General features: G+C 47.2%; 2 protein-coding genes and 1 pseudogene across 5 annotated transcripts in view; 2 read left to right on the top strand and 1 right to left on the bottom strand.

The window, feature by feature from the left end:
- ZCCHC7 (zinc finger CCHC-type containing 7) overlaps nt 1–35432 on the bottom strand; it is a 255900-nt gene extending 220468 nt beyond the window's left edge. Inside the window, exons 1-3 of one of the 4 annotated variants that reach the window (XM_030294440.2) lie at nt 31979–31995; nt 30742–30833; nt 29869–30499 (exon numbers count right to left, since the gene is read on the bottom strand). In XM_030294440.2, the coding sequence (XP_030150300.1) occupies nt 29869–30478 (610 nt within the window). In that variant the 5' untranslated portion in view covers nt 30479–30499; nt 30742–30833; nt 31979–31995. The other 3 variants (XM_030294442.1, XM_030294439.1, XM_030294441.2) reach the window with 3 other exon arrangements.
- Nucleotides 35433–38869: 3437 nt separating this feature from the next.
- Nucleotides 38870–40544, top strand: LOC115500100 (annotated as a pseudogene).
- A 36882-nt stretch (nt 40545–77426) lies between these two features.
- PAX5 (paired box 5) lies at nt 77427–268770 on the top strand. The gene is given in 11 exon segments (XM_030292748.1): nt 77427–77592; nt 90945–91110; nt 96530–96727; nt 104348–104412; nt 107859–107987; nt 140686–140861; nt 186755–186884; nt 225947–225993; nt 225995–226049; nt 259298–259384; nt 265634–268770. Coding segments are annotated over 11 exon segments (1176 nt in total). The 5' UTR covers nt 77427–77546; the 3' UTR covers nt 265711–268770.
- Nucleotides 268771–288358: the final 19588 nt, after the last annotated feature.

The following is a 288358-nucleotide window of genomic DNA, read 5'->3' as shown; positions in this document are numbered from 1 at the left end:
TTGGATTATCCATCCTATGAAAAAGAATGTCAAAAAATTTTACTCCATTTATAGAATCCATTCAACAAGTATTTATTGAAGGTCTGTAATATATACAAGGTACTCCATTATGTGCTTTGGGCTTAGAGGGAGGAATAAAATGTGGTCTCTTCCTTCAGGAATTAAACACAGGTCAGGAGAGAAAACACTGAGAAACACAGGCCAAGAAAAGCTAAAACAGCCTTTTTGTAGCCAAAATATACTGAACCACAATGACCATCTAAAAATAAATGAGTTATGGGGCGCCTGGGTGGCTCAGGCGGTTGAGAGTCCGACTTCAGCTCAGGTCATGATCTCGCAGTCCGGGAGTTTGAGCCCCGCGTCAGGCTCTGTGCTGACAGCTCAGAGCCTGGAGCCTGTTTCAGATTCTGTGTCTCCCTCTCTCTCTGCCCCTCCCTTGCTTGTGCTCTGTCTCTGTCTCAAAAGTAAATAAACATTAAAATAAATAAATAAATGACTTATCTAATGTTAATGTATGGATTTAGAGAAAATTCAAGAAAATGGCTTAAATCAAAAGAAAATCGAATTCATGTAAATATCAAAGAAATTTACCTTTATTACTGAGGAAGAAAAAATGGAAGGAAACAAGAAGGAAGAAAGGCAAATCATAGCTTAAAGCAAAGAAATCCATCAAGAAATCTTAAGATGAAGCCTACCTGATCCTCGTGTTTACCTTAACCAAGACTTTTAGCATGTCTCCCACCAAAATAAAACAAAACAATTAATTCACAAACTAACGTGTCCAAACTGCCAATAAAGAGAGACTAAACATAACAAAGTTGGGGTAATTTTGCTACAGATGGATGGGAGACCAGATGGTGTTATTTCTGACAGGTCAGAAACTCTAGTGTTATTCACCTCTAGTCTTAACAAAGAAACTAGTCAATAAATATTTGTGAACTGATGGGGCATCTACACTGCATGACAGGCAATGCCAGAACAGAATATTCTTTGTACTCACATTCTTTTTTTAAATTTTTTTTTTCAACGTTTATTTATTTTTGGGACAGAGAGAGACAGAGCATGAACGGGGGAGGGGCAGAGAGAGAGGGAGACACAGAATCGGAAACAGGCTCCAGGCTCTGAGCCATCAGCCCAGAGCCTGACGCGGGGCTCGAACTCCCGGACCGCGAGATCGTGACCTGGCTGAAGTCGGACGCTTAACCGACTGCGCCACCCAGGCGCCCCTGTACTCACATTCTTAACCATTACCAGGTGATGAGGTTATTTGGAAGAACTTAAAGAGAACAAAGACTGTATATTTTAAGCAGTTAGATAAGACTCTGGAATTTGGTGAAATTTATTAGATTGCTCTCTGAGAACAAGGATTTTTTTTTTTTTTAATGTTTATTGATTTTTGAGAGAGAGAGAGAGAGAGAGACAGAGCACGAGCGGAGGAGGGGCAGAGAGATGGAGACAGAATCTGAAGCAGGCTTCAGGCTCTGAGCTATCAGTAGAACCCCATGTGGGGCTTGAACTCACAGCCATGGGATCATGACCTGAGCTGAAGTGGGACACTCAACCGACTGAGCCATTCAGGCGCCCCAGTAAAGCACATTTTAATATCCAACCTCTCAGAACACCAACAGCTAGCTTATAAAAATTGAATGCTATCAATTTGGTAACATGAGATATCAAATCACTGAACTTGAATTTATAGTAAATATTTATGTGAAAAAAATATTTAAAAGAAAAATTAGAATTGAAACTATTTACTGGAACACATTTAATAGTAAAACATTACTATTAAAACTAATAAAACTATAAAAGCATTATTATATACTAATAAAATCAATTTGGTTGGCTTAGTTACTGCTAAGTGAACTAATTAAATGTCATCCTAATGGCCATCTTTTATTTAGCTACCAATATCCACTGTAGTTAGAACACTCACAAACGTGGATCCACAGAATATTAAATACCACCTGTTTACGTCCAAAATTATATGAATTTCATTTTTTTCCAAAACCTAAACACATTACACTGATTTTTTAATTCTATGTTCTCTATACTTTAATAAAATCTGAAGAGGATAAACAGAACCCAAAATCATTAACTCATTACTTTACAAAATGTTATCATCATTGTTCTTTTATTTTTTTTTTTAGGTTTATTTATTTATTTTGAGCGAGTGAGGGTGCACATGTGCACAAGCACACTTGGAGAAGAAGCAGAGAAAGAGGGAGAGAAAGAATCCCAAGTAGCCTCCATGCTGGTGTTGTCAGCAGAGCCCAGCAAGGGATCAATCTCATGAACCATGAGATCATGACCTAAGCTAAAATCAAGAGTCAGACACTTAATCCACTGAGCCACCCAGGTGCCTCTATTCTTAACTTTTTAAAAACATCAAACTGAGATCAACAGTCACTAGTTAACTGTTATATACCATGCAATTAAATATACACAATTCTAGGGGCGCCTGGGTGACTCAGAAATACACAAGAGGAACCTACAAGAGGAATCTTATAGTACCAGAAAGGAAGTGCTTTAAGAAAATGATAGGATTCAGGCTCCTGGGTGGCTCAGTTGGTTGAGCATCTGACTCTTGATTTTGGCTCAGGTAATGATCTCAGGGTCGTGGGATCAGGCCGTGTGGCAGGCTCTGTGCTGTGCATGGAACCTACTTGGGATTCTCTCTCTCTCCCTCTCTCTCTCTCTCTTTCTCTCTCTCTCTCTCTCTCTTTCTCTCTCTCTCTCTCTCCTGCTGCCCTTCTCTCCTGCTCTCATTCGCGTGCTCTCACTCTGTCTCTCTAAAAAAAGAAAAAAAAATTCTAATGTTTATTTATTTTTGAGAGAGAGAGAGAGACAGAGCATGAGCAGGGGAGGGGCAGAGAGAGAGGGGGACACAGAATCCGAAGCAGACTCCAGGCTGAGTTGTCGGCACAGTCCGACATGGGGCTCTAACTCACAAACCATGAGATCATGACCTGAGCTGAAGTTGGAAGCTTAACTGACAGGCTACCCAGGCAACCCTCAAAAATATTTTTTAAAAAAGGTAGGATTATGGGGTGCCTGGCCGGCTCAGTCGTGGAGCATGTGACTCCTGACCTCAGGGTTGTAGGTTCAAGCCCGACACCAGGTATAAAGATTACTTAAAAATATGTGTTTTTTTAAAAAAATGATAGCATTATGTCAGAGACACAGGAGCCAAAGGAAAGAGCTCCCAAAGCCCAAAGCTAGAACAATTCAAACAAAATTAAGTAGTATTAGATTATAACCCAAAATATAAAATATCCATGAGTCCAAACTGACATAAATGAATGAATAAATGAATGAACAAATGAATGAATAAAGAAGGAAGAATAGATAAACCTCCCACACAGAAGAATCCCAAATAATTTATATATATATTTCACCCTCAAGAAGTTGGAACATTAACTCCCTACTCCTTGAATGTAGGCTATGTCCCTAGGGACTTCCTTCCAAGAAGTAAGTATGATAAAGAGGGAACAAAAGAGTAATTCCACGGTAGCAAAACCAGATAAACACTACTTTGGCCAAGTAAAGGTTAATATCATCAGTAAGAGATCATATATAGGTCACTTTGCCTCTATGGTCTTCTTCCCAAAAACCTATAAGCCAACCTAACCATGATAACAGTATCAGACAAATCCCAATTGTGGGACAGTCTACAAAATACCTGATCAAGTACTTCTCAAAGCTGACAAGGTTATCAAAAACAAGGACAAGTCTACGAAACTGTCACAGCCAAGAGGAGCCTAAAGAGACATGACACACAAAAGTAATGTGCTATTGTAGATGGATGGGATCCTAGAACAGAAAAATAACATTAGGTAAAATCCAAAGAAATATGAATAAAGAATGGACTTTAGGGGCACCTGGGTAGCTCAGTCGGTTGAGTGTCCGACTTCAGCTCAGGTCATGATCTCACACTCCGTGAGTTCGAGCCCCACATCGGGCTCTGTGCTGACAGCTCGGAGCCTGGAGCCTGCTTCAGATTCTGTGTCTCCCTCTCTCTGACCCTCCCCTGTTTACGCTCTTTCTCTGTCTCAAAAATAAATAAAAAATTAAAAAAAAAAAAAAAAAAAAGAATGGACTTTAGTTAACACTAAGGAAATCAATGTTGGTTCACTAATTTTAACAAATGCACCATTTAATGTAAGATGTTATTAACAGGGGAAACTGGGTGCAGGGCATATAAGAATTCTCTGGACCGTCTTCATAATTTTTCTGTAAAACTAAAACTGTTCTAAAATAAAAAGTTTAGAGGCACCTGGGTGGCTCAGTCAGTTAAGTGTCTGACTTTGGCTTGAGTCGTGGTCTCACAATTCATGAGTTTGAGCCCCACACTGGGCTCTCTGTCATCAGTGCAGAGTCCGCTTCGGATCCTCTGTCTCCCTTTCTCTCTGCCCCTCCCCCGCTCACACTCTCCCTCTCAAAAATAAACATTAAAAAAATTTTAATGAAAATAAAATAAATAAAAGTTTATTTAAAAGAAATAAGGAAAGGCAAATAGGACAAAAAGGAGAAGAGGGGAAATTCAGGTGCCACTATTCTTTGTACATAATTCAAGACAGGTTATTTAACCTTATGTACATATTTAGAAATCTTTCTTCAGAGCTCTCAAGAGCTATACATATAACCCAAAATATAAAATAAATACCCGGGGCACATGGCTATTTCAGCCAGTAGAGCATGCGACTCATGATCTCAGGGTTGTGAGTTCAAGCACCACGTTGGACGTAGATATTACTTAAAAATAAAATCTTAAAAAATTAATAAATAGATTAATTCAGTGAAATAAATAAATATCCATGAACCTATACTCAGAAATTCTCAAACTCTTCCTAGAGTATACTACCATCACTGTGTCTGTCTCCTCTAATTTGAGCCTACGTTCCGAGGAGAGATTGGAATACTGCTGGTCTCAATTTTTCATTTAAAAATAGGGAGGGAATTCAAGAGAGTTTTTATTTTGTTTGAGGATATACACTGCCAAAACAAAGAACTGTTAATGCAGTACTGATCCAGCAGGAAGCCTATCAAGAAACAACCCACAGGAGCTAAGTTATTAAAAAAAAAAAAAAAAAAAAAAAAAAAAAAGAACTCCACCATCACCCTAGAATCAAAGGAAAAAAAAATTTTTTAAGATTTAACATACAAAGATTTTATAATTTTGCATAAAACCTAAATAGCTAAGTCATAAAGTAAAACGAAAGCTACCTTTTCCAGTATCAGCTTTAATGTCAAAAAATTCCAAGTAAAATGAAGGATAGAAGAACCATTTTAGGTAGAAAAAAGGTTTACTCTTTGAAAACACACTTGGGGTATTCTAGAAATTTCTTTCTGATTTCAGCTGGGAAAAAAATGAAGAAAACAATAAATAATCATGTCCTTATAAATTCCAATGCTACAGCAATTCACAGGGAAGAAAAAACCTACTTTGTTAAGACTTGTTAAACAGGAACAATAACTTATCAAGCCCTATACGCACACTGGAATGTTAAAAAAATCATAAAAAAACCTCACAGATGTTACATTTTTTTGCATTAAATATAAGGTTTACAGTGTTTGCTATTCTTAAGAAACCTAAAGGGGGGAAATTATGGTTGTACATTGTATAGTAACTCCTCTTTCCACTCTACGCTTCACTAAAAAGACAGGTATACATGTGATGAAATGCTTTCTGGATGTTATTCCAATGTCTGATGCAAAAATATGCTCTTCTGTTCCTGTACTGAAACACAGCTGATTCTGGCACACATTTATTATTTGCCCTCTTTTGTGATACAATCTGTTTGACCTACAGAATGTACCAAGGGCTATTACTGTCACCATACAAATAAGTACAGTGGGTTAAAACAATATCCTTAGAGTGGAAGTAGAATTATAATATAATGAAATTTCAAATTTAATATTTCCAAACAGCTTAAGTTAAATGCAAAAAAGAATTATGTGCTTACAAATATAAGCAGGGCTGATTTTGTTTATTGGCCCTGGAAATATTCAGAATTTGGTTTACCTTTCTCCATTAGACCCTACAAATTCAACATTTAAAGAGATCAATGAGAAAGTAAACTGTACTGGTGTACAGGTGTCCCAAAGCTCCAGTCTAGTCCCATTCCCTTCCTCTCCATCCCCCTTCTCCAACCTGATTAAAAACCTAAAAAGAGCCCAACTGAGAATCCCACGGCCACATACTGGGCATCATTGTAGTCCTGGGGATCCTCCTTTCCTCAGGAGCATTCATTTCTAAAACCTTAATGACACTCTGTCACATTCTCCTGAAAAGGAGAGGAAAAACTGCCATTAAAGGCTGTGTTCATTATAATCAGTGACTTCTTAAAAATGTTTGCAGTCAAGCAGTGATGTATCTTTGGGACTTCTTTCAGAGCTTGAGTCTTTTAGCAGCTTCTTAATGTTTCAGGGAATTTCTCTGCACAGGAAATTATGAGAAATGCTTAAAATTGCTTAGAGTTTAAAAAATAAGAAAAGGCAAAAACAAAAGAGAACATGGCAATGCTAAATTTATGTGTTTCCCATTTGCTATTTAAAGTATCTGTCAAAGCGAATTAAATATATTTTTATATAAAGGCAAGCTGACACATGAACTATTAAGAACCTCAAATGGTAATACAATATCCTCAAAGTAGCATATTACAAGCAAAACACTCTAAAGAAAATAAGCTACAGAGAACCAAAATTATTCAATGTATGATGTGAGCAAATAGTCTTTTCTCCAGGTAATAACAGTATTCCCAGGAATTTCCCAATCTAAAAGTCTGGATAAGTTTCAGAAAAATATAAGGAACTGAAAGTCATCATCTAATTCTTACTTTGGTCAATTTTATTTGTTTGTTTGTTTAGGGGTGGGGGGACACAGTTATTTTTATCCCTAAAAAAAAAGAAGAGGGAAATATTCTCTAGTATTTTTTCTCAAGATTTTTGCAGTGTTTGATACAGATATTCTTAAATTTACCATGTTCAATTTACCCAAATGTCTTTAAAGACAACAAACTAACGTACTTATTACTTATGCGTTTCTCCCTAATTAATGAAATAAAATTCTATACTATCCTCTACAAAATAATGTAGGTTTAACTAATTTGAATGAAATTAAACTGTCAACTTATTGCAAAACTATAAGCAGATAATAAAATCGGAGTCCCAAAATAATCAATTACACAAAGGCTTTGGCTACGGTATAAGGTACTCTTTAGAACTAAAAAAGAATAGAAGGCTTACCACAGAAACCATTTTAACAGGTCTAGTTTATGTTCAGACTATATTTAGGAATTTTACCCTCCATTTAATAAATTCACAGTCCATTATTATTTAAAATTACATACGCTGTGCCCATTCATCAGTACTGCCACCAATTTAAATCCTAAATGGTAGTGGCTTACAAAAAGCTCAAAGAATTTTGGGATTTACAGTGAACTCTCTCAGCTACCTTTCTGAATTGCCTTGTCTCCAGAAAAAAACTAAATCCCAAAGTGGATCCCCTTACTACCCACATACTTCTGGGCTACCTACTTCCTGCCATCAATTTGAATGTGGCCCAAAGAGCACAAAATATTGGTCTAAGCCTTTGTTTCTTAAACTTTCTTTCCCTTTTTTTTTTTTTTTTTTTGGTTTCTCAAACTCTCCAAAAAAGTGGTATAAACCACTGTAGAAAAGTTCTCTTCAACTTCGAATCAGTCCACAAATCCCAAATTGAGAAACACTGACTTAAGAAACTGATGTCTCATTCTACAGCAAATGTCTTTCAATTGTGAATTATCACTGCAAAGTGTTATCTTTATAACTGGTACTTTTTTTAAAAAAATCAACATGACCATACAAATTTTAACAGTTCTAAAACTCCAAGACTATCCCTTGAAAATGGATCCCAGGAGTCTGAGGAACCTAGTCTGAGAAACACTGCCTTATTCAAAACACAAAGAAAAGTTTGCCGTTCCCATAATCACACAACATATTCTATCTTCCTCACCTACCCCTTCCCTCATGAAAGCAGTCTTTCGTTTTCTGTACCCCAACAGCTCTCTTATTCTACCCATCTCTTGTCTGTTCTCTTAAACTATCAGATCTTTGAGGTCGGGGTCTATACCTGGTATCATCTCTACGTGGATCAGCACACCTTACACACAAGGCCCTGATTATTTACTTGTTGGCTGAATTAATAGATATGGATTATATTCCTTTGGCTATTATTTGCTGTTTCAGATTATGTAGGTCTTTGTTCCCAATCACCATCATAAATAATCAAAAGTTTACAGACTTTTCAATTCAATTCCTACAACATGCTTAGAAGATTAAAAAAACAGAACAAAGTCTAGCCTTTTTTTTTCTTCCTTCTCCATATGAAGAGACCATCACAGATAGTTTAAGATACCAGGAAAAAGTCAGTAAAGATACAAATATACACATCATTACCATCAGTGCTCTTATACACCAGCTTTACCAAAAAAAGGCAAAAATTCCTTTATAATGAAACTCTGATATGTTACAATGTATCAAAAATTCACTGATAAATGGTAATGATTTTAAAGCCTAAATGTTTTTAAGTGGTCAATGGGCCTGACTGAACCAATAAAATCACAATATATAAATGACTATTTTGTGAATAAGGATCTATATAGTACCTTTGATGCAAAATGAAATAAAACTCATCAAATACAGTAAGTTAAAATAAAATAATGCTTTCTCTTCCTTTCAAAAGCCACAAAGGTTTGGTCTATATTAAAAGGCCATAAAAAAATAATCAATTCTAAGTCTCTATATAGTAACTCAAATACAGATGGTTCCTTAGATGCTAATAAAAAGCACTATATGAGCTATTACTTTTAATCCTACCATGATTGTCATGCCTTTTACAAAAGAAAGTCATTTACATTGTAGGAAATGGAAAAGCCCAAAAGGTTAAAGCTTTGGATATAAAATTTAGCTAGCGGACTCAAATACTAGATCTCTATATCCTATTCACTCTCTACTCTCCACTCAGCTTCATCTTCTTAGGATTTAGATATTTGGGAGTTTTATTTTATTTTTTTTGTAACTTTGTGTTGCAATTTATGGAATAAATACAATAGCATACCCATATCTCTGTTAGACAATATTTAAAAACTTTCAACAAAGTGTTTTTGTGGGGCTTTTTTTTTTTCTGTATTTGTTAGGCCTCACCTGGTTAGACAGAAAAACAAAGCACGAAATAAAAGTAGCTTTTATGAGACAAAATATTTTTTCAATTACATTACAATGTCCCTTATCCCTAGAACTTTATTTACAAAGAAAGAGTATTCTGTAGTAGATTTAAGATTAGATACTATTACCTTAAATTCCCAAACTTCCACTAAACTGTTTTTAAAACAGCCTAATTTAAAGGTGTTGAGGTAGCAATAACAAGGAATGGGGCTAAATGTTATTAACGGTACGATTACTTACGAAACAGATATATTACTACAGCAACTATTACATTAAAAGATGCTAAAGAAACAGAAGTCTTAAAGAACTATCTGTAGGACATTGTGTCCCTTACCTCACCTTTACTTCCTACAGTTATCTGAATATTAAATTCTGAACCTACTCTATTAGCTACCTAAAGTTAATTCCACTTTAAAAGAGAAGTTGCAAATTGCTGATGTTATTCACTGCGTTTTAAATATTTAAAAATTTAAAAAGGTCAATCAGTACAGGTACTCACTAATTTTAAATTATATGACCATCAGAGCACTTGATACCGAGTCAGATTTTCAACTTAACATACATACTTCAACTTCCTCTGAAGTCAAATGCAAAATAATAAAATAAATTTTTATTTTAAAATCTACACCTTTCCATATTATAAGGCCATTATACTAAAGACTTCTCTCCTATTTTTCAAAGATCTTGTGGGAATGTTGAGCAGCAAAAACTGCATTTCTCTCTTAAAAGCAACTAGTTTCATATTTGATGAACAACAAATCACCAGAGGAAGTTACTACTGACCTATTTCCTATTAATTAAGCATCTTCCAATGGACACCATATACCTAAAACGTGGGGTGAGGGAGAGAAAAAAAAAAGAATCTTCCAGTAACTTAATACAGCTACTACACATTTTTATTTTAAAAACAGAAGTGGGGAAAGTAAAGACAGACTGATTGGTAGGCAATAATAAAGCAGGTATAATTTGGTAATATGGCCATACAGTCATGGTAATATGGTCAGAAATAAGGTTTCTCATTTGGAGGATCTACATCCTTTTCCAAATTACAATTAAAGAGAAAAGTAAGAAAAATAGCATACATACAGACTTAAAAGAAATATGTTTCTCAGAAAATTGGATACACAAATACTAAGAAGCACTATAAATTCACTATGTCTGAAACCGATTTGAGAAAAAAATACTCTGTATATCAGAATCTATATGCACCATAATTATTTGGATCATAAAATCTTATATAACCAACTCCCACAATAAAATAATCTAGGTACGAAAAAACTTTATCAGTAACTAAAGGTATTATATCTATATATAGCACATCAAACAAGATGAGATAAATCAAGCTAAAAGAATATGTTAAAATAGTAATTACACTTTTGAAATTAGTACTGACCATAAGGCATATAACATGGCCGTTAAGGGCTGATGTTCAAAAAGATTTCCCCAGAAAGTGATGGGTTTGGGTCACGCACTCTGAACTACATAAGAACATAAGAACACACACGAAGATAAATGTTCAAGGTATTTATTGCAGTATTTTTTATGCTGCCCTCCCCACAAAATAGAGGAGAAAGGTCAAATAAATTATGATGCATATAGTTGTAATGTTATGCAGTCATGAAAACTTGTATTTTCCTAGAATATTTTAATGATAACATACTTATGGTATTAAGTGAAAAGTACAAGATACAGAACTGTACATGAAGTTTAAGATTCTATATGCATATATTTATATGGATATTCCCATGAGAAAAACTTTACCCGAAGATGTTATTAGTGGGTCTATCTGATAGGCTGGATTGTGGCTATCTTTATGCTCTTCATACTTTCCTGTATTTTTTGTATTTTTATTGGTGTCTTATTTTCATAAAAAATAAAAATCACATTTTTACATACAACTTTAAAAAAATAAAAATATGTAATTAATATTTATAATTTTTAACGTATAAAAAAACTTGATGTCAAGCCTTTTTTTATTTAAAAGTGAATGCATATGAAAATGTATACTGTATACTTCAACAACAGGATATAAGACCTACTGTCCCAGATAATTACCTACTAACAAAATAATTATCCTATTTTAATGGTGGGTTATATTCCTTACTTCTAATTGAAATCAGCACCTCCAATCCAATTTATAAGAACAATTTTTATCCAAACTTATACAGAAATATTTCAATATTTTAAATGAGGACTGTTACTCAAGGAAACATTTTAGTAAGAATTTTTTTAAGTCAAGGATCAAAAAAAAAACACCAATTTTAATAAGCAGTTAAGAGTTAGGCATGTTCCTCCTCTCTCTCTCAACTATGTATTTCATTTATTTAGAACAGCATATAGAATCAACTTTCAAGCTGTTTCCCTTTAAATTAAGGCTTGTTTCATCTAACAATTTAGTTTAGTCTAAGAATTCTTTAGTCTAGAATTCTTATGTTCTTTAGTCTAGAATTCTTATGTTCTGTTTTTAATAGCTCAATCTTTGTTTCTAATCTACAAATTGAAAGAGTTTTTAAATTTTGGAGTGTTTTGATGTGTATGCCTCCCAAGCAGTAATTACATATTCACAGCAAACTGAAGATAATTTTTAGAAATATGTTTAAGAACACAGCAGACTTCTAAAACTATGAAAGCATTATTTAATATAATAAAGATAGTCTGTTTTTAAGACTGAAGAAAAATACAACTGGAAAAGGAAAATTTTTAACAATTCACTGAACTCCAATCCACATTCTTCCATGCCAATTTTCAACGTGGTCCATTTTTCAATCAAGGTCTACATATCTGAAAAGTTGACTTATTAAAATTCTCAATGAATTTAAAAGCACTGCTATTAAACTTTTCTTTAGTCCATTCAGCCCCTTAACTAATCAAACAATGAAACAAATATTACAAGATGAAGGCTGACAAAAAATCATAATGAACCTCTCAGATGAGAAACTAATTGGTACTAAGTACACAATGGCTTACATTTAATCCTGTTAATAACCACACAAAAAAAGAAATAAAAGACTCACTTTTCAGTCATCTCTCTGGACCACTGGGCTAAAATAACAGCATGACTAAATCTGACATTGACCCCGTGGCCCTGCTAGGAGTTAAAAGAATTCCTTTGAGTCTTCTGAGGCCTGTTTTCAACTGCTCCAGAAGGGGTGGGCTAGTCATACACACTTGTTAGCCTTCTTTACAGTAACAGGTCAAATTAGAAATGGTCATACACACTGTAACATACCCTAGCTCTTACTTTAGACTTGAAGTCTGTACCTTACAACAATGCAAAAAGAACAATAAAATAGTAATAGCTGGCTGATAAAATGTCACAAATGGACAAAATGTAATTGGAACAAGAATATACCCAAGCAATAACATATTACTGGAAATACATTTCTAAAACATCTAATATTATGTCTAAATTGACAAGACTGAAGTTTAGACAAAGCACCAAGATGAATCACTGGTAAATGAGAAAAATACCATATATAAATTTTTCTAGGTTTATCACAAAATAATTTTCAGCAAGCCTACTGATCTAAAACACCTAATTCCTTTGTGAAGTTTTGCAGGCTTTTGTGACATGAATCCAAGAATAACATACAATGTCAAAATGATATAAATATGACTGAAAGCAGTTTACTTCTTCCCTTTCATGGTTTTTTTTCCAAAACAGTTTGACTTCCAGCAAAGAGTATATTAGCATCTCTTAATCATTCCTTTCTAATTAATCATTTAAAATAATTATGGATATGGATTTACTATACTTAACAAGATTTCTCTAGTATTTCTCTAATATTCCTAGTATTTTTCTAAGATTTCTTCTAAGATTTCTCTAATATTAGTACTTTTAAATTAAGTATATTTCCTTAATTAACATAAAATTCCAGACCTTATTCTTATTTCACAAAGTCCAATCACTGAAAATCTAACAAATCAGCACTGGCATATTTTATATATTTGCCTCAAGTTTTTACAATTTTAAAAAAGTACAACTCCAGTTAATTTATGGCAGTATTTAAAATTAAAAGGTCTACATTTTCTATATATTAAAAGCCAACAGAAGTCCTTCTACCACAAAGAAATAAAATTATTACATACCAAGACTCCTTTGCCTCTACAGCAAAATTATTTTTACGTAATTCAATTTCTGTACTCTTATAATTTCAGCTTATATTAAGCTAAATGAATAAAATCAAACAATACTACAAAGAACTATTAACTAAACATGATGACTTCATTGATCATTAGTAATTAGCCTCAAGGCATTGTTTCATTAATTTTGTAAAGGCTTAAATTAATTTAGGATAAAGCCAGAGTTAAAATTTTAATACTCATCCCAATCAAACTTTGTGAATATGTCAAAGTTTAAGTGAACTCTTAGAAACACAGTGTTCCAGCCCTGTATGTTTTGAAAATCTGTAAGGGCATATAATTCTCCACCTGTCAGGTGGCAGCATTTGGGGAAAGTTTTCTTTCTCCCCAGGGCTGTTCTGTTCTCATTCCCTATCTTCTCTCTTTCAGAGTATAAGATTTTTCAGGAAATACCAACAATCAACTAGAACACTGAAACACAAAAACACCTCAAACTTACCACACAATGAGAACTACAAAATACTTCACAAACAATCCCTATTTAAAGCCCTAATCAGAGTCTACTTTTCTAAACAGAAAACTAAAGCTAAAGTTTCCACACTATACAGTGTAATTTCACCCTCATTGGCTTACCTTCACAACATTTTCTGGCCTAAAAACATATCAAGAATAAAAGTATTTCCATTATACTTGAATAGTTACATGTTTAGCCACTCAGTTTTAAAAGAATCTTCCCACCACTACCAAAAGAAAAAGGGAGAGAAAGAACAAAAAAGAAAACCTATAAAATGAGAGTGTCAAATAAAGACTGGAAAAAGGGCATCAAGTGATGACCTTAAAAAAAAAAAAAAAGTTGTCTGACGACTGTCTGTGAAGTTTTTTAATAGCATGAAAACACTTTACCAGTTTGTTCTTTCCTTAATAAATTTCAAGTTGGGCTCTACAGTGTTCTCCTACTAAAGCTACACACAATAAAACGTGCCATGAGCTTCAAAAACTAGTAACATTTTACACAAATGTTTGTAAAACTAGTAAAATGTGCTAACAGAAGAATTCCTTGTTATTTTTAAAGCTGCATACTTTCAGATAACTTTTCATATCACAGATTATATCCTGATTCGATAGGAATACTAAAAATACCTCTAAATATATATTTTATACATAATACAGGAGAAATAAATTATATAAGAAGTGAATATATTTTAGAGATTATGTTTCTCAGTAATTACATATAAATATCAAGTATAAACTTATAGAATACCTTTCAAAATACTAATCAGAATTAGGAAGGATAATTTTACAAACTTATGAAGCCTCTATAACTATGATGAAAGCGTAGGAATTCAAAAGATTAATTGCCATGGAAAAACATAGCTAATTAGACTATTAGGATACATTTTCTTCATAGTTTGAAACTCTCACAGATTTTAAAAGAAATTGCTGCTTGAGAGTCATATTATAGAAATCAAAATGTGAAGTATTAACTACCTAGAAAATCAGTTACATAAAACAAAAGTTCAATAATGTTACTTGTTTCTTGGTAATAACAAATTGTACAAATCAGTTTCATATTCTAGGAGCACTAAAATCCACAAGCAAACACTACAATTAGCAGACACCAAAAAAAGGCTTGCCCTTACCCCAATTCCCAAAGTACTTAACAGACATCCAGAAAGGGAATTCTAGATACCTCACTGCCATGGTGTATAATCAACTAAACAAACAAAAAAAAAACCCTAAAATTATGCATATCAAAATTCTTTTTTCATTCTATCAACATTAGAAAGTTCTTTTAGCCTATTAATAGTATATCACATCATTTTTCATGGTATATTAGGAAATTATTACAATTTTTAAATGCTAAAACAAACCTTTTAATTACCTTATAGGAGTTTGTTGATATAAAATTCAGCTAAATAATGCTACTGTATGATGCACCCTCAAAAAACTGATGTAAAATAGAAGTAACTTTGACCACGCTAATTTGCTATTTTTAAAGTCTTCAGGTATTAATGAAAAAATATTTTGAGGAGATGTTAGGACTAGAGATCTCTCTTTTCCCTTACAGCAGTAACAAATCACTCAATATTTAATTGCCACAGCACTTCTCCAAGGACTTAACATTCAGCAGCATAAAGTTGTTTCATTAAACAAAATACTTCACATTTGAAAAACAAGCATGTTTTGAAGGAACAGGCACTTTTAAGATCTAGTCAAGTTAAAAATGTGTGTTCCCAAGCAAATGTATATTCATACATCTATTTGAATGTATACATTACCATGGACAAGAAAAATTGAATGTAAGATAAATCACATATCAGATGTAACTGATTTCCTATGAATATCTGTTGAATATACAGTAATTATTTAAATTAAAATTTTTAACAGCTACTTCCAGCTAATTAGTATTTCTAGTTATTTACTTAGTTCAACTATAACATTTTTATTCCAACAGTGGAGCGATTGTAAATAGAAAATTTGGGGATTAATAATTTTCTATCAATTTCATACATAAAGCTAACGTATCTTTTGAGCTTCTCAATGGCTCAAAAATTAAATTGCTACTGTTATTAAGAAAACAAAACCAAGAACAAAATTAGTTTTTCCCTGCTAGTCCCCATGGATCTAAGTCCACACAATAATTCTTCCCAATCTGCAAAACAAAACAAAACAAAACACAAATAGATGGGCTAAGGAAGAAAGATCAAAACAAAGAAACAAGTCAAAAACAAAACAAAACAAAACCTCTTTCCCTTTAGCAATCAACAAAATAACAAAAAAGAAAAAGTGGAAAAGTCCCCCAGAATATATGACCATGTAAGCATGGGCACTCTTGCAGAAAACCAAGTCTGCAACCCAAAGCCATGGGAAATTTAAATTAGAGCAAACGGCCACAATAGGCAAGGAAATCTGCAGAGATAAAAAGGGACTGCTGAGGTGGCAGGTACCCGACTAAAGATCTTTTGAGATTTCCAAACAAACTTTATTAGTTTTACTAATTTTAAAAAATAATAACTACATCCAGAGTATATCATAAAGATTAAGTTTTTCCCCACTTAAATCAAAACACACGTTTGTGACAGATCTAAAGGAAAAGATTCTTATTGCTAAAATTGAGAATCAGCAAATCAAATATGCTTCACAACTCTATCCCTTCTAAATTTAAATAATGTTAAAGCAACTTAACGATTTAACAAAAGGAAGAAAAGTCAGTTAAGACCCTTCGCTGTTGATGGTACCTAAGTGGTGGCACAATCACACAAGCTCAACGCAACTCCTCTTTGACGGCCCTGCAAAGAACTATATGCCAAAGTTAGTTTAACCAAACGAGCTTGAAAATCAGATGATCTGTGATACAACCATCGCAGTTCATCAATTAAATACAATCGTAAAAAAAATTTCCCGAACTACAACATCTCAAACAGAAGAATTAAGGGACTTCTACAACAACCAAAACAGTCATAGTATTAAGAACCAATACAAGTATTCCACAACTTAGGACCTGATGAATTTTTACCAGTAACTCACCTCTCCAGAAACATCTAGATTGAATACTATGCACCTTTTGAGGTAAGTACTTCATACACATAAAAACCAATCATACTAGATTAAAATAACACATTTACAGCAATACTTAAGCCACATTTATTCTCCCACAAAATTTATACCATTTTTAAAGCAAACCAAAAGAGCTGGAGTATATAGAGGGTATGGAATGAAGGCAAAATACTAATTATATAGGAGTGAGGTAATTTTTCAAGTACTTATTAGAATGCTGAAATTTTACTGGCAGTTAAAATCTTCCTTAAAAGTGGAAAGTAATGGTATTTCTAAATAAAACCATTCACAAAAGCTCACTTTTGTTTACATCAGACCATTTAACACTAATAAATGACTAGTACAATATAAAAAGTAACTTACAGGATCACTGGGGTTGCATTTTTTTTCTTTAAAACCTCCTTCATTCGGTTAAATTTATATGTCATTTCCCTCTGTGTCCTGAATTCTTCTCACCTGACTTTTCTAAGTATAATTTTTCCATTACTTTAACAAACTTATTAGCCATGACCAGTCTATTTCCTACATCTTTAGAATTTCTCATTAACTACAAATATGGACACAGTACTGAAAAGTATTCTAGAAATCTGGGCTTTTCCTCTTCTGTACAGGCACTATTGAGTGACAAAGCAAAACCAAATGTGACCTCGGTACTTCGAGGGAATTGCCAATAAAAACACTTTCAATACATAGCTCTAAATAGCCATTCTTTCAACTTGAGGTAATTATAAGTTAACTATATATATAGACAAAAGGTAGGAGTACAAATTATTTTCTCATTAAAGAATTATGCTGTCTTCCCTTAAAATGTATTTGCAAAAGATGAAAGTAACAGCAGATGCTCTCAAGTCCATGGTTAGCCAATTTTCAAAACTATGTCAAAAGCTGAAATTCTAAGGTAAAAATATCATAGAAATAAAAACTACACATTTAACAGACAAGATTCACTATTAAATAATCTATTACTACATTACATTTATATTTGAATCCAAATCTATATTACAACAATTATTTTTTTATCCCCATAATTACATCTATCCAGAGCTAATGCTATCAGAGCAAGATTCAAACGCTAAAAAACAAGTCAAAGCTATTCCTTTACATATTCTTAAGCATATTTGTATAATTTAAAAAGAAAAATGTGTCCTTCTACATGGTGGATGCTCAATTAAAGTATTTATTTCTTTATTACCAGTAGAATCAACAACAATCTGGCAAGTAACTCAAAATGCCAAAAACTTAACCATGACAATAATTTCTAACAAAACAAAGATAAACAATGATTGAAAGGGTAAAATATTTTGGCTGAAAAACTTCCATTAGGTTAATGCTTTACTTCATTAAGTGTTAACAACCAAGACTGTGCTGGCAAGAGATTAGTAAATTACTTTGAAATTAAATATAAATTTAGCAAAGTCTTAAAAACAAGATCTCCTACTTAGAGACATGAACTATCTGAATGGTCTTTATTCTTACAAGGGAAAAAAGAGTAAATGCTCTCCATTCTATACTTCTTTTGAACGATGTTTTACAGTCTGATCACATGTAGTTAACGTCAAGTTTACTTTCTGACCATAAAAAAATTTACTGTCTATAAATTACACTTACTTCTTAGACAAGTGATCACTATATGCAACACATTACTTTTATAGCAAACAGCTACATGAAAATTACATTTCAATACTCTTTACCCAGACATCAGGATTCAAGTTCCTATGACCTGCAGATAAGAAGGAAAATGTTGCCTGCCCATCTAATTTTATGCTTCTCCATCCCCCCCCAAAAATGTAAAACAGTGGATAATGAATAATATTTGAATGGCCACTAAACTTAGTCATTAGTTCAATAAATATATATGTTATTCTCCTATTAAGCAGTTTCCAATAAATTTAGTATATCTTATATGAAAATCAAATCAGTATCTAAAAGAAATGTCAAAAAAAGGGTAAAACTTTAATTCTCTTCCTAGGTACTTATCGCTGTTGAAAAGAAAAGCTACTGTAATCAATTTAGACTCAAAGTCATAAACTGACTTTGGAAGAATGCATACCTAAATTGCTGATCAAAAGGGAAATCACAGAAATTAGCAACATACAATATCAACATTCCAAAATGTTATTAAAATCCAACCCAAAGCTGCCTTAGCATTTCTGGAATTTCTAATGAGATTTTCAGTCCGCTGAACAATAGCCATAAAAGGCTTTCAAACTTCACTCCATTCACAAGTAAAGTTGAAATTGAACATTTTTATTTCTTCTCTCCCTATGACAACTTCACCATGGAACAGTGAATAACACAGCTCAAGTCATTATGCTAATTAGAAATTAAATAAAAAGATGCCCTTACAATAGTTAAGTGTAAGGTGACATGCTACAACTAGAAACACAGTTCAAAAGCAGCTTTACGAATTGTGTAGTTCAGGCTTACAAAAGCTGAAAACATCAGGGAGGGAGCTCCTTGACGCCCTCAGTCACTGAACTCTAGCATGTGGCCATTTTTCAATTATAAGGCAGAAATTAAACTATACATCGACGAGAAATATGTCAAATGGCAACCCACCCTTATGCTCTAAAAGGTCTCTCGAGAAACTATTTATTGAAATTAAGCTGACTTGTTATCTGATAAACGCAAGAGGGGGGAGGGACACTACCTTAAAGATTTGAAGAGTACTGAAAGTAAAGTTTAATTTATGAATGTTCCTAAACGAACAGAATGTGTCCCTTCCCTATGTTAGAAGATAGTAAAGAACACAAGCTATGAGGAGCCAGTTTTATTTTAAGAAATGCTCTACCTTGAACAGCCCTGTATAAAATATATACTTTAAATAGCTGGTCATGTCCTTTGACTAACCTTACAGCACCTGGCCCATTTGAGAGAATTTTTCTACCTGCCATAAAGTTGCATAAAACATCCAATTTTTTTTGAAGGGAAAGGAGAAGATACACAAGTAATAAACAAGCAGAAAAGGTGGAACAAAATAATGACCAAAAAAAAAAATCTTCCAAAAGCATTCTGACACATACGAAGAACATATATGAAACACAAATACCCTTTCTCACTTAGGCTGAGACAGCTACTAAAAAGGCATGCTATTAAAATATTTAATCATACCAACCCAAATATTAAATCATTAATTTAGCATCTGGGGTACCATACAGTCTTAAGTTTCTATGAGGGTTTTCTGCGTCTATTCTTCCCCCTTGCATTTAACCTATCCTATCCATTCTTCAAGACCCAGCTCAAAAGGCTACTTTGCAATTCAGTCTTATACTTTGCCTATAAATGTAATTGTTTTTTATCTGTTACATGAATCTGGAAATGATCTTCTACTATGCTGGAGCATCTCTTGTATCTGTAGAAATGTATTTAACTCTGGTGTTCCAGTGAATTTTCCATATCATCAGGCATTTTACGGCTTCTCAAGGCAGAGACTACATAGCAATTCTTGAATCTCAACACCCAAATGGTACAGTAACTTGTACATTGTAAGTATCCACTAGGTAACTACTGGACAAATTTTAAGATTCCAGATTTAGTTTAACTAAAATGTCACCAAATCAAATAAAATTTATTTAAGGAAAGTGCCATACTAGAGACATGTTCAAAAGCAACTTGGGTCCACAAAAAGTGGAGAACTTTGAATTCAAAATACCAAGTGGAAGCCATATGCCCATGCTTGCCACAGTGATCTTGTAGTTAGAAGAATTTTTTCAAAATATTTTCCTATTACATTAATTTAGTCTATTCATTGTCTCACTTTAGCTTTATAACTTTAATGAAACAAAATCATTATTTTACCAACATTGAAATTAAGTTACCCAAAGTCACAGCCAGTCAACTGAGGAGCTATAACAGATCTAATAACTACCACTAATTGAGGGCCTATAGGTCACCTCATTCAGAATTAAATTTTAAACTGGCACCCAAGGGATGAGTAGGTATCAGCCAGGCAAGGTAGAAAATGATCCAGATAGAAAAAAACAGCATTTGTACAGACCCAGATAAAATAAAATATGACTTATCCAGAAAACTGAAATTCAAATAGGTAACCCACTCTACTCAAATTTTAATTAGTTATCAAGTCTTGGTTGAGTGCTTAATAAATGCCAGGGATTCAGCAATTACCTCTAGATGAGTTCTTCATCCTGTGAAATGGTACCAAAACTTTTATGTGCATATTTTGGGGGAGTAAAGGGACCTGACACAAAAACGACTACAAGATTGGGGCACCTGGCTGGCTTAGTCAACAGAGCATGAGACTCTTGATCTCAGGGTCGTGAGTTTGAGCCCCACGCTGAGGGTAGAGTTTACTTAAAAATAAATATATATATAAAAGACTTACTGTACTAAGTCACTGAAAGCCATGATTTTACTTTAATCAAGCTGTAATTTCACTTCAACTTCATGTAGTACTACTATGTAAACAGCACTACTCTATATGCAAAGGTAGAACTTCAGTTAAATTCAACTAAGATTTGGGGCGCCTGGGTGGCTCAGTTGGTTAAGCAGTTGACTTCAGCTCAGGTCATGATCTCACGGTTCATGAGTTCGAGCCCCACATCGGGCTCTGTGCTGATAGCTTAGAGCCTGCAGCCTGCTTTGGATTCTGTGTCTCCCTCTCTCTCTGTCCCTCCCCTACTCATGCTCTGTCTCTCTTTCTCAAAAGTGAATAAACGTTAAAAAGTTTAAAAAAATAAATAAATAAATTCAACTAAGATTTGCTAGATACCCACTATGTGGCAAATGTTGATAAACTAAAGAAACGATGTGTCAAGTTGTACATATTGAATGAGCTCTATATTAACATAAAATTCTCTAACAATTACATACTAGGAACTAATACAGCTTCTTCAACTCTTAAAAATACTATATTCTTCATTCTTCAAAAGTTATTTCTTTTTAAAATCCGAATCTAATTTTTTGCTTAATCTTTAAAAATTACTAAATGAAAAACAAACATTAAGACCAGGAATAAATATAAAGCAAGCTTGTGAAAGTGCAACTAGATTGTTACACATGTGTTTAAAATACATTTTAAGACTACAAAAGTATTTCATTCATCAAATACTTTAAATTACCATTCATTCACTTCTAAAAAGTATGTTACATGCCTAATGTATCCAGCTCACAGTAGTGCAGAGTAGTGGACAACCCAAAATAGTCCAGAGTCCTAGAAATGAGGACTATCTTTACATATACTCTACAATGGACTGATCTCCAGGCTATATTGCCAACGGGAGGGGGGAGGGTAAAGCAAATTGTGAATAGTATGCTAATGTTTAAGAAGGGGGAGAAAGATTTCAAAGACATACACATATTTGCTTACATTTTTTTTTATATAAGGACATACCATCAATTTTCTCTGAATAATTACCCATAAGGGGAATGGCAAGAACAGGGTGAGGACTTGGATAGAAAGTAGAAGGTAGACATCTCTGAATATATTTTACCTTGTCTTATTGACTTAAATCTGGATATTATAAGCATCTTTGTAATTATAAAACAAATTAAATTTATAAACGGCAAAACTAAAAATTAAACATATCCAAAGCAAAATAAAACAAATGAACCTATCCATGTATCTAGTTGATAACATAACCACAGGGAGAGAAACCTGAATTTAATCAAGAAACACAGGGACACAGGGGAGTATGTTAAACAATACCATAAAATTCAGACTACAGAAAATTCTAGAGGACAACCAATACAACAAATAAGTTACAAGGGGAAAAAAAAGAGAATAAAGAAATAAAAGCGGAATCTAGAAAGGACACTTAAGTTATCAACCAATTATAATAAATGGATCTGATTCAAATAAATTGTAAGAAAAAAAATTAAGAGCCAGGAAAGGAAATCTGAATGCTGACTGGGTATTTAATAATAAAAGAATTACTGGTAATTTGTTTAGGTGTGATAATAAGATTATGTTTCTTAAGAAACTTTTCCTTTCAGAAATACATATTGAAAAATATTACATGAGCGCCTGGGTGGCTCAGTCGGTTGAGTGTCCAACTTCAGCTCAGGTCATGATCTCATGGTTCGTGGGTTCAAGCCCTGCATGGGGCTCTGTGCTGACAGCTCAGAGCCTGGAGCCTGCTTCAGATTCTGTGTCTCTTTCTCTCTGCCCCTCCCCTGCTCATGCTCTGTCTCTCTCTCTCTCAAAAAATAAATGCTTAAAAAAAAAGAAATATAGATATACATATATATGAATGAACAAAATGATAGGTCGATGATGTGCTTCAAAATAATACAGGAGTATGCAGTTATAACTGAGAAAAGACTAGTCATAAGTTAGGCTATGAGACACTGAGTTCATTGTAACATTCTATTTTTATATACTTCAAATTTTCTATAATAAAAAACTAACAAAAAGTTACTAATTACTCCCAGCGCTATTAATAACCCTTCTCTATGCAGGAAAATAAGTGGCTGATTATGCCTCTATAATTCCTATAGCACTTATTGTCTCTCCCCATCATCTGGCTATCTTACATAATAATCCTTCCCAAACTTGAGATCCTCTTCACAAATTAAGAAACATGCTAATTTCCCTTGGCGCATCTTTTCTTCAACCAGGAGCTCTACCTTTCTAATATATGAGAATCGCAAGTCACAGTACTGGAGATAATAAGAGAAAGAAAGTAAAGGGTGAGAATTTCAAAAAGGAAAACAAATGATAGAACAGGCAGTTATATAAATCCTTAGGAAAGAGTAAAGAGTGAAGGAAATGAAGCCTATACCTTAGAAATAAACTCCTACATCCCTCAGTAAAAAGAGCAGGAAGCCAGATACAACAAGCACTGAAAGCCGATGATCTCGCATGAATTTATTATAAGCAAAGCCCTCATCATAAAACTGCATGTACTGAGGAAGGCTAGGCTGAGCACGTTACATAAGTGTTACATCCCTAAGGCCTCAATGGGACCTCAGGAAGCTAATCAAGAACTTCAAACCAGGGGCCCTGGCTGGCTCAGTAGAGACACCATATGACTCTTGATCTCAGAGTTGTGAGTTCAAGCCTCACGTTGGGTGCAGAGATTACTTAAAAATAAAATCTTAAATGGAAATGCAAGCTGGTGCAGCCACTCTGGAAAACAGTATGGGGGTTCCTCAAAAAACTAAAAATAGAACTACCCTACAACCCAGCAATTGCACTGCTAGGTATTTATCCAAGGGATACAGGTGTGCTGTTTCAAAGGGACACATGCACCCCCATGTTTATAGCAGCACTATCAACAATAGCCAAAGTATGGAAAAAGCCCAAATGTCCATCGCTAGATAAAGAAGATGTGGTATGTATATACAATGGAGTACTACTCGGCAATCCAAAAGAATGAAATCTTGCCATTTGCGACTATGTGGATGGAACTGGAGGGTATTATGCTAAGTGAAATTTAGTCAGAGAAAGACAAAGATCATATGACTTCACTCATATGAGGACTTTAAAAAGACAAAACAGATGAACATAAGGGAAGAGAAACAAAAATAATATAAAAACAGGGAGGGGGACAAAACAGAAGAGACTCATAAATATGGAGAACAAACTGAGGGTTGCTGGAGGCACTGTGGGAGGGGGGATGGGCTAAACGAGTAAGGGGCTTAAGGAATCTACTCCTGAAATTATTGTTGCACTATATGCTAACTAATTTGGATGCAAATTTTAAAAAATTAAATTTAAAAAATTAAACAATTTTTAAAAAGTGAAAAAAAGAGAAGGAAAAATAAAAAGAAAAGAAAATCTTAAAAAAAAAGTTAAAAAAAAAAGAACTTCAAATCAGAAAATCAGAAACACATCCAACATTCAGAGGAAGAACAGTAGGGGGAAAAAAGGCCTCCTAGTTGTGTATTACCTGCCTGATTGTGTATTTTTAAATTTTTTATTAATGTTTATTTTTGAGAGAGACAAAGAGAGCACAAGTGGGTAAGGAGCAGAGAGAGAGGGAGACACATAATCAAAAGCAGGCTCCAGGCTCTGAGCTGTCAGCACAGAGCCCGAAATGGGGCTGCAAGATCATGACCTGAGCCGAAGTCACACACTTAACTGACTGAGCCACCCAGGTGCCCCTGCCTGATTGTGGATTAAAGCAAAACAAATGTGTAAGCATTTCACTAAAACTGAAGTAGTGGGGGACAGTCTGAAGTTTCCATAGAGCAAGAATGGCACTGCACTCATTACTACAAATTTAACAATAGTAAATGGGAAATATGTATGTACTTATATATTCCTTCATTCATTCACTACCTCAAATTCACTAATTCTATTTTTATTAAGGTAGTTAAGTTTTCAACTAATCTACCATCAGGATTGTAAGAGACTTAACTCCCTCTATTAAGGAGACACTTCCATAAATTACTTAGCTTCTTAGTGTCAGCTTCTTTTTATAATACATGTATTACATAAATTTTGTCTCTTCAATGAAACACTAAGCCACTTAAAGCTAAAACTATGTCTTTTATCATCTTAAATCCCCTCTATGTATTCTACAGAGTAGATGCTCAATAAATATTTGATCATTTAGCTATACAGAACTAATATATACAGAACTAATATATATCCAAGAAGTACTCCATAAATATTGTAAGGAGGCTTCTGAGTATGGAAAAGACCTGCCCTCAAGAGCCTGCAATCCCTTCTTTCATAGTGATATTTTAAATATGCCATAGTTTAGGGTACCTGAGTGGCTCAGTCGGCTAAGCATCCAACTTTGGCTCAGGTCATGATCTCACAGTTCATGGGTTCAAGCCCCAGGTCAGGCTCTGTGCTGACAGCTCAGAGCCTGGAGCCTGCTTCAGATTCTGTGTCTCCCTCTCTCTCTCTGCCCCTCCCCCCGCTCACGCTCTCTCTCAAAAATAAATAAACATTATAAGTAAAATTAAACATGCCATAGTTTGGGGGTTTGGAGAGAAGGGGGAGCAGCACACCAAATAGCTACTGCTACTGTTTAATAATCATCATTTCAAAAGTATGCCAGAATTTCTACAAATTTCCACCAACATGAAAAAAATCTTCTCTCTAAAGACTATTATATAAACTGAATTCAGATCTATTCACAAACAGGATAATAATGATTAGAGAGTAACAACGCACTCAGATAAACATCAGTGCAGAATATATTGTTTATTAACTGAAAAGAAATAGGATTATGGCATTAGCAGATCAAGGAAATAAAACAGGAGATATACATTTGAATATTTGTCAGAATTTATAAAAGTCAAGCAAGTTAATTTGCAGAATTGCAGAATTTGTTTCAATTTGGTTGGAACAAAAAAGACATCCTAGGAGCAAAGGGATAAATTTCAACATGGATAAGAGGAATATATGCTTAATGAATGTCAAAGGGAATCAAGAAGTACAGTATTTGGAATTACTTGGGTCTTGTACCAAACATTAGTAATGCTACTAATGTTGCAGAAAAAGTGCTATAAATTTATACACATAAACACACTAAACTTTAAGAGAATACACACTTATAAGAATCAGTTTCTTTAAAAATTGTAAGTAGAAGAAAAGATACAAGAAAAACGTGATACCAAAAAAGCCATTCTAGAAAAACATAAGACAACATAAGTAAAAAGTATAAAAAACAAAATACTAGAAGAAAAAACTAAGAAATAACAGAGTAAACCAGCACATCACAACAGAAATACACAACATCACAAATCATTGTTAAAAGCAATGCAGTTAAGTGGAACCCTCACACAATGCAGGTGGGAGCGTATAATGGTGCAGCCACTGTGGAAAACAGTCTGGTGGTTCCTCAAAAGTGAAACAGGAATCTCTGCTACTCTATTCTGAGGTACATGCCTAGAATAATACCCAAAATAGGTATTCAAATGATACTTACACATGAATGTTCACAGTAGCACTATTCATAATAGCTAAAAGGTGGAAACAACCCAAATGTCTATCTACCGATGAACGGATAAACAAAATGTGGTGTAACACTACAGTGGAATATTATTCAGCCTTGAAAAGGAATGAAGTATGATACATGCTACAATACGTATAAACCTCTAAAACATTATGCTAAGTAAAAGAAGCCAGACACAAAAGTCACATATTAATTAGATGATTCTATTTACATGAAATACCCAGAATAGGTAAATCCATAGACAGAAAGCAGATTAGTGGTTGCCAGGATCAGGGAGAGGAGGGAAGAAAGAGATCCATAATGTTCTAAAAATGTTTTGGAACTAGATAGACATGATGGTTCCATAACATTGTAAATATACTAAATGCCACTAAATTGAACACTTTAAAATAGTTAATTTTGTTATGTTAATTCCACAATTAATAATAAACACAAATGTCCCCTCCTCCAAAAATGCAGTAACAGCCATGCTTCTTATCATCTGCTAATAACAGAAAACACTAAAATTGTTTGGCAGAGATCTCTTTATATTCCTTCGTTTCTTCTCTCCTGTAAAACATACCTGACTAAATCTATCATTCCCTTTCTTCTAGAATCTTCACTTCCATATGGCTCACACTCCATATGGCTACCCTATACCCCCATTCTCACTACCCCTCATTAACCTCTTTCATTTTGTCCTGAAAAACCTTAGTTCTCAGGGCAAAATGAGAACTGCTAATCACTTCCCAGTTAACCTGCTCCTCTTTCTGTGGAAAAATAACCCTTTCAATTTATCAAACTTTTCAGTACGTTAAGTCTGAAATGACGATAAGATAGCCAAATGGAAAAATCAGCAAGGTGGACAACCTGAGTTCAAGAAAAGTGGCTGATCATTATCAACACATTAGTGTTTGATGAAACCAGGTGCAATGTCAGGGTTGAAGAAAGAACAGGCTAAATGCTTTTGACCCATCGTACACCTAACCCTGGATCATTTGGTTTCCATAATCTTGCTCCAGGCTGCCAAGTATTACTGGAAAAAGTTATGAAATCCTTCAAAGTGAGTTCACTGCAAGTTCATATTGTTTCAATTTTAATTGAATACTACTCCTAAGTAATCCTTTTATTCGCTTATTGATTTATCAGCACAATGATTTCCCAACTATAAGCTTCAGACTCCCGGGGAGCTGCACAATTAGCTATCACAATGGATACCCAGAGGCATGCATTATATAAAGAAATATACACCTATATGTATTAACATTTTTCCAATGTGCAGATACTGGGGTTAATAAAATACAACGTCATGTGAGAAAGTACTAAAACAGCAGCTTTTTGCTAATACGCATTTTCTCAACTAACAAGCACTATAAACATAACTACAGTGATGTGGGGGGAGGGTTTCACAAACCGTTGTGAAGTTAAAAAGGCTGTCATCTTCAAAATACTGGGAACCACCGCCTAAGAGAATCTCCCACAGCACTTAAACATGCTTTCCGCACTCAAAGCTCCTAGGTACTCCCTGCCCACTTCCACTCCCAATTCTCCTTTCATTTTCTCAAGAAAATCAAACACATGCTCATATATCCCCTCATCTGCCATCCATCTGAATGTATTTTTTTTCACTACTTCTATATTTGATACTTTAGAAGTTACTGGTGTGCCTCTTCCCTTCTAAGGCTAATTCAGACATACACACCTGATCCCATCTCTTCCTTGGTCCCCACTACCTCAATCCATCAAACAGGTTTAATCTCTCCTTCAAAAGTTTTTTCCCTTCTACCTAAAAACATTTTCAGATCTTATTCTGATAAAACTTTACTTGATTCTACTCCATGTTCTAGCTGCTACTCTATTTCTTCCTTTTGCTGTCAACTTCTAAGGGCTGGCCTGTTATAGACTAAGCCAACTACCTATTTTTACAAATAAGATTTTGTTGGAATAGCCATCCTGTTTTTTTAGGTATTGTGGCTGCTTTCCCACAAGGGCAAATTTAAGTAGTTAGGAAATCCTATGGCCTGGAAACCTACAGTTTGTCTCCTTAAAAAAAAAAAAAAAAAAAAAAAACAAAACCTGGGTGGCTCAGTCAGTTGAGTGTCTGACTCTTGATTTCGGCTCAGGTCATGATCCCAGGGCTGTGGGACTGAGCCCCACATCAGGCTCCACACTGAGCAAGAACCCTGTTTAAGATATTCTCTCTCTCTCTCTCTCTCTCTCTCTCTCCCTCTGCCCCTTCTCGCCCACTTGTGCTCTCTCTTAAAAAATTTAAAAATAAAAATATAAATAAATAAATAAATAAAAAGAGGTCAAGTACTGGGGCTCCAAAGCATGACCTACATTCAATGCCGTCATTTCCTCTGAGAACAAGTGGGTACTATTAAAGGTTTTGGAGCAAAGTAAAGTACCATGAGCAAAAGGGCCTTTCAAGACTCCTAGTTTAACAACAGTGTGCAGGGAAGATATAAAAGATCATTTAGGAAATCACTCACTGCAAGAGTCTAGCATTAGGCATACAGGGAGAGAAACAAAGGGGACTTTTTAAAGGAATAAGCATCAAGATTAGATGCAATATATGACAGAGAAGACAAAGCTCACACCAAAATTTCAATCTTTGGTGATGTGGTTTCTCCTATAATCTACTGTAGACTTACGGCTTTTCAGAGTCTATCTTAGTGACTATAGAGTTCCTAAAATCTCAATACTAATTCCATATCCTCTGTGTATCAAGCATTCCCCATGCTTGCTACCTGGCTAATGCCTAGGTAAGCAAATCACTTAGGAAGAGGCAGTCCCAACAGAGTTGGCCAAATGAGAACACAGGACCAATGTCAGAGATGGATGGAGTACTCACCTGTGATACCAAGTAGAGAGAGAGGGGGACTAAGATTTCAGGTCCAGAACTGGCTCTAGCCAAACAGGAAGAAGCAGCTATGAATTTGCTTACAGTAGAAGCAGAGTGTCTTTGATATTCTGACATACTCTTTCTGATGTTCAGACAGACCACTATTAGAGCAGCCACTGGTAAGAGTCTCATGAGAAACAAGCCAAAAAACAAGACTGAAAGGTGAGGAATTAAATGGAGCAGACCCTATTGGTCTTTTGTCTAGGAAAAGCAGTCTTCCTTATTAAAGATGGTACTACTTTTCAAAATGGCCAACATGATACTAACCTTCATTTACAGAGTTTTCACATCCCACAAGATTGAGAAGGATATCATCATCTTTATCATCAACTTCACATCCCAGCAGCATCCAGTTCTCCACGTTATCACTTTCTGAAATGGTGCTCTCTTCCTCTTCACTTGAACTGACCTCTATAATCATGACCTCTCGGACTGTACCCGATAGCTCTTCAGATTTAGGCTTCTCAATATTCCTCTTGCATTTCTTATCAGTCAACTTATTAGAATGAAAAGATGCAGGAGGACCTTGTGTTTTTTCTTTTGCTTGGACTCTAAAATTCTTTCTTTTGCATCTGTAAATACTATCTTCATCAGACAAAGTGATGACCTCTGACCCATCTGATAGCTGGATGACCTCACTATCCGAAAGGATAATTAAGTTCTTCTGATTTGGTTTACTAATGGATGATTCAGAATTCCCAGAGTTCTCCTCTTCATGTTCTTCCTCTTTAATGACACTATCAAGATCTTGGGCATAATGAACTTGGCTGTAGAGCTGAAATTCCACCTCACTATCAACACTCAGTTCACTAGAGGACTCTTCACGATAAAGGTCATCTTCGTATGCTTCTATAGTCTCATAACCACCAAACATCATGGAAAGTCAGTAATCTTGATGCTGTAAAAGAGAAAACCATACAAAGAATGTATTTTAAAAGCTCAGATCATGCCTGTTTAGTGCATAACAATATCACCTTAGAGCTAACTTCTGTGAAAGCCATCACTGTTCTCAGTGACATATTAAAATACCTTTTCCTCTTAGAGTACCTTTTTTTCAAGGATTTCCAAATCCTGTTATGACCTACTCTTAACAATGCCCACCCCTCCCAAATGAAAATTACTACCAACAAATTGACTTACAGCTATTAGTGGAAACACAATATTTTGCAGGTGTGACAGAAAGAAAAACTAGGTTGACATCCACTGCTTCAGACACCAAACATTTTTTTCCCCTAAAATGTTAAAAATCACAAGAATGTTTTAAGTCATTCTCACTAGTCCATCCATTTTTCATCTCTTCCCTGGTTCTGGCTCTTCCTCTCATCTTTTCAGATATGCATTCTCACATAGAAATATCACTTCAACTTTAATGAAAATCCACTACAGGAAACAATCATATTTACTGTTTTAGTGCAGATTTTTATTTTCAATCAAAAAATTAATCTCATGACCTTAACTTGACTAAAAGAATACATAAAAATACGTGATAAGCCATGGTTTACTTTTGTACTAGCAATAAAGATGTGTGTGAAACACACACACCTAAAACTGAGGCAAACTCCTAGCTACAGGAGCACTTTATTTTCCTACTGTGGCATATTAAATCTTATTCACCTTCCACTCAGCTTAAACATCACTTTTCTGAGAAGCTTCCCTTGACCCACCAGACTAAATTAAGTGTCCCTTTTATAGGCTTCCATAGCACTTTACATTTCAAAACACTCACCACAGTTCTAATTACTAATTCAATGTAAATCTCCCACAAAAACAGACGACATAGCCCAGGAGAGCAGAAACTATATGCACTTTGTTAAACGCTGGATCCCCCAAGCCAAGCAGAGTAACTGGGATTTGGCAGGACCTGCATAAATGTCTGTTGAATTAACGGATAAATAAATAAAAGAATAATATTATCTGGCATTTGCTCTTCAGTACTAATAAATCTAGTATGGGCCTAAAATATGGAAATTATGGTGGGACAAAGTTCACAGTTGTCTCCAACTATTCCAACTATTCTCATATCAACCCAAAATCTACACAGATGTTTCAATGAGGTACTGATGGAATACTGATCCAAATGAGAGCTCTGGAAAAATAACTCAGGTTTTTTCCAAAAATCAGGGATAGCCTAAAGAACAATACAATGAAAATTTACTCTTTCCACGTCCTTTTTAGCTATACAAATGCAATTCAGAAAGACCAGCTGTTTTTAGTTTACCAATTTTCAGCCCCAAATGTCAGTGTTCTGATGGTAGTTTTGGTAATATAACCAGCTGACTCCAAGAAGCAAATGAACAAAAGCCAAAAATGCACTCCTTACACTGGAGTTTCTCTGTTCACAGAAATAAAGAAACCGTGTCATACACCTTAAACTTACACAATGTTATATGTTCAGTTATACCTCAACAAAGCTGGGAGTAAAAATGGTAACTTCTGAGCTAACAATACAGTATTGTATTCTTGAAATCTGCTAAGAGTAGATCTTAAAATGTTCTCACTGGTGGAAAAAAATGGAAGACAGTATGTGAGGTGATGGCTGTGTTAATTAATCTCAATGTGGTAGTTATTTCATACAACAGATCATGATATCGTACACCTTAAACTTACACGATGCTATTTGTTAATTATACCTCAATAAAGGTGGGGGTGGGGGGAAGAAACCAACTTTTAAATGCCTTTTTCTTCTAAAAGTTACGATACACCTGTTCCATTCTTACACTGTCCTTCAGGTTGCTATGCTGTTGTTGTCATACAAGTTAAATGTGGCTGTCTGAATAATAATGCTCATAGCATTTATCAGTTTATATTGAAATGTTAGCCTCAGAGCAATTCAAATAAAAGATGAATTCTTTCCTTTTTATTTAATAGGTAAATTAATTCTGAAAGAAGTCAAAGGAATTATGCTTCCTTCAAAATCCTCACTGGATCCATACTGATAAAACATAAATAACATAATTCCAGTGCAGCACAGAAAAAATTAAAAGAGCTAAATTACAGAGTTACAAATTTGTACTACTCTTGGAACCATCCCAAAGGAAAGGGATTAAGAAAAGAGCCACGGGCACACCTGTGAATGTATGCCAAAAATAAACTACAGAAATATAATAAAAACTGACTTCCTTGGGTCTAGGGGTTTATCTCTTTCCTTGAAATGTAGAAAAATGAATTTAACAATTTAGCCCCTATGGCCTTTAAGAGGATTTTGTATCTTCTGTACTTGAAAATTGTGCTCAGCATAACTTGCTCTGCTCTTTATGTAGCTTATGTATGCCAGGGTTAAGGTTTGCCCGAGGCTATTTTGGTTTATGTTTATGTACTACTTTAATCACATTCAAATGCATTTAATTTTTTTTAAGTATACACTCGCAGGACAAATATGAAATAAATAAACAAATACACACACACACATCTTGAACTAGAAGACTTTCTCAGCTTTTAATCATTATATACGATCTCAAGCATACTTAACTAGATAACATAAGGTCCCTATGAGAGCCACAAAATTTTAAGCCTCAAAGAGACCTTCCTGATTATCTCACACAACCTCCTCAACTTACACATAAGGAAATTAAAGCCCAAAGAGATAAGGAAGCCTATCCAAGGTTATGCAGCTGATTAAGAACATAGGTGGGACAGATTCACATTTCCCTCTTAGCCAAGTGTTCACTAAGACTTTTTTTTTTCACTTTTCCAAAATAATTTCAAATAAAAATTTTTTTTAAAAAGCTTCCTTCAAAGCTATATTTGGATTGGTTCTAACACCTAAGTTTATCTCAAAAATATCCATTTCACTTCCCAGTGGAGTATAAAAACTATGAAAGAGGCATTTTAATTGGAAGGAAAAGCATACATGTGAATTTATTATCACTTTACCATCCAAGAACCTTGCAAGTTGGTACTCAAGAGTACAGCAATCCCATGACCAAAGAAGATGGTTCTTAAAACCTAAAACACCCAGTTTGAGAATAAAATTTATTCATAAAATTAAAATGGTTTAACAAATAAAAAACAGGCATAGAGAATCACTGCAAAGACTCTCACCATTCAAAAGTGGGAGTAGTTTTCATTCACTAAAAATTTTTAAACTACACAACTTAAGTCTTATTTTAAGCTTTTATATTTTACTATACTATTTTTGAGGCCAATACTTTTCTGCTCTAACAGTCTACCAGCTGGTCATTCCAGACCTTTTGCTCTTATTTCCTTTCAAAGAACTTTTAGCCTAAATGTTTCTTCTTGATGACACAGGTATCCATTTCAACATTCAAATCACAGATTACTCCTTAAGTCCAATGTTCACTGGAAAGTGATTAATAGACATAGTTGATTTTCAACTTAAAATTTCTGACATACTCTATTTATATACTCTGCTAGCTATCCTGACAGTGACAGATTTGAAACACTATTAAGTTCAGTCTAGAATGAAAATCTCTGCCTATTCTTCAAATATAATTTTCACTCTGAAGCAAATCTGACTAGGGTAGAGAATTCAAATATGTGAAACGACACTCACAAAAAAAAAAAAAGGAGACAATACAAGATATTGGTGGGAGAAAGTTATGCTAAATTTATTCAGACAAGTCTAGCTGTTCTTGGTATACATAGTCTTTTTATGATAACTAATCCTATCTCAAAACACTTCCTTCACCTTTCTCTCAAACCTTCTTCCTTTTACTACACAGCACCTTACTCTTGTAGCCACTTTATAATCCTCACTTCCAGGTCTTCCTCAGTTCATCCCCTACCCTCAGATTCTGGAAAACAACAATACTGAACTGTCCCCCAAAGGGGGAAATATACACACAGCCCATTTCAGAGTCTTTGTATGTTACAGCGAAAGTATTCGAAACACAAAGTCAAGAGCTTTGGAATGGACAGTCACTAACTTGCACGCTCTCATTTTATGTATACAGAAACGGGCTCTCTGAGAAGCTTATTTATTCATTGAGCCTAAAGATCTCCTCACTGGACCCTGTAATGTGAAACGGAGGTAAATTCAGCCTAAACATGAGATTCCTAGAGTCACCAGCGATTCAGTGGTGGAGCCACGACTAGAACCGAGGCCTGCTGATTCCCAGCCACTTCTCCCACTGCACCTGCAGCTTTTAAAGTTGGAAGTTAACTGCGGGCTCACAGGATGTGAGGGATATAGCAAATCTTGGTGCACACAGTCCAAATCTCCCTGTTTTACATAGGGCAAGTAGCACAACCCCCTAAAATTTTCTGACCCCACAGTTGTAGCTGTTGCTTCTGACAGCAGAGACTGGAGTTGGGCTATTCGGTCCCCCACAGGCCAGGCTCCCTCAGTGAGGCAGGACCTCCGCGTTTAACTGACTGACCGGCTTCCCTAAAAAAAACAAAAAACAAAAAACAAAAAACAAAAAAAAAAAACCGGGAACTGGGGGAGGATAAAAGGCATGGGGTAGAAACGCCACCCACACCAAGGCCATGGGTGCCCAGCGTTTTTTGAACCACGACCTCGCCCCTGGCCGAGTAGGGAGAAGCGAACACCCCAGCCGGTCAGCCGAGCCGCAAGAGGCAGAACACGACTGAGGGGCCACGAGCTGAACCCTGCCACGAGTAGGGACAGACTGGGGGCGCGGAGGCCGGGGAGGGGACACGAGCTAATTCCACAGCCCTGCGAGAGAGGCGGAGGGCGGGCAGGGGTCCCCCGGCCGCGGGCGGCTGGGGGTCCGTCACACACATACTCACTGCCGCGGCTGCGACCAGGAAGCACCAACCAGGAACCAAAGCGCGTAGAGGGATGGGGAGGGGCGAGGCCAAATGAGGTAAGGAAACCGCGTCCGCGCGGACCCGGGAGGAGGGAAGGCACTTCCGGGGAAAACACAGCTCCCGGGAGTTGTCTTCCGTCCCCGCCTACCCGGCGAGCCCTCTGTGCGCATGCGTAATAACTGTTAACCCCTTCATTTCCCTGCTGATAATCTGTTGAGTTGCCTTCTTTGCTTTGCCCCTTCCCCTTCGTGACTTCTTTCAAAGATACCTAGGCTACATCTATAATGGGGTAACACTTGGCTTTAAAGACTTGCACGCAGGGGATGCTACTTAGTAGGCAAAATCAGGGAAGACCTCGCACCCTTTCTGTGCCGGCGAGGAAAACTACATCTCCCATGATGCCCCTGGGCGGGTTTCCGGACGGGCTCCGCCTCCTGCTGTCTTGACCTCCGGGGAACCCTCTTTGTGCCACGTGGCGTAGGAGGTGAGCTGAGACCCAAGTGGGTTAGGGTAGGGAGGACGGGTTCTGGAGGCCGGTTCCCCAGCGTACAGCGGGACCTCGACGAAAGAGAACCTTCTTTGAAAGAGCTTGGCCTTAGCGCTAGGTGATCTTAGGCAGGTCCCTTCCACCTCTAGTTTGAAGTTGAATTTAGTTAGTATTGGGATGATTCTGGCTTTCTCCTAGAATTCGGGGCAACAGATTTAACTCTTTGTGAGTCTTGAAGACATGCCTTTTTTTTTTTTTTTTTTAGCTCTACGCTCAACGTTGGTCTTCAACTCAAGAGTCAACATCTCTACGGACTGAGCCGGCCAGGCGCTCACGAAGAGCTGCATTCTTGATAAAGATTGAAGTTCATACTCGTCCTTTGGAAGCCTTCAGAGGCTACAAGATTGTGTTGGAAGCCTCTGTCTTCTGTTCCTCTTCTCACACCTTACTTTAATACTTAGCAATAAAAAACCCATCTGTACAACTTTACACAATGGCAAAGCACTGTATAGGTTGGTCTCGGGCAACAGTCCTGAAAGATAAGCTTGACATTGGTACTTCTTCCCAACATTTTTTGAGCATCTGTTAAGAAGCAGTGTTAGCAACTGTGGATGTAGTGGTTAAAAAAAAAAAAAAAAATTAAGTCTCTGGTCTCCTAGAGCTGAGTCTAGCTGGGAAAACAATACAATTTGGGTGTAGTCTAAGAGTGTGATCAGGAAAATAATTAGAAATTAAATTAACATGGTAAATGCTAGGAAGGAGGACAGGTTACAATGAAAAGGTAAACTTGGAGGAACCATTTTGCAAAGCAGAAAAAAGGCTTAGAAGTGGATCACAGAGATTACTAAATTGTTTAGGTAATGTGTATGGTGTAGAACAGAAGTTATCTCTAAAAAAATAAAGTGTTAAGCTTTTGTCAAGTGCCAGGCTTAATCTATAAGTGTATTATGTATAAACCCTTTTAAAAGAATGTTTAATGTTTATTTTTGAGAGACAGAGCTCGAGCAGGGGAGGGGCAGAGAGAGAGGGAGGCAGAATCTGAAGCAGGCTTGGGCTCAGCTGTCAGCACAGAGCCCAAGGTGGGGCTAGAACCCACAAACCGGGAGATCATGACCTAAGCTGAAGTCGGAGGCTTAACTGACAGCCACCCAGGCGCCCCTAAACCCTTTTAAATTATAAAAGCTTTTTTGAAGTTTTGATTTTTTTATTTTGAGAGAGAGCATGAGTGAGCATGCGAGTGGGGGAAGAGCAGAGAGAATCCATAGCAAAGAATCCGCAGTACACCGTTTTAAATTCTAACAACATTTTGGGATGCTTGGGTGGCTCAGTCAGTTAAGCATCCCACTTTTGATTTCAGCTCAGGTCATGATCTCACAGTTCCTGAGATCAAGCCCTGTATAGGGCTCTGCACTGACATCAAGGAGCCTGCTTAGGATTCTCTGCCTCTCTCCTACTTGCATGCACTCTCTCTCTCTCTCTCTCAAAATAAATAACCATCTAATTAAAAAATTATAAATAAGTTTTAACAACCTTTTGAGGTTGATTTTTATTTTTATTTTAAGTAATCGGTACACCCAATGTGGGGCTCAAACTCACAACCCAAAGATCAAGCTTTGCACAGTCTACCAAGTGAGCAAGCCAGGCTTCCCTTGAGGTTGATTCTTCATTCCCATTTCACAAAACAGGAAACATTCAGAGAGGTTGAGCAACTTGCCCAGGGCCACAAGGTTAGGAAATGCACTGAGTGACCATGCCCCATCCTACTATTACTCAAGCATTCAACAAAGATTTACTACTTACCATTAGTCAAAATGCTTTAGATACCCCCTTTTAGGTTATTTCATAAGACCTGTAGTCCTCTGGATGGCACTTCATGAGCTGACATCTGCCTCCCTGTTGACCACCATGCTAAATCCTGAGCAATCACCAGAAGACACTATGCTCTCCTATACCTGTGCCTTTGCAAAAGGCATTCCCAGTGCCTATAAAGTCCTTCTCTTTGTCTTTTAAATACACCCCTACCATACCCTACTGCACTCAAGCCCTGGGTCTTCAGGAAGAAGGCCTGAGTCAGCCAGACAGAATAGGCATTCCTTCCCTTAGGCTTCCCTACAATTTGGACAAATCTCCATCAAGTCAATTATACTGTGTTTGCCTTACAGTTGTCTCCCAGCTGGATTGTGGACTCTCTCAAGGCAGAAGCTTTGACATTTTATCTTTATATCTTCACAAGCTAACATGGTACTTAGCAGACCGCGAGCACTCATTAAAGGTGTTAAAGAAATGAAGGCAGGGGCGCCTGGTTGGCTCAGTCAGTTAAGCGGCCAACTTCAGCTCAGGTCATGATCTCGTGGTTCACGAGTTCGAGCCCCGCGTCAGGCTCTGTGCTGACAGCTCAGAGCCTGGAGCCTACTTCGGATTCTGTGTCTCCCTCTCTGTCCCTCCCTCGCTGAAGCTCTGTCTCTCTCTGTCTCAAAAGTAAATAAACATTAAAAAAAAATAAAAAAAAAAAAAGAAATGAAGGCAAACTAAGAACTAGATGTGGATTCACCAGCTGTCAGATCAGTGGGGAAACCTTGTCATGTCCCCAGATAAGTGGGATGCAGTGTAATGCTCTATGACATTAAGACGGGCATAAAGAGCTGCAGGGGTCCCAAGGATACAGAGATTTGTAGATGAGGAGAGTAGTGTATATATACACACTTGCCTTGACATGGTGAGTTCTCATTTAGATGGCTTTTAGAAACTGAGAGATCTGGTCTCCTATTACAGTAATGGGAAAACTGAAGCCAAGAAAGGAAGAGACATGCCAAGAGTCACCTAGCAACCTAGCAGAGGCAGAGCTGTGTCTATAATCTGGGTCTCTGAGTCTTTCCCCAAATCACACACACAGTAGTTCTGTTTCCACCTCCTGCAGTCTCTAGTCCACACTTCTTGAAATCATGGGTAGCAATATGCAAAATACCCTGAAGTCTCTCTTACAGAGAATGTTCTAGACAGCCCACTTATTTGAGGAAGGAAGCACCTGTTTTCCCCCCAAGACGGTGGCAGTACTACATCAACAGTGAGCAGCTGAATTGGGACGAGGGTCCAGGACAAAGCAGAAATCTGCTGCAGAGCAGACAAGATGGGGGATGTACTGTAGCAGGGTCCGGGTGAGTGTCGCATGTTACTGTCTTTACTCTTCCATTGCAGAGGGAGGAGCTGCCTTTTTTCTTTGGTTCCAGTTTATCAGTAATATCTAGTACCCCTGAGAACTAACTAATCATTTTGGCCACTCACTTAACAGTTGCTTTTGTATTTATTATTATTCATTCACTGAGAGCCTACTATGTAAGAGGACCTTGCTTGTCACTCCAAATATATTATCCTCTCTCCCATTCTCGAAATGACTCTGTGAGGGAGGTGTTAGCCCATTTCACTGGTATGGAAATTGCAACTTGGTAAGGTCAGGTGACTTACTGTAAATCATACAGCTGGGATTCAAACCTAAGTCTTGTCTGAATCCAAAACCATGTTCTTTTCTATGCCCAAAGCTGCCTTTCAGAACTAAACTCTTTGAGGCGGAGACTATGATGACCTACCTCTATCTCTACACCCAGCACCTAGCCCAAGGCCAAGCACTCGGTAGGCTCACAAAGAACACTTGTGGAATAAGTGGGTTTAGTATGGAGTATCCGCTAAATGAAGGCCTGCGTGCAGTATGAACGATGTTGTGGGACAGCAGCAGAGGGAGCAGCTGGGCGTTTAGAAGTGGAGAAAGCCTCCCTCTGCAGAGGGGGACGCCAAATAAGTGGTCAGTAAGAAAAAAAAAAAAAAAAACATCAATCCAGCATTCTAACGGCAAAGAATCCTAACAGGCAATTCACAAAAGAAATCCAAACAGCCATGAACAATGATAAGAGGTGTTCAGCATCACTAATAATCAGAAAAATGCAAACAATCTCATACACAGTGGATGAGAATACAAATTGGAAAAGCCTTTGAGGGAAGCTATCTGAAGTATCAAAATTATAAATTAGCTATGTCCTTAGGTGTATGTACAAAGATTGTGATAAGAAAAATGGAAACGGCATAAATATTCATTAATGAGGAATAAAATACTTTGTGGCTTTTGGCTCAGAGGAGGCCATCCCGATTCTGGCTTATCAGACACCAGCCACCTCTATCATGCCACCTAAGTTCAACCCCCACAAGATCAAAGTCATTTATATACCTGAGGTGCACCAGTGGGGAAGTTGATACCACATCTGCATTGGCTCCAAAAATCGGCCCCTGGGTCTATCTCCAAAAAAGACTGGTGATGACATCACCAAGGCAACCAGTGACTGCAAGGGTCTGAGGATTACAGTGAAACTGACCATTCAGAATGAACAGACCCAGATTGAAGTGGTATCTTCTGCCTCTGCCCTGATCATCAGAGCCCTCAAGAAACTGCCAAGAAACAGAAAGAAGCAGAAACACATTAAGCACAGTGAAAATATCACTTTTGATGAGATTGTAAACATTGCCCAGTAGATGTGGCACAGATCTTTAGCCAGAGAATTCTCTGGAACTATTGAAGAGATCCTGGGGACTGACCAATCCGTAGGCTGCAATGTTGGTGGCCGCCACTCTCATGACGTCACAGATGACATCACTAGTAGTGCAGTGGAATGCCCAGCTAGTTAAGAACTACAACGGAAAACATATCTTTTTTAATTTTCTTAAACATTTATCTACTTTTGAGACATAGAGAGACAGAGCATGAACAGGGGAGGGTCAGAAAGAGAGGGAGACACAGAATCCGAAACAGGCTCCAGGCTCCGAGCTGTCAGCACAGAGCCTGATGCGGGGCTCGAACTCACGGACCGAGAGAGCATGTCCTGAGCCAAAGTCGGATGCCCGACCGACTGAGCCACCCAGGCGCCTCACAAAGGAAAATATTTCAAAGGATCATTTGACGACCAAAAAGAAATAGAAAAATGAGGAATAAAATAAACAAGGACACATTGAGGGGTGCCTGAGTGGCTCAGTCGGTTAAGCGTCTGACTTCAGCTCAGGTCATGATCTCACGGTTCATGAGTTCGAACTCCGTGACAGGCTCTGTGCTGACAACTCAGAGCCTGGAGCCTGCTTCAGATTCTGTGTCTCCCTCTCTCTCTGCCCCTCCCCTACTCATGCTCTGTCTCTCATTTCTCAAAAATAAATAAAACATTAAAAAAAATTTTTTTTAAGAATGGGTCAGAATTTGCTAGATAGAGAAGGCAGGGGAATCTTCTGGCAAAGGAACAAGATAAGGGGAGGAAACTGACAGATGTGAGTCTCCTGCACTGAGAAACAACCAGTGGCTCTGAGTGTCCAGGACACATCATGAGGCAGGGAGAAAGGGAGACAGAGGAGAGTAAGCAGGACCCACAAATGGACACATTTCCATGCCACCTAATAAGCTTTCTTTCTACCCAGCCTCATGCCCTGCAAAAAATAACTTGAGTACTTTGGCTGCTCATTTCATTGGTGATTTCTCTTCCTACCCTAAAAAAAGAAACCCTAGAATAATGACTGAAGGGGACATCTAGTACAATGCCCTCATTTTGCAGAAGGGAAAACTAACGCTTGGAAAATAAAGAAACTTGCAGGTTCCCAGCAAAAGTTTGTGTTAACAGTGGCTTCCAGTTCACAATCCAGCATTCTTTCTGTTGCACCGAAGTCTGAAAGGTTGAAGCAGAAATAGAGGCTGGCAAGTGAAATGAGTGAATGTTGCCCTTTAAAGTTTGGATGTTTTGGGGCGCCTGGGTGGCTCAGTAGGTTAAGCATCCGACTTCAGTTCAGGTCACGATCTCACGGTCCGTGAGTTCGAGCCCCGCGTCGGGCTCTGGGCTGATGGCTCAGAGCCTGGAGCCTGCTTCAGATTCTGTGTCTCCCTCTCTCTCTGCCCCTCCCCCGTTCATGCTCTGTCTCTCTCTGTCTCAAAAATAAATAAACGTTAAAAGAAAAATAAAGTTTGGATGTTTTGTATTTGCCACAAATACAAACTTAATGTCTGTATAATTTTAAAATGTAATTATAGAAACTGTTATCACTTAAAGCCCATGCCTTGCAACTGGGAAGTGATATTCAATACAGGCTTTGAGTCTGAAGCAGCAATCAAGGTGATTCTCGGGAATTCTCAATGACATTGGTACCCATCTGGATTTGTTGAAAAGTTTAACATCCTTTTTTATTATTCATGATTTTGCAGTTCTTCAAATTGCAAGGTGATGGAGGGAGCACGCAATTTTCATCCAGGCTATGAAATCATTCTTGAAAATTTGGACCTTCGTATAGATGGCTTTTAATTTTTCTTAGAGACCTCTTTTCCTTATAAAATCATGAAATTTTAAAATATATATGCTATAAATTAAGCTATAAATTAACCAATGATAATGGTCACATTACAATAAAATCCTAGGATACGGAGCTAGTATTTCAAGAATTCTATACTCATTTGTTATTATCCCTAGTTAGAATTGTATTCCTCAAGGCTCAGATCTAAGTGAGTATATAAGGACCATTGACTAGCAAGCCCATTGAGATTCTAATTTATTTAAGAATCATTAGATTCCATACAAGAAATCTCAAGCATATCATCAGTAATGCGTTGAGAAGCAGCACACTCCCAAAGGTATGCCTTTATTTTAAACGTCCAGGAGCCCTAAACCCACAGATTCTAATGCATGAAGGGACACACATACCCAGAAAGGGACTAGCTTATTCATGTCTCATTCTATGAGGGATCTGCTTTCTTTACCTGCCTGCCCCAGACTCCAGAATCATGCCTGTAATTTTCAGTCCAGACATGTCTTTGTAACTACATTAGCATGAATTATTTTACTCAGGACTTTAGATTGACAACAGAAAAAAATTAATTGAGAATAATTAATTGAGAATAAGATTGCCCTATCAAATGAGTTATATACAGTTGACAACAATCAACTTAAACACAATTATATAAAATAAATTATAGATGTCATGCTTTGTGTCTCAACCATTAATATCCATTGTTTCTTACTAAATTGGTGAAACCACTAGCAAGGTGGGGCTTAAAATGACTGTCTCTATTCTGATAGAGTCCATATCTTCTACCTCTACCTTCATTCTGGATCTGATATTCTTTCAAGACTGATTCCTGTGTGCATTTGTGCCGTATTTCTCTTGCATCAGACCTATTAATTGCAGAAGATGCTAATCTCCCTATCTGCAATACCTCACACTTCACACTTTCTGTACAATCTTCAACAACTATATTTGCATGACCCTGGCAATCCCTATTCTTGCTTTGCTACTAGACATTAAAATCCTAGAACTACTACACGTTTTCGTCAGAATGTTCAATGCGTCTCTCTCTCGAAAAGACTTCTTTCCCCTGCTGTGCTGTTGCTCTCAGAACTTACTCTCTAACCTTGTCTCTTCTGTGCCTGTGCTCAGCTGTTGGGGCACAGGCAGAGTTTTTATCATCTGCTTCAGTTTCTTGGCACAGGGAAGAATCTATATACCTGACCGAACAGTACCCTAAAAAAGCTTTAGGCTGCTTAGCAGACCCAAACTCCGATTCTGCTCAGGTAGTGTTATCAAGGCTCCAGTTTCCCGTCTTCAAGGGCCACCTGGGCAAACATTGACCAGATTAGACCAGGATAGAATTGTGTGAAATGGGACCAGGAAAGCAGTGGGCAGGGATTGCTGGGAGCTACTAGGCAGTAGAGGGTAAAAGTTACATATCTCTGGGGGGGAAAAAAAAAAAGCTATAGGCTGCAAAGAGTACTGCAATCAAGTGAGGACCAACAGGTAAACACAGACTATCAGGACTAAAATGGATCTCATGTGGTATTGAAGAGGAATAAACATCAAAAGTCAGTGTGTATTTTGGTGTGTGATAAAGATCACACTTCATGGGGCGCCTGGGTGGCGCAGTCGGTTAAGCGTCCGACTTCAGCCAGGTCACGATCTCGCGGTCCGGGAGTTCGAGCCCCGCGTCAGGCTCTGGGCTGATGGCTCAGAGCCTGGAGCCTGTTTCCGATTCTGTGTCTCCCTCTCTCTCTGCCCCTCCCCCATTCATGCTCTGTCTCTCTCTGTCCCAAAAAATAAATAAACGTTGAAAAAAAAAATTAAAAAAAAAGATCACACTTCAAATCGGTGAAAATATGGAATATTTGATAAATGATGCTGAAAAAAACTGCAAACATGAAATTAGAGCCTACCTCCATTCAAAAAATAAATTCCTGACAAATTACATATGAATTAGAAAAAGCATTTTAAAATGTAGTACTTTAAGGAGAAAGAAAATAGGGGCGCCTGGGTGGCGCAGTCGGTTAAGCGTCCGACTTCAGCCAGGTCACGATCTCGCGGTCCGTGAGTTCGAGCCCCGCGTCAGGCTCTGGGCTGATGGCTCGGAGCCTGGAGCCTGTTTCCGATTCTGTGTCTCCCTCTCTCTCTGCCCCTCCCCCGTTCATGCTCTGTCTCTCTCTGTCCCAAAAATAAATAAACGTTGAAAAAAAAAAAATTAAAAAAAAAAAAAAAGAAGGAGAAAGAAAACATTAAAAAATTAAAAGGCAAACCACAGAATAGGAGAAAATATTTCTCTCACATATACTAAACGATATTAACCATAACATATAATGAATTCTCACAAGTCAATTAGGAAATTAAATGTCACCATAGGAAAAGAGCCAAGGATTCAAACAGGTACTTGTAGACAGAGAAATAAAAACAGTTGGTTAACATGAGATAATTCCTTTATTTTTATTGTTTTTATGTTCATTTATTTTTGAGAGGGAGAGAACATGTGCTAGTGGAGCGGAGGAGGGGCAGAGAGGTAGGGAGAGAAAGGGAGGTCCCAAGCAAGGGGGTCTGTAAGCACAGAGCTGGACGCAGGGCTCAAACTCTCAAACCATGAGACGATGATATGAGCCAAAACCAAGAGTCGGATGCCTTAACTAACTGAGCCACCATGGGATAATAATTGATCTTCCTAATAGCCAGATAAATGGTAACTAAAACATAATGCAATTTTTGTAAATCAGATTTACGAATTTTAAGATTGATAATAACTTCATTGTTTCATTCATTCAAATAAATGTTTATTAAGAGTCTACTATGTGTTGTTCATGGAAAAATGATGAGAAAAAGAGACCCAATCCCTGTATTTATGTGTTTGGTTCAAAAATGAGTCTATGCTACTCTTATAAGTGGTATATAGTGGGTCATATATATTTTTTTAGCCATTCTGCCAATCTCTGTCTTTTAATTGGTGCATTTAATCCATTTACATTTACTTTTTTAAAGTGTTTATTTATTTATTTATTTATTTATTTATTTACAGAGTGCTCAAGGGAGGGGCAGAGAGAGAGAGGGAGAGAGAGAGAGAATCCCAAGCAGGCTCCATATCATCAGTGCAGAGCCTGATGCAGGGTTTGAACTCACATACCATGAGATCATAACCTGAGCTGAAATCAAGAGTTGGACAGTCAATGGACTGAGCCACCCAGGTGCTCCATTAATCCATTTACATTTAAAGTGATTGTTGACAATGCAGGTCTTACTTTTGCCATTTTGCTATTTGCTCTCTACATTTCTGATATCTTTTTGTTCCTAAATTCCTCCAACACTGCCTTCTTTTGTTTTTTATTTATCCTAGTATAACATTTTGATTCTCTGTTCATTTTCTTTTCTGTAAATTTTTTAGTTATTGTCTCAATGATTACCGTGAGGTTTACAGGTAACACCTAAATTTATATCAATCTAGTTTCAATTGATACCAACTTAGCTTCAGTAGCAAACCTAATCTTGCTCCTATCCAGCTCTCTCTGATAGCTCTAGGAGAGAATCCTTCCTTGCCCCTTTCTAGCTTCTGAGGTCCTCAGCAATGCCTGACACTCCTTGACCTGTAGATTCATCACTTCAATCTCAGCCTCTGTCGTCACATGGCCATATTCTCCCCACGTGCCTCTCTCCTCCTCTTACAAAGCCACCAGCATATTAGATTGGAACAGGGGCCTACCCTACTCCACTGTGACCATATCTATACAACTAATTGTACCTGCAACGACTCTATTTCCCAAACAGGTCACATTCTGAGATACCACGGGTTAGGACTTCAACATATCTTTTTGGGAGACACAATTCAACCTATAACAACATATCTCCATCATTTTGAAGGACTCACCTCTACCTCACTGATTCATTGCAGTCCTGGAAGAGAAAGTCCTACATTTAGAAAGAAAAAACAAACAAATAAAAGAAAACAAACAAAAAAAATTAGAACGTTGTGTTAAAAGAAAGCAAAAGGTGAGCAGGAAATAAAGAACCCTACACTGGAAGCAAAGGAGAGGGGTGTAGGGCCGGGTATGACATGGTTTTACTGTGTGAACATTTATCTCTGTGCACTTTAATTTCCTCACCTACAAAATAAGGAGCCAGACTTAATTATTGCAAAGGCAGGTCCCTTTGGGTTCCCAGATTCTAAGATTCTTCCGCATATGCATTCAGTGTTAAAAGATCGTTTGCAAGTGATACAATGGGCTCCAATCTGTTTAAACTGATTCCTCAGACCGCTTATGCTCAAGGTCTCTCTGGGTTCATTTCCAATTACTTTCCTGTTGTCCGTGAGATAGTTTAGTTTATTTCAAAAACATCTGGAGGATTCACTAGTCTTAATTCCAAGTGTCAAATATAAAGGCCCCATTTAAAGCTCCATAATTAGAGCCAGATGTTTCTTCTAATGCAATTAAACGCTCTCATCTAATCTCGGTACCAGGAAGAGTGCGGGGTTTCCTCTCAGAAAGATGCACATTATTGGGGTCGAGGGGGAAGGAGGGGAGCGGGAAAATTGAGGGTCGTGCTGTATGGTCTCCCTCATCATCCCACCTGTGAATGTGGCTCCCATACATCCCTTCCCCCCCCCCCCCACTTACCTGTAGCAAGTGCTCCTCCAGGGCAAGCACTCTGTCTTATTCACCTCTGAGTCCCCACACACAGGCATTAGCCCCCAAACCAGGACCTGGCCCAGGACCAGTGTTCTGGGGAGTGAGGGAGGGAGCAAAGGAGGGAAATCAGTCATAAGATGAGTTTCATTACTGCTCTACTCCCACTCTACTCAGTCCTCTAGCCCCCTAAACTCAGATCTAGGAAACTTCTTTTGAAAAAACATGTGGTAGGGGTGCCTGGGTGGCTCCGTTGGTTGAGTGTCAGACTCTTGATTTTGGCTCAGGTCATGATCCCGCATCTGGCTCTACACTGGGTGTGGAGTCTGCTTGAGATTCTCTCTCTCTCTCTCTCTCTCTCTCTCTCTTTCTCTCTGTCTCCCTTTGCCCCTCTCCAGCTGGTGCAAGTGTGCTTTTTCTCTCTCAAATAAAATAAGATTAAATTAAATTAAATTAAATTAAATTAAATTAAAAAACATGTGGTAAATGTATATAACATAAAAAGTACCATTGAACCATTTTTTTAAATTATTTTTTTAATGTTTATTTTTGAGACAGAGAGAGACAGAGCATGAATGGGGGAGGGGCAGAGAGAGAGGGAGACACAGAATCGGAAGCAGGAAGCAGACTCCAGGCTCTGAGCTGTCAGCACAGAGCCCGATGCGGGGCTCGAACTCACGGACCGTGAGATCATGACCTGAGCCGAAGTCAGACGCTTAACCAACTGAGCCACCCAGGCGCCCCAACCATTGAACCATTTTTAAGCAGATAGTTCAGCGGCATTAAATATATTAACGTTGTCGTGCTACCATCAGCACCATCTATTTCCAGAACACTTTCATCTTCCCAAACTAAAACTCTGTGTCCATTAAACACTGACTCCCTGTTTCCCCCTCCCCTAGCCCCCGGCAGCCACCACTCTACTTTCTGTCTCTGTGAATGAATTTGACTCCTCGACATACCTCATATAAGTGGAATCGTATAGTATTTGTCTTTCTGTAACTGGCTTAGCATCCTGTCTCTGACCATAATGTCGTCGAGGTTAATCCATGTTGTAGCATGTGTCAGAATTAGGAACTGCCTCTTCCCCAGAGCCTCAGAACCCGTAGATTCCCTTCCAACTCTGAGATCTCCTATCTCTGTAGGAAGACATAGTTTTTCTGGTTAAATAAGAGCAAGGACTAGCCTAATCCAGCCTCCTGACCTTCCTCGTGCTTTCTTTCCAACTAGGCTTTCGGGCCTCTTTGGCCCTCATTCATTTATTCATTTACTAGACACCTACTTGAGCTCCTGCTCTGTCCCAGTCCTGCTCTTAGCTTCTAAGACAGACGTATTATGAAGTTCATGAGACGCAAGAATGAAGGATTCATATATAACTGAAATAATGAGAAACATCTCCAGAAGCAACTCCATGAATCTCGTAAGAGGAGTAAGTGGCGAAAGCACTTGTGGAAAAACCAGGACAGGAGAGGAGCATGCTAGAAAGGAGGCAGGGCCAGAGCAGACCCCTAGAGGCAAGACTCAGCCTCATGTGTGGGTGAAATTGCACGTGAACTGCCTAACTGGAGCACAGCGTGTTGGGGGATGTAGGGAAAGGGGGAATGTACCATGAAAGAATAGTCTGGGAAGCTCTAAAGGAAGGCAGAAGCCAGGTCTCAGAGACCTATGTATGCAACATAGGGAATTTGGCTTTCTTCTCGGGATAAGCAAAACCCACGAAGGTTTTAGGAAAGGTAACATGGTCAAATGCATGTTTTATCTAATCTGTCTGCTAGTAACGTGAGACTAGAGGTAAGACACCAGTTAGGAGAATGTTGCCTTAGACCAAGTGGAGTGACCCAGTCATGGTGAGATGGGGCAATAATGTGCTTGACCTAGCTCATACCAGCTCGTGAGAGCCAGTTGTCAAATTTTTAAGAATTTTGCAAGTTGGTTGTTAAACATAGTCACTGTTAAAAATTAAATTATGTAAACTTACAATTAAGTGAATTATAATTTAAAATGGTAATAAATACTCAACATTCACTACTTCCTAATTATTATATTACCTTTGCTGTTCCAGAAGTTTATGTCTATCCAATCTATGCAGTAGAATATGCTACTGCTCTGCTCTTCCCAATGACATCACACTAGTAATTTGAAACTGGCCATTGGGGGAATATTTTTACCAGAGGAATTAGTAGCTGCTTGAAATCAGGACTTTTTCCCCCCTGAGAGCCAGTTATTAAACATTTGGTGCCTGGCTGTCTTGGTTGGTGGAGGGTACGACTCTTGATCTCAAGATTGTGAGTTTGAGCCCCACTTTGGGTATAGAGATTATTTAAAAATAAAATCTTAAAAAAATTAAAAAATAAAAATAAACAAAAGACATTTACCAACACACCACTGGATGTGGTTACCACAGTGTAGAGAGATGCACTCAGAGAAAGGGGAAATAGTAGAATCTTCTGGTCGCTACCTGGGCAGACAGAGCCAATGTGCTAGTTAAAAAAAAAAAAAATCGCCTAGTTTCAGTAGGAAAACTACTAAGGCTAGTTTCAGTAGCCTTCCTCCAAGGGGGCACTGTGCTGATCTAAAATCCATCAGGGACCTTGCAGCACAGAGCAGGTATTCTTTTAATTCTCAAGGATTTTGCTGATTCTGTTCAGGCCGTTAGTGCAGAGCCAAGGATGTTATTTTGTTGGCCAGTAATTTACAACCAAGGGAAAGTAGAATGACAAAAATCCTGTTTTCCTCCCACCTTCCTGAGGTTTTGATTGAATAGGTCTGGACATCCTCAGAAAGTTTTAGCAGCCATAGCATGGGTATAATAAGATTATATTTTCATATTACAAATAATACCATCACTTTAGATTGGAAATGGATGAGAGAAGGAGGGTGGAAGCAGAGGCAGGGCAACCAGTCAAACAATTGTTACAGTCACGCTGGGGAGAGGTGACAAGAACTGAATTGGGGAAATGGCAATGGGGGACTCAAAAGATGTGGGAGAGGTAGAATTAACAATGCACAGATGCCTGGCTGGCTAGTTGGTAGAGCACACAACTCTTGATCTCATGGCCATCAGTTCAAGCCCCATGTTGGGTATAGAGATTACTTAAAGATAAACTTTTTTTTTTTAATGTTTATTTATTTTTGAGAGAGAGAGAGCATGAACAGAGAAGAGGCAGAGAGAGGTGGAGACAGAATCTGAAGCAGGCTTCAGGCTCTGAGCTGTCAGCACAGAGCCTGATGCGGGGCTCGAACCTATGAACCATGAGATCATGACCTGAGCTGAAGTCAGACACTTAACCAACTAAGCCACCCAGGCACCCCAAGATAAAATCTTAAAAAAAAAATACACACCAGTTGGTTGAATGTAGAGAAGGGGAAGAGTCATTGGGTAGTGGGTAGAACCATTTATTGAGACAGAAACCAGAGGAAGAGCAGATTTTTTTGAAGGGAACCACTTTTAGACTCATTGATACTGAGGTGCCTTTGGACATCCAAGTGGTAAAGTCCAGAAGGTGGTTGGACATAGAGGAAAGGTGCTCAAAAGAGAGTATGGCATGTATATGAGTTGTATACTTGGGAATCTTCAGTTGGACATGACATTTGAAATATTGGAAGGAGGGGTGGCTGGGTGACTTAGTTGGTTAAGTGTCCAACCCTTGATTTCAGCTCAGGCCGTCATCTCACGGTTCATGGGATCGAGCCCCATATTGGGCTCCATGCTATTAGCAAGGAGCCTGCTTAGGATTCTCTCTCTCCATTGTCTCTGCCCTCACCCACTCACATGTGTGCACACGCACTCTCTCCCTGTCTCTCTCCTTCTCTTTCTCTTAAAATAAATAAATAAACTAAAAAAAAAAAATGTTGGATGGAAATGAGCTTATTTAGGGATGATATATAGAGTGAGAAGAGATAAGGACACAATTCTGGAGGTTGGACCCCAAAGTTTAAGAGGCAGACCAAGGAGCCAGCAGCAAAGGATCAAGGGGGAAAGATCAGATACCAGGATAACATGGTAAGAGAAGTAGGAGAAAACTGGAAGGCAGTGGTGACTTTTAGAAGAGTTTGGGAGACAAGATTGACTATGGTGTCAGATAACACCAAGTAAAAACTAAAGAGTTCACCAGACACAGCAGTAAGAGGTGCCCAGAGTCCATCTTCAGAGCTGTCCGAGTGAAGAGGTGGGAACAGAAGCCCGAGTGCTTGAATTTGAGGTTACAGAGAAACATGCGGTAAGTCTTTGAGGGGCATACTAGAGATAGGGAGTAGCATGAATATTTGGGGGGGAGTGAATGCCTGACTGGCTCTGTCAGAAGAGCATGTGACTCTTGATCTCAAGGGCTTGAGTTCAAGGCCCATGTTAGGTAAACTTACTTTAAAAAAAAAAAGATTTGGGGAGCTCTTGTGATGTTTTTAAGTAGGAGATACCTGACAGCATGGCTGTTGGAAAGTGAAGAAGAGATTGGAAAGGCAAGAAAGACTGGAAATGACCAATAAAGTGACCTTTCAAGGTAGACGGAAGGGATTGGAACTGTCAGTTTCTTGAGTAATGAACACACGAATCACCCGGGGATCTTGTTAACATTCAGATTCTGATTCAGTAGGTCTGGGGTGGGACTTGAGATTTTCCATTTCTAACATGCTCCCCGCTGAAGCTGATGCTGCCCGTCTGTGAACCACACTTTGGGTAGCAAGGGGCTAGAGTTCTGAATTGTAATTGTGCATTCTTTTGTCTGTCTCCTTCCCTAGACTCTGAAGCAGAATCCTTCCAGATAATCCCTATTGTCTAGCACAGTACCCGTCACATAAACGTTTGTTGAATATATTGAATATACGAAGATTAAAAAGTAGGGAGGAATCCTAAAAGTCCAATAACACCAGAACGGACAAGTAAACTATAGTACGAGTATGCTTTGGAATGTTCTTAAGTAATTAAAGCGATCATTGTAAAATCCATCTCATAATATAGGGAAATTGCTACAATAAAATTTTAGAAAGCAGGTGAGTTTTTACTTATATTTTGATGGCCACTCTATGGAAGTATGCATTTGGACAAGAACTAGAACGGAACAGAAAGAACATGTTTGATACGTTGGAGCAAAAGGATCATGAATGAATTTTTACATTTAGATTTCTGTCAATGTTGTCAGAATTCAGGCAAAAAAAAAAAAAACCCTCTGTTCACATGTGAAAGAAAATCAGACATGGATATTCTGTGGAAAATCAAAACAGAGAGGAATAATCTATACACATGGTAGCTTCGATTTTGGATTGTATGTATTTTTTTTTAATATATATATTAACTTCTCGTTGCACATTCTTTTATTCTGACTTGACAGGTTCTCCCTTCCTTTGTCCCATCTTTCCTTCCTTTCTTTCCTTTCTTCATTGCTTCCCCTCTCCCCTCCCTCTTTTTAAGACATTGCTCCCTTAAGGAATTCCCATTCCCAGTGATCTCTCGTCAAAGGAGCACATGAATAGCTGACATTATGTAATGCTTTGACACTTGGCATTCCCAAGGCGTTACCCCACCCCTGATGCAGAATAAGTTGTCAGAGCATGAAATTGGTATTTTTACATATTCTTAATGTACAGATGTCAGTCTGAAAACCATTCACTAGTATTATGATTACATTCTTTGTCTCATTTTCTTTCTATGCCAAGATCTGTTCCTGTGATTTCATTTCTTTTGGGAGTTTCAAAGAGGGAAGACAAAACTTTAATAATCCAGCTTACTGACTCTGCCAAAAGGTAAAAGTAAACTTTTAAGTGTCTCACCATCTCTGGCAACGATACTTCTGGCACAGGAGCAAATATGTAACGAGAAGGACCAGATGTAAGCTGGATATACAATCAGTGGCCCACTTGATGGTGCCAGATTCCTCAGTGTGTTCCAGATCAAATCTGCTTACAGTGTACAAGTTTGTTTTTCTGTGTTCATCACACAAATGAGTGGCCTGGGCTTATGGGAGAAATAGCATGTCTAAAAATAATAACCTTGCAGGGGCGCCTGGGTGGCTCAGTCAGCTGAGCGTCCGACTTCCACTCAGGTCATGATCTCACAGTTTGTGAGTTCAAGCCCCTCATCGGGCTCTCTACTGTCAGCACAGAGCCTGCTTCGGATCCTCTGTCCCCCTCTCTCTGCCCCTCCCTCACTCGTGCTCCCTCTCCCTCAAAAATAAATAAACCTTAAAAGTATAAGAATAATAACCTTGTAGAAAATACACAAGATAAGAACCAGATGGGTTTTAGAGACAGTCTCATCCATCTTCCCATATATACCCCTAGAAGATCCCTGACAGGTGAGAAACCAGTCTCTGTTTGAACACCTTCGGTACCTCACAAAGCAACCCATTTCACATGTGGCAAATACTGTTCAGCATCCTTTCTTCTTTCTACGAACAGCCCCAGCTTCCTTTGGGGAAACTGCTACTTCTTCATTCCATGTGGTTCTGACAGGACAGAGGTGATGTGCTGCTCCCTGGCCTGTATTCCCTCGCATCCATTCCTCGCTTTTTTCTCGTCCCTCTCTGTACTGCAGGGGGGGCCCACAGGCCCTCAGTCCCAGGCTCTCGGCTGGGGTTTGGGTGAGTCTGACCAATGGGAGGCACTGGTAGGAAACTGGAGAGGGAGGAAAGGGAGAAGCCAAAGTATTTCTCCCCCCTCCACAGAGTGGGAGATGGTCAGGTTCCTGCACTGCAGTAACATTTCTTTCACGGCTCAGATCCAGCTCTGGTTCACAGACCCACCATGGTCCCAACTTCCGCTGGGTGACCCCAGCAATACCATCTTTTCTCTTTATCCCTCCAATTTAGGATTAACAACAGCTCCTAGCTATTGGTGATATTGGAGCTGTTTCATCATTCTCAGGAAGGCTTCTGAAGCTCTCCCATCGCTTGCGTATAACCAATAAACTCCCTTTGTTCAGAGCAGGTTCTGTTTCCTGTTTGGATCCTAACTGATATGGTTCCATGTGTGATCAGACCTGACAGTCATAGTTCCTATTTTCAGCAGATTGGCTGAGGGAAGACATAGCACGCAAGCTAGATCTGTTAGAGTCCTTTCCTAGGGCTGTATGTGCGCTTTTCAATGGGGGTCGCTAAGCTTGGACTGGGTAAGATTGGAATCTGCAGCTATGTCTATGATGCCCATCTGCACAGCGGGAGAATGAAGTTAGCTAGAGAAAGAACTGGCATAGGGAGGGGAGACACCCAATGGCACCATCTTCAAGTTCCTAAAATCCCTGAAGCTCTACCCTGAACTATCCATTCACATGAACCAAAGTGGTCTCTTTTTCTCATAAATTTCCTTGACTTGGGCTTCTGTCACTTGCAACCCCAAAATAAGCCTGACTAACAGAGATTTAGTTGGTAGAAAAATATTCCCTTGAGAACCCCAAATCTGCTTCTCCATATCCTCCCCATTATCAGCCTGGTTCTCAGGATGGAGAAGACAGCATTCTTGGCTCCTACCCACCCTATGTAGCTTTTTCCAACTATAGTATGGATCAAGGACACCCCACTATCTCCCCTCCCTGTCCCTGAAGTTCTCCTTCTCCCCTTCCCCATTGCCTGATGTCTCTACTGGCTTCCAGTGCTTCCCTCAGGCAGTCTTCAGACATGCTACTGACTCATCCTTGACTCCTCTCTCCAAGATATGATATGGGCAGCCCCTAGTGCCAGGGGCTGGTCAGAAGCTCTCCTGACCCTCCCTATCAAATAAGGGCATTTGATGACTCTCTTTTCATGGTACTTTGGGGACTGAAGGCAGCCTTTGTGTTCCCCTCACCTTCCTTTTCCTCTCAGGACCTTAGAACCCTATGGCCTTCAAGCATACCTTGCATTTTGAGGTCTCTGCTCTCGAGTAGCCTGGCAATAATCTCCACTGAATGTGTTCAGAATGGTCACCAGGGTGCTGTGTCTTCAAGTGATGGGTTTTACACCACCACTGGAGACCCAGAGCAAAAGATCTACAGATAACCTAGGGATGATCCAATGTTCACTGTTCCTTGAAGGCAGCAGCCCAAGTGACCACAAATCCACTAAAACATGGGCATCTTCCCAGTTAGGGAGAACAGCCACCTGGCATGACCATTTACTGGGCACTCTGCCAGACCTGTATTTACTTTTTACTTTTTAATCATTATAACACACTGTGCAAAGGGGGCGTGGCTGCCCCTATGTTTCAGAGGAGGAAACTGAGACCTAGAGAAGTTAAGCAACTTGCTCCAGCTCACACAGGTAAAGGGTGAGGCTTAAACAGGACTTGAGGAGCCATCCCCCACCCCTCTCCCTTTTCCACCACTGCATATGGCTTTAGAAACCAAAGAAGAGAGAGAGAGACTACCTTTCCCTGCTGCAAAGCCCTGATGTGCCCCGCTGGCTGTAGACATGCCAGAAACTCGGTGTAGGGTGACTAAGGTATTCAAGTGGGAATGGATATCTGTGAAAAGAAGGTCTAGAAAGATGGATGAGTGAAGAGATTCCAATTTTAAAAGTGTGAAGCAAGTGGCCAAAACATGATTTGGGCTTTGATTTTCAGAGCACACCTACCTCAGGGCATGTTGAGAAATCTTCTCAAGCAGTGAGGAACACCTAGAGAGCGAAAGGGCTTACTCAAAACCACACAACAAATTAGATGCTGAGCCTAGAGTGGATCCAGGGCTTTTGACTGGATCTCCTTTTTGAAAGGAGAAGAGCTGAATCCTGGGCAGCACCAGTCACTTCGGCCAACATCAGCTTCAGATGCTGATGGGACACTTCTAGTTCCCTCCCCATCCCACTCCACCCTTACACACATGGCGGCCAGCCAGACTCCCTCAAGAATCTTGTTGCCCAAGGGCACCTGGCTGGCTCCATCGGTAGAGCATAGGATTCTTGATCTCAGGATGGTGAGTTCAAGTCCCACACTGGGTGTAAAGTGTACTTAATAAAAAAATTAAAAAAAAAAAAAAAAAAGAATCTTGTTGCCCAGCATGCAGATCCTAGACTCTAAGAACCCTAGAAGCTTCTAGCTCAGATCCTTCAATCTACTGCAGGAGTGAGGCCAGAGAGAGGATGAGCATTTCACAGTCACTTAGTGAATAGTCCAGGCATTCAATCACCAAACATTTATCAAGAACTTATATTCTGCTGGGCTCTGTGCTGAGAGCTCGGAATGCTGTGCAAAACCAGCCTGCCCCTCTGGAGTTCTCAGTCTAGAGGAGGGGGAGAGGGAACAAACAATTAAGTAAGTTAATTAGTCAATTATAAATTATGTTGTATGCTATGAATGAAACCATGAGCTACAATTGAAAATAACTGGGGCGGGTGGGAGATCTTTTCTAAATAAGGTCGCTAAGGGAGGTCTCTCCAGGACATGACCGGTAAGCAAAGACTTGAAAGATGAGAAGGGGCTGGGTGTGCAAAAAGTCAGAGAACATTCCAGGCAGAAGGGGTAGTATGAAGCAAGATTCTGAGGTAATAATAATATATAAACATTTACGTAACACTTACTAAATTCCCGGTACTAGTCTAAGCACACTACATATATTACTTCATTTATGCTTCGTGACAACTCTATGAGGTAGGCAATATCATCACCTCCATTTTACAGATGAGGAGCTGAAGCACACAGATGCTAAGCAATTCACTCGAGACTGAGCAGCTAGAGAGGGGTAGAGCTGGGATTCAAACTCAGTAATAAGGCTTCAGAGCCTACATGTTCAACCATTTCACTGACAAATTTGGGGCTGAAGCCCAAGTCCCCTGACTTCTATTTCAAATCTTATTCTATGGGTATATCCATATACGTAGGTGTTTATACACACGCACACACACACACACACACACACTCCCTGAATTTCCCTTTCAGGAATCTGAATATAAATAAGGGACATCCAAAGGCCCCTTCTTCAACTAAGAGTTGTTAGAATTGTAATTCTCTATGGCACTCCTGTGTTAGGCAGTGGGAATGCAAAAACAAGTAGTTCCCACTGTAGAGGAGCTCACAGTCTCATGGGGTTGGAGAGGGCATGGTTCAGAGCAGTCTTCCCGAAGGAGGTGACACCGAGCAGTTTTTCTGGAAGCAATGGAGAGGGAAGGGCAAGTTGGACGAAGGGAACGGAAAGGGCAAAGCCACACTGATGTAATGGAGCTTGGCTCAGCTGAGTAAATGCAAAGCCTCTGGTATGGTGTGTCACAGACAGGTCCAGAGGGAGATGTACAAGTGAGAGCTGAGCAGGGCCCAGACCACAAAGGGCCTTGAATATCATGCTGAGGAGTTTACACTTTCCCTTAAAGAATCAGAGAGCTATAGAAGGGTTTCAAGCAGCATTTTGCTTTTCATCATTTTAAGCCCACTGCACCAGCTGTTATTTTCACACCACCAAAGGAATACATATTTTTAAAAATTTATTTATTTAAGTAATCTCTATACCCAATGTGCGGCTCAAACTCATGACCCTGAGATCTAGAGACCCGCACTCGCTGACTGAGCCAGCCAGGCGCCCCAAGGGAATAAGTATTCTGACTTCTCTGTTTTCCCATCCTCTGCTTCCTGTCTGGTGCCTCTCACTGGCTGAACCCAAAAGGAAGTCGAAGGGCAAGAAGTCTTAGTTGATGAAGTCTACAGAGGTCAGCTTGCCAGGGTACCAAAAAGGGGGGGGAGGGGAGAAGGGTAAAGAGTGGGTTTGGAAGAGCATCTGTTTCTCTTGAAAACATTCAGCACCTTTCTGAAAGGTTAAGAATGACAGAGAAGATAGAGAAATTCTAGACCTGAAGGCTTCATGGGTGGGGAGCATCTGAACTGGGCCTTGAATATCTTTGACTTGTACAGATAGGAAAGGGGTCTTCCAGGAAAAGGAAAGTGCACGAGTAAAAGCTCCGGGAATATTCAAGGAGCCATAAACTGGACAAGGCAGAGCAGAAGGCCACAAAGAAGAGGAGGGAAGCGGTATTTGTGTACTGGAGGGTGGCATCCAGCAGAAAGGTGGACCATGAACAAAGGCAGATTGAACTGGATTAGGAAAGCCCAGACTCTGCAGCCTGACTGCCTGCTTTGAAACTGACTAAACTATCTACAATCTGTGTGATGGTGAGATGGTTACTTAACTCTCTGCTTCAGCTTCCTCCTTTGTAAAATGAGGATGATGCTAGTGTGCACATAGCAGTACCTGCCTTGTAGGATTGTTGTGAAGATTAAATGAATTAAAATATAGGAAGTGCTTAAAACAGAGCCTGGCACCTAATGAGTGTTGCATAAGAGTTAGCTGCTGCTGGTGGTGGTAGTGGTGTTATTGTGAGGACTATTTGCCTTTAGCCCTTGGGTTTGGGTATAGCTCCTGGAATGGGACCCAGGATCTCACGATGTTCCTAATGCAACCTGAGCACACAGATTCCTCATCCCCAGCATGACCTGGCTTGTTTGTACACCTATGAAACCTGAATACGAAGAATGTATAGAGAGGGAAGGACAAGCTGAATGAAGAATGTATGAATGAGTGCAGAGCAAAGCCATCAAGAGAAACGCATTACTTTGTCTTTGTTTCAAGGCTACGGTAAAGTGATCAAAGAAAAAATGGAAAGGACGCAGGGCTGGGGAGCAGGAGACCCCGGTTCCTACCTGAGCTCTGCCACTAATTCAGTAGGTGACCTTGGGCACGTCCCTTCCACTGTCTGGACTTTATTTTGACCCTCTGTAAAATGACGGGGGAGGATTATGATGATGTCTTAGGGGCTCTCTTCCAGCTCTATCATTCTGTAATTCTAAATCCCTTTATAACAAACTCTAGGAGAGGAGCTTTGCTCTTGCAAATGGAGTGTAAAGTTAATCCTGCCTGTGCTGAGGCTAACTAATGTGCATGTGTGGTTTATCCTACTTCATTAAACCCTGACTCCCCACAGAGCAATGCATAACGCAGCCCAGGCAGGTAATACCAAAGTGGTGCTGAACTGGGTCTCCTAATGGAAAATGATTTCCCCCCACTCTCTCAGGTTTATCGACACAAAGCCTATAACCCCCATTTTCCACACTGTTACTTTGCCACACGTGTAGATTCAGACCCTGTCATAGGTATAGCAAGTCGGGTCCTGATACTGATTTATGTGCACCACAGCCCACACCACCAGCAGATGTGAGCAATGCCATGATTTTACATGGGAGGAAATGGAAGCTCAGACAGATCAGTGGACTTGCTGGGGGAGGCACATGGGGTGGTGCATGATGGAGGAATTGAGGGTAGACCTGCCGTTGACCAAGTTTTGGAATGTTTGCTAAGGGGTGGGAAAAAAAAGGAAAGGTAACTGGAAGCTCTGAGGCTAAACTTTTGTGAAAATTTGTAAAAATCATTGTAGGGGCGCCTAGGTGGCTCAGTCGGTTGAGCGTCTGACCTCGGCTCAGGTCACGATCTTGCAGTTTGTGAGTTTGAGTCCCACGTTGGGCTCTGTGTTGACAGCTCAGAGCCTGGAGCCTGCTTCAGATTCTGTGTCTCCCTCTCTCTCTGCCCCTTCCCCACTCGTGCTCTGTCTCTCTCTGTCTCTCAAAAACGAATAAACATTTTAAAAATTTTTAAAAAAATCATTGTAAATTCCCAAGTCACTTTTCCCCAAGACGAAAAGACCCTTTTTCTACAACAATCTAGATTGTCTCTTGAGGATAAAATTGAATAGTAACTGTCTTGGGCTCCTTCAATTTTTCTTCTTGTATTGTGAAATACAGTCCAGATCCTGAAAAAAATGTATAAAGTACAGAAGACCATTTAATGAATAATTAAAAGTGAGCTCTGGCAACTCCCACCCCAGTCAGAAAACAAAGTACGATGGTGAGCGAAAGAGGCAAGACACAGAGAATATATCCAGTATGATCCCATTCATATGAAGTTAGAATACTGACAAACTCAATGTGTAGGCAGAAGTAATCACTCCCACACAGACCTGGGATGCCTTCTTCCTCTTCCACCTCACTGAGCACAGAACTCACTAAAGACTAAGAGGCACAGAGACACTGAATGTTAGAGCTGGGAGCCACCTCGTGTGACTTCAAATCACTCATTCATTCATTCATTCATTCCTCAGATGCTTTGGGGCCTCTGGGCTGGGAATGGTGGAGTATATAGCATAGAGGTATCTTGCACAACTATGGGCCCAAAGGATCAACGAAAGCTGGAATGAATTGAGTCTGAAATGGGGGGAAGTAATAAGGGTCTTGGAAGTGCCTGGCTGTCAGCCAGGACATAGCCTTGCCCTCCTCTGAAAAAGAGCCAGCTGGGGCAAAACCCATCACGAGGGAGGGACCGAGAGAGACTACCCTGGCCTCAAAAAGAATGAGTAGGCTACTGTGGATGACTGCAGTCAAGCCTTCATACCAATCTCTGTTCTCAAAAGTCAAGTGGATGGCGTTTTATGCACAAATGGATGAATGCCGAAGCAGTCAGAAATCAGGCTCCAGAATGTCAGAGAAGAAGGATCCGATGCCCTTGTTCTGTGAATGAAGCGAATGAGGTGCAGAGTAAAGTGACTTTTCCACAGGTCATGTGGGGAGCTTGAGGGGAACCAGGACTAAAATTCAGGTTTCTGACTCCCTGAGCAGTTCTCTTCCTCAGCCCAGACCAGAAGAATAGTATTTTTCAAGATGAATTTTTAGTATCATAGGTTTTTATGGTCATGAAATCATGGAGAACATAAGAGCTGGGAAAGATCTTAATGATAATCTCTCTAGTCCAGTGCGTCCAAACCAAGTTGGTCATCAAATCAGCTGGGAAACTTATTTTTTTTTATTTTTATCAAAAAAAATTTTTTTAATGAGCTGGGGAACTTATTTTTATTTTTATTTTTTAATTTTTTTTTAATTTTTTTAATGTTTGTTTATTTTTGAGACAGAGAGAGACACAGCATGAACAGGGGAGGGGCAGAGAGAGAGGGAGACACAGAATCCGAAACAGGCTCCAGGCTCTGAGCGGTCAGCACAGAGCCCGACGTGGGGCTCGAACTCACGGATTGTGAGATCATGACCTGAGCTGAAGTCGGACGTTTAACCCACCGAGGAACCCAGGCGCCCCGCGAACTTATTTTTAAAAATACAAATTCTGGGGGGCTTCTGGGTGGTTCAGTTAGTTAAATGTCTGACTTCAGCTCAGGTTTGTGAGTTTGAGCCTTACATCAGGCTCTCTGCTGTCAGCACAAAACCCACTTCAGATCCTCTGTCCCCCCGTCTTTGCCCCTCCTTCCCCCTAACATACATAAATATTTTAAAAATATTTTTTATAGTTTATTTATTTTGAGAGGGAGAGCAAGCATGAGTGGGGGAGGGATAGGAAGAGAGGGAGAGAGAGAGAGAGAGAGAGAGAGAGAGAGAGAATCCCAAGCAGGCTCCATGCTGTCAGCACGGAGCCCAATGTGGGGCTCGAACCCATGAACCTTGAGATCGTGGCCTGAGCCAAAGTCAGACACTTAACTGACTGAGCCACCCAGGCGCCCCAACATAAATAAATATTTTAAAAAATATAGATTCTGGGACCCCAGGCCCCAGGGATTGGAATTTAGTGAGGCTGGGATTTTAGGAGGACAGCGTGGCCATCTGTAATTTTTTAAAGCCCCTTGTTGATTCTGATGATTAGCAAGTGGGACATTCACAAGGTTCAACAACTGTCTCCCATGATGGAGGGAGGTGAGGCCCAGATTAGAGAAGGCAGAGTATCTGTACGAGGTGACATCTCATTTCACCACACACTCCTCAGTTATCCAGGAGACGACTGAGTCAGACTGCATCTCTAGGAGCCTTGATTTGTTAATAGTGTTACCCCCAACACTGTTTTTGTGGTTAACACATTGTGTTTTTTTGAAGCAGCTTAAAAGATTCCTCGCCACGCGGCAAGGCACTCAGCTTTGTGCAATGTTTACAATGACTTTGTTGTTCATTAAACAAATTTACTCAGACTAACCCAACGATGAAAAAAAAAATCGTCTTGTTTACAGTGAGATCCTGACAAAAATACGTGTAGCAAAGACAGACAAACACACATAAACCTGGATTGCCGAGTGGGACATGATTTGCTGCTGCATCCAATTTTTCTCATTAGAACTTGTTTTATTTGAACATGACTCAGTACCCCGTGTAAATGCAAGGCTGTTAATCTTATTACTATATGGAAAACAAATTAATTAGTATGCATACTATTGGAGATGAGTTGTAAGGTCGGTGTTGGAAAGATTAGGAAAATACACTCATTACTCCAAATGATATCTGATATACACGTCTGACTTCCACTTTAAGATCGGTTCCATTATATGGGCAACAAATATAGCTAATAAAAATCAAGCCTTTGTGCTCAGCATCTAAATGTTGGGGTTGGCCAGAACATGCATACTGGCCTTCTTTGTTTTAAAACAAAGGTCAGTGTGATGAATAACTGCTTGTCACTCTCCCTCTCCCTCTGCCAAGACTCACCTGCAGCCGGTACCCTTCTCAGGTCCAGGCTCCTGCTCCAAACGAAGCCCTACTAAGTGACCTCCTCCTTCTTCTACATGGCCACCCAACTGCATACACTCTTCCGTGAGCAGTTCCTACCTTTTTGCAGTGATCATAATGAGCCTCATTTTCCCAGGGGACTGTGTGCCCCTCAAGGGTGAAGACTATATTCCAACGGGACATTCAAATGCATACTGATCAAAATATCATACTACAAAGGGAAAAATGCAAAGAATGAGGAACCTCTCTATGTACCAATGGGGAATAATCACCAAGGTATATTAAGCGTACCCATATGGACTACACATATGAACATACACTGGCAGGTTCAAAGAGAGGGAACGGGGGTGGGTGGGGGTGAGGGGGAGGGGGATAGCTGAGGGACAGAGATAGGAAGAGACTTTTCCTCAGGTTCTTTTTGTACCTTTTGAATTTGAGCCACATGTATATATTAGTGAGTCAAAACAAACAAACAAACAAATAAGTCAATAAAATATTAAATTTAAAAATAAAATCTAGTAAAAAAGGAAATATTTGCTCAAAAGAAACCCCAAAACACCAGAACAAAAATAAAACAAATAAATATAAACAAATGTCATTTGGGGTATTAAAGATTTTGGGAAGTCCTTTAATAAGTAAACCTGTTTAATTTTAACTCTGTGTTACCAGACTCATGTCACCAGAGAGCTCCAAAAGAAACATAAGGTATCCAGTATTTCCCAAGTGATTTTGACCCTACAATCCTTTTCAAAATATCCAATTTTACTGTCTCACAAAACACAAGTGACCCCACTAATGTGCTCTAGGAAAACTTTTTTTTTTTTTTTTCGGAGAGAGAGAGAGACAGAGAGAGAGAGAGGGAGGAAGGGAGGGAGGGAGGGAGGGAGAGGCAGAGGGAGAGAGAGAATCTGAAGCAGTTTCCAGGCCCAGGCCCAACCCAGAGCCCCACACATGGTTTGATCTCACGACCATGAGATCATGACCTGAACGCAAATCAAGAGTCAGATGCTTAATGGACCGAGCAACCCAGGCACCCCTAGGCCACATTTTAAATCAGAGGGTAGCAGAGAGAGTGGATACTGAGTCTGCTGCCAACTCCCTGAATGGACCTGGACAAGTCCTTTCTCTTCTCTGGGCCTCAGTTTCCCCATCTCTAAAATGAATCAGCTGTATGAGATTCTTTCTAACATCCCTCCCAGCTCAGGAGTTCAAAGATTCTCTGGCAAGAATACATCAAAGAGAGCCCATCAAAGAGAGCCCCAGTAGCAACTGGAGGCAAGGAGGTTTATGAAGTTACAAACTTACCTGATATGAATGTACTGTCCTAGCTTCTCCCCAAACCCCAGGGATAACAAAAGCAAAACAAAGCAAAGCAAAATGAAACGAAACAAAACAAAACAAACCTGAGAATCTTCCAGGAGGTTATAAGAAACCAATGAAATCATCTTTGGTTCACTACAGCTACTCATAGTGCCAAAGGCAAGACCATTTTTCTCTGTGCATCCTTGGGCAAAACCATGAGTTGAGACTCTGTCTCCTCAGCTATAAAGTGGGTATAATAATTGCTTTGCTGCTTTCCCCAAAGTTTCGGTAAAGGCATTTAATTTATGACAGCAACAAAGAAGAGAATAGACAGCCAATGACAGTTCTGTCAAACCATTTATTTTAATGAGTGACAATGTTGCTTATCAAGTTATCTTTTATTTTTCAGAAGATTTCCCTTGGGTAGTACGAAAGTATCATACTCATACTCATCCATTACTGGAGGCAAAATAAATTTATAAAAGCCTTTTGCAAAGTGATTTGTCCATATATATCAAGAACCGGGCAAGTTCTTGAACCAGCAAATCTAGATCTGGGGATTTTAGGAAATAATAAAAAAAAAAAAAAAAAAAGGAGACAGAAGTATGAAGACGTGAAGTTTGGGATTATCTGTGATAGTGAAAAATTGAGTCTTTTTGAAAGTATGCTAGGAATGATATATCTACTTAAAAAGGGTATTAAGCAGCCATTAAAATCATTATTAAAACATTAAAAAAACCAGAAGCCCATTTATTTTTATTTTTTTATTAAAAAATTAAAAAAAAATTTTTTTTTAACGTTTATTTATTTTTGAGACAGAGAGAGACAGAGCATGAACGGGGGGAGGGTCAGAGAGAGAGGGAGACACAGAATCCGAAACAGGCTCCAGGCTCTGAGCTGTCAGCACAGAGCCCGACGCGGGGCTCGAACTCACGGACCATGAGATCATGACCTGAGCTGAAGTCGGATGCTTAACTGACTGAGCCACCCAGGTGCCCCTAAAACAATTTTTTTTAATGTTTATTTATTTATTTATTTATTTATTTTAATGTTTTTTTTCAACGTTTATTTATTTTTGGGACAGAGCGAGACAGAGCATGAACAGAGGAGGGGCAGAGAGAGAGGGAGACACAGAATCGGAAACAGGCTCCAGGCTCTGAGCCATCAGCCCATAGCCTGACGCGGGGCTCGAACTCCCGGACCGCGAGATCGTGACCTGGCTGAAGTCGGACGCTTAACCGACTGCGCCACCCAGGCGCCCCTAATGTTAATTTATTTTTGAGAGAGACAGAGACAGAGTGTGAGCAGAGGAGGGGCAGAGAGAGAGGGAGACACAGAATCCGAAGCAGGCTCCAGGCTCTGAGTAGTCAGCACAGAGCCCGATGCGGAGCTTGAATCCACAAGCTGTGATATCATGACCTGTGCCATAGTTAGACCCTTAACTGAGTGAGCCATCAAGGCACCCCCATTTCTTTTTAAATAATTATGAAGACCAGGGGCGCCTGGTGGCTCATCAGTTAAGCATCTGACTCTTAGGTTTCAGCACAGGTCATGACCTCAGGGTTCATGAGTTCAAGTCCCACATCGGGCTCTGTGCTGACCTCACGGAGCCTGCTTTGGATCCTACCTCTCCGTCTGTCTCTGCCCCTCCCCTGCATGTTCATTTCTCTCTCTCTCTCTCTCTCTCTCTCAATAAATAAATAAACTTAAAAAAAATTTTGAAGACCATGTGGCATTATAATCATAAATTGTTAAGTGAGAAAGCTGAATACAAGCTGTAACCACACTAACAAAATCCTTATGTAAATTTTGCCAGCATGTAAATAAGGGCATAAAAGGAAAGCTGAACAGTTCATTTGTTAGGATGGTAGGATTATGGATAATTTTCTCCCCTTTTAATTTCCTTTATTGTTATAACAGTGTAAACCACAAAAAAAAATCTGGAAAAAAATACAATGAAAGCAACAGATAGGTACATTTTGTCATATCCTTTGTAAATCCTTTCAGTGAAGAAAGGGATTAAATGTGGTTTACCATAGAAAATGATAAAATAAGAAGCACATATTGCATTTCTTCCAGACCCTCCTACCCTTCTGGGAATAAATTAAAATATAAACACCAGAGTTGATTTTTTAAAATCCAGGATTATCTCATCATTCTATTTAAAACATATAAAGAAAGAAAATGCACTCCTTTTTCTTTTGGATGAAAAATTTCCTCAGCCAGTTTCCATATGTCTGTTCTCTGTTGGTGGAGCTTGGGTCCTGACTCCTACCTTGTGCATTTCCCAACTTGTAGGACCTCCCTCTGGATGTATAGACAGTGGTGGAGAAGGTCCAGTGAGACTGAAGGAAACCCAACTGCTCCTGCTTTGAGAAATGAGCACGCTAATTCCTGCCCAGGCTGCAACCTGAGTCTGTGGTCAGGCTCCCCTGAGATAATGTGTGTAGGGTGACCCAGAATCACTTTGGAAATCCTCCGGAACTGCATACAGTTGGATCTTTTTCCTTTGGGAGTCAGTGCAGCATCATGAAGGACACACAGGGGTAGAATCTGGGTGAGGGTAAAGGTAGGTGCTGGAGGAGTCGTGGGTTTTAGGGAAGTAGTATAATTTGACTGTGAAGTTAGAACTGACTTTCAAATTCCATCTCTGCCATTTCCTAACCGGATGGTCCTGGGCAAGTCTCTGTGGCTTTACTTAACTCATGGTGATAATGTTGTAAAGCATGGTGAGCAGTAAGTAGTAAGCACTCAGGAAATGTCAGGAACTCTCATCAGTCCTGCCCCTCCCAGTAACTCACTGTGGAAACTTTGGCAAGTCTGTTTCCTTCTCGGGGCCTTAGTGTGCCCATCTGTCAAATGGGGCAAGAGGTTGGATTCAATGGCTTCTCAGGGCTGTCTTTCTTAGCATAGACAGGCCAAGTCTGTGGTGTCACAGTGGTGGTTGTACCAATGTCCTTTTAAAGATAAAGTTACACAGGAATCTGTAGCCCGTGGGGATGCAGCCATGGAATTGAGTTTACAGAAATGTTCTGTAGACTGGCCTCTCAGCCCCATAATCCTGCTCCTGCTTTACTCCTTTTTGCTTTTTTTTTTTTTTTTTAAGAATCTTTTTTTGGGGGGGCTCCTGGGTGGCTCAGTCGGTTAAGCGTCCGACTTCAGCTCAGGTCATGATCTTGCGGTGCGTGAGTTCAAGCACCGCGTCGGGCTCTGTGCTGCCAGCTCAGAGCCTGGAGCCTGTTTCAGATTCTGTGTCTCCCTCTCTCTCTCTCTGCCCCTCCCCCGTTCATGTTCTGTCTCTCTCGGTCTCAAAAATAAATAAACGTTAAAAAAATTTAAAAAAAAAAAGAATTTTTTTTTTTGGTTTGTTTTTAGAGATAGAGTGAGAGTGCATGTGTGCATTCGTGAGCATGCTCGTGGGAGGGGAGGGGCAGAGGGAGACAGAGACACAGAGAGACAGAGACAGAGACAGAGAGAATCTTAAGTAGGCTCCACACTCAGCTTGGAGCCAGACTCAGGGCTCCATCCCATGTCTCTGGGATCATGACCTGAGTCAAAATCAAGAGTCAGATCCTCAACTGAATGAACAACCCATGTGCCCCTAGAGTTATTTTTAAGTCATCTCTGCACCCAACGTGGGGCTTGAACTCATAACCACAAGATCAAAAGTTGCATGCTCCACAGACTGAGCCAGCCAGGCGCCCCCTGCTTTACTCCTGAATGTGTTTTCCCTAGTTGACATTATAAGACCACCCTTTTAGGTGGGATTATTCATCCAATGACATAGGGAGGATGTTGAAACCCCCCTTGCACTGTCTAAGCTGATATTTTCACAGGAACCTTCACTGTGTTACCTTGTTTGTTCTTTCATGAGGGCAGTGACCCCCAGAGGGCAGAACTAGGACCAATGGACAGAAATTACATGAAAGCTGACGGGTGCTCAATGAAGGAAAGGAATTCTTGGCAGCCATTCCACAATGAAAAGAGCTAGTGAGCTCACTGTCCCTAGAGGTATTCAAGCGCAGGCTGAGTGTTTATTGGGATGCTATAGACAGGCCAGGCTAGATACAATTCATATAATTAAATGAGGTCCTCTACTCCAAGTGCCCATGCTATTAATGAACTATTTACTGATTTAATTAGTAATACATTAATTGATGAACTACTAGCTGTACCATCTAAGAGAATCTGGCCTATTCTAGCTGCTCTCTGAAGAGAATGCTCACTGGAAGACTCCTGGGATTGGGGGTTTGTGGAGAATCTGACAGAACACATGACTTATGACTCATCTTTCTGCGCCTTCTTTCCCACAGAGTGAAATTCTATAATGTACAGGGTGTGTGTGTGTGTGTGTGTGTGTGTGTGTGTGTATACAGTAGACTTCACCTCATTAATGCACTATTGACTGCAATTATGCCTTTTCATTTTCCCTGTAGGATCTGAGGTTTTCTTCCCCGTTCAGCTCTGCCCAGCTGTGTGTTTTTCCCCAGCAATTCTAGATCCGACATTGTCTTTTCAGAAATTTAGCAGTGGTATCATGACAGCTGTTAACCAATGGCTCTCAGATGTGCTTGAGTTGAATTTTTTGCCTGCTGGCAAAGGATACTTTGAAAAGACTGGCACATTTTTTTTAAACATGTGAATACTGTCTGCCTCCTCCTATACAAACCCTCACTCACAGCTCCTGTCAAATGCTGGGCCATTGGCTCCTCTACCAAAGGAGAAATATACTTAGTCAACCAAAAAAAAAAAAAAAGATTTTCTTTAAACGGCACTGGGGGATGTAAACCCATCTTAACAGCACCTCATGAGATAAGAGCCTAGAAATTCTGTCATTTGATATTCACAAAAGCCCAGAGAGGTGGGTTGAGTGGGTGCCAGTTAATCTCCCCAACACACAGGTTAGCAAACTGAGGGGCAGAGAGGCGAGGTCACACTGCTAGGATGTGGTAAAGCAGGAGTTAGAGTTGTGGACTACAGAGGCTCAGTCTATAGAGGATCATCCCTTCACCACATTTATTCATTCATCAGACTCTCGATTTATGTGCAAGTCCTGTGTTGTTCTGGGGTTGCAGAGACAGATAAGATACTGTCCCTGCTCTCATGAGAGAAAGGCACAAGGACAAATTGCTATGATAGTGTGACGAAGGCATTCGCAGAGGTGTGGGACCCAGAGGGACTCTAATACACTCACTCAGGGAGTGAGTCTAGGCATAATACAGACACAAAACCCCACAGAAGCAGGTAGTAGTAACCTCTGCTCAACCAGAGAGGCTCAGCAAGAAAGAGGTTCTTGCAATGTTCGGAGGGAAGGTGATATGTTCCCATGGGAATGGTAGGTGATTGGGCCAAATCTCAAGGTTGCTCTAATGCAGTTCTTAACTGTTTCTCCTTGGGGAGTCCATTTTCTCAGCTCCCTAGTTTGGTCACCAGGGAACACTGTGTACTCCTGCCCTTCCACTTCCTAAACAGGCCAAGCATTGTCTACCTCTAAGCTATTGGTCATACTGAACCCTTGGCCTGTAGCAAACACCTTTCTCCCGATCTTCTCCAACTCAGTCTTCCAAGCTTAGATCAAATACCACCTCCTTGAAGAAACTTTCATAGATTCCCCCTAGTGGGAAAGGACTCTTCCTTCATTTTCCTAACTGTATTCAATTAAAAGCTCCATCAGGTTCTACCTTATATTATAGGCTTATTTCTCTCACCTGACTGTGAGCAACTGGAGGGCAAGAGAGTCTTGTCTCTCTCTAAGCCTAAGCACTGGACTCTTTTTGTTGAATGGAACAGAATGAAAAAATGGGAGGAGGAGACAGTTCTCTGGTTCTTTTGGGACACATTGGGGATGGTTTGCAAAGAGACTTGCTGGTACTTTGGGCATCTAAGTACTGTGATCCTTACCAGCTCCAAATTCTCAATGTTTGGATAGGTGGAGGCCTGGTGAAGTGGGGGGTGGGCAGGAATCAGTAAATCATAGGGATTCAGTCCTTGCCCTGGAAAAGCTTTTAAGTCAGTGTTTTTCAAAGGATGGTTCAGGTACCTCTTGCATCTGATTTCCCCGAGGAAGTTATTAAACATTTGGGTTCCAAGCTCTGTCCCATATCACTAAAGCAAGCTCTCCAGAGTTGGGGCCCAGGGATCTGCATGCAATCCTTCTCACACTGAAGTTGAGAAGTTACTGTTATTAACAACCAGAATGGCATACTGCCAGAAGAGCCGAGGTCCCAGAGGCGGAGCCCTGCCCACGGGAGCTCATAGCCTAGGAAGATGGGGGAGGACTGGGCACACATACTCATTTGCCATTGCACAGGGAAACAGGAAAGGGAGAACTCAGGGCTATGTGGCCTGAGCAGTGAGTGGTGGCCACCAGTGGTAGCTCTGGGAGGGTGTCCCACAGCTGGAAGATTTACTAAAATGGATGAGGAACATTGCAGGCTGAAATTCTTTTGTTTGTCCCCAGGCTGGCGTTTTTTCTGAACTTTGCAAATTTTCCAGGTCAGACCATGAAAAGTCGATACAAGTTAAGCGTTCTTGTGTATGTCTCCTTTGGTCCTGTAGCTTTTCTTTGAACTGCCTTTGACCCTTGGGGTCCATTCACTCCTCCAGTAAGGGGAGAATACCTGCTGCCATTACTCTGGCCATCTTAAGGGATGTATGGCAGGAGTTTGCCCACCTTATCCATCCTCCTCCTTACTTTGCTCCATTCCCCAAACCACTCTGAACTCCTTCCCTCAGGAGCCTTTACCATTCCTGTCCCCCCACGCAAGCCCTTGGTCAATGTTGTTGCCCTCTTCCCTGACACCCGTGACAGCGGAGGGCACGGGGCTGGCCCATTAGGCCAAGGGGACAGGGCACCCCAGCACTGCAGGCATCAGATACTCCCACTGGGTCCGGAGAAAGAAGGGAGGGCTATCTACTCGGAGCATGTGGCCCTTCTGGCCCCAGAAGCACGCTGCTCCCCCTCCCCCATGCCTGCTGGGCAGCAGCTTTCCCCTGGGTGGCCAAAAGGGCTTTAGGGACAGAGCTTTCGGTGTCTCCGAAGCTGCCACCGATGGCACAACCCGGGCATCCAGCCTGCAACGAGGGCCTCAGAGGAAATGGAGGAACCAAGTGCTCGCTAAACGGGGGCAGGCTTTGGTGAAAGGAGCCCACACAAAACCTAGCTCTGAGCCTAATTAAAAAGAGTGCTTAATCCCTCCCCCAACAAATGCTGATCTCCCACAAAGGAGAACAGGAATGCCAGTGGCCAGGAAGACCCGAAGCCTTAAAAACAAGCGCTTCGGGCTGTGCTGGGCAGCTCCTCTAGGATCTGATACAATCACTATTGTCAGGGAGGGCTGTTTTTCCGTGTTTTTGTATCCTTTTCTTCGCATCTTCTTTTGCCACCTAATTTCATGCATCAGAGGTCAAAAGACAAAAGGTCAGTCCTGGTTTAGAGGCAGCAAACTCCCCACCACCAGGAACGTGTATCCAAAGGAGCGCTTTGAGGCACCGCCTGCAGACACCGGCAGGTTTTCATCCCCGCCTAATTCTCTTTTGTCACTTCATGGGGTACACGAGTCTACGTGCAAATTGCATGAGAAATGAGACACCAACTGCTGTACCAAACTCGGAAAAAAAATCGGTCCCCCTTTCAATTCACCATACTATTTCCAACTAGCACCTTGTGGGTAAGAATTTGTGCCTAACAAGAATCCCGTCTGGGGCTCTTAGCCTGCCTATCCACAAACCTTTATATATACATATCAACTTACACTGCAAATAAAGACTCGGAATAGATAGTCCTTACTTGTTTTTCTGGGAGAATTTATAAAGATCTCTCTCTCCAAAACATTACCAACGCTTGTCCTAAAAAATTGCTTTCATTGAAAATTTAGCAGCATTTTTAGTATGAGTGATTTGGTATGGTTCTTTTAGTATGAATTTAGTAAGAATATTTTGTTCTAGACCTCCAATTTTTGTCGATGCCCCATTTTGGATTCTCAAGTAGTAGTGTATTGCTAGTTTCCCTATGTGATAGGTGGGCACTTAGGTGATTATAAGGAAAATACAGTGTCATGATTTCCCATTAGAAATATTTTCATGATTTAGGGGGAAAACAACTTTCTTGTTCTGTGTTTCATAACCTCCTCATACCATCTTGATATGCCAAATGGCTTTCATCTGATTGAAAGTAAATGAGGGGACAGTTTTAATTTTTCTTTTTGTAGCCAATTTTTTAGCCAGTTGCCATTCAATGTCTGAAGGTCTGGCCCCCACCTCCAGGATTAAGTAAAGGAGAAGTTAAACACTTTGGGAAGTGTCTCTGGTCACTAGAGACTGGGGCTGGCTGCAGGGCTCACCTCAAAGGCCCTCTGGACCCAAATCCAGCCAGCTCCCCTTGCATCTCACTCTGGGCTAAGTCCTGGAGAAAGCTACCAGCAAAGAATAGCTGGTCAAGTTGCTAATAAGAGGTCAGCAGCAGCAAATCTGAAGGGTTTTTAGAGCTCAGTTTTATTACAGGCATGTTCTCAAATCCAGACTTTATATCCTGCAGTCCCCTCTCTACCCCTTTGACTGCCCCTCAAAAGGAAGAAAGGAAAAAAAAAAGCAGTCCACAACCTGCCATGAATCTGAGGTATTCGCTTGGCGATTTGCAAGGTCACTCTACAGGCTCCAGGGAAAGCGCTCCAATCCTGCTGTGATCCTCTGCCATAGCTCGGAAGTTATCACAGAAAAATGGAGAATGAAGTAAGTGAGAACATTAAAGGGCCTACTTACAGGCGCGCTTCACTTCCGTTTAATAGCCTGATCTATGTCCAAAAACTAAAAAGATCGTTTAACCTGTGCACTCACTCAAAATCGCTTGTGAAGTAGGCTCCTTTATGTTCCAATACTTCACGGGATGAAATTATATCACATTTAAATGTTATTGGTTTAAAACATTAAATAGGATGTAAGTCTAGGCTGGCGCATGAATATTTAAAGCTCACATTACACGGAGAAATAGCAGAAGAAAAAGGGGAGGGAGAGCTAACAGTTCATCGTATATTGATAGAAATAAAACATCCTATGTATTAACTTTCTTAAGCAAAATAAGATTTTATTATTTACAAATTATGGCATTGTTAAATTTAAGGGGAAATATAATAAGAAATGAACTGACTTAACGCTTGTTCTCAATGTTAAACAGAGTGCCAGTAAATCTTTTCAATGCCTCGTTTGGAATTCTTAGGTAATAGTGGAATGCTGGAAAATGTTGGCAAATGTTAAATACAACTGACTGCCGGTTTTCCATATTCACGTATTGCAAGTGTAACTCCAAGAGAGTAAATTTTATCTCAAAATTCTCCTAGAGTTTCCTTCAAACCTCGTCTCTGTGCATATGTATACGCCATATACATGACGTCTGCCATGTGTACCTGTGCACTAGAAACCAATAGTGGAACTGAATTGGATTACTGGATTGAGTTGAAATGAACCCAGCCAAACGACCCAGGTCTGCCCTCCCCGAGGCTTCTCTCAATAACACCTTTAATTAAAACAAGAAAAGCAGTAAAGTAAAACAACAATAGCGATAACCCACCACGAGCGCCAGGTTCCCCGAACACAGCCCCATCGCGTTTTCCAGCGCTACCCGAATATTCCCGGGTGGCGAGCCGCTAGTACATGGTGCCCTAGAGAACCAGGAGCCAGACCTCAAAGCCCTTTGGGCGCAGAGGACCCCGCTGGCAGCAGAAATGGGTGCTTTGACCCAAACCCGTCCTCAGCCCCTTTCTGCTGCGGACACCGCTAGAAAACTTGCGGCGGCGACTGGCCTGCGTTGCGCGCTTTTTGCGCTCTGCACCCAGGGAGTTGCCAGTGGAGAGGCGCCCCAACCACCCGAGCGCCGCCCCCAGGCAACCCCCAAGCTTATATCGCGAGGGACCTACTCGCCGCGACTCGGTGTCCACCCTCAATCCCAACACCATCCAGGGTCGGCAAACGAAGCAGGGCGGGGCTGGGCATTAGGGGCACCGCCCGCGGAAGGTGCGGTGCCACGTGCGCGCTGCAAGGACCCTGAATCCTGCAAGTCCAGCTGCGGCCTCTGCCGCTCCCAGATCCCGGCCCCCAGCTTTGGGGCGGGGCCTCCTCCTTCCCTCTGGCCTGGACGTCGGCTCCCACCCACCCTCAGCTCAGGCCCCAGCCCAGAGCCCTAGGGTCAGAGTCGTTCTCCGCAGCGTCTCCCTAGGCTCGCACAGAGCGAGGCCCAGCGGCGGACCGCGCTGGTCCAACCTTCCCTTGCTGGATTCCGGGTTGGGGATCTCTGGGGGCGCTGGGCCGGAACCGGGCCCCAGTTCCGGCCCACAAGCCCTGGGGTCATCGGGCGTTTCCTGGCGGAGTGGAAGAGCCCGAGCTAGGCTCCTCTCCTCCCGTCGTTGGCCTCCCCCTCCCTAGACTTCAGTGTCTTAGCTGGAGGGAAGCTCGCAGCGTGCCTAGGCCAACCCCTTCTGCGACTCTTTTCTTTTCCTGTCACTCTCTGTTCTCGGTTTCTGCTTTCTCGCTCTCACAGAATACAGAGCGCTGGGGCCCCGAGGAGCCTCCACACCAGCCCCTTTCCTGGGCCTCCAATCTGCCCTTCCCCACGGTCTTGTCTCTCCCTCAACATAATTCTGTCTCTATAGATTCTTCCCGCATTTCCCTGCGGGTTTAGCCAGCATGTCTCTCTGCCTCTCCAAATTTCCCTCTCCCTTTCTCCCGGGTATAGCATTAAACAAATCCAGGTGTATGGAGGTTGGAGAAATTCCGGCGACGTGGACAGAAAGAATGCCTTATTCTGTCCTTGTAACATTTCCGGCCACTACAGTTTGGCTTCTCCTTGAAGTGATGCCAGCGCCGGTACCGCCATGCAGGCCGCTGCTACCAAGGCGCTGGCTCGCTCTCTCGCTCTCTAGCTGTGTATGCGTATGCTCGAGTGTGGATTTATGTGTCTGTGGTTGCAAACCAGGAGAGCCTTTCCAAACCGAAAGCTGAGCGGAGTTGGGTTCCTAGGATACTAGGGCTGCGGGCAAGTAATATGGGGGACTTTTCCGGGATTCCGACGCGAATCTGCCTCTAGAGTCCGCGCGTCCCTAGCCATCTGCCAAGTATCTCGAGGGCCGAAGCATCAATTCCGTGTGGTCCGAAGAGTTTCTCCACTTGCTCTTCTGTGGGGATCCGCCCCTCGGTCCAATGCTGCTGGAGTCAGGGAGGTCCGGAGCAAGCTGGCCAGGCGCGAGGGGAGATCGACCCACAGCGGACAGGGTGCGCAAGGGAACGGCGGCTGGGGATGGGTACCCCGCGAGGGGGGGCTCTGTGAATTCTGAGCCTGGCACTGGCCCCGCAAAACCCGCAGGGTTATGACTAGAGGCGGGCGCCCCCTCGGGAACGCACATTTGTTTCGCGTTGGTCTGGAGCGCGCAGAATACGACGCGGCGGCGCCGAGGTCAGGTTTTGCGGAGCACCGTGAACCCATCATTTCTGATGCTTGGCCTATTCTTCCGCCCTTCCTGGTTGCAGACTGGAACAGAGTAGTGGCCGGTGTCTCCTCCCTAATCCAAAAGCCCACAAAGCCAAAACACACTTGCAAAACTCACCAAAGCATCTCACAAATACAAAAACTAAAGCCCACAGACGAAAACAAAGCCCCAACCCCCCATCCAAACGCTCGGCTCCTAAAAAATAAAATCAAAATCGAAGAAAACAAAACACATACAAACACAAAATTCACCTAACACAAAACACACAGACGAACACCCAGTAATACAAAATCAAAACACATCAAAACACCGCGCAGAAGCAACAGTCTTCCAAACGACACACAAAAGGACAACCTCCTAGGACAAAGTACAAAACACATAAAATTAAAACCCACCAGACAGAAAACAAAGGCCACCAGAAAGGCCAGGACTCACAGAGCAAAACCCTCTTAAAATGAAATCCACGAAAAAACTACACGCAAAACACCCGAAACAAAAGACTCTCTCAGAGATAATGAAAAGAAAATTCACGGGAAACAAATAAAAACAAAACAAACCCTCTAAATCGAAAACAACCCCAACAACTCCCGCCCCCAGCCTGGGGTGAAATGTCAATTCCGGGAGGGCTTTTGATCTCTAGGCGCGGACAGGCCGCTCCTCCTCGGCTCTGCCACCCCGCGCGGGCTAGGCGAGAGGGCGGGAAGCAGGAGCTGGGGCTGGACAGCGGAAGGAAGAGTCGAGCTCTCCGAGAGGGCCAAAAATCGAATCGCCGGGGCAGGGACCCGGACTCGAAGCGTGCAAGAAGGAGGCGGCGCAGGGGGACTGCGCAGATTACTTGGTGGGGGGGCCGCCGGGGAATCCACAGCCACGTTTCCGATTGTGGCGAAATCGGCTCAGTGGATAAGAGATGTCCGGTTCCCGCCAGCCTCCCCCCCCCCCTTTTCTCGAGCTCTGGGCTCTTCCCCCTAGGTTGCGGCCCAGCCTCGTGACCACCCCCTCCAAAAAACAAACAACACTCTTGCTGAGGGCGATTCACTTTCCGAAACTGCCATTGTCCGGAGGGCCAAGAGTCCTCCTGCAGAGCGCTCCCCCGCCCTGAAGAACCTTGCCCCTGCGACCACCCCACAGCGGGGCCCCACAGACTTCCAGTGGCCAAGCCTTGCAGCTGGACTCGGGACTGGGGAGGGGGAAGGGGAGTGAAGTTTTAAGCCTGGGCCGAAGAGAACGGGCTGGACGTGCCACACCACTGCCCGGTCTCTCTCGGGCTGATTTCCCCTCTTGGAATCAAGTCCCGGGTCTCGGGGCCGGGCCCGCCGCAACGGCTACGGGCTAGAGGGCAAAGGGATTCTATTTATGGGCCGGGGTAAGGCGTCCAGGACTCCCGCCAATCTCCAGGACTTCTGAGATGGTTCTGCTCAGCTCGGGCGCTCCAAAGCCGAGGCCCGGATTTTATCTCCATCTTATAACCTCTATAAGCTCCGGGCCAGAATGGGACATGGTTTGGGAGGGAGCTCTGGGGCCAGGAGGCTGAGTGGGGACCTGGGGGCTTTAGGGTTCTGGCACTACCCTAAAGTCAGGGACCCGGCAATGTTATTAGAGCTGCAAATTGGGGTGGGGGTAGGATTTCTGGGGGCTGGCGCCGCCCTAGGGGTGAATCTGAGGAAACTGGAACGCCCCCCTCTACGCCTGGCGACGCTGCTTGCCTTTGCACCCCCTTCAAAAACACCTGCTTGGCGAGGTGGTTATTTTTTAAAAAACAAAAACCCGGCCTGCACCCGCCTACGCGGCGGGGCTCACACCTAGAGGAGTCACCCGCACAGGGCCGCGACATCGAGACATCGAGACGCAGGGGTTTGTAGAACGTGCGGCCACGAGGCCAGGGCTTCCCGGCTTGCCTTCGGTCCGCACCTTCTCGTGGGCGCGCGGGCTAGCGCCCGGCTCCGTTTGAACCCTTCCTTCCCTCCCCCCAACCCCCTATAAAAGTCCAGGGCGGCGCGGCAGCGGCACTGCTGCTCTCCCGGCCTCCCGCACTGCTCCGGCCCGGCTCGGCCCGGCCCGCCCCGTCTGGCCAGCTGAGCAGGCCCGGTGGCACAGCGCGGACACCCTTTGCCTGTTCGGGGCCGGCAGTGCGGGGCGGCACGCTGGGGGCGCGGCGTGTCTGGGGACATCTTGTGATGTTGGCGAGAACAGGACATGATCTCACATGGCGAGAAGCTCTTTAGTTCCTTAATCATTTCACGGTGCCTTCGGACGCTTTTTTTCCACCTAAAACGTTTAGTTTCAGCTCAGTGATCAGCTACCCCAGCTCGGCGGGGGAGCGGAAGGCTTGAATTATTCCGACCTGTGAGCGGCCCCTGGCACCAGAAAAAAAAAAAAAAAAGAAAGAAAGAAAGAAAAAGAAAAAGAAAAAAAAAAAAAAAAAAAAAAAAAAAAAAAAGGAAAAAGAGAAAGAAAAAAGAAAAAAAAAGGGGAAAAAAGGAAAAGAAAAGAAAGAAAAAAGAAAAAAGAAAAAGAAGCACACACAAAAAGTGGAAACTTTTTCTCCCTGTCCACTTCATCAAGTTCTGGAAAATCAAAATGGATTTAGAGAAAAATTACCCGACTCCTCGGACCGGCAGGACAGGTAGGACTGCGATCCGGGCTTCAGGCATGCTAACTCCAGGACCCAGCCGGCTCTGGTCCTCACGCACGTCGGCCCTGGGGGAGGGAGTGAGCCGCATTTTCTCAGGGATTGACTGCGTGTCTGTCTGCGGCGCGTTTTTTATGTCTTTTCACCAATTTGTTCACACACTTCTGCATCCGTCCAAGTATCTGTGAGTTTGTGTTTTCCTCTGTTTCTGTATGTCTATCTGGGGGTCTGAAAGTTCGTTTGGGTCCGTGTGTTTACATAGGGGCTCAGAGTGTGCGTGAGTGACAGTGAGTTTGTGTGTCCCTGTATGTGTATTTTCAAAATGTCTGTGTGCCTAAGAATTTATGTGCCTGTGTGTATGCGTGTCCTTATATTAATGGGTGTTAGTCATGTTTATGAGTTCATATTTCTGGGTACTGTACTCTGCATATCCAAAATGTGTGTCTGTGAGCCGAGTGTATGTAATTTGGAGAAGTGTCTCAGTGTTCATCTACTCCTTTAAGGGCTTGTGTTTACCTGTCGTATCCCAAGTGCCTTTGGCAGTGAGAATGAGGTGGTTACGCTGACTCCTCCATTTTTGGATGCCAACAGCTGTTCACCGTGTACATGCCAATGTACACAAGAATGCCTGCCTGGAGGCACAGAGATGGATCTAGGGCAGTGGGGTTCTGTTGTGCTAAGCCTGCGGATGGTCAGGCTGTGGTCACATAATGTTGGGAGAACCCGGAATGGAGGCGTGATTTCAGGGAGTGCCGTCCCTGGGTGTGTGGGGTGCACTGCTTCACTCTGTGGGCTCTGTTGAGTCTACCATTTGTATGAAAGTGTCTCCTGTGGCAGGCATAACCTTGGCGGGCGACAGCAGGCAACCTACAGGCTAGTTGTGACATTTCTAGGGACCTCCAGCCTGCCTTCACTTTTTCCTAGACAAGCCTTTGACCATGGTGTGTGTGTGTGTGTGTGCTCTTGCGCGCACGCTGTGTGCACGGGTTTTATCTTGTGGGTGCTGCTCCAGTGGAGGAGAGCACAGTGGGTGGACATGTATGCCTCGCCTGGGCATCCAACTCTGGTGCCTGTATAAACACGGGCCTTCCTGGCACAGAGCTTGGTGTGCCACCCACAGGCCCAGGCAGTGGTAGCAGAGTGTGTTTATATCTAAGAGGAAGTGGCAGGCAGCAGGAGGCCTCAGTTTGCCCTGAGGTTAAATCTGGGTATAGGAGCCTCTTTTATGCATTAGGCTAAGTGTACTAACCCCCCCACCCAAACACACTCCTGGCCCTGCGGGCAAGAATTCCACTTCCATTATCCTCGTGGATCTTTGAGGCCGTACCTCCACCTCAGCCTTAAATACTGGTCAAAAAGCAGAGAGAGAGAGAGAGAGAGAGAGAGGTGGACTTCAACTCTAAACCCAGAAAACTCCCTGGGCATACATAGGTTTCCAAAATTGTAACAGGAGAAATGAAGACAGAAATCTAAGAGGTGGGGAATTAAAGCGGACTCCCCAAGGTTAAGGTGCATCAGGAAGGGAAAGGAATCGGAAACCCCCTCTGCTCCATCCCCTTCCTCCTTCCCCACTGGGGTCCCTCAGAGGGTAGGACTCAGAGAGTCGCCTGCGTCGGAATGAGGACTAGGTGTTGTGTGTATGTCGGGAACGGGTCAGAGGCATGTGAGGCTCCGAGGGAGGGTCTGGGTGGCTGGCAAGGCAGCCTCTCCCTACGAGCTGTCTACCCAGAATGTAATTCAGGGCGGTCGATGGGCTCTTTGATTAGTTCAATCGCCTGAATAATCGTTTAATCAATAAAGCATTTCATTCCTCAGTGAGGCGGACCTGGGTGGGGCTGGGGGGCCCTAGTCTGGCCCGAGTTTTAAAATCTGGAGAGCCACGCCCCATCTTCTCCTTTGGGCTGGGGTAAGGGCCGCCTCCTCTGGCAAGGGTGGACATCTCAGGTGACACTGCACTTCCGCCTGTCTGCACCAGCCTGCGCCCCAACTGGGGGGAGAGGAGACAGCTGAGAAGCTGGCCAGGCTCGGGGCATCTAGGTCTGGTTCTAAGGGATTTGTGTGGGCTTCTCCCATTTCTCAACTTCGAAGCCTTTTATGGGCCACTTGACCTCCTTTTCCTTCCTTCCAACTGTATTCCATTCCCTCTCTTGACTTCAGTTTCCCCATCTGTACAATGGGGAAGGAGTATATGCCCTTTTTGCTCTAATTCCAAGATCAGGTGAGGTCAGCCTTGAGCAGGGAGCCACTTAAGGACCTTCCTGTCTAGCCTCTGATCATTGTGGTACCAAAAAGGAAAAACTGACAGCCAGAGAGGGGCAGGGACTTGTCTGACATCATACAGCAAGAAGTACAGGAGTAGGTAGTACAAGAAGTACTACAAGGAGTAGGACTGACAGGTGACTTCCCTGCCATTAGACCTCTCATTCTTGCTGGGAGAGGAGATAGAGCCCCACCCTCCAAAGGCCCCCTTGGAGAAAAGCTATTCTTGGCCAAGCTAGCTTAAGGAGTCCAAGGCCAGGAAGGCCAGGAGAGGCTGAGCACTGTCTGGGCATTGGCATCTAGCACCCTAGCTCTGGGATGAACGTGGTGGAATGATAATAATACTCCCTAGCCATGGATCTTCATCTTTCACAACTTTGGGAGGCCTCATCTCAGGGGTCTTCTCTCCATTAGACACATAGGGAAGCTGAGCCCTAAGAGAAGGGGCCTGTAGCCTGAAGACTTTGGGAGAGAGGAAGGTAGTTCCAGAACCCCTGGCCTTCAGGGTGCACTGGTAGTGATAACAAACCCTGACAAAGGCAGTTTACGTGGTTCTTGAAAAATTTTGTTAAATTCTATTTTTCACATACTTAAGTGATTCCTACAGAAAGACCCTGATCCAGGTGCAGGAATCACACAGGAATTCACTCTGCCACCACTAGCTGTGTAACCCAGGTCAGTTGCTTTCTCTCTTTGATACTTTAAAAATGAGGATTAGACCCAGGGTAGGTGGGGGTGGGGATGGGGGTGGGAGGGAGCTGGCTGCCTCTGTTGGAAGAGCATGTGTCTCTTGATCTCTGGAGTCTTGATCTCAGGGTCAATGAGTTGGAGCCCCATGCTGGGTATAGAGATTACTAAAAAATAAAAAATAAAATAAAATAAAATAAGGGTTCGAGAGAGAGGACCTACTGAGTTAAGACAGCGATAGCAGCGGCATCTTTGACTCCCTCAAACTGAGCAACTAATCTGAGCCCTGTAGGCCTCCCTTCATCTCAAACAAGAGAAGAGAGATGGGCTGGAAGAGTAGATTTCAAGCCCCTAGAGCCCTTTAGCAGTCCCAAGCCCAGACTCCTGCGTCCCAACTCCTGCGTGGTGGGTGGGGCTGACTGGGCAGAGAGAAAGAGGAGGAAGGGAGAGTATGTTCTGAGTGAGGGCAGGTTGCTGGCTGAATATCGAGGTGGACGCTCCTCTGGAGGTATTTTGGCCTCTCATACATTCTCAATGGGCTTTTTTTTTCAACAGCAGAACTTTCAAAGGCGATTCCACTTCCATAAATTGAGTTTCTTCCCGGATGGTTTCCTTTCCCAGTTTCCTGCCTCCAGTGCTTAGCACAGGGCCTGCCGGCCCTGCTCAAAGTTGTACCGTTGGGGATCGTAACCTCGTGACTGTTGGACACAGCAAGTCCCGACCTCATTCAGTGCCATCGTTGAGACCAACTCCCTGCTAGTCCTTTCCATCTCTCATTGCTTGTCTCTCTACTAGCCTCACTCAGACTCGTGGGCTCATGAGCCCTCGGAGGCACGACTGTGGCGCCGAAGCCCCGCTCCTTCATGGAATTGCTGTGTAATCTTGGACTAGTTCTATAACTTGTCGGGGCCATCGTTTGGTGGCCTGTAAGGCTGGGCTAGGTGGCCAGGATGTTAGGTCTGGTGGTGCCTCTTGGCGTTAGAAGTTCCCAGAAGACGGCTGCCTTGGAGATGGTGAATAACCCCCACCCAGAGGGAAACTTCCTCTGTCATGGGCACCTGTCACCCAACAAATTAGGCAGCCCAGCTAAAGCCTGTCCTGAAGCAGCACGCCTCTGTGTGAAGTGGGAGTCCAAGCTATTCCTGCTCAGTTAATATCTGTGGTTCCATCCCTCTCCAGCAGTACTTCCAAGATTCTGTCCAAGCTGCACAGGTATTGGGAAGAAAACTGGTTTGTGCCGGCATATCCTAACTGGGTTCTTTGATTTGGCAGCATCCACACCCTCACCTCTCCCCCAAACTCCCTGCCATCCCAAGAGTGGCTCTCTTCTGAGAGAGGTTCCCAGCCCACAGCCTTTCCTCTATCTTAGACTTTCTACGTGACCTTGGACAAGTCCCTCCTCGGCCTCAGGTTATGCATCTGAAAAATGGGGAAAGCAACGCCTCAGGGCCCTTTTGGCTCTAAGACTTTAGAAGTTGTGGTTCTAGGCCCAGACTCAACGAGTGTGGCTGGAGGTGTCCCTCAGGGTGTCCCCACACTCCCGACTCTCCGGTGGGAACGCTGAGCCACCACTTCAAATTTTAGTCAGTTTTTATGCACCTCGCGCCACCGGGTGGAAAGAACATGGGAACCAGGATGAGTAGCTCCTCTCTGCTTTTGCAGAGATGGGGGTTTCTGCTCCAAGATGGGGTCAGGTTTGAGCGGGTGGGAGAGGGATGGTGGGGAGGTGGCGAGGATCGGGACCTGCACGGTCCCAGACAAAGGAGAGACAACGCAGCCACTCCACCCCAATGCACACCGCAGCCTTCTGGGCCCCAAGAGGCCGCTTGGGGCCATTTTGCGCAGCTGTGCCCTGGAGGGGGTGGGGATGGTGTCAGCACCGGAAACTTATCTACCGGTTAGGGGCAGCTGTGTCTGGGACAGTAACAGAAGGTGAGACCGAAGGCTAACTCAGTGTAGGGAAGTGGTGCAGAGGTAGAGAGAAGGGAGACTGAGGCAGAGAATGAACCAGGATTCCTCTCAGGGGCAATCAGTCTGTGCTCTGTCTTCCTTACAAGCCTAGGTCTGGAGAAGTTATCTCAGAGCCCCCTTTTATGTTTAATATCAGAGGATCATTACTTGTGAATTACAAATGGTGGGTTTGGGGACCACTTCCATGAGCTGCTGGGGCTAGAATCTTCAGTGTATTTGCCAGTGCCTCCTGGGTGTAGAATGGCTGTCACATGCTTCCTTTTCAAAGTCCATTCCTTTGCTTGTTGTCTTCTGGACCAGGAGAGTCTGCTAGAAATGCACGCATTTTGTCTTAAAAGCAACAAGAAATTCCCCGGAAAAGGGAAGGAGGAGTTTTCTCTACAGCAGCCTGGTGTAGCACGCCTGTCTTGGCGCAGCCCTTGCAGATAGAACTCGCCTGCCCACCTGCCTGCTTCAGGGACCCTCATTAGCACTGGACTAACACGACTGGCTTCATTCAGTTCCCAAGAAGTCTTGCGTCAGATGCAGTATTACTCCTGGAAACAGAATCCTTCAGCTGCGCATTACTAGCCCCCAAAGCGTCTGGCAGTTCCTGGTCTGAAGCTGGAAACAGAGGCTCAGGGCTCAGTGCTTGGACAACCTGGTCCAAAGCCTCAATTAGTCTCCTCTCCCAGGAGCACCCTGATTACTAACTTTAAAGGGGTGTGAGATTTCTTTCCTCTCAACGTCTCTGCATTTCTGTTAGCTCAGAATTGGGGTGTCCTGGGGGTAAAATGAGGGAGGGAGGTGGACGAGGCGGCGGCGGCAGCGGCTTAGTAGGCTCTTGAAATGTTTAAAATTGTGAAATGTTTCCTCTGGAAGGAGTTCCATTAAAAACTAGGTAAGCCAACTCTACCCATTTTACAGATGAAACTGAGCTCAGAACCGGGTAGATGTGCTCACACTACGAGTCTATTGCGAATCTGGTGGTGCTTAGATTGAAAACCGGATCTCTTACAGCGTTCCGATTTTTCCTCTAATATCCGTGTGTAGATTTTCAGGAGACTATTCCTCCACCCTCACCGTTCACCTCCCCATCCCCACTTTGGCCGCCCCAATCTCTTAGGGCATTCCAAGTTCCCAGCACTGCGGCGGGGAGGTCAGGCTCCCGCGGGATCTTCGGCGGGACTCTCCAGGCCCTGTGTAGATCCCCTTACCCCTCCCCCCATCCGCGCTCCGCTAGGCCTTCGCCCCGCGCGTTTGTCAATGAACGTGGCGCCGCCGCCTGGGCCCCGCCCCCCATTCTCTCCTATTGCCCAGGTGTCCGCTAATCAGGCGGAGCCCGCCGGTTGCTTAGCCAATGGGACGCTGTCTCGGGCCAGGGCCGGCTGCCACAGCTCTGATTGGCTTGATGAAGCGTGATTGGCAGGTCAGCCCCCGCCTCGCCCCCGCCCGGAGGGAGGCTGAGCCCCGGGCGGCGCTGTCCACACGCAGCGGGTCCTGAAAGCGGCTCCGGGGCGGCGCGGTGGCGCACTGTGCGCGCCGAGCAGGCGGAGGGCTAGCGCCGGCGGCGGCGGCGGCGGCGACAGCGCGGGGAGTCAAAGCCGACAGCGGCTCCATCTCAGCACCGGCAGTCCCAGCGGCCTTGGTGGAGAGGACCTTCCGCTCTCTCGGTCCCTCGCTTCACGCCAGGGGCAGGCGCGGCGGCCGTCCCGGAAGAGGCAACTGGAAAACAGTGGAACCAGACCCCTGAGAGAGGGCAGCGGGGCTCGAAGAGTTGGTGGGCGTGAGGCAGATACTCAGGCGAGGAGGCGACTGTCGCTGTTGTCCCCATTCCTGGTCCCAGCGATGGGGGAGCATCGGGGGCCGGGGGAACTTTGAAGCCAGAAGCTCCGGGGGTGTGAGAGCTGCAAGCTCCTGGGGACTGAGGAGTCACGGCCCCAACGTCAGTGACGGAAGCGTCTCCGAACCCGCCGGGGCCCCAGCGCCGCCAGAGAGGAAGTTCTTTGCAACTTCGTCCGAGACGTCGGATAGCCGAGTAGAGAGAGGCTGGGGCTGCAACTCAAAGCCCCAGAGATTCAGAGAAGCAGAGAAAGGATCCGGTGGAGACCGAAGGGTCGAGGAGAGACTCCAGAGGCGGCGAGGCCGCGGAACCAGCCTGTCAGTCCGCGGGCCTCGCTGCCCCCTGAGTGAAGCCAAGGGCCGTGTGTCCCGAAGGCCTCCTCAAAAGCCGCTCCTACCGGAGGCCGGGGGCTCTTTGCCGTCCCGGAGACGGGCCCCTACGCTATGCCCCCGAAGCTGCCGGCTGCTTGGCCGCAGCTACTTCGGCCCGGGTCCGCAGCCACTGCCTGAGCCAGCCCGACAGGGAAGCCACCAGGACTTGGGCGCCCCGCTCCCAGCCGGACGGCACTAGCACCGTTTCCCGCCTCTAGGCGCAGCTCTCGGCGATCTCCAGCGGAGAGGCTCTGAGAGAGGCCCGGCAGCTCCAGCAGCGTTTTCCGAACCCAGATCGCACAGAACCCGGCCTGGCGGCTCGGCTCCCTAGCCGCGCTGGGCAGCCCCTTGGCGCCGGGAGGCGGCGGCGTGGGCCGGCCTGCAGTCTGGAGCGCCCCGATGGAAATACACTGTAAGCACGACCCGTTTGCATCCATGCATAGTAAGTAGGCGGCGAGCTCGCTTCTCTCACTCTCCGGCCGGGACGGGGTTGGGTGTGCCGGACCGCGGGGCAGGTACCAGGGCCAGGAGGACTCAGGACTTCCGTAGCAGCGCAGTCAAGTTGGCAAAGTGCAGTGCTCCCAGGCAGGGCATGTGGAACGACGCGCCTGGTTGTCCGACCCAGAGCTCGGCCAGAGCACCTGGTACCGGGAATCCCGCCTCCAGCAACGCGTAGTGTAGGCAGCGAGTTGCAGCCTCTCCAGGGGTTCCCGGGCAGCAACATCCCAGCGTGTTGGGAGAATCCTGGCTCGGACCTGAAGAGGGCTCCAGGCCTGGCTAGTTGGAGGGCACGAAGTTGTAGGAGAGGTCAGTCTAAGTCTCAGACAGTGCCCCACACCCCAACCTGGGGTGGTGCCTTTTACAGCCGTGGGACATCGAAAGGGACTGAGGCTTGGAGGGAAATTGGGGCCCTGACCAGCACCTGTGTACTTGTATGTGTGGAAGAAAAGGCTGAGAAGTAAGCAAGGACACCAAGTCCAGAGCTCTAAAGGCGCCCTGGAGTTGAGGAGTGGGATCTGAAAAATCAACAAAGTGGCGTTCCCTCAGCCGAGCTTAGAAGCTGCCGATTCATACAGAGACCCTTAAAGACACTATCAAGTCCTTCTCTTCAGGACACTTGCCTCATGATGGCTTCACCCCTTAAAAAAAAACAAAAAACCAGAGGTCAGTTAGTCATAACAGGCACCCCCCCCCGCAACCGTGGCTTCTGTAGGAGACGGGAAGGGTCATTCTGGGCACAGGCGAGGTCGACCCAGCTGCCTGACCCTTCGGGATCTGCCAGTTCACCCTTTAGCACAGCTTCCTGTGAGATGAGCGCTTCTCTCAGGTTGAGTTAACGCCGGATTAGATTCGGAGATTTCAAGGAAATTCCAAGTGGAACGAATCGCGTTTCCCTTCTGCTCACTGCAGAGCTGGGCCGGAGCAAGGCGCCAGGCTTTGGCGGCATCTAGCAGGGTAGCCTGCTTGAGTCCCCACGGGTAGCAGGTCAGGGAGTTGCTCCCGGACTGGGAGCTTACCCAAGCCAGGTTTCCTTCAGACAGCCCAGGATCCTGCTTACTCAGCCGTGAGTCCCCTATTTAACAAAGGCAGCACAGACCCGGCTGGAGAGAAGGCAAGCTTCGGAGGCGGATTTGTTGGTTTCTGCCCTGGAGGGCCGAGTGGCCTGGTAAGCAGGGAAATGCTGATATAAGCGGCAGGGGCTGGTTGCGGGCAGGTCAGTTTCTCTTTGTGTCAATTTCCCGAGTGCAAGGTAATCCACCAAAGCAGCCAGGAGATTTGCGTACAGAAGCGGCTTGCGCTGGTCCTACCCCAAACGATTCCTCACCATTTGGGGCCTGTGCCAAAACGGTTTCCAGTCCATGGTGACCCCAGCGTCCCTGGCAGCCCTCTCTGGGGCAGACTTGAGCCATGCTCTGGGGAGGATCTGTTCTCGCAGAGCGAGCGAGAGAACAAATGAGTTGGGGTCAATACTCTGAGAGGTGGACAAGCCTTTAGCTCAGCTAAGGGGCGATTGGGGGACAAAATGGAGAGGGTTGACCCCTGCACTTCTCTCCTCGCCAGCCACAATTCACAGAGTCTCGCTGCCTCCTGCGGAGAGCCGGGAGCCCCAGAAGTCGTGCCGGCCCTTGGGGAGATAGCATCAGAACCAGTGGTCTCCTGGTTTATGCATGAGGGTGGAGAAGGCAGCTCCTTCCAGGTGCTGGTTAGCCAACGGAAAATGCCAGTGTCTCTGTCCCTCCTTGTCCCTGCCTTCATCTGCCCCCTCCTCGAGAAGTGCTCCCTCCTCCCATTTTCAATCATCCCGGCAGCATGGTGGGGGGCTGGGCCCCAGCCAGCCTAGCTTTCAGAGCTGGCTTCTCTGGAAGTGCCTTGGTTCTGACGCCTAAAGCTATTTGCTTGTACACTGTAGGCCCACCCTGGCCCCCAATTTGTTGGCTATTGAGGGGGGTCAGCTTCTCCCCCTGCTTCCCCCATCTCCCCCATTCCCAGTGGAGCAGGACATCATCTGTGGGGAGGTGGTATTGGGGGAGGGCAAGGCACTGCTGGGAAATTGGCTTCTGTGTTCTCTTGCCCCTACTCCCTATTCTAGACTCATCCTTTTCATCAGCACAATGGCCTCCCACCATCCCCGCATAGATGTCTCCTTCCCCCAGGTAGGGTTTCCAGTTATAAAGCACTTTCATGGGCAATCTCCTACCTAAGTGTCATCTAAACCCTCTGCTACACCCATTTTACAGAGTATGATAATTGAAGCCAGATAGACAAAAGGACTGACAGGAAGTTTACATGGGCAGAGGTGGAGCTGGTTCTTGGGTATCCTGGATTCATGGAAGGGGAGAGGGAGGGACTCAAGATTCCAGAGAGAGGGCAGTGGCCTGAGTGAGTACACATGTGTGCAAGACACTCTCTCTGTCTGGTTTCACTATACCTGTACTCATGATCGGACTGTCCATCTGTGTCAGCGCCTGTCTGTTGGTTAGTACCCATTAAGGAAATTTCATCCCTCGTCTTTCCCTGTGTCCCTGTTTGCATGTCTGTGTGCCCCTTCATTTATCCTCTCTGGTGCCACTAGGAGGGATTTCAATAACCCTGTGGGGTTCTGGAGTTCAGTCTTCCCTCTGAGTCAGCAGAGATCCTCTCCCCAGGACTCTTTACCCAGTCGTGGTCTTCACGATTTGGATAGGGTCCCTGGTGGGTAGTATGTCCTTATCAGGGCCTAAGGAGCATCTGTGGAGGCCAGCCCTTCCAGACCAGAGCCACAGAGGCCTCGGGATATCTTCAACCCTTCTCCCCTCACCTTCTTCCAAACCCTGAATAGTCTTCCCTGTGGGGTCAGTATCTGTGTGTCTGTTTCCTGGTCTTTGCCTTGATTTGTTTGTATCTGTCTCTGTGCCAGGCTCTCTGAAAATTCTACTTGGCCTTGAGAAGTGTAGCTGAGAACATGCACCGCTCAGGAAGTGAACCCTCAGCCAGCTGAGGTCCATAGGAAGTAGAGGCTGGGACTTGGGTCCTCTGAGGAGATGCAGGGCCGGAGCCGGGGTCCCAGAAAACAAAGATTCTTCTCCAAAGAAGTCCCCTGTCTTCCAGATACCCCTTTACTGGGCTTCCTCCATTTTCTCTTCTGGTCTTCTTGCCTCCCATGTACACCACACTCACCTTTCTTTTCCTTGCCTGTACTAGCTGATCCATTCCTTTTTCTCTTCCTCTGCCTTTCTGACCTGAGGCTTCCCTTCTGGGCTCTCTGTCCTTGCTGTCTGTGTCATTTAGTTCCTATGCATTGCAACCTTCCCCTCCCTTTTCCTCTCTTCTTTCCCCATCCTGCCTCCCTCTTTCAGGCCTCTGGTTTTACTTCTTTCTAATCTCAGGGTAAATGGGAGACACTGTCTTCTCTGAGCAGGTAAATTACCTCCCCACCACCCTTGAAATGTTCTCTGTTGGATAGGACTGTGACTTAGGCAGAAAGGGCTCACCTAAGTGAGTTTGGGAATCTTCCCAGAAAGTTGAGGGAGATTGGGGGCTCCAAGGTCATCCTGAGTCTGAGGTCAGCTGTGGTTATTGGATCAGACTCTGGAAGAACATTGGTAGCCTTGTCTTTGTGGTCAAAAGTAGAGAGTTTGGGGCCTTGCTGCCACCTAGAGTGCCTGACCCTGGGGGTTTTTCCCTGATGCAAACGGCCCCCGAAGCTCACAAATGTCCTGCAGGACTGCTCTTGGAAGTTAAGTCCTCTTGAAGGTTGCCACTCTGTTTTTGGCAGAAATTTTACATTGCCAGTGGTATAGGGAACAAGCGATTGCAAATGGGTCACAATGCCTGGGCTATAGGTTATCTCAAAAGTGCTGGATGCTTTTGGCTTCCTTCTTGTCCTCTTAGATGGGCTTGTACCAATTTTGAATTTACTTTCTTCTTCAGGCCAGCCTGTTCTTTAAAGATCTGTACAATCCTTTTTTATTAGATGCTCCCAACCCCAGAACAAAGCCTTCTTAAGGCCCTCAACCAGGGGTGGCCGCAGTCTTTCTGTTTTGGGTGAACTACGCAGTTTTCTTTCTAACTGCAAAATCCTGTTGGGGATGGTTTTCCTTTTTCTGATGTTTGGGGTGTTTTAGAACAATCAAAACCAATGAAAGCTCGTTTCAAAAATGAGAGAGAAATTCAGCTAAGAATTAGAATTAGGTACTGTCATTACCTATAAAATTATGTTTTTCCTTGAAATCAGTCTGAGCTTGGAAATTTGGGAAATATTCAATTAGGACCCTCATGGGAAACTTCAGTGAATAGCTTTGGCAGTTTTTAGGAAATAGGTTATGTTATGAGTGTCCCCCCCCCCTTTTATTTCAGATGTTGTTCATGAACTTAGATAGTAATTGAGTGCTTGGTGGGGGATTGCTGAAATGAGGTGGCTATTTTATGTTTTAGAGCTGGAGACAGAGAGACAGAGAGAGAGAGAGAGAGAGAGAGAGAGAGAGAGAGAGTGTGTGTGTGCATGTGTGACATCTGAGATGTCCTAGCTTCCCTGGTACAGTCTAGTCTCAGGCAAGTCCCAGTTTAGATAGAGATTTCCCCATCATTGGCCTCTGAGCTGCCAGCAGCATTGATAAATGCTTGGACTTGGCTTTTGGCTTTTGGCTGTCCTTAGTGATGTCAGTTAGTGGCTGATTAACAGCCACAAGGTCAATGATGTTACATACTGGATGTTATATACAGTGGTGCTATACTGGATCACTCTGTGTTTACTGGTTTTGCTATTCATTTACTTGGATTCCTGTTTCCCTCCAGATGGACTTTGGTGTAAGAGAAGGGAGCTTATTGGGTGGAGGAGACACTTTCCTGGACTCCTTTTACTTAAAATCCATCTCAGAGCCCTTGTAAAACCTGGGACTCGGAAGCCTTCTCCAGCTTCTTTATTTCCCCTAAACCAACTTAAAGCTGCTTGTCATTTGCAAAACACTTCAGCAATTCCAAGGAAACTCTTTTATAACAAATCCTGATGTGGTAGAGTGGAATGTGATCCTCTGACCCATTTCTTTTGTGTGCTCTGAGAGGGTACAGTCTGCATGTCAACCTCACCTTTTTTTGTTTGTTTATTTTATGCCTTTACTGAGGGATGCACCCCATCTTGTTAAAGAAAAGATTTTTATCAAGGCAGTGGTTGGGTTTTGTTTCAGTACTCTCCAGACACTATTTAAATTAAAAAAAAAAAAATCTTTAGCCTTTGAATCAGATTGCTGATTAAAAAAACCCAAAACCCATTTTTCCCCCTGAGATCTAGGTTTATTGGAGTAGTCCTTTTCACTTTTACAAATATTTGATAAAAGGAAAATAGTTATATTTTTAAAAATCTCTTTAAATTTGATGTATTCTAAAACATTTTCTCCCCAGGATCTTTCTTAGACCTCAGCATCATGCATGTAATAAGTTAGGTCTCTAGTATAGATTGGGGTCTTTCACATAGTCCATTGTTAACAAAAAATTACAAGGCAAATTACAACAAAAATTGAAGGATGGGGATGCTTGTTATCAATAGCCCGACTGGCTGAAGATGGACAAAGGCAAAGGTTAATTTTAAAAAGCAATCTGAGGGGCTCATGAAGCCTGCACGATCAGACTCCAGGCTCAAAATCTCCAGCCTGCGGCCATTTCTGATCAGAGGGGCTGTGGGCGCTTACAACACACTTCTTCTCTTATGTGACTGGTTCTAACCACCCTTTCTCTCTGCTTTTGTTTTTGATCTGTTTCAGGACATGGAGGAGTGAATCAGCTTGGGGGGGTTTTTGTGAATGGACGGCCACTCCCGGATGTAGTCCGCCAAAGGATAGTGGAACTTGCTCATCAAGGTGTCAGGCCCTGCGACATCTCAAGGCAGCTTCGAGTCAGCCATGGTTGTGTCAGCAAAATTCTTGGCAGGTAAAGGCAGAAGCTGCAGGCTTCCCTTGATTTTTCAAATAACGACCTAAAACATGACCCAGTAGCTGTCCAACGTGCGGGTGTCATTGAAAATCATGGTGGCACTTCACCCACATGCATAATACTTAAGAGTTTGCAAAGCTCAAGCCATTCAATTCAAAGTAGTCCTGGGAAACCCCTGTTTCAAGTGACATGTGGAATGAGGTGACTCAATCAGGAATGACATGTTTTTTGAAAGCCTGGTGAATTATTCCAAAGAACCCAAGAATAAGAGGTTCTTGGGAATTTCCCCTACTCATGTTAGGTGAGTCTGGGGCCTGAGCAGGGCTGGGTGGAAAACCCACAAGTTATAAAATCACGTTATTAGAGTTCCGTGTTTCATTTTAATGTCTTCAAAAAGCACATTCCATTTTTAAAAGTCAGCTGTCATTTTCAGTTTTTGGTTATCACCAGCCTTATTATGTTGGGCTGTAGTATTTTCCTTCTACACATTTTGTTTCCTTTGTAGTGACAGGCATCCTAAGCGTATATTAGAGAGGGAAAAAAACTCAAACGCTAACTCTCAAATCTGACATTTGAAAGTTGCCACTTGACCCGTCGATTTGCAGCAAGCAAAATACGAATAATGCCAATTCTCCCAGAGGGCTGTAGAGCCCAGCCTTCGAGCACTCCTGTGTGTTTTCTCAGGAGAGCTTCAGTATGGTCCAGGGAAGCTTGTTTTGAGAAGGAAACAAATCTACAGAGGCCAAGTGCCTGAGCCAGGTCTATCCAGCTAGTCAGTGCTCGGACTGGGAAAAGGCCTCAAGGATTCTTAGACCACTGGCACCTTACCATACTGCAAAGCCAAAGCCACAGGCTTGTTTCGGGGCACGTGAAGTTGTTCGAAGTGTGCTCTGGCAGCCACGAGTGTTCTCAGGTTTAGTTGTTTAGAGCTCTCTCAGGATTTTTCTCCCTGGGTCAGGAAATAACCTTGGTCCTGTAGCTTGCATTATGATTTGAGAACAGATGCCTGAAGAGAAAATAAATATTTTGCAGTATGTCAGTGATATTGTGACTTTTTGCTTGCTCTCTCCCTTTCATCTGCTGGAATTTAAGAAATTCTTTTAGATGGAAGGAATAACAGTTTCTAACCTTGGGGAGCCTTGCTGGAGGCCAAAGGAAGAGGTGTCAAGGCCAGGGGTCTGGCGTCCCCTTTGGGGACCTTGATCCTTGTGTTAATTCCTTATCCCTTACCTACCTCGGGTCGCCTCAGCCAGGGAGGCTCTGGGCTCCACTCCTGTTTAACGCTCAGCAGCGAATGAGCCCCAGCCAGAGTTCAAGGAGGAAGGCTGGACATTAGCACGGTGCTCTTGTTAGACGGTGGTTTGAGGCAGGAGGACGAAAGTGAGGATAAAAGAAGAAAAATACAGGAGAGGGAGATGAAGAGAAAAGAGAATCGTTCATTTAAAAGAGAGAGAGAGAAATAGAGAAATGAAGACAAGAAAGAAGGAAAGAGAAAAAGAGAGAGGAAGGAAATATTTGAGATTATCCCAGTGTCAGGCTTCAAGAGCCAAGCGGATCTTCGCTATCTTCTTGGGAAGCCTCTTCATTGCATTGAGGGAGAGAAAAAAGAAGGCCCTTCCTTTGTGTTTGCTGAGACATCTTTGCTGAGCCGACATTTTGCTAGCTATCTGAAATCTTCTTAGGACGAGATGCCGAGCCCTTCTTAGAGGGGACGTCCAGATGCCAGGTCCTCATGTTCTGGTGCCCCGAAGCCCTCCAAATCTCCCCTGGAGACCAAAGGGGACAAGGACCTTCCCAGGCACAGCCGGCAGCCTCCGGAGGCCCAGAATAGATTTGTCACTAGGTAGAGTGGCACTCGGAAGTTATGCGCCGCTCTGGTGCCTGGCCGTTTAAGTTGTCAACAATAAATTGGAATTTCATAGCTCATTATTTTCATAACTAAGAACCACAGTGGACAAAATGTCACTCTAATTAGAACTGCCTCTTAAGAAACAAGTTCAGCCCTAAAACAGTGTGACTGGGAATTTCTGAACTGGGCTGTTCCATCCACTTATTTTATTTTATTTTTTCGGTTACCGAAGAATTTGGTGGGTGCGCTCGGAGCGACAGATTATAGAGAGTGTGTTGTGTGTGGTGGCCGTGGTTTTCAGAGGGTGCATGACAAGGCAGGCAGAGACCCTCGTCATCTTGGGAAGGTGGCGATTTGCCAGGAGTGTGGGCATTCAGTCCACAGAGCTCGAGGCTCAGGAGGGGCTGGAGAGGCACAGCCTAGTGGCATGTGAGGCCCATTTAAATCCACCCAGAAAGCCTGGCTCTTGTCTTCTTTCACTGGAGCCTGGCTGGGAGGTTCAGCCCGTTTGGAATTGGGTGGTATGTTACACAGTAAGAAACACTCAGAGGATTTTAATCCGCAACACGTGCTTTTTATGTTTTGCAAAGCTTTTTCTTAACCATTCTGCATTTCTGCCCGTGTCCTGGGAGGCAGGCAGGGTAAACATCCTCCCCTTATTATACAAATGGGGTCACTTGGAGGCCCAGAGACGCTAAGTGATTTGGCCAAGGTCACACAGAGCCACTGACTAACACGCCCACCTCCTCACTCCCAAACGAATGTTCTTTGCACGGAACTACACTGTGTTGGTGGCTGCCGTTTGTCTGTCGTGTGTAAGCCAAAAGGCGGCATGGCTGTTTTGCTGAGATGAAAGAGCAGTTTTTCTGTCTGATTCCTCACTTTATACAGTTGCCAATTGGGGTTTCCCCTGGGGTGCCAGGACTGCCTTCTAAGGGCCAGGCTGATGTGTCAGTCAAAAGGCAGACAGAGACCTCTTCGTGTGAACACCACAGCCTGCTATGGTTGGCACTGCTCAGGTGGGCTGGGTGGAGGGCCCCAGATCCTGCCACCCCCGCTGCTCTCTCAGCTGCGGCAGGAACAGTGCAGTCCCATTCGAGTGATTACAATTGGAGTACTTAGCCCAGGGTTGTCCTTGCGTCTGTAACTGCTACCCCAAGCCAGTGCCTGTCCTAACAGGTGCCCAGAGAGGAGTGAGTGAGTGAGTGAGTGAAAAGAGGTCTGTGAAATGCCTAGTAAACAGTAGAGCTTCCTACAATTGTCATCATCCCCATTATCATTTTAATTTTCACAATCAAAGCAGAAATTTGCTCTAGTGGGAAGAGGCCAGAGTCAGACTTGAAAGCTGGGACCGCCTCTGGCTTCCAAAAGGGAGTTGGGCAAGGCACCTGCTCTAATCATCAGTTTCCCCTCTGTAAAACCCCGCTGGCCCCTTAGGATTGACGTGGAGATCCAGATAATTTGAGGCAGAACTCTGTAAATTTTAGAGCCCTGTGCTGAATAATGAGTTATTGTGTTGATAGTAACAAATGACTTTTTATTGTAAAATTGGAAGGATAATTGGAAGCTGCAGAGATTGCTGTGCGCCTTGATTTAGCTGCCTTTCTAAACTTCTGACAAAATAGTGTTTTCTTGGATGTTTCTTAAAGACTGTGACTAATAATTTTTCAGTAATTACAGAAGGGGGAATAGGTTGAATTTTGCCTTATTGTCCAAATTTAAACATGACTCACTTTTCTCAATGAAAAACAGAATTTCCATGTCCATATCACTGCTCTCAAATTATTTCATCTGTTTCTAGAATGTCCATTAAGTTGGCCCTAACTAGATTTCCCCAGGCTGAGACTTTCAGCATCTCTTTATTTATTTATTTATTTTAAGTGTTTATTTATTTTTGAGAGACAGAGAGAGAGAGAGAGAGAGAGCACATGAGTAGGGGAGGGGCAGAGAGAGAGAGAGGAAGACACAGAATCTGAAGCAGGCTCCAGGCTCTGAACTGTCAGCACAGAGCCAGACGTGGGGCTTGAACTCTTGAACCAAGAGATCAAGACCCAAGTTGAAGTCAAATGCTTAACTGACTAAGCCACCCAGGCACCCCTCAGCATCTCTTTAAATGTGACTAGTCATTGGGTCTTGGGTAACACTTCCCACCCATCCCATGGGAGAATCATCTCTTTGCCTTACCTATTATAAACAATTTAGGTTGAAAATTTACCAGTCATTGGGGTGCATGGCTGGCTCAGTTGGCAGAGCACGTGACTCTAGATCTTGGGGTCGTGAGTTCCAGCCCACACTGGGCATAGAGTTTACCTAAAAAAAAAAAATTACCAGTCAGTTCTAAAATGTCTCCTTAGCTAAAAAAAAAATCTCAACTACAAGATAATCTCTTTTGCAAGCAGAAGTCAAGAATTCCTCTGTAAATATTGAGAGACATCCAGTGAAGGCTCAGATTCAGAAAAGGAATCAAGTAATTTTTTTCCCTTGAAATGATCTTTCACGGCACTCTTCTCCCCGGTCTCGGTTTTACTGTAAAACCCTGACATCCTATTTGTGTTAACGAGGAAGAGCTGATAGCATGGAAATGTCCTTAGAAACAGCGATTTACCTCAGGGGAGGTCTCTGGAAGAGCTGCAGTGACTTGTGGTTGGTTTTTATTTATTTATTTTTTTGATTGCTTGGGTTTTGACTTGTATATAACACATATTTCCAGTTAACTCTGGAATCCAACATTTCCTTTCATTTTAGGCTAGGGCTATCGTTGTAATCTTATGGCAAAAAAAAGTTGCACTTAAGGGATAGTGTCACAGAATGCAGATGGAATCTGCTAGGGGATGTGAGTACTGGTAAATTAAAGGTACAAGCCAACTTTCTGGGGGAAATTTTAGCTCGGGGGCCAGGCCACTGTCCTGATTTGGCCAATGGGCCTTGTGTGACCCTGGGCAAGCCTTTTAACCTTCATGGATCTCTGTTTTATACCTGTAGATGGGGACCTGTTCATTCACTTATTCATTCATTTATTCATTCAAAATATGTATGTGCTTTAGAACTGTGGTGGGGATCAAATGGGAAAGCTGACTTCAAAGTTTTCTGTAAACTGTAAAATGATAGATAAATGTGATAGTTAATTAACTAATTAATGCATAGCGTCTGGACCAGCACTGTCCAATAGAAATATAACACGAGCCACGTTTGAAATTTAAAATTTTCTGGTAGCATATTAAAGAAGGAAAAATAAACAGGTATAATTGATTTTATATATTTTATTTAACCCAGTATATGAAAAATGTGATCACGTTAGCATATAACCAGTATAAAAATTATTAATGAGATATTTTACCTTCTTGTTTCTATACTAAATTTTGACAATCTTGTGTGTGTTTTATGCTTACGGTACACCTCAATTCAAATGAGCATGTTTCAGATGTTCCAAAGCCCCATATGGCTAGGCTAGGGCTGCTGAATTGGACAGCACAGATTTGGATGTTTTCTGGACAGAGTAGCTATTTTGTTGCAAACATCCATTTTGCTGGTTCCTCATGGCTAAGCTCCTTTCTGCTTGGGTCCTAGGTATTATGAGACGGGGAGCATCAAGCCTGGTGTAATTGGAGGATCCAAACCAAAGGTCGCCACGCCCAAAGTGGTGGAAAAAATTGCTGAGTATAAACGCCAAAATCCCACCATGTTTGCCTGGGAGATCAGGGACCGGCTGCTGGCGGAACGGGTGTGTGACAATGACACGGTGCCCAGCGTCAGTTCCATCAACAGGTGAGGGGCTGGTGCCTGTGGGGGGCCAGGGATCGGGGGGAGTGGGACATCCTGGAGGCTCTGTGAGTGCCTTTCCTAAAAGTCTGGTCTCTCCATTCATCCAGGCCCCTTAGGGGTTATTGGACAGGAGGGGTGCTAATGGGGCTAGATTGATCTCTCTGTTGCCCTTCTTATCTTTCCAAAGTAGGCAGGGGTCCTAGGCTCAGGGAGGGAAGGCCATGTCAGTACCCAGGCTGCTTGAGAGTCTTCTGAGCCCAGAGTGATTTCTGTCACTCTCCCTTTACCGCCGCCTCTGTGTGTGGGACACTTAGCAGCAAACTGTTCTGATCAGGCCTTGACAAATGTCACTTCTTTGTAAGCCCATGCTCAGGGTCTCCGCACTGGCTGATATAAATCAGAGCTTCCAAGGAAGAAAATCCCTGCCTCCAGTTTGGGGAGAGGTTGAGCCGTTGAATGTGGAAAACAGAGCCTGGACTTGAAGTTGAGAGATTTGGTTCCTTGTCCCAGTTCTGCCACAAACTCCAAGTGTCACCCTGACAAAGCTCTTCCTCTCTTTAAGAGCTCAGAACCTTGGTGGTCCTGATGTAGGTCAATGATCTCCAAGAGTGACGTCCAGGACACCAAGATGCTGTGGAGTTAGGGAGCTACCCTCTCCCCAGTTTCCCTCAATGTCACCCATGGAGAGAAAGAACCAGAGAAATACCATGAGTACCAGGCATGGGATCTTCCTGGGAGCCACAGCGGCACCTTCTCTGAAGTGTGATTCAGGATATATCTAATGGAGCTTTCAGAGCTTCAAAAAATTTCTGAAAGAAAGTATTCTATTATAGGGGCAGCTGGGTGGCTCAGCTGGGCAGGCCCCCGACTTTGGCTCAGGTCATGATCTCATGTTCTGTGAGTTGGAGCCCCGTGTCGGGCTCTGTGCTGACAGCTTGGAGCCTGAAGCCCGCTTTGGATTCTGTGTCTCCCTCTCTCTGCCCTTCCCTGGCTCATGCTCTGTCTGTCTCTCTCTCTCAAAAATAAATAAACATTAAAAAAATTTTTTTTTAAAAGAAAGTTTTCTATTGTAAACGGCAAAGTCTCAAATCTGTTAAACCTATAGAAGTCAAGGATGAAGTTGTGAGGTGAACAGAAATGATTGTTCTCTAAACTCCACAAAGAAAAGAGAACCAGCTGACTGAAAACTTGAATGGTTCCCATTTCTCTAAGGTCACACACTACCCTTGTCCGTGCAGAGCCTGTCCAGGCATAGCAGACCCCTCACCCCCCGGCAGAAAGAGGTGGTCAGACTAGAATGTCCCTGAGATCCCTTCTGGGCTTGATGGTTGTTCCTTCTGTGATGACTCGAATGCACAGAATCACTGTGTGAGTGCATCTCTTGATGTTTTGAGACCTGCCTTTTCATAAGCCATGAGCCTGTTTCCTTTCTCTCAGCAAGTCTTTATCTTGGTCCTGACATCATGTGAGGTACAGAGCACAGAGAGGGGCACCAGGTACACTGTCTCGTAGTCTCCGTTCTAGAGGGCCTCCTTGCGTAGGATGGCATTCAGGCATGCATGAGAATTCTGGTCAACCTGAATTCGCTGAGGAGATAGCAACGGTTGTGGTGGGTTTGGGGTGGGGGGGGGGATAACTTCTGTTCTTCTGGGTTATGGGGGCTCCAGTGTGCTTTGGGAGTCCCCTACTTCTGGCATGTTGCAGGATTACCATCACACAGAGCAACATGACTTTTTCCCACGTCTCCAAGAGCCCTCGTGTGGAGTAAGGCATACAACGCCTATAGCGATGGGGAAACGGAAGCCTTCTCTTCAGAGGAACCTCCACCAAACCCATGGTCAGGCTTTGGGGGCCCGCAGATATCCCAATGTAGGGTGTACGTGTAATTGGTGGTTTGAAAGATAACCCTGGGTTGCCCGTGGGGGTCCCAAGCTCCTAATGCCTGCTGTTGGCAGGCAGTAATGTAACAAGTGAAGAAGGCTAGGTATGAGGTGATAGGGAAAGGTGGGGTCTGTGGGAAACTGGACAGCACAAGAGTTACTGAAGGGGTAGGTGCTTCTCAGCTCCAGCCGAATGCCTCCAGGATTTTTTTTTAAGTTTATTTATTTATTTGGAGGGAGAGTGTGTATGCGTCCGCGAGCGTGCGAGCCCACCAGCAGGGGAGGGGCAGAGAGTGAGGGAGAGGGAGAGAATCCCAAGCAGAGTCTGCGCTGTCAGCTCGGAGCCTGACATGGGGCTCAGTCTCATAACCAGGAGATCGTGACCTGACCTGAAATCAAGAGTCGGACGCTCTACCGACTGAGCCACCCAGATGCCCTCCAAATCTCCATATTATTAAATGGTGGCAATGAATTTCAGTGAAAAAAAAAAAGTGCCTTACAGGACGAGCATAACTCATTTGCAGGGCTCCAGCTTATATCTTCTGTAATACAAGGATGAAAACGGTCATCTATTTATGATGAATTTGCTTTAATGTATTTTAGAAAAATATAAGTGGAACACCAAGCCAGTGAGCGTGAACTTTATGAACTATCCCTCCCATTTACGGTAAAGAACTCGTATTGCCTCATAAAGTAAGTCTAAGTCAAAACGTAAGTTACTTGAAAGGAAGATACGAAGTGAAAAGAGCACAGTGGCCCGATGGAGCGGTGGAGGCCGTGAGGCGGGACTTACACGAGTGTCTAGGGAAGCCATGGACCAGCTGGTGCTTTGTGCTTGGAGTTGCGCTGGGCGGCTGCTTGCTGGTTGCTGGGGCCGTGGCTAGCCTCAGGGGCTCCTGTGTGTCCACAGCGGTGGCTGTGCCTCTGAGGTGTTTTCAGGTCTGTCGTCTCCTGTAGCCCTCGAGGCTTACCTCTGTTCTTTGGCAGGTATAGAAACTGAGGCCCAGAAGAGAGGTGTATAGGAATGATGATTTTGAGGTAGAGATGGGAGTAGAGTCCGGGACCCCTGATGTTAGTAAGAGGAGGGCCTGTCTCTTTCCACCATTGCCCTGTAGGACTCTACCCGTGACAGAACTGAGGATCCGAGAGCAAAGAGGCAAGGAGGAGTAAAACGGTCATTCCTACCATGTCCACGCACCTTGCAGCCTTTGCGCTTTGCTGCCTGTCTGCAGCTCCCTCTGTGACCCACAGCCCTCTCCTGGGCACCCTGCTGGGGGCTCTTCTCTGGGGGCACACTGTGGCACTTCACTCAGAGCTCTTTGTGTCTTTAGCCAACCAAGCCAGCAATGCAGATGAACAAGGACACTGTTGGTGCCTCCTTCCCACCGCCACCCGCCTCCCCCTGCCCCATCCACGAAAGCCTGAGCCATCCCTGCGTGCAGTTTTATTTTCCATATGAAGGCAAAGCTGCTCTCCAAAGCTGCGTTCAAACGGGTGCAGTTTCCAAGTAACTGTCTCGCAAACATCACGATCATGATGTAAGAGCGTCCACAGATTCCTCTCCCAGCTCTTGCCTCCCCGGGGGCAACTTCTCACTCTTCCCCTACTTCACACAGCTAAGGAGGGAATGGTGGCTGGATTTGTAGCTATTCCGGTGGCAGCAGTGTCGTCTCCACTATCCACCCCTACCAGTGTATGCCTTTCTGCTGTCATCTGGGAGAGCAGCCTGGGAACCCGTGACTGACACAGAATTCAGCGACTTCGAACCTGTTCTGCTCAGCATGTGGGAGATTTGCTGGGACACGAGCCATCATGTTTATGTGGCTTCCTAAGGACAAAAAAGGGCTGGGGGTGCTGCACGACCTGCACCAAGCATTCTTAGAATCCAGCCCGAGTGTCAGTGGGAGGTGACTGTCCAAGAGCTGATGGAAGCCGGTAATGGAGCCTTCCTTCCGATCCGGTCCCGGATCTCTAAATCAGGGGCCAAGTGGTGGGGACTGCGAGTGGCACTCCCAGTTAGAAGGACGGTTCCACTTAGCAACAATTGGTTGTTGTCATGTGAGAACGTGGGATCAGGATTGCTAGGTGTTTGGATTTTTCAAGGAAGCTACAAATCCGTGTATTTATGTAAAAGCTCCCACCCTACAATTATTGGCAACTAATTCAAATAAAACAAATGACTGTGCAGGCCAAACAAAACTCACTCAGGAATTGATGTGGCCTGGGGATGACAGTTTGTAAAGTCTACTCTTAATCTGAACTTGGGCAGCAAGACTTCTGAGAGTGTTTACCCATTCCCCTCTTTCTTCTCCACATCAGTTGCTGGCCTGGGTGTCACCTGTGGGCCCCCTCCCAGCATGGCCCAGTTGGACCCTTGGTTTGGGATTCTTAGCACAGCTGATGACCCAAGATTCTTACTGCACCAACGGCAGTTTGACCAGTGCAGTAGATGTGGGTATATCTTCAGCCCTGTCTTCCTATGTCCTTTTTAAAGGCACCATGATTTTCTCCTTCAATGTAATTGTGTAATGGGGGGCAGGAATGGAGGAATATGTGTGTGAGAAGACCTAGCCTTTCAAAGAAGTGAGGGTGATGTTGAAATAGGATCCTTACAAATGCCTGTAATACCTGAAGCCCTTGAAGTTTAGTCCCTCAGTTTCTAAATGGATTTGGAATCCAAATAGACTTTATGTCTCCTATAGGAAATATTTAGCAGAGGGGCCACTTCTTTTGAATGTGGTGCAAAGGAAATTGCTCGAGCATGGGAGCTGGGAGTCTGGGCTGACCTGCTGTGTGACCCTGGGCAAGTCACTTCAGCACTCTGGGCTTTGGTGTCCTCATTTGCAGGAATTGGTGGATTGTTGAATTCCCTTCTCTGCTGGACCATCTAGGATGCTCACATGGCACCCAGGATCATGCTCATGCTCAGCGAAGTAAAGGCAAAACCCTTTAGTGTTAACTGCCAGGTAGCCAGACTGTCTCTGGTTTAGAAGAGGTCCGGAGTATGACTCTTACTGTGACACGTCTTGACGATTGCTTGTTAATTTAAATTTTTTTTTAGAATTGCTATGATTCAATTAGTCTTGTCCTTCCCCCTACCATTTCTTCTCAGTGGAAGATAATGCTCTTTGTTCCTTTTTTTTTTTTTTTTTTTTTTTTTTGGCAGCTGCTGCAAGCAGATGGGCAAAATCTCTATCCCTGGGGACAGCTTTGGAGGGTTCCCTACAATTCTGGTCTCGCCTATAAAGGACAGCTCCTCTATAGCCTTAAAATAGGGTGTGGGGATGGCTACTTTTCCCTCCCTAGTTCCCAAGGGGATCTCATGTGTTTTTAAGGCATTTGTGGAAAATATGAACCTTTTAAGGTTGAAGCTGGTCTTTAATCTTTCTGAAGATACTACTGAAGATAACAGCTAACATTTATAGCAAACTTACTGTGCAACAGCTGATATTCTAAGTAATTGATTAGTTTCATTCTCATCATAACCCTATGATGTAGGAATGATTCTTGGTCCCATTTTGCAGATGAAGAAACTGATGCACAGAGGAGTTAATTTACTCAAGGTCATGCAGCTGGCAAATTGGAAAACTGGGTTTCAGACTCTAGTGGTCTGATTCTGGAGCTTGTGGTTTTAATCAGTATGCTGCAGTGGCCTCTTAATGATTTGTAACAATTAATAATGTTGTACCAAATGGCTTATAAATATTTTAAAAGAAAAATAAGGAAAACATAATTTTCTTTGCTCTGCCTAGGTACAAACTTAATGGCCAGGCAATACTCTGCAAAGCTAGGACTTTATAGGAAATGAATATGAGAAATAGTTCTCATATATTTTACCATACATTTATATGTACATAACCCATAATATAGGTAAACTGTATTTGTATAGCCAGATATTCACATTAGCTATATCTCTGTAGACAAACACACATGTTTCCTTGGAAAAGGTGACATACACACAAATACAAAAATTAGATCAGATTCTAACTTAATTCCAGGTGGTCCAAAAGACTATCTCACTCCCAGGTCCTTGTCAATATGCTCCATGTTTGTTTAGTTAAAATAAGAATTTTGAATATTGGAGGAAACAAACCAACCCTGAATGCATTTGAAGCAACACTTAAGCTGACTCATAAGAAAAAGGCAAAAGGCCCTGGGGGCTCCAGGGGCCTGGACTCCAGGGGACCTGTGGTTGGGCTGTGGTGTGAACAGAAATGTCCGTTCAGGCTCTCAGCTGGGCATGCTGAGGGGCCTCGGTGCCCGCCACTGAGCTGTGAGATCTCTGAGGGCACAACCCAATTGAGGGTATCCTTACTCCTCTCCATTTGTACAAGCTGGAGACTCAGTGCAGCTTGAAACTTGAACTTCCAGAAATAACGGTCTGGAATGTGAAAAAGCCTCTCACCTAACACTGAGTGAAGAGAGCCAGATACAAAACCATGGATGCGTTTTAATCTTGATTTTGTTAAGGAAATGGGTATTTCCTAATATGCGTAGGAATGTTAGCATAAAGGAGGTACATCGAAATGTGATTTTAGATACCTTCTTTGTATTTCTCATCCTAATAGTCTACAATGAGCACAAAGTACTTTTATAATTAAGAAAAACCCTAATAACTGTTCTTTTAAAAGGTGATCCTTGGAGGCTGGAGTAGAACGTCTCCAAAGAAGCTGAACATTCTGTTACCACCCACCCTTCTCCCTAATGAGAAGGAAGAAGCTTCCCTTCTCAGGGAAGGAGCTTTTGTGCAGATCCCACAGGGACTTTGGGCCCAGCCCTGGTTGGTTGCGCTATGACACACAGGGCTTGGGGTCTCACGGAGGAGACCCATATGAGTGTGCTGTTCTAGACAGAAATTTATAAGCTAAGCTTCTCAGAGCCCAAGGTCCTACAGAAGAACATCAGAGCTGCCGGGGCAAAGGAAAAGCAGTACCACTATTATCCCTTTCATACAGTGGGCTTTGTTTGAAGATTTTTTTCCCCAAAAAAGGATTTAATTAGAGTGGTCTGTTCCAACTTCCTCATTGTATTGAGGCCGGCAACAGAATGGACTTGCCCAGGGTCACAATCAAGTTCATCATATTAGAACTAGGGCAAGGTCTCTGGAAAGACAGGCCAGCACACCCCCGGCTCCCGGCCTTGTTGGAGCCTAACCATGTGGCTTTGTACAAGGCAGCTTTGGAGGCTTCCTCTTAGCAAAGCCAAGCCTGTCCCGGCGGCACTTTAACCCTTTCTAATTTCAGAGCAACATGCATCTGCTTCCTTGGTAATTTTTTAATGGGTGGGGATGTGGCTCTCTCCTGCAGAGAAACCAGAGCATGTGGGCCCCCAGGGAACAGAGAGGTCACCTGGTTCAGTCCCTTCATTCCACCGAGGGGGAGGCAGAGGTCCAGGAAAGGGAAGAAAGTCCCTATTAGCGTCCCTCAGGGAGTTCCTTATGGAACTGGAGCTGCTCCAGAGAAAAAGATGTCTGTTTGTAACATTAATGTGTCATCCTTTTTCTACACAAGAGGTACTTGAAGCCCAGAGAGGGGTGGGAACAAGTTACCCAAAGACACCCAGGGAGTTAGGGGCTGAATTGGGACTAGTCCATAGCGCTGCTAACCCCCTACACTCCCAATCTGGGGTCATAACCTCCCTCCTCGTCTGCCCCAGCTTGCCAGGCCTTTTCCGTGCATAGCTGGTTGAGATCTCTTCTCCGTGGTGGTAAATAGCCATTAATTTTTCCCCCAACTGTCCACAGGATCATCCGGACTAAAGTACAACAACCCCCGAACCAGCCGGTCCCAGCTTCCAGTCACAGCATAGGTAAGAAGAACTTTTTAAAAAAATTTAAAAATCTAATGGGCTCCAAATATTCTAAAGAACTTTTTAATCATTCTTATGGACAGATAATTCTGCATAAAACACTTCGGCACACGTACTAATGCGCCTTCTTTGTCATTCTCCAAGGGCTGAACCTGGTAAATGAATTTTATAAATACTGCTAAAAGGTTTTGAATTTTACTGATTATTATGATAAATAGCTTTCACCATGAGACAGAAAATTGAAATCTAAGCCAAAAAAAAAAAAAATCCACTAATGGGGGTCTATAGAATGTCAGATAATTAAAGTAATAAATCAAGAAAGGGATACTTATTCATAACATTTTCTGCATCATTAGTCAGTAAGTAGTTTTGAATGTGTTTTTTTCTTCTATCAACCAGCCCTTCTACAATTCTTTGTGCACTTGCAGTCTTGAGTGAAGATGTGGCAAAACTTCCCAAACTTTCTCTCCCTCTCTCTCTCTCTCTCTCTCTCTCTCTCTCTCGCTCACTTCAATCTCATGTACTCCATGAACTGTCGAGGACTGCCAGTGGGGCTTTTGATACTCATGGGAGATAGTCTGAGTGAGCATGACTTATAAGGGTGGGGGTCCTATTTCCAACTACTAAAGAGTTCAGAAGTTTCGCTTGCCTGTCCTTTCCCCGAAAAGACTGTGAGATGAAAATGACATGTGTCTATTTAAGACATATTATTTCTCCACTTGGGATAAAGGGAACACCTCTGGGGGGAAAGTTATTCTACTATAAGAAAGTGCTGACCATTCAGTTCAGTAAGCCTCTGACAGTCCCAGTCAATGTCACTTAATAATGCCTCAGACTGTGTAATGTTTCCCCACCTTTGTCACTCCCTCTTTAACTGAAGAACCCCCCCGCAGTGATGGGGGATGGGCAGAGGCAGGCTTATAGTTCCAGCTCTGCCATTAACTCATCCAGTGAGTACGTCCCTTTACTTCTCCGAGTCTCAGTTTCCCCATTTGTGGACTGATGTGCACAAACTAGGGGCTCCCTGAGGTTTCTGATCCACCATGGTTGCCTCTGTGAATAAAGGTAAGAGAGAGTTCCTCCCTTCCATAAAATAATTATTTAGGAATCCATTCAAAAAGTGTTTGCTATGCCCTTGCTTTGCATGGAGACTAGTGTTATAAAGGAGGCAGGACAGAATCTCCATTCTCATGGACTTCTCGGTCTAATAGGGGAATGTAACGAAGAGAAGTTTGCAAAACACTGAGATAAGGCTCAAGAAGGAAATACAGGATGCTGTGTGAGCCAAAGGAAGGGAACTGTTACCAGCTCTGTTGGGCTGGTGTGAAGAAGGTTGAGGAGGGCTCCTGGGGAAATGTTTGTGGCTGAGATTTCCCTTGTAGCTTTAACTATTTCGGATGACGGAGCAATGAATATGAGACTAAGAATACCCGATAATATTCTTGCAATTGGGTTAGAGGAATAATTCTACTTGTAGGTCAGCAGAATGCTTTGTCTCAGAAAGTTTTATAAAAAAATGTACCTTGTATGCGTACAGGCCTTTATCGTTTACAGACTTATTGAGGAGTGAGGAAATGGAAGTTAGAGAGATTGAATAACTAGCCCAAGGTCACATTGCTCATAAGTGATGGAGCCAGAATTGGAACCTGGGTCTTTGGAGTCTGGCGCAATCACAAGATAATCAGAACTATCACTGGCTCTTGTCAGCAACATGGCGAGCCTTGGTTATATGTGGTTGTTGGTTTTTAAAGTACCAAATGACGTGTGATCTTCTTTCTTCCTCTGTTCTTTGCACCTTAATACAGAAAAGGTTGTGAGATTTGCATAAATCTATTTTGAGGAGCTTCTTCTGGTGAAGGAAAAGAGAAGTTAACGATTTCTACTTCTGTGTCTCCTAAGGAAGATCTAAAATCTAACTCAGATATGAGAAGAAAGGCACTGTTCCCTCTAGGTCTGTAGGAGCAAGAGCTGGATATGCTCCAAGGAAAGCAACAAACAGCTTCTCACGCAACACCACCATTTCTAGTAATTTCCTACACTTTAGAGTCAAAGGCGGCTCCACCTGCCTCCAGCTAGTTATAGCCCAAGGAAATGTGTCAGAGATTGGTTTGTAGGTTTTAATGAACCAAGAGAGAATTCCCACAGCCCAGGAATGGAAATTCAGCTGTACAGCTTGAGAGGACCCTGACGACTTGGCTGCTCTTTTCCCCTGGACTCTGGGGTTAGGAGTTAAAGTGAAACTTGCGCAAAACCTCCGCTCCCCTCCCCTCCCCTCCCCTGTTCTTATCCTTAGGAATGTAGAGACCTGGCCTTAGTCACAATAAGTCACTGAGCTCAGCCCACGTTTCTGGGCAGGGGAAATCAAGACTTTAAGTCAGTAGACCTGAGGCCAAGTGCTGGTGCTACTGCTTATTGGCTAGATGACATTTAGCGAATCACTTCACCTTATGGCGCCTTCAGTTTCCTCCTTTGACCCAGGAGTATAAATAACAACACTTGACATTGTTGCAACCGTCAAATGAAAAGCAAGGCATTAATGTGAAGCGTATTATTGTTCTTCATTATTACTTAACGAGGGGCAGATTGCTGTAAGGGTTCAGACTTCAGTTTCTGGATTCTGTGGCCTTGGGCAAGTCGCTTACCTTTCCTGAAGCCTGGGTTCCCTTACCTTTCCAATGAGATAACAACATCACCTCCCTTACAAGATTGTTCTTAGAATTAAATAAAATAATGCCTCAATGATGCCTGGCACAGAGTAAGTTCTCAGAAAACATCAGTTATCATTATGATATTATACGTATCGATACATATTATATGTGCACAATATATATTCTATTATATAGCCTATCATTATTACATAATTAATATTGAACGTGAAAATCCAGGTAAACTAGAAGGAGAAAAGACAGTGAGGAACTATAAAGAGAAGGAACAGTTTGCCATTTGGAGTTTTGTTGGCTAAGTGTATGAGTGTACAGGTATTTATGTCTGTGTGGATGGGTGGATATGTAAGCAGGGAATGCAGCTGCCTAACGAGCGGTCTAGGCTGGCTGGTGGTAGGCCCCAGCTCCCCCTCTCTCTTCGCCGTCCCCCTGCTTCCTGCATTCTTGGACAGGATTTGAGCTACTGCTCTTCTCACGCTGTCCTGTGTGCCTTTCTGCACCGTCAGCCCTCCTAGCTGCCCGTGCTCCCCCTTGCATCCCCCCAGCAGCAGAAAACCTGGGCAAATGCCCTGAGGGCTGCCCCCATCGCCCAGGTGTAGACGCTGCCATAGGGCGGGTGTCCTCAGCGAACACTCACTGCATCCCGCGCTCCCGCTGCTCCGCAAACAGTGGCATCCAGCCCAGTGTAGGGTGAGTGCTTTTGTTTTGGCCGGCTGCCCGGCAAAGCGCCCGCCCCCACAGCCCTCCCGCCGGGCCCTGACCAGCCCCTCTCCCTCTGCACAGTGTCCACGGGCTCCGTGACGCAGGTGTCGTCGGTGAGCACGGACTCGGCCGGCTCCTCGTACTCCATCAGCGGTATCCTGGGCATCACGTCTCCCAGCGCAGACACCAACAAGCGCAAGAGAGATGAAGGTAAGAGATGCCTCTGCAGTCCTGTCCCGGGCGGACCCGACCGGACGGGATCTGCTGCGGGGCCGTCAGGGAGGAGTAGAAACAAAGATGCCTGATGAGCACCGGAGTCCCCAGGTCGGGTGGACACGGGAAGGGGCTGGGTGCCCTGGGAGAGGCAGGCAGGATACTGGCTGGGATTGCGGATTTCTCACCAGTGTGCCCTCATCTTCACCCCTTGGGTGAAGGAAAGAGGGCCTGGCAGAGTCCTTGTGTTCTGAGCTTTGTGGTCTGTAAGAAACCTGTGTGCAGATCTGATGCCCAAGGGCAGGGTGTGCAGGGTACAGTGCAAGGCCTTTTGTCTCCTTTGTTGGGGAGCCTGGGAGCCGAGGGCGTGCTGGGTGCCCTGCAGTGAGAGCCGCACACCTGGGCGGAGGGGGTCAGCAGGTGGGTTCTCCCAGCTGGCTCTCCCAGAAGGCCTCCGACAACGAAGGCAGCGATGGTGGGGGGCTGAGGAAGTTAATCATCTCATCTCTGCCCTTGGGCCTGGAAGGAAGGAGTGCAGTGGCCTCCTGGGGATTACAAAGATGACAATCTTCCCAGTTGCTTTTTCTGAACCCCTGTGTATGCCTGCTGCCTGGGTCCCGGGAGCCGGCCATCTCTGTCCTGCACACAGGCCCACCTTAACCTGGCTTTCTGTTCCCTGATGGGCTGCCAGTGCAGCTGACGTTAATGGGTTTGAGAGGAGAAACGAACCCCTGGGAGTCTGTAAGACCTTCTCCAGGAAAGGGGGAAGAAAAAAAAAAAAAACGCCTATGGTCTAGGGCCTGAGAGCTGCGTGACAGAAATCTTGATTCAATTATTCTGTTCCTCAGCACAATTCCCTTTCTTGGCTCCCTGTAAGGGATGTGTGTTCTCGTGAGCACATGCCTAAGTACTTAAGATCTGTAACTAGAAAATTGAGTCGGCCCAGCGGTGGATTGGCCTGTGGTCTTCGTGTTCTGGGCAGTGCGGAAGCTGGATCTCTGGCCTCCTCTTGGAGCTGTGGGGGCGCCGGGGGGGGGGGGATGATTCACGGCTTTGGAACTTCCCTCACCCCTTTCCCCTGTTCTAGACACTCGGAGCAGATGTCAGAAGTCTTTAACTCAGTGGGCGATTGTGCTGTGTTACCGCAGGAGGCAGTGGGCCTACCATCTCTGTTGGTTTATGGGGTTGGTGCTGTCATCTTTTCTGCCATTGTCACCTGCACTCACAGCAGATGTGCCCAAGCTGGGGCCCGGCTGTGTTTGATCACAGTGGAGGGGCAGGTTGTGTGAGACTCCCTCACAGGCCGAGGGATCCCGGCACAGACTTTTGGAGAAATTAAAAAAAAAAAATCTAGTTTGATGTTTATCACCAAACAGGTCCTGATTTGGCAGGGGGTGGGGGCTGTTTTACTGTGTTTGTGGAGCACTGGGGCGGGGGGGCAGCTGTTTTACTGTGTTTGTGGAGCATTATACTGGCTTTTAGCTTCTGCTCAGCAGCCACTGTTCAGCTTCTCGTGCTGCTTTAAAAGGTATCGAGTGGGGGGCATTGAGGTGGCTTAGTCGGTTAAGCGTCCGACTCTTGATTTTGGCTCAGGTCATGATCTCGAGGTTTGTGAGATGGAGTCCCACATGGGGCTCTGTGCTGATAGCACTGAGCCTGCTTGGGATTCTCCCTCTCCCCCTCTCTCTGTCCCTCCCTGCCTTGTGCTCGCACGCACTGTGTCTCTCAAAATAAATAAACATTTAGAAATTAAAAAAGCTATCGAGGGGCGCCTGGGTGGCGCAGTCGGTTAAGCGTCCGACTTCAGCCAGGTCACGATCTCGCGGTCCGGGAGCTCGAGCCCCGCGTCGGGCTCTGGGCTGATGGCTCAGAGCCTGGAGCCTGTTTCCGATTCTGTGTCTCCCTCTCTCTCTGCCCCTCCCCCGTTCATGCTCTGTCTCTCTCTGTCCCAAAAATAAATAAACGTTGAAAAAAAAAATTAAAAAAAAAAAAATAAAAATAAAATAAAAAAGCTATCGAGTGGTCAGCATGCAGGTGTTGTTGGTCTAGACTGCTCTGTGCCATCAGATCATTTCTCAAGGACTGTGGCCCAGTTGGGGTATTGACCTTTAAGAAGGACAGTGACAGATTGAGATGTGTCCAGGTGGGTGTCACCTGGAATGGCAGGGATCTGGATATTACAGCACCTGGAGAACACCTTGAGCCTCTAGGGTTGTTTCAATACAACAAAGAGAAGAATGAGCAGGACTGGACTGTTGCCTTCAAATATTTGGAGAGCTGGCCTGGAAGGTAAGAGGAATGAGACTTTGTTGTCTGGCCTTCAAGGCCAGTCTGCAGCAGATTCAGAATTTCAGCTCAGTGTAAGAAAAAACTTGTAGATATGAGAGTGGTCTGAGGCAAAGGGAGCTACCTTGGTAGGTAGTGAGTGCCCTGTCACTAGAGGTATGTAAGTAGAGCCCAGGTGACCATGGGCTGGGGCTGCTGTATGAGAGCATCAAGGATCAGATGTAGGATTGGATACTCTTCGAGATCAAGTACTGATCTCCAGAAAGACCTGGGAAGTGATCTAGTCCGTTTTCCGGGGGCAAAGGGACAATGATTTGATGGTCCTGGAAGCCAACAGGATTGGGAAGAGTGGGAGTCCCAAATGGCAACCAGAGCCCCTTCTCCCCTTGCAGCACCAGGAGTGTGTTAAAGCAGAGAGGTGGGCAGAAGTGCCCTTGTTCACATTAGCAAACTGCCTTGAAGGACTACTCCCCAGTGCTCCCGGATACCCTTTCCCACCCTCCTTCCCTCCCTCCCTCCCTATCTCCCTGGATCCTGGCATTGGTTTCAGGGGGAGTTAAAGAGGCAGAAATTGTCACCCCTATCTTATAGGGGAGGAAACTGAGGCCCCAAAGAGTTCTGTGACATTGTCAAAGCCACATGGCTGGTGTGGCCTGGGGAGCTGGGAGCAGCTGGAGAGGCCCTGAAGGCCCCAGTTCCTTGGAATCCCCTCCCCCCCCCCCCACCAGCTCTCATTACCCTCAGTCCCTCCAAAGAGATGCTTGGGAGGTAGAGCAGCCTGGGGCTGGGCAGAGCCTGGGGACAGTGTGAGGAAGAGTTTCAAGCAGAAGGGACTGGTCAGCAGGTTGGATGCTGCCGAGAGCGTGATGAAAAAGTCAGAAACCAGCATTGCTGGGCACACTGGAGGGCTGGCCTCTTGCGGAAGACCATGGCACTGTTTTTCACAGGAGCCCTTGACAGCCTGAGGGAAGGGCTATGAGGAAGAGAGGCACAAAGGGCCAAGAGGAAGAGGCCAAGAGGAATCCTCACCCCCATTTCTCAGATGAGGTGACTGAGGCTCTGCAAGGTGGATTCTACTTTGCAGTCATCTCCAGCTAAGACTTGGGTTTTGCCCTGTGGGCAGTTCCTGCTGCCACTCTCATGCCCAGGCCTCAGGACAGGGGTGGGTGGTTACAGAGTCTGGTCACAAAGGGCCTGCCCTCTAGAGCTCACAGGCTGGGGTCAAGACTGACAAGCCCAAAGTCCCTCCAATGGTCAGTGTGTAAGATGGTGCTGTGATGGGCGGTGACACCAGAGGGGGAGAAGAGCAAGGCAGGGAGGGGCAGATTTTGACCAAAGGGATCCAGGAAGGCTCCTCCTAGGAAGTGGCCCTTTATCAAGGGGAAAATAGTTTATATTGCTTCTGTTTTTTTTTTTTTTTAATGTTTATTTATTTTTGACAGAGACAGAGACAGAGCATGAGCAGGGGAGGGGCAGAGAGAGAGGGAGACACAGAATCCGAAGTAGGCTCCAGGCTGAGCTGTCAGCACAGAGCCCGATGCGGGGCTGCAACTCACACACCGCGAGATCATGACCTGAGCCGAAGTCAGACGCTCAACTTACTGAGCCACCCAGGCGCCCCCTGCTTCTGTTTTTAAAATCAAATGAAATTTAAATTTTAGTTCTTCAGTTACACCCGCCACATTTCAAAGCACTCAGTAGCCTCATGGTGTGCCGAGTGGCCACTGTATTGGATGATATGGCTTTGATGCAAGTGCTTGGCGCATAGTAGCTGCTCAAGAAGAGTGCTTCTTGGTGGAATGGGTCAGTCACATGCTTGTGGAGGGTTCACAGTTAGTAAGGAGGGGGAGTGGGCAATCTCCTCAACCAGGAGGGTTTCTGTTTGGTATTTTGGGCTTCCACAGAAAGCTCTATTTGAATAAAGACTTCTGTAGCAAAAACAAAAAAGTTAGGGCACTGTTAGACTAGTGGATTGCCAGGGGCCCCTTTGGTCTAGAAATTCTAGGACTCTCCCCCGGGACATTTGCCTCCAAGATCAGCTTTGGGGATGTGGCCGCTGTGTCCTGATCTCAGATGAGCTGTATGCGGCTCAGGTGGCAGAGAAGGCCCTGGGGCCTCTGAGGGCAGAGCTGGGGCTGGCTGAGGGAAGCTACAGGAAGCAGATTGTAGCTCAGTGCAAGGAACTGCTTTCAGATAACAGCCAGGCTAGGCCAAGGATGGAAGCATTAGGTTGGGAAGGGAATGAGCTCCCTGTCATCAGATGTGTGATCAGGGACTAGACAAAGGAGAGGCAGAAGAGCCAAAGAAGGCATTCTGATTTGGATCCCATGACTTTGAGACCTGTTACAGTCTGGGTAGCAGGTGCTTCTGTGACCTCCTATGTCTGCAAGTAGTTTTCCCTACTTGTTTTTCCCTTCTGCCACCTGACTCTGAGGTGGCCGTCCACATGGACTTGACTGGGCAGAGGCCACATCGCATGCGTTTCTCTCCCTGGTCAGCTCCTTGGCACAAGGCACAGTGCCCAGAGGTGCTCAGGAGTTCTGTGGCTGGTACTGAGAGCTTTCGTGAAGTTTCTGGTGTAGGCCTCAGGAATCCCACTGGGCCAGGGGGACAGAGCCTGATGCGGTGCTTCCCCCACTAGGAGGCTGGACTGGGCCAGGCAGGAGCGGCTGTGAACAGTGGCCATGGGTGAAAGGGCAGCCCCAGACCCTGTGTTTCTTCCTGGGCCTTGGATCTCCAGTGGGGTCTCTGTCCACCATCTATCTCCAGGGCCCCCATTAAGGTCCCCTTGACTCCCCCCTCCTCTCCAACCCCCAGAATTTGAAAAGCTCTGATGAGCACACCAAGGTCAGCTGAGCGAGAATCCCTTTCACTAGCTCAGAAGGCTGCCCAGTCCAGGACCAGTGTGGACTGTGGGAGCCACAGCTCCTTTGTGAGCAGTAGAGGTACACTGCAGGTGGAATTTCTGGCCTTCTGTCCCCTGGCTTCTCTCTGCCTGAAGAGGGCACAGGAAAGGCATCCAAAATCCCTAGGTGGCCTGTCCTTTTCAAGAAATGCCAAGTCCAGCATGACTCTCAAGGAGAGGATTGGGGGGCATTTAGGAGGGGCTCCTGTCATGACTATGTCTACCCCTTTCTGGGGGTGCCTGTCTCTTCCTCATGCCTTTCATTCGGGGGTGCATCTTATCCAGTGTTATCTGCCTTTGTTTGTGTCCTGTTAATAGACTTTTTCTGTCTGCTTCTGTCTCCTGGTCTAGCGTGCATGCTCTCTCTCTCTCTCACGCACACACACTCACACTCTGTCACTCACGGTCTCACACATACACATGCTGTTGCACACCCGCTCTCTCTCACACACTCTTTCACACACATACACACTCCCTATCTTTGTCACACACTCTCACACACAGACACACAGTCACATACATACTGTCACACACACACACACACACACACACACCTCTCTGTCTCTCTCGTTCCTCTCTCTTTCTCTCACACATGCTCAGTCACTTTTTCTTTTCTTGTATTCACTCTTGCTCTCCCTCTTGCCAACTCTCTGCTCCTCTCTCTCCCAGGTTGGGAGCCCCAGCTCATCCCTGCTCTGCAGACCTCCATGGGACCCCACGCAGGGAGGGAAGGGCTTTCAGAAGCTCACAGACCGACCCCCTCCCCCACCACGGGCAGACCCTGATCTTCCTCTATCAGGACCCTTTTCCTTGCTGGACACTCCCATCCTATCTGCTGCTCCCTGGCTTGGGATGGAAGGCTGGGGACGAAGGTGCAGAGACCCCTCTCGGATTTGCCAGAAGGGAATGGATGTGTGAAAAGAGTTATCGGCAGCCCTTGATTCCACAGATCGCTCATCTCTGGAGAGCCCACGATGAGATGGTGAGGTGTTGAGGCAAGGACACAGGCTCACAGGCCAGGGACAGAGCAACATGAGGACTTCCTGGCGTGAAATCTTCAGCGAGTGACTTAATCTCTCTGACCCTCCACTTTGTCATCTGGAAAATATCCGTAGCACAAGCCTTGTGGGTTATTGTGAGGATAAAATGAAATCATACCCTCAAAGGGTTTAGCCCCAGGGGCCAGTCATAGTAAGTGCTTAATAAATGGCCACGGAGGAGAGTGGGGCTAGAGGGTGCGAGGCCAGTCACAGGCTGAAGTCAAGCAGTCGCTAGCCTTCTGTTTGGTGGCTGAAACTAGGGATCTGCCCACCGCAGTCTTCCTGTTTGTAAGGCCTCTGCTGTGGCATCGAGACTGAACAACAGTGCCCCCAGGTGTCGGCAGCAAGACGAAGGGCCACTTGCTTTCCTTTGCTTCCTTTCCTCAGGACCTTGGTCTTCCAGCCCCCTGATGGAAAAGAGTAAAAGGATCAAGTCTCAGTCCACAAAGAGTGGCCCTAGGTACACAAGAGAGGCTCCAAGATGGAGGGCAGAAGGCAGAGCACCTGGGCCTGGGAGGGCTGGGGGTGGGGTCACCAGCTTGGACCTCAGGGCTCCCCTGTTGGAGTAAAGGGCCTTGGAGAACATCTGGGACATGTCATTCCAGTCATTATCCAGAGGGGAAAACAGACTTGGAGAAGAGAAAGGGTCTGACCAGGTCACGTAGTAAAAATCTGGAAAACCCAGAGGGAGGGAATGGATTCTTCAGAACATCCTTGGTATCCAGCTGCCTTTTGATGTGGCAACTCTCAGTTTCTTCTGTCCCTTCTCTCCCATTCTCCTTTCCGGCTGCTGCCCCCACTGTTGAAAGCCACCAGGAACCTCATCCGCCTGTGCTGGGACAGAGGGGCTCTGACCCCTGACTCATCCCCAGGGCGAACCTCAACTCTTGACAATGAGCCTTGCCCTTCCTGCCTTGCCTCCCGTTCCTCTTCCTTGTCCCTTCTGTGCTTCTGCTCCCTGTGCGTTCTCTGAGCTTTCCTGTCTCCAGGCCATTATCCACACAGGGGGCCCTCCCACAGGAGTGCTGTCCTTGAGGCTGGTCTGTTGGCCTGGCCTGGTTCCCAGAGCCAGCCCACTCCCTGCAGGGATTTTCAATGTTGGACCAGGAGTCCTTCACAGCCAGGCCCAGGATGGAGCATTGGAAGCCAGAGAACCTCTGCAGAGAGGGAAAGGAGTGACTAGCATTTTGTCTCCGTCTTTCCTGGGGCTTTACCAGGGCAGGCCTCCCTTCCCCAGCCCTCCATGAGGTGCCCCCTGGAGGTCTCCTCAGGCTGCCCATGCAGGGGGCCCTTCTCTGAGTTCTTTCTTTGTCTATCTGTGCAGGGCTCAGAACCAAGGTTCCCGCTGGGAGGGGGATCGCTTAGAAGCCAGGTGGCAATTCCCAGCCTGGCAGTCATGCTTTACTTGGCTTGCCTTGGAGTTAAAGTAATTTTTGATTAGTTACTGACATTTAAAAATCAGATTTCATATGTGGATGTTTGGCTTTTCTTGGGGGAAAAAAACCCCAAAACTCCAATCTGGCAACACTGGGCAGACTTTCCCATGTAGCCATGACCGTCTGTGGCTGCTGGGCCTGCGGGTCTCAGGCTGCTCCCTATTCAACTTGCTCTCAGTTATTCGTGCTCCGTTTTTCTCTACCTGAAGGCATTTGAGTTTCTGGAGTCCTAGAGTGGACTTGGAGGAACAAGCATGAGTCCAATCGATGCAATAAAGCCTGTGCGGGGCAGCACCATGACATGGCCCAATGGAGCTCTGTGTGTGTGTGTGTGTGTGTGTGTGTGTGTGTGTATGTGTGTGTGTGTGTGCACGTGTGCGTGTGGTCAGGGAAGTAGGCAGTCAGGTTCTTAGGCCAGTGGTGAGTGGGGTAAGGCACGGCAGTAGGGCGAGGTCAAGGAGCCACACCTCCTGTAGCCCAGAAGAGCAGTGAAATCGAGGTCATTCAGTCCACACCTACCAGATGGGTCAGGCACAGAGGTCCCAGGCTTTGCCTCCGGGCGTGCAGGGCGTGCTGAGTGGCAGTGGTGATAGGGACCCAGGTTTCCATCTCCCAGCCTGGCTGGCCACTCTCCGTGTCCTTCTGGCTGTGTCATCATTGGCACTCTGAGAAGTGTCAGAGACTTTCTTGGTAAAGCAGAGGACCTGAGGCCAGGTGGCCAGTTGGAAGGGCTCCTTGGGCCTTTCCCTAGTGCCTAGGGCCTGTCCCTTGGGTGTGTGTGGGGGGTCGAGTTTCAGTTCCTCCTGGCCCCCGGGTCCCTGAGTTTCACTTTGATTCAGTGAGTGAAAGCCTGTGTGAGAGCCAGCACCACTGAATATCCCCTCCACCCCTCCCTGCCCCTGTTTTCACGCTTGCTTTGCCCACACCTTCCTCTCCCACCCCCCAGCTCCCCTTCCCATGGTCTGTGGTCTGGTGTTCTGGAGAACCCTAGGGAATGTAAAGGATAGGGTGACAGAGTGTGAGGGATCTCAGTTCAGGGAGCTGGTTCTGAGGTCAGCCAGAACAAGAGTTTGGGGTCAGCTGAGGGAACAGCTTAAGGGATGGAGTCTCCACAGTGGACGGGCTCCCACTGGCTTTCTTCCCCGATCTGTGCCTGCTGCCCTGTGGGGCAGAAAATCCCACAGTCCCTTCTCTCTGGCTTTGGAATATGGTTAAACCTTGGCCACAGTCTGAGGCTCGGGGCTTCACAGGGCTCCAAACTACTAGAGGCTTATAAGGCAGGTGCAGGAGCCCGGAAAGAGGGGGATAGGACCTCTGGGCCCCTGTCCTGACTCTGTGGCTAACTTACTGGTGACCTTGGAGGGAATCCCTTCCTCTCTCTAGGCCTATTTCCTCATCTGTGATATGGGATCAAGGGATTCCTAAGGTTTTTTTTTGTGGCACCAAGATTCTGAGCTTCTCCTAGTCCCATCTCAAATACTGTTGTAGTATTTTAGAACAATGGTTCTCCAATTTTTGGTCTTGGGACCCCTTTAAACTCTTAAAAATTATCAAGGACCCCAAGAAGCTTTTTAGTTTAAAACATAAAAGTTTAAATACTTACTTACTAATTCATAAAAAATAATAAGGGTGCCTGGGTGGCTCAGTCGGTTAAGCGTCCAACTTCAGCTCAGGTTATAATCTCACGGCTTGTGAGTTTGAGCCCCGCTTCTGGAGCCTGCTTCGGATTCTGTGTCTCCCTCTCTCTCTGCCCCTCCCCTGCTCGTGCTCTGTCTCTCTCTCTCTCTCTCTCTCAAAAATAAACATTAAAAAATTAAAGAAAATAGTAATAAACAAGTAACATAAGTAATGTGTTTGAAATAAGAAAGAATCATATTTTCCATACCAAAAAATTTAGTCAGAGTGGCATTGCTTTATGATTTTGCAAATCTCTTTACTGTCTGGCTTAATAGAAGACAGCTGGATTCTCAGATCTGCTTCCGTATCCAAGCTGCTGTGATACCACACGTCCTAGTGCGTTTGGAAAACTCCACTGTGTACTTGTGAGAGGGTGAGAGTCAATGAAGCCAATAAAATGTTGGATTTATTATGAAAATAGTTTTGGCCTTACAGGACCCCCTGAAAAGGTCTTGGGGTCCCTCAAGGGGTCCCTGGACTATACTTTGAGAATCTCTGCTTCAGGCTACTGGGGACTCTGAGCTTGCTTACTTATCGCTTATACAGAGAGGGAAAGCAGTTAAATAGTTTTTACTAAAAGGAAAGGTACCATCAGTTCCCCCTATTTTTAGCTCCTGAAGGCAGGGGGAGCCATGGAAGGTCTTTGAGCTGAGGTGGGGGGGAGTAACAAGACATGCTGGGCTTTGGAAATCCTCCTGTAGCACATTGGGTATGCAGGGCTTGCTCCTCTCCCAGGTGTGAGCTCCCACAGAAAGGCGCAGCTACTGAGGTTTCTTTCATTGCCAGCAGAATGTCTGTAGGGCTTGAGGTCTGACCTCCCTCCAGCAGGCTTTCTTCAGGGTAAAAAGCAGCCACCCAGTGCTCCCTATGAGACTGGAGAGCGGGCATTCTGAGACCCAACCACGTCTCCCCAACCCAGCTCAGCTCTGCACTAGCTGGCAGATCCCTGAGATCTCACGCTGGGCATAGTTTTGGTGGGAAAAAAAAAAAAAACAACCAGGTAATAATATTGAATAGGAATGAAAAAAAATGAAATAAAGTAGTAGGTTTGGTATTTATCTGAACTCCTGCGATTTGAGGAAAAGTAGGTCTGAAAGGCAATTGAGACAGGAGATTTCTGTTCTGATTCCGTAGGCGCTTCTAGATGTTTCTGGAATGCCAGTGGTTGGGCACTGGTGTGTGTGCATCTATGTGCATGTGCGTGTGTGTGTGTGTGTACAGTTTCACTTTGGAATGTCCAGTTTTCCTCTTCATTGGTACAAGCTTATTACTTGTGCTAGTCTTTCCTTGGACTAATGGACTAAAATGGAGGAGAGGGAGGTGTCCTAAGGTAATCTGAGAAGAACTGAGAGACCAGGGCTTAAAGGTGTTAGAGAAGATGCATATGAGAAAGAGATTGCTTGTAGTGTAATGAACTGAGCTATGTATGAGGGGAAACAAAACCATGGCCCCTGGAGAAACTCAAGGAGGAGGATGAAAAGCGACAAGAAGGTCAGGCACTTCCCTGTACTAGCCACCAGGTGGCACCATTGACCCAAGACAGCTTAGTTGCAGTCCAGGGTTGGGGACAAGAGGGGTAACAGGGCAGTGTGTAATGGCCATGTGGGAGTTTGTAATTCAGTGGGGGGTGGCGGTGGCCAGGTAGGCTGACTATTTCCTAGAGACTTCTTTCAAAGCGTTTAGTCAGGGCAGGCAGAGGCTGGACCATCCTTGTTGGAGATCAGTCTGGTCTTTTCCTCACCTCCATGGTGCAGATGTCTAGATATAAACCTTTCTGAGAGTCAAGTCTTTGGTTCTATTCTAAGCCTTTACTGGTTGTGTGGCCTTGGGCAAGTCATTTCTCTCTTTTTTTTCTTCCTTCCTTCCTTCCTTGCTCACTAACCCCTCCCCCACCTGCCCCCCCCCCTTCTCTCTCTCTCCTCTTCTTTCTTTGTTCCACACCCAGCATGGTGCCCAGTGCAGGGCTTGAACTCATGACCCTGAGATCAAGACCTGAGCTGAGATCAAGATTCAGACACTTTAACTGACTGAGCCACCCAGGCCAAGTCATTTCTTTCTGAGTCTTGTTTTCTGCATGTCAAAATGTGGAGATTTGAACAGGCAGTTTTAGTGGTCTTTTGGGCTCTGACATTCTGTGGTATGCCTGAGGGAACACGGGAGGGAGTTGGAGTTAAATTCAGGATCATTCAGCTGTATTACCTTGGGCAGGTCACTTGCCATCTGTGGGGATTATAGTAACATCTCCCTCAGACTTTTTGGATAAAGTAGCAGCCTCGAAAAGACTTTGCAATCTTTTTTGTTCCTGTAGGACAAAGAGGATCGCTATTTATTATTTCCCTTGGAATTGAAGTTGGCCAGAGGCAAATCCTTACATTGTAGAAAGTTTGTGCCTCTGCCTGTGACCACCAATAAAGGCCTTATGGCAGGTGCTGCTCAAGGTCACTGTATTTCTTGAAGCTCCTCATTTCTCTCCATCTCCACTGCTACTGCCTCAGTCCAAGCACTCTCTCATTTGAACTATTGCTTATAGCTTCCTAGTGGGTCCCTACCTCCAATGTCTCTGACTTCTCCAAACAGTCCACTTTCCACAGAGCAGCCCCAGATGCACTTTTGAAATAGTTCTGATCAGTGACTCACCTAAAGGGCTTTTGCTCTTCAGCTCTGCCTGTTGTTCTCAGAAGCCCAGCAGACTTAACAAGGCTGCAAGGCCCTCCGTGATCAGGCTCCTGCCCATCTCAGGAGCCTCATCTCTCTCCACCCTCCTGTTTTCATGCTTATTCCAGCCACACCAAACCTCTTTCCATGTCTTGTTCTTTCCTGCTTGCAGCCCAAGCTTTCTGTGCATGGGTTGTAGGATCAGGCAGTGGGGGCTCTGATGCTGACTCCACCAGTGCCTACCCATGTGACTTTGGGCAAGTTATTTGACCTGAGCCTCAGCCTGAGTTTCCCCATATATAGAATGAGGGCACAAATTATGCCTATGATTGGGCTGTTATGTGGATTGTATGAGGTAATGCGTGTAAAGTGCCTCTGTGTGTGATACATGCTCAATAAAGGATGCCTCTTATGGTGCTGTTCTCACTGCCTGGGAAATTGTCCCTTCTTGCCAACCATTTACCCAGGTGGCATCCCAAATCTTTAGGATCCAGCATGAATATCACTTCCTAAGTGAGGGCTTCCTTGGTGCTCACTCTTGCTGGTTCCCCTGGCCCCACCCTCAGCACACAGAACCTGCCTGTTGATAAAAATACCACATTGGTCATTGTCTGCCCTGTGAGACTGTGTCTGCAGTGCTCATCACTGTTGCCCTAGTACCCAGCACAGGGACCGGTTCATGGTAGCAAATATGTACTGAATAGGGACTCTGGATGACATAGAAGCCTGGAGCCCATCTGGTCGGTGGATGCTGGCGGCTGTGTAGAACCCAGAGCCTTGCACATCAAACATCCACCCATTCTTGCCTGACCCCAAAGCCTCTGTCCTCCAGCCGCTGCTGTCTGGCCCCATAGAAAGGATCTCATGGCAACCATTCCAGAAAGGAAGGGAGCTCTCTCTCCCTTGGTCAAAATACACGTATACGCGTGTACATATGCGCATGCACACACATACGTGCATGCTGGTGCCTTCAGCCCCTATCCTGCCTGCCGCACCTGAGCATACGTTCCAGTGTGTGGCCCCAAATCGCAACTACAACACCGCACAACCCCAATGGGTAGCACTTACTGTTTACTGTATGTATTTTAATTTATTAATGCATTTAATACTCACCACCACAGCACCAGGTAGGTACTCCTATCATCCCTGTTTTATAGAGATTCAAAGAGATTGGGGAAGTTGCCCAAGGTCACATAGCCCCAACATTCAACAGTGGCAGTGTTGGGACTGGCACCTGGGTGGTCGCCATCCTGATCTTCCTCTCATGTGGTGTCGCAAAGGATGGCATCAGTGGGAACTCCCCCAGCTCTCAATTCCACCTCCCCCCGCCGCCCCGTCCATTTCTGCCATCCTATCCTCCTGCCAGTCTGAGCACAGGGGGCGACCTTGGCTCAGAGCCTGCTTTATTAATTAGGTGCCCCACTTCTGAGGTTTCCCCCAGCACCGCTGTGCACACTTTCTTGTCACACCTTCAAGTTGGTCAGTTTCAAGCGCAATAATCGGCTGATCACACATAGGCTTTAAACCACAGCTGGGTAGTGCAGCGGGTGGACTAGAGTTTGGACCCAGCCCTTCTGGGTACCAGCTGTGCGAGCTTTGGCAAGGGTCTTCTCTGAGTTTCAGTTTCCTCGCCTGTCAAAGGGGATAATAATTTTGGCTTTTCCTGGCAATTAAAAAATGTTACTTGTGATATTTCACCAGGCACTGGCATGTGGCAAGTTTCAAAATAGCTATTATTATTTCTATCATTGAAGCAAAGAGTTGTTACCCTGAATTCAGATTCCTTGATGACCTTGTTGACAATTTTCTAAATTCCCAGCTTTTTTGTGTTCCCATTCTTTCTTTTTTTTTTTTTTTAATAATTATTTTATTTATATTGCTAGGACTAATGATAGGACCATTCAGGCAAGGGGTCCAAAGAAAAAGGAAGACATACCCACCAGAATTTACACTGGCAGAACTTTAGCTCTGTATTCCAAAAGGCTAATAATTCGAGTTGTGGATGAGGACAGCTTGCAGAGGCAGGATGAGACTGACATGGGGTGGAGAGGCCTGGGTTCCTGACCCCAGTTCAGCCACTGTCTTGCTGTGTGATCTCGATCAGGTCCCTCCCCTCTGGGTCCTCAGTTGAGCCCAGACAAACCTTCCAACTCCGGATCCTTCCTTTTCCCTCCTCCCCCCCTCTCCACTGCCCCCCTCCCTGCTCCTCATCTTCTCTCTCTTCCGTTTCCTTTCTGTCTGAGACACAACGCCATCCAGCACTCTTGAATGGTACTTTTGTTCTGCTAACATCTCTTTTCTGAAAAGGATGATTGGTCAGGTTTGTATCTTTTAAATGCTGGCACGTTTTATCAGTTAAGAACCTGCAAACCTCTCTCCCAAGACATAGCCTTAAGGAGTAGACAAGCTGCAAAGGTGGGGAGGGCATTTATGGGAGACAATGGAGGAACAATAACAAAATCTCTTTGGGGGCCTCATGTATGGTCCCTACAGAAAATGCCTTCTTTCCTGAGAGCCCCCTTTCCTGCTCTTGCCATGACCTTAAGCGTTTTCCAGCTTGACTCCAGTTATGACTTTTGTCCCCCCTTAGCTCCCTGCAGAATGGGAGAGGGGGCAAGAACAGAGCCCACACTTGGGTGGCCCTCACCTCAAGGCCTCTTTGAGGTAGGGCTTGGAGCACTGGACTTGGAGGGACAGGGTTTAAGTGCTGCTTTGAGTGCTGGTGATCTTGGGCAAGCCATTCTGGGCCTCAGTTTTCTTCTTGGCAAAAGAGAACAGGATGCCTTCCTCAAGGTCTTGGGCAGACTCGGTGAGAAGCAATGCGTGAGAAAGTACTTTGTAAACTGTAAAGCTCTATGTAGGTATGAGACGGTTCCTATAATTCAGTTCATGAGCCTGTTCCCAGACTGAACAATTCCTTAACTCCTCCAGAGGTCAGTTTTCCCATCTGTAAAGTGGGGTCTGTAGTACCTAGGTCATACAATCACTGTGAGAATTCCGTAAAGAGTGCAAAAAACCTGGCACAGTTCTTGGCAGTGGCAGGTGCCCAGGTCTAGGTCAGCGCCCTGTTCCTTTCCCTTTCTCATTTTTCCACAGCCCTTCCCCGTGAGCACAGCGCACAATAATTATGCTACATGCTTCCAAAATCTGGCTGCCAGATCTTCGAGCGGCGGCTCCTTGGCCGGGAGAGCTTAGACAACTTCCCTAACCTGCGCCTCCATTCTCGTCCCTGTAAAAAAAGGATCATAGTAATATCTGCTTCAAAGGGTTGTTGACAAGATTAGACGGTGCCCATACACTACTCGACCCAGGGTCGGCGCCAGGTGAATGAATGTTAGTGATTCCGCCGCCGGACCTTGCGCCCTCCGCACAGCCAGACGCGGGACCCCGGCTGCGGTCTCCTTCGAGCCCCCGAGGCAGGTGGAAGAGAGCCAGGCCAGAGCGGAGCGGGAAGGGGTTTATTCAAGGTCGCACCAGGATTCCTGCGCCAGGAGCTTTGAGGAATTTCCAGAGATTCCGTCGTGCCGCCTTGCGACAGAGAGGCCAGACCGCCCTCCTGGTCCGGTCCCCCTCGGCCCGGAACGGACGGTACACTTCTCCCGGGAGGGCATCGGGATTTTCCTCCGCGGTGTGGAAGGAGAAATAAATTCAACCGCAGATTCAGGCCGTGGCGCAAAAAGAAGGGAGCGCGCGGCGCCCTCGGGAAGGAGGCGGCCCGCCGCCCGGCTCCGGCAAGCATTTGCAATTTAATTGACATTTGGCGGCAGGAAGCCAATCAGTATAAGTCAATTGACGTTCGGCGATAAAACTACCCGGCGGCCGGGCGCTCCCCCCGCCGGCGGCCTCGGCTGGGCCGCGGGGCACAGCGTGGCGGCCCCGGCAGGTAACGGCGCTGGCGCGTGTCTCGGCCCGCGAGGGGGCGGCGAGCGGCCCGCTGATTGCCGCGCAGCCCACGGCGGCCGGGAGAGGCCCGTAATGAATGACTTTATTTGCCGGGGCCCTGCTGAGAACAATTGAGTTTGTTATGGTAACAACGGATGCCAGCTTTCCGGGCCCCGGGGAGCGCGGGCGCGGCGGCAGCCGCGAGCTGGGCAGCGGAGCAGATGATGCGCGCGGAGGCGAGGGGCGCCGGCGGCGGGGACCCGGCCCAGCGAGTGTCAGGAACCCGGGGACGCTGCGTACCCCCGAGCCTGGGGAGGAGAGGCCGTGCTGCCGGGCCGCCTGGGACCGAGGTGGATGATGCACACCGCTCTCCCCTTGGACCACAGTGCAGAACTGGGATGGCAAGATGCTTGCTTGTCCTACCGGCCAGCCTTCCTGGGTGTCCCCGCGGCCCCTTCTTCCCTCGGCCCCTGGGGCCTAGGGGCTTCTGGTCTGACGGAGTGAGGCTTTGACATCAACTTTTTGTCTCTTGCACGAGTGGAAAGTAGAAAAAAAGCAGAAAGGCATCCCTGCTTCGTTCCAGTGCGGTGGCTTGACAAATTCAGGGCCGGATTTCCGCCCAATATACGTGTGGGCATTGCCTCTATAACCTCTGCCCTGGAGAGATGGCTTTCTCTCCAACTCTATCCCCAGTCTGCATCCCCGGGCTTTGCGGCATGGCACCTCCCACAGGAAGCCCTCCTTGCTCTTACAGAGAAGACTCAGTCGGGTGGCTGCCCCTGAGCCTCTGCAGCCTTCTACTATCTCCCCCTTCAGACCGTGAATTCTAAGGACAGGGGCCACCTTCCATTCCTCCTCAGCACCCAGCGTGGAGCCTGGCACAGAGCACAGATGTGGAAGGAGTGGATAAGAGACAGGACCTCTCTCTTTCTTGTAATCTCTTTCTTTCCCCCTGGTTAGAGAGACCAGAGTTCATTCTCTCCTTTTTTTTTTTTTCCTTTTCCAGTTCTTTTTTCAGGCATGCTATCGTTAATTCACTCAACAAATGTGTAGGGAGAGCCAACCATGTGTTAGGTACCCTGGTACTAACGGGTCACTGCCCTTGGGGAGCTTACTGGTCAGCGAGAGAGGATAATGCAGTACATGTGATCAGTACACCAGGAACCTACTGTGTGCTGCATAATGGCCAGAATTCTGAGTCAGCTGAGCTTGATGAAGGCTTGCTGAGGGCTTTTCCCTCTGTCATTGCATTCAGTGATCCCTAGTGCCACCCTGTGACAATCACTCTTATTCACAGATGTGCAGACTGGTGCTTAGAGTGTTTAAGAAGGAGCCCGATGCTGTGGAAGGAGTCTGGCTTGGGAATCCAGCACTAGTTTGCCGTATGAGCGATGTCCACGTTCCTCCCCTCTGTGCCCTAGTATCCCCATCTGTAAAATGGGGGAGTTGCCACTGATCATCTATGAGGGCCAGCTGAGGATGAGTGTGGTCCACAGGGGAGACGGAGCCAGGACACAGGTCTCTGTCCCCAGCCCGCAGCCCCCTGGTCTTGCAGTGTGACCAGTGGAGGAGCAAATGTTCTTTTTCTCTCAGCCTTATGAGGCTGGCAGTGAGACTGAAGCGCTCACTATGTGGCAGGCACTGTGCTCTCAGCAGCCTTGAGAAGTGCAGGTGCTATTACTGTTTTCCTTTTGCAGATGGAAAAAATGAGAGATGAAATAACCAGCCCAGGGTCACAAGGCTAGCACGTTGCAGGGCTGGGATTCAGACCCCGGCAGACTTGTTTCAGAGCCTGTGCACTTACCTGCTCTGCCTGTGGCAGGGGGAGCACATGGGCCTCCTCCCCCACTCCCCTACTCTTTCACCTCACCCTCACCCCGGCTTTGTCCCACCTCCCCAGCGCTCTCAACTCCAGGCCCATTTTGCATGTTTGCAGGACGGCAGGAGCACTGATTTCTCAAGGCGTCTTTTCTTCCCCTGGCCTTTTGCTCTTTCCTTTGTTAGAGACCCAGGCAGGAAGGAGAAGCTTCTGTGGAACCCTAGTCTCCTCTTGGCTCTGTTCTAGCTGGATTATTGTGTTTGGGAAATGGGTTTCTAAAAAGGATGGGGGGATTCCAGGTGTTGGCTTTTAGGAGCAAGCTCTCACTGTTCATGTTGAGGAAGTACATTTATTTGAGAGTTAATTGTGGCACTCGTCTTCCTGTCTCTCGAAAGGTGTCTGGAGAACTCTTTCTTTCCCTAGATACGTCCCTTTTTCAGGAAGACAGATTAGGAAGATAGTCCCTGCCATGGGCTAGTCCTAACAGGCAGAACTGGAGGGGCCTTGGAAAGCATACACAGTGAATACCTGTCAACTTGTCATCCCCTCTGTAAGACAAGTATTTGGGGGGCTCCTGGGTGACTCCGTTGATTGGGTGTCCAACTTCAGCTCAGGTCATGATCTTGTGGTTTGTGGGTTGAAGCCCCACATCGGGCTCTGTGCTGAAAGCTTGGAGCCTGTCTGTCTCCATCTCTCTCTACCCCACCCCGGCACACACACTCTCTCTCTCTTTCTCGCAAAAATAAATGAACATTAAAAAAAACCTTAAACAAACAAAACAAATGTTTTGTAGTGCTTCCTTTGCTATCTGAAAATGAAATTTAGAAACAATATAAGCTACCTACCCACATAATTTTAAAAAATCAATTCAATGCCCCAATTGTGACAAAAGGGGGAAAGAAAAATAAAATCATAATAAAATGGTGTATTTCATTATGTAAATGCTCAGGCATGACTACGCCAGAAGACATAATAAAGTAGTCAGTTGCTTTGCACTTATGCAGAGAATCACCACGAATGCAGCGGCTACAAATGTGGGCAGCTGCGTTTTTTGGCAATGCAAATACTTCTGGTGGTGTTGCCGTCAGTAAACTGATTTTCTGAAACTATGAACATGTCTGGATACAATTCCAACCAAAACAAAGCATAACCTTTTCTCAATTTATGTGATGGTTGCATTCCCGGAAAAGTCAGTGTAAATTAAAACGCAAGTTTGTGTCTATAAGTAAAACAGTTAGGTTCATGGCCCAGATATTTATAAAGAGAGTTTTGGGGGCATGTGGCTGGCTCAGTAAGTGAAGCAGGCAGCTCTTGATCCTAGGGCTGTGAGTTTGAGCCCCGCACTGGGTGTAAAGACTACTTAAAAATAAAACCTTAAAAAAAAAAAAGTTTTCACCAACCTGAATGTATGATGGGTCATTCCAAAAACATGTGGGCTCAGGGCAACTCTGCACTGTGTGAACGGGGCTGGGTACCCCCCTGACTCTGCCCACTAAATGCCGTAATTCCTCCCTGGTAACAAAAACGCACAGATTACCCAAATTTCCTCTGATCTGATCATCTCTGTTGAGATCCACTGGAACAAACAGTTTGTCTCTGGGCTCCCTTCCTTTGGGAAGTTCTGTGACTCTGGTAAAAAACACTGTCTGCATATATTGTGCACCTATTGTGTGCAAGACCTGGCATTAAGGAGACAGAAACATGAGCTGATTTCTATCCGGGCTGTGAAACATAAGCCCCTACTCCATGGGTGCCAAGCTCCCAGGAGCCCTCAGTCAGTGAGCACAGCCTCCTCACATCTTATCTCTACCGGGATATCCTCTGCCCCCTTCCTCATCCTCCCAAGCACAAATCTTGGCTCAGATGCCACCTCCTCCCTCCAGGAAGCCTTCCCTGACCCCCCATTTAGTACCAGATGACTTCTGTCTCTTGGCCCCCACCGCCTGCCGTTTGGGGTTCTCTTAGGGCACTTTCCCAGGCTGGTGTCATAGCTGCATCTCTAGGCTTTGTCTCCCTGCCAGAGGATGGCTCCCTTGAGGGCTGAGATTGGGTTCCCTTATGGGGCTAAGCTTGGACTCAGAGCACCAGAAAAGATGGCTGGATGCTTGAGCCAAGAGATGCAGCCTAGCCCGGTATCCCTCTCTGTACGCATCTTGTCCTTTTAATTAAGCACATGGCTTCCTTCTCCTGTCCTCACTCCCTGTCCTCATCAGCTGACATGAGATGCTTGCTGTGCAAACATTGCGATCTCATTTGGGATCTAGCCGCTTGCTCGCTCCGACCTAGTGCTTGGACTCAGCACGATTTATTGAGCCCATTGCACAGATGAACTGAGGAGGTCACACAGCTGGCAAGTGGCGTAGCCCGAGCTGGTGCCTGCACATTACCATCTGTGTCATTTAAACACTTCCAAGCCTGGGCCTCTCTCCTAGGGAGTCATTCATCTTTTTAATGGCTCCTGACTCAGTGTTGGGCACTGTGGCCTCCATGGTGGACACGGCATGGTGGCCCCCTTTGACTTCCCTCAGGGTGTTCTGTCTCCCAGGCCCCAGGCCAGGCACGGAAGGCAGCATCGGATGCCCTGAGTGGGCCAGTGACCACCCTTTACCAACAGGTCATCAAGGAGCGGCTGTCTTCTTTGTACTTGTTTATTTTGTCCCTTTCAGTGAAATGTCCACTTTTATCCATTCATTTCACAAGTGTTCATATTGTGCCTGCTAAGTGCTCTAGGTACTGGGGACACAGCGATGAACAGGATAGACAAAAACCTCTGCCCTCATGAGTGACATCTTCTAATAAGAGAAAGAGAATAAGTAAATAAGGAAAATAAGCAGCATGTTGCTAAGTGCTCTGGTGGATAATGAAGCTGGGTAAGGGGATAGAGAGTGAGGCGGGGAGGGGGTGGGGAGTACATGCTGGTTTCTGGAGGGTGGTCATAATGATGAAATGACATTTGAGGAGGGAGGAGTGAGCCAACATCTGGGGAGGAACTTTCTAGAGAGAGGGAACGGCAGATGTGAAGATCCGAAGCAGGGGTGTGCTTGGCATAACTGAGGGACAGCAAGGAAGCCAGTGTGGCTAGAGCTGACCGAGTGGAGGAGAGTGGGAGGAGGGGAGACGGGAAGGCCGGGCTGCAGGGCAGGGCACCCAGATGCTGAAGGGCCTTGTAGGCCATGATCCACTGTGGATTTTGCTGGGAGTGAGATGGGGCAGCCCAGTACGTCTAACGGGGAACTTCAGAGGTGTGTTTTGCCCCCGGCCACCAGTGAGTCGCTAAATTCGGCAGATTTTCGCTCCTGATCGTCTCCTGAGCCTGGCTCTGAACTGGGTAGTCATTCCCGTCGTCAGTTCTCTCCTGGGCTGGGACCATCGTCTGGCCCCGGAGCCTCTGTCACATCTCCCTCTGATGAGGTCTGTACACTGTGGCCAGATCAGACCATATGAACCCCTCCACCCCATAACCCTTCTGTGCCAGGCATGAATTTTAAGTATATTAATATGATCACACAAGGGCCCAACTATTTGGAAAACAGACTGGGGGGATCTGGGATGTGGGGCTTGGGGTTACTGGAAAGTGGACTGTCATCTGGTGGGTAAGAGAGGCAGTGTGCTGCAGGGAGAGGCCCAAAAGCCCTTTCCCCCACCCTCAGCGAGCCCCTAGTCTCAGCCCTCTCTCAGGCCTCAGCAATGGCTCCCCCCAGAGGCGCCTACTTTATTTATAGCTTCTCCCCAGCTCCCCGCGGGTAGAGGAAAAGTCCATTAGTGTGTTTGCCGACTCTGCCAGCTCTGAGCAGATGCAAGGCTTATTTGCAAACTGTCATTGCCCTGGCCTCCTCCAGAGACCCGCATGCTGGGCTCAGCCTTGTGGCTCCAAGAACCACCTCCCCCAGGCAGACAGCCGGGCAGAGCCCCTGTCCCCTGATTTCCCAAAGCACAGAATCTTGGCTTGCAGTTGGGAAATTTAAATTAAATGCCATGAAGGAACCATAACAGTACACTGGGCCATGTTGACAGTGGAGAATGAGGTTCTCTCTGTTGGTAGGAGCCCATTGGCTTGGCACAAATCAGAGAGGTATCCGGAGAAAGTGCGGAGTCCTGAGCTGAGCCCCTGGGATCCAAGTTTGAGTTTCAGTTGGGCTGCTGAGTGTCTTAGTGACTTTGGACAACTGTTTACTGCCCTCTGGGCCTCAGTTTCGAAGCTGTACGTGAAGCTGCAGACAATCTTAGGATCCACCCTAAGCTCTAAAATTCTCGGACGTGTGATTTGAAGATGTTTCTTTCATCCAAGTAGTCGAAGACAGTGGTGTGCCCAGAATGTCTTGGCAATCCTGAAATTGCCCGGAGGTTGGCAGAGGCACTCAGGAGCTGAGTCCCTAGGCCTCTTAGTCTCACCTGTCCTGATAACGCTGCTGTGTGACCTCGGGCAAACCACCTTCCCCCTCCGTGAGCCCATTTTCTCATCTGTAAAATGGGAATGATAATCACTTGCTCAACTCTTCCGGCTCTTGTGAGAGGCAGATAAACTGAGGAATGTGAAAGGTCGGCGAGAACATATGCTTGAGTGGCGGCTGTTACTATTGCTGTTGTGGTTACCATTTTTGGATGTGCCTTACCCGGTGTGGGCACACGCACTTTCCAGTATGACATAAGCACATGCCCCTTCTGAGTGCAGTTGACGGTGGTTCCATGAAGAATGCAGAGCCCTCTTAGAGTTTGTGCTTAGAGTTTGCTCAGTTCCATGCCATCCTGAGTCCCCCATCGACGTGCATGTGTTTGGTGGAAAAACACACCACAGATCCGCACAAAAGCCTCTTGAGTTCTTTTCAACTGGGGCAGGAGATGACACACATTGGCAGACAGAGGCTGATCTCTGTGTATCCAAGAGGAGTCGAGCCAGTCCGAGTATGTCTAACAGGTCAAGCTCTGAAATGAAGAAGCAATAAGCCAGTGAAATGGTACTATCACCGAAACATGATTGATCAATTGAATTCTATCAGAGACAGTGGACAGTGAGATTAACTCAGGCCTGATAGGTTCAATGAGTTAAAGCATGATGTTCATTTCAGCTTCATTTCACCAGTCTTTGCTTGTGAAATTGGTCAATCAATAGAGGTTGAAGATCATATATATATATATATATCGGGGACCATCTTATGGGGAATATAATCTCAGTAGTTGGCTCCTGGCTGGGGCTGCCTGCCTCGGGTAATGGAGACAGAACAGGGACTCCATCAGCCCCATCGAAATGGCCTGATATCTTCTCCAAATGAAAAGTATTTTTGGATCTCTGATGATTTATCTTTTTTTCCTCCCTCTCACTTTGATCTATGACAAAACCCATACCCATCTTGGAGAAATATAGTGATTTCTCTTGAAAACATTTGTGCGATGATCAGATAGATACACTTCAAAATATGAACCTTCTTTTTAGTTATATTGTCCTTGGAAAAAAATAAAGACAGTAATTTAAAAACTCAAGTGGGGGTAATGCAAAGATATCAGTGTAAATATGATTTTTAAACCCTTTTATTTATTTATTTCTGTGCCGTGGGGATGGGGGACAGACTGCTGTGTGTGTGAAAGCCAAAAAAGGGGACGCATGCACAAGGAGTCCTTCCAGGTATAATTAAAATGAAGCCTTTAGCATTCTTTAATCTCATCTAAAAGCACAACTCATAGAAACAAATCACCCTTTTGCTGCTAGTAATATTTCATTTGCTTTGGAATATTTTCACCGTGGTGGTTAACATCTTCCCTCATTAGTGTGCCTATTTCTGTAAGGTGGAGGAATCAGGTACTACTGTGCAAGGTAATGGACTTGGACAGTATGGATTAGAGAAAACAGACTTGTCCTGTGGCAGTGCACTGGGTATTCCTTCCTGCCTATTCGTTGAGGTCATCTTGATTTAATTAAGCACAAAGAAATCCCATCTCTTCGTACCAACACCATGAGAGCTTCAATTATGTATTTGTGCTGTTTGTACATCACAGGATATATTAGGGTCTGGATAATGGATAGTAGCGCTGAGCAGCTAGACAGAGAGGAGAGAGCCTTGCACACTTTGCCCTCTTCCCCCTCCCCCAATTCCTGCATTCCAGTCCTACTGAATTATAGCCATTTCCCAAACACCGTGTTTTCTCGTGCTTCTGGGCCTTTGCATATGCTGTTCCCTCTAGTTGGAATGCACTTCCTTCCTCTCTCCACCCCTTTCTTTGGCTAACTCCTTCCTATTCTTTCTTAAGTCTTGGGCTCCATTTTTCCCACGTGGCTTTTTGGATCACCCTTGCCCCAGTCTGGATTAAGTGGAGTGGTTTAGTATAGGCTTAGGAGCAGACTCTGGAGTTAGACTGCTTGGGTTTGGATCCCAACTCTTCCATCTCTTAGCTGTGTGGCCATGGGCAAGTTACTTAACCTGCCCGCACCTCAGTTTCCTCATCTGTAAAATGGGAGGGGGAAATAGCAGACTTAACATTATTGGGTTGTTATGGGGACTAAGTGGGTAAGGTGCTTAGAATAGTGCCTGGCACGGAGCAAGCTCTGTATAAGGACTGCCAACCACCATTTGGCTCCCGGGGCTGTCTCCGCTTCTTCGGCTCCCAGCACTTACTACATTGGAATTATTCACTCCTCTACCTCGTCCACTCAAGGGCAGGGGGGTGACTTAAACCCCTCTCTAATTCAGGTGCCACACTCACGGCCAGACCGCCAGCAGGAATTTGGTGCATGTTGCTCAGGAACGAATGGGTCCATGAGGCTTGGAACAGGAATCAGGAGTCTTGTGTTCCCAGGCTCAGCTCACTTTGGACTTGCCTTCTGGGCCTGGACAAATCCCTTTGCCATCCTGGAGTGTGGAATTGTCGGTCCCTTGGGGCCTTTCGCTCACTGACAGCCTATGACACATTGGGTAACACACGGCACAATCAGATTCACTCTGGTCGAACCCGAACGTATTTGGCAATTTTACAATTTTGCGTTTTCCTTCTCTGAGAAGAAAGATTGAGTGAAACTAATGGCTGAATAATGGTAGTTCCAATGGAATTTTCCTCCACGCCACTTTGATTTTTCTCAGTCTGCGGCCCCACTTTAAGATGGTATTTATACAATCACCCAGAACATCGATTTTGGTTTGGCGCTGCCACGGGATATTTCCAGCCCTGCCATCCTGGTCCCCAGCACAGGGACTGGCTCGTAGTAGATGCTCTAGAAATGTCCTCAGCTGAATCTTACTGTCTGTGCCAGGAATCCCATCCCCCTCATCTTCTCATTTTGTCTCCTCTCTTTATCTGGGGTCTGGCTCGGATGGCCCCTCCTGCAGGACCCCCTCCCTGTTGTTAGTCATCTCTGGGTCACCCTCAGCATCCAGACACCCCCATGCAGAGTAGAAGAATTAATGGCGTTGTGTTGTTGTTGCTGGGAGCTTAGAGCTCAGCTGAGTTTAAAATTTAAAAGTTTATGAACTGCCTCAGGTCTTTCTTAGAAGTAGTTTAGAACATAAGGCCTTAGTTGTTTCACTCTTTCCTTCTCCGGATCACTGATGTCATGGAGGTCACTCCCGAAGGTTTTCTCCCGAGTTCTCTGATGACGCCAGAGACTGTCCTGCTGCCGAGTTCCCCAAGTCATTCAGGCCTCCATCCCCTCAAGTCTTCCTAGGTTATGCATTCAATCAACAAACCTTGATTAGCATCTCCTGTGCTTGAGGTGAGTCAGACGTGGCCTCTGTCCTCAGAGAGCTCATACTCTTAGCAGGGAAGGAAAGAAAGAATAATCCTAGAAATGGCTTATGCTTTTTCAGCACTTACTGTGTACCAGGTACTATGCTAAGCATTTTACACGTACCCTCATCCCATTCTTTTGTCAACCCCAGGTCTCTTTATTGTCCTATTTTACAGACGGCAAAATCGAGGATTCAAGAGATTGAAGTTTCTCAAATATCATAGGCTTGTAAGATACAGAGTGAGGATTTGCGTCTGGGCCTGAGTTTGGGGTGCCCAGGCTTCCCTGGTGTGTGAGCCACGTCTACCACAGTCCTGGCTTCACTCTAAGACATGTTAATAGGTATACACGCATTTGCTGTGGCCTTGAACAAGATACTTCATATCTTTGCCAGCTGTGAAATGGGGACCGGCCTCACAGGATGTGTTGTAAGGAGTAAAGTGTAGGCCAGAGTGGTGGCTTGTGCAGCTTGCTGAGGAGACCCAGAAGAAAGGGCAGGTAGTTCAGCCTTTGGATCTGGAGGCAGGCTTCAGAGAGGAGGTGGTTTTTAGGCTGAGCCTTGATGGGCAGGAGTGAAGGCCAGCCGGCGGAGGGAACGGAGCGAATGGTGGCATCGGGGAGTGCCGTGAAGGGACACTTGAGGAATGAGGCGTACCCTGCTGGGATGACATTGTGGAGTGACTGAGGGGTGCCTGTGACTGCAGGGGCAGATCATGAAGGCCCTGAAGTCTTGGACTTTGTCTTGAGGAAGCCTCGGAAGGGTTTCCCTGGTGAAAGTGATGGTGACAGTGACTAACACTCTTTGGACATTAACTTTGCACCAGGCACCGTGCTAAGCACGTTCCTGGAGATTATCTCATTAATCCTTACCAAAGCCCCAGGGATTGTCCTGCAGACCTTTGTGCCAGTTTGCAGATGAGGAAATGGAGGGCATTAGTTTTAGTGGCTGACCTGAAGGGTAAAGGGAGGTGGAAAGAACACAGCAGAGAAGAGGCCTAGGTACACATCCCAGCTGAGCGACCTCAGTTACTCAACCTCTCTGAGCCTGGTCCGCCAAGACCCAGCTCTGCCCCATCTTCACTGGGGGAGGCAGGCCTGGGAGCGTGGTGGGTGTCAGAATATCAGCGTGGGTCAGAGGCAGCAGACTGGCTGGGTGTCACTACCACGGAACCCTGCAGGCCAGATGGGGAGAGGACTTTGGGCCCTGGGGTAAGGGTAGGGGGCATTGTAGTGCATACAGCAGTAATGGGATCTGGGACTTATTCTCACAAATTCAAAAAGATTAAGGGTAAGTGTATCCTAGTGAAGAAGAGATTTCTTCCTCTCTCTGACTTGCTCCCAGAAGCTCCCAGCAGCCCCTTGCTCTTCACATGTCTGTTCCTAAACCAAGTATTGGCAAAGAGAATGGGATCCCCTGGCTAGGCGTGGGCAGTTGCTTAGGGGTGGAATGGATACTGCACGGGGATACCCTGAAAAGACTGTACAAAACAACCAAAATGGGAAAATAAGTTAATGGTTATTTAATAGTATTTAGTAGACAAAATCTGGGTGGATTTTGGAGGAGAAAATGGTTAGAAATGACTGACTCAGCCTCTTTAGTTTGTTGATGGGGCCCCTGAGACCCAGGGAGGGCGAGAAACTTGCCTGGGCTCACACAGCAAGTAAGGGCAGAGCTGGGGCTAGAACCCAGGTCTGCTGGCTCTCAACCCTTTTCCCACTGGGCCCTGCCACTGCCCTGCCATGCAGAGGGGCAGCGGCGAGGACAGAGGAGGTTCACTAAGGGCTCTGGCTTTGGCTGGGTTTGTAGAGAAAGAGGACCCAAGAAAGGCTGAAAACTGACCCACGGGCTCCAGCTTCCTTTCCTGGGGCTCCTAGGCCTTTGGCTACTGTTACATCCCAAAGGCCACGATACCAGAAGGGATTATGGAGATTCCTGTTTGTTTTTATTTTTTTTTCCTCCCAGTGAGCATCTGCAGACATAAAGTACATGATGATTTTTAAAGAAACAAACCAGAACCCTTCAAGAAAAATGCAAAACCTCCGAGTCTTCTGTGCTCTGAAGAAAACGCAATGGGTTTATGATCTTTTAAGACACACAAGAGACAGCTTTCTCTTGACAGATGGGAATCCGAGGCTATTTTGCTTCCTCCCCCTTTTCGTGACCAGACCCGATTGTGTAAAGCTTTTAGCTTCAAAGCCGGGTTGTGAATAACATTGGTTTAACCTGAAATTTAAAGCCAGCATTTCTCTGCTCCCCGAGACGGGGCTTCCTGCCCCTTGCTCCCCTGAAGCTAGCTTCCAGAATGTTAATTCTACGAGCCATGGTTGACTAAGCCCAGCACTGGGTCTATTACATATTATTTGATTTGGAGTAGAAAAAAAGATTTAAAGATACCATGCCCCCTGTATACCTTTGTACTTTGCCCATGTCTATCCATATATTTAAGCATACCATTCACATTGCAAGTTCAGATTTTTCTCCCTGGAATAAAATCGGTCCGAGCATTTCTGTAGCTTGTCTCCAAGACCACATTCCCCAACGAAGTCAGACAGCATCTTTGCAGCACAGATGAGAAATGCTATGGAAACTTCCACTGGAGGCTTGGAGGTTCAGACCTGCCCTTGTGCCAGGGATGATTTTCGGATATTCATTTTTATAGCTGTCTCTTAGCATACAATTGGTTTGTTTGGCTCATACTCACTGTGTACCCACTACGTGTGGCTCCCAGAGGCAGGTCAGCTGTGTCCCTGGCCGGAGAATTATGCATCTTTTTGTCAGAGTATTTATCTTGGTTGACACGTGCGCCTTTTCTGGTCTGATTATTTTTCAATTAACATTTCCCTCCTCCACTGAACATAAGTCCATGAGGGCAGGGCCAGGGCGGCTTTTGCCCATCGTTGTATGCCGGCATTAGCACGGCACCTGCTCACTGAGGTTGGTTAAGAGAAGAATGAATGATCGAATGAATGAGGTCAGATAGAGAGGGATGCTGACATTTGCAGACCGGACCTGCGGAATGAGAGTGGTTGTCACAGGTATTCCTGACTTGTTCATTTATCCCATAAATACTCCCCATGGAGCAGACAGAGATGAATTAACTGGGGCTTCCCCTTGAGGCGGCTAATAGCGCAGTGTCAGAGTAAAGAGCCCAGGGGGCTTGACACCTGAGAAAAGGGAGAAAGTGGTCAGATCCCAGAGAGTGGGAGATGAAGCAGCTGGGGCAGGAAGGAGGGCATCCTGGAGGAGGTGGCACGCCTGCTCACAGGCTGTGTCTGTCCTAGTAACAGGGTACACATGTCAACGAGGAACGGTTTACCTTCCATAGGAACATGGTGGGCGACCTGTGGGTGACAGCCTGACTCCAAGCATCACATTCAGATGCCCACAAGTGTAAATTTCACGTGGCCAGCCCCGAGTCTTTCCAAAAGATGAGTCTTGGGAGCAGGGCTTCGAAAGAACAGCCTGATCTAAAGGAACTAGCATTTCAGGTCCTGGGACTGAGAAGTGTGGAGGGTGATTGTTCCCCAGCCCCTCCTGTGGTCCCTGCACTGCTCCCCCAGCAGGACTCAGATCTTCCCCGTGGCCTTCTGTGGGGTCCGGGGCTGCTAGGCCATCCCCAGCCTGCCTCTCCATGGTCCCCTGGGGTCTCTTCCCCTCACCATCTCTCCCCCGGCCTTTCGATTCCTCATGTCTAAGCCTTTGTAGGCGGTCTCCTCTGCCTGGCATGCCCTCCCCACCCCCACCCTCTTTGCACTGCTGACCCTTGTCCTCTACTCTCACTTCAAGCATGACTTCCCCTTGGAAGACTTCTCTGGCTCCTCCCCATGCGGTCACACCCCTTCCCCATTCATTATCCATAGTCCTATGCATATATTTCTGGACCCTTTTTCTACTTGGCAGTAATCACAGTTTGTAGCCGTATGTCTGTGGGAGTACTTGGCTACAGTGGCTGCCCTTTCTAGTTTGGAAAGAGGGGCCTGTCTTAGTCATCACTGGATCCTCTGTTGTTTTTTCTAAACATCACTTGGTGCAGAGTAAATACTTCATCAATACTTGTTAAATGGGTGATTATACGTGTAGAAGTGTCCCCAGCCTCCTAAGGAAATGACAGACATTAGGCATCTGCACTAGGTGACAGGGTAGACCTACCTCGCCTCCCTTCCTAATGGAGAAAGCAGGGGTGCTGGAGGGGCAAGGGCAGCAGCAGGGTCATAGGTCAGGGCACATGCCTGGAGAGGTGGTCTTTCCAGCTTGCCGTCTTCCACGAGGAGTGTCTGGGTCACCAGGACAGCCAGGACCCTCTCCCAGGCTTGGCCCATGGGTGCTATGGTTGACTTTCGGAAAGCCAGAGTGGGATGTAGTGAGTCTTCCTAGATGGCCAGGGCCCTGCCAGGCTGTCTGTGCCTGGAGTACCTGAGCTGTCCTCAGGGAGATAGGACTCCAAGGACCCCCAGTGCATATACCTGAGTTGGCCCTGTGCCCTGAGCCTTTACTCTGTGCTGGGACCTACTCAGTGACCAGGTGGTGACCTTGCCCACAGGGGTCCTCAGCAGAGCCACCCTCGGCTCCCTTAGTGGGGGTGAAGTTCTGCCCTTCCAGAACTATGGGCTGTGCAAAGAACCCAGCCTATGAATCCCACGGGGGAGGGATCGAGCCTAAGGACATCTGTGGGAGGACAGCCTGGCTGGCACATATAGTGGAGCAGACTGACTTGGTGGTGGGGGGGGGGGGGGGGGACACTGTCCAACTGGGGGCAGAGCAAGACCTGGGTGGGAATTATCAGGAAGGAGCCTTCATGAGGAGTTTGGGGCCTGGCTGGCAGGATGGGGCTGGGGAGTATCAGTGAAGTTGGTGGGCAGAGAGACGTCTCTTACGATCAGATGTGGTTCCTCTGACAGGGAGAAACTTGACGGGAGCACTGGGGATCCCGGGCAAGATCATACTTGAGCAGGAGTGACTGGGGCCAGGATGACAGGCCAGAGCAATAGCTGAGGAGGAGCATGATGAGCTGTCCTCGTGAGTGTGTGTGCGTGTGTGTGTGTGTGTGTGTGTGCGTGCGCACGTACATGTATCTTTGATCCTTTGATAATAGGGTTATTTGGCAGATGCCAACCAATGGGAGAGCACAGACAGGGCTGTGAGCTCCCACATTCTGCTAGTCTTGCTGTCCTTGTAGGAATAGCCCCCATGGGGATGGGCCATGATGGAAAAAGGGACTCTGAGGATGATGTCCTATGGACAGGAACAGGCAGGGACCGGTCTTGTGGAAGACTAATGTCCCAGGTTGCCAGTGGAGGTGCCCCAACTCTAGGCTGGGGGACATCAGCCAGAGAGCCCAGCTTTCATCGTGGTCCATGTGTTGGGGTATGTGGTCATTCAGGCTGTAGCCTAGCCTGTGGTATCCTCTTGGATCCAAATGGAGCTGGGATCTGTTTTCTCAAGGGGCTTTATGAGCTGCCTCTGAAGGCCCTTCCCGTAGAGGAAGGTGCTCTGAGCTGTCAGCCTCCATGGAGGAAACTGGAAAGCCAGCATTCGTGTGAACACCCAAAGCTGGTGACTTCGCTCAAGTGTCAGACCCTGCATTGCATTTGCCCCCAGATAGGACAGTTAGGGAGACACCAGCTTTTGGCTCATCTCAGTGACACAGCTTCCCACTGCTTCAAGCTCCTTGGTTGGGCCTCCTTCCTCACACGAGTGGGGCTCTGACATGATGGATGAAGTCTGGGGCAGCATGTGCTGGCAGAGGGGGATGTAGGAGAGAATCAGGCAAGGCCTGTGTGAGGGCCAGTGAGAGATCTGACAAGCGCTGGTTTCCCTTGGGCTCCCCAGTGGCAAAGGCAGATGCCTCACCTCTGGGCCTGACGCCTCACCTCTGGTCAGCCCTGCATGAGCAACCGGGTCCTACAGGGCCCTGGGGGATGCACGGCCCTCGAGGCCATTTCCTTGCTTGAAACTTTTGCCCTCCTTGCTGTGTCTTTCACTTTGAGTGGTTCAAGCTCAAGGCTCACAAAAAATATTTCTTCCCGTTTTCTTTTTTATTGGTAATTCATAATATTTTCTTTGAAATGTAAGCATCGTCACCAGAGATGGTGACAGTGTGGAGAGCTAACAATATAGAACACATACAGAATTTAACCCTTGGTAATTCGTGTTTTTGAGTAAGCGGTACCTTTAAAGTTCTGCAGTAACACAAAACATAAAACAAAAAAAGCATCCCCCCCTTCACCTCTATCCACTTAGTTCCCACCTCCCGGAAAGGAATGGGTAAGTGCTCTAAATGTTTCTCATGGTGCCCTCCAGAGTTCCTTTTGTATATGCATACACAAAATGCGTGGGAAGTCTTATTTTCTTCCTCTTATTTTTTACACAAAAGGTTATACGTTATACATGCTGTGCTGTACCTGGTTTATTTTTCATAGGACAGTGTATCTGGAAGATCTTTCTGTATCAGTTCACGGTGGGAGTCCTTGTTCCCTTTTGCAGCGGCTCACCGTGTGAGCACGCCGTAACTCATTTAACCAGCCCCTGCAAATAAATTCATGTGTTGTTTCCAGTCTTTTGCAACTAGAACCTTGCACGCATATCACTTCCCGTACGTGTGAGTCTAGTGGTAAAAAAACATTTCCAGAGGCGCAACTGTGTCATCAAAGGATATGTGCATTTGTGACTTTGATGGATTTTGTCAAGTTGTGTATCGTGGGTGTGTGACTGGTGGGCTCCCACCAGAATTGTACGAAAGTGGTGTCCTTCCCCACAGGCGTCCTGGCACGGTGCTTTAGTGACTGGTCATGTGATGTAGTGGCAGATGTTCTGGGTTAAGGGCTTCGGCTCTGGGACAAAACCGTACCTCCACGGGGTGGGGGAATCTTCATTATAGAAGAAGAAGTGGCACCTGGTACTTAAGCCTTCCAGTCAACCTGAGCTCTCATCTTCAGGTGAATGACTTTAATTCCTCGGGTCTCAATTTTCTCATCTGCAAAATGGGGAAAATAATGTTACCTACCTTGGGGTCGTTGTGAGTTTTAGGTGAGATGATGCATGTAGAAAAGGCTTCACATGGTGCCTGGCAGGTGGCTACGGGAGGCTGGCTCTGCACTAACCAGCAGGGTAACCTTGACTGAGGGTCCCCTTGTCTGAGTCCCTGTCTGTTTCCTCTCTCGTCAGGGAAGGAGCTGGGCTTGTGGGTCTCTCAGGCTGTCTTCTCTCACCAGCTGACGTGACTTTCTTTAGCAACTTGTGTAACCTGCCCCCCCCCCTTTCCTCTCTCATGCTCATCAAAGGTATTCAGGAGTCTCCGGTGCCGAACGGCCACTCACTGCCAGGCAGAGACTTCCTCCGGAAGCAGATGCGGGGAGAACTGTTCACGCAGCAGCAGCTGGAGGTGCTGGACCGCGTGTTTGAGAGGCAGCACTACTCGGACATCTTCACCACCACAGAGCCCATCAAGCCCGAGCAGGTACGCCCCACGGCTCCCTGCCTGCCGTACCCCCAGCCAGACGCAGACCTGGGGGGGCCCTCCCGAAGGCGTTTGGCGGGGTGTGGGCGGGAATGCCGGGTTCTACTCAGAGGCGGGCTTCTCGTTGTTCTCGGCCCGACTTGGACAGTTGCAGCGTCCCCTAAGGTCAGGAGGACTTGTCTGGGGTTCTGGCAACTTCTTGCCCTGGTGCCTCTGTCTCCCTGGCCAGCCTGTGGGGGGGGGGGGGGGGGGGGGGGGGGGGGGCATGGTCACATGACTTGTCTGGCTGCTCTGCTTTTGCTGAATGGCGTCCTTCCCCCAGGCTCTCGGCACAGAGCTGGTGTTATGACCTTCTGGGCCACTGGAGGTGGTCTTGGGTCACCATCCTGCCAGTCAGGATGAAGATGGAAATACGGTCACAAAGCACGTTATAGCGGTGCCAGCGTGTACCCCACCGTCAGCCCACGCGTCAGCTCGCCCTGGCATGCTTTTAGAGACCGAATCCAAGAGTCTGGAGAGGGGGAAGTGTCTCACTGGACAAACTCCCAGCCGGGTCATTTGCAAGACAGGGAGAGAAGTAGAAGGATGACCCCTTGCTGACCGTGGACAGACAAGCAGTCACTGTCTTAGCTATGGGACCAGAAAGATCTGCCCAGTGAGAGGCTTCTGGGGCCTGGATAAGGTCCCTAAGTACCAGATGCAACTCGAGAGACTATTTCCTGATGCCCAGTCTGGGCTGGTTACCTGGCAGGCATAGGCGGCTCAGATATGGTCCCCGCCTGCCGAGAGCTCCCATCTGGTGGGCAAGTCAGAGACCTAGCTAGCTGATCCTGGTGCTGAGGACTGGCCTTGCTGAGCTTCCTTTACATGCTAATTAGATGGGGCTTTTGAAGTTTTCCCATAGAGCCAGTCAAAACCCTGCAGGCTGTGTGCACAAGCTCCCACAGAGGGGAAAGGGACCAGAGGGGATGTTGAGTAGGGAGGAGTGAGCAAAGCCTCCAGGGCCACCATCCTATGACAGTCTAGCTGTCTGAGCAGTTCTTGTGAGGGCTCTCACAGACCATCTAGCCACTTTGTTTTCATATGGAGAAACCGAGGCCCAGAGAGGCAGAGACTTGTCTGAAGGCCACACGGCAAGTCATGTATTCACTCAACAAACACCAAGGAGTATCACCTGTGTGCAAAGCATGGAGCCAGGCACTAGGTACTGTGAGTGAACAAGACAGGCTTGGACCTGCCCTCAGGGAACCTATAGATATGTGGAAGAATCCCATAAGTAAGAATAACCCCAAAGGTCATGGATTACAGATGTGCTAGGTGCTGAGGTTCTCTGAAAGAATAAAGCACAAGCTGAGCCAGCCTGGAGGCCACCATGGCTTCTGGGGGGAAATGCTTTTATGCTGAGCCCTGAGGGGTAGGGCAGGACAGGAGAAGGGACACGGGGTGGGGGGGAATGTGCCTGGCAGAGGCAACAACAAGGGCAGGGGCCTCGAGGTAAGAGGGGGCACGGCAAGGTGAGGAATGGAAAGAGGGCCAAGAGAGCCACTGTGCCTGGGCTTCAGGGCGTGGGGGCGTGGGAGTGTTGGGGAGATGGGCCAGGTCTCGTACGCTGTGGTCAAGATTTTGGTCTTTCTTCTACACGTAAAGTGTCCCGTGGGAATGAGGTGGTCCTGTGGGCTGGACAGAGCTGATCCCACACACTTTAGACCTTGAGCTTTCAGGTAGAGTCTGTTTCTATCACATACAGCCTCTCTCCCTGCTCAGAGCCCTTCTGAGAGGTGGCCAAAGCCACATTCCGTCTGACACAGGAGGAGAAAGAAAAGGAGCCTTCCTTGGATGAAGCCTACCTTTCCCTCCAGAACTGGGGAGAAAATGTATCTTCTAACCATCGACAAGATCACATGATTTGAGAGACTAGCAGAGGGTACAGAGGCAAGCTTTCAACTCCCTCATTTTTTAGAGGCCCCGAGAGGGGACAGGGTTTGTCCAGGGTCACCCAGCAAGTGAGTGGAGAAGAGTGAGGGCCCAGGCCTCTACACTCAACCTGGTCTCTACTTCATGAAGCCTCCAGCACTTGTACTAAGTTCCTGTTTACTTCAGGCAGGCATTCAGTGTTAGAGACTGGATTTCCCTCGATTCTTAACGGAATTCAGAGTCTGCATCATTTTAGCTTTGAATGCCCAGGAAATCTGGGCAGAGACTGCAGGGCATCATAATTGGGAGGAGTCCAGAAGCCATCCGTGTATTTCCTCACTTGCTTAGACATTCATATGTTCACTTATCCGACGTATTTCTCGCATGCTGCCTGTGAGGTTGGCACAGTGCCAGGCACCCAGGGGGACAGAGGGATGAGTCAAGCGTCAACTCTGTCTGCCCACACTCTCTCAGGGGCCATGTGACATGGATCCAGAACCTGCAAGGCAAGAGAGAAGGTTCTGCGGGCGCTGATGAATGGGGAGGTTGCCTCATTTGGGAGCATCGGGGGAGGAGTTACAGAGGAGGCAACATTGAGGGACAGGTCCTGATAGGCCCCTGTAGAGATGCGGCCTGGTGGGGAGGAGACCGAGTTACAAACTCTGCAAGGGCCCTGTTCCTAACGGTCTTGCTGTGCAGTGTCCTTCAGAATGGCGCGGACACGACCGCGGGCCTGTGTCTGTGTGGGCTCTGAGGCGGGGCCTGCGGGCGAGCGTGTGGCGGGATAATGACTGACTCAGTGCTTTCTGGTTAATCTGCTTCACCTCCCCGTAATGTGCCATAATGAGGAGAGATGGAAGGTGAGGCCACGGGGCTGCCAGGCACACACACAGGCACTGGACTATGAATGACATACCCTCGCTCCTGGTTCCCAGTCACTGGACAAATGACAGCCAAAGCAAGGGGCCACAGACCGGGAAAGAGTGCATGTCAAGGGTACAAGTTGCCGTACAAGGTTGACACGCAAGGGTATGAACCCCCTCGTGCCCACTCTCTGCTTTGCCTTGTGAGTCCCAGAGCAGCCTGGCACGGTGGTGGCACCGAGAAGGGGGCCTGGAGCTCCGGCAGCCGAGGGTGGCGTCTCTTCTATATGTGGGCAGACCTGTGTCTCCATGGCCTAGTGGCCTTGGTGGGGTCTTGCTGTCAGTTTCACTGAGCAGCCTATGGGGAAGAAAGAGCTTCATCTGGCTTTGGGGTTGAGGGAGTTGGACTTGAGTCCTGGCTCCGCCCTGTTGGGCAGGTGGCTTTTTCTCTGGACCTCAGTTCCTTATCTGTGGTGGCCGTAATTGTGATTTTGCCAACAACAACAATAGCACAGCAGCAACCCAACAACAGTGGTCGTCCCCACCTAAGCAGGGTACTGTACTGTTTTCAAAGCCCTTTCACATCCATTCTCCCCTTGGACTCACAATTTAAGTGCCTGCTGAACAGTGTGGGCAAGATTGGTAAGCTCCATTTCACAGATTGGAACATTTTTTTCCCATTCACCCCATTTTCAGCCCAGGGAGCTTTCAGGACTTGTTGAGGCCACAGAGCTGGAACTTGACTTCGGGGTCTTCTGTCCTCATTCTGTGCTAGATGGCTGCATGGGCCTCCCTGTCCCCAAAAGATTCTAGGAGGGTTTTCTAACTGGCTGGTTCTGGGGACTGGCCTTTGGCAGCCGGAGTCTGCCTGTCATTCCAGAATCCTCAGAGTCTTTCCTCCCCATGGGCTCTGGTGGTCAAATCCTCCTGAATTGCCTACCCAGCCCAACCACTCATGGGAAGAACATTCCTCGTCGAGGCCAGGCTGGGGTCCTACCAGTCACACCCACACCCACCTTGCCGTTGTTCCCACCCAGATCTGCCCTGGGTGGGTAGGGCAGGCTTCCTGCTTTTATATGGAAACTTAGTAAACCCTTGGCCCTGGGTGTAATGTGTACATACTTCTGGGGCAATGAAACACTTCCTTTTCAAAATGGTTATTGAAAAAGCAATTCTGTTTTCCCTACATGTGGAGTGAGTAAAAATCACCCTGAAGGGGAAGAGGAAAAAAAAAAGAAAAGAAAAGGAAAGAAACAAGTGCTGGTGGTGAGTGCGTTTTGAACAGTGGAATCTGTTTCAGTAAAACTCGCGGTGACGCTGTCGCCTGCCTGTTCCTAGCGGGAGCTGGTCCCTCCTCCGGCCTCGGCAGGAAGGCCGCCTCGGAGCTCAGCCTGCCGTATTTACTCTCGGCAGACTATTAACCAACACCAGGCTATTAATCTGGCTTTTGAGCCTTCACTAAAGCCCATAAAAGCTCACAGTTGTCAAATGGAGTTCATTTTAATTTCCTTTCAATCACAGTAAATTATTCAGGTGATAAATCAGCTGGAGCAGCCTCCTGGCTGTAATAGAAACCCTAATTCCTGGCTAATTATCCAGCCCATTGCTGCCAACAGATCAATACGGGCGCAAAATGGAACCGGCCCAGGGCCCTCCCTCCCATCGGGCCAGAGACAGAAAGACAGCTGGGGAAGGGGATGTGCTGCTGACCTCCCGGGAAGTTCAAAGGTCATGGGGGGTTAAACTGGGAGAGGGCCTGTCCCTTGTCTGAAAGAGAAAGCCACCAGAAATGCCTCCCACTTGCTTATGCTGCTTTGCCCCCTGAATGGTGGTTTCTCTCCAGGCTGGTGGCCCTGGGCCGAGCATTGCCTATTCCTGTGGGTGTCCTACTCCTGAGTTTCTGAGCATAATTGAGCTTGATCATCAGAGATGGTCTGAACACCTCCCTGACTCAGAAAAAGGGCTGGGACTGTAGGGAAAAAGATGAGGTGCTGGACATGCTTCCTTTCTTCAAGGAGCTCGTTTTCCTCTGTAGTGGGTCCGTGCCCATCAGAAGGAGGTGAGGTACGGAGAGGAGGGACTGAGGAGACCAGTGTGCTGGGCTGAGGAAGGGGGAAGGCTTCCTGGAGGAGGTGCCGTTAGTGCTGTGTCTTGAGGGATGGGCAGAATCTGTGGAGATGGTAGAGATGGCCGGAGGGGACATTCTAGGCAGAAGGACAATGTGGGCAAGGGCATGAAGCAGTGTAAGATAGCAGGGAACTGTGGGCCGGTCTAGGTAGTTGAATGGAGGATGGGTGAGAGGCAGTCTGGACAAGAGGACTGGAGAAGTAGTGGGTCAGCCAAACCCCAGAGGGCTGGCATGTGGAGGTGAGGAGGTCTGACTTCTCTGTGGGGGTAGTGGGCCCCAAAGAACCTTGCGTCCGTGGCCTGGAGTACTCTGCTCATCTGGAGGCGACCTTCCCTGGGACTCCTGCCTCTTGCCCTGTCCCTGCTGCTACTGTCAAATCTCTCTTTCTGAAGCCCATCCTCACTTGGGGGTCCCTCGTGGTTTACCGACTCGAGACCCCAACCTGGGCCCTTCATCCCCGTCATGGCCCTTCACCGCCCCCCCCGCCATGCCCCTCAGCTTGCCCACAGGATGCTCTGGCTATGGCCAGGCCTGACCTCTCACTGCCCCTTGTGGGCTGGGCTCCTTCTCTGTTTGAGGGCGCACGGACCATGGGCCTGTGTGTGGGGTGCATGTGTGTGCATGTATATGAGTGCGTGAACAGCAGGGATAGCTCCGAGCACGCAGAGTGGCAGCTACTGCGATTATTATTACTTTCTTAATGTTGTTATTCTTTTAAAAAATGTTTATTTGTTTATTGAGAGAGAGAGAGGGTGGGTGCGTGTGCCAGCAGGGGAGGGGCAGAGAGAGAGCGAGAGAGAATCCCAAGCAGGCTCAGCGCCCTCAGCACAGAGCCCGACAAGGGGCTTGATCCCACAAACTGTGAGACCATGACCTGAGCTGAAATCAAGAGTCAGATGCTTAACCGATTGGGCCACTCAGGTGTCCCTTACTGTTGTTGTCTTACTCCAAGCTCCTGCTCACTGTTGCCCTGCATAGACTATTCCTTCTGTCTGTTTCTAAATCTACCCTGTCGGGGCCCACCAGGAGTGGCCTTCACTGACCTAGTTCAGCCAGCACTAAGTTGCTTCTTGTCTAAGTTCATGAAAGCATCAAGTCCTAATCATTACTGTAGTGATGGTTGTAACAATGATGTATTCATTGCTTGCCATGTGTCTGGCTGTGTTCTGAGGAGCACTTTCCTTGCCCCATGTCATTACAAAGTCACAACAACGCTATTATCACCTTTGTGCAGACAGGATGGCTTAGTGAGGTTAGCAGTAATGTCGCCGAAGGTATGTAGTAAGTGCCGGGGCGAGATCGGAGCCCAAATCCCTGGCCCCAGAGTCCAGGCTGGTGGCCACCGGGTCGCTCCCATTGCAACACAGTCAGGCTGCCCACTGATTCTTACAGGTGACCAGTTTCCTGGGAACACACCTGGGGGTTCACTCTACTCATCCTGGGAGCCAAGCATGGGTTAGAAAGTGGTGGGGCCACCACAGGCACCAGTGTGGTTTCTGGAGGTATGAACAGAAGTCTGAGGGCAGTGACTGTGCTGTTCCACTCTGATCTGGTTTTGCTCTGCTTACCCCAGCCTTCCCCTGCTAAGGCTGTGCTCAGAACCAGACTCCTCCTTTGCGGATACAGTAGAGAACATTTAGAAGAGACGATTGAAAACTCTTTCCTAGGAGGGATGACTGGAGAAATTGGGGCTGTTTGGTCTGAAGAAGGGAAGACTTGGGGATGTGAACAGGGAAGGAGGCAGGCTAAGAGAACTTTCTCATAGCCCAAGCTTCCTAACCATTGGAGTGGGCCTCCTTGTGAAGTAGTGAGCCTCCTGTCACCAGAGGCATGTAAGTAGAATCTATCCTTATTCATATTTGCTGTATTAGAAGTTTAAGAATCCACTGAGGACTTGATTAGCTAAATGTCAAGGCTCTTCCAACCTGAAAGAATAATTCTAAGGCACGGAGAGCAGGAGGGGTTTTGTGGGTGGGAAGGTGAAAAAAGGAGACCTTTAATGCTGCCGGGTGGAAGGGGCGCTCAAGGGACGTTTCCCCTCAGGAATCCTCACTGGGGTGGGCCAGCCTGGGGCCCGGGACCTGTGGCCCTGAGTGGCAAGGGGCCGGAGGCTGCAAGCTCTCTGGAGGCTAGTGATGAAGCCAGCTCCTCTCGTGCACAGAGCAGGGTGGAGGCTTCTGGTGAGGAAGTCTTGATAGTGGTGGCTGCCACCAGCCTCACCACGCACACAGGGTGCTGGGAATCCTCTGCCCAAGAGCTCAGAGCCAGGCCCCTCAGGAAAGGAGGGTGGAGAGGACTAAACAGACCTGTGTTCTGCCAACAGGTGCCAGCTTGCAAGGGGTTGGGAGAGTGATACATAACTTAAGATAAAGGGATCACTACTTAAAACCCACAACAGCTAGCAGGGGAGTCTAGCTCGCAATGGCTCTGCAAAGCAAAGCGGGATCTTCATGTGGCAGATAAGGAAACTGAGGCAGAGAGAGAGTAAGTCACATGCCCTAAATGATGTAGCTCATAAGATTGCCCCATTCTCTGCTCCCTGCTTTTTGCGGGTGTAGACTGTCCTCTGGGGTCAGAGCCCTTTACTCTGCATGTGCAGACACTTCCTGATTGATTTATTGGCTTCATTCAGCAGATATTTATTGAGCACCCCCTCTGTGCCAGGAACTGTGCTAAGCGTTGGGACAGAGCAGCAACAAAGACAAACATCGTTCCCAGAATTGACCCTATAGCAAAGGAGACAAATTTTGACAACATTATTCTACCAGGAAAAATGGTGTCATTACCAGGTATCACGGAGTATGATAGGTGCTCTAAAGAGAAAGACCAAAGAGTAAAGAGTGGGACCTCATCTGTATGGGGGGAGGGGCATCAGGGAATGTCTCTCTGAGGATGCACCTTTGAGCTCAAGAAGGGGAAGTGTGGCAGGGAACAGTGTTCTAGGCAGAGGGAACAGCCTATATAAAGGCTTTGGTGGTCTAGTAACGAAAAGATGTCCTGTGGGGCTGGTAAGCATGAGAGGTAGAAAGCGGCCTGTGGTGCAGATAATGAGGTGGTGGGGGCCAGATGTGGACTAGGGCCATGGCTTTGGGTTTTGTCTTGAGAGCAAAGAGAAGATTATAATTTGTAAACCAGGGACTATCAGGATCTAATCCAATACAGATTAGAAGGTTATTCTGCTGCTATGAGGAGACTTGGAGGGTTGGGAGACCAGGAGGCTTATTTGCCAGGTGCAGACCAAGTCGCTGGTCCCCTGGAGACAGTTGTCAGCCCTGGCTGGGGTTGGCCTTCTCTCCAGTCTTGGGGCGCTGGCCGGGAACTGTGTGGCCCTGTGATGCATTGCTTCTCCCCTTTCTTCTCTGCTCCTTTACCTCCTCCCACCTACCCCCAAACCCCCCAACTCTGCAGCCAGGCCCCCAGGTTACTAGAGTTGAGCTCAGATTTGATTGTGAGCTTTCTGATGGTCAAAGCAAAGTGGGAAGCAGTCATTTGTGTGCTTCTCATTATCCACCAAGGGAAAATAGGACAATTCCCCCAAAGGAAGCCATGTTTTTTTCGGACAGGGTGGAAGGGAATGGCCGCATGGGTTTCCAGTGGGGGCCCTGTGGAGGCCCTGGGCACAATCCTCAACCACACCCACAGAGGTGCCGCAGAAGGTTTCAAAGGGCTCTGTCTTATGGATGAATGTGACGGCCACATGCTAATCAGTGCATTTCTGCATGGGCCTGGCCGCTGTGACCATAGGGCTTGAGAATGCAGCTTTTCCAGTAGCCTAAGTTAAACTAAGAAAAATCCCAGACATTCTGGGGCACCATTCCTAGATTTTCCAATTTGATGCTTGGAAGATGTGTCACTATCTTGGGGCTTTGTGACTTCCCACCACCCAAGGGTACCTCAGGGCAAATGTCCTAAGCAGAAGGTTTGGGCTATAAGAGTGTACCTCATCATCAACTCAGCTCTTGACGAGAAAGAGAGTTTAGTAGTTTTGCATTTGACTTCTTTGCATTGACTTTGCACTTGGGCTTGCTGTGCAGGAACTTGGGGATCTTAAAGGAGGGAGGAATCATAAGTTTTAGAGATGAAAGAAGCAGAGGGCTTACCCACGCAGTTGCAGATGGACAGGATGGAAGTAAGAGGGCATGGCTAGGCCTTCCCATGGGAAGCAGGCACCTTCTGACCTAGTTGTACATAGAAGCCTGATGCCAGAGGAAGACTTCTGACCTCAAGGCATGGTGGAGGTGGCCCAGTAAATGTCCTGGGCTTTGACGGGTCAGAAGAGTGACTCTTACCATGGAAGGAGCCATAAGAGTGGAGAGGATAAGGGGTGCCTGGGTGGCGCAGTCGGTTAAGCGTCCGACTTCAGCCAGGTCACGATCTCGCCGTCCGTGAGTTCAAGCCCCGCGTCGGGCTCTGGGCTGATGGCTCGGAGCCTGGAGCCTGTTTCCGATTCTGTGTCTCCCTCTCTCTCTGCCCCCCCCCCCCGTTCATGCTCTGTCTCTCTCTGTCCCAAAAATAAATAAACGTTGAAAAAAAAAATTTAAAGAGTGGAGAGGATGGTAGCAGCAAGAAGGGCACTTGTCTTCCCACTTCTTCCCACTTCTTCCCTGAGGGCAGAAAACCCTTTCTTTTTTAAAGTTTATTTATTTATTTTGAGAGAGAAAGAGAAAGAGAGAGAGACACAGAGAGAATGAGCAGGGAAGGGACAGAAAGAGAGGGGGAGAGAGAGAATCCCAAGCAGGCTCCGCACTGTCAGCACAGAGCTCAATGCAGGGTTCGAACTCATGAACCGCAAGATCGTGACCTGCCAGAAACCAAGAGTCAGACGCTTAACCGACTGAGCCACCCAGGCATCTCTAAAACCCCTTTCTGAACACTGAGATGCAAGCAAGATTTAACTTAGATGTCATCTTGCCTTTGGAATGAGTTAATAACAAGGACTGTGCTGGAATTCTTGCTCCCAGATCCCTAGAGGTTCTTGGTGCCTCTAGACCAGCCATATTCTCCCTTAGCCTTCTGCTGTTGTCATTTCAAAGTGACCCAGGGGTGAAACTACATGGATTCTGAGGCCTCAACCTTTTTCACTTGCTCTATTCCCTTAGAGTCTTGCCTAGGGATGCCCATTTCTTCCTGAACAGCTGTTAAAATATTTCCTAAACAACGGAATGTTCTGAGTATTCTTTGTGTTCCTGTGGGTCAAGCAGAAGGGTGGCTTCCCAAGAAAAGTCATTGGGTCTGTTTGGCGAGATTGAGGAATGTCTGAGGGAACACTGAGGAAGTTGCCATAGTGAAAAAGTGTGGGACAGGCCCCCGGGCTTTCGTGATGCCTCTTGGGCTCGTCACTTCCCTCTGGGTTATGGTTTCTGCATTTGGGGTGGGGGATTAGACCGCGTCATCCTTGGGATTCATTCCAGCTCTAACATTCTGTGAGATATAAAACAAATTGGAAACCCATCTCTTACTTTTATTTTGACTTGTTTACAGTTTTTCTTCCCGTCTGTTCCACTCTTTTAGATGACAGTCAAATTCTGTGTATCGTGGGGTTTAAAGATTACAAGCAAATTGTCAAAGAGCTGCCTGGGCCTTGCTGGGATGTTCTTTCATTCATTTATTCATTCATTCATCCAAGAAATTTTTATGGCTACGCCATGTCAGTGACATTGACCACCTGTGCTGTGCCGTGTGGCATAAAGTAACAGCGATAGACACAACCAAAGGTGCTGTGTGAAAATTGACTTTGGGGGTAGAGATATTTCCCCCTACACAAGGCTAAGCAATATTTGTAATTTTTAAAAAAAGGCAAAAAAGAAAACAAACAGAATATTCTACTCATAGCTTGTTTGTTTTGAGAGTGCACTGGAAGTTTGGCTTAAGGAATTTGGCTGTTTACAAAGCTCTCAAGCACACACACACAGACGCACACTTTGTTGTTTTGTAAATTATAAAAAAAACACAGATTTCTGATTCTGATAACAAGGTCTCAGCTATTATAGGCACCTCTTTCTTCTTAAACAATAGAAACACTGGATCAAATATAAGAATGAAATATTTTTGACATATATCTGATGTTGCATTAAAGAGAGGGAAGTCCTTGGGGGCTGGAAATTAGGAAGGAGCTCAGAGCCAGAACTTGAAGTGCATGAGCTAATATCCCAGTGGCTCAGGGTACTTACTGGTCCTGGACATAGTTCATAGTGAACAGGGTCTGGGGGTGTTGATGCTGGTGCTGAGACAGAAGATTTGGCCTGAGACCTACGTGATAGGGGAGTTGGAAGTGAACTGTCTATAAAAAACTTGAAACCTGGAAGGATGGCACTTTCCATGAAGTGAGCAGTGGGCCCATTTCACCTCCAGACTGATGAAAACAGTGGAAACCCTGATTCCATACAGGACTCCAAGCACAGCAAAGGTTTCTCATGAGAAGTTATAATCCCAAGGCTGTGCCACATACAAGTGTGGTATCCACTTTATATTATTCCCAAGAAACTCAAGTAGAGAAATTAATATAAAAAGCAGGTTCCTATCAGTGAAATCCTTGAGATGCCTAGCAGAAGCACCTGACAAACTCTCACCTGGATCCTTCTGCAGTCCAGTCTGTACAACTTGCCTACAGAGTGAATGATAACTACTGAAGATGAGCTTACGATTTAAAAAAATTGCAAACCACACCAGGAAATGAGGGGGAGTATGGGAGACATAACCAGAAGAATTAATGCTCCAAGAACTTAAAATAACAGACAATCTGAAACAGACTGTGAAATGACTACAGAGATGAAAAAAGGACCGGAAATACTACAAAAGGAGAAAACACCATGGAATAGGAAAACGCAGATTAGAAAAAGAGCCAAATGCATGTTCTAGAAATAAAAATTTTATTAGTTACCAAAATTAAATTTTCAATTCATGGATTAAATACCAGGTAAGACACAGCTGAGTAGAAAATTAGTGATTTGGGAAACAGAGCTGAGGAAATTGCTGGGAATGCAGGCTAGAAGTCTAAGGAGTTGGGAAGTCTTAAAGAGAGGGTTACAGATAAAGCAGAGTTTCACGAGAAGGTCCAAACTATATCTAGTAGTTGCTCTGGAGGAATAAATAGGAAAAATAGAGGTGAGGCAATATTTGAAGAAATATTGGCTAAAGAATGTATAGAATAGAACTGTTGTAAGACATGGGGCGTTAGATTGAAGAAGCATAACTAAATCCCAGCAAGTTAAATAAAAATAAATGTACATCTTGGCAAAGGGGTAGTGAAACTGAAGAATGTCAGAGACAAAGAAAGTTATAAAGGCAACTAGAGAGAAAATATAACTTTTAGGTTGACAACACTTTTCTTTCAGGAGCCAGAAAATAGTAGAAAATATCATTAAGTGTTATGAGATAATAACAATTGATCTGTACTCAGATAAATGATCATTTAACAGTGAAGGCAAATAAAGACATTTTCAGACAAAATACAAAGAGGGCTTACCACTCAGACACTCTTACTGATCTGATAATGAGGTACTCCAGAAAGAAGGATAGGAGAGACCTCCAGTTTTAGCTCTGGCATATGAAGATCTAGGAAGTCATTGCTCCCATATTTACAACAACAAGTAGAGCTGAGCAAGCTGAAATCAACACCTTTTCTTGACCCATCAGAGATCTGAGGTTGAAGGGCAAACAGCTATTGAAACCTGCAGAGATAGGAGCATACAGAGTTGCAGCTGATATCTTCCAGATTAACATAAAGCCTCTACTAAAGACCTGTTTACTTCAGTTTCTGCCACCCAATTCTCATGCCCAGCTTTTGGCAAAAAGTTAGGCAAGAAAAAACACAGTCTGAGAGACAAAGTAAGCATGAGAAACACACTCAGATGTGACACAGATTTTAGAATTCTTATATAGGGAATTTAAAACAACCATGATACCGGGTGCCCGGGTGGCTCAGTTGATTAAGCTTCCGACTCTTGATTTCAGCTCAGGTCATGATCTCACGTGAGGTTGGTGAGTTTGAGCCCCACTCTGTGCTGATGGCACAGAGCCTGCTTGAGATTCTCTCTTTCCCCTTCTGGCTGCCCCTCCCCTTCTCTCTCTCTCTCTCTCTCTCTCTCTCTCTCTCTCTCTCTCTCTTTCTCTCTCTCAAAACAAATAAATTTAAAAAATTAAAATAACTATGATATGTTAAGGGCTCTAATGGAAAAAGCAGATGGCACAAAAGGACAGATGGGTAATGTAAGCAGAGATATGGACACTCTAAGAATTGAAGGGAAATGCTAACAAGAAAAAGGACAATAACAGAAATGAAGAATGCCTTTGATGGACTTCTCAGCAAATTGGACAGCCAAGTGAAGAATCAGTGAGCTTGAAGAGGTGTCAATAGAGACTTCCCAAGCCAAAATGCAGAGAGGAAAAAAGAGAACACAAAAACATCAACAAAATGACCAAAACAGAACATCCAAGGGGGTGTGGAATAATTTTAAGAGGAGTAACACATGCATAATTGGAGCACCAGGAGAGAGAGAATGAAGAAGAAATATTTGAAGTAGTAATGGCTGAGAACTTTCCAAAGTTAATGACAGATACCAAACCACAGATGCAGAAATCTTGGAGAATATCAAGATATTTTGATATCTACACCAACACATATCATACTCAAACATCAGAAGACTAAAGACAAAAAGAGAACCTTGAGGAAAGCCAGAGGGAAAAGCTACCTTACTTCTAGAAGGACAGGGGAAAAGGAATAAATGAAAATAAAATAAACTACTTGATTTTTTTTTTAAGTCTTAGTTGATCGCAAAGGTAACGGTTTGAAGTGATAATAGTAACAATGAATGGGGGTGATTGTGACATATGGATAAGTGAAATGAATGACAGCAGTGTCACAAGGGGCAGGAAGGGGGAATTGGGAATACTCTACTCTGTTAGAAGGTACCTGTACTGCACCTGAAGAGATACAGTGTTAATTAAGGTGAACTTTTTAAATGTATATTGAAAACTCGAGGACAACCACTAAAGCTCTTTTTTTAAACTTAAAATTTTTTTCTTAATTGTGGGAAAAACACATAATGTAAAAATTATCCTCTTAAACATATATAAGTGTACATTTCAGTAGTGTGAAGCAGATAAACTGGAATCATATACTATATTTAATTAAACCCAGAGAAAGAAGAAAAAGGGAGGGGAATGAAAGAAAGAACAAGTTCAATAAATAAAAAATAGTTACAAACTTAGTAGATGTTAATCCAACAAGAACATCACTTGCTTTAGACGTGAATCATCTAAATATACCCATTAATGGGCGCCTGGGTGGCTCAGTCGGTTGAGAGTCCAACTCTTGATTTTGGCTCAGAGCCCTGCATAAGGCTCCTTGCTGACAGTGTGGAGCCTGCTCGGGATTCTCTCTCTCCCCCTCCCCTGCTCACACATGCTCTCTCTCTCTCTCAAAATAAATAAATAAACTTAAATAAATAAATAAATAAATATACCCATTAAAAAAAAAAGATTGTCATAGTGGATTAAAAAAACACACAGGACCAAACTATATGTTAACTACGAGAACATGAAACCCAGAAGGAAGGGATGGGATCTAAGGAGCAATGGCCACCAAACACCTTGATAAACAAGGGATAATCTTTAAAAACATTTTTTTAATGTTTGCCTATTTTTGAGAGAGAGAGAGAAAGAGAGAGTACGTGTGAGCAGGGGGAGGGGCAGAGAGAGAGGGAGACAGAGAATCCAAAGTGGGCTCCATGCTATCAGCACAAAGCCCAATGTGGGACTTGAACTCACAAACCGTGAGATCATGACCCAAGCCAAAGTCCAACACTTAACTGACTAAACCATCCAGGCGTCTCTAAATAAGGGATAATCTAAATAACTGGATGGTAAAAATCATGACTAGTTTTGGTGGGTTTAAAAACCAATAGAAAGGGGCGCCTGGGTGGCTTGGTCGGTTGAGCGTCCGACTTCGGCTCAGGTCATGATCTCACGGTCTGTGAGTTTGAGCCCCGTGTCGGGCTCTGTGCTGACAGCTCAGAGCCTGGAGCCTGTTTAGGATTCTGTGTCTCCCTCTCTCTCTGCCCCTCCCCTGTTCATGCTCTGTCTCTCTCTGTCTCAAAAATAAATAAACGTTAAAAAAAATTAAAAACCAATAGAAAAAAAATACAATAATAATATGTAACATTAGGAATGGGCTGATGGGAATTAAAAATTCTAAGATCCTTGTATTACTCAGGAGGAGGATAGATACATAGATAAGCTTTAGATTTGGTTATGTCAAGGATGTGGATGAACAAATTAAGGTAATCACTAAAAGCATAGTAATGGACTTCTGAACCAGATGAGGCAAAAAACAGAAGGTATAGAATACTCAGTGAATCCAATAGAAGGAGAGAAGAAAGGAGCAAGAAAAAAGCATGGTAAATTAAAAATACAAAATTAGATGATAGATAGTAGAAATAAATACAATTATTTGAGTAGTCTCAATAAATATAAGTAGATTGAATTTGTCACATAATACAGAAGATATGAAAAATAGCCAAAACCCAGAAATATGCTGTTTATAGAAATTAACCTAAAATAAAATGGTACTCAAAGGTTGCAAGTAAGGAGATAGGAAAATATAGACCAGGCAAATACAAACCAAATCAAATGTGATAGAGTATTATCACTCTCAGATGAAATGAACTTTAAGGTCCAAAGTATCTGCAAAGACAAAGAGGGTCAAGAACCATTCATAGGAAGATACAGCAATCCTGAAACTGTATGTGCTTAGCAACAGAGTCTCAAAACTTTTAAAGCAAAAAAAATGTCAATGAACCAACTTTAAAAATCTGATAATATATTTTGGGAACTTTAATATATCCCTCTTATTTTTCATTTATTATTTTTTAGAAGTGAACTTTTTTCAATGTTTATTCATTTTGAGAGAGAGAGAGAGAGAGAGAGAGAGAGAGAGAGCGAGCGAGCACAGGAGTGCGTGTGTGAGCAGAAGAGGGGAGGAGAGTGAGGAAGAGAGAATCCCAAGCAGGCTCCACGCTGTCAGTGCAGAGCCTGATGCGGGTTCAATCCCATGAACCGTGAGATCATGACCTGAGCTGAAATCAAGAGTCAGATGCTTAACCAACTGAGCTACCCAGGTGCCCCGACATATCCCTCTTATTAATGGATAGGTCAAGCTGATAAAAAACTGGCAGGGATATTTGTAAGCTCTGTACAACATAATTATATGCTTAATCAAATAGATGTATAAAAGGCCAACAATTAGAGACTACACATGCTTTTCAAACATACATGTAAGGAACACTTACAGAGATTGACTGTGTGCTATTTGTGGAAGCAAATCTCAGCAATGCCAGAAATTCACATCATAGACCACATTCTTTGATCAGAATGTGCTAAAATTGAAAATTCATAGTCCAAAGCAGATTATGATCTCTCATCTTCTGTATGTTTGAAAATTAAAAAAAAACAAACAAAATCAACTTTCTAAAAAAACTCCATGGGTCAAAAAAGAAATCCTAATGGAAATTATGAAATATAACTGAACAACGCCAAAAACCCAACCCCCAGCAACAGCACTGCATATCAAAACTTGTGCAGTGAATCTAACGTGGTACTTAGAGGGCAATGCATAGCTTTAAATGCAATTTATTTTAAAAAGAAGATAAAACTAATAAGCTAAGCATTTAAGTCAAAAAGTTACAAAAAGAGAGGCTCCTGGATGGCTTCGTCGGTTAAGTGTCTGATTTCTGCTCAGGTCGTGATCTCACCATTCGTGAGTTCGAGCCCCGCATTGGGCTTTGTGCTGACAGCTCAGAGCCTGGAGCCTGCTTCGGATTCTGTTTCCTTCTCTCTCTGCCCCTCCCCTGCTCATGCTCTGGCTCTCTCTCTCTCTTTCTCTCTCTCTCTCTCTCTCTGTCTCTCTCTCTCTCTCAGTAATCAATAAACGTTAAAAAAGGAAGAAGTTACAAAAAGAGTAGCAAATTCCAATGAGGCAGGGTGGAAGCACATACGTGTTGCAAAAGATTCAAACAACACAGAATCACACTAAAGAAAGCGACGGCTGTCTTTGCTTAATCTGTGTCTGCTTAGAGAGCCAGTGTTAACAAATGCAAGAAGAATTTCTAGACTTGTATTTTCTAAAACTAGCAGTCAGTGAATAGTTATAGCTCTAGCAGTGAGTGGACAGGCCTCGGTATAGGAAGGGATCAGTGGTTTCATAAATAATAATAATTTCGTAGTTATGTAAGTAATATTTCAGAAAACTGAGCCAAGAGGAGCTGAAGATACAGAGCCGCTCTGGGGAGAAAGATCCAGAGGTTTTAGTTGTCTGTGGATTCAGTCATGTGTCTGCCAGCGTGAAAGCGGGCTCTGGATGGCTCTCCTTTATTTCGGTCAGGACATGCCTGTGGTGTGGGGCTCCAGGTGAGGGCCCCACCTTAAGAAGGATGGCATGTAACTGGAACATGACCAGAGCGGGTGACCGGGTTGGGGAAGGGACTAGACCTAAGAGCTAACATTTATTAAGCCCTCACCATGTGCCAGGGACTGTGCAGAACCCTTTGTGTAGCCCCTTACCCACCCTCTCCGTGCTCTATGAAGTAGGTGGTGTAAAATCATTCCCAATTTACAGATGAGAAAACCAAGAAGAGAGAGGACAGCTTGTCCAAAGACCCATGCATAGGTGGGAACATCTGCAGCCGCATCTTAAAGCCAGGCGGTTAGAGTCCAGGGCCTATACCTTGAAGCACCATTTATCCTACCCCCCACACTCACTCCCCTGTTTTCCCACCTTCTTGTGGGGAACCTGTCTTGTGAGGCACTTGAGGAATTGGAACTGGTTGGCCTGGAGAAGAGAAAATGCAATGGATACGCAAGAGTGTAGTCTGATCTCAGAAGGGCTCCTGTGGAGAGGGAGCAGACTTAGTTGTGGGTCCAGTAGGCAGACCCAGACCCTAGGTAGAAATTACAGACAGTTTTCTAAATTTTTTTAATGTTTATTTTTATTTTTGAGAGACAGAGAGAGACAGAGCATGAGTGGGAGAGGAGCAGAGAGAGAGGGAGACACAGAATCCGAAGCAGGCTCCAGGCTCCGAGCTTTCCGCAAAGAACCCAATGTGGGGCTCAAACTCACGAGCTGTGAGGTAATGACCTGAGCTGAGGTCAGACACTGAATCGACTGAGCCGCCCAGACGCCCTGAGACAGTTTTCAACTCAGTCAAAGGAAACCTTCCAGACAGACAGAACTGCCCAAATGTGGGTTGGGCTGTGGGTTTCCTGTCGCTGGGAGTACCTGGTATGGGCAGTGCAAACGCTTGGGGGAAAGGCTGAGGAAGGTTTTCAAGTGTCAGATGGAGGCTTGGAAGAGATGACCCTTGCAGCTCTGAGCGTCAGCATTCTGTGACAGACATGGTTGCTTTTCCTCTCTCTCATTTGGGAGAAAAGATGGTTTGTTGATTCTTTCCTGATAACTTGGCTATGAAACAAAACAGTGTGGATTTATTGAAGATGATCACATCCTCCAGTTCAGTGTCAGTGCTTTTAAGAGAATATAGACAAATCTAGGGTTGAGGTCAGGGAATTGGCCATGTTATTATCATTTCGGGCCACCAAGAGGGCAGATCACTTTATGCACCTGTTGTAAGTTTTGGGGGTTCCTGGCAGGAGCTGGCTCATGAGGATGAGAGTATGTTCCGAAGACGCTTAGAGATTTGAGATCTGGGAGGTGGACAGGATCTAAATGACAGGTCTAAATGACCTGTGGCCACCCATGGGGCTGGGGCAGGCGAATGGAGTTTTAGATCAACGGAGTCAAAGAAGTGTGCTCAGTGAGGTTGAAAGATGAAGATGTCGGTGGAGGTCCCCAGGAAGGGGACATCTGTCAGGAGGGAGGTAGGCAGTTCCTTAACATTTTGGAGGGACTGGCTGGGGCAGACGGCAAGGGGTTCCGAGAAGTAGGGGCAGGGTGTTGTGGTGGAGCTGTGGCCTGGATGGAGTTGGTGCCTGGGCACAGCGAGCACACAGACCCCTCTGCCTTGTGCAGAAAGTGGTGGGGTGAGGAGGGAGGCATGCTCCCCACTGGAGAGGACCTCAGGGACCAATATGTGGAGGACTGCTGGAGGAAGTACAGTGCTGTGGCAGAGAGCACAGGCTTCCCAAGGAGCTGTCTGGGACTTTGCACCCTTTTATGTTAGTTTTGAACCTCTTGGGACATTATGGTAATAAGTGATTGTAGGCTTACCTCCAGAGACTGTGTGATTCTCTCTTTTATGCCTGAGTTTGAGCACACAGGTCACCATCACTCCCAAAACAAGCACTAGCTTTTCTTCCTTTGTGTGCAGAGTTATTACTTTAAACCAATTTGGCTTTACCACTGCTTTAACCTCAGTTTTCTTATACATAAAATGGTATAGTAACAGCTCTTGCGTCACTTGGGTTATGCAAATTAAATGAAATGGACATGAAAAGAACTTAGCAGAGGGTCCAGCCCATAACAGACACTCCATAAATGTGATTTCTATTAACGTTACTTTTATCATTATCATCAAGGGGCATTTTGCCACAGCAGAGGAGCCTCAGGGCAGAGATGGGGTTATGATGGCAAAGGGATCCGGGCTGGCTGAACAGGATGTGAGTTTGAGAGGAGGCAGGAGGGCTTTTGCTGCAGAGAGAGGCAGAGTTCCAACTTGTCCGGTGGGAGGGTTGAGAGATGCACCAGAGGTGCTGTGGTCTGCAGTGCACTGTGGAGGTGCTGGCAACTTCTCCTCCCCAGGCTCTGCTTTTACTGTTTGCCCGACTCCAAATTACACCAGCAAATGAGCTCAGGCTTTGAGGGGAAAATCCCATTAAAGTAATCAAAATAACAATTTGTATCACTTTTAGAACTTCTGCCTGAGGAGCTAAGAAATCTTTGTAATAAATTATTAATTCTGAGTTGTATTATAAGAATTTTCCCCTATAAACAAGCAAATTAATATTTCCCACTTGGTGCAACAGAGGACAGAATTCTCCGGTCTCCTAGATTTGTCTTGAAGAGAGAAGGGGGTATTCAAATCCAGACTCTGATACTTCCGAGCTTGTGAATGTCCCTCCTGGGAGGAAGGACTGGGCCTGGCAGTGCCTGTGACCACACTTCCAGGGATACTTGCCACCCGCCTTCATGCTCAGCCTATCTGGGAACTCAGGTGGCACTGTGCTGGTCACCTGTGTTGGCCGCATGGTAAGGTGGTTCATTCTGAGGTCTCTGGAGTTTGCCTGGTTCTGGAGTTGTCTGCGCCTACTGGCTGTGCGGTCTGATCAAGTTGCCCAACCATGCTGAGCCTCGGTTTCCCCATCCAAAAGAGGAAGACGGAGATGCTAGCGTGCCCTCTGCGGAGTTGGTGTGAGGACAGAATGGGAGGCTCGTGCATAGTCTTGGACAGCTCTTGGCCCATGCTATTTATCTTTATTAATTACACCCCCAGAGAATGGCCGAATGATACAGACGAGGCTGCTGCCCCCACAGAGCAGTCTGGAGGCCTGCCCAGGACATGGGTGGTCAGGAGTGTAAGAGGGTGCCAGGTGGAGAAGAGAAAGACCAAAAGCCGGAGACCTGTGCTTATGGAGTTTAGGGAAGGGGGAGTGGTTGCAGGTGGCTGGAGTGTGAGTGGGTGGGTGTCATGACTCCGGAAAGCCTGTTTAAACACACACACACACACACACACGCACGCACACAGAGAGGAACACACACAATATGATATAATGAAATGTAATATAGTATGGCATATAATAACATAATATCTAGGCAAGTGTCAGTTAAATACTTTGAATTATCTCATTTAATCTTCATAACAGACCCCTTCTGGCTGGTGTTTATTTTCCTCCTTTAAAAGATGAGGAAACCGAGAGGATGATACTCAATACACAGTGAAGTCTCACATGTTTACGTTACTGTTGCCTGGTGAGACACACGTGGTAGGTTTGGTTACGGTGTGATTTGTATCCTATTTGCAACTTCAGGGCTCCTCACTTTGGGGTGCCCCGGTGTGAGGGCTGGTGGTGGGCGATGGGGGCTGCATTGGGAGCTGCTAGAAAGGAGGCACTGCTTCCCTCTGGGACATTCTTTCGGGAATAGGTGTATCCATTTGTACAGGTTGTCCTCAAAAAATTCCTTATGAACAGATCCAGGTGGTAAATTATAACCTGGAGTAAAAGTAGAGAAATCCTTTGCTCTCTGCGCTTTGGAGGACAGCACTGTAGGTTCTCTTGGTAATAAGCTTTTTCCAGGCTTCTGATCCTGTCTAGGATAGATATTTGGGTAGCCATTTCCCTCCTGTTTTGACTCTGGGCATGGTTACCTCATCACTTAGTCTTTATGGTTTGGGAGGTTAGGAGCTAGGAAGTAGAAAGAGGGCCATGGGGCTTTCAGATTTCGTTGGGGACCTGCCTACTGGTAAATAAGTTGCCTCAAGTGTCTCCTGGGGATGCCTCATAGCTCACCAGTGAAATCCTAATATCCTAAACCAGACTTTAACCACAAAGGGCCCTGGTGAACCTGTGACCCATCACTATAGCACCCAGTTTTCTCTTCCATTCCCTGGAGTCAGAAATCCACATCTGTGCTGGGGGGCAAAAGAACTCAGACATGTTTACACACAACCTTGAATGACAACCCTGCATTGCCTCGGAGAAGCTTAACTAAGACTAGACAGTCTATGGGAGGACCTAAAACTGGCAATGAGATCCCATGCTAGGGCAGATTTGGGGTCCTAATCTCTAGAGGTTTTAACCCGGCGAATATGGACCCAGGTTCTGGCTGATTCTGGGGAAGTTTCTTTTCCTAACTCTACAAATTGAGGTTAACTGTTTGGATTTCCCCAGATCTTGGACTGGTTCCCATAACACCTACTTGATTTAAAAACTCAAGCTGGCCATCTGTGCTCCCATAGACACATTCAGGAATGCTCAGAGCAGCACTGCTGGTCATCATAGGGTTCCTGAAGCTCAGGGGAAGTGGGCAGGGGCACCTTGTGGGCCTTGTGATGGGGCAGCACAGTTTCCTGTGCACTCTTCTTCAAAAAAAAATTTTTTTTTGGATGGTGTGCGTATTGTATGTGTGTGTTGGTGTAGACAACTCAAAGTTGGATATTCTCCAGTCCACGACCACACTGCTTTATAATAAGTGAGCACTCATGTTGTGCTAAGCACTGGTTTTAACTCATTAACCATGTATTAACTCCTTTCATCCCTTGTACAGCCCTGTGAGGCAGGGGGTTCTATTATCTTAATTTACAGATGAGGAAACTGAGGAACAAAATGGCTGAGTAACTTCCCCAGGGCCATGCAGCTAGTGAGTGGTCGTGCTGGGATTTGAAGACAGGGTCTTCTGTCTCATTCAAGGAGTGGCCCAAACAATCAGATCTGTTGATCCCATTTGGCAGAATGAATGGCTGTGGGCCAAGTCTTCTAAAATACAAGCCTGTTTCCCATGTTTGAACAGATTTACAAATAGCAATCCCTTTTAACCAGCTACTTGATTTGGTTATCTTGGCATAGATTTCATCTTGGAAGGTACAGGAGGCAGCATTGATCATAGCTAGTTGTCCAAAGGCAGTTTTATTGCCTTTTTTTAAATGACAGAGATGGAAGTGTGGCTACACCTGTCCCCAGTGTCTTCTGGGACCTAACCTGTGTCAGCGCTAACTGGAGGAAAACTCTGGGGTCTCCACCATCTAGACATCTGTGTGTTGGAGTGGATCCAAAACAGTTTTCTAAGGAGATTTCCTGTCCCTGCCACTGCATCTTTGCTCTGTTTGTTCACTTCTGCAAGGCTCTGGCCTCAGGCCCCCACCCAGCCCTTCAGTTTTCATAAGCAAGTTCAGTGTCACTCCCAGCTGGGTCTGTATTTAGCTGTGGGCAGAATAGCTTCCATCCTGCCACTTGTTAGGAATCAGAGTGCTTCCCGTTGTTATTAGTTTGGCTCAGAGAAGCAATATTTAGGGAGGATTGCTTGGAGAACGTATAATCTTTGAGTCTTCCATTTATTTGAATAATTCCCAGCTCAAGCCATTCAACTGGGTAACTAAACCACACGCATGGTTCCCTTAGAGTTACTGCACTACTCTTTGGGGTGATGCCTGAATCTGCACAAGGCATATCCTAAGAAACAACTTCTGGCAACTGCCCCCGGGTCTGGAGGGCATTCACAATTTCTCAGCTTGGTTTTTAGGGAGGGCCCAGGGAGATCCCTGCTTGGTCTAAGAGTCAGTGAGAGAACCTGTGAGCAATGGACAGTTTGTGTCTCATGGACTCTGTGAAGTATCACACCAGCTCTCTCCAGTTGGATGGCAGCGAGGAGGCCCAGATGTGGCCCCTCTTGTCGCAAGTTCAAATGCCTGTAGCCTCAGTCTTGGGTTGGAGCGTGGGCTGTAGAGCCAGACTGTCTGGGTTCAGTCCCAACCCCATCACCTACCTACTGTGTGGTCTTGAGCAGGTTGCTTGGCCTTGCTAAGCCTTAGTTTGTTTACCTACAAAATGGGAGGAGTGAGTTCTTGCTTTATAAGATTGTGTGAGGTTTAAGCGACGATCTCTGGGCGGTGCAGAGCCCGGGCCAAGCATGTCGTATGCTTCACTGTTGGCTCCAGCTGACTACTACTGGTCCCATTCTGTGCTCTCCTCTTGCTTCCCTTTCTGCCCTCTTCGCCTCCTTGTATTTTGTGCATCATTGTGAGCTGCCTTAAATCTTTTCTGCAAAGTGATGAGGTATGAAAGAATGAGTGATTGAATAAAGTTAAAATAACAGTTGCTAATAGGAGCAGTTGTTTGGGGACTCTAACTCTTCTCAAAGTCTTTCATGTATCCTCTCTGATTTCATTATGAAAATTCTCTCGCAGTATTATTTTACCCTGAATCCTCACACAGAGATCCTTAGGCCTTCTCTTCGGGTATTAAATAGCTTGCAGAGATGTGGCTTCTGTGTGTGTGTGTCTGTGTGTGTGTGTGTGTGTGTGTGTGTGTGTGTGTGAACGTCAAACTAATCCACAAATCCTCAGCAATGTCTTCAGTAGAGCTGAAGTAAGCAAGGAGCATCAGCTTTATCTCACCATGAAGTTCCGATTTTTGAAAGAAATGTTGCATGGTAAAACTCCGGGCTCATGTTCTGGAGGCCAGGCGTAACCATTTGAAATGAGGGATAGAAGAGGACGGGACATGGATTGGATGCTGGGAGCCAGCCAAACACTGGGAAAGGTCTGGGGACCTCAGACTCCCCCTGTCTACCAGAGCTTACCCTCAGGCTGTGTCTACCTCAGGGCAGTGTCCCTGGAGTGGTATATTCAGTCATCCTCCAGACAGACCAGAGATCCACAAGGCAAGATGATCCTGCTCATGTCAGGGGCGGCGGGGGGAAGAGTGCGAACCAGTTGAGGTGGGGAATGGTGGGACTGAAATGGAGAAGAATAGATGGGTTTGGCTGAGATGGCACGTGCAGTGGAGGAGGGGAAGCCTAAGGACAGGGAAGGCCCTGCGTGGGGGGAACCGAGGGCTGGCTGCAGAGGAGGAGGCTGGGAGAGAAAGGTCAGTGGGTGTTCCACTCCTTCAGGAGAGGCCAGGACACTTGCAGGAATCCCCACTTCCCTGGGGTAGAGTTCGCGGTCCTGAAGGTAGCTGTCCAGCCACTAGGCCCTGCCTGTTGGCCGGGACTTCTCGTGGCAACCCGTGCTACTGTGCCCATGCACTCTGGGGGAGAAGCCAGCCTTTGCTAGCAGCTTCTCTGCCTAAAGCTCTGCCCCAGCATCAGCGACTGCAGCTGCGTGATCTCATTTACAGTTTTATTGTGTGACCATGGGAGACTCACTCCATCTCTCCGTGCCTCAATTTCTGCACTTACAGAAAGGAAGAATAATAATGACAGCACCTCCCTGATTGAGTTGGATCAAAGCTCAGCATAAAAGGTGCATGAGCGGCTAGGCACAGCATGTGCAACAAATAGGAGCTGTAAATGTATCAAATGTGTCATCCTGGAGTTTCCTCAAGGCCTACCTGGCACCCCGGTGGGGCTTTCTCTGCTCAGAAGTTCTCTGATTGCTCTCATATCTGGGACCCTACCTGATCCCTGTTAACACTTCTGGGATGTGAAGGGCAGACGGAAGCTCCTACTCCCATTTTGCCAGGGAAGCAATGGAGAGCCGGAGAGATGGAGCCCGTCTCTTTCCCACTCCCAACTGCAAATGTCACTTTTCCGGAGACCTGTGCTCTGATTTGGGCCCACCTACCCGAGCAAAGCTCTTCCTCTCATCAGGCCTCAACTTCCTGAAAATTGGTGAGCAGGGACACCCCAAATCCCTTCCAGCTTAGACACCGTCTAGAGCCGTGCGTCTGATTCAGGAGAGCCTCAGGCCTTTCCCTGAGCGGAAGGGTGAACCAGGGTTCTAGATACACGGTGAGCACATGAATTCATGGATAGAGCTGCCAGCTGCTGAGCACAATGCCAGGGAGACTGGTGCCAGACACGCTGGGTGACACAGAGGTGTGCAGGGTGCCCCTCAAGACAGACGAGGCCCTAGGGCACCCACAGGCACAGCCATGGCCTTGTTAAGGTCTAGGCAGCCTGTGCTCATTGCCACTTACCTAACATTGGTTTTCTATTCAAAAAATTTTAATAAGTGGTACATGCAAATGGTGAAAATTTCAGACAATACCAAACGTAGACAGTGAAAAGCAAGTCCTCTCCCCACTCTTTTCTCCCCCCACCCAGCTCCCCTCCTGGGAGGCAACCACTGTTACAGTTTCTTCTGTGTTCTTTAGAGATTTACATAGAGTACTTGAATGAGAGTAAGATATATGTATATAAATAAGTGTATTACAATATATATAACTCCTTCCTTTAAAAAATATTTTTTTTTAATGTTTATTCTTGAGAAAGAGAGAGAGACAGAGTGCGAGAGGAGGAAGGGGAGAGAGAGAGGGAGACACAGAATCTGAAGCAGGCTTCAGGCTCTGAGCCATCAGCACAGAGCCTGACGCGGGGCTGGAACCCATGAACCACAAGGTCAGGACCTGAGCCGAAGTCAGACAATTAACCGGCTGAGCCACCCAGGCGCCCCTATAACTCCTTCCTTTTGAACATAAATGGTAGAATTCTATATGCACTGTTTGATTCGATTTTATTTCTTAGAGATTGTTCCCTATCAATCGAGTGCTGCCCCATTCTTTTTAACAGCTACATAGTATTCCACTGTATGGAATATCATAATTTATATAACAAGTCACCTGTTGGTCACTTTCAATCTTTTTCATTTTCCAAAAAGTCTGCCTTGAGCATCCTCTCCACATTTATTTTTGCACAGGTGGGACTATGTCTGCAGGATAAACTCCCAGAAGTGGAAGGGCCAGATCAGTGTGTGTGTGTGTGTGTGTGTGTGTGTGTGCTGTGAATTTTGAAAATACAGCCTCTATTCCCCAAAGAGGTTCATCCCCTGAAGTGAGACCTGTTTCCCCAGTCTGCCTACATAGTGTAGCATCAGCATCTTGAGTCATTGCTAATCTGTTTTTTTAAATGTTTATTTATTTTTGAGAGAGAGAGAGAGCACAGGTGAGCGTGGATGAGGCAGAAAGAGAGGGAGATAGAGGATCTGAAGCCTGCACCACACTGTCAGCACAGAGCCCGATGTGGGGCTCGAACCCATGAACTGTGAGACCATGCCCTTAGCCAAAGCAGGACGCTTAACCAACTGAGCCATCCAGGTGCCCGTTATTGCTAATCTTATAAATGAAAAAGGAGACATTATGGCTTTAATTTAATTTCTCTTATTATGAGTAAGGTCTGGCCTTTTTTTTTTTTTTTTTTTTTACACAGACTTTTATTTTGGAATAATTTTTAAATTTAGAAAATTTGTAAAGGTAGTACAGAGAGTTCCCATAAACTTCTCACCCCATTTCCCCTGTCATTAACACCTTATATAACCATGGTTCATTTGCCAAAACAAAGGAACCAACATTGGTTTCTACTAATAGCTAAACTCCAGACTTTATTTGGCTTTTGAGCAGTTTTCACACTGGTGAGCGGAAGGTAAATGTGTAAGCTGAAGGTGGCGTTGCAGATGCCAGAGCCACTGCCCTACCCAGAGGCTGTGGGTGACTGTGATTTACATCATTCCCCGCACAGTGCAGCCCACAGCCCAGGCCTCTGAGCTGGAAAGGCAGACTCAGTGGAGAAATGATTGCTGTTTCTCTAAGTTCCTCTGGGAGAGAAGTGCAGTTATTGTTAAATCACCGCATTGGCTCTTTTTTGCAGCATTTCCATAGCTCTTGGTATTCAGGTAGAGGGAATAGCATGTGCCAAGGCATAGCGGTGTGAAACTTCACCAGCTTTAAAGACCCCAGGACACGGGGCGCCTGGGTGGCGCAGTCGGTTAAGCGTCCGACTTCAGCCAGGTCACGATCTCGCGGTCCGTGAGTTCGAGCCCCGCGTCAGGCTCTGGGCTGATGGCTCGGAGCCTGGAGCCTGTTTCTGATTCTGTGTCTCCCTCTCTCTCTGCCCCTCCCCTGTTCATGCTCTGTCTCTCTCTGTCCCAAAAATAAATAAACGTTGAAAAAAAAAAATTTAAAGACCCCAGGACACAGGGCACCTGGGTGGCTCAGTCGGTTAAGTGTCCGACTTCAGCTCAGGTCATGATCTCACGGTGTGTGAGTTCAAGCCCCGCGTCGGGCTCTGTGATGACAGCTCGAGCCTGGAGGCTGCCTTTGATTCTGTGTCTCCCTCTCAGCTCCTTCCCCACTGGCACTCTGTCTGTCTTTCTCTCTCAAAAATAAGTAAACATTTAAAAAAAAAAAACAAAAAACAAACCCAGGACACAAGCAGTCCTTCTTGTCTAGTGAAATTAACACAGTACAGAGAAGGCTTGAGCTAACAACTCCATGTCAGTCCCTTCTCTCCCCTCCCAGAGGCCACGCTGTGGTTGCTTTGGTGTGTATCCTGTCCGAACTTTTCTGGAAAGGTGAGCTTTTCAGGGTGCTAGCAGTGAAAAGAAAGTCCTTTCCCCACTCTTTTCCCCCCTCCCCCAGTTCCCCTCCTGGGAGGCAACCACTGTTACCAGTGGGGGTGGCTGGCGATGACCATGGGCAGACCTTGGGAACTCTCCTCTTCTTTTTTTGTTAATGTTCGCCCCTCCCATGCAGATAGCACTTCACACTAATAGCCAGCTTCAGGGCGCGACCCATTTGAGTCTTCTGGCCTCTCCAGGGGGTGGGCGGGACCGTCTTATCAAGCTCTCCTTGGACAGACTAGAGGAAGCTGAGGCCAGGAGCCGGAGTAGGGGGTGGGAGGGGGTAGCTTGTCCCAAACCCCAAATCGCACAGCTAGTAAGAGGCAGAGTTGTTCCGCAACTTAGTTCTGTTGTCGCTTCCTGAAAAATAGCAGTGGTACCAGAAATGATGATAGCAAAGCTTGATCGGGTGCTAGGAGCTGTGTACACGTGACCTCAGTCACATGTAACCCTCAGAACAACTCTGTGAGCTACATACTGCTCTTGGGCTGGTTCCGCAGGTGAGGAAGCTGGGCTGCGGGTGAGGCAGGTGGTCTGGGGTGGTGGAACTGGGGTCCTAAGTCAGTTGTGTCTGCCCCCCCATCCCCCGCCAGAGTCTGTAGGCTTCGCTGCTCTGCTCACCAGGGCTCACCACCTATGCCCTCCTCAGCCCACAGCTGCCTGATAGCACAGCTTAGAGTTTACTGGGCATTTTCACTGTCACACTCACCAGATCAGTGGGACCAGTGCTTCTGTGCAGTTCCTGCCTTAATTTCCCCTGGGCAAGTGCCTCCATCTATCTCCCCTTACCCTCTTTTCAGGGCTTTCCGTATCTGCTCACCACCTGAGCCCAGGTACTATCTTCTCCTCTCCTTACACTTCTTCTTCTTCTTCTTCTTCTTTTTTTTTTTTTTTTTAAAGTTTATTCATTTATTTATTTTGAGAGAGGCAGAGAGAGAGGGAGACAGAGGATCTGAAGCAGGCTCTGTGCTGACAGCAGAGAGCCTGATGCGGGGCTTGAACTCATGAGCTGTGAGATGATGACCTGAGCCAGTCAGACCCTTAACCTACTGAAACCCCACCCCCCACGTGCCCCTCTTTGCACTTCTTTAGGATATTTCCTGAGCACCTGCTGGGTGCCAGGTGGTAGTCTAGGTAAAGCAGAAAGGACAAGAATGAAGAATGGCTGCCCTCAGGGAGCTTCTACTCTCCTGGAAGAAGACGGCTTCTGCCCTGAGGCCTACATGCTTCTGCAGGCCCAAAGCCAATTCTACCAGGGCCAGCTCAGAGCACCCTGCCTTCTTGCCATTTACTGGGACAGCAGCACATCCTGGTGTTTGTTCTAGAGGCCCCAAATGTTTCCCACTCGAGACAGGCCTTCCTCCTCCAGTTGCCCCGGGGATGTCGCTGCAGGCTCTGTACGGTCCCCTGGCTGCTCCTGGGGATCACGTGCCCGTGTGATTTACCGCGCCTCACAGCGCCACATGTCTTTAAAATTACAGTGCCCATTTCCTGCTGAAATAATTTCCACAAAGAGTGGCTCCTATTACCGCAAGAGGCGTGCAGACGTCATGATTTATTATTATTTATGGTCCCAAGGCCTTGTTTATGCAAGACGGGTTAGGTGCGTGCGATAGAAATGCCATTATGCAAATGACATTGAATGTCCTTACTGCGCCTAAATAATTTCTGTGTTGGACGATTAAACCTCATCTGTTATTGATATGGGCTGCAGTCGGGCTATTACAGAGTCCCAACAGTACTTACTCCCAGTAATGGGAAAATTGAGACAGAGACACCAACACAATTGCCTCAAGTGTGCCGTGATGGTCAGGAAGGAGTACATCTCCGAGGCCCACGCAGAGGGAGCCTGCGGACCCCTCTGGATAAATACGAAAGGCAGCGCCCAGCAATAAATCAAGCCCCAGGTTTGAGTGGGTGCCTTGGAGGATTTGCGGCCTTCCAGTTGTGTGATTTAGCTATTTGATTTAGCCAGGGGACTAGGCAGGCCCACACCCCCGAGTGCCGGGGTTCCCTCTGCTGAGGGAGCCGCCAGCGTGGAGGGGAGGGTGCAGGGGAGGAAAGTGGCCGCTGGCGACACCACCGGGCATCCAATCTGCTGCGCCAACGCCACTGGCCGCCTGCCGCCCAGCCCCTGCGCACAACCGCCTGCCTTCGAGAGCTCTCTCTCGCTCTTGCTCTTTCTTTTTTTTTTTTTTTTTTTGACACAGCTGTGAAGTCCCATTTTGATCAGTGTTGATAGCTTATGAATTCCAAAATTGACAAAATTTACAGAAAAATGAGGATAATCCATCTTCCTTAGCAGCCTGTCAGGAGCTGGCCATACTTCATAATCTCCAATTACAGATGCTATTTTCCGACATTTACATGCAGATATTAGAACCAAATGAAAATGAGAAACAAAGAGAGAATGGAAATGCAGCTATTTATATGTATAAAAGACAAACAGGTAAATTCAAGACATTTAGATTGGATTTGGGGTCCCTTTAGGAGGCTGGAAAGAGACAGCCCTGAACACGTGGGGTTTCAGAATAAAATGGTGAGACACGTGGCCTCGTCAGGCCTGCCCATGGTCTGGCAGTCTGGGTTAAAAATGGGTGAGCTCCACTGGGTCAGCTGGGGATGCTTGGTTTGGGTGGGGGCACGTAGGGCATCCCTCAGGGTTTTGAGGGGACTCTGGGGATCACCCATAGCTCATGCTAAGCCATCAAGTCCACACGTATTTCACAAATGAGTGAGTTTAGACCCTTCAACGTTCGTTTTAAGAAATGGCATGTGTATTGCAGTGGGGAGGCAGGAAATGCCACTGGAGTCCACTCTCTCTCCTGGGCAAATTTCAAAAAGTTGGCGCATCCTGGTGACCAGTGCATCAACTGCTCCTGAGTAGGAGACGTGTGCAGGTACCACTGTCTGTCAGAAGGGCTCTGGCCAGGTGCACCAGGATTTGCACCAATAAACTTCTAAAATGGGATATAAATAATAAAATTAATGGGGAGAGAAAGAGTTCTGATATATGGATCATCCGCTCCCTTCTCGAGGCTAATCTGGCTGAGGGAGGAGGGTCTGGGAGGAGGCTTTGTAATGAAAATGTTCTTCCCATAAAATTGAAGGGAAGAACAGCCTTGTTGCCCTCGCAGCTGTATGTGGCACTGGCTTCTGGAAAGCCGGGGATATTAATTAGCACTGCTTTGGATTAAACTCTCCCAACCATGTCGGATGGTACGATTTTTTCTCTTTGTGAGCTTGACACGGATTGCGAGGAGAAGTCTGCCCGGGTTTTCCCAGCTTACTATTATTGCTGAAGTTTTCTTTTATTTGGGGATCAAACCTCTTCCTCTCCCAGAAATGAAAATGAGGTATTTCAGGGTTTTCCAGGGCAGTTGGGCAGAGAGAGGCTGTTTTGTTGGAGCAGGCAGAGGAGGTAGAGATGGTTGGACGGGGAGAGGTGCCTTGAAAGCTTTTGTTTGTGTGAAGCCTGTTCCTAGCCAGCAGTTTTATATTATTTGAGGTTTGATTTGTGGGAGAGAGGCGAAGGAAATAAGACCAGGAGGCTAAATTTAATGTATATCTGTGTAACAGAGAGAAAAAGGAATTGTTAAAAATCAAACTCCAACCAAGCTCTCAGAAGTGTGTTTGTTTACACGTCCAGTCTCAAGGCCAAGGGCTTGCTTATTTAAGTAAATTATAGGTATTAACGCAGAAGAATGATTATTATGCTTTGTTTCCAGGTACAAAATGCAAGATTTGTGAAATTAACACACAACTGCAAAATGCGAACCTATTTTCAATAATTAAAAGCAAAGCTCTAAGTTAACCTTGATAAAAAGGCAAATAAATAGAATCACTGTTGTCACTGTGTTCGTTTTTTTTCTATCATCTACATGAGCTAAAATTTGGCTTCGGACATAATAGCTAAAACCTAAGCCTAATGTTCCCTGCCTTCAGTTTCTAATCTCTCTAAAAGCCAGATTACCTTCCGTAAAGAACATAGTGCCTGGGCCAAGCAGTCAGATGCTTGATTTTTCCTTAACAGTATTGGCAATGTCACGTTTCTGTTTGTTTCTCTATTGTTTCCCACTGATGTTAAGATTAATTGCTAATTCTGACATATAAATCTGAGCATGGCTGTCCTCTGAGTTTATCGTGTAGGCTGTCCTCTGAGTCTAAGTGGGGAAAAGAAAGAATAAAGTTAACGGCGTCTGTGGCTGAACCCATCTGGAAACGTTTCCTGCGGGAGGTCATTCTTGAGCCAGGGTTTCAAGGGGTGTAATGAAGGGAGGAAGGGAAAGGGTACTCAGGGAGGGGGAATGTCAAGACCAGGTAGGTGTCTGAAAGGACTGGAGAGTGTGAAACCATCCCTGGTCTAAGAGTTGGCATCTCACTCCCTGGGCCCCAGCACCTCCTCATGAGGCACTCGGAGTCATGGACAGAACCTAGTCTGACATCCCCCCTCCCCCCCCCAGCTCACTCGACTCCCCTGCCCTGTGTTCTCTCATCTGTCCCAGGATGGGGTTGATGACAGTTGGCAGAGAGGTGGTACATAGAACTTTAAGATCTTGGACTTGGGGTCTCACTGCTAGGGGGTGATTGGGTGTGCCTCACTTTCATCATCTGCGGAAGGGGGGATAATAATATCCACAGGGTTGTTGTAAGGATGAAATAAATGAATGTGTTTTAACACCTAGAATCACACCTGATGTGTAGCAAGCATCCAGGGAAGTCCTGTTATTCTGACTGTTATGAAAAGCATGTAAGGGTTTAGGTGAGAGCTGGTATAGGCTTCAGACTTGCAAACCAAGGGGTCTTGGTCTTCTCAGCCTTTTTTTCTTTTTTTTTTTCCTGGTGCTTCTCTTGCATGGTTTCTGTTTGGCCCTTGCAAACCTTGGTGACAGAGAGGGCACTCCCTCCCAAGACTGCCTGTGTTTGCCTTTGCAGAATATCACCCTTTAGAAAGTTCTGTCTGATAGGGAGCAGATGGGGTGGAGAGGTGGCCTCTGGCCTGGGGAGTGTGTGTGCGTGCGTGTGTGTGTGTGTGTGTGTGTGCATGCACGTGTGTCACCACTCAGCAGCAGCAGGACAGAGGTGGTGGTGGTGGGCAGGGGCATCCAGGCCTACCTCCCTGCCCCCACCCTATTGATCTTGAAGTCCAGAGGGAAATCTCCTTTCTTTATGGCCCCAAGATAACCTCTCTCCTCCTGCAGCTGGGAAGTCAGTCCGAAAGAAAGTGCACTATGAGCATCTCGAGGTGCCCCCTCCACTCTCATACCAGGTACTTTAGGATGGGGGGAGGGCTCCCTTTGCATGCCCCCGTTCAGGGCCCTCGCTAGCCAATAGACCTGCATTCCTTTGGGGGGTAATGGGTCTCTGCCCTGCTCCCTTCCTAGCCCTGTAGCAGAGTGGGACATTGAGCCCCGCCCCCTGCCCACCCCAGTCCCCCCGCCCCCCTCCCCCCCCCCCCACGCCATGGATCACCTGGGAGAAGTCCATGAGATTTGGCTGCCTAAAGATGGAGCTCTGATTTGGGAACTCTCTCTCTTCTTCTTCATGTCAAGATCTGGAGCTGCTCATCACACAGATAGGCAGAGCCTGAGCAGGACCTGGGGCTCCCAGGTCAGGGTGTCCTCTTCCTTCCTCCCCTGAATGATTCCCCTTCCTCCCTCCTTCTCTTCTTTCCTTCCTTCCTTCCTCCCTTCCTCCCTCCTTCCCTTCCTTCCTTCCTTCCTTCCCCCTACACTACATCTTCTTATCGCTTAGGAGGCCTTGACCCCTGGATCCTGGCTCTCATATTCCAGAAGTAGAGCTTAGTGCTCCAAGCCTTGTCATTTCTTTTCTTGCATTTGGGAAGGCAAGAGCTGGAATGCTCTGAGCCCAGGGCCTTCTCTTCCCCCTCTTCTGGCAGAACTCTTAAGGTTCAGGGTGAGCCGTAGATTCATTTGCCCCTTCTCTCCCTCTCTCGCTCAGTTTCACTCAGGATAGGTCCTATCTGAGTGACAGAGAGGGCACTCCCTCTGCCTACTGGTGGGATCCAGCTTCAAACCAGGCCAGAATGCTGCCTATAGGCATCTCAGTGGGGAAGCAGACAGGGTCCCAAATTACTAGGATAAAGTAGCATGGAATGAATGTCCTAAAGGAAGTGCAGGGAAAATGCCTTGGGAATTCAGAGAAGGAAATGATCTATTTCAACCAAAAACCTAAGGAAAGCATCAGAAGCAGATGCCATTTGATCTTGACCTTAGAGGACAAGGATTTAGACTGGGGTGGGGATGGGAAGACCCTGTGAGCAAAGGTATTGGGTGCAGTGACCTGGACTTTGAGGGATTAGTGTGTGCAGTGTGGTTGGAGTAGAGGATGCTATTTTGGAAGTCGGGTGGATTGGAGTTGAAGCTGGAAAGGTCCGTTGGAATTTGGATTGGGGCTGGTATGGTTCGGCTCAATATTAGCTGGAGGCAGTGTGAAGCCAGAGAGAGTTTATAAGCATAGAGCATTCTGGTTGCAAATAGCACAGTCGTTAGAGGCGGGAGAAAAGGAACACTTAAAAAAAATCATATACACAATCGCTTTCCATTTCTAATGAACTTGTAGTGAGCCCTGAGTTGACTGAGAACAGCGTGAGTCAGCCAGGTGATGAGGTCACCAGAAGAGCAGAAGGAGGCTTCTTATGCCCCAGTCAGAGAGAACATGTCCAGAAGGAGGAGTGGACGACTGTGAGCCCTGCATCGGACCCAGGAGGGAGGGACGCTGCCACCCGTGGCCCGAGAGGACATTTGTTGGGACTGGAGCCCCAAGACCAGTGTACGGAGGCCTAAAGGGACAGTTTTAACACTTCTTCAAGGCTGAGCTGGGCGGCCTTGGAGTGGTTGCCTCAGGAAGCAGTGAGTTCTCCATCACTAGTGGGTTTCAAGCATCAGATAAAAGATCAGCCTTTGTCGTAATTCCCGAGCTCCTTTGGGCCCTGAGATTTGGCGCCCATAAAATTCTCTAAGTGGTCAGGGAGGAAATAGGGGACCTCCCGGTTAGTCATTGCTGGGAAAGTTTCTCTCGGACAGAAACTACAGTATCTCATTTCAACCCCCTCCCTGGGGCTTTCCCTGCTACTCCACATCACTGAGAGTGCGTCGTGGGGGGTGTGCCGGCAGGCTGCAAACAGAATAAGGAGAGATGAGTCAGTTACATTTCACAGGTCTCTTCTTGGAAGCCCCTTGATTTCACTGCAATCCATTGTGGCGCAAGCACGGGCACAGAGCTGGAGAGCCAAATGAATAGAGGGCATGTCTCACCCACGCCCTAGTACTTTCTGATAAATAAAAGCACCCTGAGATCACTTATCCTCTCAGTGACCCTGGGAAGCACCTCTGGTACTATCGGCAGAGCCGGGCCAGGGTACCTGTCCCAGTTCATTTGGTTCCACGGGCATTTATGTCACATCTGTTCAGAGCTGGGCACTAGGCCAGGAGCTGTTGTCACTAAGATGAGGGAGACAAGGTTCTATCCTCATGAAGTTCACACTCTAGTTGGGGCATGAGGGCCCTAAACAATTAGGTGTATGATGCAAAGTGATAAGGGTGGTGACAGAGGTATGACCACTTTGGTGTTCTAGGAACACACAAGAGGGGAAATCGGGGAAAGCTTCCTGGAAGGGGCAGGTCATTCAGAATCCTTGGCAGTTCTTTCCCTCAGTCAATACTAACTGTACCAGTGTAGGTTATGGAGTACTCTTGAAAGCATCATTTATGTTCGCTTATAGCAAACATTTTTTAAAAGTTTAATTCATCTTTTTTTTTTAACTTTACTTATTTTGAGAGAGAGTGCACGTGAGAGTAGGGGAGGGGCAGAGAGACCAGGAGGGAGAATCCCAAGCAAACTCTGTGCTGTCAGCCCAGAGCCGGACACAGGGCTCAAACCCATGAACCATGAGATCATGACCTGAGCCAAAATCAAGAGTCGGATGCTTAACCTACTGAACCACCCCGGTGCCCCAGAAGTTGAATTCATCTTTATTAGGTTTAGTGGGGATGGAATGTTAAAACCTTGTTTTTTATTTTTTACTCTTTTTTTTTTTAATTTTTTTTTCAACGTTTATTTATTTTTGGGACAGAGAGAGACAGAGCATGAACGGGGGAGGAGCAGAGAGAGAGGGAGACACAGAATCGGAAACAGGCTCCAGGCTCTGAGCCATCAGCCCAGAGCCTGACGCGGGGCTCGAACTCCCGGACCGCGAGATCGTGACCTGGCTGAAGTCGGACGCTTAACCGACTGCGCCACCCAGGCGCCCCTTTTACTCTTTTTTAAAACATTTTTTTTAATGTTTATTTATTTTTGAGAGAGAGAGTGCAAGCCAGGAAGGGGCAGAGAGAGAGAGGGAGACACAGAATCCGAAACAGGCTCCAGGCTCTGAGCTGTCAGTACAGAGCCCGACACGGGGCTTGAACTCATGAGCTGTGAAATCATGACCTGAGCCAAAGTCGGACGCCCAACCGACTGAGCCACCCAGGCACCCCTACTCTTTTTTATTTATTTTTATTTTATTTTATTTTTTTTTTTTCAACGTTTATTTTTATTTTTGGGACAGAGAGAGACAGAGCATGAACGGGGGAGGGGCAGAGAGAGGGAGGCACAGAATCGGAAACAGGCTCCAGGCTCTGAGCCATCAGCCCAGAGCCCGACGCGGGGCTCGAACTCACGGACCGCGATATCGTGACCTGGCTGAAGTCAGACGCTTAACCGACTGCGCCACCCAGGCGCCCCACCCCTACTCTTTTTTATTTATTTATTTATTTTTTAATTTTTTTTTTCAATGTTTATTTATTTTTGGGACAGAGAGAGACAGAGCATGAACGGGGGAGGGGCAGAGAGAGAGGGAGACACAGAATCGGAAACAGGCTCCAGGACTCTTTTTTAAATTAAACTTTGATTTTGAGATTATTGTAGGTCCACATGCACTTATAAGAAATAACACAGAAGGATTCTGTATACCCTTTTCCAGTCTCTCCCCGTGGTAACATCTTGGAAAGCTATAGTACAATATCACATCGGGATAGTGGTGTTGAGAGACTTAAGATACAGAACAGTACCCCCAACACGGGATCCCTCCTATTGCCCTCTTCGGCATTTTTCAAGTGTTTGTTTACACGTCTGGCCCCGAGGAATCAAAAAAATGAGAATAAAAAGGACTGCCCTCAAGGCCTTGACACTCTTATCACCTACCTTGTACCTTCTCACAACCTTGTGAGGAAGGTCATATATCCTCATGTAACACATGAGAAAAGGGACTGAGAACGTGCCTGGCCTAGTTCCACATAGCACGAACTTGGCCCATCTTCCTGGATCCAGGGCTGGTGGGCTTCCTAGGCCATATTCTTCCCCTGATGACTGCCAGGCGTCTGGATTCAGGGACCTGGGTAGAATGGGCGACGCCTTCACTGACCCATAGAATGTGGGCTAAGCCTGACCTCAGCCACGTCAAGGTGAAACCCAATGCACACGGCGAGGACCACACCTGCGTGGAGCACAGACCCTGGGTGAGGCCTCAAAGGCAGAGCAGCCCTGACAGTTCTGGTCCATCTCCCTCATTTGACAGCTGGAGTCACTGAGACCTAGAGTAGGGCGGGGTCTGCCTCAGGTCGAACGGGAGTCCAAGGCAGTGTCCGGTCTCCAGGCTCCCTGCCAATTGGTCTGATCCACTATAATCAAGACAGAACTATTCCTTAACATATGTTGTGCAGGTGCAGTTTTTGTGTGCCCAGGTTTAAAAGTGTGGAACCTTCCTCTTCCTTGCTTGCAGACTCAGAGCTCTCTCCCTAGCTGGAGGAGTGGAGTTCAGCCTGTAGGTGGGGCACTGCAGAGAGGAGGACGTCCCCCTGCAAGTGTGTGAGCTTTCTCCTCAGGGCTGGTAGTAAAGTCTTCTCTAATCCCAACTCCGCTTCTGGGGTAACGGGCCAGCACTGAGCTTGGAGCTGGCACACCTGGGCTCCCCTCTCTGAGCCCCGTCCCTGTGTCTGCCTGAACCCCAGGATTCCCAGGACGTAATGGGCCTGCAGGGACTTTGCAGGCTGGAAAGGGCCAGGCACACCGGAAGCATCTTATGCTTCCTGTGTTTGGAACCTTGGAGTCCCTGAAGATGGAGAAGGAACAGACTTCAAGAGAGCAAATTCCTGGCCGTTTCCTCATCCTCTGGGGTGCTCTCATTATTCTGCAGGTGTTTGTTGGACAGCTGATGGGTGCTGGCAAGTGGGGTCATGACTCAAATACGTGCTATTTCGGGTTTTTGACTTTAATTATGGAGAATTTCAAAAGTAGACAAAATAGTCTAATTAACCTATAAGCATCCTGCCCCTGGATTCAACGATTCTCGACTCATGGCTAGACCTGTTCCATAGGTACCCCCACTTCTCCCCACACTCTGCTTTATTTTGTAACAGCTTTATTGAATTTGAATTTTTATATCATAAGATTCACTCAGTTGAAGTATACAAGTCAGCGATTTTTAGTAATTTATGGGGCTGTGTCACCAACACCAACAGCCCGGTTTTAGAACAACCCTGTCACTCCAAGGAGATCCCTTGTGTGCATTCATAATCAACCCCTGTTCTCGCGCCAGCTCTAGCTGACCCCTGCTCTGCTTTCGGTGGCTGTAGCTCTGTCAGTTCTGGACGTCCCACTTAGCATCTGGCGTCTTTCACGTAGCATGCTTCTGAGGCTCACCTGTATCGTCACATGCCTCAGAGCCTCGTTCCTTTTTACTGCTGAGCAGTACTCCACTGCATAGAGAGACCACATTTATCCATTGCGTACATAGACCACAGGGTAACTGCAGTGAACTCTCTTAGTTTTATTTTGAAGCAAACTCCAGACATCGTTTCACTTTATCTGCAAATGTTTTAGAATGACTTGAAAAGATGAGGCCTGGGGTGCCTGGGTGGCTCAGTCGGTGAAGCGTCCGACTTTGGCTCAGGTCATGATCTCATGGCTCGTGAGTACGAGCCCTGTGTTTGGCTCTGTGCTGACAGCTCAGAGCCTGGAGCCTGCTTCAGATTCTGTGTCTCCCTTTCTCTCTGCCCCTCCCCTGCTCATGCGCTCTCTCTTTCTCTCTCTCTCAAAAATAAACATCAAAAAAAATAAATAAATGAAGATAAATAATAAAAGATGAGGCCTTAACAAGCATAATAACCATGACTCCATGATCACATCTAAAAAGTTAGCAAATCTGTAATGTCCTCAAATATTTCAAATACACAGTTTGTGTTTGCACTTACAATAGTTTCATAATATGTCATAATAATTCTTTCACAGCTGTATTTTTTACAGTTTATTTGTTGGAATCAGGGTCCACACTGCGACCCACTGATACGTGTCAAGTCTTCTCTAACCTATAAGATTCCCTCCATCTCTCTTTTCTTGCCTTGGAATTCATCTGTTGAACAGGGCACCCACACCTTGTCATGTGGCCAGTTATAGAGGCAAAGAGCATCGGCGGTGGCAGGGGGAGTGGAGATCACGGGCACGTCCTCAGGCAGCTGGGGAGGCAGAGGCCCGGGAAGGGAGACACCTGCCCCCAGGGCCGGGCTCCACCCCAGCTGCCTTAGGTATCCAGACCCCTCTGCCTCCTCAATCTCAGGTCATCGGGCCAGGCCCTGAGGACACACCTCCCCCACTCCAGCTTGTGCCCTCCTCTGGGAAGGTGTGTAGGTGGGCAGGTGTGTGGTCCCACAGGCTGGGAGCAGTTGGCCTGGCCCTGGCCCAGCTGCCGAGGCCATCTGAAGCTCGGCAGCGAGCCTGGAGGAGCTCAGCAGGTGACGGGGAAGCCTCTTTGGCCGAGGTAGCCACCAGAGGTAGCCAGCCCTGCAGCCTTGTCCCCATGCCCTGCCCTTCTTCGTGCTGCCCTCCTTCTCACGTGTCTGTGTTTCTTCTCTCCTCCATGCTATGGCAGTGGTGCCCCGTGCTGATGAGACAATACTTGGTGCAGCCCCAGGCAGTCCTTTTCCAGGTAATTTCCTAGGGACCCGAATGACGCCCAGCACCCATGTTCCGGGAGCACGTGCCTCCTGGAGTCCCCTTTAGGATTCCTTATCCCTTGTGGTGCTTAGTTTCCAAAGTGCCGTCCCTGTCCTTATCCTTCAGATCCTCGTGCTCGCCCTGGCAGGCAGGCAGCAAGGGGTTCGACTGAAATCTCCTTTTATTAATGAGGACAAGGAGGCTCCGAGAGCTGGCCTGGCCTGCCTCAGGTCACACAGGTGAGAAAGAGGCAGCGCTGGGGGGAGAGCCCTGTGTTATTGCTCCTAGTTCACTGTTCTTTCTACCACAGGGTCAAAGCCTATGAGTGATACAGATAAACATGAGCTGAGGAAGTCCACTCCCCTCCCCGAACCTCAGTTTTTCCAGGTTGGGGAAGATGACCCTGAGTGTCTGTCTGGCTCAGACACGGGAGTGTGTAAGACTTTCCATCATCTGGAGCACGGTGTCCGCCGTGAGGAGGGTGTGCATCCCTGGCGGGCTTGACCTTGAGCCCTCCCAAGAATCTGTGGCAGCAGGCAGAGAGTTTTATCCCAGTTGGTTGCCTTGGAGTGGACAGTCTGTGAATTGCCGACTTCGGTTCATTTATCTTTCTGGGTCATAGTCAAGGATGGCACCAGGGGGCCCTGGTGGGAAGGGAGCAGAAGCCCAAAATAATACTCTAAGAAAGAACCCTAAGAGCTCAGAGAAGTTGGAAATGTGGGACGCAGCTGTTGCCTTGTGACTGTCAGTGGTGGGGAGGAGAGCAGAGCTATGTTGCCAATGTAGGCGCACCAGCACACTTCCGCGCATGTGACTGCCCTTGTTCAGTCATCTTCAGTCCTTGGCTTCCCAAATAACTATGAGAAATAGAAGTAAATTGTCACTGTTCCCAGAGGCACCAACAATGCCTTCTCTCTTCTCTTTTTCTCTCCTGATCTTCCTTTTTTTCTTTTTCTGTCATTCTTTCTACCACTCCCAGACTCCATTTTCACAAAGGACTTGAGGTGTCCTGAAAAATAAACAATTACATGTATCTAAATTAGTAAGTTAAGGCTGAAAAGAAAGTTCAGAAATTATGTAGTGAAAAAGGGAAGATCATAACACCAGGTGCAAGCAATGATGTGGTTGTGGTGGTTTAACACTGAAATAGATTGAGCTTCCTGGCAGCCAATGCAAAAAGGGATATATAGTGGTTTCCAGTGTTCCTGTTGTTCAGCCACGGGCAGGTTAACCATTTATCAGGAGAAAAAACTGGCTTCTGGGGTACTGAATTGCAGGAGGGATTGGCAAGGACTTTGAATATTCAGTGGCAGTGTCTTCGGAGGTTAACAATTTTTTTTTCATATGGTGCTTCTATTTCCTCTAACAAATGTTGAATGCCTGATATGTTATCACAGATGAGTGAAAGCACTTCCCCAGAGCGTTTAAGGGTGGACAAGGGCATTGTTTTCTGGTCACCTGACTTGATGAGGGGAAAGATGGGAGGGGGGCAGGGGAAGGTTGACATATCACTTGGAGTTCTTGTTGAAATACTTCTCAGTTAATTTTGGAGTGTTATGGTTGATGTCATGCTACTGGATCATATATTCACTCATTCATTCAAAAAGCACTTCAGGGGCTCTAGGGATGTTCCATGCTCTCAAGGCAACCTAGAAAGAGATAGACAAACAGCCATTAAACATGGTGAAAAGTGATCATGGAGGTTTGTGGAAAATGCCATCAAGTGTGGAAGCATAGACAAGGGAGTCATGATTTCATTGTAGCATGTGGGGCCCAGGAATGGCCTCACTGAGGAGGTGACATTTGAGCTGGGTCTTGTGGACAGTGTAGGAGTTCTGTAAGTGACTGAGTGAGACAAGTCCTCCGGGCAGAGGCAGGCTGTAGAGCAGCCACTGTAACAAAGAAGCAGGAGACTGGAGAGAGTGCAGCTTCCTTTCAAAATCATAGCAGCTCAAAGGGACAGGCAGTGACGAGGACTTAGGGAAAAAGTACACACCAACCTAAATGGCAGCATCCCCTGGCTTGTACAGGAGCAGGGTGAGCACTGTGAATCCCACCAAAGAGGAGAGACTAGGCAGGGGGCAAGACCTGCAAGGTGGTGGTGGTAGGAGGGACAGTTGGCAAAGGGCTGCTGAGGGCCGGTTTCTAAGTCCCCTGTCCCCAGAGTCCCCACTCTTTAGGGACATTCACTTTACCTTCTGGCAGCCAGTGGTGGTTGGGAGACTGGATTTTGAGACCTCCTAGCACATGTGTAACACAAGTTAAAGATTTGGTGTCTTGGAAAGGTGATCCAAACTCAACTGTCAAAGTGACTGGGCAAACTTTTTGTAAAATGCTTTTTAGTTTATTTATTTTTGAGAGAGAGAACAAGCCGGGGGGTGGGGTGGGCAGAAAGAGAGGGAGAGAGAGAATCCCAAGCAGTCTCTGCGATATCAGAGCAGAGCCTGATGGGCTCGAGCTCATGAACTGTGAGATCATGACCTGAGCCAAAACCTAGGGTCAGACGCTCAACCGACTGAGCCACCCTGGTGCCCAGTGACCGAGAAAACTCTGACGATGAATTTATGGACTAAAACAAAATCAAATAGCAAAAAGACCCTTCCAACGGGACATCAAAGAAATGAAGAAATATCCCTATTGGCCACCCTCTTGCAATTTTCTGAAACTCAGGTTGGGCTCTGCTTTCTTGGGGGAAATAAAGGCTCTCCCTTGCAGACCCAGCTGCCCAGCCTGGCATCTAGGAAGGGTAGGTCTGGCAGTGGGGTGGGGAGGGGCGCAGGGATGCTGACTCTTCATTGAGATTGCTGCCTGGACTGCCTAAAGGTCACTCATTCATTTGTTCATCCATGTGTTCACTGTGCAAACCCTTTGCAGGCGGATCCCAGCTGGACTACCTTTCCGTCTTTGCCTCTTCTAGTTTCACTTCCTTCAACTATTGTCATGTGCCCTGTTTCAGACCACTCCTGTCCTCTTCCCTCTGAACCTTTCTTCAGCTCTTATCGGCCTTGAGGGTTCGGGACAGCTCAGACCCAGGCTGAATAAAGCCTGGGCAAGAACACTTTCCTGGCCGCTTCCTGCTCCATGGTCAATTAATGTCTCTGTGTTCCTGCTCCCCTTCGATAAAGCTTCTGGGGACACATATCTTTTCCCTTGGGGTTTGTGGATGAAAGTCAAAGAGCATGTCTGGGCTTCACATGCATCTTGTGCACAAGAAAGGCTCAATAAATACTGAACATTCATTGTGCTCAGGCCTCCACCAGCGCCCTTGGTAACACAGAGGGGAAGGGGCCCTGTCCCCTACCCCAGGGTCCCAGGAACCCTAGAAGACACCATCTCAGAAGAGACCCTTACAGAAGTGTTTTGACCTCCTGTCTTTGCTCATGGCGATACGCTGAAGGAGCTGTCCAGTGAGCTTTACTTCCAAGGTCCTTTTTCAGCAAATGCCTAATGGCTAATGCCATGACCAAGTCTCCTTCTACAGGGAATGAAGTCTAGACAGTGACCTTTTCCCAACAGCTCCTTGCTGCATAGAATGAAGACTTTGCTGGTCCTGACCTAAAGCAAGAAATATCTTTTCATCTCCGCTTCTATGTGAAACAAAGATTTATAAAACAGGGCTTCTTCTTTCTGTGTGTGGGAACCTTGGATATTTTTCTGTTCTAGTCCATTCTAATTTCGTTTTTTTTAAACATTGGCACTAGCAAATTGATTTCACATCTGTTTAAAGGACAGGATTTACGGTATGGAAATCATTAGAGTAACTGTCAAGACTTTGGAGTCAGATCGATCCAGTTTGGAATCCTGGCTCTGGCACCTAGAAGCCGTGTGACTTTAGGCAATCTACTTCCTTTCTATAACAAGTCTCAGTTCGTCATCTGTAAAATGGGGATAACATAGAACCTATTCTGTGGAGTTACTGTGAGGATTAAATGGAAGATTCAGGTAAAGCTCCTGACACAGAGCAATTGATCAATAAATGTGAGCTTTTGACGTGATTGTGAAGATTATGGTTCTTACTGCCCTGACACCTCATGGTGAGGCCAGTGGGGCAAAGGCAGGGCTCCTGCCTCCTAAGAAATGGTAGTTAGGAAGGGCTTCCTGGAGGAGGAGGCATTGGATCAGGGTGGCAGGATGACTAGGACCCACCCTGTGGTGAGCATCCCAGAACCACTTGTTTCCTCTTGAAGGGCAGGTTTGTTCCCAAGGATGTTTGACTGGACCTAGAGCTGACCACGTTAGATGCCTTTGCCTTTCCCATTTAGGTCTCCAATCCACCTGGAATTGATTTTTGTGTCTGGTATAAAGTAAAGATCCAATTTCTTTTTTCCCCCTTGTTTCTGAATGGATAACCAGTTACCCCCGCACTGTTTATTAGAGTCCATCCTTCCCTGCTGATTTGTACATCACCTCTCTCATATATCAAGGTTCCATCTATGCACAGATCAGTTTCTGGACTCGCTTCTGTTTCATTGATCTATTTATCTGTCCCTGTGCCAATCCTACCCTGTCTTAATTACTACAGCTTTATAGTGATATAGTCGGGGAGGCGTGTCCCTATCATGTCCTTCTCCTTGTAGAAAAGCCTGTGCTCTTCTCTGCATGTTTCCGAATCAGCCTCTGCTGGAGATGATTGAGAGCCCCAGAGCTCTGGACAGAGCTGTCCTCGGTGAGACTCACGGCAGGGTGCTTGGGCCTGCACCCTCGTGGACTCACTGTTGCCCACCACCCCAGGCTGAGCTGCCCAGGAAGTACTTTCTAGTTCAGATGCAGAGAGAAGCACCAGGAATGTATCTGAGTCTGAGTCCCCTCTGCCTGCCACTTGCTCAGTGGCTCCCCTGGTGCCCTTCCCTGTGGCTCAGTCCTCAGCATCCTCCCCAAGGTGCCTGTGTCTCCTTTCAGAAGGCGGCTTCCTTCCCTGTCCCTGTCTGCCAAGGATGTAACCCTGGACAGACAAGGATGTGCCCTCCATTGCGATGCCAGCGTCCTGGAGGGAACTGCTCATGCCAAGAGTTTGGCATACACAACCAAATTCTTTGGCTTGGGCGTTTGCAGATATTTTCTGTACCGGAAACTAGGCCTGGGGGTTGCCTGGAAGGAAGAGACCTGGAACTCACACTTATAATTTGGTCTGTCTCTGAGTGGGAAGGCCCAGGTTGGCATCTTCTGGAGGCCATTTGACAGTGGCTAGGATGTCAAGGAAATGACTCATCACAAGCTCTGATTTCATGAAATGGCTTAAAGGAAGGAGCATGACCCTGGGCCAAGTGCCCATGGCTGCTGTGGACTTGGTAAATCAGATGTGTGCACCTCACAATTTGCAGCACATAGTTTACATGCTGCCGGAATTCAACACACTTACCAAACTGTGGTTCATTTGGTTTGATGTATTGGATTTTGAGTGAGAGTTTCTGGTGGACTACTCCCTGGACTGGGATTCTGCCCCACTGGCCATGGACAAAGCCCTCTTTGCCTTGGGCCTCAGTTTAGTCATCTGTGAATTGAGAGTTTGGCACGGATGAGGTCTCAAAGTCCTTTTAACCTTGTGTCTGTGATTCTGCATCTGTGGTTTAAGAGCATTGAAATCAGAAACTTTTCTTTGTATCCTCTTGGCAACAAGACTGTTATTTCCGCCTTGCTTTTAGTTACTGATATCTCCCTCCCTGTATTCAAGACATTGTCGGTGGCCACTGGGGCTGGGCAAATGGAACCTACAGGCCACAAGAAGCTAGGTTTGAATTCTTGTGAAGCTGCACCTGACTCCTGCCCACCTCCCTCCTCACCCGGGGAGAACTGTCGACTCTGGATACCTGTCTTGCTCTATTGAGCTGAATCTGCCTTCTCAACACTGGGGGGTTTGCGAGCCCCCCATGGGCCCTGGCGCTGGCCTGGGCTAGCCCAGCGAGGTGGCTGAAGCCCAGAATGTGGCGGTGGCGTTTGGCTGGGGTGCTTTGGAGTCTTGATGCTGAGACATTTCTGTTTTGTTTCCTCTTTCAGACCACTGAGTACTCAGCTATGGCCTCGCTGGCTGGAGGGCTGGATGACATGAAGGCCAACCTGACCAGCCCCACTCCCACCGACATTGGGAGCAGCGTGCCCGGGCCACAGTCCTACCCCATTGTGACAGGTGAGGGCACCTGGGGTGGGGGAGAGAGAGAGACACTGACAGAGGGAGACTGAGAGTGCCTGCATGGGCGGGGGGAAGAGTGGCTTGGTGCTTCTGGACTTGACGGGCCATTTTTGTTTTAGTAAGGTTCTGGGGCCCTGGAATCGGTCAGGCAGGATACTGCCGGGGCCCAGGGCTGCGGCTGTGATGAATCATGGCTGTATTTGCTCTGATAAAGCCAGCGGAGAGAGAGTGTCAAATGGGCTGTGGGCTGGGACAGGTGGCAAGAAAGGCCCATGACAAGAAGGGCCGTGGTGACTTCGGGATCTCCTGTGGATACAGCCAGGAGGTTCAGAGGTCTGGGATTTATCCCTCTCATGAGAAGGGCAACCCTGCCTGGTAGGACTTGAGAAGGAGCAGACTCCTGGCAGATTGGCATTGGTATTTCGGGTTTCCAGGCAGAGACTGAGTCAGGAAGGGTAAGAGGTTTCGGCTGGAAGGTGCTTGGCCTATGCAAAGTAGCTGCCTTTCTGGAAGGCCCAGGGCCAGCCTCTTTAGCCGTCCTGGTGTTTGGATCCTGGAGGCACATTGCTGGATTTGAACTTGCCATTGACTAACTGTGTAATCTTGGGTAAATGTATAAGGATTCTGGGCTATGTTTTTAAAAAAAAAATCTCTACAGTGGGAATGGTGTTATTGTGAGGATTAATTCATTAATACATATAAAGTGTTTAGACTCTTATTTAGCACACGGCAAGCACCCAATACATGTTGCTGCTATTCCTCTCAGAGCCTTCTCGTGGTGGCCGGTCACATTGTTGGGTTTGCTGCTGCAGAAAAGGCTGGACCACAAGGGCTGAGTTAGGCAGACACCTCTTCCTGCTCCAGCAGCAGTGGGATAACATGGGGGGACAGACCCTGGAAGTTTGTCCGAGCTGGCAGGCAGGAAGCAGTCTCAGATACTATACAGACAGATAATAGGAGGCTCAAGGGGAGCACTTGGGCCAGAGCCTTGGGGTCCAGCGGGGGGGAGCAGGATGTCCCTGTAGGCTGGTAGGCAGGACACGGTAAGAAGTAACAGAGACAAGGGCTTCTTAGAAGTGCAGGCGGGCTATGGTTGTGTCGGGGAAGCTGGGGATTGTGCTCAGGTTTGAGTTTTAGGGGAGGGGGCTTGATGTCACATAGGTTCCGAGACAGAGAGAACCCAGCTCTGAGACCTGTGCTGATAGGTTGGCACTGAGGCTCGTGGGGCTCAGACAGAAGCAGTGGAGGCCCTGTTTGCAGATCTTGGCAAGCTTCTGGGGGCAGCTGAACCAGCACAGGTGGGGAGGTGTCAGCACTGGGACAGGGATAGAGGGTGGGGAGCCTCCGTTAGAGTGGGGCTTTACTAACAGCACAGATGTCCCATGAGGTCCTCTCCCCTGAAGTCACAGAAGGTTTCAGTTGACCCAGGCAGTGGGTCTGGGTGTGGATTGGGTTTTCAGGTAAACCTTTGACCAAAGACTTGTTTGTACTCCAGACCCAAGTCAGAATCATGCTTGATCTTTAAAAAAAAAAAATTAATTTTGGAGATAATTCTAGTCTCTGACCCATTGTTACTACTTGTGTTGCTTTTCACTTTCATCTTTCCTAAAAACACATGAAATTACCTGCTGTAGAATTTTAAAAGCACTCAGGTAGTGGATGGCTACTTTGGAAGAAATATTTTCTGCCTTGCTCTGCAGAAAGTAGAGATAGTGAGCTCTTTTGCATGCCCTTCCAGAAAGGTGTGTTTTCCTGGGTGTTCATTGCCGAAGGGATATTTCTCTGGAGGACCACATAGGGCTATGAAAGAAAGATATGCAGTGTCAGATGAAGGCTGTAGGGGAAAGTCAGGGTTACATTAAACGAAGAGCTCTTACTGTATCTAGGACCACATTGTGATCATGTGCAATTCTGAGCTATTTTACTTTATTAAAATTCTGTAAAATTTAGTTTATTTTTAAAAAGTTTACCCATGTCTTTATTTTGCTTGATTTTGCATAACGGTATGCTTGATGTTGAAATATTGGAAGTATTCTAATTATAAATATAATCATTAGCTTTTTTTGTGAGTAAACAATAGCTAGCTAGAAAAATAATAGAAGAGTCCTTTAACAATGGTACCAAAAAAACCAATGCTGAGGAAAAATTCACTTTAAACTCCAAGGGACATAAAAGAATAAATGGAGAGCTGTAACTTGTTCTTGGGGAGGAAGACTCAATATCATAAAGTTGTCAGTTTCTTCTAAGTAATCTACTAATTCAAAGGAATCCCAATCAAAATAGCAACAGAATTTTTTGGGGGGAACATGTCAAAATGATACCAAATACTGCAAAAATAAGCATTGAAGCATAGCTAAAGAATTCTGAAATAGGGAAATGAGCAAAAGTTGTAGCCTTTTTAAAAACATTATGATAAAGCAGCAGCACTTAAAACTATTTTTTGTTTTTTTAAGTTTATTTATTTACTTACTTATTTATCTACGTAATCTCTACACCCAGTGTGGGGCTTGAACTCACGACCCCAAGATCACGAATCATTTGCTTTCCCGACTAAGCCAGCCAAACACCCCTAAAACTATTAGTAATGAAACTGAAGTTATGGACACATATAATGGCCTAGAGAGTCCTTAAATAGATCCAAATAGATATGGGTATTTATAAATGTAATATTTCAAATAGGTAGAGAAAAAGATAAATCGTTCAGTTAATGGTGTTGGGACAACTAGGCCTGTTGGATACATACCTCACTTTTTATATCAAAATAAATTCCTAGTTGATCTACACTTTCAATGTAAAAAATGAAACCATAATAAACTAGAAAAAAATGAGGGATACTTTTTTAGAATCTTAGAGCAGGGAAGGCCTTTTAAAATCTGTTCCAAAAAAAAAAAAAAAAAAAAAAAAAAAAAAAAAAAAAAATTAAAAAAAAAAAAAAAAAGGGGCGCCTGGGTGGCGCAGTCGGTTGAGCGTCCGACTTCAGCCAGGTCACGATCTCACGGTCCGGGAGTTCGAGCCCCGCGTCGGGCTCTGGGCTGATGGCTCGGAGCCTGGAGCCTGTTTCCGATTCTGTGTCTCCCTCTCTCTCTGCCCCTCTCCCGTTCATGCTCTGTCTCTCTCTGTCCCAAAAATAAATAAACGTTGAAAAAAAAAAAAAAATTAAAATAAAATCTGTTCCAAATATAAAAGACAAAGAAAACTGGTCTAAATGACTGTTAAAAATGTAAGCCTTTTGTCTGTATGTAGAAACATTCAAAAGACAACAAAATTAGGGGAAAAAAGTGGAACACCGATGACAAAAGCTAATTTTCTTAATACGTAAAGGGCTTTTAGAAATGAATAAGAAAAAAATCAGTAGGAAAAACAGGTCAAGACTGGATAAATTCATTGGAAAAAATACAGATGTCCAACAGCACATGAAAAGGTACACACCTGACTCATAGTTTTAAAACTGCAAATTAAAACAGTCATGAGACACTTTAAAAAGTCAATTAGCTTACCGAAGATTGAAATGTTTCTGGAGGCCAAGTGTTGGAGAAGGTATGAGAAACAAATATTTTCATCCACTGTTACAAATCAGTGTAACCTGTTTTGGAAGGAAATTTGGCAATATCTATCAAAAATGTAAGTGCACCTACCTACCCTCTAAACCAGAACTTTCATAATCAAGTCACAGATATATTCATGAATGTACAGTGATACCTTTATCTGTATAATAATTATAGAATTATTTATAATGGCAAAAAAATGGCCACAAGGCAGTGTCTGTCAATAGGAGCTGGTTAAATAAATTATGTCTCCTTCATAACACAAAATACTATACAAACCAATTAAACCAATTAAAAATAATTAAGTAGAGCTGTCTGTGCTGAAATGAATAAAGGTCCAAGATAAATTTTTTTAATTTTTTTTAATGTTTTATTTATTTTTGAGACAGGGTGAGACAGAGTATGAAAGGGGGAGGGTCAGAGAGAGTGGGAGACAGAATCTGAAGCAGGCTCTAGGCTCCGAGCTGTGAGCACAGAGCCCGACGTGGGGCTCGAACTCATGGACCGTGAGATCATGACCTGAGCCGAAGTCGGCCGCTTAACCGACTGAGCCACCCAGGCGCCCCTCCAAGATAAATTTTTAAATAAATAAGCAATTTGCATAATACTATGTTAAGTATGATCCCATTGGTGTGAAAAAATACAAAGGACATACACACAGGGGCAGAGGCACACACAGGCAGGTCAGAGGCTTGTGTAATGAGGATTCTTTAGAAGATCTCCAGCTCTTCTCCTGCTTTATGGGGCATTGTGTTGTTGGGGTTCTCTTCCCAGTCCCACCTAGCATCCCCTTGGGATAGCAAGTATTTTTTTTTTTCATTTTATTTATTTGAGAGAGAGAGAGTGTGCACGCATGAGCTGAGGAGAGAGGCAGAGGGAGAGAGAAAGAGAATCCCCAGTGGGCTCCACAGTACCTGACGCAGGGCTCAATCCCACAACCTTGGGGATCATGACCTGAGCCAATATCAAGAGTCGGGCACTCAACTGACTGTGCCACCCGGGTGCCCTGGGATAGCAAATATTAACAATGCCCCTTTACTCTCCGGAAATTAAGATCACATCTGACTTCAAGTTAAATCAAAATAAAGCCTTAATCATGAGATATAGGAAGAATGAAAGTGAAATTGTTTATAGTGAAATACTATGTACTTTGATAAGCAAATACCCTGCGTGTTTGAACTGCAAGAAATAATGAAGTAGTTCGGGGCTTGCCCCATGCACAGAATCACTATGAATGCCACGGCCCTGAACGCAGACTTAGGGACTCCTATTTACTCATACTGCGAGCTTGATTTTATGAATTAGGTGAGGAACTCTTGGCAAAATTCCAAGTAAAATAAGATATGAGCTTTTCTCGGTTTACACAGTAGTTGCATTCCTAGAAAATTCAGTGTATATTAAGACCATGGAGATTGCAAGTTCACATTTATATGTAAATGAAGTTCAGGGCTAGACTCAAATAATTATAAACAGATTTTTCACCTGTCCTGTTTGGCAGGACATGACAGAATGCAAGATGAAAGGAAACGTCGCTGTGGGGACTCTTCCTCTGCAAGGCAGGGATGCCTCTCAATTATAGAAAAGCCCCCACAAGTTTTCAGAGCACCCTCTAGGGGGCAGTTGCTGACCCTACTGAGAAGTGTTAGAACACCTTGAAGGAATGCCTCCAGGAGCTGTTAGGATGGCAGTAATTTTATTCCCTTGTGTTCATGGATGTGTTGACACAGTTCTGAACTCTTCAGGGAGACCTTGAGTCTTCCGGCCCCACGCCTTACCTTCTCCCCTCCCCACAAGGGAGCGTAGCTGGCGCTCAGTTGGACTGTGAGCCAGCCCAGGACTCTAGCTGGGCAGTGCCAGCCTGGAGTGTGGGGCCGGGGGAGGAGGTGGCCTCCGTCCTGCTCCATCTCGGCCCTTACACTCCATGCTGTGCAGGGAAGGTCTCATTAGAGAATGAGTCGATTTCTCTCCATCGTTTATATGCCACATTAAATATTAACTTAAACTCCTGCTCTACCAGCCCGGGCCACGGTTCAGAAGCGGCTCACCATTTGCAAACCAGTGACATGGCCAGCTTGCTCCTGCATCATCAGCAGTTTGGGGCCATCCTGATTGGGACTATTTCTCAGCAGGTGTGTCCTTGGGCCACAGGCCTGCCCATGGGGCAGCCACTGTGCCTACCTGCCAGGGAGGACAGCGGCTGGGGTGCCAGGCCCCCTGCTCACCCCCCTACTGGTAAAGGGCCTGGCAGTCTTGCCCTCCACTGTGCCCCCCTGACCCTTGCCTGAAAGAACAAAGGAATGGGGCCAGCCTGTGTCCTTGCTGACCTCTTCCCCTGAGGACTATCTTTTTGCATCAGCAGTTAGAATGGAGGGAGGAGACTAAGGGAGGCTTCTCATCAAATAAGTTTGGGCAACACTGGCATGGTGGATACCTGTCGGGGTATGAGGCTCCCCCTGGGCACTGTCCCCTCTAAGTAAAAGACACCACTAGTGGGGCAGCAGATAGGCGCCTACAAGGACAGACAGAATGCCACCAAGTCCCCAGGACCACCGGCTCTGATTTGCTGTGCCCCCAGGTTCAATGTTTGGAGCCTCAATATCCCAAACCTGGAAGCCCAAGAAAGTCCACCCTCTTCTGCCTTTTTCATCTGAGCAACAGCTGAGGGTTGGAGGAAAGAGCACCAGATTAAGAGTCAGAGGAATGGGCGTAAGCCTGGACTTTCCCCCCTTAATTGTCCTGTCCTTCGGCAAATAGATTGTCCTCTTGAGCCTCAGTTTTCCAATCAATGAAAAGGGGATGGCAGTTCCTGCCCTGCATGCCTCTTTTGGCTGTTGCAAGGATATAATGAGGCAGTGGGGGGAGAGAGTTTGAGAGCCACCACGGGGGCATCTGAGTGTGTGTGGGGAGTTGAGGGAGAAGGTAATCTGGTGGGTCCAGGATCCAGTGTTGGCACTTCCCAGCCTCCCTCAGGACAAATATCGCGACCGCAGATGGGCAGGGTGGGAGTGTCGTGCTGTCCAGCTGCTCACCTGACAGCTCAGCTTGGGAGACCTAGGTCCAGAGAGGGGAGATGCCCTGCTCAGGGCCACATCCAGTGAGTTAGAGCTGGAACTAGGGCTCGCCCAGGGCCCTGACCTTTGTGGCCTGCTGCCGTTATGTGATGGGATGGACAAAAAACAAAACACAACAAACAAACAAAATCCCAGTTTAAAGTTCCAGAGGGTGCCTCTTCTAGCATGTAATTGAGAATGTCAGCAGGAAAGCCAGACTGCTTAGCTTGAAGCCCAGTGTCACCGTGTTCTAGCTGGTTGACCTTGGGCAGGTTACCAGCCTCCATGCCCAAGTTCTCCATCTATAAATGAGGCCCAAACAGAACTCACTGTAGGCTTCCTGTGAGGATAACACGAATGGTCCATGCGGAACCTTAGCCCAGTGCTTGGCACGAGTAAACGCTCAACAAATGGTAGTTATTAGTATGTTTCAGAGCTCTTGTACCAAGATGTCTGGCCAGCACCAAGCCACTCTGAATGGCCATTTGTTCATCTTTCCATGGGGAACACTTCTTAGATCTGTTTTTTATGAGCCTTTGAGGCTCAACTAGGCTCAACTAAATATCTCTTCCTTCAGAGTGAAATCATAATAAATAACAAAAACTAAAATATGAGAAATTCCTTATGTATCCAGTTTCTCAAAGGTGCTTCAAAAAAATATAATTAAAGCTACAGTACAGCATAACATCTTACAACAAAAGGCTCAGCCATGGAGCTTTCCTCGGAATCCCGTGGAAGATGCTGGGATGTCAAAGTTGTGTGCGCAGGAAAAGAGTGTAACGTGAATAGTTACTGTTCACTGGACTCACTCTGTGCCCAGCTGGGAGAACGATGGTGATCTTGGTGGACAGTCCCTGCCCTCACTGGGCTTGCTTGCTGGGAAAAGCTGGACAATTCACAGCAAACAGAGGGGGGGAAAATGTGCAGTTTCATTTCATAATGGCATGTGCTTTGAAGAAACTAGCTGGTTGAAGAGATGGTTGGTGAGTGGGGCGGGGGGTGGAGCACAGCCTCTCTAACGGGTAGCATTTGATCTGAGATCCCAGTGATGAGAGGCTTTGGGAAGATTTGGGGGCAAGGTATTCCTAACAAGATACAGCCTCGGTAAATGCCTTTTAGCTGTAAAATGAACGAGTGAATGAGATGTGGAAAGGAGGAGGCCATTTCTTGGTTCTTTCTCTGCTGTTAGTTGGGCTCAGCCCATAATCAGGCTTTGGGGACTCTTGCAGTCAGTGGAAATGAACTTCAGAGGTTGAGTAGCCCATCCCTTCAACCCCCGCCCCCCGAGGATCTATTCTACATCAGGGCTTGGTCACCTCTGGTGATGATGATTTCGCTACCTCAAAGGCAAAAAATCTTCAAACAGTACGTACCTGTAGCTGTTCTCCACTGAAAGTGATTTCCATTCCCGTTAGCAACCCAGGCCCAAAGTGTCTCCGATGTCCAGATGGACATCCATGGTATGAACTCATAGACCCAGCCACTGCCCAGCACCTCCCTCAACTGGCGTTCTGTGTACCCACTGTGAAGCCCAAAGATTGTTTGGTCCGCATAGTGTTTTTTGAACTTAAAAAAAAAAAAAAAAACAACTTAGACTAACATTTTAAAGATTGGAGGAGAACAACCCAAATGTCCATCAGTAGGGAACTGTTTAAGTAAAGAGTAGCTTATCCGTACAATGGAACGTTGTGCAGCTATAGGAAAGAATGAGGAAGCTCTCTGTGTCCTGATAGGGAAGGAGCTTTGAGATACATTATTCATGAGAAAAGCAAGACTACTGTGTACAGAATGCTACCTTTTGTGTAAAGAACAGAGGGACAATGGGAATGCATTTGTATTTGTGCACACGTGCATAAAGAAACCCTGGAAGGATACTCAGGAACTTAATAACCGTGTTTAGGCAGAAGCCGTGAACTGGATGTGGGAAGACGACTTTTTTACTGAAAACCATTTACGTTTTTAATTTTTCAAATGTTGTCAATATATGACTATCAAAACGTTAAATTAAAAGTGCCTTGGGGCGCCTGGCTGGCTCAGTCGGTTAAGTGTCCCACTTAGGCTCAGGTCACTATCTTGTGTCCATGGGTTCAAGCCCTGAGTCGGGCTCTGTGCTGACAGGTCAGAGCCTGGAGCCTGCTTCGGATTCTGTGTCTCCCTCTCTCTGCCCCTCCACCACTCACACTCTGTCTCTGTCTCTTTCTCTCTCTCTCAAAAATAAACTTTGAAAAAAATTGTTAAAAGCGCCTTAAAATCAGGAGATTTAACATAAAGATTAAAATGTCTAACCTTTCTTTAAAAAGTTGAAAAACTTGAGGCACCTGGGTGGCTCACTTGGTTAAACGTCTGACTTCAGCTCAAGTCATGATCTCGCGGTCCATGAGTTCGAGTCCCTTGTCGGGCTCTGTGCTGACAGCTCAGAGCCTGGAGCCTGCTTCAGATTCTGTGGCTTCCTCTCTCTCTGCCCCTTCCCTGCTTGTGCTCCGTCTCTATCTTTCAAAAATAAGTAAACGTTAAAAAAATTTTTTTAATTGAAAAACTTGTCCACTTTCGGTCCACATCCCCATACTACTACACTCAGTATAGCGGAGAAGTGGCTCCCCCTACACGTGAGTCTTCTGTTTGCCCCAGATTCCCAGACAGCTCACTAATTTACCATGTTTGTAGCCCCTGTGAATTTACGAGTTCTTGACTTTGCTCCAGCCCCATCCTTCCTTGTCTCCTCTTGCTCCTACTTCTGTCCAACAGAAAACCTTTCTGTCAAGTCAGAAAGGGCTGGCCACAGGTGTCCAACTGGCCTTGCCTGTTTCCGACTCCAGGTCTTAGGTCAGGCTGTTCTGCCCGCCTGGAATGGCTTTCCCCAAATATCAGCTCAGCGTGTAACCCATGCAGTGGGGAAGGCCTGGAGGACTGAGTGCAAAGGTCCCGAGAATGTGCAACAACATGGAATTTCATCCCAGTGCAGTGATGTCACACTCTCTCCAAACGAGACGTTGTGTTTCAGGGGAGCACGACCCAGAGAGAAAACTCAGCATCTGAGACTGGAACCTTCCCCGTAGATACAAGGCTATTTGCATTCCAGAAAGATTCAAGGCGAATACGATTGGGGTTTAAATTTTTTTTTTTCCACGTTTATTTATTTTTTTTGGGACAGAGAGAGACAGAGCATGAACGGGGGAGGGGCAGAGAGAGAGGGAGACACAGAATCGGAAACAGGCTCCAGGCTCTGAGCCATCAGCCCAGAGCCCGACGCGGGGCTCGAACTCACGGACCGTGAGATCGTGACCTGGCTGAAGTCGGACGCTTAACCGACTGCGCCACCCAGGCGCCCCACGATTGGGGTTTAAAGTATTTGGTATGGGATTGCTAAATAGACTTAGAGTTGTAGATTCTATAGAAACCTGGAATTTTGGAATGTTTGTGTTTAAAAGGATACTCAGAGGTTCAGAGAAGCTGAAGCTCTGATCATTTTAAAGCCAAAATGAAATTCAAGCATCTCCGTAATTAAAATGCACATCAAAGGAAAATATGATTTGCTTTCAGGTTAGCATAGTGTTCCTAAGAACTATTTGTTGAATAAATGAATTAATATTTGTGGAAAGTGCAGTGTCAATTAAAAAAAATAATTTCAGCAGAAAGGACTCTGGTTGTTTCTGACCTTGTATCTCGTAGGATAAAAATAAACAAAGCTGGATGGCCGTCCTGGTAATGCACTCATAGATTTTTACACTTGCGAGCAGCTTGGAAGCCGACCTTTCCAAATAGCCTTCGAGCAGGTCTCTGGGCCTCCGGCTTCCCAGCCCACCCTGCTGTGATCCATCTTCCTAAAATAGCGATTTCATTAGCTTGTTCTCCTGGTCAGAGATCTCCACCGCCTTGCCATTATCTGCAGGAGAAAGCATACCAGACTGTAGTGCCTGGCAATTTGCAGATTACTGCCATTCATTATTCACTCACTCACTTATCTCTTCACCAAAACCAACTCCTCCTTCCTGTCAGACTGTAGCCTAGCCTGAGTCATAAGGGTTATAGAGTCCCTGCCCTCAACATGCTTACAGTCTGATGGGGGAGGCAAAGGTGGTTGCATGTACAAAGCAAAACAAAACCAACAAGAAAAACAAGGGAGATCCCATGGGAGAAGCCATGCTATGTGAGGTGAGAGCAATGAAGAGGGAATGATGGCCTGTCTCTGACTGTGGGCTTTGGGGACATTTTGTGGAGAAGGCCATGTCTAGGCTGTTCTGGGAGAGCCAAGCACTCCAGGCTTCTGTTTTCTGTTCTGAAGCTTGGCTTGTTCTCTTGCAATCCCCCTTTCCTAATTCCTTTTTAGTCACAACACAACACGTGCCCATGGTACAATAAAGCCAAATGGCGTGAAAGTGTGTATAGCTTTGGGGCGCCTGGGTGGCGCAGTCGGTTAGGCGTCCGACTTCAGCCAGGTCACGATCTCGCAGTCCGCGAGTTCGAGCCCCGCGTCGGGCTCTGGGCTGATGGCTCAGAGCCTGGAGCCTGTTTCCGATTCTGTGTCTCCCTCTCTCTCTGCCCCTCCCCCGTTCATGCTCTGTCTCTCTCTGTCCCAAAAATGAATAAACGTTGAAAAAAAAATTAAAAAAAAAAAAAAAAAAAAAGAAAGTGTGTATAGCTTCATATGACCATATCCCCTCACCCCATTCCTAACCTCTTCTGCTGATGCCATCAGAGTTGATGGTTTGGTATATGTTCTTCCAGAAGCTTTTCTCTCTCTCTCTCTCTCTCTCTCTCTCTCTCTCTCTCTCTCTCTATATATATATATATATATATATATATATATTCTATATATATATATATATATATAAATTATATATATATGTAGCTTATTTCCTACAAATGGGTTTTTACTCCTCATACTGTTGTTCAATTTTTGAAAATTGTATTTCACGTTTTATGGATACCCAACATGTTGATAGGGACAGAACTTCTATCCTCTCTAATGTTCTTAACTTTTCTCAAGCAATACAAGCTAGAGAATCCATATTCTCAGGGCTAGGGAGGGGGAATCCCTCTCAGTATTCAATACTGGGGCTTCAGACAGAGAAGGATAGCGTCCAGGGAGGAGGGCAGGCAGGGTACCTTGTCCCCCAGCGCTGTTGGCTTACGACAGCCGACTTGGGGCCTGGCTGCTACCTCCCCTGCACTCAGGGCTGTAGGGGGAGAGGCGTGGTTGCTGGGAGTACATCAGGGAAAGCCACAGGGAAGCAAGCTTTAGTTGAGTGCAAAGAAGAACTTTTAATAGTTAGAGCTCTCTGAAACTGGAATAGGCTGCCTCAGGAGATAATAACAATGATAGCTAATGTTTATTGAGCATTTGTTATGTGCTTTGGTTCATTTCATCCCTCATTCTGTGGAACACAGGTGCTATTTTTGTCCCAACTAACAGCTAAAGAAACTGCCTGAATTCACACACCAGTAAGTAACAAAGCTGGTTTTCTCCTTACTTCTGTATGGTATGGTTCTTGTAGGTAGTAAGCTCCACGTCATCAGAGGTATCCAAGAAGAGCTCTCTCACATTTAACGGCAGCACAGTTAAACTAGCAGCCACTGGGGTCTGCAGAAGCTGATCACACTGCACAATCTCTCATATAGACTCTGAAGCCAGACTGCCTATCTTTGGATCCCAGCTCTGCCACTTATGAACTGGTGACCTCAGGTGCTCAATTGTTTGCGTGTGAGTGTGTGTGCCTCAGTTTCCTCATCTATAAAATGGGGACAGAAACTCATTATATGGATAAAATGAGTTGATATTTCAAAGGCACACACACAAAAACCCTGGCTTGGAGCACAATAAATGCTGTGTAAGTATTGATTTTAAATTAAAAAAAAATTTAATGTTTACTTATTTTTGAGAGAGAGAGAGAGAAAGGGGCAGAGAGAGAGAGAGAGAGAGAGAGGGAGACACAGAATCTGAAGCAGGCTCCAGGCTCTGTCAGCACAGTGCCCGATATGGGGCTCAAACCCCTGAACCGCAAGATCATGACCTGAGCTGAAGTTGAACACTTAACTGAGCCACCCAGGCGCCCCTAATTTTTGATTAAAAATAAGATAAAATAAAATTTTGCAGCTCAGGAAAGGAGCCGGAGCCAGAGAGCCTAGGGGTCCGCCATGACAAGAGGATGCTGGAAGACCTTACTAAGGGTGGCATGTGTCCCGCGTTGAGCAGGCCTGATGGCTCCCTCTTCTGGATATTCCACTGGTCTCCTCTGTTAGTTTTTACTTGCTGCTGTAACTACCACAAGCTTGGGGCTTAAACCAACATAAATTTATTTTCTTACTATTCTGGGGGGGCAAGAGTCCTAGCATCAGGGAACTGCATTACCTTCTGGAGGCTCTAGGGGAGAATCTTTTTCTTTTTTCTTTTTTAACCTTTTCCAGCTTTTGCTAGAGGTTGCCTGCATTCCTTGGCTCATGGCCCCTTACCCCATCTTCAAAACCAGCAGGGTGGCATCTTTTCTCCCCTTTGACCTCTGCTCCTGCTGTCACCTCTTCTCGCTGTGACTCTGACCTTTCTACCTCCCTGTATAGAGACCCTTGGTGATTACATTGAGCCCACCTGGAAAATCCAGGATCTCCTCCACGTCTCAAAATCCTTGATTTAATCACCCCTGCGAAGTTTCTTTTGCTTCCTAAGGTAACATAGTCACAGGTTCTAGAGATTAGGATGTAGGCATATTTGGTGGTAGGGGAGATGTCCATCATACCTACCCTTACCTCCCCTGAGCTCACTATAAAGGTCTCCTTGAAGACTCCACGTCCCTTCATACCTGGCCTGACCCATCATCCGGGAGGGAATCAGGTACCTCTTTTGCTCTGTTTTTGTCTGACCTGTCCCCACCATGTCTGTAAGCACTGCTGGTCCTCACTCTGTCTCCTCCATCTGACCCACTGTTGTGACAATCGTGCCCTCCCCAGGTGCCCAGGGCCAAGAGACTGGAATTTTGGTCCTGGATGGGCCCTTGGAGATCATCTAGTGCAACTTCCTGGGTGAGCAGATAGGAACACTGGGGACTGAGAACTCAGGGTCTCCAAAGTGAGACAGCTCTGGAATCCATATCCCTTGACTCCTTTTCTACCTAGTGCTTCTTCTCCGTGCCAGACTTAGCCTTTGTCCTTCCAGAATGCAACTGTTTCCCTTTCCTCTCCTTGTTTCTCAGCCTGCCTGGTCCCTGCCATCTGTCTACTTCATCTGTGAAGCTGTCCAATGGAACCCTTCATCCAGGCTTATCTATTTACTACCATCCAACTCAGCCATGCCTGGTCTCACTCGAAGCCTTTTGCTTCTGCTGGTTCCTCTGGCTTAGAATGCTTGTCATTTGCTCAGAGGTAGTAGTAATGTGCTGTGAAAGGATGAGCACTGGGTTGGCTTGGAGTCAGGGTCACAGATCTTCATCCCAGCTCTGCCATGCTCCTTGGTGACTTTGGGAACATCCTTCACCTGTCTGAGTCTCAGTTTTCACATCTGCCGATGGGAATTATAATCTGGGCTCATCCCTTCTTGCAGCACTGTGGTGAAGTGCACACGAACTATAAGCTGTAAGGATCTGTGCCCTTTCTTAGGACTTCATGGAGCCCGTGCCACCTTGACTGCGCCAGGTGCTCAGGTCCTGTCTCCCGTCAAGAAGGAAAATGTGAGTTGATGCAGGGCTTTGCCTGTAAAAGGCTTTCATGACACCTACTGAGGAACCGAGGAGTTAGCAGGCCTGCTGGCAGTCTTTGCCTGTACGCCTTCAGGGAGTGTCTGCAGGGAGTAGTCCCCAGGTGCCACCTTCTCCAAGAAGTCCTCTCGGTTACCCCACAGTCAGAGTGATGTCCACCTCACCTGGCCTCTGGGGACCAGCCCACCTGTTATAATGTTGTGCCTTGATTTATCACTCTTTGTTACCAGCCTAACTTTCTCCTTAGACTTTGAGGTTCTGAATGATATCTGCCTTCCCCGGAACAGTCTAGCATGGAACTTGAACATAGTAGGTACTCAGGAAGTATTTGTTGAATGGATGGACGGATGGATGAACAAATGAGTTGTCTACATGATTGATTGTTACTAATTGCCCCAAACTCCACTCTCCTAGGTTATTACCAAGGTTATCAACCCCCTAGATTATTATTATTTACACACTGGAATCACTTTGATAGGCATAAGGCACATTTGAATGTAATTTATTATCGCGATTATTATTTTTCTTCAAATGCATAAACTTCTCGTCTGCCACCTTCCCCCCTGATCCCCCCCACCGCAGTGTTCACAGCCCAGAAAAAAATCTGTCTCTAATTTATCTCAATTAGTTCTTATTTTCATTAACTAAGAGGCTGTAGAAGTTCTACTCCCACCCTAGATCTTCTATACATGTTTGGTAAGGCTGGTTTGGGCATGGATCCTTAACAGGCACCTGTTGTCTGTCCAACTTGCCCATCCAGAGATATGTTTACCTTTCCAAACGCACTGCTTCCTTTTTAAGTGTCTTTTAACTCAGGTCTGCGAAGGTGTCACAAGCACACCTCAAGGGAAGGGTGGTCAGATAGTCTATCTGGGGATTGGGTGTGTAGGGTGGGGTCACGTGAGGGTAAGGGCCTTTTCCCCAGAGCTCATCTCTGGGGAGGCCAGAGTCACCAGCAGGGGTGATGATACTTGTCTCCCACTCACCAGGCACCAGAAATCATTCTGAGCACTTGACGTATGTTAACTTGTCTAGTCTGCGTAACTACCCTATGAAAGAGGTATTACCCTCATTTTACTACTGCAAAAACTGAGGCACAGGGCACAGAAGTTTGCTTAGTGTTCCACAGCTCCTAAGTGGTGAAGCCAGGTTTCAAATGCACGTAGTCACGTTCCAGCAGCCACACATTTGACCGCTGTGCCACACTACTTCTCACCAACCTGGTGCTGGTGGCCAGCAGAGCTCTGAGTCAGGCAGAGCCTCATCTGGAGAACAGACCACAAACAAGAGATGTGTCTCTTTCCCAGTTGGCCTGGTAGGATTACAGTATCTTTTATAACCAGCAGTGTCAATCTGTATAGTTGGTCAAAAGGTGTTGCCCAAAAGAAGACCATAGCTGGCACAAATAGCCATCTGTGCCAATAAGGGGGTAGGTTACAAAAAACAAACAAACAAACAAACAAACAAACACCTGTGGTTTTATTATTATCTCCAGATCTCTTTTGTACTAATGAGACTGATGGAGTAAAAGATTCCCATAGAATCCAGCCTGGAGCCACAGAGCCCAGGGTCTGGCTCCCTGTCCCCCTCTGGTCCCGCAGCCCATTTTAGCTGGGCCCTTCCCCAGGCTCACTAAGCCTGATCTATGCTGGTCTAGACTGCCTAGAACTTGCCCAGCAACTGCCCAGCTTCTCCGTGGGCCGAGCACACCTCTGGTTGGGACTGGCCCAGCCCATGCCCCCCCCCCCCCGGGAGGAATCCCTTCTTTGACCTTTGTAATTATTCCTGTTCAATCTTCCTTCATGTTTTTTTCCTCCCCCCACCACCCCTTTCGAGGTGCTCAACTCCTGCACTCTCTCCAGTGTATTAAGGATGTGAGTGAAATTGATGACTGGGATGTCTCAGGTCTTTATGATGATGAATGACTTTCACTGCCAAAGCTTTTATTGTCTGTGATTTGGGAAGAAGGGGGAACTGATATATCAAGGCTGCCTGTCACACCATTTAATACAGTTATAAATCCTGACGTCACTAACTGGTGGTCAGGAGCTGGAGAATTCCACCGGCCGCCGCTTTGCCGAGCCTTTATGGATTTTTCCCCTTGCCTTTCTTTGCTTGACTGTCACAATTGTGTTTTGGGAGGGGGGATGGGAACAGCTGGATGATGCCTTTAAATATCCCAGGGGCAACCTGGGCCGGAGAGGAAAGTGGGAGTCCTCTCCACCCTAAAAGAAGGAGGAGATGGCCGGGCTTTGATTCTAAGGTGGGCAAATTCTAAAAGTATGCTAATAGCTTCCTGCATTACTGCAAAGGGTGTATCACCCTTTATAGTTTACCGAGTGATTTTACATCTGCCATTTTTCAGGTCTTACTCCTATCCTTGGGAGGGTGGAAGGGAGAGGCTTGATCCCCATGTTATAGAAGACGAAACCGAGGCTCAGTAAGGCAAAGTGGCTTGGCCAGTTTGCAGATGCAGAGGGCAACTCCCTGGGTGAAGCAACAGGACACGGCCGCTAGGCACTCTGAGCAGAGTCAGAGAGCCCTGGACTCACCCCTGTCCAGCTGCTGATCTTGGGATGGTCCCTTCTATTTTTTTTTCTAATAAAAAAATTTTTTTTAATGTGTATTTATTATTGAGAGACAGAGAGAGACAGAGCATGAATCGGGGAGGGGCAGAGAGATGAGGAGACACAGAGTCTGAAGCAGGCTCCAGGCTCCGAGCTGTCAGCACAGAGCTCAATGCGGGGCTCGAACCCACAAACCGCGAGATCGCGACCCGAGCCAAAGTTGGACGCTTAACCAACTGAGCCACCCAGGCGTCCCGGTCCCTTCTATTTTCTGAGCTTCAATTTCTTCATGTGAAAAATGAGAACAACACTTTCCTCGTAGGGCTGTTATGAGAATTAAGTGAGATAATGCATGTAAGTGCTCAATAAATGTTTTTTAAAGGTAAAACTACAATAGAAGAATGTGGTAGGTGTTGCAGGAGCAAGAGGATGGCTGCCTATGCCTCCCTGAGGTTGTGCGGGGAGGTGGCCAAGGAAGGCTTCCCATAGGAGGTGAAGCTCAAGTTGATTGGAACAAGCAGGGATTAGCCAGGCTGCGAGGGCAGGAAGGAAAAGCATATCAGGCAGAGAGAATGTGATAAACGCAAAAACGACATCGGAAGTGCAACTGCTCCAGGAGTGGTGAGACGTGCCGCTGGCCGTGGGGCAGGGGTGGGACCAGGGAGGCTACCAGTGACCTGAGGTCATAACCTCCAGATGCCAGGGGGCCTCGGAGGGCTTTAAGTCGGGAGTAGCATCTTCAAAGAAATCTCTCTGGGGTCTTGACAGAGGGCGGACATAATGAGGACAAGTCTGAGCAAGAAAGCCCAACCCGTTGAAGGTGGTTGTAAAAGTCCAGGAGAGGAAGGATGAGGACCTGGACCCAGGCAGCAGCGATGAGAATGGAGAAAACATTTTGAGGAGTAGAATTGGCAGTAGTCAAATGTCGGGGACAGGTGAGCTGCAGAAGTCAAGGCTGGCTTCCCTGGTTGGAGTCTGGGGGGCTGTGTGGATAATGGAGGCACCAGCTGAGGCAAAGACAATGAGAAAAGGAGCTGGGTTGGATACGTGGACTCTGTGGTATCCCAGGGACACCCAGGCAGGAACCCCCAGAGGGAAGTGGGGGAGGGGTCAGTGCCGGGGATGAGGATTTGGAAATCATGCCCGTGGAGGAGATGAGTCACCCAGTGAAGATGTGCAGACAGGAAGCGTAGAGAGGAGTGGAGATCTAGGAAGAGTCTCTGGGGAAACACTGATGTCTGGAGAGAGGAAGCCATGGAGAAGCCTGGGAAGAGGTGATTTATGAAGGACAAAGCGGGCCACCAAAGCCCTCCATCTTGGAGACTGTAGCAGTCACAGCTCTTAGTTGAGACCAACAGAATTCTCTCTGGCTGCTTAAGCAGAAGAGGGATTTTCCAAAGGATATTAGGACATTTAAGAGGCTTAGAGGCCTCACAGCCAGGAGCCCACACATCAGGACTGCGCCTGACGAGATGCCGCACCTTGGCCTGTGGACACAGAGCACTCGGCTCACACTGCTGTCACTGGACACTGGATGTCACCACCGGAACCTCGGCCTCAGCAGATGGACCACATGGGCTCCTGCTTCTTTGTGTCACCAGCTTCTGAGTTAACAACCCATGCCATGTGTCTACTTGGTAGAGCCAGTAAGGTGCCTGTGCCCTGTCTGCAAGGGAGGCTGGGAGATCAGGCTTCTGGCTTCTGCCTTGAGGAGACTAAACCTTTTTATTTGTTTTTTAAGAGAGAGAGAGAGAGAGAGAGAGAGAGAGAGCAGGAGCGGGAGAGGGGCAGAGGGAGAAGGAAAGAGAGAATCTTCAGCGGGCTCCATGCTCAGGGCACCTGGATTGCTCAGGGCACCTGCGTGGCTCAGTCCCTCGAGCATCCGACTTCCGCTCGGGTCACGATCTCACAGTTCATGAGTTCGAGCCTTGCATCCGGGTCTCTGCTGTCAGTGCAGAGGCCGCTTCAGATCCTCTGCCTCCTTATCTCTCTGCCCTGCTCATGATCTCTCTCTCAAAAACGTGTGGGGCTCTATCTCCCCGGGCTCGATCTCACAAACCATGAGATCATGACCAGAGCCGAAATCAAGAGTTGGACACTTAACCAACCGAGCCACCCAGGTACCTGAGACTAAATTCTTCAGGTAGAAAATTCCCAAAAGAGGGGTGTTCAGTGGTATCAGGTGGCCAAAAACCTTGAAGAATTGGGGGACAATGGCAGTTAGGAGGGCCTTGTTCTTGGAGTCATTTATTGACATGTGTCCATCTCTTCCCACAGGATTTGAGGTGGCATTAAGTTCAAACTCAAGGCCATCTGCAGACAGGCCAGAAACCGCTGACAGAAAGGGAGAAATTATTGTACTGGGTGCCAGGAAAGCCCTGGCGAGGAGAGGCAGCTGGACTGGGAGGCTGTGGGGTTGGGCTGTTTTTTCTGGACTTGAATGACCTTTGGCAAGTGACTGGCCTGGGAGGAAGGAATAGGGAAAGGGAAGACCCAAGGGCCCTGAGGCCCAGCCCCAACCCTGGGGTGGCTGGGAGGCATTTCCTTTGGTTAGAACTTGGCTGGCTTCTGAGTTTGGGATGGTGGCTTCTCTTCAGGGAAGAGGATCAAAAGTATCACTTCTGAGGCTTGAAGAGAAAGCTTCCTGTTCCTAAGAAACAAGGCACAAAATCCCTAGCACCTGACGTGTTGGGCCCAGAAGAGTGGCTTGGAAAATGTTTTCTGAGCAAATGAACAAATGAACGGACCAGTATACATACGTTTGGCCTCAGCTCGGTGCTGAGCTTTGTGCTGGCACCACGGGGAAACGTGAATAGGACACGGCCCTTGTCTGGCAAGGGTTCAGTAGGTGTGGAAACAGCCGCCCTAGGCCGTCCGACCAGTGCTGTGATGTGGAGCTGGGCCCAGGGGCTCTTGAGAGCAGTAAGGAGGGAGTGTGTGACCCTGGGTGGGCAGGGCGGGCATCGGGGAAGGTTTTCTGCAGGAGGTGACTTTGGTGGACTTTACTAGATGCTGCCAGGGTGGGGCGGCAACATTTGCAAAGGGTGGAGGTGAGATGGGGAAAAACGAGCTGTTTAGGGCCTGAGTAGGGATGGGGGTGGGGTGGGGTGGAGGCTACACCACTCCAGTAGGAACAGAGGGTAGCGAGGAGTTTGGATTTGATCCAGAGGCCATGGGGGAGCCTTAGGGTGGGAGCAGAGGGTCTGGCATGTTGGGGGAGGCTGGGGCCAGGCAGGGAGACAGTTGTGGGTGCGGTGGGCATGGGAGTCTGAACTGTGGCCAGAGTTGGCTGTGGATACAGAGGGGCTGCGACTTGGTTGTTGTGCCCCCCCAACCTTCCCCCTGGAGTGTTGGTGGGAGGGGCTGGGCCTGTGGGTGCCGTGGGTGCCGGGGTGTCCAGGCGGGGCCTTCTCGCCCAGGGCCACTCTGGAGCCTGCTGGGTGCCCTCATTATGCCGCTCACAGGCGGCGAGAGACGAGAGCAGCAATCGAGACGCCGGCTGCCTCCTGCTGGTGTGCGGAGCGCCAGGCAAACCACATGAGATCCCATCTCGAGCATAATGTGCATCCGAGGACAAAATTAGATTGAGAAGTAAATGGAGCCGAAAATTTCCAAAGCATTTCCCGTCAAGAAGCTGTTTGATTGTGTGTTTTAATTCTCAGAGTCCTCCTGCCCCGGTGAGGTTCATTTTGGTGGGGAAGGCTGGAGCCTGAAGGAGCTTGACCTGGGGACTGGGACTGGGGTGGGGAGAGAGGCCATGAGTCCAGGCTCCATCTCCTGGGTGACCCGGCCAAGGTGGCAAGCACTGACCCGTCTGACTTAGCACTGACCCGTCCGACTTTAAAACTCAAGCTGATGGCACGCTGGGTTACACTTGCAAATGTTTCCTTTTTTTTTTCTTTTTTTTTTTTGCACCAGAAGGTTCTGCCTTCCTCTTCCTCCTCTTCCTCCTCTTCTCATTCCCTCCTTCTCTCCTTCCTCTAAAGCCCAGGAACCCCCCACGGAGGCAGGGCAAGGGTTATGATTCCATTTTGCAGATTTGGAAAGCGAGGCTCAGCCAGGTATGATCATTTGTTGGTGGCCCAGAGGGAGGAAGTCAGTGGAATATCCTGTGAAGTCTGATTCCTGTGTGTGTTCCCCCTGCATGCTCCTGACCACAAAGGTCAATAAATATAAAGATGTGACAAAATCTCTTTCTCTGTCTCTAACACACACACACACACACACACACACACACACACTCCTTGGGCCCCAGTCCACTCTCTGCACCTGCTCCCCCCAGGAGAGTTCAGCCCTGTCCTGGGCTCCAGTGTCACTGCTGACCCCAGCCTCATCTGTGGAGCTCAAGAAGATGCCCATGTCTTTAGACACGTTCACCAAGGACAGCGTTCTGTTTACTTCATTAGGAACATTCATGCCCTAGACTACTGGAAGGGAAAAAATTGAGAATCAGTTTCTGGAGCTTGAGGGGTGTTCTGAGAGAGGGAAGAGGCGGGAAATGAATACAGAATGAGAAAAGGAAATTTGGATCAGGGACCATGGTGGTTCTAGGGCCCAGGCCTGGCTGTGCGTGGCTCTTTGGGCAAGGCCTGGCCCTTGAGGGGGCCTCTTCACTCACCTGCAGAGTAGGCCATTTGTGATTTCCCAACAATTGTTAAGGTTTAAAATTTTTATCAAGAAGGCTTTTGTTCAGGTAAAACCTTCATGGGAAGCCCTTTATGTGAACCAGTTGGAAGCAGGGTTCACTGATTAATGGGAGCCCCAGAGGCCCTGAAGATCCCCCAGGAGGACCAGAGGAGCACAGCTGGAACCCCCTGCACTGGCTGACCCGTAGCGTCCTTTGGGCTCTGGTGCTGTCCACCGCCAGAGTGGTCTTGAGCCACTGTGAAATCTGCTCACAGCACGGGTGTGCCCTTTGCTCAGCCTGGTTCTCAGTTCCTGCCTCGGGGACCCCAGGCCTCTGATATTACACCCCGGCTGCCCGCCCACCTCACCCCAACCTCTGCCTGCGCCTGAGGAAGCTCAGACCCAGCCTCGAGCACACGGCTCCTCGAGGTTCATCCACAGGTGCAACGGCAATACCAGTACTGCCTAACTCACCACGACTCAGCCTGAGTCCCAATCCCAACCCCACTGGAGGAACCGTACCCACTGAGACCCAGCTCCAGTACCTTCTCCTCCAGGAAGCCTGCAGTCCAGCTGCTGGAATGGAATCTCAGGTCTGCTCTTTGCTATCTATGGGGTCTTGGGCAGGACTCGGATAGCTTCAGTTTCCCCAGCTGTGGGCACTGAGAGGGCAAATAACTAGCAAATGAACCCCAGGCCTGACTGACTCCTGCACTTGTCCCCACATAATGCATCCCACTCAGTAGTGCTCCTTCCCTCTCCGTGTTATGTGAAGCACTCTCACTTCTGTGATCCCCTTTAGGACTCCCAGTGGCCCCTGAAGGAGGCAGGGCAGGGATGATCCCAGAACCGGCAATGGCTTGTGAGCAAGAGCCGGAGCTGTGTAGAGCCTCTCGGAAGCCCTGGCACCTGATTCAGCCTCTCTGGGAAGGGAGGGCCAGGGAGGGCTGGGCTGCAGTCTCTGCAGCCTACAGCGCCAGCAGCGCAATTTAATGCGTGTTCTCTGCAGCACATTAATTTGCCATGCACCCTGGGAGGTGCCTCTGCGGGGTGGGTTTGGTTTTCCCTGACAAGCAGTGCACCTGCCCAGCCTGCCTCTAATGCGTGGCCTCACTGTTTAGTTTGGGGAAACAATCGCTGGGGCGGGAGGCTTATCTGGTTGGGCTTTCTCAGTTCCAGGCCTGGATCCCTGTGACATCCACCATCCTGTTACCCTCTGGACCAGAAGTGGATCAGCTGAGGCACTGGTTTAGGAGTTGTGATGGGCTTCAGTCCCTTAGAAGAGATCAGAAGCCTATCTGAGGCTTTTCTGGCTTAGACATTCATCTATTGACTGTTTCTTGAAATAAACAGGCTGTCAGCCAGACGTGAAACAGAGAACCTGGTAACAGGCATTCCTCACATCTCCGGCATTGTTTGATCTCCTAGGTAGCTGGCCTGGGATTGGGACTCAGGTTCACAGATGAAAATGTTCAGAGAGAGGAGAGGACCTGCCTGAAGGCACTGGCTGTGCCTCAGTGAGCTTTCAACTTGATCCTTCAGCCCTGACCTTACCCTTAGGAAGATCCAGTAGGTCCCTCTCAACCATGCTTGACTTCATTTCAAACCCATTCTTGATGTGGAACTTGGCGATTAAGGGCACAGGCTGCCTGGGATTCTAACCCTGCCCCCACCACCTCGACCTGGTCCAGTTTCTACCTGTGTAACCTTGGGCAAGTTTATTCACCTCTCTGAGCCTCGGTTGCCTCCTCTGGAGGTAATAACAGACTTAGCTGATATTTGGGAGCACTTTTTGTCCTGACTCTTCTAGTCCTTTCAAGCAGTCTCAAGAGATGGTGTTATCATTAGCCCCATTGTACAGATGAGAAGACAGAGGTGTATCTTGCCCAATGTTACACAACAACCAGTGAGGAGCAGAGCGGGATTTGGATCCAGGAAGCATGTTCCTGGAGTCTGTGCTCTTAATCGCTAGTTTCAGCCTCGCAACAACACCAACAATAATGATGTTTTCTACCTTGTAGGATTGTTTGATGATTAAATGAGATAATGTGCACAAAGCACTTGGAAGAGTGTCTGGGAAATAGAGCTCAACTGAGTTAGCTTCTACCATCTGTCCACGTCATGCATGTTCAGTGATTCCGGGGGCACACACAGTGGTGGGTGGGTGAACGCTTCTGAGGCTTTCCTCCTTCGTGTGAAGTACTATTTCCTTCTTTACCCGTCACCTTTCACGTTTCAGTCTCTGGTGGTTTACGTGGGTGCAGCAGTGGGTGGGAGTGTGGCACAAAGAAAGGTGGCGACAGGAAGGCACAGTGTATACATGGCGTGGGGAGTGGGCAGTGAGGGGCTTGAGGCCAGGCATCGGGCTTGCTGGGTGAGCACAGTCACCCCACTAGAGGGGAACCGTTGGGGTGCTGTTCCACCTTCCTTCAACATGTGAAGAGGGAGCTTGGGGCATCTGCCCAAGGTCACACAGCTGGCAAGAGGCAGAGCTCGGGACCCTGTGCTCTTAGCTGATGGCTCGTGGCTGTGTCAGCAGTGGGGAGCCATGGCATACGTGACAGCCGCTTGATGTGAACAGAGCGCACTTTCAGAGACTGATTTGGTTGCACTCTCGGGTGAGCCGTGGAACGAGAGTGGCATTATTGAGGGGCTTTACATACATTTGTTAATTTAATCCGCTCAGCAACTCTATGAGGCAGATGTTTGTTTACGGATGAGAAAATGGAGACACAGAGAGGCTAGCAACTCTTAAGATCACACAGCCGGCAAGCAGGGAGCCAGGGTCTGCATCAATACTGCTGGCTTGTGCCCCCTGTCCCTAAGGACCATTCCACGCTGCCCCCTTTACAGAGATGTAATGTCCCCCAGTCTGGAAGGTCACCTCAGGGAGACTCGATGATTTCTGTGTATTTCCTGACCTCCTTCGATCTATTTGCCATTTAACAGTCATCTTAGTTTATGTAGAATCCAACTCTCAGGAAGACAGACTTTCCCAACCATTAGAATTGGGAACTGTGTTCTGCATTAGCAACCTGGGGGTGGGAAACCGTGATGAGATTACCGTTAGCCCTGAATCGGGAATGCATGTGGCAGGGGAGGACTGGGACACCTCCACATGTTAGCCCCGCCATGGGACTCCATGACTCTGAAACATTATGAGGCAAAGGTACATTTTCAGTATTTTCTATCAAGCTTGGGTAGGCACGTACGTACCGTAACCAGGCCTAGAGGCCTGGTGGGTCTCCATCAACAAGCTAATCTCCTGGCGGTCTTTTCTCTTGCCCTGCACTGTACAAGGGTTCTCTGGGGACACATCCCAGACTGAATTGGACAATCGGGCTTTTCTCCATCTGCTCCATATGATTATATAGGTCCCAGGCCAACTCTCCAAACACTTGTCATACCAGTTTCCTGGCTAAGAGATGCACATGATCATGCTGGAGTGACATAGGCTAACCCTTCCCAGTGACAGCACCCAGGTTCATCTCTGAGTACTGGCACTACTGAACCTCGCCCAAGGGGGTGGCGAAGCCTCTGAGATCTGTGAGCAGGCCGCGTGTCCTTCCTCCGAGCACCCCAGACTGCTGAGGTTTGGACTGCTTGTGTCTAATTATATTGTTTTCCTGTCTCTACCCTTGCTGGTTCACCTGTCACCTGTCACTTCTAATGTCAGTTTGCCTGGCTCTAGAAGTCTCTCTCCCCCTTTTCATTCTGCTGGGGGCTGGGAAACCAAGCCACTGAGCTCTTTGGAACTGTGTGCAAATGGTTGGACCCCCTAGAGCTGGTGCCCAGACGGACTCTAGGGACAGGCTTTGTGCCCACCTTGGCTACTCACAGCCAGATTGTCGGGGCTGAGATTGCCTGATGGCACATTTCAGCATGGCGGGACATCACGATGTTTACTGTTTATGTGAGGGCTGGATGCTGGCTTAGGGGAGCCTGGTGGGACCATGAGCTGTGAATATGTGACTTGGCCAAGGTGCTCCTGCCATCATGATGCTGTCCTCAAAGGGAAGAAATTCCTTCCGAGACAGCTCTAGGCTGAGACCTGCTGAGGTGGGAGCACAGGACAGGGAGGATCTGTGTACTTTGTGCATCTTGGATTCATTATGATCTCTCCTCTGAGACTGTGAGTGGGCCCCTGGGGCACAGACGGTGTCTGGTTCCTAAGAAGAAGTTAATTTTAAGTCAAAAAGTTAATTTCAAATAAAAAGTCATATGTGCACATGGTTAAATATTCAAACCACACAAAAAAATATAAAATGAAAACTAAATCTCCTTCCTCCAACCTCAGTCCTCGCATCCATAGCCCCTCACCCCAAAGTTAAGTGTCTTGTGTATACTTCAGTAGCATTTTTATGCATCTATCAGCATATAACTTTTATCTGTTTTCTACTAGCGCATGTGGAATCATCCTTTACACAGATTTCTTCTGTACTTTGTTTTATTCACACAGTCATGTGTCTTGGAGCTCTTTCCACACATTCAGATCTACCTCATTTTTCAAAACTCTGTAACATTCCACCATAGGGAAACATCGTAATTTATCGAACCCAGCCATTATGGTAGTCCCCCCTCCCCAACTCCCCCCCCCCATCTCTTTTCCTTCCACTACATGTAAATCTTGGTGTACCTTTCTGTGCATTTCCAGCGGTAAGGTTCCAGAAGTAGAATTGCTGGTCAAAGGAGAGGTGTGTTTTGTATTTTGCAGTTCACCTCTTAAAGCAGAATGGTGTGGGGAGGGGGTGGGAGAGGTCCAAGACTCTAGCATCAGACGGCCTCAGTTTACATCCAGCCCTACCTCTTTCCAGCTAGGTGTCTTACTTGCCAGTTGGGGATTTTAAAGGTTTCTATCTCCCAGGGTGTCTGTAATGCTTAAATGAGATAATGCATACAAGCACTTAGAATGGTGCCTGACACATGGTAAGAGCTGGATAAATGATAAAGTACAGTTGTTTTATGGATATTATTATTACTATTATCGTGCTCTCCAGGGTCCTCTGGAGCACTCAGGAACATGCTTAGAACTTAGGAGGTATCAGATAACGCACGAATGAATGCGTGGACAAATGAATAAATGAAGACATGAGCTGGCCTGCAGTTGCCCTCACCATCCTCCTGCTGTAAATACTGGCCTCCGTTTGTCCCTGGAGCCGTGCCTATCCTGGCAGGGAGGCCGCGAGCCACGAGCACGGCAGAGCCGTTTTGCAGCCTTGCCTCATTAGAACCCCACCTTCATAGGATTATTACGTTGGATCAACAGTTGCTAGTTCGGGGCCGATCGTGTCGTAAACTACATGGAAATATTGATCGAGCCCCAGTGCCTGCTCTAAAATGCCCAGGCAGATACTATTCAAACACCCTCTCAAAACTGAAACACAGTGGTGGAGTCTAGAAATTCATGGGGATTCCAGGAAGGAGATGGGGTTGGTTCAAACGAAGGAATGGGGAGGATTGAGACTGCAAAGTAAGCAGCGCCCTGGCTAGTGAATTCTCCAACTTGTCTTCCCTGCTCTACAAAGCCAGATTAGATCTCCAGCCAGGGCAGTTAGAGGAAGGCCCGTCGGGAATAGTGAAAAGTAGGGATCAAGCAATTTTTGGGAAAAGAAATGTAGGGTTAGTAAATAACACCACCTGGGGAGCCTGGGCGGCTCAGTGGGTTAATCGGCCAACTTCAGCTCAGGTCATGATCTCGCAGTCCGGGAGTTTGAGCCCCGCGTCCGGCTCTGTGCTCACAGCCCGGAGCCTGGAGCCTGCTTCAGATTCTCCGTCTCCCTCTCTCTCTGCCCCTCCCCTGCTCGCGCTCTGTCTCTCTCTCTCTCTCAAAAATAAATAAACATTAAAAAAATTTAAGTAAATAACAGCACCTAATCCAATGGCTAATGAGCCTGTTACTCGGAGAGGCCAGAATGACTGGACGTGGCTCCTCTGTGATGTGCAGCATGTCCATTCCTGCCGGCCGGGTTGGGCTGTTACAGCCCTGGGACGGCCTGTCCCCTCCAGGTGAAACACCCCCCTTCTGCACTCCCCGGCTCAGCGCACCCCGTACTCATGGCAGGTCCAAACAAAGGGAGACCTCCGAGCAGCCCTGTTCAAACTGTCACATATTTCAAACGCCAGCTGGAGCAAGCAGGCCCGGTGGCGAACGCGCCGCGTGTTCATACGCAGGGGTGTGTGGAGCGGGACGCACCCCCTCCCGTACCCCGCATCCGCGGTGTTGGGCTGATCCCTCCCCCTCCCCTTAGGTGGCAGTTGTGTACTGTCATCTGCTTTGATGTTGTTTGAAGATCTTCAGCTCATGTCACTCCGGCGCAGTTGACTTTTTCCTTTAAAAAGTTAAGACGATGCCTCATGTACAAATACAGAATGACTATGTGAAGGTTTTATTCAGCTCGTAAATTAACAAGGGAACCTGTAAAAAGTGGTTTCAAGAGCATTTGAGGATCAGGGGTTTATATCTTCTATCAAGAGCAGCATTTTAAAAAAAATGCTGGAATAAAATTGCTAGATTAGACACAAAATTGGTTAATGTCCTACAGGACAAAAAAACCCCAAACCTTTAGGTTTATCTTTTCTACTCCATAGAAATCTACACATAAACATACACATGTAGCTTCCCTTGTCTGAGCTCTGTTCAAATAGTAAAGAATTGTCAAACACGGGCATATTCTCTTAGAGGTATGATCCTTGGGTGTGCCTGTTAAAAAGTGCCCGTGACATTGAAAGGCTCTACTTCCCATCTTTATGACCATTTTTTAGAGTTTTAAATAATGTTTCTTAATACACAAAAAGGTTTCTTACGGTTCTGTGACTCTGAGGAAGGGTATTCTGGGAAAATGTTGGAGAAGTAGAAGTGTCTGCAAGATTTGGTTTAATGGTTTGAACTGAGACAGAATCAGAAGCGTTGGCTTCGGAGCCCTCACTGCCTCAGTTCCTCGGTGATTCCAAGTGTCCTTCAGAGTGAGCTAAGTGGCTCTGTGGCTGGACGTGGGGCGCTGGCAGAGGAGCCTTGACAGGAGCAGGGCTGAGGCGGAAGGCCTGGGGGGAGGTTGCCAGGAAACAGGGAAAAGGGAAGAACAGGGCAGGTTGGGGCCATGGAGGAGAGGGGACTGAGGGGATAGAGAGTCAGGAGGGGCTTGGGGCCTGACTGGACATGAGGGAGCAGGGGGGTGGGGGTCTTTGAAGCCGGCATGGCTGGGAGGTCGGGACTATCACCAGAGAAATAAGGCAGATGGCATGGGGTTTAGGCAGCCCACGGGCTCATGTCCCAGTTTCCCAGAAATCACTTTTGCAATGCTTTTACTCTGTGCTCTGGCCTGTTCAACCCTGCAAGATGGTTACCTCTTTGGCAGTTACCTGGACACCCAGGAAGGGCTTAAGTCCTTGAAAGGCCTGGCAGCCAGTGATGCTGGTGGGAATGGTGACGGTGGGGGGTTCAGACAGGACTCGAGGGCTGGAGGTTGGGTAAGCATTGAAAAGTGGCAGTCTGAGGGCTAAACATGACCCTTGGGCAGGTTTTCTTTGGCCCTCGGTGTGTATTTTGATTGATGTCAACATCCACAAAGGCAGGAGATTTCCAGATGAAGAGAATACTAGAGTTCCAACTTCTTTTGAAAATTAGCCAGAGCCCCAAGAGGAGGTGGAGCTGACCTGTGGTCACACATCAAGTTACCGTTGCCCCTGTCTGGAGTGTGCAGGTTTCCTGGGCATTCAGTGTCCCAGGTGAATGGCACGGCCAGTTTGGGACTTTGCCTTTCTTGACCAGCTGCACCATATTCCTCATAGCTTGTGTGTGGAGATCCCTCTCCTCTGGTAGGACCCCTGGCCCAGGGCTGTCAAGGCTGGTGGACCCTCTCTGGCCATCGAGTCATTATCAGCATCCTGCTCTCACCTGCCATCTTGTCCCCAATAATTCACGCTTCTCAGTGGCTTTCCTTCTCTCACTCACACAGTCAGGTAGATAGAGGGGGAGTTTGGTTGGTGCCCTGTGGTATTCAAAGTGAAGGGTTTTCATACTGTCAGGGTAATGAATTCTGGAAGGGTTTGAAGCAAGGGGCTGGGAGGATCTCCGTGTCATGTGTCTGGGAGTGACAACCCCCAGTGGTTAATTACTGCCACACGATGAGAACCGAGCTGGTAGCAAAATGAGATAAGTTCATTACGAGCTAAATTTGAAGTTAATTGGATTCACATTTCCCCCCATTAGTGTACATAGAGCCTACCTAGAAATGGGCTGTATAAAAAAGAAAAAGTTGTATCCAAGCAAAAAAAAAAAAAAAATAGGATACATTAGGCCTGGTTATTCTGTGGAGTTCATGATGAAAGGCTTTCTGAGATGTTGGTGAGATATCCAAAGTTTCTTTCAGATGGTAAAACCCATGTCATTTGACTAATTTCGTCTTGCCAGACATTTTCTGAGCACCTGTTATGTGCTGGGCCAGGATAGCGGAAGGAGGGACTCAAGCAGCTCTTGCTTTCGGGGACCTCCAGTCTGGAGGCAGGAAAAGCACAAGTGCCCCGTATTTTGGAGCAATGTGAGGGAATCTGGTGCCAGAATGCCTAGGCGTGGATATGGCTCCATTTCTTACTAGCTGTGGGACCTTGGACAGGTAACTAATCTCTCTGTTTTAATTTCCACATCCATAAAATGGGCATAATAATAGAATTTATCTTACAGAATTTTTGAGGATTAAAGGAGTTGATATCTAAAAAGCACAGTGAACAGTGTTTAGAACACCACCTAGTGTTAGAACAGGGCCTGGTTTATAGTAAGTGCTACAAAAATGTTAGCTTTCATGACTATCAGCTGTGGGAACTTAGGGCACATCAACTGTTTGGAGGCTTTGTTTCCTCATCTATAAAATGAGGATAATAACAGCACCCACCTCTGGGATCGTTGTGAGTGCTGACTGACATAAGGCACATACAGGTGCCCAGGGCCTGACTCCTAGGAACCTCTAGGGAAGCTGTTGTTCTCTTGGTTGACCAGTCACCAAGGTGGCCCAGATTCAAGGCAAGGGGATGTAGACCCCACTGTCCCATGAGAAGGGTGGCAAAGTATTTTCAGACATGTTTAACACTTTCACAGCAAGGACCACTGTTTCACTCCCAATAGATACTCTCTTTCTCTAATTATAAAAGGAAGACCGAGGTTCGAATGATTGTATTATTACTTGCCAAAGTTCACACAGCTAGTAATTGGTGGTGCTAAGATTTTTTTTTAATTCGTTTTTTAATGTTTATTCATTTCTGAGAGAGAGAGAGAGAGAGAGCAGGGAAGGGGCAGGGAGAGAGAGACACACACACAATCTGAAGCAGGCTCCAGGCTCTGAGCCAGAGCACAGAGCCTGATGAGGGGCTCGAACCCACAAACCGTGAGATCATGACCTGAGCCGAAGTCGAATTCTTAACCGACCGAGCCACCCAGGTGCCCCGGTGGTGCTAAGATTTGAACCTAGGCCTGTGTGACTCCAAATTCCAACCCCCTTCCTCCCCCGCCCCCCTCTGCTGCCAATCAGGAGTCTAGATGCAGCTCTGGAGGCACCTGGGGGGCCTGTGTGAAAGGCAGAGGAGATACAGGTGGCTTTATGGCCCATTCGAGCCCGACACCCTCAGTGCTGGCTTGAGCATCTCCTCCCTGGGGATGGGTCTGCCCTCTGGAGGTCACTTCCTCCACAGTGTCGGCCAGGCCTGCCTTAGTCTCACCCTCTCCCCAGATGCAGATGCATCCTGAGAATTCACACCTTCCCTTCACTTCTTTGTATTTTGAGCATTCCAAACTCATGCACCTCCAGGATTAGTAATCTACTCTTCTCTCTTCCCTACCATTGTCCCTCCAAGGCTTTCCATTGGCCATTTAGAACCTGAACTTGAACTTCCATAAGGACTTTGACCGGGGGAGGCCAGTGTTTCGCTCCTGGGCTTCAGCTGTGCCTGGCACAGGTCCACCTCATCTTTTGTACAGTTGCACAGTACTCCATCGTGTATATGCACCACAGTTTATTCACTCATTTCTCTATGTCCGGGCCTTTAGATATAGTTTCTGGTATTTTGTAATTACAGATAATGTTGCAGTGACTAACCTGTGCATATGCATTTGTGCATTGCTGAAGGTGTGTGTATGTGTAAGGTAGATCCTTAGAAGTAGGATTCCATGTTGGAAGGGTAAATGCACATACGGGTATATATATATTCTGGTGAATTTTCTGTTCATGAATTTTGCCCAATTTTCCATGGGATTTTTGGCTTTTTCCCTTTAATTCTTACAGGTTCTTGATACATAGGCATAGTACCTATCGATTCCACTTTTTGGCTATTATGAATAATACAGCTTTGCACATTCATGTACACATTTTTGTAGAGACACAGTTTTTTATATCTCGTGGGTATATACCTAGGAGTGGAATTGCTGGGTCACATGGTAACTCTACATTTAACGTTTTGAAGAACTGCCAGGCTTTTCCAAATGGTTGCACAGTTTTACATTCTCACCAGAGGTGTATAAGGTTCAAATTTTCCACATCTTTGGTCAATGCTTGTCATAACCTTTTTGATTATGGCCATCCTAATGAGTATGAAGTGGTGTCTCGTTGTGGTTTTGATATGCATTTCGTTGATAGCTAATGATGTTGAATGTCTCTTCGTGTATTTATTGGCCATTTGTATATCTTATTTTATTCAGATCCTTTGCCCATTTTTAAATTGGGTTGTCTTTATTATTGAGCTGTAAGAATGCTTTGTATTTTCTAGGAACAAGTCCTTTATCAGATATAGGACTTGCGAATATTCTTCTCCCATTCTCTGGGTCTTTTTACTTTCTTGATGATGTCCTTTGAAGCGCATAAGTTTGTAATTTTTATAAAGTTCAGTGGAGCTAATTTTTATTTTGTTGTCTTTGTCATATCTAAGAAACTATTGCCTAATCCACGGCTATAAGGATGTATGCCTCTGTTTTCTTCTGTGAGTGCTATGGTTTTAGCTCTTACATTTTGGTCTTTGACCCTTTTTGAGTTAATTTTTGTAGCTGGTGTGTGCATCTGGTTTTGAGTCATGGTTAGAAAGCCTTTCCCTACAAACAGGAGGGGAATTCACCGATATTTTCTTTTAGTATTTGCATAGTTTTAGTTTTTGCATTTAGATCTCAGAATCATATGGAGTCTATTCTGGTATATAGTATGAAGAGTCTATTTTATCTTTTTCTTTTTTAATGGCTCTCCAGTCATCCTAACGCCACTTAATAAAAAGCCCATATTTTTCCAAGTGATTTGAGACCTTGCCTTTGCCACATGTTAGATTTCCATACATAATAGTTGTGTCTGTTTCTAGACTTTCTATTCTGTTCCATTGGTTTTCTGTCTATTCATGTGCTGGTATCACACTTTTAATTACGAAGACTTTGTAGACTGTTTTAACCTCCAGGAAGGCTTGTCTTCTTGAGGGGGTACATTCTGAGTAATCCTTCAGAAATAGCATTTAACTAGAAGTCATGTGTCATGAGCTGTTCTACCCCTTACTCTGTGACTATAGGTCAGTCAGACTCATCTTTGAGCCTCAGTTTCCTCGTTCATATAACAGGGGTAGGTTCCTTCCCTCAGGGTTGAAAAAGACGAGTTATTTTAAATTAATTCAGGGAGCATCCTTTGTCATGATGAAAGATCCATATGGACTCCTTGGTGATAGTGAACAAGGCCAAGTCTTGATTATTCTGTCTGGGAAGAGGAAGCAACACATGAATTGTCCAGGATGTACTTATGTGCCATTAATAGGAACAGTTATGTTAAGAACCCAGATCAATTATTTGCAAATATATTATATGCTATCAATAATATTCAGTGCTATTGCAAATGATAGAAAGCATTTCTTCCTTGGCAAAAAAAATGATATAACTGTGTTTTGAAGTTTTATATTGAATTCAGAAGCATTAATTCTGGTATTCCATTGAGTCTAGAGGCTTGAATTAGAGCTAAAGAGCAGTAGCCTCTTAGCTGTCTTGTGTTGACTGGTCTTGTGGTGACATGCCCAGCTCAGTGCCAGGAGAGTCCTCTTGGGCATCAAAGCAAATGTGAGGGTTAAATTTACTCTGTGGGTTCCCACCAGATGGTGTCCATCCTCTGCTCAGATTTAGACAGATGTCCTTAGAAAGTCCCAGGCAGAGTATTCTCAAGCAGAGAATAATGATGAAAACAAGAACAGTTAACATTTACGAAGTCTTGTATCAATCAACTATTGCCACAATACTGCTGCTTAGCAAACTCCACCCCAATGTTCAGGGCTTAAAACAACAGTCGTTTCCTCTTGCTCATGTTCCTGGAGGTTGGCTGGGGGTTGGCTGATCAAGGCTGGGCTTGGCTCCAGTGGTAGACTGGGTCCAGGTCTGCCCACACGTTCCCTTCCTATTTGTGGTAGGCTAGCCCGAGCCTATTCTCATGGCGATGGCAGAAGTGCACAGGCGCACATGCAGCCACACAAGCATATAATAAGCTTCTGCTTGCTGAGTGTCTACTAACATGTCATTGGCCAAGGCGAGGCACGTGACTGAGCCCAAACTGAAAAGGCAAAGAAGCACTCAGTGCCTCTAGTAGGAAGAACTTCAAAGGGTTTCTTTTCTGTTTTTCATAAAACTAAATTTACCTGGTCTAAAATAGTTTCATATTATGTTTTCCCTACATTTTGGTGTGAGATTACCATTCATTCAAGATGATGTATGTGTAGGGATAGGAGCCAGGACCACATCAGAGAGAGGCCAAATCTGCCTCTTGAAAGACAGAGGGCGCTGGGGCGCCTGGGTGGCTCAGTCGGTTAAGTGTCCGATTCTAGACATCCATTACCCAGCTGCCTTGCCAAACCTTTTCACTGGTTCAGATGAGCTGACTTTCCAGGCTCACGGTATACCCAGCTACTGAAATTTTGGTGTTTCCCCTACTCCCAGTGCTTATCCTTGTGTCTCTATCTTGTCTTCTTGTACTGGCTAAAACTTTCAGAAGTGATAACAGGTTTCCTTGACATGCTTTTTCATTTTAATAAAGAATGTTTCAAGTATTTCACCAATTAAGTATGATGTTGACTCAAGATTTAAGATCAATACCAGATCAAAGAAGTATACTTACCGAGAGGTATTGGAAGGAATTAGTATTGAATTTATTAGCCAATGCCTTTTCCACATAAGAAAAGCTTTCCATCAGCTTTGATATAATCATATGTTTTTCAACTTTTGATGTGTTACTATGATTTCCCAACCAATGCTTTAATACTGAATCATCCTTGCATACCTGAAATAAACCTTATTTGTTCATGGTATATTATTCTTTCTAACCTCATTTGATTATCGAGACAGTAGATTTTTTGCATGTATATTAATAAATTGTGACATTACCCTTTAATTTTCATTTTTGTACACCTTTGTTAAGTTTTCATAGCAGGATTATGCTAGCTGGGAAAATGAATTGGGAAGATTTCCTTTAGTTTTATACATCCTGGAACAGTTTAATAACAAAAGTATGTGTCCTTTGAAGGTTTCAAAGAACTGCCCCAAAACAAAACAAACAAGAAACTTGCCTGAAAGCTAAGTGAATAAGTCATCTTATATTAAAAAATAATTTAAAAAAACACAACTTTTTCTGTTTCTGCCAATGCAGTTGGGTGTTCATGTTTTCTACTTCTTGAGTTAATTTTGGTAATTCATGTTTTCCTAGAAAAATATACTTTTTGTTGAGATTTCCACATTTATTAATGTAGAGCATCTTTTGCATTTAAAAAATATTTTTAAATATCATCTCTTCCACGTCTGTGGTTGTATCTTCTCATTCCTTATCTCGATGTTTGTGTCTTCCTTTTTGGATCTTGCCCTGGGTTTGTCTATCTTATTGGTCTTTTCAAATAACAATTCTTGGTTGCATTTATTGTTGTGTCTGCTTTTTTCACTTTCCTAATTCATTATTTTCTGCTTTTTCTTTATCGATTCCTTCCTCCTTCTTTCCTTCAGTTCATTTTATTACTTTTTTATCTGGCTTCTTGAGTTAAGTGCTTTGGTGAGGCACTGCATTTTCTGCTTTAGGGATCAAGGTTTTAAAGCATGTGTAAGAGTGGCAGAAACTGTTGGGGTTCTGACTAAAGGCACAGCCTCTGTTCAAGAAAGAACCTAATCGCAGGAGGCAGGAGAGCTGCGATCCAGTCCCAGCCTTTTCTGAAATCAGCTGAGTGTTCTTGGGCAAGTCCATTCTCAGCCCAGGACCCTCTTTCCCAAATTTCAGGCAACCAGGTGGGATGTGGACCTCATGAGGCTTGGCCCCCATGCACTACCTGCACAGGAGGCCTCCTGTCAGGATAATGCCCTCTTTTTTTTTTTTTTTTATGTTTATTTATTTTTGAGAGAAGGAGCACGAGCAGGAGAGGTGCAGAGAGAGAGGGGGGACAGAAGGTCCAAAGTGGGCTCTGTGCTGACAGCAGAGAACCTGATGTGGGACTTGAACTCATGAACCGTGAGGTCATGACCTGAGCCGAAGTCGGACGCTTAACTGGCTGAGCCACACAGGCGCCCCAGCGCCCACTGTCTTTCAAGAGGCAGATTTGGCCTCCCTCTGATGTGGTCTTGGCTCCTATCCCTACACATATATCCACAAAATCTGTGTAGCTGAATTTTCTTTTGCATGATAGAGCCAATAAGCAATGGTGACAGTGTGCCGAAGGCAAGGCTCAGCCTGGGTGTCCCAGCTGAGAGATACCTGGAGCCTCTGGACTCGTGGTCAGAAGCATAGCAGGTGTATGTGCATGGCAGTGAAGTGGAGTGGCTAAACGTGTGACCTCTGACATTGGGCCGCTTGGCTTCAAATCCTGGCCCTTACTGTGCAACCTTGAACAAAGTACTTGCCCTTTCTCTGTCTCATTATCCAGTGAAATGGGGGAAGTATCAGCACCTTACCTTTAAGGGTTGCTGAGGGTTAAATGAGCTAATGATTTCAGAGACTGAGAACAGAGACTGGTATGTATGTATGTATTTTTTTTTAATGTTTATTTACTATTGAGAGAGAGAGAGCACAATTGGGAGAGGGGCAGAGAGAGAGACACACACAGAATCCGAAGCAGGCTCCAGGCTCTGAGCTGTCAGCACAGAGCCTGATGTGGGGCTCGAACCCACAGACTGCGAGATCATGACCTGAGTCAAAGTCAGACGCTTAACCGACTGAGCCACCCAGGCGCCCCCAGAGACTGGCATTCATAATTTCAATGTAAATGTTTATGGTTTGTTGACATCATCGGGGGCAGGGGGCATGACCCTGGGGGTGGTGCTGGGGACCAGAGCTCCACACCCATCGGAACAGCCCAGCCATGGCTGCTTTCTCTACGCGTCTCACTGTCTGGCCCCTGGCATTTTGATCTTGTACCAACTAGTCTGACACTTATGGTCACTCCTCTTCCTTTGCGGCAGCCCTCGGGTCACCAAGTCTCCGTGACAGTGTGGAGAGGGCTCTGTGTTGGGTGTGAGTGCTCTTCCCACCCCCACCACGATGTTGCCTAAGGTAGAGGAGGGTCCTGGGTTGATGTTAGGAAATGTGGGCTGAGGTCCCTGCTCTGCCATCTGCTCCCTGTGGAACCTGAGCCATTTGCTCCCCACCCACCGTGGGTCTCAGCTTTTCCATCTGCAGAATGGCAACAGGGGTTGGTCAAGAAGAGCTTCAAGGGCCCTCCCTTCACTGATTCTTGACCACAAATGGAGGGACTTTTCTAGGCTCCAGAGAGCTCTGCTGCTCCAACAGGACCTCTTCCTTCATTCACTTAACATATGTTTCTTTCTAACCTCGTTTGATTAATGAGACAGTAGATTTTTGCAGGCCTATGCCATCCGACCTTAGCGCACAAAGACCTTAGCGACTTGACCCTGGAACTTACACTCTAGAGAGGGGAGCTGCCATAGAGGGCTGTGGGTGCTGGGTTTGAGGAGGATGAGATGGGAAGGTATAAGAGGGCAGGTGGGGGGACCTCCTTAAATCACTTTGCAGACGGTCAGTTCTGCCAATTCCAGTTTTCTGTTTAATGTCAGCTTTTGTGGGGAGTCATGTGTGCAGTTCATTTGCTCCCCTTACAATGCCTCATACAACGAGACATGAGCAGTGCTTGTCACAAGCTAGGATGCCCAGTCCAAAGCCAGGGTGGTGGCGAGCAGAGGAAAGGGGCAGCCACATGCCTCGTGTTCCATAAGGTTCTGGAAGGTAAGCAGAACCCTGTGAAATGAGGCAGCCTCTGGCTGCTGGCCGGACAGTCTCTGAATGACTGGCACTAGAAAGGCTGTTGGTTTATCTGGGGAACATTCATGGCTCATACCATGTGCTGGCTTGGCTTCTTTGGGGAGTGTTTGGAGTGATTCTTTGGTCCCTCCCCTTGGGCCACCTGCTAATGGGGCTGAACTCAGAGCCATCTACTTGTGGTAGAGCCTGCACCACCCTGCTGGGCCCCAGGGGAGGGTCCTGGTACCTGGTCTGGCTCTTCATGGTCAGGAGCCCCCACCCAGTCTTCAGTGTCCACATTCAGAGGAGGTCAAGGGTCCACTTTCCCTCCCTTGTCCCAAGGCTACCTCGTTTCCCACCTGCTTCCCGGGATGGCTAAGGCCAGTGCATCTCCTTCTTTCCAGGAGCAACCTACTTCCACCCACTAGGGTGGGGTTTTGTCCTCAGGGCCCAACACATATAACCACAGAACAGTCTGATCACCCAAGATCCGGGGTACTGCCTTACCCATGAACACCTTGTCACGTTCACGTAACTGGCAATGCCTGAAAGGGCTGTGGCTCTTTTTCCCTAAGTGGCAGGCGCACCTCAGTGGCACCTCCCTCGCCGAGTTCTGCTGCCTGCGGTTTCTTCTGCATCGCGTGAAATCCAGCACATTTGCACACCATTCATTCTGCATTTACTCAGGGCCCACCAGGCTCCAACCTCTGTGGTGCATGAATGCCCTGCCACCTGGGAGCTGGTAGCCTGCAAAGAGAGAGGAGCACAGAGGGTCTGCCTGCAACAGCCGAGGCCTGAATCTCCACGTCCCGGGCCCGGAACAGTGTCTGGTGTGAGGAAGTACATTTCCTGCACCTTTGTTGAGTGACTGACTAGCTGGAGGCCGAAGGAGGAATTCAGTCAGAGGTCTGAGGAGGAGCAGGAGGAGGAGGGAGGTGTTTGAGCTGGGCTTTGAAGGTGGGCGGTGTTGGGTTGCCCGCGGTTGGAGGAGAGGGTGCTTCGTGCTGAGGCACAGCAGAAGCAAAGGTGTGGAGGGGGAGAAGTCCAAGTGCTACTCTAGCTCTTGCAAAGTGAGCTGGCCTGAGCTCCATTTTCCCAGGGAAGCAGCAGAGCTGGCCCGGGTTCCTGCTGAGTGGAGCCAGGGTGGCTGGAGGGGTGTGCGCGTGTGCGCGTGTGCGTGTGTGCGTGCGTGTGTGCGTGTGTGCATGTGTGTGTGTGCATGGCATGAGTGATGGGGGGGGGGTGCCGCACGCTGGCATTCAGCGCCCAGACGTGACAAATGTGCAGATGTCCCAGGAGCTGTGGACATGAGCGGCTGGCCACGGAGACACTCACCCCGTGATTTGTTGCTTTGATTCCTCAGGCCGTGACTTGGCGAGCACGACCCTCCCCGGGTACCCTCCGCACGTCCCCCCCCGCCGGACAAGGCAGCTACTCAGCACCGACGCTGACAGGGATGGTGCCTGGTGAGTTTGCACTGTCGGCGTCTCCGCAGCAGGCAGCGGATGGGGTTTCGGTGGGGGGGCATCCCCCCAAACAGCCTGGGTGACCTCTGCGCTTCTGAGAAGAGGACCTGAATAAATCAGGCAGAGGTCTGCGCTCTCAGCCTCTTTCTCTGCAACTGGGCCTTCGGTGGGGCCAGCGGTGAACTCAGGAGAAGCAAGGGGAGCCTTGACTGTCACTCACACAATCCCTTGTTGGCCACACAGATAGCCTGAACAGAAGGGTGCAGGACCTGGCCAAAGGTTGCCCAGTCAGTGCTCAGTAGGGATCCTCCTCCATCCTCCCCCACCCAATTTAAATGACTCAAACACCAGGAGACCCCATCCCCAGGCGCTCCCAGCAGCCTGACTCCTTGGGGTTGAGGACCATGTGCTCAGCACAGACAGGATGTTGGCTGATGGGTTTGTCACTTGATTCTAAGCTGAATACCCTGTGGCCACTGAAACCTTATCCCCTCGGGCCAGCAATGTGTCAGTTTCTTTAAAGACATTGGAAAGGAGGCCACCGCGTCTCCTTCTCTTGTAGAAAGGTATGGGGAAGGACAGCACATCATCACGGTGCTGGCTGGCTGTGTACTAAAGGGCATGAGCATAGTAGAGAAACCCAAAGTATCGTTTTTTGAAAAATGTTTTAAAAAATCAGGGGAAAAATCAGGACAGGGTTGGATGTTGTGACGCTTCTTTTAAGTCTCTTTTTCTGAGTCATTTACCTGGTGCCTGAGCCCCTCCTTCTAGCCCACCCTAGTGGTCCGGCCCAAATAGCCCCATGCCTCTCCCAGCCTCTTCCCCAGCCCATGTCACGGGCATGTGCACCCTGGGCCCGAGGACTGGTGGGGGATGTGGACAGAAGTCGAATGTGAGATCGAATGTTCACATCTGCGTGTGAAGCCCTGTAGGATGATGAGCGAGGCTAGGGGTGGGAAGGGAGGCAGGGCAGATCAGCGCCTGGCCAGGCTTCTCCACTCAGCCAGGTCCTGGCACGGATACCAAGGAATCCCAGAGTTCTGAATTCACTCTTGGCCTTCCAGGTTGCTACAGAGATGTATTTAACAAGGTAGGAGGACAGAGCATATTTCATTTAACGGTTTGTTAGCTTGATTTATGACTTTTAAATATGAGACATATGGGAAATGGCCTTTGTGTGGGCCCTTGCCCCGGGCCTTGCCAGTGCCAGGGAGGCCTGCCAGGTTCACACCTGCGAGAAGCCTCTGTCTTTCTGCTGTGAGGAGGGGCCCACAGCCCCTCAGAGCATAGGGAAGTGCTGTGCATGAGGCGGACAGAGGCGGTGGGACCCAAACTCTTGCTCAGCCCCACTCTCAGGAGATGGAGCCCAAGTCCTCTCTGCTAACGGCCCCTCATACTTAACGTGGCACTTTATAAAAGGCAAAATGCTTTCCCAGGAACCCTTTATTGTTCCAACCCTGTGAAGCGGGCTGGGTAGGAATCGAATCCCCATTTTCCAAAAGGGGAAGCGGAGACTCAGAGCGGTTAGGGAACTGCCCAGGGCCGCACAGCTTACAGGTGGGAGGGCTTGGGTCTGGGTCTTTGCCCCCCCCCCCCCCCGGTTCAGCACTCGTTCCTCTGTCCCGTGCTCCTCTGTGTGGTCTGGTTCCATCAACACAAGCTTCTCACTGATGGCAGACGGGGAGGCAGCCGCCCCAGGCCCTCTCCTGAGGACACGTTGGCAGGTAAGGCTGAAGCCTCCCGGCCGGCCTCGCTGGCTCCCCACTGCAGACCTCAAAGAGGCCAAGTTCAGAGAAGCAGTTGAGCTTTCTTGAGTCTGTCCAAACAGAGCTGCCCCCTGGCCCCTGTGATTCCTCTAGACCTAATTACTAGGCTCAAGATCCAAATGGGCACGGACCTGGCAGAGACCCCAGTGGGAACCGATGGTGGTTCCTCACCTATTAAGAGCAGCAGCAGGAGTCACAGGCCTGAGCAAAGGCACAGTCTAACCAAACCTGCTGGCAGCAGCTGGACAGGTACCATCAGAGGCTTGGCCTGCTGGCGTGGTTTCCTGGCACAGAGGGAGGGTACACAATGTGGAGGGAGGAACACAAACATTCTGGCAGGAAGCCCCAGGTCTGCCTCCTCCTCTCTCCCTTTCTTCTCCTTATGCTTTTTCTTCTCATTCACCCCCCAGCACTCATTCATTTTCAGAGCCAGTGTCAGGGCTGGGACTCCACGCTCAGTGGGCACGATCCTTAGTTCTTTTTCCTCAATGTCCAAACTATGGCACGCCTTTGGAACTCTGTTTCCAACATGATTGCCAAACCTTTTTTTTTTTTTTTTTTTTTTTTTGAGAGACAGAGAGAGAGGCAGGGGGTGAACACACGTGGGAGCAGGGTAGAAGCAGAGAGAGAGAGAGAGAGAGGGAGAGAATCCCAGGCAGGTCCCATGCTCAGCATAGAGCCCAATGTAAGGCTCAATCTTACGACTGTGAGATCATGACCTGAGCCAAAATCAAGAGTTGGATGCTTAACTGACTGAGCCACCCATGCACCCCACCAAATCCGTTTTTTGAGTGGCTTCATGGGTGCTGGCTCACATGCATGGTGTTTGCTGGACTGCCCTCAGGGCTGGCACAAAGAGAGCTCACCTTACAGGAGAGTAGGCCTTGGACCTGCCATTCAGGCATCACACAATCTGTCCTCAACTTGCCTTTCTGGTCAAGTCTCCCAGCCTGTCCTCTCCTTGACCTCCCACTGGTTCCTAGCATGCCTCACATACTTATTAGTCAGTGTCACTCTTTGACCTTGGTTTAGACTACTTCCTGCCTCCACCTGTCGGGATCCAGCTTTACCCTTCAGAGCCAAGCGGAAACATCACCTGCCCCATGAAACCTTCCAGCGTGGCCGTCCCCTGGGGGATAATGCTGGGTGCTTGGCTTTGTTATGCCTCATAGCCCAGCACGTTTGTGGCCTTGTCAGCTATGCTACTGGATGGTGGGCTCATAAAGGCCAGGCCCTCTGCCTTGTCTTCTGTACCCCTCACAGTCCCTGGCACATAATAGGCCCTTTTGCGTGTGGTGGCTGAGGGAGGATGGCAGAGAAAATTAATACTAAACCGTGTATCAGTTCCTGTGACAAGTCAGCAAACCTTGGCTTAAAATAATAGAAATGGATGGTCCCACAGTCTTGGAGCTCAGGGCTGTGCTCCCTCTGGAGGCTTTATGGAAGGATCCATTCATGTGGTGCTCCTTGGAGCCCTGGTGCTCCTTGGCCTGTGGCCACCTCACTCCACCTTCACATCTCCCTCTCCCTTGGAAGGACACACGTGACTGCATTTAGGGCCTAACTGGGTAACCCAGGGTACTCTTCCCATTTTAAAGTCCTTAATCATATTTACAAAGGGAACCCCCCACTCCTCCTTTTTGTCCATGTAAGTAACATTCACAGGTTCCAGGGATTAGGGCATGAATACACCACAACCTGTTTGAGGATTTCAACTTTGTATTTGTCCAGATTTCAAATTCGTAATCTCTTGGACTTCTGAATCTGGGAGGCATTCATTTGATTGTGGCAGTGCTGAAGTTGGTGCCATGTCATAGGCCCCCAGGGGCATGTCGGTACTGTTTGTTTCTCCAAACTGAGAAAGGACTTAGAAGATTTTTTTTTTTTTTTTAACATTTGGAGAGAGATTGAGAGAGAGAGAGAGAGAGAGAGAGAAGAGGTGACTGAGTGGCTCAATTGGTTAAGCATCTGACTCTTTATGCTCGCATGGTTCGTGAGTTTGAGCCCCTCATTGGGCTCTGCTGTGACAGCTCAGAGCCTGCTTGGGACTGTCTCCAATCCTCCTCTCCCAAAATAAATATTAAAAAAAAAATAGGAGATTGTTTATCCTGCTTTTGTCTGAGGCTGTAACATGGCAACGGGCTGTTTCACTCTATGGAACTGTCCTCCTGCCTCGCCTAGCAGTGAATCCAGAGGGAGACCAGAAATCTTCTGAATTGTTTTTTCCATTCTAGGTTTTAGGAAATTTGGCTGCCACCTCTTCTTTTTAAGGGAAGACTTTCATGTGGAAGGTTTGCTTTTAGGACACAGTGAGGAGGGACTGCCTCCAGAGTACATTTGGGCAATTGACCTCGTGGCCCTGAAGAAAGTCAGCATTGCATTTTTCTGTAAATTCCAGCTTGTGGGCTTGGACTCCGTTTCAATTCTGCTTCTGCCATCCGAGTGTCGTCTGACATTTCTGGCTTCGGGGTACCCCCATGTCTGCAAAACGGGGCTTCTTGATATTCCCCAGTATTTGGAGATTCAGTTTCTGCAGGTCTGCAAAATCTGTACCGCCCTTTGTTGATCCCCCACGTTGAATAAAGCAAAGAGGGCACATATCAGCTTAGAACAGAAACAGTTCAGTTTTATTGTTCATCAAGTCCTAGCAAATGCCAAAAGTTTTGCACCAAAGATTCCACAGTGTCCTGATGGGTATAACTAGTTGATTCCTGCCTGGAGATATTTATACAACCTAACAGATATTGATCGACATGGCATTTGAAACCCTTAAATTTTCTAGGCCAGGTGAGAAAGAAGGGTGTTCGCTGCCCTTTGGTTCCGGTGAGTCTCAGCAGCAAGGGAATGGGCTTATAGAGGAACCGGTAAGGGATGGCCCCCACGTACGGCCCCATTTTGGAGCTATAGGCCAGAGTGCCCAGAAATCCTGACCACGTCCTGTTTGCCTTCCTTGGGCTGCAATAGACAAGAAGCCGATTGGAGGTGTTAGAAGGCGCGTGGCAGGTTCCTCCCGTCCTGGGCACTCTCCTTGCCATGGATAGGTGTACAGTGTTTCTTAGGTGCTTTTCAGTGAAATCGCCCAATTCGCTGATGCCTTTTATTTTCATGAGGAAGGAGGGGAGGGTGGATGGAACGGGAACCTGAGGCCAGTGCAGAGGTCTAGAACAACAGTGAGAGGTGGGCAGGCATAGTGCCTGGTGGACTGGGGCGAGGGGATGAGGTGCAGGTGCAGCTTCCTCTCAGCCCTCTCTGCTGCTGTCACTGGACCGGGCATTTCACCTCCTCCGAGGGGCCTTCCCCGTAACAAATGCACACGACTTTCCTGTTTCTAGTGTAATGAGTACCACAAAGAATATGATGTATACATTCACCATCTTACAGTTCTGGAGGTCAGAAGTCCAAAGTGGGTCTCAACGGGCGAAAGTCAAGGCATCTGCAGGGCTGTGTTCCTCCAGGAGGCTCTGGGGGAGAATGGTTTCCTTGCCTTTTCCAGCGTGCAGATGCTACCTGCACTCCTTGCCTCGTGGCCACAGTGCCCCATCTTCAAAGCTGGCGACGCTGAGCCGAATCTTCATGGTGACGCCATCTTCCTGCTTCTCTCTCTAGCCTCCCTTTTCCACTTCTAAGGACTCGTGGGATTTTGTTGGACCCACCTGGATAATCCAGGGCACTCCCCTGATATTCAGCCAGCTATTTAGCAATCCTCCTTTGCTATCTAACTTTCCACGTTCCCAGGTTCCAGGGATTAGGATGCAGTCCTCTTTGGTGGGGGGGGGGGGCATCATTCTGCCTACCACACCATCTAAACCAGGAACCCCATCACTCCTGTCACAAAGCATCGTGTTCCTTTCATTCGTCATACTAAGCACAGTTGAAGGAATTTAATTAGTGGTTTACTCCTTCCTCATCTGCTTTCCCCTCAGGCCTGTGCAGTTTACAGGGGTTGTGTGGTACCCAAAGCTATGTCATTTTGTTCACTGCTGTGTCCCAGTTCCTGGCAGAGTGCCTGACCCATGGTAGCACTCAGGGAATAGTAGTTGAAATATAAAGGGGGGAGGGGGGCTTTGGGTTGCGCTGCCAGTGAGAGCTCAACCCACTGCCAGAGCATTTGTAGCCAAAGATGCTGGGGCAGCCACATGGTGAAGCAGGGAGGCTGTGTGGTTAAGAGCATGGACTCTGGAGCCAGACTGCCCATTGTTTTGTTTTTTTTTTTTAATTTTTTTAATGTTTATTTATTTGTGAGAGAGAGAGAGAGCGAGAGCGAGCAGGAGATAGGCAGAGAGAGCGGGAGACACAGAATCTGAAGCAGGCTCCAGGCTCTGAGCTGTGAAGCACAGAGCCCGATGCGGGGCTCGAACTCACGAACCATGAGATCATGACCTGAGCCCAAGTCGGAGGCTTAGAGCCACCCAGGCACCCCCAGGTTGCCTAGTTTTGAATCACCATCCTGTTTCTCACTAGCTGTGTGACTTGGGGCAAGTTACATAACTTCTTGGTGCCCTGGTTTCCTCCTCATCTGTAAAATGGGGTGATGGGAATAAGAGTGAGCATTAAATGATGTAATGCATGTAAACACTTTTATTGGATTTTTGCCTGGTACATATTACGTGCCATGCAAGTGATGATGATGATGATGATGATGATGATGATGATGATGATTGTTGTTTATACAGGGGGCTGAGCTGGGTGTGGCAGTGAGAGGAGACACCTAGCTAGCATGCCTAAAGTTGGCCTGACTCGGGCTGACATCAGATTGAGGGCTCTCCAGCAGAGTTCATGGCCCAGTGGAGCCCATGGATCAGTTGGAGAACAAAAGCCCAGGATCGGTCACAGACAAGAGTGTTGTCAAGCAGGGGTGGGGGCAGACCCTGAATGCTGCCAACTTGGAGAAAACAGAAAGACACCTGGGGGTGGTTCAGTTGAGAAAGGTGTCCTGTTGAAGGGAGCCCTTAGGCTGGGCTGTGACAAGTGTATCCTTGGCCATCTGAGCAGGAGGGCGGGGGCATTGGGGGTGGGGCAGGGTTGAGCCCAGTGGCTGGAGTGGGTTCACGTGTGTGGAGCATGACACAGCTACCCCGGTAAATGAGTAAATAAAGTTGGCAGGAAGGAGAGCTGGTTGAGGAGGAGGATGCTGGTGACCAGCGAGATTAGGATTCAAGTTTTCGACTTTTAGAGGCCAAGCAGATATCCAGGCAGGGTCCTCTGCGGGTGTCAAAGCAGGTCAGGAATACCAGGGCCAAGATCTGGCCCAGAGAGAGACAGAGAGAGAGTTCCCCAAGAAAAGTGAGGACTACCATGGAAGGAGGGTGGCTTCACCACTGACTATGTGACTACGCACAAGCCCCATGACCTGAGTCTGCCTTGCCTGCTGTTTTCGAGAATCATTTGAAATGATAGTGGTAATGTTACCGAAACACCAGCCATACGAGGCAGGAGAGTAGGGGAGGAGGGCTTCTTTTCCCTATCTGTAGCAAGCCCCTCCCTGACTTTGAGCCTCCACTGCTGGGCAGGCCTGCTCTCTGGAAGCCAAGGTTTGGGGGAGGCGGGGCCCAGCACCAGGCAGGGTGGCAAAAGCCTGGATGGTGGCCAGAGTCAGCCAGGAACTCGCTGTGTGATCTGACATGACATTTCCACTTTCTGGGCCTCATTTGGCACGTGGGCCACGGGTAGAATACACTGCACAATTCTGTAAGTCATGGCTGGGACCATGAATGGGAGCCAGAGGGATCCCTTTTCAACCTTGTATGAAGACCCTTCCCCAGAATTAGAACTGAAGATAGGCACACGGGCAGGTTTGGGAGAGAAGGGGCTAGCAGAAGCCAGCAAGGATCTGGTGGAGGGACTGGAGCATCAAGGTGGGGGGTTGGACCAGTGCCCCCCAAGTGCCTCCCAGGCCTAAGTATCAGGCTGGGAGAGTGTTTGCTCAGAGAATGAATGGCCTTGGGCCTTAGCTCTTACTTCTCCCTCACCGGGGCTTCTGGTGGTCCTGTGGCCTGGGTACTTTTGAAGCTCCCTCCACACCTTTCAAAGCTCACCTTGGGCTCCCCATCGCCCACCTGTTGCTCCTTCCTGACTCTTTACTGCCCTCTAGTGGCCTCTAGTCACTCTACCACACCAGGAACTGACTGGGGGTGGAGGGTGAGGGGTGGAGGGTGGGCGGGGAATACCAGGCACAACCAGTGTGAAACAACAGCCGGCTAGTCTTTTGTTCATTCTTCAAACGTTTCCTGGAAGTGCCAGTCTAGGCTAGGTGTGGTGTTGCAGACACAGTCCCTGCCTTCAGGGAGTTCACAGACTACTTGGGGAGACAGATATAAAAAGTCATCCCTGCATGCTGTGTCAGGAGCTAAAATGTAGGAATGTGCTGAGGAAATGCAAAGGAGGGTGCTGCTGAATTTGCTGGGGCCATGGGGCCAGGTGGGGGAAATCAGGGAAGGCTTCCCAGAGGAGGCCACTTGGGCTGGACCTTGAAAGGTAATTTTGCAGTCTGAGAGATTGAAAGGGTGTTGTAGGGTGGGGGACGAGTGCGTGAGAAGACAGAAGGACGAGAGAGCATGGGCATCCATGCAGGAGCTGGGTGTGACCAAGACTTTGGGGTGCTGGCAGGGATAAGCAGGAAGGACAGGACGAGCTGAGTGAAGAAGGGCCTCTCCCAGCACCCAAACGTCAACCCCCTGGAAACCTGGAGTGCATGACATAGTGCAGCCAGCAGCCTTGACAGATGGCAGGCTCTGATCTGGATAGGAGTCAGGGTGAGGCGGCTGTGCCCTCACAGAACGGAGCATTGAGGGGTCTGGAGTGGTCTGATCTGGACAGTCTATCCAGCTAGCTCCTGGGAACCCTGCGTTGAAGTGATGCTGGGATTGGGGAGAAACTGATACCCAGTGTGAGCCTAACGATCTCTTTGTTGTATTGGGGAAAGAAGAATTGCAAAATCAAAGACTCAGATGGAAAACATGCCAGAAGCATGAAGGTCTTTTTGGAATTTCAGAGATCTGGGTTCTGATTCCAGCTTCCAAGTGCTCACGGCGTGACCTTGGGACATGGCCTTGGGGCTTCCTTGGCTCTCTCTTAAAACGGGAGGTGAGGCGGTGGGTGGGGAGATTAGATAAGATGCTCTCTAAGGGCCTTTCTGGTCGGCCATTCAAGGGCTTCTAAGTCTGTGACATCCCTGCCTGCAGGTATCACCTCCCAGCTGGACTGGAAGCCTGGCTGAGCACCGCCACCTCTGTTCTAAGTGGGCAGCAAATGCTTCCGAGTCCCCCTCAGGACTGGGTCTGTGATGTGACAAGGCGGTGGCCCTGGGCTATCATGTGTCATTTGATAATGACTTCCAAGGGGTAGAGCTGAAGGAAGGGGGCCTCAGGATGTGCCAATCCTATTCACCCACAGGGAATCCTTGTCTCCACAGGGAAGGTCCTCCCCTAACACAAAGACTAGCCTTCAGGGCCTCCACACCTGGGATGGGTTCTTACAGACTTTAGAGTCTAGAATTTTAGGGCAAATTTTAGAAGCAGCAAAGGCCACCGTGATTTGTTCCATCTTTTAAAAAAAAACTTTTTTAATGTTTATTTAGTTTTGAGAGAGAGACAGAGACAGAGTGCAGGTGGGGGAGGGGCAGGAGAGAGAGAGAAGGAGACACAGAATCTGAAGCAGGCTCCAGGCTCTAAGCTGTCAGGACAGAGCCTGACGCAGGGCTTGAACTCACATACTGCGAGATCATGACCTGAGCCAAAGTCTGATGCCTGACTGAGCCACCCAGGTGCCCCTCGTTCCATCTCAACAGGGTGTCCTTTTGGGGATCATGGGAGGAGGCGGAGGGAACACATCACGGGCCTTTCTCACATAGCCCATGACAGGAACAGGTGAGAAGTCGAATCCTAGCTAGGGAGGAGGGCCCTGCCCAGAGCCAGGAGCTCACTGGCTGCCTAGGAAATGTCCAGCACTGGGAGCTTGGAGCAAGAGCTGGGGACATCTCACCTCCTGCGGCTACTCTGTCTCGTGCACTTGTTACCTTTACCCCCACTCTGCTCCTTCTGATGGCGGTTACTGAGAGGCAGTCATGAGTACAGGACACCATATGTCTGGGCTCCTGATTTCCAGTTTCCCCCTCATGTGCCTCATGTGTTTTTTAAACAAACAAGCAAACAAAAAACTGGATTATGATGCCTTTTTAGGAAATCGGGGAATACGATCAGGATTGGCTTTAGAAGAAATGGAGTGTTTGGAGGGCATCTGAGCAGTGGGTGGCATTTCCTGCCCTAAGAGGTTGGGTTCCCAGGCTGGTGCAGAAACAGTGCAGGTGCACAGCCCTAGAGTGTGGGTGTCCTGAGGAGAATGGGCGGCCTCGCTGGGCCTGGGGACTTCATCCTCCTAAATCCTGGTGGCTGAGTCAGATTCTAGGAGATACACCCTCAGGATTGGACAAGGGCTGCCGCTCACGTAGGCACAGGCCCTTGGAGAGCAGCGACAGGGGGTCATCCTGAGCACCTGGCCCACAGGAAGTGGCAGCACAGCCTGCCTCGAGCCCCTGGGATTTTAAGCCACTCTGTTCCACTGCCTCCCAGTATCACTTCTTGCCCGAAGGTCTGCCGAGAGGGCTGGGTGACAGTTCTCTCTGGTTAAGTGGTTGAGTCCTGGTTAGGGGCAAATGAGGAAAAGGTGCTTTGGGCCTGGCTCAGCTGGGTGGGCAAGGGAGAGGCCTCTTGGAAGGGCTCCCCATGCAGGAGCCAGCGCCCCACGGTGGCCAGGGCTCAGACAAGCCCCCTAGCTGTCTAGCCATTTGAAGCTCAGGGCCCAGCCCACTTCTTCCAGCTAACTTTCCTTTTAGTTTTTATGACATTATCTGTGAGTGTACCTTAGCCCCAATCAGACTTAAACTCCTGAAGGAGATTGACATCCTAGCGGGGACTTCCACGGGACAGTAATAGGGGATGGCAGGGTCCCCGAGAGGTCCCGGACTAAAAGCCTAAGAGTTTTTTGGGAATGTACAATAATATGAGACCTGACCCAAACTGTTTTTGCCTCTGAAACTCAAAAATGAAGCTGGGAAACTGGCATTAATAAATGTTAAGTTTAGTGTCTACAACTTATAACATTATGTTAACTTCATTAACTATTACATTTAGTGCTCATAAAAATTTCATGACATTTGAAAATAATTTTTAAGTTAGATTTTCTCACTTTGCAAGAATTCCCTACTCCGTGTCTTGATTGCTGAGAAATCGTAGCCACCCATAGATTAGATAAATGACTGTGGCCAAATAATTTCCAAGGCGGAATTATAAAAGTAAGCCTTTCTTATTTTTACTGAAAAGTATCATCATTGTGGTACTTTTATGTGTGAAGTGCCGTAAGGTGGGTTGGAGACATGCTTCCATAGGAAGGTACGTGGTCGGGAAGAAGAGGCGTGAGACACCCTGGTTTCCTGTTGAGCCGTATTGAACATAAAAAATAATGGTGGGGCCTTGAGCTGATCAGGTTGAGCTGGTGCCAGCAGCCATCCAGCCAGCCAGCCATCCATCCTTGTTTCTTTCCTCCCCCATCCCTCTCTCCCTCCCTTCCAACATTTATTGACTATCTGCACATCCCAAGCGTGAGCCTAGGGATATAAAGGTGAAAGCCATGACCGTTGTCCATGAAAAGCTCTTAGTCTACAGCACAGATGGGCAAGTCAGTAAGGGTCTAGGGGGACGAATGTGGTAACAGGTAAACTCAGGGACTCTGGGAGCACAGAGAAGGGGGGTACAGCCTAGACTGGGGATGTCAGGCATGGAGGGCTCCAGAATTTTTCTGTAGGAGGGTTGGAGTGGGGAGGGCATGTCTGAAGCTGCTTTTGCAGAGTTTGGCTAAAACTGTGAAATACTGTCCGCATCAAAGAACAAAAGAGGCTAGAGGTGTAGCTAGCCCTGGGTCAGGAGAAGGATCTAGGAAGAGATGAGTCTCTGGCTTGGCTTGTCACTGGGGATGAAGCATATGTTAGCCAATGGAATGTGGAGTGAGGAGGGAGAAAATGAATGGGTCGCAGGTGGGGGACGGTAAGGACAAAAGGTATGTTCTGCCTCTACACATACTAGAGTCCTTCCCCCAAACCAGACTGAATCTGCTGGGAGTTATCTGTGTTTTCCTCCCGTTGATTTGCTGGAATCTGCAGCCCACATCTACAAGACCTCATCAGCTGTCAGCCCTTAGCTGGCTTGACCACCCTCTCCAAGTCTGTGAGTCACTCCATCTGGGACTTCTCTCCGGAAGAGAGAAGTTCTCTCCAGAACTTCTGGACAGTGCTCTGAGCCTTCGGGGGCAGGGAGAGCCAGTAGGCCTTGGCTTCTGCCCTCCAAAAGACTTCTTAATGAGGCCGAATTGCTTACGTCCATAATCTAATTTCCACCAGCAAGCCTTCCCGCCAGCCTGCGCGGTGGTATAAAAGGAGCCCTATCTGTTATCCCTAGTTGCAGTTTGAAAGCACCTTGTGAGGTTGCAGTGTTTAGGCCCACTTCAGAGGCATGCTAGATGAGTTCAGAGAGGTAGCATGCCTTGCCAGGAGTGCACAGCCAACAGGGGAGCGGCTGGGCCTGGAAACTGGCACTCATGTCTCAAATTCACCCAGCTCCTGGTGCCCATGGAGAGTGAGAAGGAATGGGCTCTGGGCCCTGGAGACAGTCGTGGTTTTCCTGGTGGTCCGTCAGGGCTGTGGATGGCCTTCCTGACCCAGAGACCTTTTTATGGTCCAGATGAGGCTCTTCCCAGCTGGGACACCAGGGAACCACACTTCAGATTCCAGTACATTCCCTCTACTCCCCACCTTCCCCTGTGCATGTTTGACCCGTCCTCCTGGACCCCAAATCTAACGCTCTGTCTTATAGGAAGCCTGCTACCACCTCCCCACACACACCCCCCTGGGCCTCATCTCTCCCTTGAGCATACCCCAGGGCACTGCCCATGGTCTACCTCGTCAGAGCTGTGGTGACTGAGTGCTCTCATAGCCTGGTTGCTCCTCTTGGAATCCTCCACCTACGTGGTCCCTGAACACAGTAGGCGCTTGATGGATATGGGTGGAATTCATTTGAATTGGGCACATGCCCCTCCCTACCGTGTCCGACCCAGAGTCAGGGGCTTAGGGCCCAAATATGTGTAATTAAACAGGGCTTCAGCTTGACTTCCATGCCCCCACTCTTTCTTCCAATATTTGCTCTGGCTTCTCACTGGAAGACGCCGAGACAATGGCCCTTGTTACCCTCTGTTTGAGTTATTTATTTTTTTCACTTTTCCCTCCTTCCCCTCTCAGGGGACTCGCCTCTCGCCCTCATCCCTCATGTTTTCCCTTTCACTTGACTGTCACTCTCATTGTCCTCCCGGGGCCAGGAACGCGGGGTGACAGGCAAGGGGAGCCCAACCGGGCCAGGGAGGCTGGAAATATAGTCATTAATGGGACCCGCGAAGCCCAGATGTCCTCCCTGAATGCGGGTAATTTGTTTTTAATGAAAAACCACGCGGTGACCCTGAACAAATGAATTTTCTTTATAAGGAGTCTATGTGCAACGGCACACATAAAGGACCCAGATCAGGGAGACTTAGATCCAGGGTTGGAAAAAAGAGAGAAAGAAAGAGGGAAGGAGCGGAAAAGAGAGCAAGAGAGATGAAAGAGGGAGGAAGGGAAATTCTAAAATGACAACTGTGTTATCATGTCCTTTTGTCTCAAGAGCAATCCCAGGTCACAAATGCCTTGGGCATTGTCCTGCCAGAGCAGGACGCATGACAGTTGTGGCCATTTTGAGGTCTTGTTCACAACAATGCGAAGAATACGAATCACCATCTGGATGGATCTTTACAATTTACAAGCCTCTTTCGTGCATCATCTCAAAGGATCCGTACCATAGTGTTAGGAGGGCACGGTTCGTAGCCCCATTTCACAGAGATGAAAACTGAGGCTTAGGAAAAGTGGTTTGCATACGGTCACACAGCTAGCACGTGGTCCAGTCCAGATGACAAGGGGACTTTGCAATTTGGTGTTTGACTCTCAGAAACACTGTTAGAAATCGCTTTTAGAGAAGGGTGCACATGAGCAGATCTGGGTAAGGGGAGGTACCATGTCTGTACCCAGGAGTCTTGGATTGAAGCAAATCCCCACAGCCCCTGGAACTTTCCATCAGGGCTTTGTCTATGTGCAGACTTTCTGAGAGTGCTTTGGGTAGGGGATTTCTGGAAACAGAACTCCCCGGGAAGAAGCCAGAGACACTTGGGACAATGGCTGCAAGGGAACAGAACCTGGAGACCAGCTAGGTATCATCCGCCATTACCTAGGATCTTGTGGTGGGGTGTGGAGCAGGTTACTGGGGGCAGCAGCAAAGACAATGACTCAGTGGGGGCCCTGCCCTTGGCTTTGGTGGAATCTGCATGTAGGAAAAGCAGTGAAGGCAGTTAGCACAGGTCTAGATCGGGGAGTGTTTCTGTGGTGTGGGCAGGGGTCTGTTCTAGCACGTATCTCACAGAGGACCGTAGTACATTCTGTAGCTACAACTCCCTCTGTCATGAGTGGACAGGGCTGGACTCACCCTTAGAAATCAGCCTGCCAGGGTGCAGACGAGGTCAAGGAAAAGCACTTGCTCAGGGTCACACAGCAAATCAGAGGAAGAGCCAGGCTGGCCCTTGCCGTGGTAGCAGCCTGCCCTGTGGTTCCCACTGGGGAAATACTAATGCCCTCCCCACCTTTCAGCGCTTCCCTGAAGCAATGAAAAGAAAGCATTTCGTCTCTTGACCTCAGGCAGGCCTGGTATTCCTGAGGTGGCCTGGGATGACCTGCCTTCTAGAACAACTCAAAGCAGGACTCTTACCTACTCCCGCCTTGTCGTGTTCTTCCTGAGCCCACCTCTTTCCCCGGCCTGGGACCTGGCCAGCTGCAAGAGCATCTCCTGGGATCCGGACGGTCCCCGTCCCCGTCCCTGTCCCCATCAGAGCTTCTGCCTGGGACCTGTAGGCCAGGACCCAGCTCCTCCCGCTCTCTGCTTTTCCTCCGGAGTCAAGCAGCTAGACAAAAAAGAAATGATTGTTTTCTTTTCCTGGGTTCAGTTTCCCTCTGGAAGTTGTGACCCAATTAGAAAATCAGACAAATAGAAAAATCTGGCCATGACCCCAGCTGAGGTTATAAAGTCTCTGCTCGCATTTAGGTCTCTACCTCCGACGCTCTCCTGTGAGTCCTGGCTGGCTCAGGCTTCCTTGGTCACCTGGAGCAGACCTTCCTCAGTGTCGTGCTCCTCTGTAATTGATGCTTTATTCCCCACTGACTTCCAAAATGGATTTGAGACAGCTTCTTGACCTTTCAATAGCATCGGCCCAAACCTGAAATCCCTGTTATACAATAGGTGGGTCTCGTGCAGAGGCCCGGGAGCGAGGCTGCTGTTGCACACCCCCCCCCCCATAAGTGGACTGCTGGACAGGGTCCCACCATCGAGCCCATGCTTTGTGCCCAGCTCTGCACCTGGAGTTGCCCATGCTTCGCTGCTGGAGCAGGGAGCTCACTTTCTTGGAAACAGTTTCTGTCTGGATAGGTTCCAGAGCATGCTTCCAAAAACATACTTTTAATCAAAAAGAAGATCACCAGAAAAACTGGGACAAATTATGATTTTTTTTTTGACAGTGGACGATTATAAATGCCAAGAGGGGTTGCCAGTTGGCAAATAAACTCCTCCGGTGAGGTCTTTGATTAATTACACCACCAGCGAGCTGAGCGGGTGGGGTCTCTTAATGGTCCTCAACTGTGGGGTAAGATCTGATCTTCCTTTTCTCCCTCCTTTTCCTCCTTCCTTCCTGCCTTCCTTTCTTCATCAGATAATCCCTCAGCTCTTCCTGGGTGCTGAGCCCAGTTCACAGAGTGGGCACAGAAATAATTGAATTTCTCAAGTCCTTGGAGCATTTGTGGGGCACATCACCCATGTTACCTACTCAGAATGGAAAGAAACCAGCTTGATTGTGGCAGTTTGTGGGATCACTAGGCCCAGAGACCAAGCAGGGACCCTGGGGAGGGGGGGAGGGGGGATAGGAAGGTGAGGTTTGGGGGATGCAGGAGCCGAGGGCTCGCCTGCTGACAGGAAGGGATGCTCTGGCCTGTGGCCAGCTGACCCTGGGCCTCCCCAGGAGGGCTCCGAGGGAAGCCTGGTCCCTGGAAGTCTTCACCCTGAAGTGGGTGCCAGACCCGTGTGTACAAACAGGGGACTCAGTATTTAGGAGTGGGGAGGAGCAGGGAGCTGCCCTGAATGGCTGCCCGCTTTGGAAATTTCTATGCATTTGTAATAACAAAATTACCATAATTTGCTCGTTAACGCAGCTAGATCAGTCAAGCATTGTTCCATCGCGGGCAGGGAGGCCGTGGCGCCTCTCTCTGCACACTCTACACACCCCAGCCAGCCTGCCAGCCCGTTAGAGTGCTGGAAATTAGCATGCAAATGGTCCTAATTCGGTGGGCGAGCTGTCAGGCAGCGCCTCTCCGGCCTCGTCTCCGTGAAGGCCCTGACAGCCTGGCTCCAGCGCCGGCCCACCCTCCTCGCTCCAGCCGGGAGGGGCTCCGAGGGGCACCTCCAGACTGACAGCTTGGCGGCCTCCCTCCCTCCGTCAGCGCCATCAGGCCTGGCGGCGGGCTCCCCAGGGAGCAGGCAGGGCCTGCCACCGTGCCTGCCGGCCGAAGGAGGCAAGTAGGCAGGTGGGCTGGTGGGGGAGGCTGGCCAATGCTCAGGTCCACCAGCCTGGGCTTGACTGGGGCAATGGGAGAGAGGGAGGGTGGAGCTGTGGCCCCCTGACTCAGGGCCCCGTTGGGACGCAGGGACCCTCCCTGCTGGCAGGTTCTGAGAGTGGGGACTCTGGGCCCCTTCCCCCACGTGCACATCCACAAGGAGCCAATTCAAATCCTGCCTTGCTCTTCCTTCTTTGTCTTCCCGGTCTGACTTAACGTAGGACTGCCCCTCCCCCACACCTGGAACAGCTCTGTGCAAATTCTGCATGGACTTCCTTCAGCCATATTGGAGAACTGGGCAGGGGGATCAGACGGTGTGTGCTTTGGGCAGGGTGTCCTAGACCGGACTCCACACCCTTGGGCCTCAGTCCTGCCTCCAGGTTTACCAGCCTTTGGGACAAGCCACCTTCCCCTCTCTGGACCTCAGTCTCTGCATCTTTATAGTGGGGACATCTTTATGGTGTTCCTCTCAGGGCTGTCGTGAGGGTAAGAGAGAGGGAGAAGGCTCTGCTGTCTAGTAGTTAGTAGCTGACGTGTAGTGAGAACCTCCGTGTGCTGGTCACTTCCCAGCCTGCTTGCCCTTCACAAGAACCCCACGGGGCGGGTGTCGATCTTACCCTCTTTCATAGAGGAGGAGGCTGAGGCCTCCGCTCATACAGAGGAACCTGCCCAAGTGGCAGGGCCAGGACAGTCCAGTCTTGCTTGCTCCAGAGCCCTTTTAACAGGAGAAAGCGCAGGGCGCTGAGAGCCGGGTCTACTTCTGAGAAAAGCACCAGGACACCACCTTGCAGGTGAATCACGCTCTTACGGGGTTTGGCACATCCTCAGTACTAAATAAACGTGTGAAGGAAGAGAACCCGGTGGGCCCGGGTGTGACTGTCTTTGGGATCCCCAGTATCCATTCTTATGTTCCCCTCCTGATCTGTGACAGCAGAATGAAGAAGCTACTGCAGGAGAAAGAGGGGGAGCCACAAGGCTTATCTTGAAGTTCCCTCATGCTGTTTCTCAAGAGCTTGCTCCTTCCTCGCCATCAGCCAGATGCGGCCCCATGCCAAATGGCAGGGTTTGGTGAGTGGACAGCGGGATGGATTTCAGTCCATCAGCTGGTAGCTCTTATGCAGTGAACAACCTACTCATCCTTACATGGCTGCCTGCCCCTTTGTCTGTTTTAAGGGAATCTCACTGGGCCTTTTGAGCTTTCAGGTAAACAAACACAGGTAAGAGAGATGCTGAGAAATCCAAAACCCCAGCTGGCTCCTGGCTGTCTGGGGGGCAGAAGCAGGCTCATGAGCTTGAGTCCCTGCCGCATCCCAGCACCACCCACTGCTCAGCACAGAGCCTGGGACAGAGCAGATGCTCAGTAAAGGTTTAGAAGCCACATTTAATAACACGTGGACTAAGGAAAAAAAACAAATATGCAAATATGTGCCAGGATGAACTAAAATATGCAAATATGTGCCAGGTCATCCAACCTGTGTACCTCAGACCAAACGCCTTCAGCCAACTGTGACTTTCATTTCCATGTGGATTTTTCTTTCCATCCAGTCTTTGGTTTGTTTATTGGGGGCCCATGGCATGAGCCTGATGGAACTTTAGGGCTGTTATGCACCAATCTCTCAATAGCTGCTATTGGGCTCTTGAAGAGAACAAGTCCTTCCAACCACAGGGTCTCAGGCACTATGAGGACAGTTCAGGGGCACACTCACTCCCACCCCAGAGGCCGTCCTGGAGACATCCTAAGTTCCCTGAATGAGAACGGATGGATGCCTGCAAACTGCATTTCTGCTCTAGGAAGAATTGCCCAGGCTCCCCCTAGTGGAGAATTGGGGTGCGATGCTCTGCTGCGTTCCTGGTATGTGGCAGGACCCGGCAGGAATGCCTCCTGCTGCCACAGCCTTTCTCAGTTTACCCACGGCTGGTACGTGCATACTCTCCTGGAATCCTTGTCACAACCTCTTGGTTGTGGGTACCCTTGGTTATCGCTTTTGTTAGAGACTGAGTGGAAGGGGCTGGCCCGAGGTCATACAGAGCCAGGTACTTTTCCTTCCACCAACAGCCCACATCTGGCCTTATTCCCCAAGTGTCCTTGGCTTTGGCCAGCTGACCATCTGCTTGCGTGACCATACAGCCTGGCCCTTCTTGGCCTCGTGGCACTTCTTCCCCAAGTGGCCAGAAGGGACCACTCTGTGGATAGGGCAGTCTTTCAGTACCTTTGCAGTAGCCTCCTTACAGGCCTCCGCACCGCCAATGTTGCCCCTTTAGTCCATTCCCAACATGGCAGCCAGAGTAAGCCATCACAGTCTGAGTCAGGACATGTCCCTGTTTTGCTCACTTAGAGTAGAAGCCAAAATCCTTATATCATCTCTCCCTCCCCACTTCCCTCCTTCACCTCATCTTCTACCTCCTCCCCTTTGCTTCTCCTCTCCCGCCATGCAGACCTCCTCACTGCCCTTCCAACACACTGCCTGCGCTCCTGCCTCAGGGCCTTTGCACTTGCTGTTCCCTCTGATATCCACATAGCTAATTCTCACTTCCTTCAGCTTGTTATTCAAAAGTCACCTTTCTGGTGAAGCCATCCCTACCCGGTCTATCTAAAATTTTACCTCTTTATGTTTTCCCCATAACACATGCTATATGATGTAGTTTTACTTATTTGTTTTGTTTATTGTCTGTTTGTAGCACTAGAATAGGAGCTCTGTGAGGGCAAGGTCTTTTATCTGTGTTGTTCATGGCTGTATCCTCGGTGTCTGGAACAGTGCCAGGTATTTAGTACGTACTCAGTCAATAGCTGAGGAATAAGTCAGTGGATAAGTGGACGAGCTGCTGTGTGCCTTGCGTCAAGGTCAACACAGACGGGATGTCCCAGCACATCTGTGGTGCTCCCCCACCTAGCCCTGCATTTGCTCCCTTAGGAGGCTTCTCGACTCTTCCTTCCTTAGCCCCCAAGGATCTCTCCCCTCTTCTCCTGCCCCCCTAGCTTGTTCCCCCCAGAAGACGCCTCTCAGCCAGGTCTGTGGGCTGGTCACAGAGGACACAGATGAACATGTCGGTTGAATTTAAGAAAGAAGAGATCTCCATCAGCACAGCCAACTTCAGGGCTGATCCACTCAGTACACTCCTGGGGAAACTGAGGCCTGAACTGAGTTTGGGGTAGAGAAGAGACTCCCTCCTGGTCCTTAGAGTTGTGAGACTGGCCTGAGGGGCAGTCCTGACTCAGCTCCCCCCGCAGAACCTGTGCCTTATCAGCTCACTGAGTAGTGGTGATGGCTGCCCAATGACCTGCTTGGAGTTCAGCCACACCAGCCAAGCCCTTCGTAGTGTAATTAGAGGTTGGCCTCCTTAGGACCTGGGGACTAGACACCTGTGTGCCCCTGGGGCTGTTGGGCGACTCCTTCATGTGGGGCAGTGCTTCTTGAACTTGACTGCACAAGGCCAGCTGGGGATCATCTCCCAGAGTAGATTCTGGTCCAGTAAGCCCAGAGTAGGGCCCAGGATGCTGCATTTGAACAAGCTCCCCAGTGATGCTGACGTGGCTACATTCAAGTCGCTATCCACTGGTGCTCCTTCTCACTGCATGTTGCAGTCACCTCTGAAGTTTGGGTAAATCCTGATATCTGGCCCCACCGCGGAGAGGCCGATTCAACTGGGATGAGGTATGTCCTGGTCACCTGGGTTTTTCAAAACTCCCCAGATGATTCTAACAGGCAGCAAGGTTCGGGAACCACTGGCCTGGGTCACTGCACATCATCCCTGCACTCGGGGCAGCTCCGCTCTGGGGAAGCAATACAAGTGAAAGACAAAGGTGGGGGGTTGACACAATGAGGAGGAGTGAGGAGCTGGGAGGCTGCATCCCGCTCCTGGGCACAGGAGAGGGCACCCAAGGATGCAATGGGGGGCATGGATACCAAAGGATGGGGCTGCTGAGTCTGGGTGCCAGCAGTGAGGGAGGGATAGAGAGAGCCTGGGAAGCCCTCCCAGGCAGAGAAGCTACCAGGAGAGGTGAAGCAGCTGAATGGCCCCTCAGAGCCCTGGTCTCTGGCTTCAATCCTAACCCTGCCTCTGACAGCAAAGTAACTCCCTTCCCCCTCTTCAGCCTAGCCTGCCTCTCTGCGTCTCTACCTGTACCCCTGCACTGGTCCCCAACCACCCAGGACCCATGTAATTTATGTGTATGTTTCCCCCTCCTGCAGACTGTGGGCTCTTGGTGGGCAGGGACCGTGTCTGATTCATCTCTGCCTCCCCAGGCCCCAGGCCCTGCGTGCTAGGGGTAGGAAAGGTGTGTGGAATTGAGTGTATTCCTCCGGGCGCAGTGGTGCTCAGGGCCTCTGTGCTACTGAGTTCCCAGGGCACAGCAAAGCCTGCGCATCGTGGTAGTAATTGTGAAGGTAAATCTTGTCTGGTCTCCTCGCAAACACTTGGTGAGGCTTTCCATAAATATGTCAGCAGCAGCATTAAAATTTGATGGCAGGCGGTTCAGGTCGGGACTAGCACTGTGACTTCCCAGCAAGGTATGACACCATCACCTCCCTCTCATTAGTCAGCGGCAGGATGCGCGGGCCTCTGCATGGAGCTGGGCCCAGCCAGGGGGAGGTGATTTCTTCCGGGGAGGACCCCTGGCTGCTCTGAGGGACAGGCCAAGGTCTAGACCACAGAAGAGTAAGTCAGCTTTGGGCTGACGTTGGGCTGAGAGGTAGAGTCCCTGAAGGCCCTGGGAATGTGCCCAGAGGCTAGATGGCCTCTGAGCTGGAGGAGGCTTGAGCCATTTTTTGAGTCTGGGAGCCGATAATAAGGGCTGGGGACTCGTTTCAGCTTTATAGACAGCCTGGTGGAAATTGTCCATTTGCCCCCAAAAAGCCCTCATAGAACACTTTAAAAGGGCACGGCGTTAAACTCATCATTTGAGCAAGCAAAGGAGTCTGGGAAGAAAAAGTATTTAGATTGGAACCCAGTCTTGTCTACGTCCCACCCCGCCATTGTCCATTTGGGGAAACTGAGGCTAGGTGAACCTGAAAGAGCCATGTTCAGGGTCACACTGTGGTAGAGACAGAATGAGATCAGGGGCCTAACTCCTAGGTGAAGACTTTCTCTGCAATCAAGTATTTGGGGCACTTGTTGAAATATGAGGAATCTACCTAGAAATACAATTTTTATTAAGAAAATAAGCGTGAGTGCATCCATTTTTTCAACAATCACACAGAGCATGTGCTGTGTGCCGAAGACTGAGTTAAGCATTAAATAGCCCCTCACATCTGTAGAATGCTTTTGATTCCCACAGGACTTTGACATGCACCAGTATTATTTAGTGTTGTAATACCATGTAGCAAATGAGGAAGTCAGGTTCAGAGAGGTAAAGTGACCTCTCCAAGCCACTCAGCTAAGTGGCTGAGGGGCTTTGACAGGGACTGGCCGGCTGCAAGCCCACGGTCTTCCCATCCCCTCTGCTATCAACACGGTGTGGCTGTGTTGCTGCTGTCAGGGCCTGTGCAGAACATCAGGCCCGCCGTTTACAATTAATTACAAAAAAATAAAAGGGGCTCAGTCAGTTGAGCATCTAACTTCGGCTCAGGTCATGATCTCACAGTCCGTGAGTTCAAGCCCCGTGTTGGACTCTGTGCTGACAGCACAGAGCCTGGAGCCTGCTTCCGATTCTGTGTCTCCTTCTCTCTCCACCCCTCTCCCGCTTGTGCTCTGTCTCTCTCTGTCTCTCAAAAATAAATAAACGTAAAAAAAAATTAAAAAAAAAACAACAAAAATCGCGATGTGTTTCCAAGCAGTTAAAGAGTTTCTGGGTTGTTTTTTTTTTTTAAGTTTATTTATTTATTTTGAGAGAGAGAGCGAGCAAGTGCATGAGCCTGGGAGAGGCAGAGAGAGAGGAAGAGAGAGAGAGAGAATCCCAAGCAGGCTGTCATGGTCGGTGTGGAGCCTGATGCAGGGCTTGAACGTATGAATCATGAGATCACGACCTAAGCTGAAGTTGGACTAACCGCCTGAGGTACCCAGGTGCCCCAAAAGTGTCTGGGGTTTATTGGGCAGTGTGCTACATTAGCAGTTGCCTCGTTGGGCCTCTGTGGCTTGTCCCATGCCAGGACACGCTGCGTCCTGCTAAACTGGCCTCCTGTTTGGGAGACTGACCTCACCCCCAGGTTCCCTTCCCTGGTGATGCGGGCCTCACACTTTGACTCTTTTGAACGCAGCCAGGGCTGGCAGGAGGTACATAGAGACAGGTTTTGGTAACCTACTAAATGATGAAGCATGAATGTTCACTGAGGCCCACTTCTCAGCCACTTCCTACAGGAAGCCCTCCTGAATACCCCAGCTAGAATAAATTCTAACTTCCTCTCCGATTTTAAACTCACATTGCCCTTTTCTTGTACCCAAATTTCTAGTTCAGGGTCTAAGAACCCCTTAGATGCAAGGAGTTCCTGAGAACTGGAGTATGAGACCCTCCCGGGGGCTAAGCACAGAGCTCTGAATGGAGTAGGGCCACTGTCAGTGCTGAATTGAATAGATTTACCAAAATCGTAATGAGTTTTTTAGACATCCATGACAGATACGTGAACTGGATTTGGGGTGGGGGGTGGATACGATTCAGTGTTAACGCCAGCTGAATTCTGCGGAATCTGGAGCCTCGAAGTTTAGGTCATGGAATGGGGGCTTCTGGCAAGGTCACTCGAAGAGAACCTTCAGGTTTCCAGACTGAGCATCTTCCGATGGCCAAGGGAGTGGTAAGGAAAAAAACCTTCCTAGTTATCCAGCCCAGCTGCAGCCCCAAGGAATGCAGTTTGCTCTTGCTCTTTTCTGAGCTCTTAACTACCAGTGGGTTTTGCTCTTGCCTTTTAAAAACACCAAAGCAAAATGATAGCAAGAACCACACTTCTCTTAGACCCTCCTGCAGGGAGCCAAACTCGGTGCCATTGTTGTGTGTCAGAGAGGCCTGGCCAGGCCTGGTGGGAGCCCAGCCCCTCAGGAGAGCACCCATCCGGGGCTCCTTTCCCCCACGGGACCTGCACCCTGGCCCCTGCAACAAACGTAGCCCACTTCCCTTTCCTTGTGTGTTTTGCTGCCTTCCTCTGTCTGTCTCATGCTTCTACCAAAGACCAAGAACCAGAGTTTTACTACTGCTTTTCTAGCATGACTCCATGACCCGGTTAGGTCTGACACCCATAGGAGCTGGCCTAAGGAAGGAGCGGTGCATTTATGCTGTGGGTGGGGCCCTGTGCTGGGGGCAGGGAAGGTTGCCAGGATCTGCTAGTCCTGGTGATCACTTGGTGATCACTTGGTGATCGTCTTGGTTCACGCCCTCGAGGAGGAGCTGGACTCACCAACAGACAGGGTCACAACTACCCCAAGTCTGGGCAGGAAGTGCTCTGGACCATGGGGCTGAGGATTCAGAGGAAAGTGGGGGAATGCTCTCAGCTGGCACGGTCACTCCAGAAAGGCTTCCTGGAGAAAGCAGTATTTGAGCTGGGTCTTGACAAGTTGGGAGATTAGACACGAAGAGGAAGAGGAAGGTGGTATTTCAGATGAAAGGCACAGCATGAGTGGATGGCGATGGGCCCCGTGGAGCATCAGGGGACTGGCGATTGGTCTTTGGGGCAAGCGGGGAATGGGGGGTGTGGCTCAGAAGCTCACTGGGACCAGACCCTACAGGGTCTTGAATGGCACCATGGAGCTTCTGGTCATCGTCTTGCGGCTTTGTCATCACAACTGTGCTGCCTGTGGGCACTCCCGGGTGAGGCGCCCCAGAGACTGGGAACTCCCTTGCCTCCCCACCCCCCACGCACACAAATCAGGTGTTGTGCCCTAGAGAGGCTGCAAGAGCAGTTTGCACACTGCACATTGTCTTGCCCGTTGTTTGCTTAGATGAGGGCATGGAGACGGAATTCTGGAATAATACCACAGCGGGTGAGCAGATTAAAATTGACCCAGAACTGCTCCAAACATGCCATAGCATAGCCAAGTGTCTCAAATTGAAATGTCTACAGGGGCCCAGACAGGTTACAGGAAGATGGGAAGTCAGCCTTGGGGGACAAGACAATGGTTGTAAATTGCTTGTGACTGATGACACACTTGCCCCTTTCAAACACTGGGTTGACCATCAGTATATTTTGACTGGCCCCACGTGGCCAGAAGGCCCCAGTTCCTGCCTCTGACGACGGCCAGCTGGTGGGGTCTGCTGTGCACCCTGTAGCCCATGGTGGAGGTGCTGTAATGCGACAGTGGGGTTGTTTCCCTTGAGTTCCCCGAAGGGCCCTTGCATTCAGGTTCTTGCGGTAGACAGCAGGAGTCGAGCTAACGGCACAACAGAGGACCAAGCTGAGGTTCAGAATGGTCACTCAGCTGCCTCAAGGCCAGTCGGTGGCAGAGAACCAGGGCTCGGCCCTGGTCTCCAGCCCAGTCTCTGTCTGATTGCAAAGCCCACGGCTCTCTTGAGAAACAGAAGTGAGACACATTCAGCATTCACTCTCTCACACTTGCCCTCTCTCTCGGTTTTTCTCTTCTCTGTTTTTCTGAAGGCCTTCGTGGCTGGCTTGAGCTGGTGGGAGAAGAGGTTTTTCCCAGGAATGGATCGATGCTCTGTGTACCAGGCTGTCTGGGCTGACAGGGCTGACCTTTACTGAGTTGGCTCGGGTTTTCCTTTCCCTGTTGGGAGTCCACGAAGGTCTTGCTCTGGAGAGAGGGAGGTTGAGAAGCCTTGGCCTTCAAGGGGGCCCATCTGGGGGTGGGTGCAGTGAGAGTAGGAAAGGGGAAAGTGTTAGTGCTGAACACCCTTTGGGGTCAGTTATTTAAATCTCTGCGGCACACACTTTCTTTACAGGTGAGAAAACTGAGGCTTGGTGAGAAGGGGCTTGGTCAGAATCACTCAGGGAGGCTTTGACAGAGCCCCAGACTTCAGTGTGTGTGCACAACATGCACATCGATGTATACACATGTGTATGTATGTACATGTCTATATTCACGTATATATGTGTATATATATATATATATATATATATATATAGGTTATGTGTATACACATGTATGTTACACATGTAATACCTAGGATAGTAATACAATGTATATACAATTATAGAGTATATATATATATTTGAGAGTTTGTGCCCGTGTGGGATGCTGCAGTTATCATCTCTCTGACTATAGATAGCAACGCACCGAGTACCCACTGACCCTCAAGCCCCTCAAGCCACAGCACATCATGCGGTTCTACAAAACCATGGGGAGGAGCTGGAGAAATCTCACGGTCCTTTTCAGGTCTTTCCTTCCTCCTCCTCCTCTGCAAAGATTTTCTCTCAAAGCCCAGTTTCAATCCTTCAGAAATAGAACTTGGCCGCGAAGTCACTTTGAAAGACTTTCCGTATGTTAATTACAGCCAGCCAAGGTCTCGAGCAGAGGTGGGAGCCCACCATCTGCAGATGGGGTCGGCCCCCGGCGAGCTCTGCAAATCCCCATCATCTGGCAGGTGTCGTTTTGGGTTAATTAAGAGCTACACTGAGCCGGTTACCTGTCACTTCTGAGAATTTTAGGAAACTTCGACTTTCTTGCCGTCTCTGAGCTTTTTAGCCAAGGAGAAACAAAACATCTCTGATGCTGACAGTGTTCCTGGCTCCGGACTCTCCGGGAAAACACATGTTCGCTACTAGTTACCTCATTGATTTTTATCGCTAGTTCTTCTGTACTTGGAAGACAGCATTGTTTGGGGGGATGCCCACCATTTATCCTAAATGTCTCAAGCCTCTGCTTCCTTTCTGAGTCTTTGAGGGAAGAACATATATTCCTCACCTTTATTCTGCTTTGGAAGGACTTTTGATGTGTGTCAGGGGCCTCTTTCAGCAGTCGGGGCTGTGGTCAGAGGGTTTGGGGTGGGAGCAGGGACGACCGAATTTGTTTTCTCTACCATCAGTGATGAGGAGGCACCGGATCCTTCCCACAGGAGGGTGTGCAAAGATCTGTCACCATTAAGTCAGCCGATCTCCACGAGCTTCAGAAATAGAGATTTTCCTTCCCTCCATTTTACAGATGAGAAAGCTGAAGCACAGGAGAGAAATTCACGTGCCCAAGGCCACCCAGCCTGTGGGTGGCAGAGTCTGGCCTGGACCGTGGGTCTGTCTGACTCTAAAGGCCATTTTTTGTCGTCTTCTCCAGGGTAGACAGCTCTGGGCAGAGATGAAGGTGGAGCATACATTTGGGTGTGGCCCTGGGTGGGAGCCTGAAAGGGGCCAGCCCTCTGTCGTTGGTCCTGCTGACAGTGCCGAGGAGGGGGCAATCTGCTTCAGGTGCCCCAGAGTCCCACCATGTCCCATCTGCCTGGTCCCACCTCCCTGCATTTGCCCAGGCAGTTGCCCCCTCGGGCCCCACCACTGCCTTACCCGGTGCAGAATGCCAACAACAGCCAGCTGGTGTCTCTGGCACCTGGAGACCAAGTAAGCTTGACTCGAACCCTCATTCCCTGCCTCGTGGAAAGGTCCTGTCCTCCCCTAGACTTCTGCCACATTTCCAGGGGCGGCTCACTGTTGCACACGATGGCTCAGGCCTCCTGACGTCACAGAATTCTTGGGCTCTGTGATCTATGTTGCTTTTGGACCACGTCCTTCGTGTCAACCCCTCTGGCCACCAAACCACAGGACTCAGCCACCTCCTTTGATTTCCACGTACGGAGAAATCACCAACCTAGTCGTGAAAGGCACTGGGATATGCGGCGGGCTTAAATGGGGGAAGGGTTCCAGCCCCCAATACGGATGATTTAAAATGGGAATCTAGACCCCCACTTAAATGTTCTTCACCCTTCTACCCTCCACATACACGTGATGGGATATACACATCCTCTTTTCCCTTTATCCCTCTCAATAGTAGAACCTCCCATGATACAGGTCCTTTCTCATGCACAGCACTTGGGTCTCTAAACTCCACTCCTAAACTAGTATGGGCTTTCTTTTGCATATTCAAGAGCTCAGTGAATGTTGTAAAATTCCTTTCAGGGCCTTCTCGGTTTTTAGAAGAGACTCTTCCTCCTCCCTCTCTCCCCAGCTTCCTCAGACTCCCAGGTATGGGTAGAGGGAAGTTCTGTTCTCCCAGTAACATCATCTTGTTTCCCTCTCACCATTCCTATGATACAGGTGCTTTTCTTAGGCCCATATTCAAGATGAGGAGACTCTGCCCAGAGAGGTTCGATCACTTACTCAAGGCCACGCAGCCAGTAAGGGAAGGGCTGAGTGCAGAGCCCGGCCCTCCCACAGGAATGTCCACACCCACCTGTGGGCCCGCCTTCCCTCACCCCTGCCTACTTTCTGCTCCCACAAAGCATCAGGGGCCCAACCTGCAGTGCTGACTCCAACTCTGCTCTCACTCCATCCTGGTTTCCCCTTGGGACCGCTCCCTCCCAGGAGGTCCGAGATGGAGAAGATGATGATGTGTTTGGTTGGTGAGAGTTCCTGGGGGCTTATCTGTGACCACCTCCAGACAGGCCAGGAGCTGTCTCTGAGGAGGGCCCATGTGCCGCGTGTCTTCCAGATGGAGGTGTCACTGGCCACTGAGTGACGGCCACCTGGACATGAGATGAGCTGGCACCCATTCCGCCTCATAGGGACTTTCCTATTAATGCATAAAAAGTAAAGGTTTCCCAGTTGAAGGGGGTGGTATTTTTGAGAAGTGCCAAAAGCATGGGTAAGTTAGTGGAATGAGACAAGGGGCCCATGCTGTCCTTTGTGCTGTGCAGTCATAAGAGAAGGTTTTTATTATTTTTTTCAATTCATTTTTGTGTTTGAGTGTAGCTGACACACAACGTTACATTTGTTTCAGGTGCACAACGTAGTGATTCAACATGTTTATACATGATAGCTACGCTCACTGCAAGGGTAGCTACCATCTGAGCAGGTGCTTATTGTGTGATCTGTGTCTGTGGCCAGCTAGCCGGAGGGTAGCTGAGGGTCCTAAGGATGAGCCAGAACTGGGGACTTCCGTTTTCTGCCCCAAGGAGCATCATTTTGTACCTATGGTTATTGTAGCCATGTGGTTGTTCCCGCTTGTTTGGACTGTGGCTGCCGTCACCTGGCTGGTCTCCCTGACCGCAGGCTCCCCTTCTCCCGCTGTCCTCCAGATTCTGGCACTGCCTGGTCTTCCCTGGGTACCGGCTCTAATGGGAGAAAAGCACAGCGTTGTTGCCCCACCAGCTCTGCTCTGCGACTTGCCTCCGCCGGGGCCTCACGATGACCTGGCCGTGCAGAGGTTCACACTCTGACCAGACCCACCCCAGACCTCTGCTTGTGCCTGGAATGCCCTGCCTCCCCTCTGCATATCAACATCCTATCTATCCTGGCTCACATGCTCCCCGCTGCATGCCAGAAAGTACCCCCCGTGCTTTCCCCAGACCTTCTCCTGGTTGGGCAAGATTCCCTCTTCTAAGCTGCTGTTGTGAAGTTTGAAAGGAAAGAAGGTGAATGCTCCCGGGGTGTCGTGTCGGTGGTGAATTTAAGCAGGGAGATGAAGCAGGAGGTTGGAGCCTCCAGACCCGGAGAAGCCAGCAGCAGGTGGGACTCAGTGAGCCCTACGGACAAGGCCTCCTTCTCTGCACCATGGCTCCTGAGAAGTGAAAATGAAACTCAGCTGACAAGGGCCTCGAAAACAAGAGAGACAGAGGCCAAAATGGGAGGGCAGGTCACGTAGGCAGAGGGTCCTGGGCTGGAAGGCAGGACGCCCGTTTGGGAGCCCGCCCTCCACCCCCCACCTTCCTGAGGCTCCGTCTCCTCACATGTAAAATGCAGACATTTGCACCCACCTGTGAGCTTCACAGGATCGTCAGGAGGGTTAAATGAGATTCTGGATGCCAGGGAGGCTCTGGCGGCCGGTCTCAGATATTGTCATCATTGCTGAGCATTTACTGTGCACCAGGCACTCTGTGTAGTCCTCATTCAGTCTTTACAATGACCAGATCAGGGGCATCTGTTAGTTGCCCCTACTTTACTGGGGAGGACACTGAGGCATGAAGAGGCTGCATGATCTTAACTCTGCCGAAGATCACAGAGTTCAGAAGAGGCCGACTCGGGATTTAAACCCAGGCAGTTTGGCTCTAGAGCCCTTGCTCCCAGCCTCTGTGCCAAACTGACTTGAGGGTTCAGTGGTAGCACGCGGGCTTGAACCTAGGCAGTGTGCTGCTTCCCAGCCGTCTTTGGGGCCAGGCGAGGCCAGGTTTATAGACGGGCAGCTTCCTGGGTGGTTGAGGACCCGGCCTCCCCACATCTCATGGGCCGAGGGCTCCCTACACTAGCTTTCTGAGTGGCACCTCGGAGCATCCCAGAGACAGAGCATGAGTGGGGGAGGCTGACCACGCCCACAGGTCAGCCTCATGCCCCAAGATGGTCAAGCTCCCCTCCCCCAGAATGCTCACTCTCCCAGGGCATCTCACAGAGCAGGGCTTGCCGAGGACGCCCACCATGCCCCTACTCAACAGACCAGCAGGGGGTCCCTCGGGGTTCACATCTTCTGCTGAGGAGCAGGATAGTGTGGTCAGTGGAACCTGACAGTGGATCAGATAAACTGGCCTGAATCCTGGCCGTCGGTACTAACAGACGGGAGCCACCATCTGTGTCTCTAGTTGACCAGGGAGTACCTATTCAGCCATTCAACAAATAGTTTTCAGGGGCACCTGGGTGGCTCAGTCGGTTAAGTGTCTGACTTCAGCTTAGGTCATCATCTCACGGTTTGTGGGTTCGAGCCCCGCGTTGGGTTCTGTGCTGACAGCTCAGAGCCTGGAGCCTGCTTTGGATTCTGTGTCTCCCTCTCTGTCCCTCCCCCACTCATGTTCTGTCTATCTCTCTCTCAGAAATAATATAAGTAAACATTAAAAAAAATTTTAGGGGCGCCTGGGTGGCTCAGTCGGTTGAGTGTCCGACTTCAGCTCAGGTCATGATCTCACAGTTCCTGGGTTCAAGTCCGGCATCGGCCTCCGTGCTGACAGCTCAGAGTCTGGAGCCGGCTTTGGATTCTGTGTCTCCCTCTCTTTCTGCCCCTCCCCTGCTTGCACTCTCTCTCTTTCTCTCAAAAATAAATAAACATTAAAAAAAAAAACAAATAGTTTTCAATGCCTGCTAGATGCCAGGCCCTGTACTAGACATTGGGATGGAGACATGAATTTGACAGATAAAACTCCTGCCTCCATGGAGCTTACCTCATACTGGAGGAGGCAGAATTAAAAAGATAAGCACAAAAAACAAGATATGTTGGATTGTGATCAGTTCTATGGGGGAAAAAAAAATAAAGCAGGAAAGAGGGATGAGGTGGGGGGAGTTACCATTTTAAATTCGGCGGTCTGGGTGCGCCTGGGTGGCTCAGTCGGTTGAGCGTCCGGCTTCGGCTCAGGTCATGATCTCACTGTTTGTGAGTTCGAGCCCCGCGATGGGCTCTGTGCTGACAGCTCAGAGCCTGGAGCCTGTTTCAGATTCTGTGTCTCCTTCTCTCTCTGCTCCTCCCCCGCTCGTGCTCTGTCTCCCTCTCTCTCTCTCTCTCTCTCTCAAAAATAAACAAACATTAAAAAAACATTAAAAAAAAATAAATTCAGTGGTCTGGAGATAAAATTGAAAAAGCCTAGAAGGCAGTGAGGGAGAGAGTCGTGCAGACCTATGTGCAAGACTGTTGTGTTACAGGTAGAGGCAGGCGAGTTGGCAGTGATTCATGGAACACGGACTGTCTTCGGTGGCTGGGGCGTCACGCAGGGGGCGGGGTACGGGGGGAGGCAGCACACAGGTGTAGAGAGGAACCACACCCAGACCTGCAGGGCAGACACTTCCGCATCACAGGAAACTCCCATGTAAGTGCTGTGGGAAACTCAGTGCATCTGAAGAGGCAGCTTCCCAGAGAAAGAGGTATCAGAGAGCCAATTTGGGGGCAGGGTGGAGGTGGTGGGGGGTGCAGGGCAGATAACACAGACACAGTAAACTCTGGCCGAATGAACCCAAGACCTGCACTCCCGGGGGCTGGAGATCCAGGAGGCTTCCCGGAAGAGGTGGCCTTGGAGCTGAGCTGGCCGGCAGGCATGATGCTGCTGGATGGAGAAGCAGAGACAGCCTTTGACCAGCAGATGCCCTGGGCCCAGGCGCAACGCTGTCAGGAAGTGCCTCTGATGGGGCGGCCCGGAGCCCTGAGGGGAGGGTGGCTGTCCCCCTTCTCCAGGCTGCTCGGTCTCTCTGATCCCCCACCCTGCCCCCTAGGAGGAGGAGGAGGCACTGATGGATATGCGGAGGCTGGGCTGCTGCGGCCCAGCACTGTCACCATGCTCTCCCTCCCTACGCCGGAACCTGACACGCTGACCACTGAGGCATAAAAAACAGAGAATTGGAAGGCTCAGCCTGTCAGGCTGGGAGTGGCCCCCAGAGAGGCCTGAGGAGGAGCACATGTGCGCGCGTGTGTGTGTGTGTGTGTGTCTGTCGCACGCTCTGCCTGTGGTTGCCTGTAGAAATGGGGAGGAGGCTAGCTGGGCCCCAGGGGTGGGAGCGGCTGGCCCCTCAGGCCTCCTTTATTGTTCCTGCCCAACCTGGTGGAGCCCCCAGGGACCCTACATCTGGGCCTGGCTGCTGGGGAAAGAGCAGTGCTCCAGGTCCTGACTTCTGGTTGGTCCTTCTGGAGGCCCCTGCCCTTTGGCCCTTTGGCGTCCTTGAGAAGACTCCATGGAAGCATGTTTGGGCCCGTGGTGGTCTCACGGGGTTGTATAACTCCCATCACCACTGCCAGGGAGGGCTGCACAACTCTGTAACCAGTGGCTTAAAAAGCCAGTCAACGGCCAGCTACCAACAGCCTGGGCCAGGCATTGAGGTCTCTGCTATGCATCAGGCCCAAACCAGGCCCTCTGGAGTCCCAGCCACAGGGACAAGACGTGCAGGGCCCTCCTGCTACAGAGCCAGGACAGCAAGGTTTGAGGGCAGGGATTTTGAACTCCTTTCCTATGACTGGCTGGTGGTAAACAGGCTCTTGTGGGGCTGAAGAAAGAGCACAGGGAAGGGCTGGATGCAAGAACCACTGCCCCATGAGCAGCTGGGTAAGAGTGAGCCGTCCTCCAGGCCTGCTATGCCCTTTTCCCCAGCGCTGCCCGCCCCCCTGCCCCCCGGCCCAGCTTGTAGTTCCTGCCTGAGCACACCTTTCCAGTGCCTGCAAGGCCCCCACCCACTCCCCCTTCTGTGCTCCCCAGCCCTCTGGCTTGTCCCTTCATCTCAGTCAAGTGCCATCTGCCTTCTCCTGGCTTTGGGTCTGAGTTTGTGTCTCATCCTCCCCATTAGACCAAGGCCCAAGGAGCAGCCACCTCTAGGTTTACCACACAGAGGGCCAGACTACAGTTGAGGTCACCTTTGGCTTCTCAGTTCAGAGCCACTCGGGAAACACATGGGAAGTGAAATCGAATCCACACTGGGGCACTGGAGTGCCTCAGTCAGGGCTGAGAACCAGGCAGCCTGGAGCTTTGAACTTGGGTCAAAGTCATTTTGTGAGAGACCCTTTCACCTGTAAAATGGTCCAACAACCCCAGGGAACACCTGGCTCATAGTAGTTTCACGGTACACATGTTAGAGGCCAGTATGTACTCCCACTGCTGAGAAAAATGTTATAGGGGGAAATACAATACCAATGATAGTTGTCCACTGAGTCAGGATGTGGACCAGACTTGCCTTTATTGATTACAAAAAATACCTGCCGTTTACGTAAGAGGCACATGCCATTGGCATTTTCCAAACCTGATTTGACATTTGGTTCCTGTTTCTCTCCCCACCCACCACATACAGGGAGTGAGTTTTCCGGGAGCCCCTACAGCCACCCTCAGTATCCCTCATACAACGACTCCTGGAGGTTCCCCAACCCGGGGCTGCTCGGTGAGTACTGGTAGAGGCCCTATGGGGCCTCTGGGTCATCAGCTGCCCCATTAGGACTCCTCTTTGGGCCAGGGTCCTTGACAGCCTGAGTTTTGGTCACTGATTGGGGGTGGGTAGTCTGGGGGTTGTGATGGGAGCTTCAGACAGTAAACACACTGCAGCCCACCATGTACCCTTATCCCTCCCCAGAGGTTTTGGTGGATAAGGGAAAATGGCAGAGAATGGAAACAGAAAAAAAGGGCATTGAAGAAATGAGAGGAATGTAGAAAAATTGCCTGCCCAAGAGTAACATATTTCTTAAGAATCATTGAATATTCCAGTGAGAAATTTCTAAGTAAGAGGCAGTGAGGAGGCCGACTTGGATTGATTGGTAGTGGCTACCCATCTTGATAAGGACTCTGAGGCTTAGTGATTGATTAGTGATGTCTGCCATGGACATCAGCAGAGCCAGCTCCATTTGGAATCTGATTGCCCTGTGGCTGAAGGCCTTCCAAGTCATGCCATTCTGAGCTCAGTTGGAGCCCAGATTATCCATTGCTGGGGCCAGCCTGATCTGTGTACATCATCAAGGATATCTGGCCACTCCAAAGATCAAGCAGGGGTAACTCAGCCCTCAAAAAGCCAAGGAGAGCCTTTTGTTTTGTTGAAATTAACTTACATGAAACCAGCTGGCGAGTGATAATGGGAGCTCAAATTTCTGGAGCATGAAACCAGGGCCCAGGGCTGACAGATGTCACTCACCACGTGGGGGCAGCGCTAGCCAATGAGCCTGCAAGTGACAACACTAATCCTGCCCCAGCAGTCAGCTGAGGAATTCTACACAGGTCAGGAAGAGCCTCAGAGACCATCCAGGTCTGTCCGTCCAGCTTACTAAGGCCTGCTTAAGTCAGAACCTATTAATTCTTGGATCCTAAATTATTTTTGGACTGGAAAACAGACTTCATCAAGAAAGCAAGAACCTGGTACCTTCAGACTCAAATTGCCAGGTCATGGGTCTTTGAAGGAGGCCTTGAAGTCACGATCGTGATTAGGTGATTAGGACAGACACGTGACATAGACACATAGACCACCCCTTCATGTACTTGGGCCTCAGGCTGCCCAAAGCATTTTGGCATATTATGCAAAACTTGTGGGTACAATAAAGAACAATGCCGGTTAGTACTCCAGATCCCTATGTCTGGCGATGTCACTCATAGAAGACCAGGGTCTTTTTTATGGCCTCCCAGAGGGGCTCATCTGTGGACTATGTCTCAGACTTCTTTTTTGGTTTTGGTAAAAATTAATTCTAAGTATGGAGCCATGTCTCCACTTACCTAATGCTTTTCCTTAAACAAACCCCCTGAGAGACCTGGGTCTCAGCCTCAGGCCCAGCTGTCAGTCTCAGGAGGCAAGGGCTAACCATGGTCTCCCTGAACCAGGATTCTAGCAGGGGTAGGGGCAGAGGGATGGGTCTGGAGCCCAAGAGGATGGCAAGGGGAGGGTGGGACTAGACCGCATCTGAGGCCTTAGCTGCTCAAGCTCAAGTGAAATCCAGTTCACATCCCCAGTTATCAGGCACGGGCTGTGTTTCTGGTATGGAAAGGATGTAGACTCTGTGTCAGGTCGCTCCCAGGCTGGAGGTGAGGGAGCCTCAGGCAAGTGTGTCTGTGCTGGGAGGTGCTTAGTGCCTTGAGAGGGACCAGAACCAGTATGGAGAGAAGGAAGAAGAAACAAAATCCTGTCCATCTAAATGAGTACCTGCTAATTGTGTGGACACCAGGCAAAAACTCTTCATGTGGGTTGCATTATTTTATCATTTCAGCAGCCCAAGGGAGCACATACTACTATCTCATCACATACATATGAAGACAGTGAGACTCAGAAAGGTTAATTAGCTTACCTGAGGTCACACAGCATGCAGGTTGCAGAATGAGGTCTCAGACTCAGGTTACGCGGAGCCCAGAGCCTATTTTTGTAACCGGCGTGTGATGTGGCGCTCTCATCCCCTGACCAGTTACGTCCCAATGGTACTTCAGCCTCATCCCTCCATAGGAAGCTTTGCGGGTCCTAAATACAGACTATGTATGTGATGAGAATAGCTCTGGTCAATTTTTGAAAGCCATGTTATTGTATTCACCTGTCAGAATTTCAGTTGCAAACAACAGAATCCACTCTGGCTAGTTTAAGCAGAAAACCAATTTGTTGAGGGATATCGTGGGCTTCCAGAACCTCCAGGAGGACCAAAGAGACACGGGTCGGGACACACAGCCAGGAACAACACGCAGCCACACTCCCGGGGCCGCTCTAGCCTCCTGCTGCTGCCGGTGGGCCCTGTGCTCTATGCTCCTGCACTAGCCAGGCTGCTGCGCGATCCGAGCAGATCGAGTCCCTCAGCCCACTCACCTCCTCGGGCTGCTCCCTTTCCAGTCAAAACCATTTGCCAGGGAGTCTAAATGGCAGAGCCTAGGTGATATACCTGTGCCCTAGCAGCACACGACTGGGAGAACGAGTTCTGACTTCTAGCTCGAAGAGGCGGGCCTCATACCACAGGAGACCCTGCAGATACAGGAAAAGCTTAAACAATGTTGGGCAGTTACAGACGTGAGAGGTGGCCCCTGCACCATCCAGCTCTATGACCTGGGGAATCACAGTCAGGTCATCAACCAGTCTGGGCCTCAGCTGCCTCAGGTGTAAAGTGAGGGTGATTGCCAGTGGCAGCTTCATTCAAGCAAGGAGCTGATATGATGCTCTCTTGAGGCCCACAGCCCTGAATGAGCAGGGATCCCACTTTCCTGAAGATGGGTGAGATGCCAGGTTCCCTCTACCATAGTCTTGCAAATAAGCTCCAGGCCCACTCACATCTCCCAGATTTCCCTTTACCCAGAGCGTCTTCAGGGCTTTAAGCTGAAAGAATCCCACTGCACCAGGGAGCTAGACTATTTCTGGGGAGGGCACCAGGGGTGTGGAAACTTGTTCTGCAGTTCCATGGTGCTCCTGCTAGATCCATGGGAGCTGTGGAAACAGGTGAGACCCTACACACACACACACACACACACACACACACACGCACATGCACACGCACTCACACCCTTGCCGACACTGTCCAACCTTGGCCAGCCTGGTTGAAGCCCCCTTCACAGAAACACCACCAAAGTGGAGGGACAGTGCTGCCTAATGAAGCTGCACACTGACTGCTCAGGTGAACTTCCCTCCCCACTGAGCCTCCTCTGCAGGAACTGCCTGTAGGTTGTCCACACAAGGCCCAGCCAGGGCATGGTGATCAGGCTGGGAAGGCACAGAGGCAGGCCGTGGGGAAGAAAGCGGTGGTCAATTAGGATTAGAATGGGGTGTGCCTGTGGCCACTCTAAGGGGATGAGAGAGTGAGCAGGAGCCTGGAATGATTGTGCCAAGAAGTAAATTGATGATAATGAGAATTAGAGAGGAAAAATGACAGAAGAAAAGGACAAGTTTATTCTAGAAGGAGGTCTAATGGGCACCAGAAAGACAGAGTGCTTTGTAAGGTGCTGTTTTTATTTGTTATGGTAAATGCAAGCAGTTTTGATTTTGCAGGACAGGCTGGCCAAGAGATTAGGCTTCGAGAAGGGAGTGAGTCAGAGCCGAGGGTGAGAGGTGGCCAGTGGGGAGCTCAGAGGGCTGAGCCAGGATCGTCCAAGAAGCCTTACTTCCATTTCCTGTCCCTCGAGGCCCATTTGCGAGGACAGCTCCTGTGGTTTTCCTGCTCCCGTGCCATGCCCAGGCGTGCAGGGATGCCCCCACCATAGGCACACACACACGTTCCTCTCGCTTGGGCTCAGGCAGCAGGCAGGGCTAGCACTGCAGATGCTCTGTGGGTGACTGTCTTAATGCTGTCCCCATCCCAGAAGAGAGAGCAGAGGAGGCCGGCTGACGGGTGTCTCTGAGTCAGGGCTCCAACTAAGAAGGTCACAGAGGAGGCATCAGAAAACGCATCTCTGGGAATACGTAGGCTGGGATTGGCGTCTTTGCCTCTGGAACAGCATAGCAAGGCACTGCCTGCTCCTCCTCTGTTGTCACTGCTGCCTGAGCCATATTGCCTCCCAGGGAGGCAAAGGGAGGAAGTAGTGTATCTGCTAGTTGGGACTGGGTTTGGAGGGCCACTGTGGCACATGCTAGAGTGCCTCCCCGCCCCGGCTTGCCCTCTTGATTACAGACTAGCTGTGTGATCTTGGGGAAGCTGCTTATTCTCTCTGCGCCTCAGTTCCCTCATCTACTACACGGGGACAATACTAGTTCCTCCCTGATGGAATGGTTTTGGAAATGGAAAGAGTTAATGGCTATAAAGGGCTTAGAAAAGTGCCTATTTCCAAGGCACTCTCACAGCCTTTTCTCATGGTGCCCTCATATAGCTCCATTGTGACCCCCTTTTACAGATGACAAAAATGAGGCTCAAGGGAGTGAAGCCACTTGTTCAAGGTCACTCAGCCAAGAGTGATAGAGCCTGACTAGCCACCTCCAGGCCTTGGTGCTCAGTTATGGTATCCGGGAGAATTGCCAGGATTAGTTTGGATTTGGCTGAGATTTCAGAATAAATATGGGCTGGTTCCCTTGGGGAATTAAGAACCTCACTATTCCCACCCCAAGAGATGTATTGATCTACCATGGCAATGAGGACCCCTACTGCTGTCCACTTGGATAAACACAGCCTCCAGCATTGTGTAGGCCATGAATTGCACTGTGGTGGAAAGTGTCCTGAATCCAGGCCAGGCGGTGGCACTGAGAGGTCCTGTGACTTTGGGCACATGGTTTTGGTTTGTTGAGCTTAGTTTCCTCATCTGTAGAAGGAGGCAACAGCCTAGCCTTTGTGGTTCTGAGAATCTGCTGGACTCCCCTCAGACTCTTTCATCCCTGGGGAGGAGTCAGGGCACAGAATAAGCCTCCTGGAGGCCTCATCTAAGTCATGTAGTCACAGAATGAAGCCTAGAGACAGTGGGAGGAATCCAGCTTGGCCCTCACACTGGCTCTGTCTGGAGGTCACGGGCAGCACCTGGCCCTTCTCCCACGTACTCACATACCTCAGTCTTCCCATGTCCATATCTTCCTGTCCTCCAAACCCAGTCCAACCCACATCCTCCAGGAAGCCTGACCCTGCCAGAATAATCTTGAATTCCCCAGAGCTCTTCTCTCGGAGCTCAAATCCCCCTCCTGACTCTGAACATTGGTCTGTGTGTGATATTTGTGCAGCATTGCCCCTTGCTGCAGTAGAGCCAGAAAATAAATGAATGACCGGGCAGGGGTCTTCACTGTTGTTCGTTTACTCAGTGCTGTTGTTCACTGACTCAACAAACCTGGCTGTGAGCACATGTCACATGCCAGGTTACACACTGGGGACTAAAGACGCCAAGAAGAGCAGCGTCCAGCCTCTGCCTTTGTGGGGCTCTCTCTCTATCCACGGGCAGAGGAAGAAGTAACTGAAGAGGTGATAAGAGCACATGGTCCAGGCTGCGGCAGAGTGTGAGCTCAGGGCAAGGGGCTTCAGGAAGCAGAGGGTGGGAAAAGGCACAGGGGCAGAGAGTATGATAAAATGGGCCGACTCACCTGCCCTGTAGGTTGAAGTGAGACAACACATGTGAAGGACACTGCGGTGTGGGGCAGAAGAAATGCTCATCCAGTGGTAGTTACTATTAGCATTAGGGTCTGTGTGAGACGCCTGCAGAGTCTGATTTCACCGGAGTGTGATGTGTGAGCGGTGTGGAGTGGGAAGCAGCGGTTGTAGGAGGTAAATCCAGAGAGGTCGGCGGAGCTAGGTCCCGACATATCCACAGGGCAAACTGAGAAGTGATGACTTTCCATCCTCTAGGTCAAAAGTTGGCAAACTCGTTCTGTCAAGGGCTGGATGGTAAATAGTTTAAGGCTTTGCAGCCTGTGTGGTCTCAGTTGCAATATTCAGCTCTTCTGTAGTTGCATGAGAGCATCTGCAGACAGCACAGGGAACAAATGGGCAAGGCTGAGTTCCAGTAAAACATTGTTTACTGAAATAGGCGGCAGGGAGGATTTGACCTGAGGGCCCCAGTCTGCCCACTCCAGCTCTAGGCGGTGAGGAGGCCTTGAAATCTTGTGAGCAGGAAGCAACCCTGATCAGGTTTGCAATTTGGGGAACAGACTGGGACAGACTGGCCTGGACTGGCTGGGAGGGAGGAAGGGGCAGGGGTGGGGGACACTGGTGGAAAGGGGACCCCAGGTATGGGGCACGAGGTCACCCTCGAACTCTGTGCTCTCTTCTGTCTCTCGCAGGCTCCCCATACTATTACAGCGCCGCTGCCCGAGGGGCTGCCCCACCTGCAGCCGCCACTGCCTATGACCGTCACTGACCCTCGGAGCCAGGCAGGCGCCAAGCACTTATAACACATATCACTGAGGGCGATAGCCTCTCAGCCCCTCTGAAGATGGCCAGAGGGGCCCAACGAGACCATCCCCCAGCAACCCCCACTCACCTGAAACTCCCTCCCAACCTTTTCCTGCCAGGGACTCTGGGGTTCCATGGTAAGGCTGTTGGACTTGTAGACATGCGTCCATTTCTAAGAGTCAATCAGTGAGCTTCTCCCAACAGCAGCTGGGTCTCTGCAAACCAACGGACTATTCTTCAGACAACTGTAGCCCCAGCCTAGCCTGCCAGTCCCCAGCTGTCTGACCATCCACCTGTCTTCCTGCCCCAGGCCTGGGAAGGAGAGCTTGCTTTTGTCGCTTCAACAGCACCCATGTAAATACCTTCTTGCTTTTTTGTGGGCCTGAGGGTCCAGCTGAGCAGACAGCCCACCCATTATGCATCCACTACTCCCGATGTGTCACAGGAAATCTTAGACCTGTGTGCAGAGTATCCCCTCTGTTCTGGCTGCCCCCCAAGGGTGGGCTTGGAGTTTTCCTTGAGACTAAGGATGCCCACCTCAGGGCCCAGCCTCCTGCTCATTGCTACTTCTTTAACGTCTGGACTAGGAGTCTCATTGGGCTAGTTATGCTTCAAACTTCCCCCCTGAGAACCCTCCTCAGGAGAAACACACTCTGGAGAGATGCCCTGGCTTCCTGACTTCATTTCCCTGGGCCCAATGCAGTGTGAGCAGCTCTTTTCCATATCAAAGGACTCAAAGAGAACTGTCTGGGAGAGTCTTCAGCTACTACTCTAAAGTAAGATGCTGTCCAAGGTGCTGACTGCATTGCGGACTTTGAATGCTAGGGCTGGACAGGACCCAGGAGACCATAGTCCTAGGCGGGAACCCCAAGCCCCTGGAACCACTGAACTGAACTGGGACGTGTTTTCTGAGGAATTCCCAGGTTCATATCACACCGGACACCCACCGTGGACATTTCTCCCACCCTCCAGGATGCCAGAGAGTGGATTCTGGGCAAGCCTGTCCCTGCCATGTAGACAATGATTAACAAAAAGGACTTTCCTGCACTGAGGACCACAAACACCTACAGAAGTCAGCCAGAACTTCCTGATCAACCCCTCCCCACCCTCGTGGAGCCTAGTGTGCAGCTGGGAATAGAGGTGCTGGGGTGGGAGCAGATGCCTAACCTTGCACAGTGGGTATGTACCTATTGATGCAAGGGGTTGTGATGGTCAGAGCCATGGCCAGTGGCCCCAGGAGCCTGGAGAGGGGAGCTTGGAGAACTCACTGTGGGCTGGTGAGATCAGAAAAACCCACCTGGGAGGATGCAGGGGACAGAGGAAGGCCTTCTGGGAAGATTAGGACAGGCAGTGAGGAACTGGTGTCTGAACTGGGAGTGGTTTTGAAATAGGGGTACCAGGGGCCACCATCTCTTCTCCCAGGGCCTCAATTCCTTGAATAGTTTCTTTTGCCAACTCAGAACAGCAAGGTGAGGCACTACCCGAATCTGGGCTGAATTACAGTGAGAACAATGGATGTTGCCATCTCATGTGACAGTGTCCCCAATGTTGGCACATCACCAAATTGGCAAAGAGCTGGGGTGGAGAGAGCCTGAACTTGACGTTATTGGGCCTGAGAGGTCTTGTCCTGGCCGTACCTTTTCCTTGCTGTGGGACCTCAGACAAGACGTTCACCTCTCTGAGCCTCAGCTGCCTTGGTATAGCAGGGTCACCTGCAGGGTCATCCTACAGCTCTCTCCTTGCCTTCCTCTTTCCCAGGATGCTGGGGCTGTAACAGAGTCATCTGGGGCATGTCTTCCATTTCTGAGCAACCATACAGGGTGGGCACCCGAGTCCTGCTAATATTTGGACCAAACAGGAAATAAGAACACCCGGAGGCATGGGAATCAGCCTTGGGGAAGACCTAGTCCAACTTCCCTCAGGGGAAACTGAGGCCCCGTTTTGGGAAGCCCAGGACCATGCAGGGAGATAGAACAGACCTCCTCTGGCCACCACCAAGTGTTTTCTCCCCAACATCCTACGAGGAGGTAGGACAGAAGAGGAAACTGAGGCTCAACAAGGTGGAGTCCCCAAGCAGTGACTGGCAGAGGTGGAGCTGGCATTCAGCCCCCTTACCCCAGGAACAAGGTGATCCTCCCATCCTTGGGGAGGGCAGTTGAGAGTGAGGGCAGTGGGAGGTTGCTCTGGGTCCACTGCCACAGATGGAGTGTCCTGGGCTGTTAGCACTGCTGAGGGAGCCCAGCACCCAGGGCAGAAGTGGAGCCAGTGAGCTCACTGCAGGCACACCCACCATCTTGGAACCTTCTGGGCAAAGAAGGGAGGCAGCTGGGGCAGAGCCCACCTCTGAAAACAGGATGAACGAGCTCCAACCTCTACCTGCCAGACAAGGTAGGAGAAGGCATGTTAGCTGGCCTCTCCTTTCCTCCTTCCCTTCCTCCCTCCCTTCTTAGGAAGTGATGGGGTCAGGCCTTTGACCTCTTGCATCCTCATCTTTGGATCCTTGTCGCTCCTTGTGGTCTCAGGCTGTTGGGAGGTCAGCCTTCCCTGAACCAACAGCCTGAAGCGCACACTAAAGCCCATCTGGCCCCATACTGTTCTTTCTCCTTGCCCTGTGATGAGCTCCCTCCATGCCTTTCCTCTCTGAAGCTCTGCTGGTCTTCAGATCGCATTGGTATTTATTAGACAAGCACTTGATTCCTGGACTGCCAGGCAGAAGCACAAGAGCACATGGACGCACACGCATGTTCTCACACATGTACCTGCTCTCCGCAGCTCAGAGTTCCCGCGCTGGTTGAGCTGCCCGGGAGCTCAGAGAGAACGGTTCTGAAGGACACAAGCCGTTGAGTAAATGCCAGAGAATTCTGAATGAAAAACACAAGGTCGGGGCTTTCACCAGCATCGTGGCTGGAGGCCTAGGGACCTTCAGCCCTATGTTCCAGCTCTGACTTTTGGAAAAGGACCTTGTGAATTTTACGAAAAAGTTTCATACCATTAGTCTAGCTCCAGCCTTGAAAATTTGATGACATATCAAATCCAACATCCCTTTCCCAAGGCGCCTTAGTTAGGGTTAGCCTTTTCATAACTGACATTCGTATGGTGCTTTGCCATCCTTGACCATTCTCTGGGGCAAAGATCACAATGCCCATTTTACAAATGGGAAAACTGAGATTTGGGGCTTGCACGGTAAGACAGAGCTGAAGTGAATTCTCAGATCTCCGGGCCCCGTTCACCCTCCACAGAATTGCGCTCCTGTCATGGGAGCCTATGACTTAGACACACCCTTCAATCCCTTAGAAACCCCCTAGACCCACAATGAGGAAAGAAAGAACAGGGACCCAGAGGCTGGCCTGACCAAAGGCCCTGCAGGCTGGTAGTTTTGCTGGTCTGACTTGATTCCCATTAACACCAAGACCTACAAAGTCTTTGCCCAGATTCACTCACATCAGTGCTTCTGAGGTTTCGTCAGACTCCTTCCCTGCTGTGTCCCGAGACTCCGGTGGGATCGGATCTTGTCCGGGACTGTACCATCAGCCCTGGCAGGGCCTGGACATGGGCCCAGATCTGACCCCTGGGGTCTAAGTTTCCAGTGGCATGAGATGTCTGTCGTGAGATGTTATGAGATGTCCCTCACTCTTTTCTTTACCTATCCCGCTGTGGTTCAGACTCTAGGCCTGGCTGTGACAATATGCAGGAGTCCCCTAGCAGGCCCATTAGGGTACTCACAGGCCTGGGAAACACAGATCACAATCTCAAGGGCCCCAAACTGCTACTTTCCAGGTCAGGCAGGTGGAGTAATCTTGCCACTCAGGCAGGGCATGAGGCAGCATGGGGTGGTGGGACCTAAGACAACCCGGTTGCTTACCCCATTCAATGGCATTCAAATGTGAAAGCTTTTAAAATGCTCTTCCGGCCAAAAAATATGGGCGAAATTTGACCCACTCACTGGCAACTAGCTTTGTGACTGTCAGCACAGAGCCCGGTGTGGGGCTCGAACTCATGAACCACAAGATCATGACCTGAGCCAAAACCAAGAGTCAGACACTTAATCAACCAAACCACCCAGGTGCCCCTGTGGCCCTCAATTTTTGTCCAGTGCTCCCTTTCTTCTTCACCTCCTTTTTTTTTTTTAAGTGTATTTGTTTTGAGAGAGAGAGAGAGAGAGAGAGAGAGACAGTGAGCAAGGGAGGGGCAGAGAGAGAGGGGGACAGAGGATCTGAAGCAGGCTCTGTGCTGACAGCAGAGAGCCCAATGCAGAGCCTCAAACCCACAAACCGTGAGATCATGACCTGAGCCAAAGGTGGACACTTAACCAACTGAGCCCCCAGGCGCCCCTGTTCTCCACCTCCTTGCTCTTCATTGAAGATTTCGGGGGAGATGGGAGCCCAGAGAGATGGAAGATGCGGTTCAGATTGGCCAGTCGCTGTCAGGAACAGGCACCCCAGTCCTTTCCACCTCCCTCCTTACCTGGGTTCTTGCAGGCCGTTTGGGCTTTGAAGGTGGGTGCGGTAGAACAGTTGGAGGTGGTGGGGGGTGGAGGGATTGTTGGTTTTGAGAGGAGGTCAGTGCTGCTGGGGCGTTTCCTCTGTGCAGGGAAGAGCCCCAGATGTGGCCACAGGGCACTCAGGGGTGAAATCCCTTTATGAGAAGTCACATCCCAGAGCAATTTGCCCTGCCTTTTGCAGCCTCTGACACCAGCTACCCCCTTCTGGATGACATTTCAGCTAGAATTTAGCTCCAAGCTATGGGGAGCAAATCTTAAAAACAAACCAAGCACTCCTGGCAAATACCTAGAAACAAGATATGTCTGAGACACAGCTGCCCCGAGGGTAGAGAAAAATCCAGGTCCCTGGAGAGGCCAGGCCCAGGCTGGTGTGGGTGGATCCCATAGCACTCAGCTAGACCAGCTCCTCGGTGGCCCCACTAAGAACCTGGCTCTGCAGCCTTGGCCTTGTCACCCATCTAGGAGCCTGTCTCTGATGGTTTCCAGGCACGCACATCGGTGCTCCTGGAGAATTTATTCCTTTACTTCTTTTGGCCTCAGAGAGGTCCAAGGCAAGTGCATTTCTTAAAAGGTAACAAAACACATTATTGGAAAATTGGACAGTCAGGCCATGACTCCTAGCCTGCAGTCTGCCCCACCTCCCAGCAGCCCCTTCAGCCCCTTGTCCCCTGATGTCCCCTTACCTCAGGATTCCCTCTTGCATATTCATGGTGGAGCCATGGTGTTGATCTGCACTTCCCCACTGTCAGCTCATGGCTGCACCTCCAGAGTGGCGGCCAGGTCCCGAGGGGCTGTGGGGAGGACTGGAAGCAAGTCCCTAGCCTGCCCGCTCTCCTGAGGAGGGGTCTGCAGTGTCTCTGACATGGGCTGCTGCCAGGAGCAGGCAGGCACCAGACTTTCTTTCATTCACTGTAATTTCTCAACACTGGGGTCCCGTTCCTGGACCACCCCCACCCCAGGATCAAAGGAGACGTCAGGATCATGTCCCTGCCAATCTAGAGTTTGAGTCCACGTGTTCCCAGGGGTCCCATTTAGCCCATCTCTGAGTTAGGGGCAAATGTAACCACCGTGCAGTAAGTCTAGATATTCCTCTTCCCACATCTTAGACCCCTGAGCGGCATAAGGAGAAAATGCAGCTGTTTATATATTTATTGAGGGAATCTTAATAAATTCTAAAATGGGGTCAGTCTCAGGTAGTGTATTTGGCCTGTGGGCAGGAATCCCACCTTTCAGCTTTAGACAGCTCTGAGCATGGCGTGCGGAAGGAAGTGTGAAATAGGGGAAGGGCGAGACCGGGAGTTCTGTGCCCCCTTCCCTGACTCTGAGGCCTGGCTGGAGGAGGCCAAGCTGAGCCTCACCCATCCCAACTGCGGACCCACCCAGTCCTGCAACTATGGCCACCAGGCCACCCTTATCCCCCAAAGCACCATGCTTACGACCATGTCTCTCATCTTCTCTAAAAGCACCATTAAGAACAAGTGATTTTGGATGATGGATTTTTGATTTACAAACGGTGCATTTCCCTTGGAGTGGAACAGAAAGGAAACCATTTAATGGCTCCCTATTTTCAAGCATGAATACATTTTAATGAAACTATTTTATTGTATTTGAGGAAATGGAGAGTTGAACATTCCAACCAATCAATAGCCAATTAATTGCTATAAAGCTAAAAATAAATAAGTCCTGAGTCTTTTTGAAATGCCCTGCAAAGCTCAAAGCCTCCGGATCAGGCCTTCCCCTCCATATGTGTGCATGTGAGTGTGTACATGCACATACACACGCGCACCCCTGTACCTCAGACATACTTGAAACTCAGAGATCGTGCTGAGTCTCCTCATGCCAATTCTTGCCTGCTCTCCTCGCCTTTGGTCAGAGATGGTGAGCAGACCTAGCAGCAGCCCATCCCTTGGCCCCGAGCCACCAGCTCAGAGTGGGGTATTGTGGGCACTGAGGGCCCCCTCCTTGGCCCCAGCTGCTGGGCCTCTAAGTCTGGGCAGAGGGTGGAAATCTGACTTGGGTGTTGCCCTGACTCTTGCTGGAAGATGCTGCCCCGGTTCTTCACCCTCTAGTGGCCTTTGGACATTGACTATTTATAGAAATAAATGCAGATTACATTGCAAATGGAACTCTTTGCCAGGAAGACACATGGATTTAGCTTTTCATTCTTTGAGACAGTTGACTTTGTCTTAGGGACTGACCTTCCAGCATCAAAGAAATACATATCTACTATATCCGCCAAAGTTTGTGATGCCTGCATAGACGCTTACTTGTAAAAAAAAAAAAAAAAAAAGTACAAAAAAAGTACAAAAAAACAAAAAACCACAATTGAATTGCCTTTGAAAGTAGGAGATGATCTGTCTCCAACAGATTGAAAAAAAAATGCTTCTTAAAAATGTGTATGTTTTGTATTCTTTTTTTCTAGTAGAAATACCTGACTTGAAATATTGGTGGTTTTTTTTTTCTTAGTGACGTGTGTTGCTTTTGTGTGTAATAATATTTGAATGTAATTACAGCAGTGCCGATTTGCCAAAGATGTTGGACATATTTTTCTTTTGTTGGGAGGAGGGCAGGGGCTTGGGGTGGGACTTGGGAGAAAACAGGGGTGGGATTTTGGTTTCATTTTTTACCTTTTTTTTTTCTTGTCAAACTTGGAATTTGTGGTTTCATTCTAAGTTAAATGGTTGACTGCAACACTTTTCTTTTAGATTAGTTGGAGAAACATGCAATAAGATTGGCGTAGTTTCAATATCTGTGTGTCTTTTCATGAGTGACTGTTACTTGTGAAGGATTGATTTTATGTAACCTTTATGTGAGATAATTATTTGTAAATATTTGCCATAATTTTATTGGTTCCTAAAATAAAAGTAATTTTTTAAGTTCAGGAAAAGAATTGTATCTCATTTGTTTTTACAACTTTGTACAACTTGCATTTGTTTTTAACCTTTGACGAAGCCACATGGGGCTGTGGGGAACTTTACTGGCTCTCCTGATGAAACCAGGGTCAAAGAAATCTATGCAACTAGAGTGCTGTGTTGAGGCATCGGACCGTGGCCTGGGCAGGGCAGGGGTTCCCAGGCAAGCCGCCAGCCACTTGGCAGGGTGGAGCCCAACCCCGGATTTGACACCTAGCTCTGATATTCCACAGCCGTGGAACCTTGGTGAGTTCCGTAACTCAACTTCAGTAGCTCCAAAATGGTCGGTAACACCTGCCTCATTTATTCATTCAACAAACACCGAGGACACAGCAGCGGACGGGGTTAACAAGGACCCCAGTGACATGAAACTCAACAATCTACTGGGCTCCTGTGCGGGGAACGTGAACACACACTGCATGTGTGCTCGGTGACCGTGTGCCCTTGCACACGTGCTCTTAACCTTGATCCAGGCTGGATCTTAAAACTGCCTGAAATCTAACATATCTGTTACCCACACACCCTTGACATGCAGACAGAGCTTAGGAGTCCGTCATGCCAGGAGACCTTGGGCTCCAAAGTCACAGGCTATCCCCAGCCAGACCTCAGAGCCCAAGCGTCCACGATCCTTCTGCGGAAGGTGCCCTGTCCCTACAGCTTCAGAGCGGAGCATTTGGACTGCATAGGAGCCCAGGAGTGGCTTTCCATCAGGGGCAGCTGCAGACCTGAGCCCTGCCCCTGCTGGGCGGTGTCAGTCTGCAAGGGCAGGCAGGGACCGCGGCGCCCCTTGGCACAGTGTGTGCGACGCGGTAATTGCCAGAGATGGAGTGGGTGAGTGACCGCGTGGGGGCCGTGGGCTGTGACTCATTCATATTTAATAAAGCCGGCTGTGCAGCTTCCATTCATTTTGGCAATGGATGGTGACGAAGGTGATTCCTGAGGGAGAGAGAAGGATGCTGGTGCAGCGGAGCACTGGCCCAGCTCCTTTCTTCCCAGCGCTCGAGGCATAGGGGCTCGAGCTTCAAAGACAAGTGGCAGCATTTTGGAACTGAAACTTGGACCCTTTGGTGAGGTAGAGCAGGCCCCTCTGTCTCCGATGCCATGGCCCTCGTTCCTGGCTCCCCTGGGACAGAGGGGCCTCAAGCCTGCCCTCCTCAGCTATGGGACACCAGTATATGCAGTAACCCGGGCACGTGCAGTCCCCACATGACGGCAGAAAGGAGGCCACGGCGAGGCCTCCAGTTAGGAGGGTGGAAATGCCAACCTTGAGTACGCTCAGGCAGCCTTCAGCAGCCTCAGTGACCATCACGAAGAGGAGGAGAGGGGGATGGCTGATCTGCCATGTGAGACTTAAGCCTTAGGCCCATTCGTTCCCCAAGCTCCCACCATGCTAGGTGCTGGGTAAAGAGGTGATCCGCGGAGGGATCAGGCTGCATCAGGGCTGTGAAAAAGGCAGAAGGATAAAGGCTCCTAAGTGCCTGGGCTGGGTCTCAGCTCTAGATCTTGGGAGTCAGTTTGCTGGTATGAGCAGTCTCCTCACTTCTAGGAGCCTTGGTTTTTTTCTTCTGCACAATGGGTATAAATCTCATAACATTTATTTTGAAGATGTGAGGAATACATGTGCTGTGCAAAATTTTTTTCTAAATGACCAGTGTGAGTTTGCCAACCTCCTTCCTCACTTGTAAGGAAGCCAGATTTTTACATCCAAAGGTTAAACTCTAGGCGGAAGCTTCTTTGAGCCAGGCTCACTTCCAAACTCAGGAGGAGGGTTGCTGCAGACTGAACGTTTGTGTCCAGGCAAAATTCCTATATTGAAACTTAATCGCCAGTATGATGGTATTAGTAGAAGAGAACTTTTGGAGGTCATTAGGTCATGAGGGTGGAGCCCTCATGAATGGGATTAGTGCTCTTTTAAAGAGACCCTGGAGAGTTCCCTCATCCCTCCCACCATTTATGGACATAGGAAAGAGGCCCTCACCAGATACCAAATCTGCTGATGCCTTGATCTTGGATCCCCAGCCTCCACACTGCAAGAAATAAATGTTTGTTGTTTAAGCCACATAATCTGTGGTATTTTTGTTATAGGACTTGGAGCAGACTGAGACAAAGGTAGAATGCAGAAATGAACTATCAAGGAACCTACTGAAGCCCTAGGAAGATCTTTACTTCATATCTTCCACTCAAATAAGCCCCTGGTGGATTGAAGGGTTACTTTTTTTTTTTCTTTAAATAGACTTGAAACTCACGACTCTGAGATCAAGAGTCGCATACCCTACTGACTGAGCCAGCCAGGGGTCCCTAACCAGTTACGTTTTAAATATTTAAAATAAATCTATTAGGGTTTATAGATGAATATATCTCAAACTTCCTTATGAAATGTGACTTTAGAAGCTTAAAAAGATGGAAAAAATAGAATTTTGGCTACTTAATTTTTTTAACTTTAAATGCACAAAAAATGAACAAAAAAAGGACAAATAACTTGGAAAAATAAACCTAAGTAACATGAAGAGGTGCAATGCCCTTAATAAATGAAAATTTTGTATGCAATGATATGAAAACTACTACTATCCCCAAAGGAGAAATGGATAAAGGACTTACATAGATCACTCACAAATGCAGACATATTAAATATAAGTAAATGTGCAATCTGGGATTAAAAGCAACATGACTCAACTTCACAAAGATCTCTTTTAAAATACCCAGTTCTGTTGAGGTGCCTGGGTGGCTCAGTAGGTTGGGCGTCTGACTTCGGCTCAGGTCATGATCTCGCAGTTGACGGGTCCGAGCCCCGCATCAGGCTCTGTGCTGACAGCTCAGAGCCTGAAGCCTGCTTTGGATTCTGTGTCTCTCTCTCTCTCTGCTCCTCCCCCACTCACATTCTGTCTGTCTGTCTGTCTCTCTCAAAAATAAACAAACATTTAAAAAAATTAAAATACCCAGTTGTGTCAAGGGTATAAAGAAATGGACACTTATGCTGCCACTGGGCTGTCTGACAATATGAGGCTCCAGGCCTGGGTGCTGGCCCCAGGGACACCTGGAGGAACAGGTGCTCCAAAGACGCGGTTCAGGTATCCTGCACCCACACCTGCCCACTCCCAGGTCTGTGGTTTTTCCACTAGGCTGGCTGCCTGCAGGATGACATCTGCAGCCCAGATCAAGTGCGAAACATGGTGTTTCAAGCCCAACAGTGTCATCTGCAAGGGCACGCAAGCAGCAGAGTTTCCCACATTATCCACAAACATGTGTAAATATCACGACGGCTCATAATGTAACCAAGAAAATCACTTCCCATTGTTTCCCCTTCAGTGATATTTTCTGCTTGGCTGAGTTTGCTTAGCACACTGGAAAGGCCAACTCATCAGTTCTTGTTGTTAATCAAGAGCAGTAATTGTCCGAGTTCAAAGCCTCCTGACTTAGACTCTGCTGAATAGGATAACAAGTTCCAAAAATGCTAAGTAGTAGTTTCTATAAATGGGACTTTTTAATAGGGAAGGCCCCTGAAGAGGGTTTGGAAAGAAAACCTTTCTGTGAAGTGGAATTAAAACATTGTGCATACTTTGTAGAGCATGGCAGATACATTCCCGAAACTCGTAGAAATTCTTACAGTGTGGACAGTGCGGATGCAAGCTAATTTTCTCATTTGCTCTGTGAACTCGTGTGTCCGATAAGGCAGTGCCAGCTGATGCAACAAACATACCCTATAACTGAAATGTCTCCACACAAAAGCATATACCTTTCACTCACATGACGGTTAAATGTAGGTGTTCCTGGTAGGGAGGCGGCCTTCCACAAAGTGACTCAGGGATCGAGGTCCCTTGTATCTTTTGGCTCTGCCATCTTTATGTGTAGCCTCCAAAGTTGTTTGTCTGCATCAAGGCTGCAAAAAAGATAAGCATCTGGAGTATCATGCCTTGGAAGATTTCCACGGGCAGGGCTGGAAATGGGAGACATCTTCACTCACATGCTATCGGCCACAACTCTGTCTTGTGGCCAGACCCAACTGCAAGAGAGGCTGAGAAATGTAGTCTACCTGTGTGCTGAAGAAAAAGAGGAAATGGGTCTGGGGATAGTTAGCCAGGCTGTATCTTCATGACGCCACGAATTCCAGAGTATTTCAATCTCAGCTTCACTCAGCTCTTTCCTGCCACCTCTGAGGCAGTGAAGGACGAACAGCCTGAAGCAAAAGAATGGCATGAATATGTCCTGCCCTCTCCGCCCCTCACCTTTGCCCTACCCTCGCCTGGACTCCAACTGACACCAGGTTTGGAGAACAAGTGTATTCCTGGCCTGCAGGTACTGAAGGAGTCCCACCGCTTGTCATCTGCAGCTTTGCTCCTGGTCCACTCTGACTCCTGGTCCGCCCTGCTTCTCAATGCAAGACTCTTCGAGTTGAGCTCTGATCAATAATACCCATTAGCACTTATTAAGCACTGTTTATCAGGTGCTGAGACTTAGTAGAATTTTTCCTGTTGTCCCCACATTGCACAGCCAAGACCCAAAATTGAAACCCAAAGTTCTTGGAGCCTCTACCAGTTGGGTCCAGTCACCTTCTACAGTGCTACCTGAGAGATGACAATTTAAAGAATGACTATCAGTAACATCCTCCTACCTTCATCCCTCCAGTACAAATATAAGAAGACTGAGACAGAAACAGGTGGCCAGCTTGGGCAAAATGCAGGTTCAGGTGTCCTGGGGCAGAACTGCTGCTTCCTATCTCCAAAGCCAAGGGAAAGTGGCTTTAAGAGCATCCCTTGGAAGTTTGGAGGTATTTTCAAGAAACGAAGACTGGAATTTCACTCCTTGTATGGCCTGAAGATTTGGGGACCTGTGCCTGTGTTCACTGAAGAAGGGGAAAGGAAACCAGACAAAAATATGGGTAAGCCTTATGGGTTGTGGGGCATTATAGTTACTTGTCACCTTTACAACACCTTACTGGAACCCTGCCCCAAAGAGCCTCTCCCTGGTGAGGGGACATCTGAAGGCTGTCAGCTGGAGGCTGTGTCATGTGGTGTGTGATGACCATCTTTGGTGGGGCTGGGGGAAGGAGAAGAAGCAGAGTCAGATCTCCCACATCCAGGAGTCAGGGAGGGGAGGCACACAGGCTTTCCAAATTATGGTAAAGGTGAGGAGAGTCTACAGATGTTATTAAAGTCCCTAATCAGTGGACTTTAAGTTAATCAAAGGGGAGATTACCCTGGTGGGCCTGACATAAGCAGGTGATTTCTTTAAGAGTATCTAGATGTCAGAGAAGCAGATGCCCTACTTTTGGCCTTGAAGAAGCAGAGTGTCATGTTGTGGAGAGGGCCATGTGGCAGGGAATGGTGGGCAGCCTCTAGGAGCTGAGGGCATCAGTTGTATAACCACAAGGAACCAAATTCTGTCAATAATCAGTGAACTTGGAAGAGGATCCCAAGCCTTAAATGAGATTGCAGCCCCAGCCGATATTTGAGTTCAGTCTGGTGAGGCTTCAAGGAAAGGACCAAACTCCTGACCCACAGAAACTGTGAGATAATATATTTATGTTGTTTTAAGCCACTGAGTTTGGGGTTGTTATGCAGCAATAGAAAACTAATACAGTTTCTCTGCAGGTTATGGGAGCTACATAAAGATGCTGTCTACTTGGAAGGATGAGGGTAGAATATCAGTATTGAGTTACGTTTGAGACTAAAGTTCCAAAAAGAACAGGACTGAGTGTTAAATTCCAGAATGAAACTGTTCTAATAACGAACTTACTAGAAAGTTCTAAAATATGCCTAAGATGTCAGTAAAGAGACTGCTCCCGTACCAGAAAAGGTGGGGGAGGGGATAGTTCCATAGAGCACAGCTGGAGCAGCTGGGGGAAAAGTTAAACCATGTTCATACCTCAAAGAATTGTGACTCCTTAATAAATGGATTTCACATGCATTATCTCATTAAAATCCTTACATTAACCCTATGAGGTAAGTACAATTGTTAGGATCCTCACTTTTACAGGTGAGGAAACTAAGCCTGGAGAGCTCAGATATCTTGCCCCAGCTCACACAGCTGGTGAACAGTGGGGTCAAGATAAGAAGCCAAGCAGACCCCAGAGCAGAGTCTCTGAGAGTCATTGCACTCTGGCTGTGGGCTGAGTTTGTGAGTGCTCAGTGCCCTGGTCCAGCCACAGACAGTGAAGTCCTCATGGAGACACCAAGAGGATTTTGTTACTCCTCTTAAGAAAAGTACTCCCTGGGTGATACCTCTGGGCAGAGTTCCAGGGTTCCCTTATCCTAACATGCCTCACCTTGGCACTCCTTGGGTTCAGCTGAATGTTGAATCCAGGGAAAACTACAATTCCAGTCAAAAACCGTGAATCAACTGGAATTTCTGGGAACCATCAGGGTCTGCATTTTTAAAATGAACTGCCCGTTGTTTTCTCCTTCCTCCAGCCAATAAATGCTCCTTGATTTCTGCTCCATGCCAGGGTCTGGTCTGGGCACCGGGGCTGGGGACAGAGATGAATGGAATATGAACCCTGCCCTCATGGAGCTCCCCCTCTGGTAGTGAGGAGGCAAACCATATCAGGACAATGGTTGCATGAGCAAGTGGTGTCTGTGAGGTGCTGTGGGACACCCAGGAACGACAAGCAGGCACAGGATGTGGTAACAGTCATCATCACCTTTGCTGAGCAGTTAGGATGTGTCAGCTCACCAGGTGTAGCTGCCACAGCCCTGGAAGAGGGGCCTCTATCTTCCCCAGATGCACAAACAGGTTCGGAGGTTGGCGTGTTTGTTGTTTTCCTCCTTTTCCACAGAGAGATTAAGCTGTCCCGGGAGGAGGTGGGCTGAAAGAGGAGCTGAATGGATGTCCATTTGGCAACATTGAAAAGGTTCCTCTGAGAGTGACTGGACTGGGGGCCTCCAAGGTGTAAAATGGTATTTCATTCATTTTTAGGTCTTTGCACTAAAAAAAGATAACACATACTTGTGTGAAAAAATCCAGAGCAAAAAAGTAGGCAGTAAGTCTCATTCCCACCTCTGAAGCCCCCAGTTCTTTCCCATGACTACAGTCTCTTTTTATTCTTCCAGAGATAATTTATGCATATATAGACATCATATGTATATACACATCTCTTTTTAAAAATTTTGCCTTTATTTTTAGTGAGAGAGAATGAGTTGGGCAGAGGGAGTGGGAGAGAGAGAATCTTAATCAGACTCCATGCTGAGCATGGAGCCTGATGTGGGGTTTGATCCCACAACCATGGGATCATGATCAGAGCCAAAATCAAGAGTTAGATGCTCAACCAACTGAGCCAGCCAGGCGCCCCCACATCGCTTTATTTAAAATATTTTTAGTGGGGCGCCTGGGTGGCGCAGTCGGTTAAGCGTCCGACTTCAGCCAGGTCACGATCTCGCGGTCCGTGAGTTCGAGCCCCGCGTCAGGCTCTGGGCTGATGGCTCGGAGCCTGGAGCCGGTTTCCGATTCTGTGTCTCCCTCTCTCTCTGCCCCTCCCCCGTTCATGCTCTGTCTCTCTCTGTCCCAAAAATAAATAAACGTTGAAAAAAAAATATTTTTAGTTAGAGAATCTAGTTTCTTAATAAAATTTCCTTTAAATTTTTTTAATGTTTTCTTATTTCTGAGAGAGAGAGAGAGAGAGAGAGAGAGAGAGAGCGCAAGCAGGGGAGGGACAGAGAGAGAGAGGGAGACACAGAATCTGAAGCAGGCTCCAGGCTCTGAGCTCTCAGCACAGAGCCTGACACAGGGCTCCAACTCACAAACCATGAGATCATGACCTGAGCCAAAGTCAGACGCTTAACTGACTGAGCCCCCAGGAATAAAATTTCCTTTTGAAAGAGACCAATGTTTTCTTGGCAAAGCTAGAAAGAATAGAAAAAAAATTAAAAATTAAAAAAGTATTTATTTTACTATCCATATTAGAATACATCAGCTATGAATGACTGAAAAACCCAGAATAACAGTGGTTTAAACAAGCAGAAGATTACCCTCTGTCACATATGCAGTCTGGAGGCTGGTGATCAGGGCTGATAAGGCAACTTGGCAGCAGGAGGCCCACAGAGACCTCCTTTTAGTTCCTTAGCCCCAAGGTCCAAGATGGCAGCATCAGGATTGCAGGGATCAGGATAAAGGAGACAAAAGAGAACCAGCTGTCTCTTAAGTAAGGTTCCAGGAAGCTGGTACCTGACACTTCTGCCTATATCCCATTGGCCACAACTAAATCACATGACCACATCTAGCTGCAAGGGAAACTGGAGAATGTGATCTTTATTCTGAGTGGCCCTATTTGTCCAGCTACAAATTCTATTGCTATGGGAAGCGGAGAGAGTGGATATTGGAACATAAGCAGAAGTTTTTGCCACACCACCTTGTCTCCATTGCCTGTAGCACACTGCCTGGTTCAGAGAAGAGATTCCTTCCTTTTTATTCAACTAGTCCATACTGAATAAGCATTCATTGAATTAAATTGAAGGAAGATGGGAGATAGGGCAGACTTGTATGAAGATGGTAGAGGACCCAGAGTTTCTGCTTCAGAAACTCAAGAGGGACTGGCTGGGACCCCCCCTCCACCCCCACTGAGAGAAATGGCATCTTCCTGTCCTATTCTTCTCACACCCCTGTCAGAAGGTCCTTACCTGGGGCTCAGGCTCTCCATATGCACAATGGGGTGGAGGACATAAGGTTTAATGACATGCTCTCCAGCCCTTCCATCTCAAAGTGACAATGAGTCTGTGATTCTAAATGAATCAAAGGCAAGGGACCAAGCATTGACCACAAGGACTCAGAGTCAAAGATGAGAGATCAAAGAGACTGAGGGATCTCTGGGTCTGGCCTTACCTGTGGTAATCTCCATCCCACAAAAGGGCTGAAGCCCCCAGGCACTTGATCCTGCTTAGGCAATGAGCTAGATCTCAATCAACACTGGCACCAACCCAAGGGCTGGGAAGAAAGTGAAGAATGAAACTGTAGAACTCTGGCTACAATGAGGTACCTGTCATTGAAAATTACTCCTAAGCCAAAGAAGGGTCAGGCTGCCACGGCAGCAGACTGCTTGTCAACAGAAAGTGTCTGGGGGAAACTATTAAAAATAGTGGCTTGGAGGTCCATGAGGGACAAACCATGGGGAGGGGGGAGTGAGGCTCCTGCAAAGAGAAGCCTGTCTGCCTGATCAAGGAAGCTTGTTTGAGGAAGAATGATGTTTGGATGAGAACGAACCAAAGGATGTCATTATTTAGTCTTCAAATGGCTTGGGGACATTCCACAGAAAACACACTAAAAACAATGAGCTTTTCAAGAAGTCTTGAAACATTTCTTCATGAGTAACAAATTGGCTTAGGGAAAGGGAAACCAAATGTGATAAATAAAACTTCTCTGAACAGAATATAGTAACATTATACAATTCTCTAGGGTGTGGGGTTAACTGGCTTTACTTAATATTTGATAGTCATTGGGGAGAATTCCTTGTGAGGAAGATGTTAAGCCATTTGGAACTAAAGCATTTAAATGAATCAAGTGAACTTCAGTGGGGTGGGGGAGGGGTGGGAAAGGACAGACTACAGATTTGGGGGAGTAGAAGGCACACCCCAGGAGCTATGTGTAGATTAGAGATGCTCAAGGACTCCCCAGAAATTGAAGGAATCAAGGAATTGAGTAATCTTTTAAGTAGAGACTATGCCTATGGAATGTCTGGCCAATCACAGCCCTGGGTGTGTGAACGCATTTATAGCGGCTCTAAAATGAGGAGGAAGGGAGGCCCTGCTGTCCGTGGTCCTGAAGCATCCTTCAGTACTTGACCAGCCAACAGTTGCTTCTCCTTTTGCCAGGACAGTAGGCTTTCTATCTAACTTCCCCAAGCAATTCTGAACCTGGTGAGGATTTTAATTTTCTATCTTATTGAAAAATGTGTGGTTTATACAATGTCGCAGAACAAATAGAATTGGGATTTATGTTTCACAACTTACATGGTTTGTTTGAGCTTTTTCTATATGTCTTCGACAGTCCTATCACATTTCTGACAGTTACATTTTTTTTTTTCCTTTCTGGGAAGGTGGGGAGAAGCAGAGAATAGGTTTTTCTCTCTTCTCCACTAAACTTTACTTGGGAGTATTTGTGTGTGACATATAAATTTATGCATGTGTATCTCCTATGAGAGAATATTTGCATGTAAGTGCCCAGCATGTGGGGTTGTATGTTTGTAGGTGTGTGCTGGGCTCCAGTGTGTGTACATGTACATATTAAGTGTAGTCATATTGTTTGGATACGTTTTTGTGATGTGGCAATGGCAGTGGTGGCGGCGGTGTGTATGATAGAAACAATTAGCCAATTAATTAGATGTTATTCCAATTCAGATGTCATTAGTAACCAAACCTTTCTCCTCTCAGTGTCATGCACTGATGTGTACTGGGCCTGACAGCAACTGGGAGGAGTTGAATTAGTCTCCATTTCCCAAATTCTATGTGTTTTTAATTAATTCCACATTATGTGTTTGCAAGTGCAATAATTTAATTAAATAGATGCAGAAAATACTCACTCCCAGTTATTAATTGAGATACATTTCTTCACTTTGTGTTGCAGAGTCTTCATCAGGAAGTACTATTAAATGTGACATCAATCCCAATACTTTAACTCCTTTTTCATTATTAAAGCAGATTTACAACTTTGGAGTCAGGACATTGGTGTAGGGTTTTTTGTTTGTTTATTTGTTTGTTTTTGCTAGAAATTTCCCCTATATCTGCGAATCAGCTTGTAGCTCAATGTAAATTCAGTGTAGAATTTAGTCAGTTATTAAGTGGATTTAAGTGGCTGAACCCTGGTGTAATCTGACCAGCAATGCATGAAGGAAAGAGTTGGAGGTGTAAAAAATGTCAAATAGCTTTCTCAGATGCATTAAACTATTAATAAAGATAAAACGATCTTTATGTTTGGGGTTTAGAACATCTCTTTTATGATATCAAGAAGCCACTTTGATTCACGACTCGTTGGCTTCAAGGTCTGGTGTCATTATTCAGAAGGTGTCAGGAAGAAAACAGAGACAAGCTTCTCAGCAGGGGGAGAGGTGAAAAAAGAAACCGTTTAGGACTGCCCTGGCCTGGCTGGGTTGAGCAGGGAGATGTCCCAGTGAAGGGATGATGTAAAAGGCAGCTGGCACTCATGTCCATGCCCTGTGGAGCCCTCTGTAGAGGATATCTCCACTTTCTCCAGAGGCGAGTCTGCTTAGGGCCCTTCTGGCCTCTCTGCAGAGGGGCTGGCCTGTGGCAATGTTGGGGGGTATGCGGGGTATTCTCTATCTGTCCCATACCCCCACCTCTACCAGGTCATCCCCCTCTTTTATTCTCTTCCCTGCTCTGTATCCCAGGAGGTTAATCTCCATGGACCACAGCAGTCAGAGCCCCCTGGCCCTCTGGGAGGCACCAGACAGACAGTAGAGGGAGAGAAGAGTGAGGAGTCAGAAGATTTACCCCTAGTCGTTCCTTGCCTCACCCCAACTCTATGGTGACTGCTTTATAAGGTTTATATCTTCTTACAGCCCCTGTCCCGCGGCTCCTGCTTTCTCCAGGTTCTGGCAACAATATTCCCTCGCCCTTGCCCTTCAGGCCTTAAAGTGTGATGGCTCCCCACCGATGCCTCACTATCCCATACTGGTTTCCCTAGCTCGGCTCACAGCTCTGCAGAGTCCCGTCAGTAAACTCTCCTCAGTTGAACTCTTTGAGAGGGCCAACCATTTTCTCCTGGACCCTGACTGATTTAGGAGGTCCTCCCAGGGAACCAGACTCTGACCCTTCTGGAGCTGTGCGTGTGGGTGGAGGGAGGTGGGCTGTGTCAGCAGGATGGGGGACAGGGAGTCAGGAAGAAGGAGCCTAGGCATAATGAACTTGCTGCACGAGGAATGTTGGTGTGTGAGGGCCTCTCTGTCCAAGGCTGCTCAGGCACGGCGCTGCTGGTGGTCCACCTACTCTTTCAGCTTCCAGGGCCAGGTCCTGTGCTAGGCAGGCCCTGCCCTCATGGAATTCAGTCCAGTGGGGGACACAAGCAGACAGTTTGACTGCACGTGCTAAGTGCTATTGTAGGTAGGGTTCTGAGACGCACATAGGGCAGGCACTGGGCAGAAGGACCCCGGGGCGGGGCACAAGATTTCCTGGAGGAAGGAACATCTAAACTAAGAATGAGAAGGATAAGAAAGAGGATTGAGAAAAGGGGTTGGGGAAAGGGGCACAGGGAGAATGGTATTTCTGGCAGAGAAAACAGCATGCACAAAACCCCAGAGCTGAGAGAGGGCTCGGGGCATTTGACAACTTCCAGGCCTGCAGGGAACTGAAGTGCATAAACAGAGGAGATCAAGCTGGAGGGCGGGCAGTAGGAGATACCAAAGCCTTCCTTTTCCCCACCTTCGCTCCAAGACCTCGGAAGGGGTTCAGCCTTCATTCTGAGGGCCATGAGGGCCTTCGGAGCAGGACACAGACAGAGCCAGGTTTACATTTTGAAAGGAGCCCTAAATCTACTGAGTAAAGAATAGAAATGACTGGAAACTGGGTTCAAAAGAACCAAGGTGAGGGGTCTTGGCAGGGGAATGGAGAAAAGCAGGCCCACCCAATCCAATCTGGAACCCTCACTTTCCAGATGGGGACACAAGGCCCAGAGAAGGCCAGACCTTGTTCAGGTCACACAAGAAGACAATAGCCCACGATGCCAAAATCAGAGCGGGAGGGCACAGCCAGGGTCTGGAAACCACCTCATCCTGGAAGACCACTTTGGGAGGGCAGACTCTGAGGCCCTGGCCACCCATGTTTCCTTGCAGCGTGGGTAGTCTTTGAACCAGAGGAACCCCACCCTGGCAGGACCTGGACCCTCACCTAGGTACACCCTGGGCACCTCGGCCCAGCACTGGGGGCTTGGCACAGGTGACTGGCGCTTCCCACTGAAATCATGTGAATATTAAGCTAATCAAAGACTTGCCTGGAAAGGGATGGGGCTGGGAAGGCGGCCCTAACGAGCTGCGTGTCACTCCCTCCACCCTGCGCGTCTTGCGCTGTCCCATTTGTCTGGCTGTAATCTACATTTCAAATGATTACATGGGAAGCTGAAGTGGTAGTGACAAGGATAAACGAAGCTTGTTAAACTAATAGCTGCACTAATGCCCAAATATGTGAACTTCCCGACGCAGGCCGCATCCCAGCCTGGCGGAGCTGTCAGCCCCGCTCCCCCGGGCTCCGCCGCCAGCCGCGGCCACATGATGAATGGCCCTGTCGACCAAACTCATCCGGGGCCCAATTAAACAGGCAGAAATGAACTGGAGCCGTCAGGCAGCCGGGGAGGGGGGAGGCAGGGAGGGGGTAGGCTGAGCCAGACAAGGGGGGGTGGGGGGGTAGTTAAACCTTATACAGACGGGGAGAAGCAGAGAGAGGGGAGGTGGGAGAGAGAGAGCAGCCTGGGAGAAGAGAGGGCCAGAGACCTGAGAAAGAGAGAGGCAGCCACAAAGAGAAGAGATGCGGGGGGGGGGGGGGGACGGCAGGGGAGAGACAGAGACACACAGAGATAGAGGGAGATAGAGACACTGAGAGACTAGGGGAGGACAGACACACAGAGACACACATATACAGGGAGAGGCAGAGAGATGGAGAGATAGCCAGAGACACGTGCGGAGACAGAAAGAGAGACATCCAGGACAGTGGCACAGCAGGGAGGGCAGAGTCCAGGGTGAGGGAGAAATGGGGGAGGGGAGCGGAGGAGAAAAGAGGGCAAGAAGAGAAAATATGTCCTGGCAAGCGGGGAAGTCGTTCTGTCAGAAAATGGTCATTTAATGGTTTGCCAAGCCCGCGACAGATATGTCATCTGAGGCGGCTCGGCAGCAGTCCCAGGGCATTTCATTTATTAATTACCAGCTTCCAGCCAGCTCCCTGATCCCTTCCCTCATGCCCATCATCAGCTCAGCCCCCTGGCTGGAGGCCCCATGGGCACCTCGCCCCATTTTCCGGAGGAAGCAGCCAAGGCCAGAGAGGGGCAGTCCAGCCAGAGCCAGATCCAGGGCTCATGCCACCCACCAGGAGGTGTGGCCTTCCCAACCCTGCCTGCCCCCCAGCCTCCCTCCCTCCCCCCACTGGGCCAAACCTCCAGGACCAAAGGTGGGGAACCCAGTGCCCCCCCACCCCAGCAACCACCTAAAGGAAAGTAGGGAGGCCAGGAAGGACACTCTCCTTTCTTCAATACACATTGCACTTTCTATTTCACAAATACATACTGCTTGTATAATCATTTTGTTTCCTTCTTTTCTTTTATTTAAACTCATTTTTACAGGCTTCTGATCCGATCTTCTCCCCTCTCAGCAGTTCCTCAGCCTTTTAAATGGCTTTCACAGGAAGTTTCTTTAAATTCAGACTCAAGGAGCTAGTCTCCATTTTTAAGCAGAGGTGAGTGCTAAGATCCTCTGGTGTGGCCCCTTGCAGATGAGAAATACTTCACCAGGAATGTTTAATAAAACAGGAACGCACACTCACAGGTTGTACTGGTGCAAGCCCTGCCCCTCCACTCTGGGCAGCCTGCACACCTGCACACCTGCCTGCCCTCCTTCCCCTGCAACCTCCACCTACCTTCCAAGCTGGCCTGGAGCAGTCATGAGGAAGGGAAACTGCAGGATCTCCTTGATCCCAGAGAGTCAGGAGCCCTTCAGGACTCTGTGATCAAGAACCTTCCCAAAGGAAGAAAGGCACTGAAATCCCTGTTCAGAAATGATGGCCCTCAGCTAGAACTGGACTCCATCTTTCTATCAGATGTCCGGGGTAGGTAAGGCATTGCTGAGGCCTCCAGGGGTCTTCTGGGATCTGAGAAGTTGGTCTGAACCTCCGACCTCCACTACGATCCCTGAAACCTCCAGATGGCCAGCCAGGAATTTCACATGCCTTGTGTCTACTAATGAACTTAGTCCTTCTTCAAAGCTGCCTCCCTGGGTTTCCATCCCAGCCAATGGTATCTCAGCTTCTGTCCTCTGATTTGGGCACCATCCTATGACTACTGGGTCACCAAATGCCATGTAGTCAGCCTTTGGGTCATCTCTTATCAACTCCATAGTGTGGGCATCCATCATCTCTCTTGGGTTTAGGCACCAGCTTGGCCCCAATGTCTTCCAAACCACAGTTTAGAGGCCTTTCCGAAGGGTCAACTTTCTCTCTCACCTAATGTCCTCCAGAGGTATCCCCTTGCCCTCGAGGCAGAATTCAGCTTCCTTTTTAGTC

The sequence above is a fragment of the Lynx canadensis genome, chromosome D4, assembly GCF_007474595.2.
Source record: "Lynx canadensis isolate LIC74 chromosome D4, mLynCan4.pri.v2, whole genome shotgun sequence".
In the NCBI taxonomy this organism is placed as follows: Eukaryota; Metazoa; Chordata; class Mammalia; order Carnivora; family Felidae; genus Lynx; species Lynx canadensis.
This window is presented reverse-complemented; position numbering and strand designations above follow the sequence as displayed.